This window comes from Prionailurus viverrinus, chromosome B1 (genome assembly GCF_022837055.1).
Source record: "Prionailurus viverrinus isolate Anna chromosome B1, UM_Priviv_1.0, whole genome shotgun sequence".
NCBI classification, from domain to species: domain Eukaryota; kingdom Metazoa; phylum Chordata; class Mammalia; order Carnivora; family Felidae; genus Prionailurus; species Prionailurus viverrinus.
In genome coordinates, this window is record NC_062564.1 from 144,116,897 (window position 1) to 144,339,289 (window position 222,393).

The 222,393-nt window shown below is 40.7% G+C and overlaps 3 protein-coding genes, 2 long non-coding RNA genes, 1 other non-coding gene and 1 pseudogene across 16 annotated transcripts; 4 read left to right on the forward strand and 3 right to left on the reverse strand.

Annotated features, from left to right (window-relative positions):
- Positions 1 to 7,605: 7,605 nt before the first annotated feature.
- LOC125164604 (uncharacterized) lies at positions 7,606 to 35,355 on the reverse strand. The gene is made up of 3 exons (XR_007151826.1): positions 35,137 to 35,355; positions 25,858 to 25,960; positions 7,606 to 7,732 (listed from the first exon to the last, which is right to left on the reverse strand). It is a non-coding gene; the product is annotated as an uncharacterized LOC125164604 (long non-coding RNA).
- CCDC158 (coiled-coil domain containing 158) lies at positions 21,629 to 132,406 on the forward strand. Of its 9 annotated transcripts, none has more exons than XM_047857428.1 (25): positions 21,629 to 21,737; positions 26,900 to 26,942; positions 39,972 to 40,114; positions 46,424 to 46,641; positions 50,711 to 50,820; positions 50,934 to 51,261; positions 51,617 to 51,693; positions 52,566 to 52,676; positions 53,776 to 53,890; positions 60,505 to 60,624; positions 62,869 to 63,066; positions 64,208 to 64,690; positions 72,462 to 72,651; positions 74,691 to 74,843; positions 77,353 to 77,465; positions 79,272 to 79,430; positions 80,569 to 80,661; positions 81,450 to 81,575; positions 118,728 to 118,888; positions 120,225 to 120,284; positions 121,179 to 121,238; positions 124,766 to 124,833; positions 127,724 to 127,882; positions 129,677 to 129,784; positions 132,197 to 132,406. In XM_047857428.1, the coding sequence occupies exons 3-25, from the start codon at positions 40,045 to 40,047 to the stop codon at positions 132,271 to 132,273; spliced, it is 3,357 nt and encodes a 1,118-aa protein (XP_047713384.1). In that variant the 5' UTR covers positions 21,629 to 21,737; positions 26,900 to 26,942; positions 39,972 to 40,044; the 3' UTR covers positions 132,274 to 132,406. The 9 variants fall into 9 exon arrangements, with proteins under 9 accessions (XP_047713384.1, XP_047713378.1, XP_047713383.1 ...); XM_047857422.1 differs by having other exon boundaries at positions 129,685 to 129,784; XM_047857427.1 differs by having other exon boundaries at positions 80,581 to 80,661; positions 129,685 to 129,784.
- On the forward strand, positions 75,477 to 75,583 carry LOC125165066 (U6 spliceosomal RNA). The gene has a single exon (XR_007151955.1). It is a non-coding gene; the product is annotated as a U6 spliceosomal RNA (small nuclear RNA).
- A 3,303-nt stretch (positions 132,407 to 135,709) lies between the features above and the next one.
- STBD1 (starch binding domain 1) lies at positions 135,710 to 139,411 on the reverse strand. The gene is made up of 2 exons (XM_047857559.1): positions 138,757 to 139,411; positions 135,710 to 136,650 (listed from the first exon to the last, which is right to left on the reverse strand). The coding sequence occupies exons 1-2, from the start codon at positions 138,956 to 138,958 to the stop codon at positions 135,791 to 135,793; spliced, it is 1,062 nt and encodes a 353-aa protein (XP_047713515.1). The 5' UTR covers positions 138,959 to 139,411; the 3' UTR covers positions 135,710 to 135,790.
- A 992-nt stretch (positions 139,412 to 140,403) lies between these two features.
- On the forward strand, positions 140,404 to 151,266 carry LOC125164706 (uncharacterized). The gene is made up of 3 exons (XR_007151861.1): positions 140,404 to 140,808; positions 141,111 to 141,206; positions 150,478 to 151,266. It is a non-coding gene; the product is annotated as an uncharacterized LOC125164706 (long non-coding RNA).
- Positions 151,267 to 154,398: 3,132 nt separating this feature from the next.
- Positions 154,399 to 190,831, reverse strand: FAM47E (family with sequence similarity 47 member E). Of its 3 annotated transcripts, XM_047856279.1 has the most exons (8): positions 190,715 to 190,831; positions 185,741 to 186,110; positions 183,415 to 183,554; positions 177,347 to 177,497; positions 174,171 to 174,353; positions 168,203 to 168,358; positions 157,844 to 157,921; positions 154,399 to 154,748 (listed from the first exon to the last, which is right to left on the reverse strand). In XM_047856279.1, exons 1-8 carry the CDS (start codon positions 190,786 to 190,788, stop codon positions 154,713 to 154,715), a joined length of 1,188 nt encoding a protein of 395 aa, XP_047712235.1. In that variant the 5' UTR covers positions 190,789 to 190,831; the 3' UTR covers positions 154,399 to 154,712. The 3 variants fall into 3 exon arrangements, with proteins under 3 accessions (XP_047712235.1, XP_047712236.1, XP_047712234.1); XM_047856280.1 differs by lacking the exon at positions 157,844 to 157,921; XM_047856278.1 differs by lacking the exon at positions 154,399 to 154,748 and having other exon boundaries at positions 157,706 to 157,921.
- A 17,067-nt stretch (positions 190,832 to 207,898) lies between these two features.
- Positions 207,899 to 209,139, forward strand: LOC125164854 (uncharacterized protein C3orf14-like; annotated as a pseudogene).
- The last annotated feature ends 13,254 nt before the right edge of the window (positions 209,140 to 222,393 follow it).

Below are 222,393 nucleotides of genomic sequence, written 5' to 3' on the forward strand. Positions count from 1 at the left end.
AGCCTAACACATAAAAAGGATTAATTCAGTGGGAATACCTAATCATACCAAAGATAAATAAAGAAGTGAGGCATGTCATAGATGACTAAGATTTAAAAACTGGTTTAAATAAATACATAGATAAATAAAAGAAGCAGAAATGGTGTTTTGTGTTTGATCTATACTGAAAGTTGATTTAATTCTCCTGAGTGTGCAAAAAGGAATAAATAATATTTATGTAATCAGTTATTCCAGAATTATAAACAAATTCTAAAGTATTCTGGAATGCTAGATATGTTCATGTGACGGAGAAAGAGCAGATATTTTTCTAGCCATAGGCTAAATAAAGCCCACATTCATAAACATATATCATGCCACCACCTTCACCACGTTGTTAATCTTTAATCTGATTTATAACTGAAAAGATCATGTGGTAGCTGCTTTTACACTATTTCATTCACAAAAAGAGATTATCCATTGAGCAAGCACATTTTTCCCCCGGGATTTCGCAGACTAAACGAGCTAGACACATTTTTTTCTTTCAAACACCAAGCCAATAAGATATATTTCCAGATATAATCTGAAAGGTAGGAAACAGCAAAGTAAGCAACATTCAGGCAATCCTCCGCATGGTGGTGGCATTTCTGACAGACCCGACAGAAGTTTTAAGGTTGAAAAAGTCATATGAATAAAGACAATATTGTAATATTGTAATACTGTAATGTTACATTGTAATATTCTTTTTGTAAAAAGAAACATACCTTAGAGATGATTAATGGTTCTCCGTGCTCCAGGCCACCTTTCAAAGTAAAGCCCCAGGGAGCTCCTCCCTGCAGGAACGCTTCCAGATAAATGTACCTGCCCTTGGGGGTCCTGTTGGGGTTCAGTACGGCAGTAGTCTTATCCAGGTTCTCTGTGGCCTTCATCATGCCCAACACATGATCCCTGGAGTTAAATTTTAAATGCCTGAAGCAGATTCAGAGTAGTGCTTCTATTCACAACACCTCATCCCATCCTTCATGATACTCGCCGGCCAAAATAAAGAGGTTTTGAGAAACAAATTCTTTCAGATGTAAAATGTTCTTCTGAACTTAAGTCCAAGATGCTGAACCAGGAGGACTTTTCACTCCAACATTTCTGAATGTAAATTCTCCTCCTGGGATCCCGGGATCTCACTGAAGCCCCCCAGTGCTCTATATCTCCCCACTCTGTCCAAAAAAAAAACAAAAAAAACAAAAAAAAAAAACTTTCTGTGTTACTCCCAAGACGGCTTTTATTTCGCATGCACACACCCCAAAACTTTTTCTGCACGTTTTCCAGAGAAAATTCAAAATCAAATTCTCCAGAGAGAATTGCAAAAACTCAAACAAATACCTAATTTTTGATTGATTATCAGCCCTTTCTTCCTCTCCGAGTGAAATTTACCATTACAATAGCCTCCCCTCTCCCCCTAGAAGTAGCTTTAAAAGAAAGAAAGCACTTACTATGCTTCTGCTGGCTTGAGAATTTTCTAACTTGTCCCCAAGAGACAGAGCTGTGCTAAAACTTTTTGCTTATGTTTTTCAGCTATAAGATCATGGTTTGCTTCTTGCAAAAAAAAAAAAAAAATAGTTTTTGCAGGATGGACGGAAAAATGAAAAAAGCATGGCAAGTTAATCCCCAGTGGAAAAAAATATCCAGGAGGCGGCTGAGTTCTTTTCTTTGGTATTTTCAGTGATGATCAGCCACTGCTGCTGCCACAGCAGCCACTTGCCTCCTCTGCGTGAAAGAGCAAGGAAGTGAGAGGAAAATGGATTAAGGCAAATAGAGCCACTGCAACCTTTCTGCACAGTGAGCCCTGCCATGCAGAATTCGGTTCAGCACAAAAACCTGACCAATCCAAACAGTCGCACAGCTGATAAAACGTAGAAAGTTAAAAATACCATACAGATGGCTAATTACCAAGGAGTAATTACATAGAATAGCTCCCACCTTGTACCAATTAAAGCAGAATCCCTGGGGGTGAGACACAGGCATTGGCATTTTTTAAAACTCTGGGCAATTCCGCTGTGCAGCCAAGTTTGAGAAGCAGTGCCTGAAGCAGTTTCAGTAAACATTTAAGCGTCAAGGTGGTGGCACGAGGGCTTTATTTTTTTTGTTAGAAGAAAATACCAAGTGTAGGGGCGCCTGGGTGGCGCAGTCGGTTAAGCGTCCGACTTCAGCCAGGTCACGATCTCGCGGTCCGGGAGTTCGAGCCCCACGTCGGGCTCTGGGCTGATGGCTCAGAGCCTGGAGCCTGTTTCCGATTCTGTGTCTCCCTCTCTCTCTGCCCCTCCCCCGTTCATGCTCTGTCTCCCTCTGTCCCAAAAATAAGTAAACGTTGAAAAAAAAAAAAAAAGAAAAAGAAAATACCAAGTGTAATACATGACCAGCTTCTCAGCTTGAAATTTGACTCTCCAATCAAATTTCTGCTTGCTTGACTCAAAACAAATAGGAGGCAGGCTTTCTTCTACATTTTAATTGTTATCTACTCCAAGACTATTGTCCATTCTTTAAATGAAAAGGAATATTCTTAATGCCTGGCAAGCAGTAGGTACTCACAGCTGAATGCTGTTCTAACTTCAGGTTGTCAATAGAATTTTGTAATAATGTTACATACAATTTAACATGACTTCTTTTGATTAAAAATTTGAACAGTGCAAGGTAACTATATATTTTACAAAGCGGTTCAGCCATTAAATTATTAGAACAATTTAGAATTCTTCCAAGGGATATGTTTGCTAAAACTTTTTCTATTTAAAAGTATGTGATAATATGAGTTTTGTGGGTAATGGAGGTTAAAAATTACTGTGGGTTTGGATGCCAATTTAATGAGTGTACTTATAATTAATGAAAATATAATAGAGAAGCAGACATAGTATGCAAATAAGTCCATTCAATGTACAACATACAAGTATTATTTGATTTTCAGCAGTAACTTCATCTGAAGGGCTCCATGACCAAAAAAATGGTAAAATCTCATTTTTCTGTAATGATAATATTTTAGTGGAAATATAAAGCATACCAAGTGAAAGTATATGTAAATATTGTCTGATTCTTAATAGTAATTTATGTAATTTTTATTGCTCTTTCCTTTTGCAGCTTAATCTATAAATTAAGAATAAAAGGAGAAACATTGGCTTTTTTTTCACTTGATTATTCAAAGTGTGTGTGTGTCGTTAAAAAATTCCTAGGTAAATGAATAATTTTTTCTGAAAATTATTTTCTGTGGCATTTATGATCTTACTACTAATTCACTTTGTAAAAAGTGGGATTTTATAGAATCAACATTTAATATTAAAAGTAATAAAGCTGAAAACAAAAGGCAAAAGAAAAGGGAAAAAGGTAAGCAATGAAGATATACCACTTGGTGCTTATAGACTGATGAAACCTCTATTTTATATTCTTGTCAAAAATATTTAGGGACTAAATATTTAATGAAAATTGATATATACTCTGAAAAAAAATGTCAAAATTCATTTGGCAGATATGTAGAATAGTAACAGATCGAAGTTAGACAACTTTTTTCCCCATCTTCCACCGCTCAGAGTCAAAGAATGTATCCTTGTTTCTAGAGGTAAGCACATAGAGGCCAGTAAAAGGTTAACCTATGTGGCCAGAGTCATCTTTCAAGCAGCATAAACGGGCATAAAATTGAAATCTTCAGACACTTAGGAATGGAATCTCAGTGTAAGGTAGGTCTTTTGCATAATTTATGGAAAAAAAAACAACTTTCTATGAGGCCAGCGTTGCTAATTCATAGGAAGAACTTTTGTTAGGGCACATAATTGGGACCCAAACTCTAATTAGAGAATGAAATTGGACCCCAGCTCCTCCCAAGGGAAAGAGAAACAGCCCTATTGTCTCAAGATGCTGACCGTAGAAGGGACAGGATTCTGAGAACAGCGTAGTTTTCTTTCGAAATCTTTGGCTTCAGATTCAGGCGTTCTGATGAAGGATTTGCTTTTTGTCTGCCTGGTATCTCTCTGGGGAGCCACTCCTCCACCTATCCTGTGGTGCTGGTGGGCTGACCCTGGTCTTGGGCTCCAGGGGTGGACATATGATCCAGGCATCAACTGGATGCCTTGGCTCAAATGACTGGCATATGGATGGGCATGTGACTCAAGCAGGGCCAATAACTAGAAATTGTATCAGAGCTATCGCTAAGGAGCATTCTCTCCTATGGGATTGCTAAACTGATAGGTTTAGCAAACCTGGAATTGCTGGAGGCCATCCTCGCAGTCACAAGCCTCAGAAGAAAGACAACCCCTAGGAAATCAGTTCAAGATAACGTAAATCGGTGTTCTGGGTCCAACCAGACCTCATCTAAACCAGCAGCAACTCTCTAACTTCTTGCTTTCAGGACGATTCTATCTTAAATGTCAATAATCTTAAAAATTATTGAGGACTCCAAATAAATTGTTTATGTGTGTTATATCCATCAGTGTTTCCTGTATTAGAAAATTAAAACAGAAAAGAACATTTAAAACATTTCTTAATCATTTTAAAATAGAAAAGCCATTATATGTTAAAATGACTAACACATTTTGCTGAAAAATAACTATATTTTCTCAAACAAAAAACAAATCACTGAGAAGCATGACATTGTTTTACATGGTTGCAAATCTCCTTCATGGCCAGTTCAGTAGAAGATAGCAGGATTCAACTTTCTTTCTGCATTCTATCTGATGGATGTCACAGGTCATGTAGTCACTGGAAAATTCCACTACACACTTGTGAAAGAACAAGCAGACAAAGGCAAACAATGTCTTAGTTTTTATGAAAACGACTTTGACCTTACGAAACCCAAAGGGTCTCAGGGACTCCTTGAGGTCCCCACATCACACTTTGAGAATTGCTGCCTTAACCAGATACAGCCATACCTGAAGCCATCACACTCCTACTAGTTGTATGAGACCATAAATATCTGTTTAATTTTTTCCTTTAAACAGCTAGAGTTGGTGTCCTGCGACTTGCAATTGAAAGAGTTCTAAGCAATACGCAATGAAATCCTTCATGGTTCTTCCTGTTTTGGGAGATAGTTTAAGGAAGCTGAGTGCAGTCTCAGAGATGTAGCTTTGCATCTTATTTTCTCTCTTTCTACTGCTTCCCTTCTTCTTAGAATTACTCCTTTTTTAAAAAATCGAATTGGCTTTATTCCACCATTCATGAATAGGACAGCAACCCCTCTAGGGAGTAGAAAGGAGCTCCCAGAACTACTATTTTTAACCAAATTCTTTCTTCATGACAAATAGATTCAACACAGCTCACAACTTCACTTTCTGTCTCCACATGAAAAATCCCCACTGTTGGTAACCGAGTTCATCATATTGCTCTGTTACTGCGAAGATGGCCCCAGGGCAGAAAATATTTTAATCATATTGACTCTCCCGTTTGCCCGACATTCCTGTACCAAACACTTACAAATGTCATTTGCCTACTCACTGTTTTGACTTGGAAATCATGCATCACTCTATTTGTTAACATCATTTAAAGAAAAATTGACTTATTCTTCTCAAAATTTTAATTTTTCATAGTAATGTTTAATGATTTTATCTTTATCTTTGCTGGGATTTTAAGTATGATTTTTTAACTGAGTGGATTTTTTAATGCCTCTCAATTTAATCTTCCAAAGATTAAAAATGCCCCTAGATTATCTCCGAAAATAAAGTAGGAGCGACATCTAGTGGCTCTTCTGGCTCACTAAGTAATCATTAACCGTAAGATATTAAATTATTAAATCAGTGGTTTGGAAGGTTATTTACTCTTTCTTAGAAAGGACATCTCAGAATCATCCCAAATAGACAAAAATTAACCTTACTTTAAAGTTTTCAGAGTCTTTAGGCAATGTTTCAGAGGCAAAAAGAATCATCCCTTCATGTGTCTCCTTAGGACTGGGAACACTTTCCCAGCAGACCTCCCCTCACCTCTAAATGCCAAGAAGCCTCCCCTGAAAACAGTCACTTGGAAGAGAAAAGAAAGCCCAAAGATCAGTTTGAAATAAGGGAAGGAAAAAAATAATATAAAAACAGGGAGGGAGGCAAACCATAAGAGACTCTTAAATACAGAGAACAAACTGAGGGTTGTTGGAGGGGTTTGGGGTGGGGGGATGGGCTAAATGGGTGAAGGACGTTAAGGAGGGCACGTGTTGGGATGAACGCTGGGTGTTATATGTAAGGGATGAATCACTGGGGTTCTACTCCTGAGATCAAAAAACAAACTAACTGACAGATGAGAAATTCGAACTTCTTATAACATAAAAATAATAAAATAAAATAAAATAATCAGAATCCCTCAGCTAGAACTTCCCTTGAAGTGGTGTCAAACATTGTGTTGAATGCTCCAACACGACAGATGCTCTGAGAAAAGAGGAAGGGGAAACGGATGTTGGGTATGCAACTTACAGCATCTGCTTCACCAACTATCCTAACAGTTGTCGCAAAACTATCAAAAGACAATAAATTTAAATCTTTTGAGAATGATCAAAATGTCCTGTGTCTCAACTGAGGCAATTATTTCACAGGTGTATATATCTGTCAAAATGTCAATTGATACACTTTAAATGGATACAATTTATTAAATGGAAACTATATCTCAATAAAGTTACTTTTTTAAAAAACTCCCGGGACTCAGTCAACAGATGGCTGGGCAAACAAAATATGGCTTACACATACAACGGAATATTATCCAGCCTTAAAGTGGGGGGCAATTCTGACACACGTTACAAGGTGGATGGACCTTAAGGACACTGTTAAGTGAAATAAGCCAGTCACAGGACTGTCACAGGACAAATACTGTAAAACTCCACTTATCTTAGATACGTAGAAGAGGTCAAATTCTACAAAAAGTAGCAGGGTGGTTGCCAGGGTCTGAGAAAAGGGGAATGGGGAGTTAGCGTTGAATGGGTACAAAGTTCAGTTTGGGGGAATGAAAGAGTTCTGGAGAGGGACAGTGGTGACGTTTGTAAAACGATGTGAATATACTTAATGCCACTGAACTGGACACTTAAACATGGCTGAAGTGGTAAATTTTATGTTATGTATATTTTATCACAATAACTAATGTTTTTTTGTAAAAAAAATACTTGTAAAAGGTAAAAAAAAATGTCAAATATGATACTATAATTAATCAGTTCAGTATTCATCACTTAACCATCCTGAGCAAGGTTGTACGTGGATGCCACAAAATTGCCAGATGCATAAAAAGCCAGATAATAATACCTGATAGGATAGAGTAAATATAGACACCTGACAGAGTTATAACTGTTACAGGAATTCTTAAGGTAGGTTATTATTTAAAAGCTGGTAGAGAGGTGCCTGGGTCGCTCAGTTGGTTGAGCCTCTGACTTCAGCTGAGGTTGTGATCTTGTGGTTGTAGGTTCGAGTCCTGAGTCAGGCTCTGTGCTGACAGCTCAGAGCCTGGAGCCTGCTTCCAATTCTGTCTCTCTCTCTCTCTCTCTCTCTCTCTCTCTGCCCCTCTCCTGCTCAGGTTCTATCTCAAGAATAAATAAACATTAGAAATTTTTTAAATAAATAAATAAAAGCTGGTAGAAATATATCCATACCCTTATTTTATTTCTTAGGTAAAAAGTAAAAGACCTAAGAAAAATATACTCAGCAGAAACGCTGGATGGTTACAATAAAGGATACAGTTTTTCTTTTCCTTTGGGAGAAACAGAGACAGCTTCAAAGACGCTGGTAATGATGGTGATTGGCCTCAACAGCAGAAACACAGGCTAGAGGAGAAAAGATGATCTGCCTTTATTTTACGTCCTATTTGACATCTATCTCCCACTTCTACCCCTTTTTTCAATCTTCTGTAAAATAAATTGTCTTAGAAACGAACAAACGAACTCAAAAACTTGTATTTTTAAAAAACTCATTTTAATATTAAAAGAGAGAATAACCACAGCTGAACCTTCTGGGTAAATGGAAAGATTCTACATGTATTGGAGAGCTTGATACTAAATGTATACATTTCCCAAAAGTCATCAATCTGTACATTAAAAATGTACATGAAGTATCATCATACATGAAGTATACCTCAATAAGGTTGATTTTAAAAACCTCAATCAACTTTAAAAAGTAGAAACTTCCCTGCATTTAGGATGGTATATGAAAGTCTTCTTTTACAACTAGTTTCAAAAGAAACCCCAAATTAGAAATCACTCATCTTCTTAGTCCACCCTGCCAGGAAATGTTCCTAGAAATCCAATCACATCTGTTCCTGGGAAGCAGGTGGGTGTTCCCTGCTCTATTTAAATTTCCACCCATCCCACATTCCTTCTTCTTCCCTGCTTCCACAGCACTTAACCCCTTCTAATATGTTAACTAGGTCAGCGAGATTATTTCTAGTCTCTCTCAACTAGAATGTTAAGTTCTGTGAGGGCAGGGTTTGGTCTGTTTTGTTCACCAATGTTCCTGGTATATAGTTGGTGTTTAATAAATATTTGCTGAATGAACTCAAGCTTTCTTATTAAATATATTTATTTTCTTATGTCCTTGGTGGAGAGAAGAATGTCAGAACTTTAATACTTTTTTAATGTTTATTTATTTTTGAGAGAGAGAGACAGACAGACAGTGTGAGCAGAGGAGGAGCAGACAGAGAGGGAGACACAGAATCTGAAGCAGGCTCCAGGCTCTGAGCTGTCAGCACAGAGCCCAATGGGGGCTCAAACTCACAAACCATGAGATCGTGACCTGAGCCGAAGTCAGATGCTTAATTGACTGAGCCACCCAGGTGCCCCTATACCCTTTAATATTTTATACTCTATCAACTTGCCAAAATTATTGGAGATGATTTGCCATTTATTTCCTTTCCACTATACATTGAGTTACTTCTATGTGTCCATGTTGTACCAGGCACTAGGGAAATAAGCCCGTCAGATAAGACTTAACATAGAAACTCTTAAATCCTAATCAGAGAGGGAAAATATCTACACTAAAAATCCAGGCTACTCTGTAACTCTGATCTAGCATTGCATTTAGTTTTGAAGATCTTTGGCAAATTCTTAAAGTTCAAAGTCATAAAGGAAACACAACGCTTAAAAATTTTTTTATAATATATGCTATATTTTTGACTATCGCCTATTTACAAAACTGATAGTGTTTTGTGAAACAAGATCATTTTTTAAACTAAGCAAATCACGAATTAAATTTTAAGTGACTCCACATATATATCATGATTACGATGTATCAATTTGCGTATCAACTTTTGGGTACAATTTTAATAAATGCTTTTATACTAAGATAAAATTATTTTATTTTATAGAATCATAGTTCTTTTTAAAAAAAATTTTTTTAGTTACCCATAACCAGTAAGGAAATCAAATTAGTAATCAAAAATCTCCCAAAAAACAAGAATCCAGGGCCAGATGGCTTTCCAGGAGAATTCTACCAAACATTTAAGGAAGAGTTAACACCTATTCTCTTGAAGCTATTCCAAAAACTAGAAATGGAAGGAAAACTTCCAAACTTATTCTAAGAAGCCAGCATTACCTTGATTCCAAAACCAGACAGATACCCCACTAAAAAGGAGAACTATACACCAATTTCCCTGATGAACCTGGATGCAAAAATCCTCAACAAGATATTAGCCAACCGGCTCCAACAATACATTAAAAAAATTATTCACCACGACCAAGTGGGATTTATACCTGGGATGCAGGCCTGGTTCAATATCCACAAAACAATTAACATAATTCATCACATCAATAAAAGAAAGGACAAGAACCATATGACCCTCTCAATAGATGCAGAGAAAGCATTTGACAAAATACAGCATCCTTTCTTGATAAAAACCCTCACGAAAGTAGGGATACAAGGAGCATAACTTGAGACCATAAAAGCCATATATGAACTACCGAACGCTAATATCCTCCTCAATGGGGAAAAACTGAGAGCTTTCCCCCTAAGGTCAGGAACAAGACAGGGATGTCCACTCTCACCACTGTTATTCAACACACTATTGGAAGTCTTGGCCTCTGCAATCAGACAACACAAAGAAATAAAAGGCATCCAAATCAGCCAGGAGGAGGTCAAACTTTCACTCTTCGCAGATGACATGATACTCTATATGGAAAACCCTAAATATTCCACTAAAAACCTGCTAGAACTGATTCATGAATTCAGCAAAGTTGCAGGATATAAAATCAATGCACAGAAATCGGTTGCATTTCTATACACCAACAATGAAGCAACAGAAAGAGAAATCAAGGAATCGATCCCATTTACAGTTGCACCAAAAACCATAAAATACCTAGGAATAAATCTAACCAAAGAGGTGAAAAATCTATACACTGAAAACTATAGAAAGCTTATGAAAGAAATTGAAGAGGACACAAAAAAATGGAAAAAGATTCCATGCTCCTGGATAGGAAAAACAAATATTGTTAAAATGTCGATACTACCCAGAGCAATCTACATATTCAATGCAATCCCTATCAAAATAACACCAGCATTCTCCACAGATCTAGAACAAATAATCCTAAAATTTGTATGGAACCAGAAAAGACCCCAAATAGCCAAAACAATCTTGAAAAAGAAAACCAAAGCAGGAGGCATCACAATCCCAGACTTCAAGCTATACTACAAAGCTGTAATCATCAAGACAGTATGGTACTGGCACAAGAACAGACACTCAGAACAATGGAACAGAATAGAGAACCCAGAAATGGACCCACAAACGTATGGCCAACTAATCTTTGACAAAGCAGGAAAGAAGATCCAGTGGAATAAAGACAGTTTCTTCAGCAAGTGGTGCTGAGAAAACTGGACAGTGACATGCAGAAGAATGAACCTGGACCACTTTCTTACACCATCCACAAAAATAAACTCAAAATGGATGAAAGACCTCAATGTAAGACAGGAAGCCATCAAAATCCTCGAGGAGAAAGCAGGCAAAAACCTCTTTGATCTTGCCCGCAGCAACTTCTTACTCAACACGTCTATGGAGGCAAGGGAAACAAAAGCAAAAATGAACTACTGGGACCTCATCAAAATAAAAATCTTCTGCACAGCGAACGAAACAATCAACAAAACTAAAAGGCAACTGACAGAATGGGAGAAGATATTTGCAAACAACATAGCAGATAAAGGGTTAGTATCCAAAATCTATAAAGAACTTATCAAACTCAACACTCAAAAAACAAATCATCCAGTGAAGAAATGGGCAAAAGACATGAATAGACACTTCTCCAAAGAAGACACCCAGATGGCCAACCGACACATGAAAAGATGTTCAACATCACTCGTCATGAGGGAAATATAAATCAAAACCACAATGAGGGGCGCCTGGGTGGCGCAGTTGGTTAAGCGTCCGACTTCAGCCAGGTCACGATCTCGCGGTCCGTGAGTTCGAGCCCCGCGTCGGGCTCTGGGCTGATGGCTCAGAGCCTGGAGCCTGTTTCTGATTCTGTGTCTCCCTCTCTCTCTGCCCCTCCCCCGTTCATGGTCTATCTCTCTCTGTCCCAAAAATAAATAAACGTTGAAAAAAAAATTAAAAAAAAAAAAAACCACAATGAGATACCACCTTACACCTGTCAGAATGGCTAACATTAACAACTTAGTCAACAACAGATGTTGGTGAGGATGCGGAGAAAGAGGATCTCTTTTGCATTGTTGGTGGGAATTCGAGCTGGTGCAGCCACTCTGGAAAAGAGTGTGGAGGTTCCTCAAAAAACTAAAAATAGAACCACCTACGACCCAGCAATTGCACTACTAGGTATTTATCCACGAGATACAAGTGTGCTGTTTCAAAGGGACACATGCACCCCCATGTTTATAGCAGCACTATCAACAATAGCCAAAGTATGGAAAGAGCCCAAATGTCCATCAATGGTTGAGTGGATAAAGAAGATGTGGTATATATATATGTATATATACAATGGAGTATTACTCAGCAATCAAAAAGAATGAAATCTTGCCATTTGCAACTATATGGATGGAACTGGAGGGTATTATGGTAAGTGAAATTAGTCAGACAGAGAAAGACAAGTATCATATGATTTCACTCGTATGAGGACTTTTAGAGACAAAACAGACGAACATAAAGGAAGGGAAACAAAAATAATATAAAAATAGGGAGGGGGACGAAACATAAGAGACTCTTAAATATGGAGAACAAAAACAAACAGAGGGTTACTGGAGGGGTTGGGGGAGGGGGAATGTGCTAAATGGGTAAGGGGCATTAAGGAATCTACTCCTGAAATCATTGTTGCACTATATGCTAATTTGGATGTAAATTTAAAAAATAATAAAATTAATAAAAAAATAAAAATACAAAAAAAAATTTTTAGTTAGAAAAATCTCTTGCAATAGTTTCTTCATCTATCATTTGGCAGATGAAATACTAATGCTCTAAACTGTTAAATGGCTTGCCCAAGGTTATATAGTTAGTATCAAAGCTCAGACCAGATCTGAGCTCCTTATTCCTGAATCATTCTTGAATAACCCACCCTTCTCAACTGCACCTCATAAAGGCCAGCAGCCATTTGGATTGACAATAATAAGAAGGATACTGGCTCCTTGAAGGGAAAAACTGAAGCTTCTATATATCTCTCACTCCCATCCCAGTGCCCAGCACAGGGTCTGGTCCAGAGTAGGAAATCAATGAAGGGAGACAAATAACTCTGGATCCATGTATAGACTCTTACTAAAGAGATCTTGGAGACTTAGGCCCTATGTGACTGGAACCTCAACCTTCTCCTTACGGCCCACTCTACTCAGGCCTCACTGGTTGATTCTCAAATACACCGAGCATGTGCCTGGGACACTCCCTACAATATACATATGGCTCCTCCCTGCGGTCCTATAGGTCTCTGCTCTATGTCACTTTATCAATGAGGCCTTCTCCGTGCACAGTATGAAATGGCACTTGATAAAATAAAATTTTCGGGGGATTCTAGGGAAGATGGCGGCGTGGAGGATGCTGGGCTCACCGCATCCTGCTGGTCACTTAGATTCCACCCACACCTGCCTAAATAACCCAGAAAACCGCCAGGAGACTAGCAGAACGGAGTCTCTGGAGCCAAGCGCAGACGAGAGGCACACGGAAGAGGGTAGGAAGGGCAGAGAGGCGGTGCTCACTACACGGACTGGCGGGAGGGAGCCAGGGTGGAGGGGCAGCCCGCCGAGCCACAGAGCCCCGAGTCTGGCTTGCAAAAGCGGAGGGGCTGGACGGAGTGTGTTCCGACAGCAAGCGGGACTTAACATCTGGAAGGTTATAAGTTAACAGCTCTGCTTGGAGAGCGGGAAGGCTGGAGGACAAAGGGAGGGAGAGTTGCTGAGCCCCGGGACGACAGAGCTCAGTTTGGTGGGGAACAAAGGCGCTAGCCAGCGCCTTCTCCCTCGCCCATCCCCCAGCCAAAATCCCAAAGGGAACCAGTTCCATCCAGGGAACTTGCTTGCACCCGATCAAACCCCAACACTGTGCTTCTGTGGATCCATCCCTCCGGCAGTGGGTCTGATTCCCTCCCGCTGCCACAGGGCCCCTCCCGAAGCGTATCACCGAAGGAGAAGTAAGCTGAGCCTGCCCCTCCCACCCCCATGCACCTTGCCTATCCACCCCAGCTAATACGCCAGATCCCCAGCACCACAAGGCTGGCAGTGTGCAAGTAGCCCAGATGGGCCACACCACCCCACAGTGAATCCTGCCCCTAGGAGAGGGGAAGAGAAGGTACACACCAGTCTGACTGTGGCCCCAGCGGTGGGCTGGGGGCAGACCTCAGGTCTGACTGCGGCCCCGCCCACCAACTCCAGTTATTCAAGACAGCACAGGGGAAGTGTCCTGCAGGTCCGCACCACTCCAGGGACTATCCAAAATGACTAAATGGAAGAATTCCCCTCAAAAGAATCTCCAGGAAATAACAACAGCTAACGAACTGGTCAAAAATGATTTAAACAATATAACAGAAAGTGAATTTAGAGTAATAGTCATAAAATTAATCGCTGGGCTTGAAAACAGTATAGAGGACAGCAGAGAATCTGTTGCTACAGAGATCAAGGGACTAAGGAATAGTCAGGAGGAGCTAAAAAATTCTATAAACAAGCTGCAAAATAAAATGGAAACGACCATGGCTCAGATTGAAGACGTAGAGGAGAGAATAGGTGAACTAGAAGATAAAATTATGGAAAAAGAGGAAGCTGAGAAAAAGAGAGATTAAAAAATCCAGGAGTATGAGGGGACAATTAGAGAACTAAGTGATGCACTAAAGAGAAATAATCTACACATAATTGGTATTCCAGAGGAGGAAGAGAGAGGGAAAGGTGCTGAAGGGGTACTTGAAGAAATAATAGCTGAGAATTTCCCTGAACTGGGGAAGGAAAAAGGCATTGAAATCCAAGAGGCACAGAGAACTCCCTTCAGACGTAACTTGAATCGATCTTCTGCACGACATATCATAGTGAAACTGGCAAAATACAAGGATAAAGAGAAAATTCTGAAAGCAGCAAGGGAGAAACGTGCCCTAACATATAAAGGGAGATCTATAAGACTCGTGACTGATCTCTCTACTGAAACTTGGCAGGCCAGAAAGGAATGGCAGGAGATCTTCAATGTGCTGAACAGAAAAAATATGCAGCCGAGAATCCTTTATCCAGCAAGTCTGTCATTTAGAATAGAAGATAAAGGTCTTCCCAAACAAACAAAAACTGAAGGAATTCGTCACAACTAAACCAGCCCTACAAGAGATCCTAAGGGGGACCCTGTGAGACAAAGTACCAGAGACATCGCTACAAGCATGAAACATACAGACATCACAATGACTCTAAACCCGTATCTTTCTATAATAACACTGAATGTAAAAGGACTAAATGTGCCAACCAAAAGACATAGGGTATCAGAATGGATAAAAAAAAACAAGACCCATCTATTTGCTGTCTACAAGAGACTCATTTTAGACCTGAGGACACCTTCAGATTGAGAGTGAGGGGATGGAGAACTATTTATCATGCTACTGGAAGCCAAAAGAAAGCTGGAGTAGCCATACTTACATCAGACAAACTAGACTTTAAATTAAAGGCTGTAACAAGAGATGAAGAAGGACATTATATAATAATTACAGGGTCTATCCATCAGGAAGAGCTAACAATTATAAATGTCTATGCACCTAATACTGGAGCCCCCAAATATATAAAACAATTACTCATAAACATAAGCAACCTTATTGATAAGAATGTGGTAATTGCAGGGGACTTTAACACTCCACTTACAGAAATGGATAGATCATCTAGACACACGGTCAATAAAGAAACAAGGACCCTGAATGAGACATTGGATCAGATGGGCTTGACAGATATATTTAGGACTCTGCATCCCAAAGCAACAGAATATACTTTCTTCTCGAGTGCACATGGAGCATTCTCCAAGATAGATCACATACTGGGTCACAAAACAGCCCTTCATAAGTATACAAGAATTGATATCATACCATGCATACTTTCAGACCACAATGCTATGAAGCTTGAAATCAACCACAGGAAAAAGTCTGGAAAACCTCCAAAAGCATGGAGGTTAAAGAACACTCTAGTAAAGAATGAGTGGGTCAATGAGGCAATTAGAGACGAAATTAAAAATATATGGAAACAAACGAAAATGAAAATACAACAATCCAAACGCTTTGGGATGCAGCAAAGGCAGTCCTGAGAGGAAAATACATTGCAATCCAGGCCTATCTCAAGAAACAAGAAAAATCCCAAATACAAAATCTAACAGCACACCTAAAGGAACTAGAAGCAGAACAGCAAAGGCAGCCTAAACCCAGCAGAAGAAGAGAAATAATAAAGATCAGAGCAGAAATAAACAATATAGAATCTAAAAAAACTGTAGAGCAGATCAACGAAACCAAGAGTTGGTTTTTTGAAAAAATAAACAAAATTGACAAACCTCTAGCCAGGCTTCTCAAAAAGAAAAGGGAGATGACCCAAATAGATAAAATCATGAATGAAAATGGAATTATTACAACCAATCCCTCAGAGATAGAAGCAATTATCAGGGAATACTATGAAAAATTATATGCCAACAAATTGGACAACCTGGAAGAAATGGACAAATTCCTGAACACCCACACACTTCCAAAACTCAACCAGGAGGAAATATAAAGTTTGAACAGACCCATAACCAGTGAAGAAATTGAATCAGTTATAAAAAATGTCCCAACAAATAAGAGTCCAGGACCAGATGGCTTCCCAGGGGAGTTCTACCAGACGTTTAAAGCAGAGATAATACCTATCCTTCTCAAGCTATTCCGAAAAATAGAAAGGGAAGGAAAACTTCCAGACTCATTCTATGGAGCCAGTATTACTTTGATTCCTAAACCAGACAGAGACCCAGTCAAAAAAGAGAACTACAGGCCAATATCCCTGATGAATATGGATGCCAAAATTCTCAATAAGATAGTAGCAAATCGAATTCAACAGCATATAAAAAGAATTATTCACCATGATCAAGTGGGATTCATTCCTGGGATGCAGGGCTGGTTCAACATTCGCAAATCAATCAACGTGATACATCACATTAATAAAAGAAAAGATAAGAACCATATGATCCTGTCAAGCGATGCAGAAAAGGCATTTGACAAAATCCAGCACCCTTTCTTAATAAAAACCCTTGAGAAAGTCGGGATAGAGGGAACATACTTAAACATCATAAAAGCAATTTATGAAAATCCCACAGCTAACATCATCCTCAATGGGGAAAAACTGAGAGCTTTTTCCCTGAGATCAGGAACACGACAGGGATGTCCACTCTCACCGCTGTTGTTTAACATAGTGTTGGAAGTTCTAGCATCAGCAATCAGACAACAAAAGGAAATCAAAGGCATCAAAACTGGCAAAGATGAAGTCAAGCTTTCGCTTTTTGCAGATGACATGATATTATACATGGAAAATCTGATAGACTCCACCAAAAGTCTGCTAGAACTGATACATGAATTCAGCAAAGTTGCAGGATACAAAATCAATGTACAGAAATCAGTTGCATTCTTATACACTAATAATGAAGCAACAGAAAGACAAATAAAGAAACTGATCCCATTCACAATTGCACCAAGAAGCATAAAATACCTAGGGATAAATCTAACCAAAGATGTAAAGGATCTGCATGCTGAAAACTATAGAAAACTTATGAAGGAAATTGAAGAAGATATAAAGAAATGGAAAAACATTCCGTGCTCATGGATTGGAAGAATAAATATTGTCAAAATGTCAATACTACCCAAAGCTATCTACACATTCAATGCAATCCCAATCAAAATTGCACCAGCATTCTTCTCGAAACTAGAACAAGCAATCCTAAAATTTGTATGGAACCACAAAAGTCCCCGAATAGCCAAAGTAATTTTGAAGAAGACCAAAGCAGGAGGCATCACAATCCCAGACTTTAGCCTCTACTACAAAGGTGTCATCATCAAGACAGCATGGTATTTGCACAAAAACAGACACATAGACCAATGGAATAGAATAGAAACCCCAGAACTAGACCCACAAACGTATGGCCAACTCATCTTTGACAAAGCAGGAAAGAACATCCAATGGAAAAAAGACAGTCTCTTTAACAAATGGTGCTGGGAGAACTGGACAGCAACATGCAGAAGATTGAAACTAGACCACTTTCTCACACCATTCACAAAAATAAACTCAAAATGGATAAAGGACCTGAATGTGAGACAGGAAACCATCAAAACCCTAGAGGAGAAAGTAGGAAAAACCTCTCTGACCTCAGCCGTAGCAATCTCTTACTTGACACATCCCCAAAGGCAAGGGAATTAAAAGCAAAAGTGAATTACTGGGACCTTATGAAGATAAAAAGCTTCTGCACAGCAAAGGAAACAACCAACAAAACTAAAAGGCAACCAATGGAATGGGAAAAGATATTTGCAAATGACATATCGGACAAAGGGCTAGTATCCAAAATCCATAAAGAGCTCACCAAACTCCACACCCAAAAAACAAATAACCCGGTGGAGAAATGGGCAGAAAACATGAATAGACACTTGTCTAAAGAAGACATCCGAATGGCCAACAGGCACATGAAAAGATGCTCAACATCGCTCCTCATCAGGGAAATACAAATCAAAACCACACTCAGATATCACCTCACGCTAGTCAGAGTGGCCAAAATGAACAAATCAGGAGACTATAGATGCTGGAGAGGATGTGGAGAAATGGGAACCCTCTTGCACTGTTGGTGGGAATGCAAACTGGTGCAGCCACTCTGGAAAACAGTGTGGAGGTTCCTCAAAAAATTAAAATAGATCTACCCTATGACCCAGCAATAGCACTGCTAGGAATTTACCCAAGGGATACAGGAGTACTGATGCATAGGGGCACTTGTACCCCAATGTTTATAGCAGCACTCTCAGCAATAGCCAAATTATGGAAAGAGCCTAAATGTCCATGAACTGAGGAATGGATAAAGAAATGGTGGTTTAGGGGCGCCTGGGTGGCGCAGTCGGTTAGGCGTCCGACTTCAGCCAGGTCACGATCTCGCGGTCCGGGAGTTCGAGCCCCGCGTCGGGCTCTGGGCTGATGGCTCAGAGCCTGGAGCCTGTTTCTGATTCTGTGTCTCCCTCTATCTCTGCCCCTCCCCCGTTCATGCTCTGTCTCTCTCTGTCCCAAAAATAAATAAACGTTGGAAAAAAAAAAAATTAAAAAAAAAAAAAAAAAGAAATGGTGGTTTATATACACAATGGAGTACTACATGGCAATGAGAAAGAATGAAATACGGCTCTTTGTAGCAACGTAGATGGAACTGGAGAGTGTGATGCTAAGTGAAATAAGCCATACAGAGAAAGACAGATACCATATGTTTTCACTCTTAGGTGGATTCTGAGAAATTTAACAGAAACCCATGGGGGAGGGGAAGGAAAAAAAAAAAAGAGGTTAGAGTGGGAGAGAGCCAAAGCATAAGAGACTGTTAAAAACTGAGAACAAACTGAGGGTTAATGGGGGGTGGGAGGGAGGGGAGGGTGGGTGATGGGTATTGAGGAGGGCACTTTTTGGGATGAGCACTGGGTATTGTATGGAAACCAATCTGACAATAAATTTCATATATTGAAAAAAATAAAAATTTAAAAAAGAAAAAGAAAAAAAGAAAAAATAATAAAATAAAAGAAAATAAAATAAAATTTTCAACTTTTCATGTTTGTGGGCCCTGCCCCTAGGCTCCCAGGGAAGCTATACTGTAACATTTATCAACTTGAAAATAAGCAAGACCTCAAAGGATGGGCTCTATTTCTGCCCCAAGCACACATTGTACATCTGCTTCATTAAAAACATAACCAAAAAGGAGCACTGCAAACATGAAGATAGGAAAAAGAAAAAAGCCTTCCTGATTCCCACAAGATTAAAGTCATACAGCCTTGCACATATGAAAAACACAAGATAAAGCCTATAACCTTCTGGAATGTCCTTCATCATGATGATTTGCAACTCTTTATGTGGAAAAACAAAACAAAAAAGGAAAACAAAACAAAACAACCACACACACATAACCTGGGAAAGAAAGTGTTCTTTCCCCAGGGAACTGTGTGTATCCCAGGCAGCTGTCTTAACTTGGGCTCAAATAAAACTCTTTTCCTTTCTCTTTATAATTTTTAAAAAGGCTTGTTTTAAAAAGGCTTTGCGTTGACTCACCCCACACTCCCTAATCTCCTCACCCTGTCTCCATAACACTTATCTTAGTCAGACATATTTGAACTTGTCCCTTTGTGCCTTATTCTTCTTCCTCCACAAAAATGTAAACTCCCAGAGGATGGGGACTTTATTTGGTTCATGGCTATATTTTCAGCACCTTCATGTGGCCTGTGATAGGTGCTTCATGAATATATGTGAAATGGCTAAATGAATGTTGAAGGAAATCTGGACCCCCTTCATCTTTAAATTCTCTATTTTAAAAGCTAAGAAACCCTTTTTGATTCAGTATAAAAAAAAAATTGAGTAAAACTGCAAGATACTTCAAATGCAGAGAATTGTATGAGAAAATGTAGCACACATAATTGCATGCATATATACAGGTTAAAGTAGGTTGTTTTTAAAGTTTATTTATTTTTCTTAGCAATCTCTACACCCAACATGAGGCTCAAACTCACAACCCTGAGATCAAGTCTTATGCTCCTTGGACTGAGCCAGCCAAGCGCCCCTAGTTTTATATGGTTTTAATGAACATGTTATGTTCATTAAAAACTTCAAAAAGAAAAGAAAAAAGGAACTTTCCTAGTTCTTAGGGTCCAGCATACAAATATAAACATCAGACACCAATGGAAATCCCTTAATAGTAACTAAAATATTTTCTTGCTGTAATAACACTCATACTTTGAATAAAAGATTAAAACAAAATAGGGGCGCCTGGGTGGCTCAGTCGGTTGTACATTCCACTCTCGATTTCTGCTTGGGTCATGATCCCAGGGCATGGGATAGATAAGCTTGTTCTCTCTCTCTCTCTCTCTCTCTCTCTCTCTCTCTGTCTCTTCCTTTGCCCCTCTCCAGAGCCCTGCTCACACTCTCTCTCTAAAATGAGGGGGAGGGGGGAGATTAAAACAAAATAATTAAAAATTGCTTTCTGTGTCGCTACAAAACTTAAACTGTTGTCCTTTCTACTTAATACTTTCACTCCCCATTAAAACACTTCATTCTGTAGGCAATCTTAAATCTTGGCCGGTCAATAAATGAAATAATTTAAATTACAGATATGATCAACAGCAATCTTTAGCGGCGTTTGGTACTATTTAATTAAGATCCATAATTACATTAAATAATGTATGATTTTTTAATATTTCCAATCAATTTAGACATAAAAGGTTTTTGGTGTAGGTGTGTGTAATGTGACTGCTAACAGTATTAACGTCACTGGTTGTATCGGTCACACGTAGCCCTTTCTGAATTCCTTCCATTTGAGCACTAATTCGGGCAGCACTGAAACGTTTGCGTGTGTGATCATCTCATCCGATAAATTCTCTATCAGAGAGCAACTGAAACACAGGGAAGGAAACAACTCTCCGAGAACACACGTGAACATTGCAAGTCCTTCCAGCCAGAGGATCAGCATAAGCAAAGGCAGAGCTGCGAAATGTGAATTCTGTTAACTTGAAGTAGTCAAATGGGACATTAAGGGTGGGACTGGAGAAAGTGTCAGAAACTGAAGCAGGATGGAGGTGAGGCAGGGTGAAGGCTTGACAGGCCAAGCCAGGATTGGGATTAAGTAGAGGTAGGATTTGTGTAGGTTGGTTAAGATTTTGGGAAGACTATTTGAGGGACAACTGCGAGAACGGTCTGGGGTGTTGGGGTGCATGTACTGGGGAGAGCAAGAATAGGCCGGGGAGACCGGTTAAGGAGCTGCAGAAAAGGGGAGAAGCTTTGAGTCACAGAGTCCAAGTGGAGGCCCGAATCCAGGGTTTGATGCAAACAGCCCCTTACTCAGAGCTGAGGGGAGGGGGGCGGAAATGGCGCTCGGTTGCCCCGGCGACGGCGTCTGGGGGCGGAGTCGGGAGTGGGAGGTGCCCCCACGCCACGCCGAAGGGCCCAACGGTCGCCGGCGCGGCGCGCGTGGAACCGGCGGAGGCCAGATCCCGAGCGCCGCGAGGGGCGGGGCGCGGAGGCGGGGCGGCAGAGCACCCGCGCCGCCGCCGACGAGGAGGAGCCGCCCCCGCCGCCACCGCAGCCTCCCGGCCGACGCAGGTGCGGCCGCCGCGCCCGCCGGCGCCCCGCGGGGATGCGGCCAATGTCTTAAGATGGTGCTGGTTGCAGGTACACGGGCGGGGCGCGGCCCGGGGGAGAGGGCGAGGGGGGTGGGTCGTGCTCCAGAGGACCCGGAGCAGCGCATCTTCATTACTGGAACCTTCCAGACCTTTGTGTTTGTTTTGCACGTGGCAGATGCCCAATAAATTGGTTTTTTAACGGAAAGGGACTTCTCTTCGGGGATCGCAAGACCTCCGGGTCCAGTGGCTGTAACTCTGGCACCAGAGAGTCCTGTGCAAAATATTCCACTTGGGGGGAATAACCGTGGATCTTGTCCCAACACTACCGCAAAGTCCTGTCCCTATCCTGTTTCCCGTGGACCAGGGGATGCGTCAGGGGACACATGGAAATAAAGAGGAGTGTCTAGCCTTGGACAGTCACCAACCTGTCATCAAAATGAGATTGTAATAAATGTGTAAGGGCCTTTTCAGCTGGAGCCCTCCCTGTAAGTGACATTAGGAATCTGGCTCTACCCGGTCATTGGCATCAGTCAGAAACAGTGAGTTCTCAAATGAGTCCATCCGTGTCCACAGAACTCTGTTCCAGGTCTGCACTCGGGCTGTTCCAGGATTTGTCCCTGCATCTTGGTGTACCTTAAGGTCAGGAGAAAGTAGAAGTGAGGTCTGTTGCTGTTTGTCACCGTGTTATTGACTTGGCAACCGCTTCTCTCTTGCTTTCTCTGTCAGCTGCTGATTCAGGAAAGGTCTAGCACCTACCACACATCCCAGAGACTAGCTAGGCAGGACTGTTTTTCTGTGGGTAAAGAATTGGGGTGGGGGTGGGAGAGTGGTGGGTGAGATCTGGGCCTCCCAGCTCCATACCACACTTATTGTTTTTCATTTTACACAGTTATCTGTGTTGTGGGCAAATGGTCTTTATGCCATAGAGGTATTATTATACTCTCCAAATAAATTGAAGGCAGAAATGGACAATTTATTTGGTATGTGCAAAGCCCTTACTATCGTGTTTTACAAAGAAGAGTCGGTGTTATCTAGTGTGTTAGGATCACGCACTTTGGGGCCTCTGTCAACCACATATTTGCACACTAGGTGACCCCAAATTATATGGTGTATCAGGTTGAGTAAGAGCCACCTGAAACATCAGGCCCTAATCCTTGGAACCAGTAAATGTTCTAAGGGGAAAAAAAGGGTCTTTACATGTATGATGAAGTCAAAGATCTTGAAATGGGAAAATTATCCTGGATTAGCTGGGTGAGCTTTAAATGCAAACACAAGTGTCATCATAAGAGGGGGGCAGAAGGAGATTTGATACAGACAGAAGAGGAGAGTGCAATATGACCACAGAGGCAGAGAGCGGAGTGATGAGGCCCCAAGTCAGTAAGTAATGCCAGCAGCCAACAGAAGCTCAAGGAATAGAAGGGGCAAGGAATAGATTATTTCCCAGAGCCTCGGGTGAGAGCTCGGCCCTGCCAACAACCTTGATTTCAGCCCTGTGAGACTGATTTTGGACTTCTGGCCTCCAGAACCGTGAGAGAATAAATAGCTATTGTTTTAAGCCACCAGGATTGTGGTAATTTGTTACAGCAACTACAGGAAACTAATACATTTGTTCATTGTTATAAATCACATAGAATCAATCCTGTATTAATGAATATTTTAAAGCCCTCCAGCTGGGGCAGTGCCAGATGGAGTAGTGGAGACTACGAAGTATTTTCTTGAACCCTGTAAATCCCAAGGAAAATACTTGACTAAGGAATTTGATCAGAAGTGAAAATAACTTAGGTACATTGGAAAGAACTAGCCTAACACTTAGAGCAATTTTTGGACTTTCATTTGTATTCCTATTAATACATCACTGTATTTGCTCTAGTTAAGGGAATAAAGGTGACTTAAGCTTGGTTTTCAGCTAATACTTTACTGGCTATTCATCGTGTGTATATCAAGTAAGAGTTGCACATGGCTCAGTCGGTTGAGCATCTGACTCTTGATTTCAGCTCAGGTCGTGTTCTCACACTTGTGGGACTGAGCCCCACGTCAGGCTCCGCTCTGAGTGTGGATGGAGCCTGTTTAGGATTCTCTCTCTCCCTCTGCCTCTCTCCTGGGCTCGTGTGCTCTCTTTTTCTAAAGCAACAACAACAATAATAATAGTTGCAGACACCTGGAGATTGAAGTCCAAGCCTGGGGAAAGTAGGCAATGCAGAAGTGCTTCCATGTGTGGGGATGTTAGAATCGGGATAAAAGCAACCTGTAGTCATCTTGAAATTAACATACTTTGGAGTTCACAGGGTGTAGGAAAAAAATAGTATTCAGTGTTCAGGAAAAAAACAGTGTTCAGTGTTTAATCGATTGACTTCTGGAACCCAGGCAGCTAATTTGCACCCCCACTCTTACTCCACAAAACATAAGGACAATGTCCATACAAAGGGTAGCTGGTCTGCTTTCTTTCTGAACTGCTTTTCTGCGGTATGATTTATATACCATAACATTCACTCATTGTAAGTGTCAAATCCAATGCTTTTTAGTGAATTTACAGAATGGTGCAGTTATCACAGTTCAGTTTTAGAAAATGTCCATCACCCAAAAAAGATCCTTCATACCCACTTGCAGTCAGTCCCCATTCCCAGCCTCAGCCAGGATTAGAGTTAGGTTTTAGTCCTTCTGTTGGGCTATTCAAATGGCCTCCTAACTGGCCTGGGCTTCCACTCAGTATATTTTTCACCTGACTTCTGGAGGATCCTATGCCTCTGATAAAAATCCTCCAGTGGCTTTCCATTGCAATTAGAAAAAACCCCAAAGTCCTTTTCAAGGCCCTGTGAGCTCTACCCCTGCGAACCTCACCAACACCTCCTCGGATAATTTCGGAAAGGAACTGGGAATAAGCTCTCCTTTGGGCATGATACACAGTCGGCTGTCCATAAGCAGGCCTCTCACCCTCCCTTGTCCACACCGCAGCCTCACTGCCTCTTTCGGTGAACACTGAGCCCCTTTCATCTCAAGGCCTTTGCATGTGGTATTTCCTCTCAGGAACTTACCCAGTTCCCTTTGGGAGTGATCCTTTTTGATATTCAGCTCAAATGTAACCTCCTCAGAAAGGCCTTCCCTGACTTACCCTAACGAAAGTAGCCTCAATTCCATCTCTCTGTATACTGCCACCTGTGGTATTTGCTTCATTGCACTTAACCGCTCTCCATAATTCTATTTTTGATGTGTTTCTTTGGTGTCTCTTTCCCCATTAAAGTTTAAGATCTGTGGGGTGGCAGTTTGATTTGTCTTGATCTTCGTTTTATCTCTGGGATTTACTGAAGCACTGTTCATAGCGGCAGTACGTTTTAAGCCATCAAAATGCCAGCAATGGTAACTAATGCTTGTTGAATGCTTACTCCATCAGGCCGTGTGCTGAGTGCTTTGCATGCATGAATGATTTAACTGAAGCTTATTACTTTTGATGTGGGAAGAGTAAGGAGAGCATGTCCTCCAAATATAGTCCCTCATATCAAATTATTTTTTTTCAGAGGCACTGGGCAGTTTTCTTTCTCTTATTTTTGAACATTGATTTGTAGGGACTGCATCAACCAGCAATATAGTATTGAACCTCTTCTTCCACAGCTCTTAAAACTGCACTGGAGGCTTTTGCTAAGAAGGAGAGGAAGAACTAAAAGAAGAGTGTAAATAAAAGCAGAATGCTAAAAGAGCAGGATACACTCAGGACATGGCAGGTAGACCTCAGCTGAGGCACAGTATATGTCAGGGGAGGTTGGTTATGCCAGATCCCAAAGGGCTTTAGTGCTAGTCTTAGCTTGGAATTTAGTCTTTGAGCAAGTCACAGCAAAAGGGTTTTAAAGGAAACTCTTAAAGATTGTAAGAAACTGACACTAGAAAGATCACTTTGAAGTATTCTGTAGTAGGTCTGGCAAGAGCTGATTAAAGCATGAAAGACACAGTAGGCATAAAATTAACTAAATTTCATATTCAAGCAGTCCTTCTTTGTGACTTAATTACCACGCATAAGTAAGTCATCTTTGCTGACTTAAAAGGTATTACAGAGATAACACCCTAGGAAGCAGATTTGGTGGGAATAATGAAGACATAGATGTGGGATAAGATGAATTTAAGGTGACTGTAAACATATATGCAGAGGTGCTAAGGAAAAGATATTCGTTAAAATTTACCTAGAGCCCCAACTTTTAAAACAAAGTCGCACGAAACCTCCTGGCAGCAGTGGAATTGTCCCGATCATTGTCCCGATCTGGCTCTGCTGTTGACTGAAATCACCTGTGAGAAGTCATCATATTTTTGGTCATCTGTCTGCTGAATGTTTTCCATAGGAAATCATAGAATGTCCAAGTTGGAGAAGATTTTAGAGATCTTCTAGTCCAACTCTCTGCCCAAGAGAGGACACCCGGTGGCAGTTGTCATCCCAACAAATGCTCATCCCCTCTCAGCTTGAACACCTCACAAGGAAGTTCTCCGCATATACATTCAAGGTGCTCCAGCTTTAGAAAGCTCATCTCCACCATGTAGAACCTACCTCCCTTTACTTCTGTTCATTAGTCCTAATTCTGCACATGGAGTACTGTCACTTATTTTTCCAGTGTGGCAACTGCTCACTAAGATTTCACTGAGCTATGCCAAAAATCCTAGTTGGTTGTCATTTCAACTCCGCTGCTTAAAATGTATAGACCTATTTCTGATTGACCAGCTAGAAACTCTACCTAGCAAATCTGCTCTCCAAGCTCAAGAGCTGTGCCTGGTTCAGAGCATCTCCAGCCACTGGAAAGTAATTTAAATGGTCAGAAGACATGGTCTATTTAAGTCACTTTGGACTATACCCTAGAAAGGTCTAGTCTGGAAAGGCCTGGGCAAGGGATTTACTTGCTGTGTTATCTTGCTAATGCCGATGAGAGCAACATTAGCATCGGACCAACAGGGGGCTTATACTTGCGTATGTTTTGTTGTACAGTCCTAGCCTAGATAAGTGCCACAAGCTATTAATTCAAACATACTTTTATATACAAGACAAGCCCAAAGGAAAAGGAATTTAAAGTTTTTTGTGGTGGTGGTGGTTGTTATATGTGTGTGTGTTAGTTGTTGTCAGGATCTTAGCTGATGAAAATGAACTTGTGAATTGAACTTTTCAAACATAATGAATTTAGATAATGGAGTATGGTTATATATTAATATACAGATATTAAAATATTTTCCTCTTTTCAGGTGTTAATAGGATAAGTGAAAATAAGAATATCCAGATATTAAGGTATCTCTTGTTTTACTTTCATTTATATTTAAGAATTGTGAACATATATGACCAATATGCTAATTTATTGTATCTGTGTCTGTATCTAATTTATTTTAGAGCCTGAGGCCTTGAGCTTGATGAGTGCCTAGGCTGGAATATCTAAGATAATAAAGCTGCAAAGGCTTTCTCTTTGTGGTTTTCAAACTCTGCTCAGTGGAGCCATTGCATTCCATAAAGATGTCTCTGGGGCAGAGAGGAGGGTGTATAGTTGGGGCTCTGAAGATTTACAGAAAGCCTTCCTCTGCTTAAGAATAGTTTGCAAAACACAACTGTATTCTCATTTAGTAATGGTGGAAATTGAGGCTCAAGGATATGAAAAGATTTGCCCATGCCCTCACAGGTAACCAGTGACAGTATTAAGTTCCTGATTCTAAATCCTATGCTTCTTTCGTATTGCCTTTTTACAAGACGGTATTATGTACTGGAGAAGGATATCTTAAATAGCTTCATTCTGTATTAGATTATGTTAGTCCCTGTGTTTACTCAATGCAATATAAATCCACTTTCCTTTCTGTTAGTGGACCTGTATGAAACTTATATCTTCTTTCTAGATGAATGGAAAGATACACATTTATTATCAGAAAGTGAGTATACACTGCCTAAATTACAAAGACCGTGTTTTTGTTCATGTTTTACTATCCTGTTGTGCAGTGATACTATATACATATGGTATATAGCAAACAGATCGAGGCAAGTACTATATGGTTAACACTGCACATGAGTTTTCTTTTGAGGTATATACTCTCTATCTTCTTCTTATAGTCTTAAAGAGGCTAAATACTGTTCTCACAGTCACAAAGCCAGTAGATCACAGAGATAGGATTTGAAACCTAGTAGGGAACAACATCTAGAGAGAAAGAACGTGATTGAGAAAACAGACGTTAAGAGCAATGTGAAGTCAATAAGCAGTTAACAGGAAATCAGGCAGTGAAGTTGTGGTCAACAGTAACCGTTCTCATTGCATTTCAGAGATGGCACCAGCCTAGGTGTGTTGTATTTGGATCAGTTGTGGGGTGCCTTAGAATTTCCCAAGGAAAACATACCTGCACACACTCATTCTTCGAGAGTGTGGACCAGCTTTATGAAATCCCCAGTCTCAGGCTTCTGTGGAAAGTAGGATGGTTCGGCCTCCCAGGGGCTTGAGTCATTGGTTGATAAATCTAGGAGTCCTTCAAAAGTCTTCTTTTTGTGGTCTGTGGTGTCTCAGGTCTTTTCTGCAGCATTCCAATCAAATAACCAGAGTGGAATCTTTACCTAGCTGTTACTTGTCAGAAATTTAAGGCTCCTTTCAGTGTGAACCTATTCATAATTTTAAATCCGCCAGAATTATAACATGTAAGGTCGTGTTATGATCCCCAAATCAACAAAATGTAGCATTTTAACAACTTTCCATCTTATTGTGGCAAAAAAAAACCCTTTATTTTCCCAGAAATTCTTAATAATTTAATAGGCTTTATGCCTGAAAATAGGAATAATGTTTCAATTCTTAGTGTCGTGAAAATAGAGAAACACTGAATGATTTCACCGAATTGAGGATATGGTCAATCTAAAATTGTGAAAATGTGAATTACAAATACCTTTTTTTTTTTTTTTACAAATACTTTTTTTTTTGGAATTTTATTTTTATTTATTTTTTTATATATGAAATTTATTGTCAAATTGGTTTCCATACAACACCCAGTGCTCATCCCAAAAGGTGCCCTCCTCAATACCCATCACCCGCCCTCTCCTCCCTCCCACCCCCCATCAACCCTCAGTTTGTTCTCAGTTTTTAACAGTCTCTTATGCTTTGGCTGTCTCCCACTCTAACCTCTTTTTTTTTTTTTTTTCTTCCCCTCCCCCATGGGTTCCTGTTAAGTTTCTCAGGATCCACATAAGAGTGAAAACATATGGTATCTGTCTTTCTCTGTATGGCTTATTTCACTTAGCATCACACTCTCCAATTCCATCCACGTTGCTACAAAAGGCCATATTTCATTTTTTTCCATTGCCACGTAGTACTCCATTGTGTATATAAACCACAATTTCTTTATCCATTCATCAGTTGATGGACATTTAGGCTCTTTCCATAATTTGGCTATTGTTGAGAGTGCTGCTATGAACATTGGGATACAAGTGCCCCTATGCATCAGTACTCCTGTATCCCTTGGATAAATTCCTAGCAGTGCTATTGCTGGGTCATAGGGTAGGTCTATTTTTAATTTTCTGAGGAACCTCCACACTGCTTTCCAGAGTGGCTGCACCAGTTTGCATTCCCACCAACAGTGCAAGAGGGTTCCCGTTTCTCCACATCCTCTCCAGCACCTATAGTCTCCTGATTTGTTCATTTTGGCCACTCTGACTGGCGTGAGGTGATATCTGAGTGTGGTTTTGATTTGTATTTCCCTGATAAGCAGCGACGCTGAACATCTTTTCATGTGCCTGATGGCCATCCGGATGTCTTCTTTAGAGAAGTGTCTATTCATGTTTTCTGCCCATTTCTTCACTGGGTTATTTGTTTTTCGGGTGTGGAGTTTAGTGAGCTCTTTATAGATTTTGGATACTAGCCCTTTGTCCGATATGTCATTTGCAAATATCTTTTCCCATTCCGTTGGTTGCCTTTTAGTTTTGTTGGTTGTTTCCTTTGCTGTGCAGAAGCTTTTAATCTTCATAAGGTCCCAGTAATTCACTTTTGCTTTTAATTCCCTTGCCTTTGGGGATGTGTCGAGTAAGAGATTGCTATGGCTGAGGTCAGAGAGGTCTTTTCCTGCTTTCTCCTCTAAGGTTTTGATGGTTTCCTGTCTCACATTCAGGTCCTTTATCCATTTTGAGTTTATTTTTGTGAATGGTGTGAGAAAGTGGTCTAGTTTCAACCTTCTGCATGTTGCTGTCCAGTTCTCCCAGCACCATTTGTTAAAGAGGCTCTCTTTTTTCCATTGGATGTTCTTTCCTGCTTTGTCAAAGATGAGTTGGCCATACGTTTGTGGGTCTAGTTCTGGGGTTTCTATTCTATTCCATTGGTCTATGTGTCTGTTTTTGTGCCAATACCATGCTGTCTTGATGATGACACCTTTGTAGTAGAGGCTAAAGTCTGGGATTGTGATGCCTCCTGCTTTGGTCTTCTTTTTCAAAATTACTTTGGCTATTCGGGGCCTTTTGTGGTTCCATATAAATTTTAGGATTGCTTGTTCTAGTTTCGAGAAGAATGCTGGTGCAATTTTGATTGGGATTGCATTGAATGTGTAGATAGCTTTGGGTAGTATTGACATTTTGACAATATTCTTCCAATCCATGAGCAGGGAATGTCTTTCCATTTCTTTAAATCTTCTTCAATTACCTTCATAAGCTTTCTATAATTTTCAGCATACAGATCCTTTACATCTTTGGTTAGATTTATTCCTAGGTATTTTATGCTTCTTGGTGCAATTGTGAATGGGATCAGTTTCTTTATTTGTCTTTCTGTTGCTTCATTGTTAGTGTATGATAATGCAACTGATTTCTGTACATTGATTTTGTATGCTGCAACTTTGCTGAATTCCTGTATCAGTTCTAGCAGACTTTTGGTGGAGTCTATCGGATTTTCCATGTATAATATCATGTCATCTGCAAAAAGCGAAAGCTTGACTTCATCTTTGCCAGTTTTGATGCCTTTGATTTCCTTTTGTTGTCTGATTGCTGATGCTAGAACTTCCAACACTATGTTAAACAACAGCGGTGAGAGTGGGCATCCCTGTCGTGTTCCTGATCTCAGGGAAAAAGCTCTCAGTTTTTCCCTATTGAGGATGATGTTAGCTGTGGGCTTTTCATAAATGGCTTTTATGATCTTTAAGTATGTTCCTTCTATCCCGACTTTCTCAAGGGTTTTTATTAAGAAAGGGTGCTCGATTTTGTCAAAGGCCTTTTCTGCATCGCTTGACAGGATCATATCGTTCTTCTCTTTTTTTTTGTTAATGTGATGTATCACGTTGATTGATTTGCGAATGTTGAACCAGCCCTGCATCCCAGGAATGAATCCCACTTGATCATGGTGAATAATTCTTTTTATATGCCGTTGAATTCGATTTGCTAGAATCTTATTGAGAATTTTTGCATCCATATTCATCAGGGATATTGGCCTGTAGTTCTCTTTTTTGACTGGGTCTCTGTCTGGTTTAGGAATCAAAGTAATACTGGCTTCATAGAATGAGTCTGGAAGTTTTCCTTCCCTTTCTATTTCTTGGAATAGCTTGAGAAGGATAGGTATTATCTCTGCTTTAAACGTCTGGTAGAACTCCCCTGGGAAGCCATCTGGTCCTGGACTCTTATTTGTTGGGACATTTTTTATAACCGATTCAATTTCTTCGCTGGTTATGGGTCTGTTCAAGCTTTCTATTTCCTCCTGATTGAGTTTTGGAAGAGTGTGGGTGTTCAGGAATTTGTCCATTTCTTCCAGGTTTTCCAGTTTGTTGGCATATAATTTTTCATAGTATTCCCTGATAATTGTTTGTATCTCTGAGGGATTGGTTGTAATAATTCCATTTTCATTCATGATTTTATCTATTTGGGTCATCTCCCTTTTCTTTTTGAGAAGCCTGGCTAGAGGTTTGTCAATTTTGTTTATTTTTTCAAAAAACCAACTCTTGGTTTCGTTGATCTGCTCTACAGTTTTTTTAGATTCTATATTGTTTATTTCTGCTCTGATCTTTATTATTTCTCTTCTTCTGCTGGGTTTAGGCTGCCTTTGCTGTTCTGCTTCTAGTTCCTTTAGGTGTGCTGTTAGATTTTGTATTTGGGATTTTTCTTGTTTCTTGAGATAGGCCTGGATTGCAATGTATTTTCCTCTCAGGACTGCCTTTGCTGCATCCCAAAGCGTTTGGATTGTTGTATTTTCATTTTCGTTTGTTTCCATATATTTTTTAATTTCTTCTCTAATTGCCTGGTTGACCCACTCATTCGTTAATAGGGTGTTCTTTAACCTCCATGCTTTTGGAGGTTTTCCAGACTTTTTCCTGTGGTTGATTTCAAGCTTCATAGCATTGTGGTCTGAAAGTATGCATGGTATAATTTCAATTCTGGTAAACTTATGAAGGGCTGTTTTGTGACCCAGTATGTGATCTATCTTGGAGAATGCTCCATGTGCACTCGAGAAGAAAGTATATTCTGTTGCTTTGGGATGCAGAGTTCTAAATATATCTGTCAAGTCCATCTGATCCAATGTCTCATTCAGGGCCCTTGTTTCTTTATTGACCGTGTGTCTAGATGATCTATCCATTTCTGTAAGTGGAGTGTTAAAGTCCCCTGCAATTACCACATTCTTATCAATAAGGTTGCCTATGTTTATGAGTAATTGTTTTATATATTTGGGGGCTCCTGTATTCGGCGCATAGACATTTATAATTGTTAGCTCTTCCTGGTGGATAGACCCTGTAACTATTATATAATGTCCTTCTTCATCTCTTGTTACAGCCTTTAATTTAAAGTCTAGTTTGTCTGATATAAGTATGGCTACTCCAGCTTTCTTTTGGCTACCAGTAGCATGATAAATAGTTCTCCATCCCCTCACTCTCAATCTGAAGGTGTCCTCAGGTCTAAAATGAGTCTCTTGTAGACAGCAAATAGATGGGTCTTGTTTTTTTTATCCATTCTGATACCCTCTTTTGGTTGGCGCATTTAATCCATTTACATTCAGTGTTATTATAGAAAGATACGGGTTTAGAGTCATTGTGATGTCTGTATGTTTTATGCTTGTAGTGATATCTCTGGTACTTTGTCTCACAGGGTCCCCCTTAGGATCTCTTGTAGGGCTGGTTTAGTGGTGACAAATTCCTTCAGTTTTTGTTTGTTTGGGAAGACCTTTATCTCTCCTTCTATTCTAAATGACAGACTTGCTGGATAAAGGATCCTCGGCTGCATATTTTTTCTGTCTAGCACCCTGAAAATCTCGTGCCAATTCTTTCTGGCCTGCCAAGTTTCAAAAGAGAGATCAGTCACGAGTCTTATAGGTCTCCCTTTATATGTGAGGGCACATTTCTCCCTTGCTGCTTTCAGAATTTTCTCTTTATCCTTGTATTTTGCCAGTTTCACTATGATATGTCGTGCAGAAGATCGATTCAAGTTACGTCTGAAGGGAGTTCTCTGTGCCTCTTGGATTTCAATGCCTTTTTCCTTCCCCAGTTCAGGGAAATTCTCAGCTATTATTTCTTCAAGTACCCCTTTAGCACCTTTCCCTCTCTCTTCCTCCTCTGGGATACCAATTATGCGTATATTATTTCTTTTTAGTGTATCACTTAGTTCTCTAATTTTCCCCTCATACTCCTGGATTTTTTTATCTCTCTTTTTCTCAGCTTCCTCTTTCCATAACTTTATCTTCTAGTTCACCTATTCTCTCCTCTGCCTCTTCAATCCGAGCCGTGGTGGTTTCCATTTTGTTATGCATTTCGTTTAAAGCGTTTTTCAGCTCCTCGTGACTGTTCCTTAGTCCCTTGATCTCTGTAGCAAGAGATTCTCTGCTGTCCTGTATACTGTTTTCAAGCCCAGCGATTAATTTTATGACTATTATTCTAAATTCACTTTCTGTTATGTTATTTAAGTCCTTTTTGATCAGCTCATTAGCTGTTGTTATTTCCTGGAGATTCTTCTGAGGGGAATTCTTCCGCTTGGTCATTTTGGATAGTCCCTGGCGTGGTGAGGACCTGCAGGGCACTTCTCCTGTGCTGTGGTGTATAACTGGAGTTGGTGGGCGGAGCCACAGTCAGACCTGATGTCTGCTCCCAGCCCACCGCTGGGGCCACAGTCAGACTGGTGTTCACCTTCTCTTCCCCTCTCCTAGGGGCGGGATTCACTGTGGGGTGGCGTGGGCTGTCTGGGCTACTTGCACACTGCCAGGCTTGTGATGCTGGGGATCTGGCGTATTAGCTGGGGTGGGTAGGCAAGGTGCACAGGGGCAGGAGGGGCAGGCTTAGATCGCTTCTCCTTAGGTGATCCACTTCAGGAGGGGCCCTGTGGCAGCGGGAGGGAATCAGACCCGCTGCCGGAGGTTTGGCCTCGCAGAAGCGCAGAGTTGGGTGTTTGCGCGGAGCGAGCAAGTTCCCTGGCAGGAACTGGTTCTCTTTGGGATTTTGGTTGGGGGATGGGCGGGGGAGATGGCGCTGGCGAGCGCCTTTGTTCCCCACCAAACTGAGCTCTGTTGTCCGGGGGCTCAGCAGCTCTCCCTCCCCTTGTCCTCCAGCTTTCCCACTTTCCGAGCAGAGCCGTTAACTTATGACCTCCCAGACGCTAAGTCGCGCTCGCTGTCGGAACACACTCCGTCTGGCCGGCCCCTCCGCTTTTGCAAGCCAGACTCGGGTGCTCTGCTTGGCCGGGGAGCCGCCCCTCCGCCCCGGCTCCCTCCCGCCAGTCCGTGGAGCGCGCACCGCCTCGCCGCCCTTCCTACCCTCTTCCGTGGGCCTCTCGTCTGTGCTTGGCTCCGGCGACTCCGTTCTGCTAATCCTCTCGCGGTTTTCTGGGTTATTTATGCAGGTGTAGGTGGAATCTAAGTGATCAGCAGGACGCGCGGTGAGCCCAGTGTCCTCCTACGCCGCCATCTTACTCTCTCACAAATACTTTTTTAAAGCCAGATTTCTTTAACTAGCAGCATTGGCGAATGGGTGTACTAAATATCTTTACAAATAAATGTTTGTTTAAAAATCCTTGTTTAATAAACCTATGCTGTCTTCTTTAAACTATTAATTTTCTTTTTTTCACATTTATTCATTTTTGAGAGACAGAGAGAGAGAGAGAGAGAGAGAGAGAGAGCACAAGCGGGGGAGGGGCAGAGAGAGAGGGAGACACAGAATTGGAAGCAGGCTCCAGGCTCCAAGCTATCAGCACAGAGCCTGACTCGGGGCTCAAACTCACAAACTGTGAGATCATGACCTGAGCTGAAGTCGGACGCTCAACCGCCTGAGCCACCCAGGCGCCCCAATCTTCTTTTCTTTTTTAAGCTGTTTATTCTCTTAAGAAAAAAATTTCCCTCGGAAGGACTGCCACTCTTCGAAGGCCTGCTGCCCATCAGGGGAGACTGAATTAATGAGTTTATGACATTCATCACCCTACCCAGAATCAGGAAACTTGGTTTTTATATCAGAATAGTTTCTAAAGTCAAACCTTCTCCTTTCTTATGTGTTCTCCAACTTTTAGGTTCAGTTCTGCTTACCTTACTCGTAGGTTCTGTTTCCTGGTTGATACCAAAACCTTTGGTGTCTAGAAAGAGTGGAGCGGTGTGTGACTTCCCAGCACTGGGCTATGATTCTCTCTGTCCTACTCATTCCTTTCTGTCTTTGATCAATCTGTAATTTATAATCATAACATTACTGAGTAATTTGAATTTCCTTAGTGTCTTTCATCATCCTGAAGAATCCCCAAGTGCATCATTTTAGTATATAAGTTATACAGCAATCATTCCTCCCCCACGTACCAATCTCTCCTATTCAGAACATTCGAATTGCCTAGCAATCTGGACTAAGATTCCATTTGTTATCATTCTTTATGGAATGTCTGCCTCCCTACTGCCTATTTGCTAAACATGGTAGTATGAAACACACAGTAGAATTTATCTGACCGTAGTGTTGACAGATGGCGCCTCAGTAATCCATAGGGAGAAACTGTGAGTGAAATAAAAAGGAATTCTGTTCCATAAAAATTCTTTAGTTCACAGTTTTAAAAAATGTTTAATACTGTACTTGCAATCATGAATTATTGTAAAAATGATAAGCGCTATGTTATATGTGACCTTCCTCTTTCCATCACTCTGATAGTCCTTGCCTATATTTTGTTTCTGTTTGTTTTTTTAAAGAGAATCAGGATTCTGATTCATTAATTTGATTTATTGTTTTTCTGTTTTCTGCCTCATTAATTTCTGTTTGTATCTTTATTATTTCCTACCCTGTGCTTTCTTTTGTCTTACTTTTCTTTTTGTATTAGAAATTTAGTTCACTTAGCGTCATTCTCTCTTTTTTGTTGAGACCAGGTGCTCAAAGTCAGGAATTTTCCTTTTTTTCACTGCTTTACTATATCTCCAGTTCTCCTGGTAGTGTGTTCATTGTCATTATTTTTCAGAAATTCTTTCATTTTCCTTTATATTTTCTTTATCACAGAACAGTTATTTAATAGGAGGTCTTCTCATTTCCAGGAGGAAAGGCCTCTTTGCTTTGGGGTTTCACTTTTCATTTTTAGTTTTATGAACCTGTGAGCAGAGGGTGTTGTTTGTAACGTTTCTACTTTGTGGAACCTGCTGATCTGTTACTTGTGCCCTAGAATGTGCTTGGTTTTTGTCAATGTTCCTTCCATGTGCACTTGAGAGGAAGGTATATTCTCTCTTATCAGTGTCGTGTTGGATACATATCGAAAAAGTCTACCTTAGTAATAACCTCATCTAAGTTTTTTCTATCCTTATTTTTTTATCAGTGTGACCTGTCTCATACTGAGTGGCCTACTAACATCACATCATCACTATGCTTCTGGTTCTTATTGTACCTCCTGTAAAGCATGTTTTATCTAAGAGGGTGCTGCGTTATGTGGTACAGAGAGTCAGAAGTATTCTATCTTTATTGTGGATTGTGACTTCTAATGCTAAGTGCCCTTGTCATTATTTAATGCTCTAGTTTGCAGACTACTGGTATCAGGATATTGACTGATGCTTTCTTATTGTTTTTATTCACTGGCAAATCTTTGTCCATCACTTTATTAGCAGTCTTTTTGAATCAGTGTATTTAAGTGTCCTCTTGTATAGAGCATAGAGTCGAAATTTTGAAGAACTAATTTGACAGTCCTTTCCTTTGAATAGGCAAGTTAAGTCCCATCACGTTTATTGACATGACTTTTATGTTTGGCCTACGTTCTGTGACATTATTCTTACATTATCTTCTGGTGTTACAATTACTGTACGTATGATATTTACTCCGTTCGATGTTTTTTTAAAACATCGATGTTTTTCTTAAAAAAATTTTTTGTCACTTAAGGTTTGTATTTTTATTCTGGTGGTTACCTTTGCATTAATACTTTTAATAGTACACCTACAGAGCCCTTTTCTTCTTACTTTTTCCTTCCTGTCAGTCTTAAATGGTATCTTTTGACAACCAGTGGTCTTCTACTTTCCCCTTTTCTATCTCGTATCTTCCCATTTTGAGTTACATTTGTCCTCCTTTTTCACACATGTAATATTTATGTATTATCCTCAGTGCCATTACCCCACCTATGTTTTGGTCTCAACCTTACGAGCTGAATAGTTCATGTTCCCCATCACATCTCTTGCACAGTATCCCCAGTCATGTTGTTTTTTTTTTAATGTTCATTTTTCCCTTTTTTTTCCAGGTTTTATTTTGAAAAGTATAGAGCTTACAGAAAACCCAAAAGATTTTCACCAGTTGTTAACACGTTGCCACATTTGCCAGCTGTCTTTCGGTTGGATGAAGCCTCACCTCCTCTAGCAGATTCCTCAGAATCTGTGTGTATGTTGCATGTATACAGTGCTCTGGCACATTCAAAACTGTTTTCCTGTGGCTTTGACTCTTTGGAAAATCTTGGCTGGATATAGTATCCTCGGTTTGTAGTTTCATTCCTTGCATTTCTTTAAAATCTTGCTGTACTACTGCCTTGCTTTGTTTCTTATTTTTGAATAACTTGATGCCATTGTAGGCGTATTGCCTTTGTAAATTATTTCTTCCCTCTTTTTTGCCTGAAGTCCCTGAGGACTTTTTCATCTTTAAAGTCTTAATACAGTTTTGGGGTTTTTTAAAAATATAGTTTCATTAGGATACGTTTTAAAGTTGATCATTCTTGGTCGATATTCCCTAGTGTGAAAATGTATAGACTCAGAGAGCTTTCTTTGTTTCTAGGAAACTTTCTTGGATTATAGTTTTAAATAATAGATCTGTTTCATTGTTTTGATTTTTTTTTTCTTCAGGGATACCAATTATCTTCAACCTCCTTTGCCAGTCTTCCATTCACTTCCTCTCTCATCCTTTTTTCTTGTTTATCTCAGTTTTCATCTTCTGTTTTCCTGATTTTCTTCATTGCCTTTGTTAAGCTTGCATTGCAGTCTATCCTCCCTTGTGTAGTCTGTAATTTGGGCTTCATTCATGATATAATAAATATAGTGCTTTTCTCACGTTTCTTTCCTGACTTCAGCCAACCCTCATTTCATTCCTTCTTGTTTGCTTGCTTGTTTGATGTGTTTCTTGTCCATTTCTGTTCCTAGGTTTTACATTTCTGATTCAGAAATGTAAATCTAATTGTGATCTGATTTTTCTTTTTCTTTAACTTTTTTTTTTTTTTTTTTTTTTTTGAGAGAGAGCAGGGGAGGGGCAGAAAGAGAGGAGGAGAGAGAATCCCAAACAGGCTTCACACTGAGCACAGAGCCTGGTGCAGGGCACAAACTCACGAACCGCGAGATCATGACCTGAGCTGAAGTCAAGAGTTGGCCACTTGACTGACTAAGCCACCCAGGCATCCCTGTGGTCTGATTTTTCATTTCCTCCACTGACTGAGAATATTTAGTGCAGTTTGAAGGTGTGTTGTGTGTTAGTTTTCTTCGACTAACTCCGACTGTTTGTCGGAGCGGGGGCACTTCTCATCAGCAGAAAAGATCTTATTCATATTTTCTGACATTTTATAATAGTTTTGTATGGGTGTGGTCTGCTTTTATCTATCCCTATTCATTTTATGGGCAGGATTCTTAGTTTGAGAGTGCCCTCTTCCAGGCAGTTTCTGTTAAGCATGGTGGTGGTGGAGTGGGAGGGGTAGACGAAGGGTAGGCATATCTTGTTTTTGTTTGTTTCTGCTGGTGCCTGAATTTTCCCTCCTTTCCCTCTGTGGCTGCATCTGCTGGGGAGATCACCTCTTCTTCCCCAGAAACACTGCTTCTCTGAGGCTGCTACTTCTGGCCCCTGCACACTTTCAGGCCCTTACTGAGTAGCCGGGGCTGTGGACTACCTAGTCGCAACCTGTGCCTACCATCTTGGCTTTTCCTGTTCACTTCTGGGTCGTGGGGGGGGGGGGTCTGTGCTTCCTCCAGCCCTCCGCTCCTTTTCCATTTTTCAGCCTCTCCTCACCCATTCTCCACACCTACAGGCCCGCGGCGCTGGCAGATGGACTGTGGGAGCAAGTTTGGAAAAAAATCTCCCCCTGTTAACTTGAAGGTTGCAGTATTCTCTGTATTCTAGAGATGCTGAAGGCATAAAGCCCATGTGCTTTTCTTTATTTGTTCTCCTTGTTGATTTTATGGTTGTTTTCGCAGGATGAGGGCGAGATTTGGAATCAGGCCACCACCATTGTTCTCCAAACCCCGAAGTCCTCTTGGCCTAATCTAAAATTATGAGCATTGTTTGATATTAAAGAAGTTTTTCACCTTTTATTAGTGATTTCCAATTTGCTGATTTGTGATTTTTTTTAACTGATTTGTGACTTTTTACTAAAGAGATGTTTTCTAACATTATTTGACAACGTAAGAGAGAGACTTAAGAAAAAACTCTGCCCTGAATCAGAGTGCTGATCATCATAATAATTAAAATATTCATGTTTGGTTTTCAGCTTATCTTTAATAAGCTACTTAGCCATTAAAAGGAACAATTTTGGGGCGCCTGGGTGGCTCAGTCAGTTGAGCGTCCGACTTCGGCTCAGGTCATGATCTCACAGTTCGTGGGTTCGAGCCCCACGTCAGGCTCTGTTCTGACAGCTCGGAGCCTGGAGCCCGTTTCAGATTCTATGTCTCCTCTCTCTCTCTCTGCCCCTCCCCTGTTCATGCTCTGTCTCTGTCTCAAAAATAAAAAATAAACAGTAAAAAAAAATTAAAATAAATAAATAAAAATAAAAGGAACAATTTTTACAACAAGATTCTATTCACTTACTAATTTTATGTAATAAAATATTTCTGTATAAATACTTTTCTGGTGAAGAGTTATTCCAAACTAAACAGACTTTGTTAGCTCCCCTTCTATGAATTTTGTTCTCATAATACCTTATTAATAAAGATCAAATGCCTGTCTTTTATAGATAAGAACTAAAAAAAACAAACAGGGAAGCACTCATATTTCAAGATCTCAACGAAAAGGTAGCAATAGTTAATATGGAACAAAAAGCTGGTGAACCAAATAATGAAGATCTTTTATCAAGTAGTGGCGTCACATCCAATGGAGGTAAGTATTCTTTATCAGACAAAATGGGGAAAGAATTGGAATTAAGCAGTCCTCATAGTATTCATTCAGGCTGCAGTGTTGTAACAAACAAACATACTGTATTGTTGAAATTCTACTTTTTAGGGAAGAAATTGTTTAGTCTTTTAAAAATAGCATATCTGTTTTTTAACATCTGTGTACCTTATATTTTTAGTTTGAAAATTGTTTCCATGTTTCCCTAACGCCTTTTCTTCCCCTGTCTGCTCTAAGCCAGATATCTGTATCATTTTGACTCCTTTTCCCTCCCTACCTCCATCCACTTGGGTATGCTCTTTCTAGTCCCAGCAGTGGCTCATGAGTCCATTTTTCCCTCTCCGTTGCCATTACTGCTGTTCTAGTTCAGGGCCCCCTCACCTCTGCCTGAACTGATTTCAGTGAAAGGATGGCCTTCAGGAAAACAAAGAGGTGGCATGAATATGTGGAACGTTGCAGGGAATTGGTAACTCTAGTGTTGAAAGAGCTGAGAAGCCTCACTGGGGAAGAGGCAACCCAGAGATGAACAGCTGCATGAAGCCACTACCAGCCTTGGGCTAAAAGGACAATGAGAAGAGGAACTGTTGCAAGGGCCAGAACGAGGGCTGCCTGGAGGGAGCAGCAGCCACCACTCCCAGCAGGAAGCCACCACTCCCAGCAGGAAGCCACTGAGGCTGGTGAGAGGGAGTGGTACTCAGCTTCTCCCCTCCTCCTGCCCCAGATCTTTCACCAGCACCACCCATTGTGACCTCCCTAGACTTCAGGGGGGAAGGGAGCCTGGGAAGAGTAGTTCTCTGTACCACACAGCAGAATAGGGAAAGGACAGAGAATGGGTTTTCTGGCTGTCAGGCCAATGGCCTGTAGCATCCTTGACCGCTTTCCCTGCGTGTCTCTCATCCAGAAGAATGCACCCAGAGTTTATTCTCAATTACAGATCTGTTGTCTTACTGGTCTGCTTCAAAACCTTTATTTCAGCACACTTAATTTGCAAAAGTCTCTGCTTTTTAGGATGCTCATGCCATCCTAAGATGTCACTGTCACCTCCACACCGCTGTTCCCATCTCCCCTGCCCACTTCCATGCACTCACCTCCACACTTATACCCTGCCTTGTACTCCCCAGGGACACCAGCACTTAGGTCTGGGGTCATCTCCTCTGCCTTGGGCCCATCATCATCCCGTAGTATTGTTGTCCTCATATGTGACCCATCTGAGATCTTAGACTTCCAGTTTCTTGACCTTTTTAGTTCTTCTCATCTTGACCTTTAGCCACCCACTTGTCTTACTTGGATCTGATTACCAAGAGCTGTTAGACTTCTGAAACCCAACCCCCTGTCTTCCAGCCCTCTCGGTCCCTTATTCCTAGAGCATTTATTTTTCTGCCTCATGAAAATAGTGGTTCTCAACCATGGCTCCATGCCAGACTCATTTTTTGAGATTTTAAACATTTACATGGCTTAGATCTACACCCGCAGATTCTGATTCAGTAGGTCTGGAATGGCGCTTAGATGCCACAGATTTTTTTTTTTTTAAGCTCCCCTGGTGATGCTAATTCCCAGCAAGTATTGCAAATAACTGCTCTAGATTCTGCCATTTTCTCCTAAATTACCAACCTCTTCCTATCCTCACTTTTTTTTTTTTTTTTGGTACTATTCATTATTTCAGCCCATCACTTGCCTGTATCTTCAACTTCCTTTTTCTCTTATTCTTCTGTTGCACTCTTGCAGGAAACTCCCCATCTTTATCAGGCTGACTGCCTTTTCCGTTTTTGTACTGGGCTGCTGGAATATTCTGCGAGAGAAAACACAAATGGTGGATTTTCCACCAGTTTGCCACCTCACAGTCACAGTTATCCCTCTCTCAACTCTGTCCTTGATGCTGCTAGTGGAGACTTTCTCACTATCTCAGGCAGTTCTCTCTCCAATTTCCCACACTACTTATTTCAGAATTGTACCATTCTTGGGTCCCTCACCCCACCACCTTCTTGTTCACTCTCAGCATCACTTCCTAATTTCCAGAGACATTAGGAGCCCTTAGGCTGGTACTCTCTTACTTTCTCATATCCTGCCCCACGACCCACTGTTTTTCATAATCCATGCCTGCCTTCTCTCAAAGCTTCATGGAGGAGGCAGCTTTTTAATTTGCTACCCATGATCTAATTCCTGTGCCTGTCACCACGTCAGCTACCTCAGAGATTTGGCTCCAAAAACCGTCCCCACTCACTCTGCTAGCTTCAGTCCCTTTTCACCATTTGCACTCACCCATCCACGTAAACATGCTACATCTCTCCCAACCTAAAACACTACAGATGCAACAAACCAGGACAACAAAAAATAAAACTTTTTCCTTGATCTGTCCTCTTTTATTTCTTCTTTCCTTCTTAGCCATGGCTTCTGAATGAAGATTTGTATTCAGTGTCTTCACATCTTCACCATCCATTCATTCTGCAAACTACTGCCTTATGACTTTTGAACCCAATAATCCAATGAAACCACTCTGGCCAACATGACTAAATTTTCCCTTTTTTGCTAAGTTCAGTGACTTCTTCCCCCACCCCAACATTTTGTTTTGAAATTTTTTAAGTTGTTGAAAAATTGAAAAATAGTACATTGAATACTTTATATATTCTTAGACTGGATGCAGCAGTTGTCAACATTTTATTGTATTTGCTTTATGTCTATACCTACAATTTGTATTTGATTTACCTGAAGTTGAAGACATCATGATTCTTGCCTCAAAATCTGACATGCATCTCCTTAGAATAAGGATGATTTCCTACATTCCCACATTATCATTTCTGAGAAATTTACTATCAGTGCAGTGTCATCTGATATGCATTCATATTAAAATTCACCCAGGGGCACTTGGGTGGCTCAGTCAATTAAATGTCAGACTTCGGCCCAAGTCATGATCTCAGGGTTCGTGAGTTTGAGCCCCGTGTCAGGCTCTGTGCTGACAGCTTGAGCCTGGAGCCTGCTTCAGATTCTGTGTCTCCCTCTCTCTCTCTGCCCCTCCCCTGCTCACGCTCTGTCTCTCTATCTCAAAAATAATTAAATGTGAAAAAAAATTAAAAATCAAAATTCACCCAGTTGTCCCTATAAAAAGCTTTCATTAGTTTTTTTTTTTTTTTTTAATGTAATCAGAGATCATGGATTGTATTTGGTGGTGGTTCTCTTCATTCTTGCTCCTTTGTTGTTTCTCTGGCATTGGCTTTAAGAGTCTAGTTGTATTGTAGAATATCCAACATTCTAGATCTTTCTGGTTGTTTCTCATGTTTAGATTCAGATTAAACTCACTTGGCAAGAGTTTGTGAATATCCTGGTACTAAATAGCTTTGTATCCAATGGTTTTAGGATCAATTGAAGATCCTTGCCTGAATCAATTATTACATTGTTGATTTTCTAATTTTACCATAGTTACTAGCTGACATCCTTCAGGAAAGAAGAGCTTTCCTTTAATTATTAACACTACAGATCCACAGAGTGTTCTTTAGTTCAAAGTGCTAGAATGCATCGGTGCCACTGTTGTTTCTGATGCTCAGTTGTGTCACATTTAGCCAGTCCTTTTAAGCTAGGTCCTGTGTCTTTTTTTTTTTTTTAATTTTTTAAATAAACAATTATATGTTATTCCAATTCAGAGTCTCTAAGTAAAATAATGCAGAATTACACATCCCTGTGTCTTTTTAAATCATGACCCCCTTCATTGCTCTCTGGCCCATCCAAATGTTCCAGACTCTCAAATGTACTTGGCCTGTTCCCCACGAATGAGCCATTTCTCTAAGGAGCCCTGGGTCCTTTTAGTAGGGAGGAGTATATAGAATCCAAAATCTGGTGTGCATATTGCTACTGAAGTATCACTTTGTCTGGGAGCATTCAGTGGATAAAGTTTCAAAATAGATTTTTTTAATCATAAGTTCACATGGCTACAAACGCAAAATCAAATCCAGTACCACGGAGTTCCTCATCTTCCCTCATTCCAACTCTGCAACTCCCCTGCATGAAAACTCCAGTGTCCAAAACCTTCAGTATACTCAGTCATTTTCTCTCTTCCACAGTACATACCAAATAGTTCCAGAATTACAACAGCGCTGCCGCCATTCACAACTTACCTGCCAAGTGAAGCTCGCTAAGGCCACACGGTCAGAGCGCTAACAGAGTCCTAAAGTTATTTGAAGGAACTACTTTCTGTGTGAAGTTATGTTATCAACTTAGCGTACACTTAGGTTTATTTGTTTCTATCAGTATTCACTTTTGGCTTATTTTTTGAATATGGATAATGTGTATGGCTCAAAAGTAAAAACTGTATGAAAATGTATATTCAGTCAAGTCTAGCTGCCATCCCTATTCCTTCCACTCCATTTCCACCTATCTCTATACCCCTATAACCATTTTCTTGAGTTTGTTTTATTCTTCCAGTGGTCCTTTTGCAAAAGTAAGCAATTGCTACCCCCCCCCCCCAACACACAAATATGTGCATGTGCTTAACACATACACTCTTATTTTTCCTTTCTTACAAAGAGGAGGGTAATTAACCTCTACCTATTCAAGGGAGGAGTATCAAAAAATTTATGGACATATTTTCAAAGCACCACAGTTTGCCCTATGGTCACAAATTATTTACATTTCTCTCACATGCATAGTTCATTCACTCTCTCCCAAGAAGGCTCCTAACAGTCTCATCCCATTATAGCATCCAGTCAGAGGCCAGAATCTATTTTTATTTTTATTTTTTAATCTGGGGTGGGGGGGTGGGGGGGTGGGGAGGGCCAGAAGGAGAAGGAGAGAGAATCTTAAGCAGGCTCCACTCTCAGTGCAGAGCCCAATACAGGACTCCTTCTCACAAACATGAGACCATGACCTGAGCAGAAATCAAGAGCGGGACCTTAACCCACTGAGCCACCTAGACACCCTGAGACCAGAATCCCTTCACTGAAATTAGATTCAGGTATGGATAAAGCTCCTCAGTTGTAAGTCCTTAAGTACAACTCCTTAGTTCTTTTTCGTCTGAAGACCTGTGACAGCCAACATACAGTGGCAGGCAGGCATAGGATAACCTCTCTCAACACAACCATCCCAAATGGGGTAAACAGGCACACAGTCCGTCTCAATTCTGAAATCTAGCTGAGCACAGGTTGACCATCCCCTCATGAGGACTCAGGCCTGAGAATACCTCTTCGTGGGTCTTGACACCATCCTCTGTACTCTTGGGTCTGACTTTGAGACCTCCTTCCTTTTATGTGAAAGGTAGTATATGTGTTCAGCTGGGGGGGTTTCTCGGCCTGCTTATGGGGAGGCCTCTTTTCATCTCACACTCTCTCAGTCAAAACCAGTGGTGTTTCTTGAATATAATTCTCTAATATCTTTGTGGGTCTTCTGTGAACCTTCCCAGATTTTACTTCCTTCATCTTCTCTTTCGATATTGGTATTTTCTCCTGGATCCTCTTCTGTTTTCACTCTGTACACTGCCCCTGGATGATCCCATTGACTCCAAGGATTCACTAGAATTCAGATGCCAATGACTCCCAAATCCTTATTTCTAAAGCACATCATACTCCTGAACTGCACAAATCAAACAGCATTACTTGATGTTGAAGCTCAAACCCCAAGAGAGATCTTTGACACCTCTCTGTCTTTTACTTACTGCATGTATTTCTCAAATCCACACCCTGGTGTCTGTGACCACAGTCTCCACTTCAGGGTAGACCCTTGCCATTTCTTGCCGGCATTGTTGAAGGCCTTCTCAGACTTGATTCTCTACCTTCAGCTTATCTCCATGCAGTGCATTCTCCACGCTGAAGCCAGAGAGCCTTTTCAAACTACGGACGTAGTTAACTGTTCTCTCACTTTCAAATCCGTTAATAACTTCCCAAAGCTTTTGAGATGAAATTCAAACTCCTTGTCGTGACCACGAGGCCCTTCAACATCTGGACTATGTTTTAGTTCTCATATCTGGCTGCTACTTTCCTGTCACCCGGAATACGCAGTGCTGTCTCAAGCCTCCTCACCAGTAACTGTGGTGTTCCCACTGCCACAATGCCTTTCCTCTTCTCCTTAATATACCGCAAGGCTCGTTCAAGCTCAGGTATCACTTGATCGCTATCAAGTAAAACTCCCTCCTCCTCCCTGATCTCTTCCTTTTTACCTTGTGTCCTCTCAGAGCTGTTACCAATCTTTTACTTGTCTATTTTCTGCCATGAGATCTTGAGCCCCTTGAGTGTTCACTAAGGAGATTACCTGAGATGATGTTTGCCATAAAATTGTTTTATTACTAAGTTGATTGATGAATTCTTTAATATCTAGGTTCTTCAAGTCCATTTTTTATGTCGTCTATTCGTGGTACAATAATTGAAAACACATCTTCAGCTGGGACATTGACACAGATTCCTTTTTTCCCCAAATATGAAGTGGAGCTTGATTCTCCTAGAAAAGTTATCCCTTACCCTGGAAAGGAACACATTGAACGTGTTTTGGAAGAATATTCACATCAAGTCAAAGATCTGCAGAGAAGACTAAATGAAGTGAGTTACATTCTTTTCTTCTAGAACTTCGTGCCATTTGGGGATGACAGTGAGGCACATTGCCTTGGAACAGAACCTAAACTTCCTAGAAGAAACACTTAGCAATAGATTTATTAGTTAAAGTTATTAATTTGACCTATGCTTTCTATTTCAGTGTTAAAAATTGGGCACATAAAGTTTCCATACATATTCCTTGGTTTCATGGCTAATTTTAATGAAACTCGAATAGCTTAAAATGTTATAATTAATGGCATTTATCTGTAATTATAATAATTGCTTCAGGCCTGCTGTCCTCCTGTCATGATCCCTGGTTTTTCTTTACAAAGAAGTTGTACGGATAGACCTTTACATGTAGGTATATACATAACAGCTAAATAGTACATAGAAGTTATTTGCTAAAAATTGTAAGTCGACCTTATGTGGAATGAGGTCAGCTTTAGCCAGATTTACAACTGTATACTGGTTTCTGGCAGTCTATAGTCTAAAAGTCAAACTTACCATTGTATCCTAAGCCTTTTGATGATATAACCCCTCTCTTGTGCATTTGAGCCTCATCTCCTACCTGTTCCCCAAATGTACCCTCCGTTTCAGCAGTATGAAGCTACTTGCTCTTCCTTGGATGTAGCGTGCTATTCTAGAGCTTCATACTTTGGTCCAGGCCGTTACCTCTTCTTTACCCTGTCTGCCTGGCAAATTCTTATTATCCACCAAGAACTCAGTGCAAGCATTTCCTTCTTTGAATCCTTCCCCCTTGACAGCATTAGGTATATTCCCTGTCCAGCTGTTGCCCTATGTGCACATGTCTGTTGTAGTATTTAGTACACATTACTGTGTTCATTAACACGTTGTTCCATCTTATCAGACTATATAAGCACATTTAAGGGAAAAGCTACAACTGTATTAAGTGCTGAAAATTATATACTATTGTATTACGTACAGGGGTACAAAGATGATTAAGGTAGGACTCATAAGGGGTTCATAGACTTGAAGAGGAGCTGGTATATAAACAAATAGTGATGATACTTATGATAAATACACTAATAAAAAGAGCGGGTGGGTGGGTGGGTTGGTTGGTTAGATGGATGGAAGAAGCACAGAGATACCAATGAAGTAAACAGTGTCTTAATTTATTTTCCATATCCATCCTCTGGCAGAGCATCTTGACACTTGATTGGCTCCCAGTAAATGTGTGTTAAATCACTAAATGAACAACAGGGCTATTTGGATACTTGTAATATTTAGCGTGAACCTCCTGTGTAACAGATGTGCTGGGTATATAAAGATGGAAAAGACATCATCCTTTCTATGTACACATTTATAGTCTGTGGCTGAGATATTTCAATAGAAAATGATAGCAACAGTGAGATCTGTGCTATAGTAGGGTAAGCAACCATGCTTTCCATTCCTTTTCTTACTTTTCAGCAACATTTGACACAGGTGATTATCCTCTTCCTCTTGAAGCACTCTTTTCTGCTAGGTCTGAGAAGAAACACACTCTCCTGATTTTCCTTGAGCTTACTCATTTTGTTTCTTGTTCCAGCAAAAATACCATCCAAAATAGTCATAGTGATTCCCATGGCATCTATTGCCATTTATATGCCAATGATTGTTCAACTTACATTTCTAGTACAGACCTCTTATCTTAGCTCTGGCACCAGTTAGTGTATCCACGTACCTACTTGACATTTCTACATGAGATGTTTCTGAGGCTCTATGAACTCAATGTTTCTAGCTGTATACGTGATCTCGCCCCCAAACCTACTCTTGTCCCAGTGTTCCTTCTAACTATATGCGGTGCCACCCTTACATGGTAGCACGAGGCAAAAACCTCACTTATTCTTGATACCTCTTCCCTGGCATCGCTTTATCACCATGTCCGTCCGGCGTATCTCATATATATTTCTCAAACCTGTTTCCATTTCCACTGTTGCCATCCAAAGGTCAGACTATACTGCAGTTATTCACCTGGACTATAAGAGGAAAAGCTAAAGGACCTTAACCCTATATTGACTATATAAACATTGCCGACTGCAGAATCCACTAGGATCCTATTACATTTCCTTTCCTGTGTAGTGTTTTTTCTGGTGGTTCTTTAACAAAAAAATTTTTTTAATGTTTATTCTTGAGAGACAGAGAGACACAGAGCGTGTGCAGGGGAGGGGTAGAGAGAGGGGGAGACACAGGATCTGAAGTAGGCTCCAGGCTCTGAGCTGTCAGCACAGAGCCCAACACGGGCTCGAACTCACAAGCTGCAAGATTATGACCCGAGCCGAAGTCAGTCGCCCAAACAACTGAGCCACCCAGGCACCCCTCTGGTGGTTCTTAATTGCCTGTCTTTTTCTTTGTGCAGTTTTCCTTTATCATATCGTCATTTTTTTTTTTTCTTAAAGAACCATCATGTAGGTTTTCTCTCAAATTCCCCTTTGACCCAGGGCTCTTCAGGAGTCTTCTGACCTGTTTTCCAGTCTATGTGAGTTTCTCCTCAGGTCTGCGTATAACGAACGGTTTTCTTCTTATCACTGCTTTCCTGAATGGATCCATGATTTCCAGGGCTCACCATTTTCTGGCTTCCTTTTTCTTGATCTACTTCTTCATTTAGTCAAAGCACATCTTCAGAAATTTGAGAAAGGGACATACATTTTATGGATTTTTGCATTCTGAGGATGACTTTAGTTTGGTAAGTTAGCAGTCCTTTTCTCTCAATCCTTTGAAAATATTGTGTCCTTGAATTTTTTGTGTGTGTGTGTGTGTGTCCTTGAATTTTGTATTTCTACTGAGAAGTAGATGTCGGATACTTGCTCCTTTGTAGATGATATGTTTTTGGTTAATTGAGGTTTGTCTTTGGAGGCTTTAGGCTCTTCTGTCTCTGAAATTCTACCATAATGTGCACAGCTGTGGGTTTTAGTTTTTTCATTTCACTGTGCTGGGGATTCAGTGGATCATTTTGATCTGCAGATATGTACTTTTCAGCTTTGAAGAATTCAGTTTTTTTTCTTTGATAGTTTCTTTCCCTCTGTTTTCTCAGTTCTCTCTTTTGCAGCTCCTTTTAGTCAATTAGTGTCTCCTAGGTTGACCCTCTAAGTCTCTTACCTTTTCTTTCAAAAGTTTTACCTACTTTTCCTACTTTGAGGGGACATTTCTTGACTTCCAGCATTCCTATTGCAGCTTTTTTAGTGTGTAAGTATATTTTTAATTTCCAAGAACTCTTTCTTCTGCCCCGATCATTTCTTTGGCATAGTATTTCGTTCTTTATAGCTATAATGTCCCTCAAATTTCTCTGCAAATGTAAGTTTTAAAAAGTGTTCTTCCATTGCTTCATAACTTCGATTCTTTGGGTCCTTTTGTGTGTGTGTGTGTGTGTGTGTGTGTGTGTGTATGTGTGTGTGTGTGTTTCTTTGTTTAATCTTGGTCTCTGTTTTTTTATTTTATAATCTTTCTTCAGGACTTCAGTGGTAATTGTTTGTTGGTTTGTTTGCTTTTGTTCATACTCAAAGATGAGCAGTAAAAAAGCTGATGGCAAGCTCTCTATCACTGGCGGAAATCAATGGCTTGGCTTTGGGATGATTAGCTGTCATCAGTTATTATGCTGGAAGATGCCTTAGTGCCTGATTTTAGAGATCTGAATGAATTTCTTTGTAGTAGAACACTTTGCATTTTGGGTACTGGTTGTCTGCTGTCAAGTTTTTAAGTGGGTTGGGGGTGGGGATTGACTTTTTTTAAATTTTTTAGATCAACTTTTCTGTTTACAGAATTTTAACCAATTCCCTGTTTTCAAGAACAAAATTTCGTTCTATCTCTATCTTGAGCTGGAGGTCTGATTTGTTTTAGAAATAGTGTTTTGGTTATTAAGTAAAGAAGTGATTCTGAAAGGGGCCAAGTTTTGAGTCTAGTTAAGATAGTTCAGTAACCTAGGTGAGGTATGATTAATTAGACCCTGAACTATGGTGAAAGGAGAAGGAAGTATGCATAAAAGTAAATTAATAATATATGGATTTTTTGGAGATTATTAGCTGTAAGGAAATATGTTCCTCTGGTGAAGACTGATTTGCATGGCTTTTTTTTTTTTCAGAGCAATGAATTGCATGAGAAACAAAAGTTTTACTTAAGGCAATCCGTCATTGATTTGCAAACAAAACTTCAAGAGATGCAAATGGAGAGAGATGCCATGGCTGACATCAGGTTGGCATTCGCTACCCAAAATTATTTTAAAGTTTGACTCTGTGTAGCATAAAACTACTTGTGTGAACATGAGTTTTGTCAATATTGTTTCTTCTCTTCCACCTACTTCCTAGACGAAGGGAGAGTCAGTCCCAGGAAGATTTAAGAAATCAGCTTCAAAATACTGTTCATGAACTTGAAGCTGCCAAATGCCTTAAGGAGGACATGCTGAGAGATAGCAACACACAGATAGAGCAGCTGAGAAAGATGATGCTGAGTCATGAGGGAGTGCTTCAAGATATCAGATCAGTCCTAGTTGACTTTGAAGAAGCCTCAGGCAAGAAGATATATGAACATGACAGCATGTCTACTCTCCACTTCCGCAACATGGGCTCAGCTATTAGCAAAATCCTAAGAGAATTAGACACAGAGATATCTTATCTTAAAGGGAGGATATTTCCAGTAAGTGGTGAGAACACTATTCAATTTTATATTAAAATCCATTAAGAGAATAGTATTAGGTGTATAATTTTCTGAGTTCTTAAAAGTAAGGCAAGTTCTCATTTTTGTTCTCTAAAATAAGTTATTTGCAATGATCTCTCAATAAATTAAGGGAACTAGCTCGATTTGCCTGTGTGGCTTCGTGAGAGTATAACCAAAGTAAACGCTCTAATGAAATACAGTGATAGAATGTATTCAGTTTCAGTATGACTTTTATTTGCTTCTTTCCAAAGAGTTCCTTTAGTTGGAAGCTCTCCAACTTTTCCAAAATGTAGATTTACCAGTCCCTAAATCATTGTCTCTTTTTTATAACTAGGTAGAGGAGCAGCTTGAAGCACTGAAGTCTGAATCACAGAACAAAATAGAACTGCTTCTTCAACAACATCAAGATAGGTGGGTTTCTGACTGAAGTATAGATAGTCATAGTGAAGAAACCATAGGTTTACAGTCCCTCATCAGAAATTCCAAAATCTAAAATGTTCTGAAACAAAGCAGTTTTCTTCATAGGTTTGTGGTAAATTCATGTGAAAAGAAAAATTATTCTGATACTTATTAAGAGGGTTAAGGAAGACTTTATTCAAAGCTATTGTAGTAGGAGTTTTGCATTAGGGGAGAGAGTTGAGCCTTAGCTCTCTCACCTCAACCAAGAAAGCGGGGATTTACAGCCAAGGAGCAGGTGAGAGGGGCAGTGGATGGAAAATCACTAAGAGGACACATCAAGGACAGGGGGATTTTTACTAAGCCTGAGCAGGCCAAGGGCAGGGGTGAAGGGTGCCAAAGTCAAGACCTAGAAGAGGCCTCAGAGGAGCCTGACTTAAGTTTGGTCAAAGAGAGAACCTTTGTCATTCATTTGTTGGCAAAACCTGACCTGAGCCTAATGCATAGCTTTATGATGTAAAGTCTTTATGATTTAGTGTGAATATTTAAAAACCTGTTTTTGTATTTCTAATATTTTGGCATAGAGGACACTTCCCTAGGTGTGTCATATAATATTTAGTACTTGGAATTTATTACCATTGTAAAATTTTTTAAAAATCTGACTTCCAAAACCTAAAATGAGTAGCATATTCAAAGTCAAAACAAAATACTGAATTTGAGAGTGTTGAAAATCATTAGTTTTTTTTTCAATATATGAAATTTATTGTCAAATTGGTTTCCATACAACACCCAGTGCTCATCCCAAAGAAAATCATTAGTTTTTAGAATAGGTAATAGTCAAACAAAATGTTATGTATCAAATAACAAACACCACATTCTTCTTATAGGATTGAGCAGTTAATAAGTGAACATGAAATTGAAATAACAGGACTTACCGAGAAAGCTAGCAGTGCTCGAAGCCAAGCCAATAGCATCCAGAGTCAACTGGAAATCATTCAGTATGTGTGTCCTGGTGGTTTGAAATTGGTAGCCATTTATCTTCATTTTAGAGATACTATTTCATTTATGTTGTGTCCTAAAATCTTTTAAAATTTGCTTAGAGATTCCACAAGAAAGTAAAACTTTTCTGACATTTAAATGAATTGAGAAGATTACTTAAATGATAATGTCGTATAACCATCTAAGCAGTGTTATTTGCAGGGCGCCTGGGTGGCTCAATTGTTGAGCATCCAATTTCGGCTCAGGTCATGATCTCGCGGTTCATGGGTTCGAGCCCCGCGTCAGGCTCTGTGCTGACAGCTCAGAGCCTGGAGCCTGCTTTGGATTCTGTGTCTGTCTGTCTCTCTCTCTCCCTCTCCACACTCACGCTTTGTCTTTCTCTCTCTCTCTCTCAAAAATAAATATTAAAAAAAATTGTTTAAAAAAAAGGAATATTATTGCAAGTATTTAGGACTCTTGGAATTGGATGTTTTAAATATTGTTCATATCTCAACTGATAGGACCAATCAAACACACTCACACTATGTGTGTATATATATACTTACATACATATTTATATGTATACATATAAATAACTTTATAATTTGAGGTTATGTATTAAAAGTTTTTCTAGGGACATATTTAATCACATATAAAAGTAGAGAGAAAATAGTACGCATGAACTCATATGTACACCATCTAGCTTCAACACTTAACAACATTGTTGAGCTGAAGCTTTTAGGAAGCAATTTTGGAAAATAAAAGACTTTGGGGGAGCCTGGGTGGCTCAGTTGGTTGAGCATCCAACTTCAGCTCGGTCATGATCTTACAGTTCCCCCTGCATCGGGCTCTGTGCTGACAGCTCAGAGCCTGGAGCCTTCTTCGGATTCTGTGTCTCCGTCTCTGTCCCTGCCCTGCTTGTACTCTCTGTTTCTCAAAAATGGATGAGTGAACATTAAAAACAAAAACAAAGAAACAAAAACAGACTTTTGGCCTAGCAATGCCGTATAAAGGAAGTATATGGCAGTATGGAAGTATCTAAATGCTAGAGTATTCTTAGATATCACACTTAGTCTCAGTTTGCTGTTTGCTTTTATTCTCCTTTTAAACCCTTCTTAGAGAACAAGCAAGAAACCAAAATTCAATGTATATGCGTCAACTCAGTGATCTGGAATCTACTGTTTCTCAGCTACGTTCTGAATTAAGGGAAGCCAAAAGGCTGTACGAAGACAAGGTGAGATCAGATTTTGCTGCTCTGTTACCACAGACTATTATACACAGATTTAATTACACATTTTCAAATAGTTTATTTGAAAATGAGGAATCAAAGTAATATCAAATTAAAAGCAGTTTTTAAGATGGAGTAGGAGGATGCCAAATATCTATATGTTAAATTGTAAACAAGTTTAATTTAACTTGTTTGCTCAAATTAATTCATTTCTGGAAAAAGAAAGTTTTGCACACTTACAAGTAAGTTTCTAGAAACATAAGTTAAAAATAAGACCACTTAAATTATTTTTACAAGGCTTAGTTTTAACAAGTATTCTGGTACCAAGTGGTCCCCCCCTACTACTTTAGGGGCCTACCTCCTAGGTTTTACTTCAACTCCTAGTTATTAATCATCGTGTGGCTAGCAAACCAAATTAATAAGATTAGTCTAAATAAAAAATAATTAGGAAGATAAATCATCTTTCATCACACAATTCCTTTTAAAAGCAGATATTAATGAATATTTGATTTTCTGGGGGTTTTTTGTTCTCTCACTTTCCATAGCTAAAGACAAGCTATTCACTATCATTACCAACCATTTATCCAGAGCTTATGCTTGTGTTAATCTCAGGCGTTTGTAAAGCAGTGTCAGAGACCCTAAAAAATAAGCAAAGAGCTACCATCCAGAGGGGCTCATGTTCTTTATTCCATGTGAGAAAGGTGACCAACTATATATGCCTGTTTGCCGGCAACAGCACCTACTATCCCAGTGTCCTGTTTTGTGAATACCACCTTTCATCTCCAAATTGTTCCAGTTTCGCCAAAAAGTCATCCTACCTCGTAAGAGAGCCTCCAGTTCTAACCGTTGCTTTTAGCCAGTTTCTCACACCTTAGCTGATGGGGAAGAAATAGAATATAAGGAAGCTGCCAGATTTCCCCTAAAATATAGCCCAATTCTACGGGGTAACAGTACCAGAAAAACACTTCACATGGGAAGAAGCAGTTGAATATCGCAGCACTAATTCTTTTTCTTTTTTTTAAATATATGAAATTTATTGTCAGATTGGTTTCCATACAACACCCAGTGCTCATCCCAAAAGATGCCCTCTTCAATACCCATCGCCCACCCTCCCCACCCTCCCCACCCTCCCACCCCCCATCAGCCCTCAGTTTCTTCTCAGTTTTTAAGAGTCTCTTATGCTTTGGCTCTCTCCCACTCTAACCTCTCTTTTTTTTTTTCATTCCCCTCCCCCATGGGTTTCTGTTAAGTTTCTCAGAATGAACATAAGAGTGAAAACATATGGTATCTGTCTTTCTCTGTATGGCTTATTTCACTTAGCATCACACTGTCCAGTTCCATCCACGTTGCTACACAGGGCCATATTTCATTCTTTCTCATTGCCACGTAGTACTCCATTATGTATATAAACCACAATTTCTTTATCCATTCTTCAGTTGATGGACATTTAGGCTTTTTCCATAATTTGGCTATTGTTGACAGTGCTGCTATAAACATTGGGGTACAAGTGCCCCTATGCATCAGCACTCCTGTATCCCTTGGGTAAATTCTTAGCAGTGCTACTGCTGGGTCATAGGGTAGGTCTATTTTTAATTTTTTGAGGAACCTCCACACTGTTTTCCAGAGCGGCGCAGCACTAATTCTTCCAGACATTTGCCCTCCTATGGGCAGCCCCTCATTTAATTACCACTGTCACCCCTGTACTGGCCACAGGAGGGGGCTGTTCCTCTTTGGTTCTCGAGTGGAGTGCAAGCCCAGAATGTAATAGCGTGACCTTCATTCCCTGTGGCACAGTCAAAATAAGAATGGAAAATTTAGACATGACTTCGCTAAATTCTAAAACAATACAGAGTAACATGATACTATATAATCTCAGTTATGAGATTTAGATGCTCTTATAGCCTTGGCTTTTAAACAATTGTTGATCACTACCCACAGTAAGAAATAGCTTACCTTATGATCTATCTACTACACACATACTAACTGAAGCAACTTTCACTGAACAGTATTTACCCCGGTTACATGTGATGCTGGCTCTTCTCTGTTCTCTTCAGATGCTGATATTTTTACTCACTAAGTTGATACCATGATTCACTGGCCCCCTTGCAGTTTGAATAACACCGCCTTACTAGACTGCATGCTTAACTCTTAGCCAAAACCCTTGTGTCAAGGTCATTTCAACCACTGCCACTTAAGAGTAGCCTTCAGGAATCTTGGACTGCTTAGAGGCTAAACCAACAAACAGAAGCCCAGAGAGAAATGTTTGTTTTTTTCTGCTTCTCTGAGCCCTGCTTTTTGTGTTCTAGTTTCTTTTCTCAAAGTGAGCTTTTCCCCTGAAGGTTGATAGCAGGAATGTCCACCCCTTTCTGGGCAAACCAAGCCTGCATGAAAGGTCTTGATGTCGCCTTGCAGGATGGGCCTGCTTTCAGCACAGCATGGGGCAGAAAGAGGCTCTAGTACTTGGTCTGGTGGAGACAGGCACATTGGCAGAAGTGAGCCCGGAAAGTCCCAGCAGTGAGAGACGAGATGGGAGAGCTGTTGTGTTATAGCCCAATCCACTGACTGATACTCAGCACTACTCAACCCATTTTGAACAGATTGAATATTCATTGTTTATTGACAGACTCTTTGAAAAGCTGTGAAGTACTAAGCAAAACTCAACTTACTTGTGTCTCCTTACATAATTTGAAAGTGCTATATGTAGCTTTCCATTGTAACGGAAAAATGTTGCTTGGAAAAATTACCGCTCCCTAAGCTATCACCCATTGTTTGCTAATTCACATACAGTCTGTATACAGCACCATACTTGTCAACTCTAAATTTCAGCATGGTGAGACATTTAGTTACATATAAGGAATACAAAATAGTTTATGAATTTTTATAAATATTTATCTCTTTGGCATTGTAGAAGCATAAGCATCCTGATGAATGACTGTAGACTTTTTCATATGAATGCTTTGAGGCCATATAGATATACAACGATACATATAGTCGAAGGTTAGAATAGTTACCTTATTTTGCCCTAATGTAAACAGTGGAGTGCTAATAATGTTGTTAGACTTAAGCAGTCAACATTGAATAGAAAGAAGGGTGTATGTGTTAGCTTAGCTAATTTTAATCCAGATCACTGAGATTCATAACATGTTGAACCTGTGGAGTTGGTACCTAGATGGTGGTTAACTGGGCTCTCTTAATAGTAACTCCCGTTAGTCAGGGAGCACTGACAGATGATTATCTGTCATCTTACTATAGAGTTGAATATACTTTGGCCTGAAATGTCATCAGTACATGGTGCAACTGAGCAGGAGAGATCAAGCTAATTAACAGAAGGATTTCATTTTGGGGGGTCCTGAAAAATTCTATTGTTACGAAATGCTTTTGTTGTAATGAATTGAATACAAAATCTAAAAACCACAAATTCTTCTGATTAATTTTTTTCATTGTCATGTACCTTGACTCTACATTGCTAAAGCCTTTGAGAACTTTAAAATCTATTTTCTACTGCTCGTGTGAACATTTTAGTATACACTATCCAAATAACAATAAGGTAAAAAAGCCAAAGAGAATAACACGTAAAAACTATGATTAAAAGTGAGATTTGTGTGAAAAGAAACATCAAAGAGTGTGCTGATACTACGCATCAACATATTTTATGAGAGACAGTATTAGTGTTTTCTCCTGAGGTCAGATTCCTTCAGAGAAAAAAAAAAAATCTTTATTATTTAAAAAAAAATGATGATGTGATAGGTCTGAACCAAACTTTTCTAACTAAAAAGCATAAATTGAGAGAAGACTCGTTAGGGCCATGTGTCTCTTCAGAATAACAGAAGTATTTTCATATTGATGAAAATAGACACTGTATTTCAAAGAAAATTGTAGATGTAGTTTTTATAGCTTGCATAAGTGTTCTACTGTAATGCTTTTTTTCTATTCTTCTCTTTCCATTTTAGGAGAGCCTCCAGAATCCCCCTTTACGAATTTGGACCAGTAGAAGCTGTCACTATTGGCTCTGTAGATTTGGCTTTACTCTTAACTTTCGCTTTTTGACAACAAAAATATCTCATGATCTTGACTCTAAGTTTATTTTTTCCTACTCTGAAAGCATTTGGGGCTGAATTTCGTACTCAAAAAGTAAAGATTTAGTAGCACTGGCTGGAGCTCTGTACCGTGCAGGAAGATTCTGTGCAAACATCTTTGCATAGTTCTGCCCATGCACCTCCGTGCTGACCTGCAGCGTCCCTCATTATCCAACATCTGTGCCGTCTTTGAGCACAGAACACAAAAGATACAATTTGGTGTGATTGGTAACATCTCTAAAATTACTGTAAAGATTAGAGTGAGATCCAAGTATTTGTCCAGTGATCTAAAACAAAAAGTAGATTCATAGATGGTGAAAGGGAAAACCAGTGCTGCTATGGAAAAAGAAAAGAAAAAGAAAAAACCTTTGATATATCTCAGATGTCAGTAAATATTTATTCTGGACATTTCAAAAGGCTTCGAGGTGTTTTGTACAGCTGTTTGTATCAGCTCAGCTGCTACGTCAGTGGTTTTCCCTTTCACTCTCCATTTATCTTTGTGATTGGTTAACTAATATAAATATTTTTATTCTAAAAAGTGAAAGGTAAAAGCAGAGCTATAGCAGCTGAGTCAGTACTGACAAGTACAAAACCAATGTTCCTGCAGGGGTCTGGAGGAACTTCTGATGCTCAGTAAACTTACACGAAAGAGAAGACTTGGCTCTTTTCTTTTTCTTTGTTCCTTTCTTCCTTTCCTTTTTAAAAATTTGGCCTCATAGATTTTCACCATCTAGTTTGAGGTTATCAAATGGTCATCCAGAACTTTTTTTTTTAATGACAACAGACAAAATAGCAAGTCTTAATTTAAGCTTTTAAAGCACATCTACAAATACTTTGCTCAAAGAGAAAATAGTTTTATGCCAAGCTCCGACTAGAAAATGTTTGTTTTAGTCATATGAGCAACTCTTCAAGTTGAAACTGTTCTTATTAAATGTATAGCTCAAAATATGGTTTCTTTGACCATACTTTGTTTCCAAAGACAGCTGGAAATTAGAGAATTTCAGCTCTATTAATACTGTTCTTCTCGTGCAAAAAAAAAAAAAAAGCATTTGAAAGATCTTCTAGATTACTTTTTTCAAATTATAGATGAAAAAAATTGAGACTCAGAGAGGTTATGTGACAGCACCTCTACCAGAACCTAAGGTGTTTGGCTCTTAGCCTGATCATGTTGCCCCTCTGATTATATTTGTCCACCCACATAAAAGTTTGCGGGCTTTTTCGTAAGTATTCCTAATGCCATTACTAGGTGTGTGCTGACTTAGTCTTTCCCAATAGTAATAGAGCTCAAGGGATCATATCAACTGACACTGTTCATCCATTTTCCTTAGGAAGCTACTCATGCCACAGAGGTGGAGTTGTTGTATGGCTTTTTTCCATATATGCCTCCAAAGGAGTGCCAGAGTGCAAGAATTTCCTTTATAGGATTAGTAGAACCTATTAACACATTTCTGCTGTAGCCTAATGTTTTATGTATATTTCATTCTTGTGAAATACTTGTTTATATCTAACATACAGTCAAATGTAAAGCCAGTTTTAAAATATATCCGAGGCAAATATTAAAATGTATATTCCAATCCTTGCAGGCTCTGATTCTACTCTGTAGGCAAATGTGAAACTGTTTGGTGAGCCTATATAATCTACTTTTTTAAAGGTATATAATTCTGTATATACAGAAGGTATATAAATTCTGTGGATTCATACTTAGCATTTATCAAAGAGGTAGTTGCATATATGTGTGTTCATATAAGCACTAAGTATGTGTTGAATTAATAAATGAAGATCTTAAATGAACCTGGTCCAAGTAAAAATAGAGACTCATCAAGAAAAAATTACTCTTGCTCATATATTCTCGAAGAAATTTTAATCACAGTTCATTATCCAAACCAATAAGTTTTATTCTTGACATAATAAATCTGGAAGCCTATTGAATAGATGCCTCAGAAGTAAGAAGGAATATGTAGCATTTATGCAGATACCAGGGATTTCTTTTTACTGGTTGTGGAAGTAGTATTTTAGTGATAACACTGAGTAGCAACATGGTCCCATTATTTTAATATCTCAATACCTAAATTATGAATTTGTGTGGCTCCGCTAAAATCCAAACCTGGAGTCTCCATTGTCTGAGATCTTAACCTCAGCCTACCTTGCATATTCGATGCCTTTTATTATTGAAACTCTGATACTATAAAACAAAATAACTCTTCTGCGTATAATGCATGTCATTTGTGTGGGCTGTATACAATGTTATTTATGCCACACCAAATCTCCTTAAGTACCAAATGACAGAACACATACTCAAAGGAGACAAACCTTGAATGGTGTGAAAAAGATTACAAACAGTGCCCATATCTAACAGCATCAAATATTTCATTTTGGCTAATTTCCCTCTTACAATGCTACATAGATCTTAAGTTTAAAAAACTTTGCAAAACATATCATAGTAAGCTTTTATTTTTGCCCCCAAAATAATACCGCTTTCCAAAGACTGTATTTATTTTATATTCCCCACTAACATAGTCAGATTGATTTCTGCTTTCCTTCTAGATAGAAGAGCTCGAAAAGCAGTTAGTCCTTGCCAACTCTGAGCTAACTGAGGCACGGACAGAACGTGATCAGTTCAGTCAGGAATCAGGAAATTTGGACGATCAGCTTCAAAAGCTGTTGGTAAGACTATGCTCTAAATATGAATGAGATTAATTCTAAGAAGTTTCTCACCAAAATGTTTCATAAAACTGGTTTTATTTATAAAATTACAAATTTTACAAAACATTTGCGCATACATACACAACAGAATATCTTGACATTATTCAAGTTTTGAATATAAATGTTCTAAACTTTACCTATTTTGTTTTCCTTAAGCAGAACTGTTAAAGCTTATAAATTAGGTGAAGCTAGTCTTCAGTTGACCCATCTTTCAATTAGATAAATGTGTTCTACTAAACCGAGGTAGTATGGAGTGTTTGTTTTCAAGCCAAATAACATTCAAAACACAGACACGTGTGTACAGAAAATTTGAATGGAAGTTGAGGTTAAAAAAATTTATTTTAAAGAAAGGAAATAGGATCCCAATAGTAGTGAAGCAACCTGTGCCCTCTGTCAGAGGTACTGTAGGGTAAGAAATTTAGGAAAGGGGATGTTTGGTATTCCTATATGTGATATTGGCAGTACAGTAGAATACACTTCTCACTCCCAGACCCCTCTGTAGGGTGTAGTGCCCTCTGCTGGTGGAGCCGTCCTTCATAGGCTGACACGGGGTTTGAGGAGCAAACGTTAAAGGTAGAGCCGGCAGCTGTGTGTGACCAGCTCCAAACCTTGGGATAGTCCTTCACATCTTTCCCTCCTATTGCATGTGTCCCCAAGTCCTCAGATCTAATTTGAAAATCTTGCAGATTGTTTGAAAGACCTTGAAAAACAAGGTCTCCCCTCCTTTTCATTCTTACCACCACTACCCCTTGGTCCAAGCCCCTCATTCAACCTGGAGCAGGGCAACGTCTCCTTACTAGGGTTCCTACCTCCAGTTTTCCCCCTCTTCGGTCTGGCCTGTAAAGTGCTGCCATACTCATCTTCTAAAATATCACTCTGATTGGGGGCGCCTGGGTGGCGCAGTCGGTTAAGCGTCCGACTTCAGCCAGGTCACGATTTCGCGGTCCGTGAGTTCGAGCCCCGCGTCGGGCTCTGGGCTGATGGCTCAGAGCCTGGAGCCTGTTTCCGATTCTGTGTCTCCCTCTCTCTCTGCCCCTCCCCCGTTCATGCTCTGTCTCTCTCTGTCCCAAAAATAAATAAAAAACGTTGAAAAAAAATTTTTAAAAATAAATAAATAAAAATAAAATATCACTCTGATTATGTCACTATGACTCCAAAATTATTTTCCCCATAAAAGTCAGACTCTATCTATACCTTTCAAAACAATCTGGCCACAGCTTACCTTTCCGATCCTTGCTCTCTACATGCCCCCGGTACTCCAATCAAATCACACATCCACCTTTCCAGTCCCTTCTTCCTGATCTCTGCATTTCCAAGCTGGTCATAAGGTCCGACTCAAATGCCTTCTTGAAGAATTTTGATCTCCTCAGTGATTTCTTTCTGTTTTTGCTTAGCTGGGTCTCTCTTTTTAAATTATTTATTTTAGAGAGAGAGTGTGAGCAGGGTGGGGTGGGGGAAGGAACAGAGAGAGGGGGTCAGAGGATCAGAGAGAGAGGGGCTCTGACAGCACAGAGCCCAATATGGGGCTTGAACTCATGAACCAGGAGATCATGACCTGAGCTGAAGTCGGATGCTTAACTGAGCCACCAGGTGCCCTGCTTAGCTGTGTCTCTTTAATGACAAACCACTTCCAGTTTTTTGTGTCTGTGTCTTCCTTTTTCCTTTGTCTTTGTTTCTCCCATTATACTGAGTTTTCGCTGTCAGTAAACACTATGTATTTTTTTTTAGCTGTGGAAGAGGAACAGAATTCTGTTCACAGCCAACTGCTCCTCCCCTGTCAGTACCAAACGCTGTTCTGCCATTTCTGAAGCAGTTGACCAAAGACTGTTGCTATTCTTTCAAGCTTTTGAACATTCTTTATTACAGGAGCACACTTGGTGTGAGGCATAATGCCTTTGCTAGAAAACCCAAACCTTAAAAACAGGATGACTTTAAAAATCTACTGTGTTCTCCTTTTAGTTTTCTATTATTTGGGGACTAGTCCATTGAGATTTACTTGTGATGCTAGAAATTACAAGTAAACGAACTGCTACCATGTTCTTCTAGGAAATAGTTGTCCTTAAGCCATTAAAAAAAAAAAATAACAAGATTCCAAAACCAGAGGCTTCTCAAATCATATAAAAATTCCAAAGGTGATATAAGGAAAATAAGAGTTTTTCTTGAATTATTTAATACAAATCGGGGGACGCACCTCACTTCTTGTAGGCTGATCTGCATAAAAGAGAGAAGGAGCTGAGTCTGGAGAAGGAGCAGAATAAACGGCTGTGGGACCGGGACACGGGCAACAGCATCACCATTGACCACCTGCGGCGGGAGCTGGATGATAGGAACATGGAGTTGCAGCGCCTGGAAGCCCTCCTCAAGGCCATGAAGAGCGAGTGTCAGGGCCAGATGGAGCGGCAGGTCAGGCACGGCCCGGGATGGCTTCCCCAGGCTCTTCTCAGGGAAAAATGTGTGTTGGTAGAGCCTTAAAAAAAAAAAAAAAAAGTATGGGCCTAGGAACAGCTCTGAAACAGAGCTATGGATTCTTTGAGCAAGTCATAAAAACCTGTTGCTTATTTCTATATTTTTGACCACTGATTAAATTAAAATGTTAAGCTTTATCTCCTTTCCGTTCGTTGTTGACTAATGAAATTCCCATCCAGTTGCCTTTTTATTTTCACGTACACACTGGCAACCTAATAGCTGCTTATTTCAGAAAAGCGTCAAACCATAGGGACATCTAGGGAACAGCAGGGTTGAAGGTTTCCATCATGTCTTCTGGTTTTGGTTTTCCCCCACACTGATTGGTGCGCAAGATGTATCAAGACTGATAGATGCACAAGACGGTTGCACTGCATTTCAGGGCGGCAGTAACAAAATGTTGAATGCTTTATTAACAGCACCATACCTTTGGTACCGAAGGGACATGGTTCTAGGGCCACTTATTGCCACAGAGACATAAAAAGCATCCCACAAAAGCCTAAGTTCCCCCAAATGTGAAAGCAAACCAAAGAGACCAGCCTTGGCTTAAAATCCAGGCAAAGCCATTTTCCTACTCTTTGGCCCAAGCTGGGCAAGAAGAAAGATGACAGGAGACACTGGGAGTTAGATTCTTAACTCTTTTCCAAACAAGACCTGAGAAGGTAAGTGCATGTTGCTTACAAGCCGTTACTCACTTTTCCCTCAGGGGTAGAATTCAGGGGCACATTGGAGGGAAATCGTGAGGAAGGGCAGTTATCATCCTACCATGCTTCCCCCTATCGCCAGTGTTATCCTAAGTTAAATTGTTACAGAAAACATCCTCAGAGGAAACTTCCCAAGCTCCCACACTAGAAAGCCATTCTGGAGGAGCACTGTTCCTTAATGAAGTTCTCTCCACCTTGGTCTAATTAACTGTATTTGTTCTGTGGCCTGTACAGAGTTCTGGCAGCAAAACAGCTTGAGTTAGTCTAAGTAGATATTATCTGAGTCATGATTTCATGTTTGTGAGCTAGCTTGTTATATCTCTTGAGGGTGCCTCTACCTGTCTGCCCAAATCCATGAAATTTTCTTTAACAATCAGATGGCGGCAATTCAGGGAAAGAATGAAAGTCTAGAAAAAGTGTCCTCCCTGACCGCTCAGCTTGAATCCACCAAAGAGATGCTCCGAAAAGTGGTCGAAGAGTTGACCGCCAAGAAAATGACCCTGGAGAGCTCAGAGAGGACCGTTTCGGACCTGACAGCTTCCCTCCAGGAAAAAGAGAGAGCCATCGAGGCTACCAATTCGGAGATCACAAAGCTGCGCTCCCGGGTGGACTTGAAATTGCAGGAGCTGCAGCACCTGAAGACGGAGGGAGATCACCTCAGAAACGTGCAGACGGAGTGTGAGGCCCTCAGGCTCCAGATGGCAGAGAAGGACAAGGTGATTGAGATTTTGCGACAGCAGATCGAAAACATGACACAGCTGGTTGGCCAGCATGGACGAACGGCTGGTGCCATGCAAGTGGAAAAGGCTCAGCTCGAAAAGGAGATCAATGATAGGAGACTGGAGCTACAGGAATTCAAGGTCTGTAGAGATTTTTTTGTGGCTTAGCTTCTGAAATAGCTTTCCCCTCATTAAGGAAGTTTGACTCAAGTCACTGTGAAGAGGGCCTGTGAACCCTCTAGCTTGTTTGAAACTAATTGTGTCTGAGTGCATCTGTGTGTTTTTGTGAGAAAGGATCCATACTTTTATTAGATTCCAGAAGGAGTGGGTGGCCCCAAACTGGTTCAGGACTACTGATATGAAAGAGAAAAAAAAATCAGAAAATCCAGGTTCCTCATGAAGCCATTTCTGATCCCACAGTTTGAAGTATTTTCTCCCTCTTCAGATAGACCCATCTTTGAATCCCATCTCTCACCACTCAATGACTATAAAACACTGCATTGTTCACTAAATCTTGGCCTCCATATCTGTAAAAAAAAAAGAACAGCTAACATATTTTGTAATATGAGTTTCAGTTGTGCAATATAGTGATTCAGCACTTCCATACATCACCCGATGCTCATCACACCAAGTGCCCTCCTTAATCCCCATCACCCGTTTAACCATCCCCCTCATCCACCTCCCCTCAGGTAACCATCAGTTTGTCCCCATACTTAAGAGTCTATTCTTGCTTTGTCTTTCTCTCTCTCTCTCTTTTTCCCCCCTTTCTTTTGTCAGATTCCACATATGAGGGAAGTCAATATCTGTCTTTCTCTGACTGATTTATTTTGCTTAGTGTGTAATACTTTCTAGCTTCATCCATGTCATTGCAAAATGGCAAGATTTCATTCTTTTTATGTCTGAGTAATATTCCATTGTATGTATATTTCACATTTCTTTATCCATTCATCAATCGATAGACACTTGGGCTGTTTCCATAACTTGGCTATTGTAGATCATGCTTCTGTAAACTTAGGGGCACATGTATCCCTTTGAATTAGTATTTTTGTATTCTAAATTTTTTTGTTGTTGTTTATTTTGAGATAGAGCATGCAAGTGGGGAAGGGGCAGAGAGAGAGAGAATCCCAAGCAGGCTCTGTGCTGTCAGCTCAGAGCCCAATGTGGGGCTCAAACTCACAAACCTTGAGATCATGACCTGGGTTGAAACCAAGAGTTGGACGCTTAACTAACTGAGCCACCCAGGTGCTGCTAGTATTTTTGTATTCTTTGGGTAAATACACAGTAGGGCAATTGCTCTATGTAAGGTGGTTCTATTTTTTTTTTTAACTTTTTGAGAAACTTCTGTACTGTTTTCCACAGTGGCTGCACCAGTTTGCATTCCCACCAACAGTGCTTGGTGGCAGAAGTTGTGCATGTGCATTTTTAACCCACTTTAAAAGACTGGGATTTCTTGAACAGGTGCTAGCAAGGATGTGGATAAAAAAGAACCCTCGTGCACTGTTGGTGGGAATGCAAACTGGTGCAGCCACTGTGGAAAACAGTATAGAAATTCTTCAAAAAGTTAAAAGTAGAACTACCCTATGATCCAGAAATCTTACTACTGAGTATTTACCCAAAGAATACAAAAACACTCATTCAAAGGGATACATCCATCCCTGTATTTATGGCAGCATATAAATATATAAATAATACATATTGATGAATGGATAAAGAAAATGTGATATATACATATAATGGAATATTACTCAGCCATAAAAAAGAACGAAATCTTGCCATTTGCAATGACACGGATGGAGCTAGAGAATATTATGCTAAACAAAATAAGTCAGAGAAAGACAAATATTATATGCTTTCACCTGTATGTAGAATTTAAGAAACAAAATGAGAAAGGGGAAAAAAAAGAGACATACAAAGCAAGAACAGACTCTTACGTAAGGAGAACAAACTGATGGTTACCAGAGGGGAGGTCAGTGGGTGATGGGTTAAATAGGTGGTGGGATTAAGGAGAGCACTTGTCATGATGAGCACTAGGTGTCATAGGCAAGTGTTGAATCACTATATTGTACACCTGAAACTAATACAATACTGTATGTTAACTAACTGAAATTAAAATTAAAAAAAAGAATATAAAAAAAAAAAGAAAGGGGTACCTGAGTGGCTCAGTCGGTTGAGCATCTGACTTCGACTCAGGTCATGATCACATGGTTTGTGAGTTTGAGCCCCAAATTGGGCTCTCTGCTGTCAGAGCAGATCCTGCTTTGGATCCTCTGTCCCCCTCTCTGCCCCTCCTCCACACGCGTGCACTCTTTCTCGCAAAAATAAACATTAAAAAAAAAAGAAAGACAAAAGAACAAACAAAAACCCCCAATAACTTTACTTGGTTACTAGAGGCTTAAATGAGAAAATATGTATCAAGGACTTAGCCTAATTCCAGGTGTACAGAAGATGTTTAGTAAATGTTCCCTTCCCCCATCCCATTCTCCTTCAGAACCTTATCGCTCTTTATCTCTATCTGTCATAACCTGGTCACATTCTCTGTTGCACTGAGTGGGTTTAAACAGCAGTGTCCCCTCATCCCCATAAGACAGCAGACTCTTCACAGTAGGATACACATCTTTTTCATTTTTGTACCCCCTGCCCTGTATTTTTATGCATTGCACCCAGCAGGTACTCAAATATATGATTGGATGAATTGTAAAATTTGATATCCCAAGCTTTACATCACCTGTATCTCTGACTTGGTGAGTAAAAGGAGACAAATCACATAAACCTTAGATGACTCAGTTTCCTCATTCTAAAAGTAGGGCCAATGATAGTTACTTAATCTTATGGAAATATACAGGTTCATTGCATAAAGAACTGTGCTTAAGTTTTCTTGATTATAAAATTGTTTTGATTTCCTAGTGTTTAAGTTTTTACTTGATTATATCATGAGGATATTTTATGATGGTCAAATTCACCATGAAAGAGATTTATAAAAAGGCTTCTCAATGGCCAGTGTTTACAATGAAAACTTTAGATAGGTTTACAGACCTACTAGAGGAGAAAAGAAGATTGTTGTACCTTTTGTTAAGGAAAAAAGAGACTTGTACCCTATAATTGTTGAGTCTTATACCCTAAAAATTAAATTTAATCTTCACAAAAACCTAATGAGGTGGGCACGTTGTTATCCCATCTTAAAGATGCGGAAGCTGAGACAGAGAGACTCAATAACTTACCTGAGAGCAACACTACCTTGGGATTTGACCCTAGGCAGTCTATGAGTAAATATTATATAGGGCAGTGCTTCTCAGTCAGAACCAGAGTCTGTTAAAACTTGAGAGCTTGTTAAAGGAGGGCTTGTTAAAACACAGACTGCTGAGCCCCACCCCAGGGTTTCTGATACAGTAGGTTTAGGATGAGGCCGGAGACTCGGTGTTTTTAGGTACATTTCCCGAGAGCACACATCACCTTCTAGTATCAGAGTGGCCCCAGAGCAGTGTGGATCTCTGTGACTGCGGTGGCTCATGAAGACTTCATAGAGAAGCGGGGACTTGAAATAGGCAAAGAGGAGGAATGAGGTATTTCTAGGAAGGGGAAGTTCAGTGTGTGCTTCAGCCTAGAGATGGTGTGAGAGCCATTAAGGGTTTTGGATAGAGAGGAGGAGGTGACACGACAAAGGCCATGTTGGGGTAGATTAACAGGGCAAAGTTTGGACAGAGAATTCAAAGACAGATTGGAGAGGGTGGAAACTAGTTTTCAGTTCCCAAATGTGGAGCAGGAGCAGCTTCAGGGAAATTCCTCCAGTGAGAAGAGCTTCACACAGGCACAGAGGATGTAGGTAGAAACCTGAGCTTTACTGCCACAACCATTTCCCTCCACAGCCCAAGCAGCAGAAAGGAGGGGAATCCGAGCCCCAGAACATGTGGTTTCTCTCACCTCTTCAGGCTGGGTCCTGCACACACTGACAGCACAGAACCAGGATGAGCTGTGGGCCCTCAAAGCCGGATCCTTTCTGAAAAGGCTAAGAAAGGACTGAAAGTCCATCAGCTGATTCCATGAGGTGGAACAGGATAGCATATGCCCAATACATGTGATGCCTCAGGCTGTCCCAGGGATTGTGCAGTGAGAGAGGCCTGTGCTCTCCACCAGTCCTTTCTGAAGCAGCTGGAAGCCTGTTACCTGTTTACATTGCAAACACAGCATTGGCCTCTACGTTGAAACTGCTACTGTGCAAACTGCATTAGCTAATATTATATTTCTGGATGACAGGTCTTACTTTGGGGGAACAATCTGGTGACGAAAAAGTAAGTTGTTTTTTTTTTTTAACGGTGTTAACTTGGAAGGATCTAAGCCTGCTCTGTCCACTAGAAATTACATGAGCCACATATAGAATTTTTAAATTTTTTAGTAGACACTTGAAAAGAAACAGATGGAAGGACTTTTATTTAACCAATATATGTCAAATATGGTGATATTTTTATATTGCGATCAATGTAACAAATTATTGAGGTATTTTACATTGTCTTTTAATATGAAGTCCTTGAAATCCAGTGCGTTTTCCACTTGTAGCACATGTCCCCTTAGATTAGCTACATTTCAGGTGCTCGATGGTCACATGTGGGTATTGCAGACCTAGGTCCTGGTAAAGGGGTTTCATCCTAGGAAGGCTTACCAATACAGAGACCAGTTAAGAGGCAGTTGTAGGAATCCACATGAGAGGCGAGGATAATCCGCATTGCCTAGGGAAGGATTTGGAGAACAGTTGAGTATAAGGGGTTAGGAGAAAGGGACAGACATAGCAGACTTTGAGATTTCAAACTTCAGTGCCTGACTCAGAGTAGGCGGTGCCCCTACAGAAGGATGGGGAAGAAGTCCAGAGAAAAAGCCTTCTGTAAGAAATAGGAGTGGTTTGGTCAGAGTTTGCAGAGCCATACCAAGCTGGGAACTTCTGACAGCTGGAAATGCAAAATCAGACTTTCCATATTGCTATTACCTGTTTCACCCAAGGACCAGATCCAGCCACCACCTCACTCACTTGCTCTTGCAACTGCCTACTCATTGGTCTCCCTGCTTCCCCTACTACCTCCACCCCCACTACTGTTTATGCTTCACACAGGAACCAGAATCCTATTTTAAAGCGTTACATCACTCCCATGCTCAAAACTGTCCAACAGCTTCTTATCTCACTCAGAATGAACTCTCACATCCTTACACTGCCTCTAAGGTCAGTCTTACCCACGGCTCCCTCCCTGACTTCATCTCCAACTCCTTTTTTCCCCCATGCTCAGTCCACTCCAGTGTAGAGCAGGAGAAATCCTTCTCCTTCTGTCTTTCTGAATTCTCGCTCGGTTGAACCCCTGAAACCAAGGCAGATCAACAAGAAAAGAACAAACAGAAGTTTATTAATACATATATCTCATATATACAAGGGAGAAGCCCAGGGAAATGAGTAACTGAGAGGTGGCTTGGAATTCAGTCTTAGGGGCACTTGGGTGGCTCAGTCAGTGAAGCATCCAACTCTTGATCTAGGCTTTTTTTTTTTTTAATGTTTATTTTTGAGAGAGAGAGAGAGAGAGAGAGAGAGCACACAAGTGAGGGAGGGGCAGAGAGAGAGAGAGAGGGAGACACAGAGTCTGAAGTAGGCTCTGGGCCCCAGGCTCCAGGCTGTCAGCTCAGATTCTGACATAGGGCTCGAACCCATGAACCATGAGACCATGACCTGAGCTGAAGTTGGACCAACTGAGGCACCCAGGCACCCTTCAGCTCGGGTCTTGAGCTCATAGTCTCGAGACTATGTTAGGCTCTGCATTGGGTGTGAAGCCTACTTAAAAAAAAAAAAAAATTCAGGCTTAAATACTTAAATATCATCTTTAGCTAAAACAAACAAGGAGGTGAGAGAGGCAAGTTTTGGGAAGGTGATCAGGAGAACTATGGAGAAGAGGGATGAGGTTTATTTTGCAGATTTAAACTCTGCCTTCCCCATTGATAAGATTCTCTTATAATTTAGAGTCATCCTTTCTTTTGTGGTTCACAGAGGGAGACACCCTTACAAATGGAGACTTCCTTTGTAAATAGAAATATCCCTTAAAGGGCAATTTCTCTGTTTTCAGACCTTCTCCCATGTCTGCTGTTTCTCAAAATAATCAGCTTGAAATAATCTTTATGCCAAAGAAACATGTTTGGGGTGGCAGATTCCAGTCTCCCCCCACCAGCCATTCTGATGGCTGTGCTGTTTCCTGAACACATTCCCTGTGCCTAGAGCTGTCCCCAAGCCTGTAACATGGGTTGCTCCTTCACCTCCCTCTTTGAGGTTTCTGCTCATCAGAGAGGGTCAGGGTCCCCAAGACTACCCCCAGGTTCAAACATTGGCTAGGAGGACTCCCGGGACTCAGCATAGAGTTGTGCCCATGGGTACAGTTTATTACAGTGAAAGAACAGAAGGTAAAATCAGCAAAGGGGAAAGATACATGGGAGGAAAGTAGGCCCAGGCTTCCAAAACTCCTCTCTGGCAGAGTCCGTGCAGGATGTACTTGACTCCTCCAGCAATGAGCTGTGACAGCACACACGTCAAATACTGCCAAGGAAGCTCACTGCAGACTCAGTCCCCAGGGTTTTTATACTGGGGACTGGTCACACAGACACCCGTTGCCTGGCAAGTATTCCAGTCCTTCAGAAGGAAAGCGGGTACTCAGCATAAATAATTTTGTCTGCAGAAATGGTTTAGGCACAGTGAGCTACTCTTAACAGTTTGAGTGGGGACACTCTCCTAAATCCAAGTCCCCAGATACCAGCCAGGGGCCAGCCTTGTTGCAGGCTTTAATAAGAATAGCAGTTGGGCACTTTTCTACCTGCCAACTTATCTCTTACGTGCAGAGCTCCTCCCCTGCATTCATTCCCTACCCCCTCACCTTCTTTTATTCTTTTTTTAAGTCACTTATTATTACACTATTAAATATTTGTTATCCTCTGCCTCCTCTGAGTGGATTGTAAGCCCCATGGGGACAAGGACATTGTTTGTTTTACTTCCTGTGTTTCAAGACTGGGACAGGGCAAGGCTAGTGAGGCTCCTAGGACAGAACTCAGGGAGGCAAGTGAGGCCTCACCCCAGTCCCTGCCCTGCTGCTCTGTTCCCAACATGTAAAATAGTTCCTGCCACAAAGTAGGTGCTCAGTACGTTTGTTTTGTGTTTTTTTTTTTTATTATTTATTTATTTATTTTTTTTAACGTTTATTTATTTTTGGGACAGAGAGAGACAGAGCATGAACGGGGGAGGGGCAGAGAGAGAGGGAGACACAGAATCGGAAACAGGCTCCAGGCTCTGAGCCATCAGCCCAGAGCCTGACGCGGGGCTCGAACTCCCGGACCGCGAGATCGTGACCTGGCTGAAGTCGGACACTTAACCGACTGCGCCACCCAGGCGCCCCGGTTTTGTGTTTTTTTTTTTTAAATGGGGGGGGGGGGAAGAGGAACATCTGAGTGGCTCAAACACCTGACTCGATCTCGGCTTAGGTAACAATCTCACACAGTTCAGTTCATGAGATTGAGCCCCAAGTGGGACTCTGTGCTGACAGAGAGGAGCCTGCTTAGGATTCTCTCTCTACCTCTGTCTCTGCCCCCACCCCAAGTGCACACGTGCACACTCTCTCTCGCTGTCTCAAAATAAATAAACTTAAAAAAATAGGGATAAGAATAATGAAGGAGCTACAGCAAATGATACTGGAGATTGACACCTAAGGTTAAAAGGAAGGTAAAATATTCCTTTTGTTTTCCCATTTACTGTTGAGGTTTTATAATAAAATAGAAATTTAATATTGTAGGAAAGAGAGAAAAGATACTAAACATAGATAAGATACTAATACAATGTCAATTATAAGTACATCTACATAATTTCTTTTCTTACTCTGTCCTTTGTATTTGTCCCTATGTTTAGATTTTAAAAGATAAAAAAGATGCAAAGATACGGGAACTTGAGGCCCGAGTGAGTGACCTGGAGCTGGAAAAGGTGAAGCTGGTGAATGCAGGCTCTGAGCGGCTCCGTGCAGTGAAGGACATCAGGCAGGAGAGGGACCAGTTATTAAATGAGGTGAAGACCAGCAGGAACGAGTTGCACAGTCTTTCAGGTACGTTCCTTTGGTTCACAGTCTACTGACCACTCAGAGCGCTGCCCTTGAGGTCCAGCATGGACGCCAGAGGGTAGCCGCGCCTCCCACGTCACCAACAGGGATAATTATGCTGCCCAGAAGTCTTGACGCCTCTCCTAGCAGAGCTCCTGTATCTTGCACTCATTAACTGTTAACATTAGTCACCTCTCAGAGTCCAGGAAATTCTTCACTGTGTTTTCAAGAAAAGGGGGAAGGAAGGGGAAACCTAGAGTCCTTTGAGTCAAATAGCTTGATCAGAAGTTTCATAATGAAGCAACATATGTAACAGACTTGGCATAGATTTCTGGAAAGGAGAAATCTAAGATCTTAAATTTAAAACCAAAACACTCCTAGTTCACAATTACTGTGATACAGGTATCATTTACTTCACACACACACACACACCCCCACACACACACACACACACACACGCACATGCAGAGTCCATGATTCCTGAGCATGTACTAGGCCAGATACTGAGACAGGCCTTAGAAACACAACAGGGGGGACCCCGGCTAGTTGGGAGCCAGACCTCTATAGAACGGGTTAGTACAGCAGATGAGGATCAGTGTGCTGGGTGCAGAAGGGAAGAGTATAGAAAGTCTCCTGTAGGACTCAAACCTCCTCTGCTAAGTCTGAAGGAAGCACTGGGATTTGGCAGGTAAAAAAGAAGTAGAAGGGCAACCCAGGTGGAGAGAACATTATGGGCTAAAGCATGAGGCGTGAAATAACAATATGACCTCAGAAGTAGTTGAGTATTTGAGGCACGAAGGCTAAGATATGAGGCAGAGTAGATAGGCAGAGCCAGACAGTGTGGAACCAGCAGAAGACATTAAGCAGGAGATTATTGTCATCTAACATATTTTGGAAGGACAGTGTCAGCAGGTAGAGAAAGGCCAGGGGCCAGCCAGCCCAAGAGGATCTTGCAATGGCCCCAGGAGCTATGAGAACTTGAACCAAGGCAGTGGCGGTGAGAATGAGAGGAAGGATTAGAGTATTTTGGCAGTTGAACAGCAGTGCTTAGTGATTAGAGGGGTTGTGTGTGGCCTTCAGGTTGTAGGTCTGTGTTACTGGGAAAACGATGGTACCAACAGCTGAGAGAGGGAAGCTGTTAGAGGGGCAGGCTTAAGGGCCAGAGGATGATACATAGCCAGCATGAGCTGGTTGGTGTGGGTGGTGCTAGGACATCCACATGGAAATGTGTGGGGAGACAGATTTCAGCAAAGAGGTCTTGGCTCTGCCTGTTCCCTCTGAATATAAATCTAGCATATATAAATATATAAAAAGGTGTGTTTGTGTGTGTGTTCTTGTGTATAAATGATGAATGTGTGCCAGGTCTTTTAATAGTTGCTAGAGATAAAAAGTCAGAGGGGTGCCTGGATGGCTCAGTCAGTTAAACATCCAACTCTTGATTTTGGCTCAGGCCGTGGTCTCACAGTTCTGAGACGGAGCTCGGCATCTGCACCAACAATGTGGAGCCTGTTTGAGATATTCTCTCTCTCTCTCTCTCTCTCTCTCTCTCTCTCTCTCTCTCTCTCTCCCCCTCTCTCTCTCTCTCTCTGCCCCTCCCCTGCTCGTGCTCCGATTTGCATACCCACATGCTCGCTCTCTCTCTCGCTCTCACTCTCTCTCTCTGTCTCTCTCAAAATAAATAAACATTGAAAGAAAAAAGCTAGAACACAAAGCAACCTCAGGTTACTGATCACATCATGGAGATTCACTTGCCTACAAATGGTGGTGAGATCCTTAGTGGTGGGTACGACCATCCAAGAAAGTTTAAGATGCAATTGACGTGAGCCAATTACACTGGCTGGAAAAAGCCATGAATAGTAAGCGGGTAGAGAAGGAGGATCCACTCGGGAAATGTGTATGTACATCTAATTTCCATAACAAATGGTGATGGAGCTAGATCAAGTCTCTTCTGGCTCTAAAATTCTATGATCATCAATCACAAATAAAACATACTTCATACAGTGGGGTAGAAAAAAGTAACCTTCTATAATTATCACACTGTACAGAGGACTATGAAGTCTTAAAAAGGAATTTTCGAAACAAAACTGAAGAGATGGAAGCTACTACAAATAAACTGAAAATGCAATTAAAATCTGCACAGTCTGAACTCGAACAAACAAGAAATACGTTAAAGTCGATGGAAGGATCCGATGGTCATGGTATGCTGTATTAGATTTTATTCTTCTGTTTTTAATTCCATTGGTCTAGATTTATTATAACACAAACCTGGATGCATTGCCTGGCACCTCTCCCGGGTCCCGATGCACAGTGACAGGCACCAACGATGGGTGTTAGCAGTCGTTCTACTCGGGGGTTTTGGGGGAAAATGCTGTGTGCTTAATTTAAGCCCTGAAGTATCTGAATCTTTCTTTTCCTGTGGCTGTTTTAGTAATCTCTAATAGATCTCAATGTCTATAAATGCCAATTACTTTTAAGGAAGTGTTGATAAAAATACACGTCACCAATAATTTTCATTCAACCCCTTATTTTTCACATGTTCATTACCAACATAAACTATAAATTTGTGGTTAATTGTCAGTTCCTGATTCCTTTTCTGCGATATAAATGGGATGAACCCTGGGAATTGAACGGCTGGCATGAGTGGTCCCTTTCACCCCTTGGACCTGTCCCCTTTGTCCCTTGCTGCCTGTATTAATTCTGAGAGAGAAGGTTATCTGCTGTTTTATATCATTATTATTAGTGTTGGTATGGCTGTATTAGCTGACTGTAAGAATAAATAAGTCCTATATTTTTTATTTCTCAACATTTTTTAGTGTCAAAGATTTATTTCTGTGCCTGCTTCAGCAGCACATACATTAAAGCTAGAACGATACAGAGAAGATGATCATGATCCCTGTCCAGAGACCGAATGCATGTTCTCGAAGTGTTCTGTATTTTGTGTAGTCCTTGGAGGTTCAGTTCTTTCTTGCTTGGTGTTAACCAGCAAGCAAATGGTGGGGTTTGGAGAAGTCGCTCAGGAGGCCCATTTTGGGGTCCGTTCCCTTCCCCCACCACCAGAGAGCCCTCTCTTCAGTGCCCTGCTGGCATCTCCACAACAGCCCCAGTCATATTACAATGATTCAATTCACTCGGTGATCCTGTTTTTGCCTTCAAATGCTAATTTTTATTGATTAAAATTATCTTAAAATAAATGAGATTTAAGAAAACAAGCTTGAAGGCCAACCTTGATCCGCTTAATCAGACCAGAGTTCTTCGGAGTGCTTGAATTAGGTGAGTGGTGAGCAAATGATGTCAGACTGTTGCTCTGTTAATAGATCGATGTGCCATGCCTGATGAGCCCTGTTTCAACAGTTTCGCTATAGCAACTACTCCTTAGCAAGAAGTGAGACCTTTTATCCTCTCTGATGGTTTTTTTTAAAGAATGGTACATTTTTTGGGTACCTGGGTGGCTCAGTCGTTTATGTGACCGACTCTTGATTTCAGCTCAGGTCATGATCTCACTGTTTGTGGGTTCGAGCCCCAGGTCAGGCTCTGTGCTGACAGCCTGGAGCCTGCTTCAGATTCTCTCTTCCTCTTCTTCTCCCTCTCCCTCTCACTCTCACTCTCCCTTTCTCATTCTTTTTCTCCCTCTCCCTCTCCCCCTGCCTCAAAAATAAATAAATATTTTTAAAAATTAAAAAAAAAAAAAAAGAAGAATGATACATTTTCTCTTTTCCTTTTAACCTCTAAGCTGTATCTGGACCTGACCCAACTCAAAGCCAGTGGCATTTTCAAACCTCTTTCCTGTAGGAAACAACACTGGGTCTCTGGCTTTGAATTTCCAAGCAAGGATGAGCTTCATATGTCTTTTCAATGGTCTCCCATATCTGAAGTATTCAGTGCCTACTACCTGCCCTGAACATTCTCACCCCATCACCAGTTTTACTAAAATAATTCCATATGTGCTAATGCTGCCAATTTTACTATTGAAATAGTAGTGAGTTCCAAGCACATGCAATAGCCATGAGAATGAAAATTGAATGGTTTGTGGTATCATTGGATTCTTTAAAAAGATCACTTAATAATAGAAGTCTTACACAATCACTTATGACATTTTTATAGGATATCATATGAAAAAAATAAATAATAGATGTCTTTTGTGGGGTTTTTTTGGTTTTTTGTTTTTTTTAAGTAGACTCTACACCTAATGTGGAGTCCAGTGCAGGGCTTGAGCTCACGACCGTGAGATCAAGACCTGAGCTGAGATCAGAAGTCAGACGCTTAACCTACTGAGCCACCCAGGCACCCCATTTGTGGTATTTTAAATATGAATTTCTAGAAAATTCTACATTGTTCAGTATACAACTATTGTTATGTATATATGTTCGATATGTGTAAGTATGAATTTGATCAGTATTATATAACCATTGGAGATACAGCAAATTATGATGGTCAGTGAAATTAATACCAGTAGCAAGGAAATCACAAAATATCATTCTCAATTCAAAATCTCTCTGTAATTGCTGAAAATTGTTATATCCCAATATTGTGAAGTCTGAAGGTTTGTTTTGTTTTGTTTTGTTTTTTCCCATGATCAGTCTCTTGAAACTGTCCAAGTGCCTTGGAGAATCTTGTCACCTTCTCATAATGTTTAACCATCAATTTATAGTAGCCTCCCCAAATTTAGACACTAAAAACTAAGGCAGTTTATTTTCTTTTTCCCCCCAGCTATGAAAGTGGCAATGGGGATGCAAAAGCAAATCACGGCTAAAAGAGGTCAGATAGATGCCCTTCAAAGCAAGATACAGTTTTTGGAAGAGGCAATGACAACTGCAAATAAGGTGAGTCCCTGTGCTCAGAATGAGGGAAGCCAGTGTGTTCACTCTTTAATATACTGCAGGCAGGATAAGACATAGCAGTTACCAAGTAAAATGGAGAAAAGAGTTTATTTCTGACTGAGAGAGTGAGGGGAAAGTTCCTGAAGGAACATTTGAGTAGGATCTTTTTTTTTAAATTGTTTTTAATGTTTATGTATTTTTGAGAGATGAGACAGAATGCAAGCAAGGGAAGGGCAGAGAGAGAGGGAGACAGAATCAGAAGCAGGCTCCAGGCTCCGAGCTGTCAGCACAGAGTCAGGCTTGAACTCATGAACCATGAGATAGATTATGACCTCAGCTAAAGTCAGACACTTAACCGACTGGGCCACCCAGGTGCCTCTGAGTAGGACCTTGAAGGAGCTAGTATTTTAAATGCAGAAAATGGACAAAAGGACATTCCTGGTAGAGACAGGGAACGACTATTAACAAAGCATAGTCAGTTCTGCTATAATGTGACACGTGTGTCTACAAAATTGTGCAGAAAAGGCCACGGGGGTTGTGAGAACAATGGGATTAGGAGTACCTCACTAACAAATTTCATCAATAACACACGAAAAGGAGGGACCTAATGAAAACTGGTGGTGCAGTTTTACATGTGTTAAATGGCTAAGAAATACATAAATACTACAATAAATATGGTCCTTTATCTTGAAAAAGACCTGAAGTCTGCTTGTAGAAGTGTGCATCAAAGGGCTGCAGCTTGTGAGTTACTATGAGGGGGTAGAAGGGAGGTTTTTTGTGACACCAGATGTGCACGGATGTGACTCAGAACACAAGATAAACTGAGGTAGTAGCAGATTGGTGTTTGAGGAGCGTGCATGTGTGCTTTTTGTGTATTCCCACACAGCTCTGTTTAGCCGGGTGCAGTTTTGTGTTGACTTAATATTTCTTATAAGTGCAACTGTGCATAGTAAGTGTGAAACTTATGTTGTGCTCAAAGGTTCCCTGATAGTTCAATCACTTTGGAACAAATCAACATTTGTAAAAGCAGGGTTTGTGAGCACTGGCTGTAGTGGGGGTGAAGAGGTATGTAGCATATGTAGAAAGTGAGCGTGGGTCAGGCATTTGCTCTTCCCAGACCCAAAATGAACCTTTTTATCTTTTTTATTATTTTTTTAATTAAAAATATTTTTAATGCATGTTTTGATTCAGTAAGTCCTGGAGTGGAGGAGCAAGGGATTCTGCATTTCTTTGTTTTTTTTAAAACTATTTATTTATTTTCTAATTTACATCCAAGTTAGTTAACATGTAATGCAACAATGATTTCAGGAGCAGATTCCTTAATGCCCCTTACCCATTTTGCCCATCCCCCCTCCCACCACCCCTCCAGCAACCCAATGTTTGTTCACTATATTTAAATTTTTCTTATATTTTGCCCCCTTCCCTGCCAAAATGAGCTTTTTAAAAATGAAGCTACCCTTGGGGCGCCTGAGTGACTCAGTCAGTTAAGCGTCTGACTTCGGTTCAGGTCATGATCTCGCAGTTCATGAGTTCGAACCCCACATCAGGCTCTGTGCTGACAGCTCAGAGCCTGGAGCCTACTTTGGATTCTGTGTCTCCCTCTCTCTCTGCCACTCCCCTGCTCTCTTATAAAAATAAGAGAGTACATGGTGACATGATTCTAATAGCTCCCAGCTCCAACTCAGAACAATTAAGTGACATATGAATTGAACTATAGTTCAGATCTTTATATTAGTTTTATATTTCCCTCACATCTGAGCATCTACATCAGCATATTATTTCTGATATTTTTTTCCTCTATAATTATAGGAAAAGCATTTTCTAAAAGAAGAGAAGAATAAATTAAGCCAGGAATTGAGTACTGTTGCAACAGAAAAAAACAAGATGGCTGGAGAACTGGAAGTCCTGAGATCGCAGGAGCGACGTTTGAAAGAAAAAGTTGCTAATATGGAAGTTGCTCTTGATAAGGTAGTTACTAAGTGTGTAAAGTAATCATCAACTAAATAGCTATTAACTGAGGAGACATGTTCTGAATAAAAGCTCCATGCTGATAGGAACCAAATCTCTACTAGATGCCAGTCACCTAGCACAAGGAAAAACCATAGCCTGTAGAGTAGAGAAGGCTCTTCTAAGCTTTAAAGCACAGTTATACTGTGTACTTTTTACAAAATTCTTTTTGAGGCTAACTCAGTCACAGGAGCAGTAAGATACAACATGCAAGATACCCCTGGGGTCCTCACTGGACTGAATAAATAAATATGTCTTCAATCTAACTTACTGCCACAAAATGACTTGAACACTAGGTAGAATACAGTCTGTTAATAATATCAGTAAAATGCTAACATAATGCTAATGTCTGGCATTCATTGGAGTCCAGAAAATGCTGGTAGAAAACACAACTCAGGGGACACCTAGGTGGCCCAGTTGGTTAAGCGTCAGCTCAGGGCATGATCTCATGGTTTGTGAGTTCAAGTCCTGCAATGGGTGAGCTCAAGCCCCATTCGGGTGAGCACGAGCCCCACTTCGGGTAAAAAAAAAAACATTAGCCCTGCTTCTCTCTCTCTCTCTCTCTCTCTCTCTCTCTCTCTCTCTCTCTCTGTCTCAAAAAAAAAAAAAAAAAACACAAAGAATGAGAAGGGTTAGTGACATTGTATTTGTTATTGCAACGTATCATAAAGGCATAAATCTTACTTGTGAGAACTCTGGAAGGCAAAAATATACCCAAACTAGTCCTGATTATTAAGAAATCCAGAGCCTTTATGGTTAGGTAAAATGACCTGTGAACCCACCTATGCCAGCTTTGATCTTAAAACATGATATGTTGATTTAATGAATTTCAGTTGTGGTCATTTTTTTACATTACTAAAGCGATTTGCTTATTCCATCCTTAGTTCATTCTTACTAAATGCTACATAGATGCCAGGGATACAGAGGATAAAGGCATGGCCTCCAGTTCTAAGTTTAATGAACAAAACTGATAAATAGATAAATGCAAGTTAGTGTGGGGGGGTTCCCTTGAAGAGATGGCAACTCTGTATTTATAGGTTAACAAAACAAAATTGTGTAGAGAATGGAAGACAAACCACATGTGGTTATTTGATTGTAGGCATCTTTGCAGTTTGCAGAATGTCAAGATATCATACAGCGTCAGGAACAAGAATCTGTGCGCCTAAAACTTCAACACACTTTGGATGTAAAAGTAAGGCCTTCTTTCCATCAGAAATAGTTCAAGTGAAATTAATGCCATTCTTTGATATACTTTTATGTTTACTTCATGTACCTTGGACACAGTCAAGTGTACTTCAACACTATCTGATACTAGCAGTTCTAAAATCTGCATAAACATCATTATATCTATACCTGTCCTCTTCCTATAGTAACAAATTGAAACACAGTGCTTTCTGTTAAGTTTATAAGAGAGGCAGACACCTTCTTCAGGTATGCCATGGGGATACCTGAAGGAAGAATTTTCCACACAGAAGGGGGTCAAGCAAGTGCAGAGGTCCAAAGTGTGAGTGTGCTCAGTTTGTTTGGAGAATAGCAAAAATGATTTAATCTGCATCACCAAAACATGTGTCCTTTAAAAACAGTGCATTTTCCACTGAAATTTATGTCTGCTTTCCAAGCTGCAGACATATGTTAAAGTGTCCGTAATGGATACTTTTGCGGGCTGGAGCACGCGATAGTTGTAGAGGACCTTTCTCAATAGTATGCCCCAACTAGCGTAGAGTCTTTGGCAAAAGTTAGAAACCAGCTAAGTAGCATACCATCCGAGGTGTTTTCACATCTCAAATGCCTCTTTCAAAATCAGCAGTGTGAAGGCATCTTCTTAGCATATGCTTAGTCCTCAAAGAGTGACTCAGAATCATCTTGCTTTATAGATGTTCAACATGTAAAATTGAAATTATGTTTGTGAAATACATTTTGATTTCACAATTGTAGGTGTAGGTGGACAATTATTTTGCTCACATCTATATTGTTTTCTAGGAACTTCAGGGCCCTGGATACACCTCAAATACTTCTGTGAAGCCACGCCTTCTACAGCCATCCTCAGCCGCCCGTTCCCATTCTAATGTACCGTCATCCCAGTCCACAGCCAGCTTCCTGTCTCATGTAAGCACCTAGTCTCATAATCCATGATGCAAATGACCTAATGTGTAAGTAATTTTAAATGGAGAAAATTTCATTTAAAAATATATCTATAGTTATGACATTTTCAATTACTGGATTGTAGATTTATACATACCAGATGAATGAAAACATTTACTTCACTATTTGGTGTTTCCCCTGGGGAAAACATGAATTATTCAGTAGGATTAATGTTAACAATAATTGAGTTTTTTTAAGTTTTCATTTTAATTCCAGTTAGTTAACATTACAGTGTTATATTAGTTTCAGGTGTACACTATAGTGATTCAACAACTCCATACATCACTCAGTGCTCATCATGACAAGTGCACTCCTTACGCCCCCTCACCTATAAAACCCATCCCTCACCCCCTTCCCTCTGGTAATCATGTTTGTTCTCCATTGTTAACAGTCTGTTTCCTCATTTGCTTCTTTCTTTCTTTTTTTTCCTTTCATTTGTTTATCTTGTTTCTTAAATGCCACATATGAGTGAAATCATATGATATCTGTCTTTCTCTGATGGACTTATTTCACTTAGCATTATACTTTTTAGCTCTATCTATATCATTGCAAATGGCAAGATTTCATTCTTTTTTATGGCTGAAGTAATATTCCATTGTATAATATACCACATCTTTTTTTTTTTATCAGTTCATCATTTGATGGACATTTGGGCTGCTTCTGTATCTTGGCTATTGTAAATAATGCTGTTCTAAACATAGGGGTTTCTGTCTCCCCTTGTATTAGTGTTTTTGTATTCTTTGGGTAAATACCAAGTAGTACGATTACTGGATTACAGTAGTTCTGTTTTTAACTTTTTGAGGAACCTCCGTACTGTTTTCCAGAGTGGCTGCACCAGTTTGCATTCCCACCAAACAGACTGGTCATCTGTATATCTTTGGAGAAATGTCTGTTAATGTCTTCTGCCCATTTTTTCATTAGATTATTCATTTGGGGGGTGTTGAGTTTGATAAATTCTTTATAGATTTTGAATACTAACCCTCTATCAGATAAGTCATTTACAAATACCTTCTCCCATTCTGCAGGTTGCCCTTTAGTTTCGTTGATTGTTTCCTTCACTGTACAGAAGTTTTTATTTCAATGAAGTCTCAATAGTTTATTTTTGCTTTTGTTTTCTTTGCCTCAGGAGACATATCTAGAAAAAAGTTGCTTCAGCCGATGACAAAGCAGTTATTGCCTATGTTCTCTTCGAGGATTTTTATAGTTTCAGGACTTACGGTTTTAGGTCTTTAATTCATTTTGAGTTTATTTTTGTGTATGGTGTAAGAAAGTAAAAAAAAAAAACTTTGCATGTTGCTTTCCAGTTTTCTCAATATCATTGTTTGAACAGACTGTCTTTTTCCAATTGTATATTCTTTCCTACTTTGTCAAAGATTTAATTGACCATATGGTTGAGGGTTTATTTCTGGGTTTTCTGTTCTCTTCCATTGCTCTCTGTGCTATTTTTTGTGCCAGTTTCCTACTGTTTTGATTGCAACAGCTTTGTGATATAACTTAAACTCCAGAATTATGATGCTTCCAGCTTTGCTTTGCTTTTTCGAGATTGCTTTGGCTATTCAGGATCTTTTGTGGTTCCATACGAAGTTTAGAATTGTTCTAGTTCTGTGAAAAATGCTATTGGTATTTTGATAGGAATTGCATTAAATGTGTATATTGCTTTGAGTAGTACAGAAATTTTAACAATATTTGTTCCTCCAATCAATGAGCATGGGATGTTTTCCCTTTTCTTTGTGTTGTTGTAAATTTCTGTCATCAGGTTGTTTTGTTTTGTTTTGTTTTGTTTTGTTTTGTTTTGTTTTTTTATAGTTTTCAGAGTACAGATCTATCACCTCTTTGGTTAGGTTTATTCCTAGGCATCTTATTATTTTTGAGATTGTTTTCTTAATTTCTCTTTCTGTTGCTTCATTATTGGTGTTTATAAATGCTGTATTGGTTTTGTATCCTGTGAGTTTGCTGAAAGTTCTCACAGTCTTTTGGTGGAGTCTTTGGGGTTTTCTATATATAGTATCATGTCATCTGCAAATAGTGAAAGTTGTACTTAGGAGTGCCCGGGTGGCTCAGTCAACTGAGCATCTGACTCTTGATTTTGGCTCAGGTCATAATCTCATGATATGTGAGTTTTAACCCCACGTTGGGCTCTGTGCTGGCAGCGTGCAGCCTTCTTGGGATTTTCTCTCTCCCTCTCTCTCTCTGCCCCTCCTCTGCTTGTGTGTTCTCTCTCTCTCTCTCTCTCTCTCTCAAAAATAAATAATATAAACTTAAAAAAAAAAAGGAAATTGTACTTCTTTCTTACCAGTTTGGATGCCTTTTATTTCTTTTTGTTGTCTAATTGCTGCAGCTAGGATTTCCAGTACAGTATTGAATAAAAGCGGTAAGAGTGGACATTCCTGTCTTGTTCCTGACCTTAGACGAAAAGCTCTCAGTTTTTCCCCATTGAGGATGATGGTAGCTGGGGGTCTTTCATATATGACCTTTATTATGGTGAGGTATGTTCCCTCTAAACCTACTTTGAAGGTTTTTATCTTGAATGGATGTTGTATTTTGTCAAATGCTTTTTCTACATTTTTCAAAATGATCATATGGAGAATATGTTTTCTCTTATTGATATGATGTATCACATTTATTGATTTGTGAATGTCAAACCATGCTTGAAACCCAAGAATAAATCCCACTTGATTTTGGTGAATAATTTTTTTTTAATGTTTTATTGGACTTGGTTTGGTAGTTGAGGATTTTTGCATCTATGTTTACCAGGAATATTAGCCTGTAGTTCCTATTTTAGTGATGTCTCTATCTGGTTTTGGTATGAGAGAATTAATGGCCTCATAGAATGAGTTGGGGTTTTCCTTCCTTTTCTATTTTTTGAAATAGTTTGAGAATAGGTATTAACTCTTCCTTAAATGTTTGGTAAAATTCTCCTGTGAAGCCATCTGATCCTGGATGTTTGTTTGTCAGGAGTTTTTTGATTACTGATTCAGCTTCTTTGTTTGTTGTTGGTTTGTTCAAATTTTCTATTTCTTCCTGTTATAGTTTTGGTAGATTATATGCTTCTAGGAATTTATCTATTTCTTTAGGTTGTCCAACTTGTTGGCATATAGTTTTCATAATATTCTCTTATAATTGTATTTCTGTGGCATTGACTGTTATTTCCCCTCTCTCATTTGTGATTTTATTTGAGGCCTTTCTCCTTTTTTCTTGATAAGTATGGCTAAAGGTTTTTGGCATTTTTTTTAAGTTTATTTATTTATTTGGCGGGGGGCAGGCAGAGAGAGGGAGAATCCCAAGGAAGCTCCACACTGTCAGCACACAGCCCAGTGCTGGGCTTGATCCCTCAAATCCTGAGATCACTTGAGCCAAAAACCAAGAGTCGATCACTTAATTGAGCCACGCAGGTGCTCCTAAGTCTGGCTTGATCTGTTCTGTTTTTGTTTTTGTTTTTTATTTCTGTATCATTTATTTCTGTTCTAATCTTTATTATTTCCTTCCTTCCTTCTGCTGGCTTCAGTCTTTTTTTGTTCTTTTTCTAGCTCCTTGCGGTGTGTGGTTAGGTTGTTTATTTGAAATTTTTCTTGCTTCTTGAGGAAGACTTATATTGCTATAATCTTCCCTCTTATGACCACTTTTGCTGCATCCCAAAGGTTTTGACCAATGTGTTTTCATTTTCATTTGTTTCCATGTACTTTTTAATTTCATCTTTTATTTCCTGGTTGACCCATTCATTCCCTAGTAGCATGTTCTTTAACCTCCTTGTATTTGTCATCTTTACAGATTTTTCTTGTGGCTGACTTCTAGTTTCATAACAGTGTGGTCAGAAAAGATGCACAGTATGACTTCAATCTTCTTCAATTTGTTGAGGCTTATTTTAAGGTCTAACATTCTCTTCTGGAGAATGTTCCACGTGTATTTGAAAACAGAATGTGTATTCTGCTGTTTTAGGATGTAATGTACTGAATATGTCTGTTAAATCCATCTGTGCAAGTGCGTCATTCAAAGCCATTGTTTTCTTGTTGATTTTATAAGGATTTTTTTTGTTTGTGTTTTTTTTGTTGTTGTTGATGATCTTCTGTTTAGATGACTTGTCTGTTGATGTACATGGGGTGTTAAAGTCATTTTCTCTTGTTGCATTATTATCTATTAGTTCTTTTATGTTTGTTATTAACTGTTTTATGTATTAAGGTGTTTCTATGGAGGGTACATAAATATTTACAATTGTTATATCTTCTTGTTAGATTGTCCCTTTTATTATTATATAGTGTCCTTTGTCTCTTGTTACAGTCTTTGTTCTAAAGTCTGTTTTGTCTGATAATATGTATTGCTACTCCAGCTTTCTTTTGACATCCATCTGCATGATAGGTATTTCTCCATACCCTTTCAATCTGTAGGTTTCTTTAGATCTAATATGTGTCTCTTGTAGGCAGCATATAGATGGGTCTTGTTTTATTTTTTTAATCCATTCTTTCACCCTATGTTTTTCTTTAATTTTTTTTTTAACATTTATTTATTGTTGAGAGACAGAGACAGAGCATGAGCAGGGGAGGGGCAGAGAGAGAGGGAGACACAGAATCCGAAGCAGGCTCCAGGCTCTGAGCTGTCAGCACATAGCCCGACACGGGGCTCGAACCCACGAACCGTGAGATCATGACCTGAGCCAAAGTCAGATGCTCAACCTACTAAGCCACCCAGGTGCCCCTGTCACCCTATGTTTTTTATTGGAATGTTTACCCAATTTACATTGAAAATAATTATTGATGGATATGTATTCATTGCATTTTGTTGTGCTTTTTGTGGTTGTTTTTGAAGATTTGCTTTGATCCTTTGTCTTTCTCTCTTTCATGTTTTGCCAATTTTCTTTAATGACACATTTGGATTTTTTTTCTCTTTATTCTTTGTGTATTTATTAGTGGTTTTAGATGTATGGTTCCGTTAGCTTTGTACATAACATCTTCTGCATATAGCAATCTATATTAAGTTGATGGTCATGTAAGTTTGAACTCATTCTTACTCCTCCCCACATTTTAAGTATATATTGTTATATTTTACATCCTTTTATTTTGTGCATTCCATGAATTTTATTTTTACAGAAATATTCATTTTGGGGGTGCCTGGGTGGCTCAGTGGGTTAATAAGTGTCCGACTTCAGCTCAGATCACAATCCCGCAGTTCATGAGTTTGAACCCCGCATCAGCTCTCTGCTGTCAATGCAGACTGTCCCCCTCCTTTCCTCCTCCCCCGCTCACTCACTCTCTCTCCAAAAAATTAAACATTAAAAAACAAAAAAAGAAATACTCATTTTTGCTTCTTTTATGTTTCCTACCTTTATACTGTTACTTTGGTCTCTCCTTTCCACTCAGAGAGTCCCCTTTAATATTTCTTGTAGGGCTGGTTTAGTGGTCCTGAACTCCTGTAGTTTGTTTGTCTGGGAAACTCTTTATCTCTCCTTTTATTCTGAATTATAGCCTTGCTTGACAGTATTCTTGGCTGCACATTTTTCCCATTCAGCACTTTGAATATATCATGCCACTCCTTTCTGGTTTGAAAAGTTTCTGTTGAAAAAATCTCCTGCTAGCCTTATGGGTTTTCCCTTGTAAGTTACTGTCTTCTTTTCTTGTTGCTTTAAATTTTTTTTCTTTATAACTGTGTTTTGCCAGTTTAATTACCGTATGTCTTGGTGTGGATCTGCTTTTGTTAATTTTGATGGGAGTTCCCTGTGCCTTCTGGATCTGGATATCTGTTTCCTTCCCCAGATTAGGTAAGTTTTCAGCTATTATTTCTTCAAATAAATTTTCTGCCCCCTTTCCTCTTTCTTCTTCTTGTAGGACTTCTATACTATCAATATTACTATGTATGATGGAGTCACTGAGTTCCCTAAGTCTGTTCTTGTTTTGCATAATTCTTTTCTCTCTGTCTTCTAGGTCATTTATTCTTTTCTCTGCTTCTTCCATCCTACTGTTCATTCCATCAAGCGTGTTTCTCATTTTGTTTATTATACCCTTTATCTCTGGTACACTATTCCTTATGTCTGCGTTAAGGGTCTCACTCATTTCTTCCATTCTTTTCTCAAGTATGGTGAGTATTCTTATGATCATTGCTTTAAATACTGATAGAGTATATCAGTATATCAGTATAAGGTATGTTACTTATATCTGTTTCACTTAGATCTCTGGACATCGCCTTGTCTTGTTCTTCCATTTGGAATAAATTTCTCTGTCTTCTCATTTTTGTCTAAGTCTCTGTGCCAGTTCTTGTGTGTTAGGAAAGTAAACTATATCTCTTGTTCTTGAAGGTTATGGCCTTAATAAGAGGTTCTCTAGTGCCCTGTCATGTGGTGTCCCCATTTCCCCAGGGCCTGGTGCTCGTGGGAGTGTCTCTAATGTATGCTGTGTGTGCCCCAATGTTTAGTCCTGACCACTTTATTCTTTGGGCCAGTTGTCTGCCCAGGCTCTCTTTGCCTGTTGCGGGCAGTGTTTGGTCCCTGGCCTGAATGTAGCATGTTTTAGATAGGTGTGCTCTGGTCTGTTTGTGAAATGAGACCTGTCACCACCAGTGCTGGAACCAAGTCTTGGCAAATATCTCAAGTTGGAAGATGTGTGAGCAGGGATTTGGGTTGTTCTTCTAGGGGAGGGGGCCCACCACACTGGGACTGAGACAAGCATGACAGGCAGGGTGGTGACACCAGAGTGTGGAGGGGGGACGCTTGATGTAAGCAAGTGAGATAGTGAGTGTCAGTGCTGCACTGGTAGCCCTGTATGCTGAGGGATGGGGAAGGAAAATGGTGCCAGCCAGTTCCTTTGTTCCTGGAGGGGTCTCTCTGTGAATGCTGTCTTTTCTTACTGTGTGCCCCTGGTGCTCTTCAGATCACTGTTTCCATGCTGGGTGTCCATGGGTTGTTTGCCTGCCATCTCTCCAAGAGCAGTTCAGTGCCCTCTGGGCTCTATCTCAGCCAAGCCCACTGACCTTCAAGCCTAATCATCAGGCTTTAAGCCCTGATGATTGCCAGAAGTCACAAAATTCAGCTCTTCTTGCTTTCCAAGCCAACTGCTATGGGGATTCATTTTCCCTGTGTGCTCCCCTTTGTGTTAGTCTGTCTCTTGCCCTTCTCCAAGAGAATGGCTCCCTCCCCACTGCAGCAGCCACAATTCATTTCTCTCCTAAACCACATCTCCACATTTCCTACCTTCTTCAATGTGGTTTCTTCTCTACCTTTATCGTAGAGTTTGTTCTGCCTGTCTTCAAGTCAATTTCCAGGTTATTTAGGATGATTTGATAGTTACCTAGTTGTATTCATGGGATGAGGCAAGCATAGGGTCCTCCTGCTTTGCTGCCATCTTCCAACCCACCAATAATAATTGTCAAAATAAATTATTTAGTAGTCTTATGTTCAGTGCTTTCCATCACAAGCATTTCCACATTACAAAGCAAATGCTGAGATAGCTAAAATAAGCACCGCTTCAAATGCCAAAGGCAAATTAATGGTATATTGATATCCCACCAAGATGAAAATGATTTGCTTATATAGTTTCTTCAGGAACTATATGTAAATGTACTTATAATCATAAAATTTTAGTAACTGTAAGATATTTTTATTCCCTTCATTTAAAATGTTCAAGACTTTAGGGGCTCCTGGGTGGCTCAGTTGGTTGGGCGTCCGACTTCATTCGGCTCAGGGCATGATCTCACAATGGGAGTTTGAGCCCCGCGTCGGGGCCTGGAGCCTGCTTCAGATTCTGTGTCTCCCTCTCTCTCTGCCCCTCCCCTGCTCGTGCTCTGTCTCTGTCTCTCAAAAAATAAATAAAAACATTTTTTTTTAATTAAAGAAAAATAAAATGTTCAAGACCTTAGAAAAGTTTTGGTTTTAACCTTTTTTTTTTCTTTAAGCTAAGGAAAAAACTTGTATGGTGTAAAATTCAGACTTTGTTCTGAAAATATACATTTATGGAACCACTAATCCCCTGTAACCAGTATTCAGCTCCAACTCTAGAGAAGTGAAACTTATTCCATAAATCGCACATGAAAATCAATTTCATTAGTTAACAGTCCTGTCTAATGAATAGTAACAGGATGACCAGTGACCGGCCAGTTATTTCACCTGTGCACTTAAATGAAAGGCATGCACTGTGAAATGGCTAAGAGTGGAAAAGGACCCCTCTCAGACACTTCAGATGTGTGCACTGAAAAGCAAGCTGTTACACAACAAATAAGAGAACATTCTATCAAATAAAATAATGATAATCTTCATATTAGAAGGTAAACATGCTTCTCTCTGGAGACTGGGACTTGGAGGTGGTCAGAGGAAGAGCAAGGGACTACTGTTTTTTGTTTTAAGTGTTATAAAATTACCTTTAAAGTTTATTTATACATTTTGAGAGAGAGACAGGGAAGGAATGTCAGGGAGGTACAGAGAGAGAGAGGAAGAGAATCCCAAGCAAGCTCCATGTTGTCAGCACAGAGCACGATAAAGGGCTTGAACTCACGAATCTTAAGATCACGACCTGCGCTGAAACCAAGAGTCAGGCACTTAACTGACTGAGCCACCCAGGCGGCCCTAAAATAAGCTTTAAAATTATGTACATGTTAACATTGATACAAAGTAAATCCCCCTCCCAAAATAACCCCACAAACCAAACAACAAATAAACAACAACAAAGAACATTTGACCAGGAGTCATTGGTGGGTCTCCCTACTTGTGTGACCTTGAAAAGCCAAATATATTGTGCCTTGCTCTTTTCATGTCTAAAGATGAGTGTGGACTAGACGACCTCTAGGGTCATCTAGAAACATCAGCTCTGAAATTGCATGACTTTTCATTACCCAGAAGCCAGCCTGAGAGATTTTGTCTAGTTGTGCAATAAACAGACTACTTGATTATAAAGAATCTCATCCATCACTGAAAAAGTACCAGTCATATCTATGAAGTCAAAATTTTAAGTAACAATTCTAACAGCAAAAAATGAACTGTATTTCCTAAATAGACTGTCAAACATGCCGTATGCAATTTCTCCTCTTAAAAATGTTTATTATTTCTCCTCTTAAAAATGTTTGTTATAGAGGCACCTAGGTGGCTCAGTCAGTTGAACATTCAACTCTCAAGTTTTATCTCAGGTCCTGCGTAGGTCCCAGGGTTGTGTGATTGAGCCCTGCACCCAGCTCCATGCTGGGCATGGAGCCTGCTTATATTTATTTATTTATTCATTTATTCATCCATTGATTCATATTCTCTCTCTCTCTCCCCCTCTCTTCTCTCCCCCCCTCCCCTCCCACCAAAAAGAAAAATGTTTGTTATATAATTTTCCACAATAGAAGTAACATTCTTTGCTGTATTCACTGATGCATCCCAAAGTACCTAGAACAGTGTCTAGCATATAGTAGATAATAAATATTTGTCTAATGAGTGAATGAATTGAATTCATTGTAGAACATTGTATTCAGGTTTCCATTGTTTCTACTGATGAGTCAGTTTTAAGTCTTCTTGTTGCCCTTTTGGAGTTAATTTTGTCTCTGACCACTTTTAGGATTTTCTCTTTGTATCGGTTTATAGCAATTTGACTGTGATGTGCTAGGTGTGTTCTTTGTATTTGTCTTTCTTGAGGTTCACTGAGTTTAGTAGACGTATGGATTGATATGTTTCATTGATTTAGGAAGTTTTTTCTCCTTACCTTCTCAATTATTTTTTCTACCCCATTCTCTTGTTTCCTTCTGGTACTTGTACTATTAAAAACATTTTTTTTTTTAATGGTATATGATAACTCCATTATCTGAATCCCCTCTGGGCCTGTGACCATTGTTTCTCTTGGTTTTCAGTCATGTTGTTGTCTAGTCCTGCTTTTTTTCCCAATAGTTTAACTTTTTTAGAGTAATTTTAGATTCACAACAAAATTGAGAGAAAGGTATAGAGATTTCCCCATATATGCACAGCCTCCCGCATTATCAACATCACTCACTGGAGTGGTACATTTGCTACCAAGGATCTACAGTGACACATTATCATTACTCAAAGTACATAGTTTACATTGGGGTTCACTCTGGTGTTGTATATTCTATAAGTTTGGACAGATGTACAATGACATAATACCCATTATTATTACACAGAGTATTCTTACTGCCTTCAAAACCTTCTGTGCTCCTTCTTATTCATCCCTCCCATTCGCTTCCGCCCTGGCAACTAGTGAACTTTTTATTGTCTCCATAGTTTTGCCTTTTCCAGAAGGTCATATAGATGGAATCATACAGTATGAAGCTTTTTAAGATTGGCTTCTTGGGGCACCCGGATGGCTCAGTCGGTTGAGTGTCTGGCTTCAGCTCGGGTCATGATCTCACAGTCCATGAGTTCGAGCTGCACGTCAGGCTCTGTGCTGACAGCTCAGAGCCTGGAGCCTGCTTCAGATTCTGTGTCTCCTCTCTCTATGCCCCTCCCCTGCTCACCCTCTGTCTCTGTCTCTGTCTCTCTCTCTTTCTCTCTCTCTCTCTCTCAAAAATAAATAAACATCAAAAAAAATTTTTAAAAGATAGGCTTCTTTCATTTAGTAAAATACATTGAAGTTTCCTCCATGTCTTTTCATGGCTTGGTAGCTTATTTCTTCTTAATGCTGAGTAATATTCCACTGTCTAGATGTACCACAGTTTGTTTATTCATTTGCCTACTGAATGGCATCTTCGTTACTTCCAAGTTTTTGTAGTTGTGAACAAAGCTTCTATAAACATTCATGTGCAAGCTTTTGTGTGGACCTAAGTTTTCAGCTCCTTTGAGTAAGTATCCAGGAGTATGATTACTAGATCATATGATAGTAATATGTTTCGTTTTGTAAGAAACTGCCAAACTATATTCCACAGTGGTTGTACCATTTTGCACTCCCACCAGCAATGAATGAGAGTTCCTGTTGTTCCATATCCTTGGCAGTATTTGCTGTTGTCTATGTTTTGGATTTTGGACATTCTAATAAGAGTATAATAGTATCTCATTTTATTTATTTATTTTTTAATTTTTTCAATGTTTGTTTATTTTCGAGAGAGACAGACACAGAGCACAAACAGGAGAGGGGCAGAGACAGAGGGAGACACAGAATCTGAAGCAAGTTCCGGGCTCCGAGCTGTCGACACACAGCCTGACACAGGGCTTAAACTCATGAACTGTGAGATCATGACCTGAGCCAAAGTCGGATGCTCAACCAACTGAGCCACCCAGGCACCCCGAATAGTATCTCATTTTAATTTGGGTTTCCCTGATGCCATATGTCCTGGAACATCTTTTTATATGCTTATTTGACATCTATGTATCTTCTTTGGTTGAGGTGTCTGTTAAGGTCTTTAGCCCGTTTTTTGTTTGCTTCCTTTCTAAATAAAGTTCTGGGCGTTGTGAAAAATTAGATCATTTTGGTTTCTAGATGACATTTTTTTTTTCCTACATAGAGGATTTACGTCAGCTTCTGGCTGGTAGCTAAAGTAAGGGCACTAACAATCCCATATCACCTTAATTCATTCAAGGATTGAGATGATTCAGATTAAGGCTCTTATCCTGAAGCCTGATGTTTACCAGTTTATCTTCTAACCTCTTTGATAGAGTTCTAGTTTTTTATCCCTCTAGCTTCTTGATTCTGCCAAAAGCTCATCTCATCTTCCCAACCTCTCAACTGGTTCTTTTAGAATTCGCAAATGCTTCTAGAGAAAAAGGCATTTTGTTCCGGACTTTGGCCCCATAATTCTTAACTGTGTTGGTAGCTCTCTAATGTTGTCAGGTAGACTTAAAAATTTTGTGTGTATACTTTTCTAGTGAATTTCTAAACAGAAGGGTTGTTCTACCATTACTGGAAAAAGAACTCCTCTACTGTTAGTCTTTTCTCATACAATTTTAGATATTCTTTATAAACTTATGCTGTAGAATATAAAAAATTATCTCTTTAAACCACACATACATGCACACATATACATCTTCCTTTTCCCTGCATAATCCTCCCTATATAATCATATCATATCATACGTTTTGGTTAAGTCACATTGAGTGTTTAGATTATTATGACAATGTAAATATTGTTCTCTAGCTGAACTGTGCAGTGAACTGTGATTATATTTCCTTTATGCCCTTAGACTTAATAATTGTCTTGTTTTACTTTGGTTAGTTTTCTAAATATCTATAACCAATTATCCCTCAAACGTTCTCTGAAAAACAACTGTAAAATTCCTTTTAGTATGAGCAAAGTAGTAAGATTATTTTATTAGTTTCTTTACTTGTTCATATATTCATGTGTTAGGCATCATGCCTTTAGAGCCCTCCAACATTCCTGTTCTGATCGGGAGTGGTTGCCTTCTAGGCTTGCCACGCAGTTGGCTTCTTGGATTTTCCTTCTCTCAAAACCCAGGGAATTCCCTTCACCTTTTTTTCTGTTTTTTAATTTTAATTCCCTTTCTTGGTTTCTTTCTTTCTTTTGGTGGAGCCTATGATGCAGCGGCTAACTATGGAAGGGTGTATTTGAAAATTTTGCATTTCTGAAAATACTGGGTTTTTTTTACTTACATATGATTGATACTTAAAATTTTATTGCTGTTGTCCATTTTGGCTCCAGGGCCTTTGTTTGTGACTAGTTTTTGTTCGTTTTCTTAGTTTGTAGGGTCTTTTCTTTATCCTGCATACTGATTTCAAGACGTTCCCTGCTGAGGGTCTTTTTCTTTTCATTGTGCTGCGTACTTAGCAGACTCTTGAGTTCTTTTATTCTCAGAAATTTTCTAGTATCATTTATTTTATCATTCTCCCCCTCATTTTCTCAGTTCTCTCTTTTTAGAATTCCTGTTAGTCGCCTATTAGACTGCTTGGACCACTCCAGTCATCTTTAATTCTGACTTCCATGCTCACCTCATCTTTTATTCCCACCTTTCAGGAAATTTCCTCAACTCGAATTGTTTTTCTGATATCATTTTTTTTTTTTTAATTTCCAGGAGCCGTTTTCTCTTCACATAGTTTTATGTTCTTTTGTGATATAATCTTTTTCCCATTTTTTTAAAGTTTATTGATTTATTTTGAGAGACAGAGAGAGCGAGTACGGGAGGGGCAGAAAGAAAGGAACAGAGAGTCACAGGCAGGCTCTGCACTCTAGCACAGGGCTCGAACCCACAAACTGTGAGCTCATGACTTGAGCTGAAACCAAGAGTTAGACACTCAGCCAACTGAACCACCCAGGCGCCCCTCTCATTTCTGTTTAAAGATACTCATTTCGGTTTTTCAGTAACTGCTCCTGTCATCTGAATTATTGATGTTTTTTCAAATTCTTTTTTTTTTTTTTTTGGTTTGTTTTGATGTCTGTCATTAATGTTAAAGACTTTCCTTCAATGTTTAGTGGTCATTGGCTCTTCATTCATATTTAAGATTGAGGCCCTAAAAAGCTGATTAAAAGCTCTTTGTAAGGTTGACAGGATTTGTCAACTGGTAGGTAGTTAGGTATTGCTTTTTTTTTGAGGGACCCAAAAATTATCTGTACATCTTTTCTCTTGGTCCTCTCAGTTCTCCAAAAGAGGGATTCTCTTACTACTGCCTTGTTAGGTGCCAATCACCTGCCAAAATTCTGAAAGCTGAGTGGGGTGGGGAATCTGCAGTATCCATCTATCTATACAATCTCACTTCATGCTCATATTTTCAACTTGCAGCCTTACTCCTGCTATGCCACGTATCTATCCTTTTGGAGCCAAACGTCCTCTGGCTCTACCTCATGCAGAAATCAAGCCTCTAAATTCCTTTAGGGCAAAGGAATGAGTAATTACCTGATTGTGGGGGGAGAGCATCTGGGATTCTAACAGCTTCTCCCATAGATTTTTAGCCAATCCTCCCATTTTGCTGCCCTTTCTCTTCCCTGGCCTTTAGAAATACATGAGCCTCCAGTTCCTGAGCCTTTCTGGAATACTCCCATGCAGAGCAGCTTGCTTCTTGTTGGCTACTTCTGTGAGGCTACTTTAAGTTTTAGCTTTCTTTGTTCTGTGTAATCAGTTACAAATTATACATTTGCTTTCCATCTCCTAAAATTTCATTATTATTACTCATATGCTATCTGTTTTTTCCTTTTTATTTTATTAATTTTTTTAGTGTCATTTCAATTGGGCTGTAATTAAAGTAGACCTAAATGTATCATGTTTAGAAGTGGAATATGACTGCATTGTTCTGTATCGCCTCTTCATTTATCTTGTTTCATTTTAGTTTTCCTGTTCAGTTATTCTAATGATAGCTGATATTTATTGAACACCAGGCACTATTCAAAGTACTTTCCTAGATTATCTGACTTAGTCCTCACAACTGCCCACATAAGGTGAGTGCTGTTATTATACATACTTTACAGATGAAGAAACCAAGGCTGGGAAAAGCTAAATGACTTACACAGGGTTCACATACCAAAAACACAGTTTTGCCAACACTTAACCAAGACAGCTTGAGTCTAGACCAATGTTCTTAGCCATTATTCTGTACTGCTTCTCTACACTACACTGCTGAATGCTGTTTATTAAAAAAAAAAAAACACACACACACATACATTTAAATAATTAATGACATAATTAGATTCTCTGTATGAACTAATACTGTATTTCATAAATGTATACACACACATATACATACATACAAATACACATACTTGTAATTGGTATCTTGACGTGGAAAAATTTTGATGTTTCAGATAAAGGCTATTTTGCATTTAAAAAGAAAATGTTTTCAGGACAGTATAGTTTTTTTTATTGATGTGTCAGAATCTATGCACATGCACTGTATGTAATGTATACTAGCTGTGCCTGATCTCTGCCACCAAAGTACCCACGATGTGGGCAATATTTTTAGTAACACTTTATGTTTGTCTTGTTTCCTGCTCACCCACTCTCGAAATACAGTATAAATAATGCTTTTATATTCTATGTAGGATATTTATATCCCACTTTTATTATAGTCTTCTAATAGAAATAATTGTAAGAGATAGACTTGGTCAGACATTCTCAAAATAGAATAGTCTAATTCAAACTCAATGAGATCAAGTTCTTATATTTAGCACTTCCATTTATCTTCTATCTTTGGAGAACGGAGATAGGAGCAGTTGAGAAGCACATAGTCTCCTTAGACATTACTTATCTTACATCATAACTCATACATTTGTCTGTAATGGACTCCAGGCCATTAGAGAGAACCATATTTGAAGAAGATGGGGGTGCATTAGAGATATAATTTAGGAGTCATTTTGGCAACAAATCTAATATAAGATGATTTCAGAGTCAAAATGTACTAGGAAGCTAATCTAATCACAAGATAAACCTTAAGTTGAACTGAAAAGTATAAATTTATATTCTTCCTTTGAAACCAAAAGCTTGTGGAAGTTTTAACCTAAAAATGTATATCCTCTAGAAGTAGTCTTAATGTGTATCCTAAGGGTCAAAAGATTGGGTGGGGGAGAGCACAGTTCTTTAATGGGCTCTCGTAACTTCAGGAGGATCTATGTTTAGTTATTTCTTTACCAGCGAGACGAGTCAGATAAAAAGAATGTTTTAGAATTTTTCACTTCCCAGCTACTTCCTAATTGTACAAAGTATTTTGTTCACATTACATATCAAAGTATTTCCATATGAATTAAAAGTAATGTATTAAAAATTAATGTATCACAAGATGTACAAACATTAAAAGATTGGCAATTTTGACTAAATGAAACTAATATTGTCTATGACTAATAAAAATCACAAAGCCACCATAAACAAAATTAAAGGGAAATCAGGAACTAAAAAATATTTTAAGTAGATAAAAGACCAGTAGCTATCATTTAGAGAGTTTTTACATACCCGGAGGAAGATAGCATATACTCTAAAAAGAAAAGTGTACTGAATAGACAAATTTTGTGGGTAGAAAATTCATAAATAAGAAATGCATATATCCAATAAACATGACAAAAATGTTCAAATTCATACATAAATAACAACTACATATTACAGCAAAAACAGGGATGCCAGGGTGGCTCAGTTGGTTAAGCATCTGGCTTCGGCTCAGGTCATGATCTCATGAACCCCGTGTTGGGGCTCTGTGCTGACAGCTTGGAGCCCTGAGCCTGCTTCGGATTCTGTGTCTCCTATCTGTCTGCCCCTCCCCTGTGCCCACTCACATGCTCTCCCTCTCTCTCTCTCTCTCTCTCTCTCTCTCTCTCTCTCTCTCTCTCAAAAATAAACAATAAAAAATTTAATCTTAAAGCAAAAACAAACTACCAGTTTTGTATATAAAATGATAAAGTGGTAGTAGGAAGGGTATAGCATAACAGCCACTCATATCATATCCTACTGGTAAGTGTATAAACTGACATGACTTTTTGTTGTTGTTTTTGCCTCCGAAGCCTACAATTTCTTTTTTTTTTTAATAGACCTGATATTTCTAAAGTAGTTTTAGATTTACAGAAAAATTGAGCAGAAGCTATGGAAGGCTTCCCTAGACTCCCTTTTCCCCCACCCTACAGTTAACGTCTTTCATGACTGTGGTACCTTTATCACAAAGGATGAGCCAATATTGATACATTATTAACTGAAGTCTGTAGTTTACATTGGAGTTTACCCCTTGTGTTGTACATTCTATGGGTTTTGAAAATGTATAATCACATGTATCTACCATTGCAATATCATAAAAGAATAGGTTCACCACCCTAAAAGTGCCCTGCTTTTCACCTATTTATTACTCCCTTCCTTCCTTCCTCTGAACCCTTGGCAACCAGTGGTCTTTTGACTCTGTCCATAGTTTTCCTCTTCCAGTGTGTCCTATAATTAGAATCGTTGAACATGTTTTTTCAGATTGGCCTCTTTCACTTAGCCCTATGCTTACAAGATTCTTTCATTTCTTGTCATGAATTAATAGCTAATTTCTTTTTATCACTGAATAACATCCCATAATATGGATAGAACCACACTTTGTTCATCCATTCACCTATTAAAGAACATCTTGTTTGCTTCCAAGTTTTGGCAGTTATGCATAAAGCTCCTGTATGCATCCATATGTAGGTTTTGTGTGGACATAAGTTTTTAATTCTGCTGGGTGAACACTAAAGAGAGTGATTGATGGATTGCACAGTAAGAACATCTTTAGGTTTTTAAGAACCTGCCAAACTGTCTTCCAAAGTGTTTGTACCATTTTGCAGTCTCACCAGCAATGAATGAGAGTACCTGTTGCTCCATATCTTCATCAGCATTTGATATTATCGGTGTTTGGATTTGGGCCATTCTAATAGAAGTGTAGTAGTATCTCATTGTTGCTTTAGTTTGCAATTCCTTCCTTAATGACATATAATGGTGAACATATTTTTTTTTTTTTTTTGCCATCAGTAAGTATGTTTTCTATAGGGAGATGGCTGTTCTAGACTGTTGCCCAATTTTTAAGTGGGTTGCTTTTTCCTTATTGTTGAGTTTTAAGAGTTTGGGGAGGGGGCACATTTTGGATACTAATTCTTTATCATATATGTGTTTTGAGAAGATTTTTTTTCCAGGTCTACATCTGGATTCATTTTTTTTTTTTTACATGTGGATGTCCAGTTCCAGCACCCCATTTGTTGAAAATACTGCCCTATCTCCATTGAGTTGCCTTTGCTGTTTTGTTAAAGATCAGTTGACTGTATTTGTGTGGGACTGTTTTTGGCTCTTAATTCTGTTCCATTGATTTATTTGTTTACTATTTCACCAGTACCACTCTGTATTACTATGTTAAGTCTTGAAATGGGGTATTGTCAATTCTTCAACTTTGTTCTCTGTCAATATTGTGTTTGCTATTCTGGGTTTTTTGCCTTTCCATATAGACTTTAGAATCAACTTGTCAGTAGCCACAAAATTTAAAAATTACTGAGATTTTGATTGGGATTGCATTGAATTCATAAATCAGGTTGGGAAGAACTGGCATCTTAACAATATCGAGTCTTCTTTATCCATGAATATGGAATATTTCTCTACTTATTTATATTTTTTTATTATGTCAGAATTTTGTAGTGTTACTCACATAGATCTTGTATGTATTTTGTTAGATTTATGCCTAAGTATTTTATATTTTTGATATTAATGTAAATGATGCTGTGTTTCTAATCTTTTAATTCCAGTTCATTTCTGGTATGTAGGAAAGCATCTGACTTTTGTATATTAATCTTGCATCCTGACATCTTTCAATAATCTCTTATTTGTTCCAGGAGTTTTGTTATTGTTGATTCTTTGAAATTTTCTACATAAAGAATCATATCATTTGTGGAAAAAAAAAAGAGAGTTTTAATTCCTCCTTTGCAAATCTGTACACCTCTTATTTTCTTTCTTTTAACTTTTGTTTTATTAGCTATGACTTCTGGGATGATTTTGAGTATAAGTGGTGAGAGGGGACAGTCTTTCCTTGTTTTTTGTGGTTTTGTTTGTTTGTTTTTTTTAACTTTTTTTTTTTCTTAATTTTGAAGAAAAAGAGTGAGCGGTGGGCAAAGGGAAAGAGAGAGAATCCCAAGCAGGTTCCATGCTCAGCTCAGAGCCTGACATGGGGCTCGATCCCATGATCCTGGGATCATGACCTGCGCCGAAATCAAGAGTAAGATGCCTTACTGACTAAGCCACCCAACTGTCGCTGTTTGTTAGTTTTTAAGTCATGCCCAGCACATACCCCAGTACAAAGCTTGCATTCATGACCATGAAATCAACACCTGAGCTGAGATCAAGAGTCAGAGGCTTAACCAACTGAGCCACCCAGACACCCCTTGCCTTGTTTTTGACCTTAGCAGGATAGCATCTAGTTTCTTACTGTTAAGTATGATGTTAGCTATAGGTTCTTTGTAGATGTCTTTACCAAATTGAGGAAGTTCCTCCTGTATTCCTAGTTTGCTGAGAATTTTTTATGATAACTTGGTGTTGGATTTTGTCAAATCCTTTTCTTCATCTATTAATATGATCATGTAATTTTTTTCTTCTTTAGCCTGTGTTATAAGCTGCTTTAAGTTTCTGTATGGATGTAAGTTTTTAATATAATCTTATAATTAATTGATTTTTGACTGTTAAACTACCTTTGATTACCTGGGATAAATCCCCCTTGATTGTGTTATGTAGCTTTTTCATAAATTATTGGATTATATCTGCTAATATTAAGTATATTTATATCTTATGTTCATGAGAGATAGAGGCCTTTAGTTTTCTTTTCTTGGAATGTTTTTAATTTTGGTCTTAGGGTACTGATATCCTCATAGAATGAACAAGGAAGTACTCCTGTACCTCTGTTTTCTAGAAGAGATTGTAGAAAATTGGTATAATTTCTTCCTTAAATGTTTGGTAGAGTTCACTATTTAGGCCTGGTTCTTTCTGTTTTGAAAGGTTATTAATTATTGATTTAATTTCTTTAATACATTTACGTCTACTCATATTGTCTGTTTCTTTTTATGAAATCGGTCCATTTCATCTCTGTTATCAAATTAGTGGGCATAGAATTGTTCATAATATTCTTTTTTTTTTCTCTTTTGAGGCAGAGTCAGAAGTTTTGTTTAACTTCTTTAGAACTCATATCTAACACAATAGGGATAGTTGTATTCTCTGTCTGCCTGTTTAAAATTTAATCTAAGAACAGGCTCCTTCACAGATTTACTTGGAGACCAATCAGATCTGAAAACAGATGACCTCAGGGATATATTCTTAAATCTAACCTAAGAGAGATTTGTTTACACCATTTTGGGAAGGAAACAATTTTTTCTTATGAACATTCTATCTAGGAAGAGTTCAGCAAAGAGTGAGTGGCTTAACATATTTCGATTTTTATAGTCTGCTTTAAAACTTTTATGTTAAAAATAAAAGATAAAAGCCTGACATCACTTCCAAGCTTCCCTCTACACACTCAGGCACTTAGTCATTTTATATGTCTGGCAGGATGGTGTTTGTTTCTGGTCAGTCTCTGCCTTTTCCAACCTCCTTGGCACTGAGAGGGTGGTAGTGAGGATTAATTAGTCTATGAAATGACTATGCAAATCCATGCTGCACCCTTCCAGAATGAAAAAAGACTGAAGAGATAGGACTACTACATTATAACATTAGCTTCTATAAAGGAATATTAGTCTTTATCTTAATAATGTCCATGGGATCTGGCAGTTATGTCCCCTCTTTCATTTCTGATATTAGTCATTTGTATGTTCTCTTTTTTTTCTTAGTCAGCCTGGCTAGAGGCTTATTGATTTTCTTGATCTTTTCAAGGATTCTGTTTTGGGGTTGTTGATTTTCTCTGCTGATTTCCTATTTTTAATTCCATTGATTTCTGCTCTAATTTTTATTATTTATTTTATTTGCTTACTTTGGATTAAAAAAAATTTTTTTAATGTTTATTCATTTTTTGAGAGAGATGAAGAGACAGAGCACGAGTGGGGAAGGGGCAGAGAGAAAGGGAGACACAGAATCCAAAGCAGGCTCCAGGCTCTGAACTATCAGCACAGAGCCCAGGGCAGGGCTTGGACCCGCAACCATGAGATCATGACCTGAGCCGAAGTCAGACACTTAACCAACTGAGCCACCTAGGTGCCCCACTTTGGATTTTTTTATTTTTTTAATATTTATTTACTTTTGAGAAAAAGAGCTCAAGTCAGGGAGTGGCAGAGAGAGAGGGAGACACAGAATCCAAAGCAGGCTCCAGGCTCTGAGCTGTCAGCACAGAGCCTGACATGGGGCTTGAACCTACAAACCACGAGATCATGACCTAAGCCTAGGTTGGACACTTAACTGAGCCACCCAGGTGCCCAGCTTACTTTGGATTTAATTTGCTCTTCTTTATCTATTTTCCCAATTAACAACTTTGGATTATTGGTTGAGATCCTTCTTTTTTTTCTAGTATGTGCATTCAGTGCTATAAATTTCCCTCTGAGCCCTGCTTTTGATAAGTTGTATTCTCATTTTCACTGTGTCAAAAATATTTTTAAATTTCTGTTGAGATTTCTTCTTTGGTCCATGTGTTATTTAGAAATGGACTGTTTAGGGGCGCCTGACTTAACCGGTTAAGCGTCCGACTTCGGCTCAGGTCATGATCTCACTGTCCGTGAGTTCGAGCCCCGCATCAGGCTCTGTGCTGACCGCTCAGAGCCTGGAGCCTGTTTCACATTCTGTGTCTCACTCTCTCTCTGCCCCTCCCCTGTTCATGCTCTGTCTCTCTCTGTCTCAAAAATAAGTAAACGTTAAAAAAAAATTAAAAAAAAAAAGAAATGGACTGTTTAATCTCCAATTGTTTGGGAATTTTTCAGCTTTTATTGATTTCAAATTCAATTCTATTGTATTCCTAGAGTAGACATTGTATGATTTTTATTCTTTAAAAGTTATTAATATGTACTTATGGCCCAAAATGTTGTCTATCTTGATGGTTGTTCCATGTAAACTTAAGAATATATATTCTGCTGTTTTGGGGTATATTAGTCTATAGATGTCAATTATTCCAATTGATTGATGATGCTGTAAGTTTCAGCTATGTCCTTACTGATTTTCTGCCTGCTGAATTTGTCCATTGTTGATAGTTATTGAAGTGTCTTCAACTCTAATAGTGGATTTATCTATTTCTCCTTGCAGTTTAACAGTTTTTGCCTCACATATTTTAATGTCCTGCTGCTAAGTGTATACACTTTAAGAATTGTTATATCTTCTTGGAGAATTGACCCCCTTAACATTATGTAATGCCCCTCTTTTCCTTGTTCTGAAGTTTGCTCTGTCTGAAATTAGTGTTTCAGTTTCTGAATTAGTTTCTGAGGTTCCTGAGCTACTACAACATTTTTCTTTTTTTTTTTTTTTCTGAGTAGGCTTCATGCCCAGCACAGAGCCCAGCATGGGGCTTGAACTCATGACCCTGAGATCAAAACGTGAGCTGAGATCAAGAGATGCTTAACCAACTGAGTTGAGGCATCCCTCCAACTTTCTTTTGATTAGTATTAGCATGATGTATCTTTCTCCATCTCCTTACTTTTAATCTATATGTGTCTTTATATTTAAAGTAGGTTTCTTACAGACAGCATATAGTCAGTCTTATTTTTTGATGCATGCTGACAATCTCTTTTAATTGGTATATTTGGACCATTGATATTTAAATTGATTATTCATATAGCTAGATTAATATTATCATGTTTTTTTATTATTTTCTTGTCATTGCCTTTGTTTTTATTACTGTTTTTGGTTTTTACTCTTTTTCTGCCTTTTGTGGCTTTAACTGAGTATTTAAAAATATAATTTCATTTTCTCTCCCTTCTTAGCATATTAAATTATATTTCTATTTTTCCCTTTTTTAGTGGTTGTCCTGGATTTTGTAGTATACATTTGCAACTAATCCAAGTCTACTTTGAAATGACCCTATCCTATGTCATGGACCTTATAATAACTAAATCGTCCTAATTCCTCCCCCTTGTCCCGCTTATCATTGTGGTCATTTGTTTTACTTATGCTTAAGCATATGTATATACACATATATTTTGTATATATTATTATTTATATTATGTATACATAATTGGATGCATTGTTCCTGTTATTTGATATATTGCTTTAGAGCAGTCAAGAGAAGGTTTTTTATTTTACCTTCCCTTATTCCTTCTCTAATGTTTTTTCCTTCCTTTATGTAAATCTTGAGTTTCTGACCTATATAATTTTCCTTCCCTCTGAAGAACTTTTTTTTTAATATTTTTATTTATTTTATTTTATTTTTTTTTTTTTAAGAAAGAGAGACAGAGTGCAAGCTAGGGAGGGGTAGAAACAGGGAGACACAGAATCTGAAGCAGGCTTCAGGCTCTGAGTGGTCAGCACAGAGCCTGATGTGGGGCTCGAACTCACGAACCATGAGATGATGACCTGAGCTGAAGCCAGAAGCTGAACCCACTGAGCCACTCAGGTGCCCCTGAAGAACTTTTCTTAACATTTCTTGCAAGGCAGGTCTACTGACAACAAATTCCCTCAGTTTTTGTTTGTCTGAGAAAGTCTTTATTTCTCCTTCATTTCTGAAGGATAATTTTGCAGGGTACATAGTTCTAGATTGGTTGCAGGGGGTAGGATGGTGGGTTCTCTCAATACTTTAAATATTTCACTTAAGTCTCTTCTTGCTTGCATGGTTTCTGAAGAGAAGTCTGATGCAGTTTTCATCCTTGCTATTCTGTGGTTTTTTTCCCCCCTCTGGCTTCTTTAAAAATTTTCTGTCTTTGAGTTTCTGCAGTTTTCATATAATATGCTATGGGTAGATTTTTTTTTTTTTTTTTTTTTTTTTTTTTTTTTTTTTGGTGTCTGTATTGCTTATGTTTCTGAGGTTCCTGGATCTGTGGCTTGATGTCTGTCACTAATCTTGGGAAATTCTCAGCCATTATTACTTCAAATATTGATTCTATTTCTCTCTCTCTTTTCCTTCTGGTATCCCCATTATGCTACATTCTGTAACACCTCTGACAGTGGCCCCACAGCAATTAGACATTCTAGTCCATCTTTTTCATTTCTTTTCTTTTTGCATTTCAGTTTTAGAAGTTTCCATTAACATATCTTCAAGCTCACTGATTATTTCTTGGTCATGCCCAGTCTGTTGATGTACCTTTCAAAGGCCTCTTTCATTTCTTTATACTTTTTTCTAGGATATCCTTTTGATTCCATCTTAGAATTTCAGTTTTTCTGCTTACATTATCTGTTTTTGTATGTTGTCCACTCCTTCCATTAGAACCCTTAGAGTATTAATCATAATTAAATTCCTACTCTAATAGTTCCCAAATCTCTGCCATATCTGAGTCTGATTCTGATGCTGGCTCTGTATCTTCAACTGTGTGTTTTTGGGTTTGTTTTTTTGTCTTTTTTAGTATCAGTTTAATTTTTTGTTGAAAGCTGGACATGATGTACTGGGTAAAAAGAACTGAGATAAGTAGACCTTTAGTGTGAGGCTTTTGTGTTTATTTGGCTAGGAGTTAGGACTGTGTTTGCTGCTTAGGTAGCTAGCTATAGGTGTCAGAGGCTAAAATTTCCTCTGATGTCTTTGTTTTTTTCCTCTTCTTTGGGTTTCCCTAGAGACTTCTTAAATAAGGTCTTTGACATGCATTTCTTTCTGTTTTAATCCCATTATTATACAGAAGCGTTATTGATGTCATGGGTTGTAGTAAGGTGTGAGGAGAGGGGAAGCATGCTATAGTCATGATTAGGTCTCAGTCCGTTAGTGAGCCTGTGCCACTGGGATGAGGCCCTTCCAAGTTCTCAGTTTTGTTACCTCCGCCACCACCACCGTTAAGTGAGACAGGAAGAGGTTGAGATGGGTATTTGCCTTCCCCCACATTGGTCAGGTTCTGGTATAATCCAAGGTATTTAGGGTCTCTGGTTTAATAGTGTCCCTTGAGGGCTGGATTTGCTACAAAGAATGGAATGCTCTGAGCAGATTTCAAAATATGTACTTTCCCCCCATTCCTGACAGAAGCACAAGGGGATTTTTCTCCAGTCGTCACCCTGAGAACCCAGTGCTGGGCTCCTGGATGTAAAACTCACAGAAGTATGTGGCCCCAACTTGGAGTTTTTAACTCTTAAGTTTGTCCACACTGAGCCTCTAGCAATTCATCAATTAAAAATTTTCTACCCATTACTGGCTTAAATGAAGGGTTTCTGCTTCAGTCAGCCGTGATTCTGTATATTTGCCTCTACTTTGGAGGGTAGCACTTTGCCCTGTGACCTCACTTCTCAGACAGACCTAAGAAGAGTTTCTGATTATCAGTTTGTTCAGCTCTTTTCTTATTGTGAGGACAGAGGTGATGACTTACCAGTTCCTCACATACTGCCCTGGACTGTTACGACTTCTCTAGAAGATGCTATCTCAAGTCCAAAAAATGCCCTTTGACTCAATAATATCATTTCTAGAATTTGGTCTTGAGGAAATAATCAGAGTTAGGCACCAAGGTAAATACAGGAAGATGGTCACCGAACATTATTTCTAATAGCAAAACCTGGAAATAGGGCCTGACAATTGGGCATTGATTTAAAAATTATGAAACATCAGTGTCGCCATTAACAGTTATGTCTTTTTAAAGATTTTTTAAAAATTTATTTATTTATTTTCAGAGAGAGAGAGAGAGAGAGAGAGAGAGAGAGTCCCAAGCAGAGCCTGGTACGGATTTCAAACTCACGAACCGTGAGATCATGACCTGAGCAAAAGTCAGACGCATAACTGACTAAGTCACCCAGGCGCCCCATCAATTATGTTTTAAACTAATGTTTAGAGGGAAAATGTTCATGGTATGTCAAATGACTAAAAATTTGATGAAAAAGTAGTGTATACATATACAGATGGCCTATCTCTCAGTTTTGCCTGAGGCCCCAAAGCCAGGAATAAGACAGAGACATCCCAAAGCAAGGTACTAGACCCCCTGTGCAGCACAAGGGAGAAGATTGCAGAACCAGTTTTACTACCCTTGACTCATCAGTTCAAGGTTTTAAAAGAGAGGTTGCAAGTTGAAGAGGCCCACAGAGAACTATTTAGAAGAGACTTGCTGCACCCTCCCCTGCCTCAAGTGGAGATAAAGAAGCTTCAGGGAATACTCTTCCAGTGCTAGACAAATGTCCCCTGGGGTTTGGTTTCTGAGTCCCCTCAAGAGAAATTCATAATCAAGAGCCTCTTGTCACTGGCAAAGTAGAAAAGAGGACTGCCTTGGTGGCATATAGCACTTCCCCAGTGGGGGGCAAATGTAAGGCAGGTACTTCTCATGGACTGAATATAGGCCCTAGAAAAAGGGTCATTTTTAAAGACCCCAGCATGATCTTCATAGGGGTATAAACTGCTGGGAGACCGGCGCCGGGCACGGCTCATAAACCAGCTCACCTGCTAGTGAAGACCCCAGACATCACCGCAGGGACCATTCAAGTGGGGCTCACCTTCCTCCTCTGCTTTCCTCCCCTTCTTTCTGTCCCCTACCATGGAGGGCCCAAATGGGCAGCTAACAAGTGAGGAAAGAGGCAAAAAAGGACAAAGACTTAACACTCCTCTTTACTGAAGTCTTCCAAGCCAGAAACCATCCTCTCCACTCATTTTGTTACTTTAGATACTGCAAAAACACAGGAGGGAAACACATAAAAATGTTGAAATGTTAACAGCGTTTATCTTCTGGCACGTGGGATTTTTAATCATGTTTTTTTTTTTTATTTTTAAGTGAAAATGTAATACCTTTATAATCAGAACAAAGCATGTATATATTCAGAAAATATAAGTGGGTTTTTTTTTAATTTTTTTTTTAACGTTTTTATTTATTTTTGAGACAGAGAGAGACAGAGCATGAACGGGGGAGGGGCAGAGAGAGAGGGAGACACAGAATCGGAAACAGGCTCCAGGCTCTGAGCCATCAGCCCAGAGCCTGACGCGGGGCTCGAACTCACGGACCGCGAGATCGTGACCTGAGCTGAAGTCGGACGCTTAACCGACTGCGCCACCCAGGCGCCCCTAAGTGGGTTTTTTAAATAAAAACCCTTCAAGAATTAATTTGTTGCTTATAAAATATTATCTATCAGGTAATTAACTTCTCAGAAATATGTTTTTGCATGGTATAACTTCATTTGAGGCCTTGTCCTCCATAATAATTCTCTTCTAATTTGTCAAGTTGCTAATAAAAATTGTATTATTTTTCACCAAAATGGATTCTGTTTTGATTAAAAGGTAATTATTGACTTAATACTAACAATAGGCCATTTGCCTTAAATACATTATTTCTAATCCTAACAGTAATCCAGCAGGATAGATTGTATTGTCTCCATTTTTAAAAATTTATTTAAAACCAAGTCGTTTAACATATAGTGTAATAATAGTTTCAGGAGTAGAACCCAGTGATTCATCACTTCCATATAGTACCCAATACTTATCCCAGCAAGTGCCCTCCTTAATGCCCATCACCCATCTAGCCCATCTCCCACCCAACTCCCCTCCAGCAACCCTCAGTTTATTCTCTATATTTAAGAGGCTCTATGGTTTGCTTCCCTCTCTGTTTTTATCTTATTTTTCCTTCCCTTTCCCTGTGTTCATCTGTTGTTTCTTAAATTCCACATATGAGTGAAATCATGTGATATTTTTCTTTCTCTGCCTGACTTATTTCACTTAGCATGATATGTTCTAGTTCTATCTGTGTTATTGCAAATGGCAAGATTTCATTCTTTTTGATTGCCAAGTAATATTCCATTGTGTGTGTGTGTATACATATATACATACGTGTATATACATATATATATAAGCTTATGAAAGAAATGGAATACATACACGTTTGTATATGTGTGTGTGTGTGTGTGTGTTTGGGTGGTGTTGACTTTGTGTATATATGTATACGTATATGTATACCTCATCTTTTTTATCCACTCATCTGTCAATGAACACTTGGGCTTTTTCCATACTTTGGCTGTTGGTGATAGTGCTGCTATAAACATTGGGGTGCATGTGTCCCTTCAAATCAGCATTTTTTTAAAAATTTTTTTTTTCAACGTTTTTTATTTATTTTTGGGACAGAGAGAGACAGAGCATGAATGGGGGAGGGCAGAGAGAGAGGGAGACACAGAATCGGAAACAGGCTCCAGGCTCCGAGCCATCAGCCCAGAGCCTGACGCGGGGCTCGAACTCACGGACCGCGAGATCGTGACCTGGCTGAAGTCGGACGCTTAACCGACTGCGCCACCCAGGCGCCCCCAAATCAGCATTTTTATATCCTTTGGATAAATATAGTAGTGCAATTGCTGGGTGTAAGGGTAGTTCTGTTTTTAACTTTTTGAGGAATCTCCATACTATTTCCAGAGTGGGTGTACCAGTTTGCACTCCCACCATTAGTGTAAAAGGGTTCCCCTTTCTCTGCATCCTCACCAACATCTCTTGTTTCCTGAGTTGTTCATTTTAGCCATTCTGACAGGTGTGAGGTGGTGTGTCATTGTTGTTTTGATTTGTATTTCTCTGAGGATGAATGACCTTGAGCATCTTTTCATGTGTCTATTAGCCATCTGGATGCCTTTTATGGAAAAGTATTATGTCTTCTGCCTACTTCTTCACTAGATAATTTGTTTTTTGGGTGTTGAGTTTGATAAATTCATTATAGATTTTGAATACTCACCCTTTATCCAATATATCCTTTGCAAATATCTTCTCCCATTCCATCGGTTCTTTTAGTTTTGTTGAATGTTTCCTTTGCTCTGTAGAAACTTTTTATCTTGATGAGGTCCCAATAGTTCATTTTTGCCTTTGTTTCCATTGCCTGTGGAGACATGTCAAGTAAGAATTTGCTGCAGCCAAGGTCACAGAGGTTGCTGCCTGTGTTCTCTAGGATTTTGATGGTTTCCTGTCTCACATTTAGGTTTTTCATTCATTTTGACTTTATTTTTGTGCATGGTGTAAGAAAGTGGTCCAGTTTCATTCTTCTGCATGTTGGTGTCCAGTTCTCCCAGCACCATTTGCTAGAGAGAATATCTTTTTTCCATTGGATACTCTTTCCTACTTTGTTGAAGATTAGTTGGCCATACATTTGTGGGTCCATTTCTGGGTTCTCTATTCTGTTCCATTGATCTATGCATCTATTTTTGTTGCCAGTACCATACTGTCTTGATGATTACAGCTTTGTATTACGGCTGTAAGTCCAGAATTGTGACGCCTCCAGCTTTGGTTTTCTTTTCCAACATTACTTTGGATATTCAGGGTCTTTTCTGGTTCCATACAAATTTTAGAATTGTTTGTTCTAGCTCTGTGAAGGATACTGGTGTTATTTTGATATGGATTGAATTAAATGTGTAGATTGCTTTGGGTGGTGTTGACATTTTAACAATATTTGGTCTTCCAATCCATGAGCATGGAATGTTTTTCCATTTTTTTTGTGTCTTCTTCCATTTCTTTCATAAGCTTTCTATAGTTTTCAGTATACATATCTTTTACCTGATTGGTTAGGTTTATTCCTAGGTATCTTATTGTTTTTGGTGCAGTTGTAAATGGGATTGATTCCGTGATTTCTCTCTGTGCTGCTTCATTATTGGTGTATAGAAATGCAACTGATTTCTATATATTGGTTTTATATCCTGTGACTTTGCCGAATTAATGGATCAGTTCTAGCAGTTTTTTGGTGGAGTCTTTTGGGGTTTTCAATGCAGCGTATCATGTCATCTGCAAAGAGTAAAAGTTTGACTTCTTCCTTGCCAATTTGTGTTGCCTTTTATTTCTTTTTGATTGCTGAGACTAGGACTTCCAGTGCCAAGTTGAACAACATGGTGAGAATGGACATCCCGGTCATGTTCCTGATCTTAAGGGGGAAAGCTCTCAGTTTTTACCCAATGAGGATGATATTAGCTGTGAGCCTTTCATATATGGCCTTTATGATGTTGAGGTATGTTCCAAACCCTTTGGGATGCAGCAAAGGCAGTCCTAAGAGGAAAGTACACTGCAATTCAGGCCTATCTCAAGAAGCAAGAAAAGTCCCCAATATACAAGCTAACCCTACACCTAAAGGAGCTAGAAAAAGTGCAGCAAATAAAGCCTAAAGCCAGCAGAAGAAGGGAAATAGTAAAGATTAGAGCAGAAATAAATAGAAACAAACAAAAAACCCAGTAGAACAGATAAATGAAACTAAATCAATGAAACTACACTAAATCAATGAAATTAAATAAACTGAATTTATTCGAAAGAATAAAAAAAATTGATAAACCCCTAACCAGACTTACCAAAAAGAAAAGAGAGAGGACCCAAATAGACAAAATCACGAATGAAAGAGGAGAGACCACAAACAACACAAACAATACAATCATAAGAGAAATACAAACAATCATAAGAGAATACTATGAAAAATTAAATGCCAACAAACTGGGCAATCTGGAAGAAATGGACAAATTCCTAGAAACATATAAACTACCACAACTAAAACAGGAAGAAATAGAAAATTTTCACAGACCCATAGCCAGTAAAGAAATTGAATCAGTTGTTCAAAATCTCCCAACAAACAAGAATCCTGGGCCAAATGGTTTCCCAGGGGAATTCTACCAGCCATCTAAAGAAGATCAATACCTATTGTTCTCAAACTGATTCTATGAGGCCAGCATTACCTTTATTCCAAAACCAAAGACTCCACTAAAAAGGAGAATTATAGGCTAATATCCCTGATGAACCTGCATGCAAAAATTCTCAACAAGATACTAGCAAATCAAATTCAACATAATATAAAAAGAATTATTCACCATGATGAAATGGGATTCATTCCTGGGCTGTAGGGCTGGCTCAGTATCCGCAAATCAATCATGATACATCACATTAATAAAAGAAAGGATAAGAACCATATGATCCTCTCAATAGATGCAGAAAAGGCATTTGACAAAATACAGCATCCTTTCTTGTTAAGCCCTCAGAAAAGTAGAGATAGACGGATCATACCTCAACATCATAATGTCCCTGTTTTTAAATTGAGGAAATGGGCACTCAGAGTGGTCAAGTTTCCTGAGGTCCCACAACTAGTACACGGAGGGGCCAGTATTAGCACTCAAGTCTGTTTGATTCTGATCTCATGCTCGTCATGCTGTTTAAGAATTCCCAGATAACTTATATGTTCTTTCTCTGTCCTCTTTTATGTTTGTGTTAAAGAAAAGTTTCGGTTCACACACTGAACTTGCACAGAATTGGTACGTAGGAATGGCTTAGTCATAATCCTTGATCTATGGCACACTGTCATTGTTGAACCCTATATAGCTTTATTTGGTTGTTTAAAATAATACTTAATACAACTGAACACATTGCCCAGCCCACAACTAGAGCTTTACCAGTAACTTACCTCTGTGGTCCTCCCTATTCCACCCCCCCAAGAAGTAACCACTCTCCTATAATTTTGATACAGTAGTAATCTATAAACAAATCTTCAACAAAAAGTGAACTAATACACACACGATTTTTAATAATATTATACATATACTATACAATACTATACATATTGGCTTGCAATTTGCTTTTTTTTACACTTAATATTTCTTGGAGGTTTTCTCCACAAGATTCCCTAATGGAACCAAATTCTCTAAAGTTTATGGATGCATGAGGACAGTGTCTATAGGTAAATTATATTGTCTGCTTTGGTTCCACAACCATTAGGGGACCTTTGCCACAGCCTTGAGATTCCTTGGTTTGAGCTAAATGTATGTGGTATCTGGAGGTAGTTCCTATGCCTCAGCATGTAGCAAAATCTTTTACATATTGCAGGACATATGTGCACACACTGCCCCCCACCACACACACACACACACACACACACACCTCAACAAATAACATTTGTTAAATAGTTAACATTTGTTATAATTGTGTCAAGTTCACTTCTCCTTTTGTTAAAGAAAATAATGTTGTTTGCATAGAAAAGTAATTATACTTTTTAAAAAATAGACCCAATACTTTATTTGAACACATACTTATAACAAAGAAATACTGGTTTTAAGTGGTAGTTATAAAATTTACTGAGATGTAACTTTCAGGCTGTGCACTTTTGCCCCTATTTATTGGCTGTTCATTGTATAAGTGTTTAATTTTCTGCTATTTAATTCAAGCCTCTAGAATCCCATTTTATCCCATTCCTAATATTTCCTTTCATGGCTCACTTATATTTTACTGGGAAGACTAAAGAGAGAAAGAATTATTTTCTTCCAGGTGTATAGTAGGTTCAATTCTAGAGCCACCATATTACCGTTTTGTGAATGTCAGCGTAGAGAGTATTGTGTAAAACCACAAAGGTAAATGCTTTCCTCCCTATGTGGGCTCCAGAAGAAAAGGTAAGCTATTGAACATGTTTCCCCCTTACCAGAAACTGTTTAAAAAACTACTTTGGGGGAACCTAGGTAGTTTAGTCAGTTGAGCAACTGACTCTTGATTTCAGCTCAGGTCATGATCCCAAGGTTGTGGGATCGAGCCCACATCAGGCTCCATGCTGAGCATGGAGCTTGCTTGAGATTCTCTCTCTCTCTCTCTCTCTCTCATCCACTGCCCCTTTCCCTCACTCATGCTCTCTCTCTCTCTAAAAAAAATTAAATTAAAAAAATTAAATTAAAAAGAATTTAATTAAGAAAATAATAAAACTATTTGAAAACAAAGAGGAGATAAGTTTCTGACAGTAACCATGTTAACTTTTCCCCTGAAATTTGAAAGAAAAATAAAGGAAAAAGAGTGATAATATCTCTACTTCTATCAAGGGGAGCATAGTGGCTGGAATGCACAACTAACTCTGATAACTTTTATTAGTGGCTGGTACTAACTATATGTTATAGTACCTTTCTGGTGATTCTAGATCAGTAATATGGAGCATATAAAATATGTTTTCATATTAAGGGGAGAGTGAGGTGGAAACCAGCCTTTCTTGGATACTTACCATGCACACATTAGTACTTCTTATTGCTTATGCCATCCTTGTAAAGTAACAGGCATTTTCCTCCTTTTTACAGGTGAGGAAATAGAGATGAGAAGAAGCATTCCACTAGTTAATGAAATTATCTGTTTATGCATTTGCCTCCCATATTAATCTGTACAGTCTCCACAGACAGGGGCCAGACACATTTGTCATTTTACTTTAGCTTTTTAATGGAGTGTCTGGCCCATAGTAGGTGTCCTGCGAAGTTTCTTGAATGTAGAAGGTAACTTGCCCTAGATCGCATACATAGTGGAAGAATGGTGGAGGCAAAAGCCTGTGCTCTTTTCCACTGTATCACACTGTCTATTCCCTGTCACCTCCAGAATGGGTTAGGAAATGGTACTGGCATTTGTGTTAATATCTCTTGAGTAGTTTTAAAGATTCTCAGGGTGCATTTAACTTATAAATCAATCTTTGTTTAATGCCTCTGAGTTTGGGGTAATTTCCCTCATGTGATTTGTGAACTACTTTCAGTAATAACCAGACTGTAATTATGTTGAGGCCAGCTGCTCAACTATGTTATTTACTCTGTGCCCATATTCTGTAATTTTGTGATCCTAAATTTGGATGCCTCATAGCATGCTGATCACATTTCCTAACGAATATACCCAGTGAGAACCAGGCAGTGTGCCACCGTGGAAAGATCATGGGCTTTGAAGTCAGACAGATGACAGTCTTCATTCCAGTTTTGCCATTTACCCCTCGTGTAATTTTGACCAAATTATTTAACCTCTCTGTGCCTGAGTTGTCTCATTTCTAAAAGGGAAGTGATTATTTCTACCTTATTGGGTGGTTTGAAAATTGAAGTTCAAATGAGATAATATATAGAGTGCCTGGTGTTTGGCAAGCACTGGATAAATGGTGCTTCTCCTTATTTATCTTGACAGTTTGGAATGATGATCTAAGTCTAGGAAGAGAAAGTTTCATTAGAATAAATGTCATCTAGGGGTGCCTGGGTGGCTCAGTCAGTTGGGGGTCTGAATTCAGCTCAGGTCATGATCTCGCAGTTCATGGGTTTGAGCCCCACATCAGGCTGTGTACTGACAGCTCAGAGCCTGGAGTCTGCTTGGGATTCTGTGTCTCCCTCTCTCTTTCTGCCCCTACCCCACTCGCACTCTGTCTCTCTCTGTCTCAAAAATAAACAAACATTAAAAAAAATTTTTTTAAAGAATAAATGTAGTCTAGAACTTGGTAAGAAATACACAGAAATACAAACTATAGCATATGGAAGATGGGGCTTATCAATAGCATGTGGAAAAGACCTAGGGAACCTCAGTTGACTCCCTGCTCAGTCTGAGTCCACAGTATTACGTGGCAGTCAAACAAGGTTTTAATGATAGCATCCAGATCCCAGAGGGGGACAGCTCTTCTCCACACTGCTCTGGACTCTCCCTGAATTCTATATTTCATTTTTTGGGCATGGTTGTTTAAGAGACTCACCGATCAAGCAGAGTCTGTCCAAAGAGATAGAACCAGAGTGGTGAGAAATTGTGAGCCCATGCCTTATGAAAAGAGTAGACGGCTTGAGGAGATTTAGCCTGCAGTGTGTGTTAGAAAGTGGAGGTAGGGGAGTGGAGGCTGGAGTGACAAAATAAGTGTCCATTTCTTGAGGGTTACGTTTGACTTGTTCTGTATGGCCTGAGGGGTAAAATGATGACCGGTATAGAAGTATGGAGGAGATTCAGTTTAATAAGACTTTCTCTCAAAGGATTAAAGATATAGGGGCGCCTGGGTGGCGCAGTCGGTTAAGCATCTGACTTCATCCAGGTCACGATCTCGCGGTCCGTGAGTTCGAGTCCCGCGTCAGGCTCTGAGCTGATGGCTCGGAGCCTGGAGCCTGTTTCCGATTCTGTGTCTCCCTCTCTCTCTGCCCCTCCCCCGTTCATGCTCTGTCTCTCTCTGTCCCAAAAATAAAATTAAAAAAAAAAAAAAAACGTTGAAAATAAAAGGATTAAAGGTATATAAAAATTAAACTGCCTTCCTTGGTGTTTGGTGATCATGCAAAGGCCAGATAAGTGTACTGCTAGGGGAGATTGGACTGTACTGTTTGGAGATTGGACTAAGCCCAAATGATCTTTAAGACCCCTCCAACCTTGATAGTTTTGTGATTTCATACACAAGCCAAGTATAGCTTATTTGTAATGGAGTATATAAAGGGTGATGATCAAACCCAGTCCTTGCTTCTGTAAAGCAGCTTACATTTTAATTAGAGGAGCAACACACATTTCAAAAGCTCTTAAAAGTATTAGGATGAAGTCATAATAAGAAAATGTCATAGGACTGATTATGATCAATTGCTAAGTGAATGTTGGAATTGAATTTTTTTCAAACTTCTCTGTCTTATAAAGCACCAGTCACCCTCAAAGAAACAAGTGCCCTGATCTCAGGGTGAAAAAAAAGCCATATTTATATGTTTGTAGGCTATTATACTATCACTTATAATAAATGTCAAGGCCTGAACATTTTTAATAATTACTAAACTTCTTAAATAAACGTCCTAATGGGCAGATGATATGAATGAAAGTCCAGGTGCTACACTGAGATTTTAAGGTAAGAACTAAGGTGACTGAAGATTGCAATAGGATAAGGTTTTCCTTATAAAGTTTTTGAAGTTTTATTCCATAACAGACATTATGTCCAACAGGGCTAGGACAAGACAAAGCCAGTATTTGGTAAAATTGGATCATCTGCTTAGAGACAAAAGCTTTTATTCATATTATGAGAAACTGGTTTAGCACCTATGTAATCAGGGATATATATGGGAAATCTCTGTACCTTCCACTCAATTTTGCTGCGAACCTAAAACTGCTCTAAAAATTAAGGCTATTAAAAATTGGTCCACATTTGTATATGTTTTAAATTAATGGAGACAAATTTGATCATTAAATTGAGTCTGATTTATGAAACTCTGAACTCATGGTAATTTCCAGGTAAGGTCACCATCAATAAACTGGAAAGACCATACTTACCACCATTCAGTTAGTCAGAACTCTTGACATCTTCAGCTAAATGTTATATGTGGTTTGTCAGCGGGGTTAGGACAGGGAGGGGATGGGAGGGTTATATCAGTAACATTAACACTCGTTTGGCATGGACTCTAGACAAGCAAAGCTGGTGTTCATTCAGCAACCAATGTGTATGGCAGGTTTAACTCTACATTGAGATAGACACCTCCAGCTTTATAACTTGATGATGGGGGTGCTGGATGGCTCAGTCGGTTAAGCATCCAACTCTTGGTTTCAGCTCAGGTCATGATCTCATGGTTCATGGGATCGAGCCCATGGGATCAAGCCCCATGGGGGGAGCTTGAGATTCTCTCTCTCTGCCCCTCCCCAGCTTGTGTTGTGTCTGTCTCTCTCAAAATAAATAAATAAACTTAAAAAAATAGCTTGATGATTGATGATTTTCTAGCCATGAATGTCCTCGTACTAAGACCACCTGCTCACCAGTGCAACTTCTGACTATCATTTGGTTTCCCCTTTTGAGATGCCTTTTGGGAACATCTGTAAGTTTTATTGTAGTATAAATATTCATCAGCAAATACTTGTATATCTGAAAATCTTTTATTTAAAAAATTTTTTTTAATGTTTATTTATTTGAGAGAGAGAGAGAGAGAGAGAGAGAGCGAGCAGGGGAGGGAGACACAGAATCCAAAGCAGGCTCCAGGCTCTGAGCTGTCAGCACAGAGCCGGATGTGGGGCTCGAACTCACAGACCACGAGATCATGACCTGAGCCGAAGTCAGACGCTTAATGGACTGAGCCCCCCAGGCACCCAATCTGAAAATCCTTTTAAAACTTATTCTCAAATACTGACTAACACAGTTTGAAAATATTGAATGTCTCTTTCCTCATCAGTAAAATGGGGGAGTAAATTAATTCATCTCTAAAGAATTCCTTACTTTTGGGGCGCCTGGGTGGCACAGTCGGTTAAGCGTCTGACTTCAGCCAGGTCACGATCTCGCGGTCCGTGAGTTCGAGCCCCGCGTCAGGCTCTGGGCTGATGGCTCGGAGCCTGGAGCCTGTTTCCAATTCTGTGTCTCCCTCTCTCTCTGCCCCTCCCCCGTTCATGCTCTGTCTCTCTCTGTCCCAAAAATAAATAAACGTTGAAAAAAAAAAATTAAAAAAAAAAAAAAAAAAGAATTCCTTACTTTTATTTTTTTTAACGTTTATTTACTTTTTAGAGAAAGAGAGGCAGAGTGTGAGCAGGGGAGGCACAGAGAGAAAGAGGGAGACACAGAATGTGAAGCAAGCTCCAGGCTCTGAGCTGTCAGCACAAGAGCCCAAAGCAGGGCTCAAACTCAGGAACTGTGAGATCATGACCTGAGCTGAAATCTGACACTCAACTGACTGAGCCATCCAGGCACGCCTAGAATTCCTTACTTTTAAAATTCTGTAGTTTTATAAAATTAGTTCAACCGTAAACAAAGTATTGGAATTATTTTGCCTGGATATAGTTGTAAATATTTAATGACTTCATACTACATTGTTAAAATTTTTTAAAAATGATTTAAAGATAAATGTGTATAGTGTGATTCTATGTGTGTATATTTTAATTTAAATATATATAAAAATAAGTATATACACATTTATAAATTAGATATAGCACTTTGTTGATTATTGATTGGTTACTACTGATTATCCCTGAGTACTAAGATTACAGGTGATTTTTGTTTTTCCTTCTTTTCCTCCAAAATTTCTATTTACCAGCTGAATTAATTTTATAATAGGAAATAACATACAACTCTAAAAATAAAAACCAGGGTGTTTGTTTTACAAATTGTTTTAATGCAGCACTCTTTGAAACCTAACACATTGAAGGAAGATCCAACGAGGGACCTGAAACAGCTTCTCCAAGAGTTGAGAAGTGTGATCAACGAGGAGCCAGCTGTGCCTCTGGGCAAGCCCGAAGAAGAAGGGAGAACACCATCCCTGGGAGCGTCCTATGTGGCTGTGTAAGACTGGGTGTGCTGCAGAGTGGGCGAGCTGCTGTCACCAGCGGTTTGCCATTAGTTGTCTACATGATACTCTGTGGGAGGTTGATGTTTAAACAACTTTGAAGAATATCTGACGTTACCAGGGGAAACAGTATGAAAGTGGAGAAGCTAAGCAAAAGTAAAACAACTTGATATCAAGAGTAAATAATGCCATTATTCTGCTCATAAGCTGTCAAAGCAAGGTGTTACCCAAAGTTACAGTCATATAATAATGTATAGTTCCCAATAGATTTCACATCTACGATCGCTTTTTAAATCTTTCTTTAATTTTTATATTGAGGGAGAGAGAGCACGCATTTAAAAATACATGGAATCTGGAAATTGTTCTTTGTATAATTAACTGAGACTTATATTTATCTATACAGAGATGATAGAGGAAGAGATTGCATTACTGAATCTCTCTCACTCGAGAGAGAGTGGGGAAGGGGCAGAGAGAGGAGACAGAGAATCCCAAGCAGGCTCTACACTGTCCATACGGAGCCCGATGCGGGGCGCAAACCCATGAACCGAACCCACGAACCATGAGATCATGACCTGAGTCAAAATCAAGAGTCAGGTGCTTAACCTACTGAGCCACCCAAGTACCCCTCACACCCATAATCTTATTTGATCATCACAACCGTTTGAGCTAAGACAGAGCAGGATTTATTTATCCCATTTTACAGATGAGATAAACATAAGTTTCAAAATTTTGACTTGCCTGCAGCTGCACAATTTCGATGGTGGAGCTAAACTAGAACCTTGAAAACTACATGACTCTCAAGGTATAATCTAATAGGAAAGTCCTTGGTTCTCATTTGACAGATGAGTAAATTTAGGCATAGACTGAGTTGCCTTCTCCTATAAAGCAAAGAAGCAAAGCCAAAAGTGAAAGTTAGACCCCCTGGCTCCCCACACCAATCAGTCCACAAAGATTACCATGATCTCCCTGATGAGATGATTTCATCACTTTAGCCATTAATTATGGGCTTGAACTATTTTGGACTATATTGAACATGAATATATTTGGTACCTGCCTTTAAAGAATGTATGTTAATTTGCTATAGTCTTACAAATAACCTTGTCACCAAAGCCTAAACTCAGCCTAAAGCTTTTGGGAGTCCATGGAACAGAAAATATTTCTGAGTTGAACTCCAGGGACAGCCTTCTGCAAAATTTGCTTGGAGGCCTAAGATCTACTTTTACACTTTAAAGAAGAGTTAAATACATAGGAGCAGTTGATTATTCTAAAAATAGATGGAATCAGGAAATTGTTCTTTGTATAATTAACTGAAAGTTATATTTATCTGTACAGAGATGATAGAGTAAGAGATTGCATTACTGAATCAAGCCTGAGATCAGAGATATGCCAGAGGTAAGAAGAATCTGAGATTCTGAAACTAATTAATTGTCTGAGAATTTTTTATGTTTCCAGGTAATTTGGGAAGTCTGGACAGTTTACATGGGAATTTAGGGGCATTTGGGGTTCATTGAAGGAAAGCTGTTTACATTGTTTAACTGAAACTAAAGTGGATTTCAGTGCAATGTACTTTCTCAAAATCAATACGATTTTTTTTTTGCTTATTTTAAATTTTGCTACTGTGTACCCATATTAAGATATTTATAGGTATGCCATACCAAAAATGGAAGATTTTTCTACATTTACACTCATTTACAATGGCTTACATAACTTTTGAGAGGAAGGTAGTCCAGAAGGAGATGCTAACAATCTCAGTACAGGATTATAAGAACCTCGCTGAAAACAATCCTATTTTCCTCAGTAATTGAATAGCTGAATTTTTAAATGAAATCCTAAAAAGAGCGTAAAGAAATTAAATCCATAACCCCTTAACAGAGACAACTTCTGAGAACTGACTTTAACCAAAATGGAAAAAAGGCTAGTGTTAATTTGTTAATTCAGGTAAAACACAGAGGCCATTGCCCACAGGTTTTCATGAGCTCCTCACTGCCTGCTGATTAGGTACCTGGTTCCTTAGTCTGAGGTTGAAGGAGGTCCCTAACCTGTCACCAGCCCGGTTACTCCCGTAGTGTGCTCTAACCGAAACAGACTACTGGGTCCAAGAGGAGTTCACTCATTTTCTTCTCCAAGCTTTTCTTCACACTGTTTCTCCACCTGGAAGAGCCATTAGCCCTAGTCTCACCTCTGAATCAGCGTTGGTGTAAAAGCAATGTTCAAACAATGTTGTTTTATCATTAAGTAAAAATAACACCGTGTAGTCTTTCATTTCTCCCATCCTTCTGCCAACAGAAGCAACAACTCATTAAGGGACTCCACCGAAGGTAGCAAATCCAGTGAAACTCTTAGCAGGTAAGAAATGACCTTAGCAATGCCTGAATGTCCTGATGTCCTCATTACTGTTTATTCATTACTGTTTATTCATTAATTCAGCAGATTGTTAACTGTCCATGAAGTGTCATACTCCACACTGGGTCCTTAGAATGTAACAGTGGGCAAGCCAGACAAACGTGGGCTTACAATGATAAGATCTGTTTATTGACTGACTGCATGGAAAAGAAAAACTTTTATCTTTTCTATTTTCACCACCTAAAAAAAAAATAAGAGGAATCAGAGCCTTTTTTATATCCTCAGAATAAGAAAAAGAATTCTGTTCAAATTCAGTTAGGCAGAGGCTTATTCATTGCTGTATCTTCAGCGTCAGCCATATTGCCTGACACGCAGTAGCCTTTCAGTAAAGTTTTGTGTAATGAGTGAATTAAGGCAGTATTAAAAATATTTTCTTACTGTCCCTACTGCTTGATCAAAAATGAACTTTTTAAATATATCTTTATCAAAACAAATTTTGATTTTCTTCTCACCTATGTATGTGACACTACGTAACACCTATTAACAATATTTTTATTTTTACATTTTTTATTTTTTATTTTACATATTTTTATTTTTACATTTTCTGGATGCCATAGATATTTCATTTAGTCTGTATAGCCTAATATTTTTTTAATGTTTACTTATTTTTGAGAGAGAGCATGAGCAGGGGAGGAGCAGAGAGAGAGGAAGACACAGAATCCGAAGCACAGTCTATCTAACCTGATCTTATATCCATATGTGGGTTAGAAATGAAGACTCACATTGTTTAAGCAGCTTGCCAGGGTCATACAGCTTGTAAACAGTGGAGCCAGATTTGAACTCAGGTCTAGCTGGCTCCTGAGCTCAGGTGTGTGACCACCTCCGTGTTCGGCCTCTGCGTACCTGCACTGAGCTCCTGGGAAAGGGCCCTGTCTGTGCTAGGCACAGGGCACAGAAGGGCTGCTCCCCTGAGATGCATCAAGCTCTCCTATAGTTTTTCTATGACCAGAAAAGTCTATTTCCTTCAGCAATGATGTGTTCATGAAGAGACAGATTGGAGAGGAAAAGATGGGACCTAGCCCCTACCTGTGTTCGAATATTTAATAGAAGAAGAAGAGGTTTTCAGATATTTAATAGAAGTTCTGAAAAGCATGAAACATACTAGAAAATTAAAAATGCATTTGAATGCTCTATAGTGTACTTCAGCACACTGGCCATTTTGGAAACTCACAAACAAAGAATACCACAGTTGCTGTTTTGCTACAACATTTCACTGTTACTGCAGCACCTTTGCTTGACTCGGCATCTTACAGCAATGTTTCTTCATTTAGAAACTTCTGCAACCTTTTAAGCTAAATCAATATGGTCCATATACCCAAAACAGAATAAAAAAATTAAAGAAACGAACAACTCTGGTGTGTGGATTTGTGCTCGAATTATTCTGAGAGCCACATTTCTCAGAAGTTTGCGGACAATTGACTTTTCTTATTTTGTTATATTATTATAACTTAATGAGCAACATTATGCCCTAAGGAAGGTTCCCAATAGAGGCTTCAAAACATCCAGCTCCTTTTTACACATCTCCCTGTGGATATTTCAGGAGATGAAACATAATGACCTGAAGATCACAGTGACCAAAATAAAACAAAGGCAGTCATTCCACAAAACCATTCCCCTCCAGCTCATCTTGTTTCTGTAAATGGCCCCCTGCTTTCCAGGGCACCTCTGCTTAACCCTAACGTTCTCTTTGATTCTTCTTTCTTCTTTGTCGCGTTTCTCTAGTCACCAGATCTTATTGATTTTGCCTCCAAAACAGTTCTCAAATCCATTTTCTTCTTTGTACATCCTCTGGAACGGCCTGTGTTAATCTCCTATGTCTGCTGTAACAAAATTAGTTGCTTAAAATGACACAAATTGATCTCTCTTACATTTCCAAGGAGGCCCGAAGTCCCAAATCAGTTCCACCAGGTGGAGTCAGGATGTTGGCAGGTCCACACTCCCTCCAGAAGCCCTTGGGGTTAATCCATTTCCTTACTTTTTTCCAGCTTCTCTAGAAGCTTTGTTCCTTGCACTCTGGCTTGTGGCTTCTCCCTTCATCTTCAGATAGCAGCAGAGCATAGCATCTTCAAACCTCTCTGCTGAGATTGCCACATCGTCTTCTCTCTTTCACATGAAATCCCCCCTGCCTCCTTTTTACAGACCTTTGGGATGGCAGTTAGCCCCCCTCCTAAGAAACCCAGAATAATCTCTCCATCTCAGGATCTTTGATTTCATCACATCACATCACATAAGGCAACACTCATAGCACATATTTTTGGCAGCCATTATACAGCCTGCCACACTGCTCTAGGCCTTTTTACCTTTCTTATAGACTGTTGCAGTGGTCTTGACAGCATTGAGTGTGGGTATTTTTAAACTCCAGTCTCATAAACATTCCAGTCACTTCTATATATTAATTTCAAATTGATCTGCCTGAAGCACACCTCAGAGTATGACCTTCCCCAAGCCCCAGAACCTTCAAAGGCTCCCCCACTGCCTCCTGCAGCAAAAACACTCTTTGCCCTGATAATTAAGACTATCCATGGCTTCCCTTTCTAGAGCTTTTCTCCTAATAGAGCTATCCTCAAACTTTTTGGTCTCAGGACCCCTTTTCGTCACAAATATTGACGATTCCTGCGAACTTTTGTTTATTGCTATTCTAAGTATTGGAAAATAAGTTTTCATATTAGCATTTTAAAGATAGAAAACATTTTGATATACCTTTAGAAACAACAGTGTGTATCACACGTTCACCTAATAGCATTTTATTATGAAAAATAACTTTTTCAAACAAATTGTTGAGAAGGCATTCTTTTACAATTTAACATGTGACTTCACAGAAGATAGCTGATTCTCATATCTGCAGCGGCATTTAATCTGTTGTGGTATCAGATCTTGTGGATCCTCTGGGAAACTCCACTGCTCATTTGCGAGAGACCGAGAGTTCAAAGCAGATGCTGATGTTAGTGTCATAATTAAGACAGTGTGGGCATCACACACCCCCTGCAAGGGAACCACTGCCATAGTATCCTCGTGCCATCACCCAAACCACAGAGAACAGTGTGGTTTATTTCAACCTGTTGATTTAAGTAAGTCTAATAGTTTTGTAAAGTGATAACGACTATTGCTAAGAGAGGTTCCTTTTTTTTTGTCTTTTTTTTTTTTCATTTTAAAATAAGTTATAAAGATTGTGCCTCTTAGAATCTATGAGAGAAATACTTCGGGTTTATAGCTATTATAAAAATGAATTTTCTAACCAATATTATTATATTTTCATTCTGCAAAATGTTCATGGGCCCTGAACGATTAACAATAATGCAACTTGGGATCTCCCTGATATTTTTTGATTTCTGCAATTTAGGGTCATAACTGCCATCCTTAGCTTGTATTTTAGTCTGTCACTTTTGTGTGCATTAGCTTGCTTCTGTACATAAACCTTAGTACTGTATTTGTGAATTGGAATGTCTGCATGACCATTCTTATGCTTCCAGAGAGCCGGTCACATTACATACAGGAGACCTAGAAGATCCATCTAGTTGTTTTACATTCCCATCTACAGGTGAGTGAAAAGTACACAAGACAGGCCTGCTTCAAACTCTGCAGTGGCTTCTCATTTCCATGCGAGTGGAAGCCAGGTGTGACAGCAGCCTGTAAGTCCGCATTAACTCTCTAGGCTTATTTCCTCCTACTCCCTCCCCTCATTCACTCTGTGTCATCTACCCTTGAATTGCTCCTTGAACATCCCAGGCAGCTTCTGTACTAAGGCCTTTACACCACTGTTCCTTACACATTGCTAACCCTTCACCTCCTTTAAAGGCTCTGCTCAGATGTCACTTACCCAATGAAACTACTCTCATGACCTTCCACCAGAATTGTAACTCTCCCATACTCCCAATCACCCTTTTTTGTTTTTTTTTTAATTACTTAGTATCTTTTCATATGTAACTTACTAATTTATGTTGTTCATAAAGGTGACTCTGTCGCCTCCTGTTAGACAAAAGCCGCACAAGGGCAAGTATTGTTTGGTTTCCTGATATATCCCAGGCACATAGCAGGTGTTCAATAAATACTTATTGAACGGATGAAAAGAAAAAGAGAAGAATTGAGACAGATGGTTCTTTTTATAATTTCCAAAGACATAATGCTATCTGTTAAACAAGGGAGTCAAGGAAGAGATTGAAAGATAACAGAATCTGTTGAAAAGCAAAATGGCATAACAGACTAGAAATGGAAGAGAAAATAAAAACATTACAGGGGGAAGAAAGCCTTAGGAAAAACATAAATGGGATAGGCATGACTGAAATCACAGGGACTTGATGGACCTTCTGTGGGGAAATTACACAAAAAGAATTTTTAAAACTAAGACAAAAATAATTACAGAGAATATGTTATGGGGAGCCTGGGTGGCTCGTTGGTTGAGCATCCAACTTTGGCTCAGGTCATGATCTCAGAGCTCATGGGTTCAAGCCCCACATTGGGCTCTGTGCTGACAGCTCAGAGCCTGGGGCCTGCTTCAGATTCTGTCTTTGTCTGTCTCAGCCCCTCCCCTGCTTGCACACTGTCTCTCTCTCTTTCTTTCTCTCTCTCAAACATAAATAAACATTTAGAAAATTTTTAAAAAAGATTTGGAAGGTGTAATTGGTCTTCCTATAGAAGAGACTAAAATGAATAGGAAAGAATGAAGCTGTGAAAATGATGGTTATTCAACAAAGGCTTAGCTGTAAATCTGGACAGTAATATAATATTACAGAAATAATGTAAATAAGGAAAGTTGAGGTATGAGGTGAAAGAGATAAGAAAAAGATAAATCTCCATATTTTCTTGTTTTTTATGGGAGATTGTCAGTATATATCTAAAAAAACAGTTTTAATAAAATAAATGCAAATTCTTAATTTTTGAATAATCTTCAACTTGTGAGAAATCTTTTAAGAACTATATTTTGAAGAAAAGGACCATTTATTTGAAGTTAATGCTTTGAGCATTACTCAATTACAAATGCTTTGAGCTTTGAGGTTTACTTCACTTACATGTTTTACTGTTGTTTTAATAATTACCCAAGAGAATACAACATGTATTCTTACCTTGTTAGATTAATATAAATGAGGGCTTTACTTTTTTCTTGCATTGTGAGTACTTTAGAACATGTTAATTCCACTCACTATTCTTTCAAATTATATAACATTTGTTGTCACATGTACATTTTAATTATAAAGGTAAACATCACAATGGATAATTTGCGTTATTTTATACAGTTAATATCCATTTAGATATACCCATGTGTTTATACTTTACTTTCTCTCTGGTGTCATTTTACTCTCAATGCCTTTGATTTTTCCTTTAAGGTAAGTCTGCTGGTGATATATTCTCTCAGTTTCTGTTTTTCTGCAGTTGTCTTTATTTCATCATCATTTTTTTTTCAACGTTTATTTTTATTTTTGGGACAGAAAGAGACAGAGCATGAACGGGGGAGGGGCAGAGAGAGGGAGACACAGAATCGGAAACAGGCTCCAGGCTCTGAGCCATCAGCCCAGAGCCCGACGCGAGGCTCGAACTCACGGACCGCGAGATGGTGACCTGGCTGAAGTCGGACGCTTAACCGACTGCGCCACCCAGGCGCCCCATATTTCATCATCATTTTTGAAGAATATTTTTGTTGAGTTTCGAATTTTAGGACATTTTTCTTTCACTTTGAAAATATTCCATGGTTTTCTGGTTTCCATTGTTTCTATGAGAAGTCAGCTCTGAATTTAATTGTTGCGCATTTAAATGTAATCTTTTTTGCCCTTTTGGCAACTTTAGGATTGTTTTTGTCTTTGATTTGTTTTTTGAGGTTTTTGGGGTGTTTTTCTTTTTCTTTTTTAGCAGTTGTTATTGATACGTTCAGGTGTGGTTTTCTTTATGTAAGAAGTACCTGTTTAGGGTTTGGAATAATGCTGCTTAAATCTGTGGTTGTCTGTGCCTCCACTATCCAGATCTTGTGGGTCTATACCTATTACTTGTATATATGATTTTTTCTCTTGGTTTTCTGCCACATCATTTTGTCTCCTTCTATGCCTGTTTGTTCTTATTCTATGAAAGACATCTGTGAAAAATTGTTCAAATGGTTGGAGGCAAAGAATGAGGTTACCTTCCTCCAGATAGCATTCATGCTTGCTTCTGGTAGACAACTAAGAACACCACAATCCCAGATCAATTTAATCCAATCGGGAATTAAGATAATTTGAAGCTAGATCTCAAGATCCCCAAGGGCAGGTCTTCTTGTTCCTGTTCATCCTTATTTCTAAGACAGCCCTTTGCAGTTCTAACCCAAAGCCTTGGGTATTTATCGGAACATCCCCTTACCCCCATCATTGGGAATATTTTCTCATGAAAGTTTGACTTTTTGAGAAGTGCAGTATACTATTTTTAACTAATTCTGTCCTTTTGCTTCTGTTCTTGCAAAATTTTAGCAAGTCCATCTGTGAAAAATTCAGCTTCTCGTTCATTCCATTCTTCTCCTAAGAAGTCTCCAGTTCACTCACTCCTAACTAGTTCAGTTGAAGATTCAGTAGGTTCCACATCACCGTATAGATCCACGAAACCCGTTCTTTCACCTGATTCTGTTAAAGGTAAGAATGATCTGATGTCATTGATGAGCTTAATTGGTTTCTTCCTCTGGTGAATTGAAAGTTCTTTTCCATAATCAGAATTAATAAGATCTTATATGGTGTTCTTATATGCAAAGTCTAACTGATGCTGTGTAACTTAAGTGAGTCTTATTTAAATAAAACAGCTATCGCATGCATGCACACACTCTCTTCTTAATAAATATGCATAGATATTGTATGTGAATATTTTCTCTATTACTCTGACATGAATAATGAACTTCCCCCCCCCCCTGCATTTTATTATAAGATTTTGGTCTTTTTTTTTTTTTAATGTTGTGACTTTTCTTTCTTATTTACATTCTCTCAAATCATGACTCTCTTCAGTCTCTGCCTTTGTAAGTGCAAGTATTTATCATACAAATTTGTCAGATGTCCTCATTTCTTAAATGTTAAGTTCACTTGTTATTTGCTAAAACAGATAAGGAAAATGGTTTTATTTAGATTAAGCGCATGATAAATAAGTGGACATTATGTGTGTGTGTGTGTGTGTGTGTGTGTGTGTGTGTGTGTATACTGACTTGAACTTGAAATGTTTTTACCATATATTGACAGCAATGCAAACAACCCCATGCTCTCTGGCATCAGTCCCTTTGATAAGGGATAAACTAGGCAAATTGTTGCATCACTGTTAAGTCAGCTCTCAGCCTTTAGAAATTCTATGCCTCATACATTTCTACATCTCCCCAAAATCTGCAAACCACAACATAATCACAGATTTTAGTACATTTTACCATCTTTTTTCTGTATTTTGTCCTCCATCCTCTCTTACATTTCTGAGTTATTCCTTGGTGTCTTTAAAAATACTAAATACTAAATAAAAATACTTTTTAAAAAGGGCAAATTCTTGAGCTATTAGAGCTGTGACTACTGTAGAAGTAGAACAGTACTTCTGGTCACCTCATTATTAATTTGTGATTACATAATAGCATGGAATTTCCTTTTTTTTTTTCTATTGTCAGATCCTAATCAAACATCATGTATTTTATATTATCCATGTGAAAAATATCTCTCTGAGGAAGTGGTTTTCATCCTCTTGAACTAAAGTAATTCTTAGATGATTGCCTCTAATACTAATGTCTGTTACTGAAAAGAGTGGGTTTTTTTTGATAGGAAAATGAGCCACCAAAAAATATTTTCAAGATTATACAGCAAGTCAGGGACTAAGATCAAAGTTAGAATTTCAGGGTTGCCAATCAACTATCTTTTAGAGATCAGCAAAACGTAGCATACTTATTAGAGGTTAGCTTACTGGCTTCCAACCCCTCTTCACTTGCTCCTCCCACATGTATTCCAGGCTCACTGTGGCCATGTCAGGATCCAGACTCACTCTCCCACCATGTAAAACTGTCCTCATTCAGGTGACAGCCACTAAAATGGGCACTTGGTCTCACACACATTCAAAACTGTTGCCAGTGTCGGTATTAAGTCTTGCTCTTCCAAATCCTAAATTAACGTATCTACACAGGTTTGGTATGAAAAGCTGTCATTTAGAATGAATGTATCATTAAATTTAAAGTATTCTTCTCGCTCATCCCATTTAATGCTATGTAGTTAAATAATAATAAGCCAGATTGTTTTGAAACAAATTCAGATAAGCTAGTGTTGGAATATTTAGATAAAACACTTTTTAATTTGTATAGTGTTTTAAAGTTTCCATTATTTTAAAAGAAAGGTTGTTTAACTTGTAATTGGAAGATTTCTAAAAAGAAATACTGAATAGACTTTTAATATCACATCTAAGCAATTTTCTAATAGCTTCACAGTCTCAGCCAATAGAAACAACAGGAAAAACATGTCGGAAGCTTCAGAACAGACTGGAAAGCTTGCAAACTCTGGTAGAAGATTTACAGATGAAGAACCAAGGTACAGTGTACATTTCAGAGAGATCTTCCTTGCTCAAAAGAGTACTCACCTTCCCTTCAGGTTAAGCCTGTTGTCTATAGACCCGCAGAAGAGGATATTGAATAAGCAATTCAGAAACATCAAGTCAAAACATGAAGGTCTTAACCATGACTAACCCCCAGATTAATTGTGTGACCTCGGGCATGTCACTTTAGCCCTGCTCTACTCCGTCATCTAATAGGGATGGTAATACTGCTGACCAACCCTCCGTAGGACACATTTTGAGCAGTTTTTCACACGACACTTTCCCACACATTATCTTTCTTATCCCTGTTAGGTCTGCACATAAGCATTTGTATGACGGTAGCCAGGATAAGATTGTAGTTGATAGCTGGAAGACAAAATAACCATATTTCACCTTACACGGAATTTAAATTAGCATAGGCTAGAAGAGACTATGCCACCCAGTGAATCACTAACTAAAAAGATAAACTACTTTCAAATGCACTAAAGCTGTTTGAATGAGAAACTGTCATACTCTGCAGATGGTAGGTAAATTTGGGGGCATAAGTTCTAAGTGGTTGTTCCTGTGGATGTGGGAAGCCCATCATGTTTTATGCTTTTCTGGTATAAATTCACGAATCCAGGAGTCTGTCAGAGAGAAATAATTTTGGAGTATACTTGTTAATTCTTAGCCCATCTTTCTATCTCTAGAGAATATAAGCTGCTAGATGAAGGATAGTAAATATTTTTCTAAGAACAATTCCTTATAAAGAAAATTTAACCTTATCAATAATAATAGTTGCTATTAATATTTCTTGAACACTTACCAGCTGTGTGGCAGGCCCCGTATTCAGTGTTTGATTATTTATGTTTTCTTCATGTGAGCCTCACAATACTGGGAGGTGGGTACTGATATCAGGTCATTTGAAAATGAGGAAACTGATGATCAGATTACAATCAGTAAATCGTTAAGTCACACAACGGGTAGTATATCTGGGACTTGATCTCTGCAATTGCTGCTTCCAAAGTCCACGTTTTTCAACATGCTGAGGCTATGCCAAATTGTTATTAAGGCAAGTTCCAGATCCTTTCTGTTAATCCCAGATCCTTGTGTATGTAAACATTAAGAAAACATTTGATTTTAAGTTTGTCGTGATATTTTTAAAGGATGCATTATCTTATTGGCCCCATTTTTATTCACACTTTGACTTATATTTCTGAATATATATCTGAGTAATGCTACCATGTAATAATCCAAATGGGAGACATGTTGTATTTGTTTAAAAAATAAAAAGACCTTTTTATTTGATGCATTGCCTGGTTGGAGTGTCTCTTGGAAGTTATGAAACAAATATTTTGGAAGCATTTATCAAAACTTAAAGTGTATATATGCTTTGACCCAGAAATTCTACCTCTAGCAATTTATTCAAGAAAAAATTGTACAAGCACACAAAAGTCTGTTTATAAAAGTATTTCCTATACTTTTATAAACAGACTTTTGTGTGCCACCAATGCCACCATAAATCGCTATTACAATACCATTGACTATATTTCCTGTGCTGTACCTTTCATCCCCATGACTCATTCATTCCATAATTGAAAACCTGAGAAATCAACTTGTAAGAATTTTATTTACTAACATGTTGGTACATCCATATAATGGAATACTATACAGTCATAACAAAACATGAGCTGAACTGGAAAAATGTTGACATTTTTTAAGTGAATAAAGCAAGCTACAGAACAATCTATACTACATATTTCCACTTGTGCAAAGAAGGAAAGTGTGTGCACGTGCGTGCATGTACACGAAGATATTTACCAAACTGCTTTCGGTGACGACTTCTGAGGGGAGTTCAGCAGGTTGAGGGAGCAGAGACGAATACCTTCACCTTCATCTCTCTTTGCACCCTTCTGAGGTGTTCAAATTATTTACAATTAGTATGTATTATTTCTATAAGTATGCTCACTTAAAACAACTGCAAGATGGGGCGACTGGGTGGCGCAGTCGGTTAAGCGTCCGACTTCAGCCAGGTCACGATCTCGCGGTCCATGAGTTCGAGCCCCGCGTCAGGCTCTGGGCTGCTGGCTCAGAGCCTGGAGCCTGTTTCCGATTCTGTGTCTCCCTCTCTCTCTGCCCCTCCCCCGTTCATGCTCTGTCTCTCTCTGTCCCATAAATAAATAAAAACGTTGAAAAGAAAAAAAAAATTAAAAAAAAAAAAAAACAACTGCAAGAGTAAAGATTTACCCTTAGCTCTGTCCATAACATCAGTCTTTTCAAAAATATGCTACTTTGCAATTTTTAAGAACTTCCCGATCTCAGAACGTGTCTCTTCTATAGTAGCAAGCTGACCTTTTAAGAAGCACATTATAAAATTCAAAGGCAGAGTAGATGTTGCTAATCTAATTTTGTTTTATCATCACTTTCAGCAATGTCTTCAATGATCAGAAATCAAGAAAAGAGGATACAGAAAGTGAAAGACCAGGAAAAAATGTTACTAAAATGATACATTGCTTGCCTGTTCTTTACAGAGGGATGATGCCCAAATAATTGTGGTGTTGCTTATAATTAGTGCCCTGTGTAGTTTTTTTCTTTTTATGTGAAAATTTAATAAAAGATACCCTCCCCTGTAAACTCTATTTTGAAATAAACTATTCTTCAATGCTCTCACAGTAAAACTTCAAACAGTTCTAACTAGATGTGAAAGTCTGCATCCCTTATAAGGTATTAATTTGTGCTAAGACCCATGTGCTGGAACAATTGTGTGGTTTTTATTATCTTTACTGGTGCTGAAGCAATAGTTATTCTTTCCAGCTTCAAAAAAACTTGACACACAAGTAAAATATGTGGTATAATGCCCAGAAGGACAAACTCCAAGGTACTGACAGGGATCCTTTTGTGACCCTGAACTCACTGTTCCGTCAGTATCAATGAATGTCATCAGATAACACAACATCGGGGCCCCTAATCAAAACTTTTAGAAAAGTTTTTTCTAAAAACACTTTTACATATTAATAACTGTAAAGAAAGAAACAAGAATGTGTTCTTCAGCCGGTGGGTAACTTCTAGATTGAATGGATTCAGCCTGCTTTACTTAGATTTTATTAGATTAGGAGGGTTTTGCATGCGGATTGTTTTCTAACACCAATAACCAGCTAGGTGTCCTAGGAGTCCATTCAATTCTAACACTAACTACCTGGAGTTAGTATCAGATTCTCCAGGTCTAAGGGTTCAGTCCCACAAGACCTCCCCCCACTTCAGATGCAGTTGCAAGTTCTGGGCTACCTGTACTCTGACTATAAATTGGAGTTTCCCACACCCCCCTCCCCAGTTTCACTAACTTGCTAGAACAGATCACAACTCAGAAAAGCACTTTACTTACTATTACCAGTTTATTTTAAAGAACACAACTCAGGAACAGCCAAATGTAAGAGAGGCACAGGGCAAAGTATAGTGTTTGGTACACGAGGCTTTCATGCACTCTCAAGGCATGTCACCCTCCCAGGACCTAGACGTGTTTACCAACCTGGAAGCTTCTGAAATCTTATTCAAGAGTTTTTATAGAGCTTAATCCGCAGTCCCCTTCTCCTCTTTGGAGATCAGGGAAGGGGGCTGGAAGTTCCAATCCTCTAATCACTGGTCTTCCTGCCAGAGACGACAGGGACAGCAGAAGGGTAGCTGTCTAAAGATGTCACCAAGAAATGACTGCCCTGCTAGAGGCTATTCCCCAGCCCCAGCGCCATCACATCTACTGACCAGGCCTCACTAAAGGCTTGTGGACAAAGCAATATGCAGCACTTTCTGGCCAAAAATTTTAGTAAGCATTTGTGTTTTTCCTCACTTTATTTCCCCTTCCATGAGCTGGATACAGTGGACAGCAGGGTCCTAGGGGATGGCAGAGCCGCAGGACAGAAGCAGCTTGGGCAACAATCTGCAGGGAGAGCTGCCCTCCTGCCAGAAATACCCACTGCTGATTATTTAGTGAGCAAGAAACAGGCTTCTGGTGCAGCCTTCTTAACATGCATGGTGTCTGTCTGTGACAGCAGCGGCATTAGTCCCAACCGGTGCAGATAATAGTGACTAAATCCTCCTGTTTCTCCTCTAAATGACAGTGTTAACATGCTAAGCATGTCCAATTTTACAATATTTTTTTAAAATATGAACTTTAAGGGGCACCTAGGTGGCTAAGTCGGTTAAGTGTCCGACTTCGGCTCAGGTCATGATCTCACGGCTCAAGGGTTGGAGCCCAGCTCAGAGCCTGGAACCTGCTTCGGATTCTCTGTCTCCCTCTCTCTCTGCCCCTCCCCCACCTGCGCTCTTCCTCTCGAAAATAAACATTAAAAAAAAATTTTAGTAAGAACTTTAATATATGTATCTCTTACCTCAATTGGTTTTACTGAAAGATTTTTATTTCATCAGGTAATGATAAAATTGCTAGTGAAAGAACTCTAACGAAATTTTTATTGCAAACTGTTTTACTTTAAATTTTACCTAATAGAAATGCTTGGGCATTTTGTGCAGTAATAGTAAATGCCCTCTGAAGACCTTAGTGGTAGAGTGTGAAATTCATTATAAAGTATATGAAAAGTATATGTGGATTTTACATATACATGCTAGGAGCCAAAAACTATCATAGTTCTTATAAGCACTTTCTATTTTCTTTTGGGTTTATGCTCTTTTCAGCAAACACCACCTGTAACCAGGATTAAACACTGTTTTGCCAAACGATGTTATACTTACTACAAGTTGTTTTAACATATAAAAGCTCATTTTCGAGTACAAGCACGCATAATATCCCTCCAAATAATGGTGAAGTTTTAAAAAAGTTCTAAAATGTTTTCCCCAAAGAGAGGAGAAAACGGACCTCTCTTGCTTCTTGATTTTTTCTATGCATCTGTTATTAGTGGAGGAAAATATCGGCATTTTATATCTAGGCTATTATGGTACTAAGATTTAGACAAATAATTCAGACATTTAATGAAGATATTAAAACTCAGGTTTTATTTGTTCAGTATAATAAAGTTTAAATGTCTTACTTCTTCTCAGAACAAGGATGTACCTGTGTGTCACTGTCCTATTACAGTTTTGTTACCCAGGATAGCTATTGGTATGAAAGGGAAGGGCAGGGGAAATGATTGCTATGGGACAGTCCTTCTGTCAGTCCAGACCCCCTGTGAGACAGGAGGGGAGGGGGTGGGGCAGTCCTGCAAAGGCCCTGGAGGTAAATGATGGCTGTGTCTGTCTTCTCTGCAGTCAGGCTATACCTGGACCTCCCAGCCCTCTAAGAGGCATCACTCAGGCCACCTGGCTCAGCCCACACCTTCATCCAGTTCGCACTTCCTCTCTTCGCGGTCTCCTCCCAATGACAGACCCGGACTAGGCCCCTTGTTTCTACACTGGTCTGCAATCATTAAGACAAAGACTTACTTGCTACTTTCAAACCGGGGCTGGCACGTAAAATCAAGCAAAAAAACAAAAACAAAACAAACAAAAAAACACTGGGGAGTCTTAACGTATAACCTCATATCCTTGCTAACCACCTCTTGTGACCGTATTTTTTTTTCACAGTTCCATATGGCATTAACTATTTTTAAATATAGAGGGTGCACGTAGTAAAGAGTTTCTCCAGTTGTACCAGTAGGAAGGCAGCTCTTTATGAATGAGATGTGTTTCACTCTCTTGGTTTAAGGGTCACCCAAAGGCTCAAGCTTGAACCCTGTGCAGCTGGTTGGTTTCTGCGTGCTCTGGCCAGTCCACACCTGAAGCTTAGCCAAGTCACTCCCCAAGAGGACTAAGCTCTGAAATAACAATGGATCAGCAAAGACCCACCCATCGATGCCACAGGGGAAAAAAAGTCCATGCTCACCGAAAGCATATACCTACATATGTATTTCTGCACATTAGACAAAAGCCGCTAGCAAATTTGAAACAACTCTGATGGCTATATTTGGAGTTATACTTCCTTTATTTAAAATTATTCAGTGTGCTCCACAAATAGCCTCTCTAGCACTTTGAAAACTGAATCACTGAATCCCCCACCGCTTTTGTACCACTTTATCCTCACGGCCAGTCTCCAGGAACCTATTGCTGCATTCTTCCCAGCGGGTAATTTTCCCGTTGTCTACCACTACAAACTTCCATTCCACCACTGTATCTGCTGGCAGGGACACAGAGTGAGACCAGAACCCGTCCTTGCTATACTGGAGTGGGATGTAAGTGTTCCACCTCCCAAGGCTCTCATGGTCTCCAGTTACTGCAATGAATTGCCCACCAGTGCTTGTGACATAATGGACCTGGAACCTGATACTAACTTGCTGAGACTCTGAAGACATTGCTACCCCCTTTTTGCGTGTCACATCCATTTCCTGACCTCTTGGTTCCATAAGAGTGCTTCTGCCACAGTCCATTCCCTGGTTTGGGCTTAACCCTGGAGCCTCAAGACCGCCACCCAAACCAACATCTCCCCAAGAGGAGTGCCTGGACACCATTTCCCAGTCCTCATTGTCAGCCCGGTCCTGACTGCTCAACTCGGCAAGGCTCACTTCTTTCCCTCTGTCAACGACCAGGTTGCTAGAATACAACTTTTCGGCAAAACACGGAGCTGCTTTAGCGAGTGTCTCTTGTCCTTTCTGGAATCCCCATTCTGCCAGAGGAGACTGAAGCCTTTCATTTCTTGAAACTGCAGAGGAACCCCTAGAGTCACCAGTCCCAGATGTAGCTAGAGATTCTGTGTCTGGAAACTGTCCAGAAGGAACATGCTCTCTCGAACTGTCACAATCACCGTCTTTTCCAGAAGGACTCTGCTGTCTCCATGTTGCTTCCTGCAGGTTACCATGCCCTTTGGTCTCTGAAACCAAACATCCATTGCTTTCTTGAAGATGCTCTAAAAAGCAAAAGGAAAAATGTAATAGTGTCAGGCAGTTCATGTGAGAAAAAAGGCTAAGAAAATCGGTTTATTGAAGACTTTACCACTAATCTATCTGCAGTTCACGAAATCCATCTCTATTAAAAGCAAGTGCTTAATTACCTAGTTAAGACACTAACTGAACCAACAGCACGCTTTAAGAACATACATGTATATGCAACAATAAAAGGCACATCTGGGAGTGTCCGTGTGCTCACACAAGAATGTAAATGAAGTGGCCAGTTGTAGAGGCAGCAGTTTAACCCTGTCATGCTCCTTGATCTCTGCAGTCCAGGCTTTATTGGCATACAGCCAAGTTTGGTTTCTATCAGCAGAAAATGCTGTCCAGCCTGTGGGGCAAAGATCCACACAGCTACCCTACAGACCCTACGAGTACACCTGTACTCCCAGGAACTGCCAGCAGCCCAGGGATCAGCTCTCACAGATGTGGGCAGATCCACAGCAGCTGTTGCTATGGTTGGGGGGCTGGGGAGGGGGGGGGGGAGATACAAAGGATAGCAGTGCATCATTGAACAAGGATTGGGGGTGAGGGTAGGGGGAGAGGGCTGGTTTCTCCTTGCCAACCCCATATGCATCAGAAGTAAACCTTGGGGGGCCTGGATGGCTCAGTTGGTTAAGCTTCCTAGTCTTGGTTTCAGCTTAGGTCATGATCTCACAGTTTCACAAGTTTGAGCCCCACCTCACCGGCTCTGCGATGGCACCGTGGGCCTGCTTGGGATTCTCTCACCCTCCCTCTCTGCCCCTTCCCCGCTTGTGTGGTCTCTCTCTCAAATAAATAAAGTAAACCTTTTTAACAAAACAGAGGCTTTTTACATCCCCTCCCATTGTACACTTTTAAAAAACACGTTCTTACTGTCCACAATCCAAGCTCCCTAAAGGCTCAGTTTCCTTCTTGGCCACCTCACTGACAGTCGGGATAGTTCCCTACAAGATGGAAGTGTCCCAAGTCATACAATCAGCATAGATGGGAGGGTCTCTTTCTTTTGGGGGTGGGCCTTGTTTAATTTTATCTCCTTTTAATGGTGGAGTTGTGAGACGTAAAAACATTGCCCTGAATTCTCAATCTTTCAACCTAAAACGTGAGACTGGCTTCATGAAGACGGAGGAGCTCTCTGCTCATCTCAAACCAATCGCAGGAAAGGCACAGAAGCAGTCTTTCAAATGGCTACACATGAACACCGACTCCACTAAAAATAAAGTTCCCAGATGTCATTTTCACGCTCGGCTGAAGTCCAGGCATGGGCAGCTGGCCAAGGGAGGGCACTGGGAGCTAAGGTTTTCTGCCAGTCCTCTTACTTTGTGTAGCACAGTCTCTAACATGTACACATGTAAACCTGGATGTCAATTCTACTCATTGGAGTTGGGTGCCCTATTAGGTAGGTCCCCTCCCGGGGCATTAGACAACCCTATGCTTTTGGGTCCCACGGCTCTGAAATGGGCAGCCAGCATACAGCCCTAGGGCTTCAGCTGAGGCCTTCCTGGCCAGAGTCCAACCTGAACTTTGCCTTCCTGACAGAAGCATCCAGATAGCGGGAGGTGCTCAGCGCCTGGGAGTTAGTTCCCAGACCCAGCTCCTCCATGGGGTGAGGTAGGGGAGGACGTGAGGTTATGGGATTGGGATGAGAAAGTGTCCCTGCTCGGTCTGAGATTGATGAGGGTTGTAGGATCTCCCTGAGCCTAGGCATGCCCTTTGTAAGGCCCGGAAGGGGCGCCGCCACCGCCGCGGCCGCCCGCACTGCGCCAAGCGCAGCCACGCAAAGGAGCCCATCCCCCTCGGGGTCCTCGGGGGCGGGCGCCCAGGGTAGAGACTCTGCCCGCGCTGCCCTCGGACGATGGGTCGGGGAACCTTCGGAGCCTCCGAGGAGGGCGAGAAACCTGCCCGGCGCGTGCGCACTAGCCTGGGAAAAAAATGAGAGGCGTGGGGAGGGTCCTGCCCGGGGTAGGGGAGGTAAGTCGGGGGAAAGGGCCAAGAGAAAAACTCCAGGTGGGTTTTTTTTTTCCTCCCTCGGTGAACTCCAAAGCCCCCATGGCAGATCTGCCCTCGAGACGTGGGAGGAAGAATACCTGCTTTGGTGACCAGCTCCCGCCTGGAAGGTACAGGGCTCGGTCCCCCGCCGCCACCCTGATCGCTTCCCGGAGCCGCAGCTTCCCCCTGAGGGGCGTTCCGCTCCGCGTCGCTCTCATTCCCCGCGTCCCGCAGCAGCCAAACGAAAATCGCTCCGGCCAGGCCCCCTCCGACCAGCAGGGCCGACCAGACGGCGCCCATGGCTGAGAGGCCGCAGCTGCGGGAGACGACGGCGACCGGGAACCGGGACTCGGGTCACGCAGGCAGAGCCACACCTACCCCGCCCGGCCCAGCCTTCTACGGTCCCGGCGGCCGGCGCTCCTGCGCGGAGCCCAGCCCACGGCGACTAATACTCAACTTTCCCAGCCCCGCCCCGCTTCCCGCCCCGGGGCTGCAGCCCCAGGCTCCGGCCGGGCGGAGACTCGGGCGCCCTCCTTTTCCAGCATATTCATTCCCGACCCCGCCCCGCGGCTGGCGGCCGAGCGCCCGGGTGCCCCGTTCCACGTGTGGCCCGCGCGCGGAAAGAGCCCAAGTGCGCACAGCTGCCGCGCGCCGGCCGGGCTCTGCCCCACCGCCGTTCCTCCCCGCTCCAGCTGCCCGCAGGGTCGGGTCGCGCTTCGGCCTGCGCCCGGCGCCTCGGCGCCTCCTCCCCGTAGCCTCTCAGCGGCGGCGCGGCCAGCCAGAGACCGGGGCTTCCAGGAACTTAGACGCGGGAGAGGCCGACGTGCGTCGGTGACGCGCGGGTTTGGGGCTCTGGCTGGTGGGGAAGCTGGCCGGATCGGGTGGAGTGGGATGGAAGCACAGCGGGCGGCGGGCGGGGAAACCCTGTGGAAGCTCCATTCGGCCGCCACTCAGCTGCGCCTAGCCTCCGCAAGCCTCCGCCACCCGCCGGTACCATGAAAGGATTGGACTGAGACCCGTCCATCTATCAATGCCAGTCTTCTCAACCACATCCAGTCGTTGTTTCTTCCTCGACCTCTTTTTAGGGTGTGTGGTTGTTGCAAAATGCGTGCCCTCTTGTCTGGACTGGATGTTGCCCAGGGACAAGCTCCTACAGCAGCGTTTATTAATAAAAATAGCAACCCTCTTTGTTAAACGCTGTGTGCCAGGTAATGTATATGTTTAATTTGATCCTCACAAACCCACATCCATGTGAGATCAGAATTACACAGATTGCCTCCTCAATTCACTCCTCTGTTGATCTGATGGCTTTGCACACCAGCTTCAAGCTGATAATTCCCACGCTTGTATCTGCAGCGGGAGCCTTTCCCATGAACCTCATTTCTACACCCAACTGCTAAAGCCACAGCTGGCAAATATCCGCCTGGGAATAATTAGTAAAATGGCTCCCTCTGGTAAAACAAATCCTTCAAATATGTCCCATGTTGAGGCACACAGCAACCCCTGAAGGAGTTACTAGAGGGCTGGTGCCTCCTTAGGGTCACGACTCCTACAATCCCAAAGGAAGGGGGGTGGGGGAAGGGTGGAGACCGGGCCTCTCTTCCCGGATGCTAACAGACATTTCAAACCCAACTCACTCAAGTCTGACCCCCTGTCTTCCTCCCCAAATCCGCTTGCCCCGCCTACCTCATGGGGTGGGGGGCGGAGTGGAGAGTGGCAACCACATCCTTTCCCATTGCTGGAACACCAACAACTTTGAGTCCTCGGCTTTCCTTCTTCCCCTCTCTCAGAAGGCAGGAAGTAGCAAACCACCACTCTTTCTTCAAAATACTATGTTAAGAGAGAGTTCTGCTTCTCTGCAGACACCCTGGTCTGCCACCATCATCTCACCTTGGATTACTGCAGTCACCTCCCTCTGCTCTCCCTGCTTCCACCCTGAAGGCTCTACAGGCTACTTTCAAAGCATTGGTCGGAATGATTCTTTAAAGCATCCTCTGAGCCCAGGACCCTCCACTTGCTCTCTATCTCATGAAAGAGAGTCCTTGTTGGTTTGCAACCATCTCAGGAGCTTCTCAGGTGTGATCTGAAAATGGCCCCAGTGCATGGAGCACAGGGAGAAACTAAAGACCAAGGCGAACCACTCCAGATTGGTAGGTCACGATTTTAATAAGCAAGGGGACTTGGGGAGCTTGTTTTGGGCCCTGAAAGATGAGTGGAGTAGTCTGCAGACATCCGTCCAGATATCTGTCCTTTCTCCCTCACCCTCTACAGGTTGTTGCACAAGGGCAATCTGCCCTATGAGCCCTTCCCTGATAATCCTAATTTTAATTACAACCCCCTTCACCCCATACCATTCTTCGGTTTATTTTTCTCCCTAGCATTTAGGGCATCACTTCTAATACAATGTAAAACTGACGGATTCGTTCTACTTGATTTGCTTCCTTATCTTCAGAATGTAAACTACACGAGAGAAGGGTTTACCGTCCTATGTTCTCGCTGAATTCCTGGCACCTAGAAAATGCCTAGAATAGGCCCTCAAGAAGTACAGGTTGGTGGGGGGGGGGGGGGGATGGCGCCTGGGTGGCTCGGTCGCTTGAGCATCTGACTCTTGATTTCTGCTCAGGTCATGATACTGGGATCGTGGGATCAAGCCCCGCATCGGACTCTGAGCTGTACATGGAGCCTGCTTGAAATTCTCTCTCTCTCCCTTATGCCCTCCCCAGCTTGTGCTCTCGTGCTCTCTCCCTCTCACCCATGCTTTCTCTCTCACACACACACACACAAATACATAAATACATACATAAATAAAACATTTTTTTAAAAAACTACAGGCTGAGTGAATGAATCAAAAGCTCAATGTATTCTCAGTCTAGAGCTTAATGTCATCTTCTTTATACAAGTTCGATCTGCATTTTTTAGCACAATGTAGATGCTACTTTTTTGTCAAATAGGTTTCATGTCTTAGGCTAATTAGGAAGTCAATGGTGAACTTTTTAAAGACTTCTAAAGTTTAAAACTACCCATACATCTCGATTCAGGCAGCTTTAAGATGAAAAAAAATCGAGTTGAAAATACTGAAAAGTGGTATCAGAGCTAAATTTTTAAGAAAATAATGTCACTATATAAAATAACATTCTCATGGACTCTGTCTTGCTAACTGGTTCTTAAATCTTAAGATTATTATAGAGCTGGTTTTTTTAATAGTCAGAATTTTGTAGAAAATTTTAGAATTATTCTACTTTTGTCAAAGTAAAACTTGATGTCATAGGATGTCCTTGAATTTTACTAACTCTAAAACCAATCGAGTGAATGATTTTTATAAACAGAATGAAAATTCTTGAAGATTTTCTTTTTATTTCCTCACTGAGAACTTCAGTTCCCACTTCATTGGTCTAAGTGTCTTTATAAAATGTGCTTGCAAATGAAATCCCAGAAGATCTGTAAAATCATAGAAAGCAAGCCCCCTTATTCATTTCCAATAATTAGACGGTTTATTGTTGTCATCAATTGCTATTTATGAAAAATATAACCAATTAGTGACGTAATTCTTTCCACCCATCAGAATTATTTTTACATTGGTATCAGACTTCTCATGCAGCATTTTAAAAGAACATTATTTATTTGGCCTTCCTTTTGGCTTTTCGAAACTTAAATGTTGACTGATTTTTGTGTTGCTGCTTTAAAAAAAAAGCACTACTCCACTCACTACCACACTTCTTAAAAGTCTATGGCTACATATTCTAAAATCATGCTCACTGCACTGACTGTACATGTTTATCACACACAACTGAAGAGTGTTGCCTCTATATAGAAGTCCTTTGAGCCTAGGAGGACAGAAACAAAAAAGGAAGGCAAATTCGATAGAAACAGGGGTGGAAGATGATGCGTTCCGCTGGGATGTGTTGAGTTTGAGGCAATAGAGGGAAACTGGAACTGGGGGCATGTAGTCTAATAAGAGATACTGGAAATTCCTCACAGAGAGGTGGCAGTAAAATCCGCGGTAGAGATTAATGTTACAAAGGGAAATCAAGAGTGCACTTCAGCCTTTGGCAAAATTCCAAGAAGACTGGAAATCTGCCTCCCTGTTGCTATTTCTGTTGCAAGTACGTCTTTATGATATATTTTCAGGGCCATAATGTAGTGCCAATTTTCCAATTGATCACTATTCTATTAAATTGAATATAAACAGATAGCTATAGATATGGATGATATTTTTTAAATAACTTAAAAATGTCCGATATATAAGGAAGTCAGTGATAGAGTTTTAAAGACCATTCATATTTATTTATACTTATATATGTTAATATTTATGTGTATTCAGACATATGTGTATACTTACATGTAATTTTTTTTTTTTTCTTTAACTTCATGCAAGAAAAGAGTCCTCCCTCCTTGTGTGGAAGGATGAAGACAAAACAATTAAAATCAGCTTTGTTTTCTGGGCCAGGGGAAGAGGGTGGGAAGGAAGAATTAGGGAAGAGAGAGAACAGAGAGACTTGTTTCCAAAGTCGGTGCAAGAAGGTGTTGGGAAGGGGGGTAAAGAGGTGTCACTCAGCTGAATTTAAAAGGAGACAGGACTAATAAGAAATGGTTGGATTTGACATATACAAGGTCATCAGTAACTCTTCAGTATTTGTGACAGTAAGCATTCAAGTTTGGAAGGCTGAGGAATGAATGTGAAGGCCGTGAAGTCCAACGCTGAGTTAGCCTCCTCTTGAGAAATTTGGAGGCAAAAGGTAGGAGAGAAATAGAAGTGTCTCTTAAGAACAGAACAAGGTCCAAGGGAAGTTCTTTCAGACCAAGAGAGACTTACCTGGGCATGTTTGTATGCAGGAAATAACCAGCGAAGACTGAAAATTAATAAAAGGAAGCCTCCTTTTAAATAGAGTCAGGAGACCAGGAGGGGGAGTTCTGGGGGCCTACCACCTGTGGTCAATTGCAGACCCAACAGGAACAGAAGTACTTTGCAAGGTGATACTGTGTTAGCTAGTTAGCTACTACTGCGCTAGCCCAACAGGAGGAAGAAATGTTTCTTTGCCCAGCAACAGCCCAGCCAATGAGAGACTGCCACAACTCAGCCAATGAGAAGCCAGTATACTTTGACCTCCCAGTTTACGCCAATGGACTTTTTGTTATTAATAGCCCTCCCAACTTCCCCCTCCCTCTAGAAAAGGGTGTTTCTCTCCTTTGTTCTTCTCCATGCTAGTGTCTGGTTTTGCTGGTGTTTGCTTGTTTCCCGTTGCAATTCTCTACTATTCCTGAATAATCCCATTTTGCTGGTAAAGTAACTGGCAGTGTCAGTTTTAAGGTTACTATGACAGCGACTGAAGATGTGAGGAGAGGAAATACTTAATGGGAATCCCAAAAAGGAGGAGGAAGCAGTGGTTCCGGGGCCACCAGTGGAAGGGCTGGCCTCCGACGAATGGAGAGGACACGGGCATTCAAAAAGAAAAGAATGAACATAAGAAACGTTTTGGGGTAAAAGGAGGCAAGGAATGAGGTTATCAGCTGAGAGAAAGGAGGTACAGCTGAGATTTGAAGGAACAGCCACAGGCAGAAGAGATTACCTATTGGGAGACTTGCCCGTCCTGGATCATGTTGATTCTTCAGTTCCGGGCCTCTGTTCTGCTCCCTTCCCCGATATTCCCAGGGCCCTCACCCACACTCAGGCCCCACCTAAGTGTCCAGAAGACTACAAACCACTTGCTGGTTCTGTCTGCACTTCCCTCCCGTCTGGCTGTGACCCACTCTGCAACCACTCCTGACTTAATCCTCCTCAAGTACAGCTCCCACCAGGCCATCTCCTCTGTCTACCAGATTAAATTCAACCCCACTTTAGCCTTGCAAGGTCTCAATGACACAATCGCAAGGACCACCCCGGGCCAAACTGGGAATCTCCCAGCTGGAACCTTCACTCATTGGTCTAGAGATTTCCTAAAAGCCACTTCCTTCCATGAAATAGGAGATTTTCTATTATGGTACAATTAATTTTGTAGTTTTTCTCATCCTCAACTTCCCTTGGACCTTGTTCTGTTCTTAAGAGACACTTCTATTTCTCTCCTACCTTTTGCCTCCAAATTTCTCAAATTTCTCTAGGATGTAGTGATCTCATCCTAGATCATAGATTCCTTGAGGGCCAGAGTTTGTTTGTTCTTTGTATTTCGTGGAATGCAAAGTCTATTATCTAATAGGCCTTTTTATCCTCTTTTTTCATTGAATACCTGATGTATACTGGCACTAGGCTAAGTGCTTTATAAGGATTATCTCATACAATGCCCAGAAAGAAATAAGCTTCCCAGGGTCACACAGCTAATGAGTGACTTAGCCGTGATTTGAACCCACTATTCTGACCTCCCAGGACTCATGCTCTGAAATTCTAGCTATGCTGAATCCTGAGGGGTCTTAAGCCATGTCCGAATTTCGAAGCATAAATTTTAGACGTGAGTGTGCAAATTTGGATGTGTGACACATTTATGGTGAATTTCAGTCTCGTTCTTAATTTGTAGTTGCCCGCTCTGCAAGCCCTCCTTAGGAAAATGTCCTCACCACCACCAGCACCTGTCCACCGCTGTCAAGCCCCTGGCTCTTGCTGCTCCACATAACAGCCACAAGTGAAACCTTTCTGCAAAGCAGTCACACTGGAGCTGCCCGGTTTCAGATTTCACAGAGACATTTTCTAACTGCAAATGTTTGCAAACCTCTGACTCATCTTAGTTCCAGAATAGATTCAACCCTGAGATCTCTGATGCTAACTGATGAAGCCTTTAGAGAAAAGGGAAATCTGTGTTGGGCGAATCCAGCTCACTGTATAGAAAGAAACAAAGTTAGATTACTGCTTTGTACCCCATAAAATGGTGGACTCCAGATGGAATAAAGCACTAACTGTAAATGGTAAAACTACTACAAAACTACAAACATTACTAAAAGCTAATAGAACAAAATGTAAGAGACTGTCACTGTGATATTGCATAATATAGGAGGCCAAGATACATCTTGACTTTATCAAAAGAAGGCTGCTAATCATCAAAGGATGCCATAGACAAAGTTAATAGACAGATTCAGATGGGGAGATTTTTGTGTTTATTTATTTATTTTTGAGAGAGACAGACCATGAGTGGAGGAGGGACAGAGAGGGAGAGAGAGAGAATCCCAACAGCCTCCAGACTGTCAGCGAGACCGAAGCAGGGCTCAAACCCACAAAACTGAGATCATGACCTGAGCTGAAACCAAGAATCGGAAGTTTAACCAACTGAGCCACCCAGGTGCCCTGATTTTTGTGTTGCTAAAACAGTAGATATACGTGGGATTAATATGTAGATATACAATGAACTTTGACAAATTCACACACACACACACACACACACACACAAACATGAGACCCAATGTAAACTGAATAGGGAATACTTTTCCCTGGGGCCTAGCATGGTGCCTGGAGCGTAAAAGGCGCTCATAGTAATTTTTGGTCAAATAAATAGCTAGCAAAAAGATACAGAAATACTTAAATTCACTGGTAATCAGATAAATGCAAATTAAAACAATGATATTACACCATTTTACATCCAAATATTAGAAGATGTGATGTTGCTGGTGAGAGAGTAAACAGGTAGAAATGATCTGGAGAACAATCTGGAAGAATTTTTTGAAATTAAGTATGCATATACCTCATGACCCAGTAATCCCACCCCTGAACATGTCTGGCCCAGGGAAAATTTTGCACAAGACCATAAGGGGACACACAGTGTTATTTGGGGTGACCAAGTTCAAAGCCACCTAGACGCCCATCATGGGGAAATAGCTAAAGATAATGGATGCCTATGAAATCCTATGCAGTAGTTAGACCAATGAACTAGATCTACACATTACAACATAACTAAATCATAAATACATAAAGGTGACAAAAGGTAAGAAATGATAAGGTTTCTCGTACATTCACATTTATGTAAATTGAAAATATATACACACTCAACGCTACCGTTTCAAAAATACATGCATATTTAAGGTCAGTTATGTAAACAGACTAAAGAGAGTCACTTTGGTGGACAAATGATAGGAATGGGCATTGGAATAAAGGGGAATGAGTAAATAACCAGAGGAAGGCCTTTCCCAGACATGTGAGGATAATATCTCTGAGGTAGGGCTTCTCAAACTCGCATCTGCTAAATGCAGATTTCTGTTCAGTAGATCTGCGGTTCTGCTTTTCTTCTAAGCTGCAGTTGATACTGGCCCTGCTGGTCTCGGGACCTCACTTGAGGTAGCAAGGAGACCAAGGGATAAGGTTAACTGCTCTGGAAGGTTTAAAAAGAAAGGGAAGGAGGAAGGGGATCAGGACGGGAGACACAACTCACTTAAGGGTGGTGTCAGGGACATCCAGAGCAGGGGCAGTGGGTCTAGAACACACAAAGAGAAAGAGGTAGTAGCCACGATCTCTGATTCTTGCAATCTGTCATGCCAGCCTATACCACACACCCAACTCTTCACCAAGTGGAAACAGTTCATATATTTGTAGTAAGGAGAAAGAGCGAGAGTGAGAGCGAGAGAGACTCCCATTCCCACCAGGTGCAAACTGTTACTGAAGAGAATGTAGGTCAAAATTCTTTAGAAAGATCTTTCCAAACCTTTCTATTCAGAGCCATGCCCTCAGCACCACCGTCAGCAGGGCTGCTGTCACCCCTCATTGATTGCGGTCATATTGTGCATCACTGACCGTACTATCTTCTTTGGTTACTCCTTAATGGTGTGTTTCCCTCATTAGAGTATAAGCTCATGAGGGTAGGGAATTTATAGGTTTTCTTCTAGTGTTCTATAGAGTGCCTCAAGCTCTACAAGGTAGAGGCTCTAACTATATAATTTTTGAATGAATAATGAATGAATGAATGAGCGAATGAATATCAGTGTTGATGAAGCACTAGAATGTAATACCAAATTATTGGAGGCAAATGTTCAGAACGAAATTTTTAAAAATTTTTTAAATGTTTGTTTTTGAGAGACAGAGAGCAGGGGAGGGGCAGAGAGAGACAGGGAGACAGAGAATCCGAAGCAGGCTCCAGGCTCTGAGCTGTCAGCACAGAGCCCAATGCAGGGACCAAACCTATGACTTGACTTGAGCTGAAATCGGACACCCAACCAACTGAACCACCCAGGCACCCCAGAACAAAAATTTTTTAAGAACTGACCATGATCAGGGCACCTGGGTGGCTCAGTCGGTTGAGTGTTGGATTCTTGATTTGGGCTTAGGTCATGATCTCACGGCAGTGAGATCCACATCGAACTCTGCGCTGGGTATGGAGACTGCCTAAGATTCTCTCTCCCTCTCTCTCTCTCTCCCTTTCTCTCTCTCTCTCTCTCCCTTTGCCCTTCTCCCCCACTTGCGCTCTCTCTAAAATAAAAAATAAAGAATTGACCATTATCTGCTTGGGAGAGAGTGAGGTAGGTTAGTAAAGGACAGACCTAAGCAGAACTATGGTGAGGGAAAAGTTTGGGGTGACCATTATCCCCTGTTCTTTATACCTCTTTTCAGTATTACTTTTAACTACTTCCTGATCCCACCCACCTACCTGACCAAGGCACTGTCAGTATTGTTGTCTGTTAACATGTGTCATCTAGAAAGTTGTGTCACCAGTTCTCTCTCTCTCCTCTCTCTCTCTCTCTTTCTCTCTTTGAAGGTCTCCTATGCATCCTACTGGGTCCATACCACAAACCCACAGATCTCTTCAAGATAATCCCTTCTCTACCTTGAGATTAGGCTGAAAAACATCCTTCAGTTTCTTGGAAGTTCTATTGTTTGAGTGAAAGAATTTGTGAGGCAACTTTAAAAATTTTTAGTAGGTCTTTTGTCTGACTGAAAGTTACTCGGGGGCACCTGGGTGGCTCAGTCAGTTGAGCGTCCAACTATTGGTTTCAGCTCAGGTCATGATCCCAGGGTTGTGGGATCAAGCCCTGTGTCAGGCTCCACACTGTGCATGGAGCCTCCTTGAGATTCTTTCTCTTCCTCTGCCCCTCTCCGCGGCTCATGCTAGCCCTCTCTCTCTTTCTCTAAAGTAAAAAATAATATGGGGCATCTGGGTGGCTCAGTCGATTAAGCATCCATCTCTCAGATTCAGCTCAGGTCACGATCTCACGGTTTCATTAGTTTGAGCCCCACGTCAGGCTCTGTGCTACCAGCTCAGAGCTTGCTTGGGATTCTCTCTCTTTCCCTCTCTCTCTGCCCCTCCCCCACTTGCACTGTCTCTGTCTCTCTCAAATAATAAATAAACTTTTAAAATACAAAATAAAATAAAAACTAATATATTTTTTTTTTTAATGAGAGGTACAAAGCATCATCTTTGATCTTTCTGAGGTCTTAACAGTTTTAACAATTACATCCTTGGATTCATCTTTATACCGTTTTCATGGAAATGTCCTTTTATGTGTCCTTTTGGATTTGATCTTCGCTACAAATCATTTCTAAATTTAAACATCATTTGTCATCTGAGAGGCTAGGAATTTTTCAAAACCATAAAGTCCTGGTTCCTTTTTGTTTAGCTGTCCTTATTCCAGCTTATCTACCTCCTCTTGCATTTTACTGTAAGCAGCAAGAAGCAGTATCTTCAGTACCTTCAACACTCTGTAGAACAATCGCTTTAGTTATATCACCCAGTTCATTAGGTACCGTCTCTACTTTCCATGTTACTTTGGGTGACAGTGAGGCTAAAATGCCTGCTATTGTATAACAAGGAGACCATTTCTCACCATTTCCAAAGTGTTTAACCTCATTTCCCTGCAAGCCTTCACTCACAGCCTCCTCAAAGTCCATGAGGCTTCTGCTACCAATTTCTTCCAAGTTCTTTAATCTTTCATTAACACTGTCCTCAAACTTCTTCCTGCTTTAACCTACTGCCCAGTCCTGCTCCCTTCCAGCATCCTACTTCCAGGCATTAAAATTCTATATTGGTCTGGGGTGTCTGGGTGGCACAGTCAGTTAAGCATCTGACTTAGGCTCAGTCCATGATCTCACGGTTTGTGAGATCGAGCCCCGTGTATTGCTCTGTGCTGACAGCTCAAAGCCTGGAGCCCGCTTCGGATTCTGTGTCTCCCTCTCTTTCTACCCCTCCCCAACTCATGCTCTGTCTCTTTCTCTCAAAGATAAATAAACGTTAAGCAAATTAATTAAAAAATTTTAATCTATATTGTTCATCTATTGCCACATAACGAATAATCCCTAAATGTAATGGCTTAACACAAGAATCATCAGAGTAGTGTTTATGGGTCAGGAATTCAGAAGCACCTTAGTTGGGTGGTTGAGGCTCAGAATCTGTTATGTGGCTGCAGTCAGGATGCCAGTCGGGCTTCCAGTATCATCTGAAGTCTTCATGGGGCTGGAGGATCCACTTCCAAGATGGCTTATTCACATGGCTGTTTGCAGAAGGCTTCCATTCCTTTCCATGGGGGCCTTTCTATAGGTAGGATGGGTGTCCTCACAACATAACAGCTAGTCTCTCCCAGAGCAAAGGATCCAAGTGAGAATAAGGAGGAAGCCACAATGTCTTATGATTTAGTATTAGAAATCACCCATCATCACTTCTCCCACATTGTCCTGCTAAAAACCAAGTGTAGATACAGCCCACACTCAGGGAAAAGGAGTTACACACCACATGTTGAAGGGAGAAGCATCAAATAATTTGTGGACATTTTAAAATCAAACACAGATCCCCCCCTCAAATCAGGAACTCCTTAAAGGACTTTGTAAAGGAATTTCATGTCTAGCATCTATTAGAGAGAGAAAGAGGGGGAGAAATGGACCTTTTGAATGAGCTGAATTAAAATACCATTTGAATTCACAGCTTTGCCAGATCTCTTTTGTGAAGATAGAACATTGCTTGGGAAAGAGTGAGACCCTGAATGCTGAAATGTGAACACACAGGAAGATTCAGATGGCTTCTAGTTCCCCAAACCCCCGAGCCTATGGAAATACACCACTCAGATCTCCTGCTGCACAGAGTATAACTGACTGACACTGGGCTGCTGCTGACCCTTGCACTGAGGCCATGCTCTCTGGGGCTGCTCCCAAACCAATGACAGAGCACACGGAAGTACCAAGGCTGGGCCCATTCTGGCAAGATGTGAGAATCCGCCTTTTGGCAGCTTTGACTTGAAGACTCCCCATTGGCCTGGCCAAACCGTTATTTGAATTATGTTGCAGTTCAAGATTCTTCCTTCCCCAATCCCCCTTCCTTCCCTCTCTCCTTCCACAGGCATCACACATGCACTGTCATCTAAAGGCTCTCCCCATGTCCTCCTGCTTCCTCTCCCAGGAAATCTCTTTAACTTCGTATCCCATTTTGCCATCTGCTCCTTGGCAGACGCAAGCTAACACAGACTTCCTTGTCAGATTCTCCCTACTCCCCTGTGTGTGAGGCTTTTCCCACCTCGCATGAAGCCTCTGTAATGACCTTTGTGGAAATAGCTGATTCTCTTCATTCTCCACCCCTAACATCTTTCATACCCCTGAATTCTCCCATCAGTAATGTGCTAGAGACTCTTTGTACCAGATCACAAAAGTCAATTAATAAATTCTCAGGAATTTAGTGAGCTGGTTGGTAAATGTAGTCATTATTAAAACTTAAATATACTTACAGTTAAATAAATTGCATTCACAGGGTGCCTGGGTGGCTCAGTCAGTTAAGCCTCCGACTCTTGATTTAGGCTCAGTTCATGGTCTCATGGTTCATGAGTTCGAGCTTCACATCGGGCTCTGTGCTGATGGTGCAGAGCCCGCTTGCACTATCTCTCTCTCTCAAAATAAATAAACTAAAAAACCTTTTTAAATAATAAATTACATTAACCACAAAGGTAATAAAAACTCAAAGACGTATCACTTTCTAGTTGTTAACAAACTTTCGTTAGTATCTATGCTCTTGAAGTTATTTACATCTATTATATCTGGGTGTTGGAAATAAAATATAATGGTGTACTAGCCTTCTCTTTGGATATTGAAGGCCAGATTTAGATGTGCTGTTTCAGCTCCTTTCTTCAGTAATCTGAGAGGTTGCCAGCTTTGAGTGCAGCCTGCAGCAAGAGAAGACTTGTAGCTGGTCCAGGAAGCTCTGGCCTCTGATCCAATGAATCCAATGTGCTTGAAACACCTGTGGCAGATAAGGCTGCAGAATGGAGCTTTGTCACGTCCAGAAAGGCGAAGCGGAGCACAGGCCCCCAGGATTTTGCAGCCTGGCCCTGAACTCTGTGGCATATAACTGTTCTCCTTTAGAGACACCGATCTTGGTTTGTTGCTTGCACTGATAAATATGGGGGCCTGATCATGAGCCATTAGGTAACCAAGCGACTGGTGCCCGTTATAAACTCGGGGTCATCTGATCCACCAATCCATAAAGTCAGCTAGTATTTAGTGTGTGCACACACTGTGCCAGGCTCTCTTATGAGCACTTTACACGTAGCATTTCCTTTGATCTTCACCAAAATTCTGGGAGGCAGTTCTGTTATTACTGCTATTATCCCTACGTTAGCTGAGAAAACTGACACGGAGAGAGGATGAGCAGTTTGCCCTCTAGTCATCGAGCTCATAAGTAGCAGAGCTTGGCGTGAACCCAGGCCCTCTGGCTCCAAAGTCCACATGTTTAATTACCAAATTATATTGCTTCTCACGATCACGTGGAAGTTTTCTGTATGGGATTGGGCTTGAGCAAAAATTGAAGACACAACAAATTGCATGGAGTGCCCAGTCCTCTCACACGGCCACTCTTCCTCAGCCTACACATCTGACTAGGGATGGTCTCTGAGATCAGGTCTCTGAACTGACAACCTGCACAATACGATCACAGCAGCCACAAGTGGACGCCACAACACTAAAGCCCAACTCAAGGCTGGCCCTGAAGAACAACTGGGGAGAATTTTCCAGTAGGGCGAATTCTTAGGATTTCATCCAGTTGACCACATTGTCTGAAAGGAGAAATGGCCTGAGGTGCACATGTCACCTATACTAGTCAGTAGCTGAGGAGCTAGCTCAGCAGCCAGACTCGGAAGGATCACAGATGCAAGGCTGATGGTGACAAAGATGCTTGGGAGAAGAGGTATTCAGGGGATCTCTCAGAATGGATCCTCCGGAGTATGAGGATATTTGGTTCTTCGTGAATACCCACCAAAGGTCTCCACTGTAGAGGAAGTGCTCAATAATCAGGTGAAAAGGTTTACCTGGCTTTGGATGTCAGCCCACTTCTTTCCCAGGCACTCCAGCGTTGCCTGGTGATCTCATGAACAATGTGGGCATAGAGGCAGAAATGCAGACTATACGTGGGTTTCAGCAACTTGGACTTTCCCCTCACCAAGGCTGATCTGGCTTCTGCTCCTGTTGAATATTTAGTTGTCCGGCAATTAAAACTAAACCTGAATGCCTGATATAAATTAGGCATGAATGTAACAAAGCCAGGAGCAGTGGGCCAGAAAAAGAAGTAGATTCTCTCCAGACCACCACTGCCAACACCACTTCTTACTCAGCACCTGACTGTCAGATCCCAGCACTGATTGCCCAAATCCTGCCCCGGCCTGTCTCATCGAACCGGATACCTCCTCCACTGGGCGTGCGGGAGGAGCAGCTGTCCTTCTGTTGCTCTTGTGGGCTACCATACATGTGGGCATGTGTGATGAGTTGAAAACATCCAGGAAGTCTGAGAAAAGTGGCCTAACTGGAATAGCTACGTTTTCTGATTTGGATTTGTTTTCCTGTTTAACAAACCTCTGCCCACACCAACACTGATAGATGTAATGAATGTTTATTCACCGCCATGGAATTCTACCCAACACTGGTTCTCACTAAGTAACTAATTTTACAGGAGTGGGCTGACACTGTGGGGTTCATGCTTCTATCATGTACTCCGTCACCCTAAACTCTGGCCTCACAGAGGGCATGGCAAAGACTCATTTTATGGCACAATTGCTATGTAGTCAGTACAACATACAGATGATTGAGATGAAATCAGGACAGTCCCTAAGGATGAAAGGTCATCACCCAAAAACTTTATATTTGAAGACAGATTCAGTAACTCACAAAACTTTGGGACTCAATATGCTTTTAATAAATTCCCTTTTTGATTAAATTTTACACCGTGGGTTTCATAGAGAAAGATCTAGAAGGCTATGTTCCAATGAGTTAAGAGTGGTTATTGTTGACTCTATAGGAATTAGTCACATTTTCAATATTATTTTTGTTAGTTTACTTTTTCTGATTTTCCTAACAGGAGCATTAACATTTTTAACAAAAAATAATTTTTGGAAAATTAACTTAAAAATCTATATCATTCTGAGGGGCGGCTGGGTGGTTCAATCGGTTAAGCATCCAACTCTAGATTTTTGCTCAAGTCATAATTTCACAGTTTGTGAGATCAAGCCCCATGCTGGGCTCTGCACTGGCAGTGAAGAGCCTGCTTGGGATTCTCTCCCTCTCCCGCTTCCCCTCCTTCATGCATGTGCGCGCTGTCTCTCTCTCTCTCTCTCAAAATAAATAAACATTTTAAAATTAAAAAATAGAAATATATATCATCTTGAGTCACCATTAAACTTTATGACTTATGACATTTATTATCAAGACTAACATGTCTTAGTCTTTAGTTCAAAATTAAAGAAAATAATATTCTAAAGAAAGAATAAAGGAGGTGTTCACTCAAAACCAAGGAAAATAATACTATTGGAAAATGCAATAGAGTAATTCTGCTTTTATTATGGTTTTATACATTTTTTTACAAATAGCTGATATAACTATGTTATATTGACAATGCCACAAAAATATGAGAAGACTATATGTGAATATTGATCTCACAGTTGATATGATACATAAGATACTGATTAACAGAAGCAGAGAGCCATTGTGAAATGTTTGTATTAGGTATGAAATTATGAACATTGCCAAGTCAAAGTTGTACAACCACGGAACACTCATAAATTGTATTTAAGGTTTAAAAATGAGGTAGAGAAATAGCCAAGTATGTAGTAAATAAAATTGGTCTAATCATCCTCCCAAGATTCTTCTATGCTTGAGTTATTTTATAGACGTCTTATTACACTCACATTAACATTCCTTCCTGATGTACATCTTCTCAAGGAACTTTAAAAAAAAAACACAAAAGATGAGTAAACCTTCATTAGATTGGAAAACAAAAATTGTACAGTCCTGCCCACAACCACTACCATACACAAATTTACAATCTCACACTCGGACATATATCCTTCTGGTACTCAAAATCTCATGTTGGTAATTGGCCACGATAGATGTGGGACTTTGGAAGGTAGTTTCACAGCATCAGAAATACCTAGATCTAATTCCCATTTGTTCTCTGCCTGAGTCCAGCCCAGCTCAGCTCAAGCTCAACAAAGCCTTGTGCTGCTCATCCCTTCTATTAAAAACCCGGGACCCATCTGTGTAGCAGACAGAATGAAGCCAAGAGTAATGAATAGAGTGGACAATCCAGCAGCAGATGCTGGAATGTGTGTAAAGCACCTGTGTTCATGTAACATATGAATGTGTATGTACAATATACATAGACCTTATGGGAGTAAAAAGAGAATATTTATGTATATATGACATACATATGTGAAATATATGTATTACATATTTATGAAATAGATATAGTAAAATATATTCCCTCCTCTCTTTTAGTTGAAATTATATTGATAAAATAGATGATATGGGATGTAAGAATAAAGGAAGAAGATACATTCCAGGGTTTTGAATGACAGGGGTTCTCAGAGGACTCAGCTGTGGTCAGGGGGATCATCTATCTTTAGTTAATGCAGCTAAAAGAGTATAGTCAACTTTGCCCAAAGTTGAACTAAATATTCATCAACAAAATGAATAGAACCAAAAGGGGACAGATCAAAATGAAAAAAAAAAGTTCTGAGTTCTGCCACTAAAAATATTATGACAGAACTGAGTTATTATAACAGCAAACAAGGATTACATATATATATATACATATATATACATATTTACATATATATATACATACATATATATACATATATAAGGATTATATATATATATATATATATAAACAAGGATTATATATCATCTTTGGCAAGAGGAATATATATGTGTGTGTATACACACACATCACATTTATATATATATATCACATAATTATCATATATATATCACATAATTATACTTGTGCTTAAGTGCATTTATATGTTATAAAATCTATAATATGTGCAATTATGTTATCATATAAAATATTATCAACATATTGTATATTTCACACATGTAAGTATGTAAATGTACATTTGTGTGACCCTCACATACAGATTAGGCAGTTATAAGTACATAAATGTATATAAGTATGGTAAATATATTTCACAGGCCTCTTATTGATGCTCAAAGCTAAAGGAGATATTTCATCCAGTTTTTTTTTTAACTTTTATTTATTTTTGAGAGACAGAGAGAGATAGAGCATGAGTGAGAGGGGCAGAGAGAGAGGGAGACACAGAATCTGAAGCAGGCTCCAGGCTCTGAGCTGTCAGCACAGAGCCCAACATGGGGCTCGAACCCACAGACTGAGATCAGGACTTGAGCCAAAGTCAGATGCTTAACCGACTGAGCCACCCAGGCACCCCTCATCCCAGTTCTGTAATGGAGTCTTTTCACCCTTCTCTCCTCACACTCTAGACTTACCCTCACATTTAACTTTGAAACCAGTCTGCATCTGAGTTTTGTCAATATATTTATTTGCCAGTAAGTATAAGCTACTGTTAGTTGTATCATTCATGGGAAAAAAGAAATCCAGTGTCCCATCTCCCAACCTTCTGACCATCTTGGCTTCACGGCTTCCTAAAGACTCATGGGATGTGCACACAGAGGGCCCTGAATAAACACATGACTGGGGCGCCTGGGTGGCGCAGTCGGTTAAGCGTCCGACTTCAGCCAGGTCACGATCTCACGGTCCGTGAGTTCGAGCCCCGTGTCGGGCTCTGGGCTGATGGCTCAGAGCCTGGAGCCTGTTTCCGATTCTGTGTCTCCCTCTCTCTCTGCCCCTCGCCCGTTCATGCTCTGTCTCTCTCTGTCCCAAAAATAAATAAACGTTGAAAAAAAAAATTAAAAAAAAAATAAACACATGACTTAACAGCTATGACTTTGGCAGCATGACTAGCTGGTTTCTTGCTGTGGTGACAGGGCTGGTCTGGACACAGAACTCTGGGCTCTGAGGCCCTCCTGCTAAAAATGGTCCACTCTGCCAACCTCCCACCCCACCCATGTTGCAACTGGCCTTCCAAAGGTGGCCGCTCCAAGTGGGAGGCAGCTGGGGCTAGCTTTACAAGTTAAGAGAGGAGAAACTAGATGAAGGGTGAGAGAAAGTGGGAAAAATACGAAGATATTGGTGGGCCCCTGGGAAGTGAACTTTTGCCCTAGTCTGTTTCCACACAAGGCTGACCCACACAGGCTAATTCCTATTGTGAATCTCAACTCCATTTTGTCCTGACCCAAGCCATAGCTCTCTGTCCTTAGATGTGGAAGTAAAAGACACTCAAAGACTTCCTAGTGACATCAGAGTGTTTGAGTAACAGAGTTTGCAAGATACATGCCCTGCACATAGACCCCTTCCACTTTGCCCCCATTAAGGCCAAACTCCAGGCAGGTGAGTCGGCAGGAAGACAGCACCTCTGACAGCAGAAAACAAATAGGTAGAATAAAAAAAGCAAAAGCCAAATCCTATCTCTGGGCCTTTGTCTAGGGAAAAGCATGCCCTTCCTTCCAGGAACCTGAGTCCTGGTATGAGAAGTAACTAATGACCCTTGAACATTACTACAGGGGTTGGGGGCACCAACCCCCCACTCAGCTGAAACTTCGTGTATAAGCTTTGACTCCCCAAAGACTTTACCAATAGCTTACTGTTGACCAGAAGCCTTACTGATAACATAAACAGTTGATTAACATAGATTTTGTGTATTATATTTATTATAGACTGTCTTCTTACATTAAAGTAAGCTAAAGAAAAAATGTTATTAAGAAACTCATAGGAAGAGAAAATATGTTTACAGTAACATACTACATTTATCAAAAAAAAAAATTCATGTGTAAGTAGACCACAATTTAAGCCTATGTCGTTCAAGACTCAACCATATTTTGCTTTGGAGAGGGTGCTGACTCTGCCCCATCAACAACCGGGAGCCCCTCAGCAAGCCTTTCTGAAATGACCCTTTACTCACACTCGGCATCCTGTAGCCCCTGCTTAGAATGAAATCCTTAAAGGCAATTGTTCCATGAAGGTCTGCAAGTAACTCCCCCTAAAAGAGGAATCACATGTAAAAAAAAAAAAAAAAGTGAGCTGTCAGAAGCCTGATTTCATTCTTGTCCTAATTAAAAGCATTTAGCTCTTTATGAAGTACCTTATTTTAAATCAGTTCCTCCTCATCTGAGAGTGTATGTGTGGATAATGTTCTCAAATAGGCAAATATAAAGGCTTTCAAAAGATGTCCCACTTTCTCTCCTTTCTCTACCATTGTATTAAAGATAAGCAATACAGTTTAGCAATTAGACAATTATTAAGTCAAGATGTCTGGAATCTAACCTTTTTGAGATTAATAAGTATAATACTGTGATTTTTATCTTTTTTTAATGTTCATTTATTTATTTTGAGAGAGAGAGCACGTGGATAAGCAGCAGAGGGGCAGAGAGAGAGAGAGAGAGAGAGAATCCCAAGCAGTCTCTGTGCTGTTAGCACAGAGACTGATGTGGGGCTCCATCCCACGAACCATGAGATTGTGACCTGAGCTGAAATCAAGAGTTAGATGCTTAACCAACTGAGCCACCCAGGCACAATACTGTGATTTTCTTTTCTTTTTTTTATTATGATTTTTAAAAAATTTTTTTTAAATTTACATCCACATTAGTTAGCATATAGTGCAATAATGATTTCAGAAGTAGATTCCAGTGATCCATCCCTTATGTATAATACCCAATGCTCATCCCAACAAGTGTCTTCTCTAATGCCCTTTACCCATTTGCCCATCCCCCCACCCACAACCCCTCCAGCAACCCTCAGTTTGTTCTCTGTATTTAAGAGTGTCTGATGTTTTGTGTCCCTTCTTGATTTTGTATTATTTTTACTTCCTTTCCCTTATGTTTACCTGTTTTGTATCTTAAATTCCTCATATGAGTGAAGTCATATATTTGTCTTTCCCTGACTGACTGACTTCACTTAGCATAATACCCTCAAGTTCTATCCATGTAGTTGCAAATGGCAAGATTTCATTCTTTTTGATAGCTGAGTACTACTCCATTGGACAATACTGTGATTTTTAATAAGAAATATATCTGGTCTTCTTCCCATTCCCGGCACAGAGCTCCTAAAACCATTGCAATTTCCAAGTAATAAGAGTCACAAAGATGAAAGGAGAATTTTTTGTTCTTCACAACTAGCCCCTTTTAGTCACAACAGAGTTTATTTTAATGAAGTGATTTTTGGAAAGTCCCTCAATAGCCACAGGATGGGGTCAGGTTGCCAGAGGAAACAACCATGTATTGGAACTTTTGACTCCACCCTGAAACCTCTGGCTGAATTAATCACTGGTGACCAATGATTGAAACAACCATTCCTACTTATGAAAGCCTCCATAAAAACTCAAAAGGATAGGGTTCAGAGAACTTCCAGCCTGGTGAGCATGTGGAGATTTCAGGAGGGTGGTGTGCCTGGCTAGGGCACAGAAGCTCTGCACCCTTTTTCATATACCTCGCTCTGTGCATCTGGCTATTCTTGAGTTATATCCTTTTATAATAAAGCCATAATCTGGTAAATTGTTTTGCTAAGTTTTCGAGCAGATGATAGAACCTGAGGAGGAGGTGTGGGGGAATCCCAGCTGAATGGTCAGAAGCATAGGTGATAATCTCAATTTGTGATTGTGAGGGCAGTGTTGTGAGACTGAGCCCTGAACCTGTGGGGTCTGATGCAAACTCCAAGTAGAGTGTCAGAAATGAGTTAAGTTGGAGGACACCCAGCTGATGTCTGGTGAATCAGAGAATTGCTTGGGGGTGAGGGGGGAAACTGGATACATTTGGTGACCAGAACTGAGAGTAGTAGAGGAAGAAATAGGAGCGTTTTTCCCACAGGAAAAATAGCCACAATTTTTAGATGTTAAAAAAGAACAACAGCCCCAACAAGGAGTCACTTCTGTTAAGCCCCACCCAGATTTAACACCTAACCTAACTGCCATTTCAGCCTCTCCCAGGAGTAGGATTTTAAGCCAGTCAGTCTGGGATTTCCTGATGAGCACTAGTGAGGTACTCTGCATAAGGACCCCAGCCCCTCCCTCTAAGGAAGGTGACCTTGCCTAAAACAATCCTTTCTTTTCTTTTGCTAATAACTTCCTTATCCTGCCCTATTTCTGCCTATAGAAGCCTTCCATTTTGTGCAAGTCTTGGAGCACACTTCTGTCTGTTAGATGGGATGCTGCCCAATTCATGGAACACTGAATAAAGGCAATTAGATCTTCAAATTAACTTGGTTGAATTTTTGTTCTCTGACGGTTTGGTGGCAGCAGGGGGACCAAAGGAGACTTCCAGTGGCTTTGGGGAACAACAAGAAACAGGCACGGTGCCTGAGAACACTTCATTCTCTTGCTGCTTCTGAGGGCCATTGGTCACTTCGTTTCAGTTCTGAGCTCCGCTCCCTGCATCAAGCTGGTGATCTAACTGGCTTTCCACATTTCCCTTCCACTGGAAAGCCCCGCCCTTGGTTCTATCACCAGATCCATGTTGGGAACCGCTTGGTGGCAGCTATAGTTCCCCATTTGTTTGGGATCAGTCCACAGTCCCTATACTTTCAGGTCTGCTGGTTCAATCCTTTTTCTAATCTCCAGATTCCACACAGGGAACTCTAGTGGTTATGGGTCAGAGTTGGACTGGGTCCAACTTCAAAACCAGACTGGGTCTGATTTGGGATTGGACTGGGTCCAATTTCAGCTGCTCTGGGCCTGACTTGGGCTGGATGGGTCCAGTGGGAGGCCTCAGGTATTAAGTATTAAATAAGGGCTAGTTGCTAATAATAATCTCAGAAGCCGAGCGGAAAAGATTGGTGGGGTGGGGTTGAGCATTTAAAGGTTGTTAGAGTGCTTGCCACTTTAAGAGGACTTCTGTGATAGGCAATCTGACTATCAATTTAGCTCCAAGAAACCCAAAGACCTGCTAGCTAAAAGAAATGGGATCCTTTATATCCAGAGATCCAACTCCCCACATGCTTGTCTATTTTAATGTCTGAGAACTATGGTCCCAGAGACTGCAGATATCTAGCAAAATGGCAAAATTTTACTAAAAATAACCTAGAGTAACAATGGCCATTATGGGGAACATTCCAATTAGACAAGATCACTTATTTTGAAAATGCTCTTGAGAGGGGTGCCTGGGTGGGTCAGTTGGTTAAGCGTCCAACTCTTGATTTCGGCTCAGGTCATGATCTCATGACCCTGAGATCAAGCCCTGCTGCATCAGGCTCTGTACTTACAGTATGGGGCCTGCTTGGGATTTTCTCTCTCCCTCTCCCTCTGCCCCTCCCCCATTCATGCTCTCCCTCCCTCTCTCTCTCTCTCAAAATAAATAAACATTTTTTTAAAAGGGAAAAAAGTACTTGAGGGCAAGAGGGTCCAAGTTGAACACACAGAATGGGATGCTTACTTTAGTTGGTATGCAGACGTCTCCACAAGGTTTGAAGATTCCAAAATAGCCTCATTAAAAGACTTGGTTACAAAAAGCCAATGAAAAATTAAAGACACTAGAGGTACAGAAAACAAAAGACCACAGGACTGATGTAACTCCTACTGCTCCCCCATCCTTTTTCACCTGAAAACTCATGTTTTACTAATCTTATGTCTGAACATCCTTTCCACTCTTAAGAGACTATTGGACAGTTACCAGTTACCTTTTAAAATAAAACTACCTAGGGGGGGCCTGAGTGGCTCAGTCAGTTAAGGGACCAACTCTTGATCTCGGCTCAGGTCATGATTTCACAGGTGGAGCCCCACATTGGGCTCCACAATGACAGCTTAGAGCCTGCTTGGGATTCTTTCTCTCCCTCTCTCTCTGCCCCTCTCCTGCACATTCTCTCTGGCTCTCTGGCTCTCTCTCTCTCTCTCTCTCTCTCAAGTAAATAATACACTTTAAAAAATAAATAAAATTAAAATAAAATAAAACTACCAAGGTTGCAAATGAATTTCTCAGTTATCTTTTATCTCTTGGTCAACGACTGAACATGTAATGGCTGTAATTAAAGAAATTCCTAAATCTAGGGAGGAAGCCTGAAAGTTTTTTGAAGAATCTGAGTCCTTATCAGTGCCTATGACACCAAGATGCCAGGTCTTTATCAGCATGTAAACATGTGAAGCCCAAAAATGGATGCAGTCAGCAAGACAGCAAAACCCCATGGATGATATTCAAGCTCTTTGGTCTTCAACATCTCAGGGACTAGAAAAAGCTCATAAAATAGCAGCTGAGCTGTTACACATTCCTAGGTATAACTAAGCCTCTCCCTAAATCACCTCAATAACCATTAAAGCCTGAGGCGTCAAACCCATAGAAGACCTAATTGCTCAGGGTTAATCATTCCCTGTACCAGTTCCTGCAACAGCTACCCAGTCTTGCCAGTCTAGAAACCTAAGGACCGGGATGTTGATTTTTTTCCAGGATTTGAGACCTATTAATAAGACATTTATTCCCCATCTCCCAGTCATTCCAAACCTGAACACCCCTTCGTCACAAGTTCTACCAGACTCAAAATGGTCCACTACTGTGGACCTCTGTTTAGCCTTTTTCAACATCCTTGGAGACCCCAGTAGCCAGTATCTATTTGCCTTACTTGGAACTATCAACACTATACCTGGACAATCATGCCTCAAGAGTTCATTGAGGCTCTTTCTCACCTCTCTAGAGCACTTCACCTAGGGTTAAGCACACTCCAGTTCCAAGGGAAATCAACCCTTTTGCAATATATAGAAGACCTCTTGCTATGCTCAGCTACTAAAGAGGAATCCATAAAAGATTCCATTTATTTGCTACAGCAGTTAGCTGAAAAGAGACACAAAGTCTCTAAGAAAAAATTATAATTATCTCTAGACATTGTTCATTACCTGGGTCATTATCTAAGCCCTGGAGGAATTCAGCTGTCTCCCAAAAGAATTAAGTTAATCCAGGAATTTCTGTCAACCAGGTGACAGATTTGTGGATTACTAGGCTTGGCTTGTTACTGCAGCCTATGGACTCCTAAATTTTCTCTATTAGCTACCCAACTCTAGGAACTGACGAAAATTTCAGTCCCTGAACACTTTCCTTGGGAAGACAAACAGGAACAGACTTTTAGGAGACTAAAGCAAGAGCCTTAAGAACTGCCTGCCTTGGGGCCACCTAACTATCCAAAACCTTTCACCTTATTTGTGCAGGAAAGGGATAATCAAGCCCTGGGAATGCTCACACAAGAGCATGGTAATAAATGTAGATCTATTGCCTCGTACAGTACACAACCTGATTGAGTTGCTCATGCCTATGTAGCTACCTTAAGGCTACAGTCACAGTTGCAAAGCAAGTAGAACCCTCATCAGATCTGACCCTAGGAAATGATGTTTCCTTGCAAACTTCACCCACTGTCCAAAGTCTTCTTAACTCAGAATTGACAACATTTCTTGCAAGTAAACTAACTTCCTATGAGATCCTTCTGCTTTCACCAATCTGTGTCTTAAACTTTGCAACACCTTTAGGGCGCCTGGGTGACTCAGTTGGTTAAGCATCCAACTCTTGATTTTGGCTCAGTGATGTCACAGTTCATGGGATCAAGCTCCATGTCAGGCTCTGTGCTATCAACACAGAGCTTGGGATTATCCCTTTTTCTCTTCCCCTTCCCCATTTTCACTCTCTTTCTCTCTCAAAATAAATAAATAAACTTAAAAAAAAAAACTATTAAACTTTGCAACACCCTTAATCCTGCTATGTTACTACCTCTATCTGAAGGAGGCAAATCCATGACTACAGGGTACTAATGTCCCATTTTGTGATACCATGTCCTTATGGATGAGATACTCCTTTACTCCTGATCTAACCTTTGTGATGGGTCATACTGTAGAAATGAAAAAAATGGCTGTGCTGTTACTACCGAACATGACCTACTCGAAAGAGGAAATATTTCATAAGCTAAATCCATGCAACAAGCAGAGCTCCACGCCCTTTCCAGAGCATGCCAATTATCAGAAGGACAAACTTAAAATACTGATAGCCAGTATGCCTTGGGGGTCATCCATGAGTCAGGGATATTACAGAGAAAAAGGGGCTTTCTTATGTCCTCTGGGACTCAGTCAAAAATGTACAAGTAAATGATCTTCTTACTGCTATCCTCTCACCTCCTGAAATTGCTGTCATCAAAATTGAGGCTCATACTGAAAGATTGAACCTGAGTGTCAGGCAAATGCCCCAGCTGACTTTCATGCAAAGGCAACAGCAAAAAAGTCTATAAAGATTGTGGCACATATGGATGAAATCCATTCTGCTTCTGCAAAAAAAAAAAAAAACCAAAAAAACAAAAACAACCCCTCATTGCCAGATTTTTCCATCCTAATGTCCTTGTAACATGGCAATAGTCTGCTCCGGAGTCAGAAATTAAGATGGGTAAGCAAGGGCTGTAAATTAAATGAACAGTTGGGGCCATGGGAAACCCAAGACAGCTGCTTGGCTCTTCCTGGATCCCTGACAAACCCCACTTTTTGGTTTTTGCATTACTAAACCCACCACTGGGCATTTAAGATGAACTCAAATTATGAATTGACATTGGGGGAGAGACTTCTATAAAATTGCAAAAAGAGTCTGCAGCAATCTGACCTGCCAAGTCCATAATCCTAGAAAAACTATTTTTGTCTTCAAAGACCTCAGACCTCCTCCCTCTGGACCCTTTGAACAGCTGCAGCTGGACTTCATTAAACTGCCACTTCATGTGAGTTTCAGTATGTTCTTGTCACTGCACTTGTGTGTTGTAGATTCCTTGAAGCCTTCCCCTGCTGCAAGGGTGATGCCCTCACAGTACAAAGAAACTGTCAGAGAATTTGTTTCCCATTGGGGGATAGCTTCCACAATCTCCAGTGATCAAGTACCCATTGCCAAGTACCCATTTGACTTGACATATCATGTGAGGCTTAATGAAAACCTTGCCAACTTTTTGGAATTATCATTGTCTTTATCACCCTGACTCATCAGGCAAGGTTGGGAGAACTAATGGGATCCCCAAACTTAAAATTTCTAAACTTGCTGAAATAACTGGGCTCCCCTGGCTGACGGTATTGCCTTTGGTCTTCCTGACTGTTTGCAGCACCCCCTTTGGGAAACATAAACTCACTCCTCAGGATCTGGTCACCAGCAGACCAATGTCTTATACAACCTTCGGCTGATCCCTTGTTGTCTCATGCTAGTATGACCAGCTAATGTCTTTACTGTCTGATGCTTAAGCCTATCATCAACAGATTAAAGAAGACTTCCCTGATCCCAATTCAAGGGATCCTGTTGGTCAGTCTAGAGTCTGGTGATTGGGTACTCTAGAAGCATCATCAGAGGAAGACAACCCTTGAGCCCCATTAGAAGGGATCTTACCAAGTACTCCTGACCACTGACACTACTACAAAACTAGAGGGCATTGAGCCCTGGACACACATCTCACAGCTAAAGAAACCTCCACTTGAACTCTGGTCCTGTACAGATGCTGGAGACCTTCGAATCACATTGATGAGGAAGAGAAGTATCTGGCACCAAAGTAGACTGCTTCTACCCAAAACACTGGGTAGTCAACATTTCATAATTTGACTAAACATGAAACCCCTTCTTCTTCTATTTCTTTTCATTACTCTAACATTGCCCAGGAAAGATAATTCTATCATCTGTCTCTCCCAGTCCATTGCTAAGGGAGGCAAACTTTCAGATTTGTCAAACTGGATTTGTCATCATGCAAGAGACAAGAGACCCACTGGTCCTCCCTGTGACTAATTTCTCTTATATTCCCAATGTCACCACAAACTACAGTCGACCCCTGCTCAGAAGTAGACACATTTACCTATGTGAATCTTCATACATTTGCACCCCCACATTCCCATGATTATCAAGATCAGATCTGCCCCCACTCACCAAGAGATCTCAGCAGCAGCATCCATCTTTGTAAGGCATTTAGGATGACTTTTTATCTCAGGCTAGGTGATTCTCTTCCCATATGCACTAAAAACCTGACTGACCTCTGGTTTAGGAACAAATACAAATCAGACTATGACCAGAGACTTCTCCTTAACTCTTGGGGACATTGCAGATTCCATTGCTAAGACACGAGCTGCCCAGGAAAGATCCGTAGACTCTCTGGCCAAAGTCGTTCTTGATAACAGGATTAGCTTTTAGCTGAGCCAGGAGGTGTCTGTGCTGTGGCCAACACCACATGCTGTACCTGGATTAACACTTCTTGGGAAGCTGAAACTCAGTTACATAACATCACCGAGCAAGCCACTTGGCTTCAAAGGGTGACTCTTACTGCTGGGTCGTTCTCCGTTTTCCGATTAGTTGGGTCTCAGGAACCATGACTCCAAAGAGCACTCCAAACAGTGGGAATTAGCCTGCTTAGAATTTTCATAACAATCCCCCTGGTGTGTTCCAGTCTCTCAAAATCTCGAAATGCATGTTTATAGCTGCTAATCACCAAGCAAATGATCTCCTTAAGGCTGGAACATCAAAAAAGGGACAAAGAGAATGACTGGCTAAAAAATTGTGAGCCTCGAGTCATGACCTGTAAATGCCACAGAGATTCATGAAAAAAACAGGATCCACAAAAGCTTTGAGAACTACAGAGCACTAGCTGAGATTGGCACTAATACCTTATATTTTGATCACACCTCTCAGTTTGGCTGACAGTTTCATGAAAAGGAAGGGCATTGTTAAAAAGAAACAAATGGAGGGGTGTCTTGGTGGCTCAAACGTCCCACTCTTGATCTTGGCTCAGGTCACAATCTCACCATTTGTGAGACTGAGCCCTGCTTTGGGCTCTGCACTGACAGAGCGTGGGATTCTCTCTCTCCCTCTCTCCCTGCCCCTCCCCTCCCTGCTCACTTGTGCTCTCTCTCTCTCTCTCTCCTTCTCAAAATAAATAAACTTAAAAAGAAAAAGAAGGAAACGGAGTCACTTACATTAAGTGCCACCAAGATTTAATACCTAATCTAATTGCAGTTTCAGCCTCCCCCAGGAGCGGAATTTTAAACCCATTAGTCTGGGATTTCCAGATCAGCACTAGTGATGTACTCTGCATAGGACCCCGTGCTTCCACCTTAGAAAGGAGACCTTGCCAGAACAATCTTTTCTTTTGCTGATAATTTCCTTGACCCAGCCCATTTCTGCCTATAAAAGCCTTCCATTTTATACAGCTCTTTGGAGCACCCTTCTATTTGTTAGGTAAGATGCTGCCCAATTCACGAGTCATTGACTAGAGCCAATCACACCTGTAAATTCACTTGGTTGACTTAAACTTCAAAGGGCACGATAATCTGAAAAGATTTGATGCAGTCCCAACATCTTTGGGGCATTCACACATCTTTTTGGTTTTACCTTTCATTTATTTGAATTTGAAAATTGGATGGATAAGTTTATGTTATTGTAATTCAGTTCTTTAAAACCATTTCACCTTCCAAATGAACTCTGTCAAGAACATACCAAAGTCATGTGTTCCCAGCAAGATAGCCAAGTCCTCATAGTGACTGTCCCCTCCCAACATCCTGTCACTCCTGTGTCTTGTGAATTGGGATGCTATAGTCAAGTGGCACCAACTAAAGTTAATAGGGAAATTCAATCTTCAGGAAGTACAAAAGTGTGATTTCTAAAAATCATTAGAGAACAATCCCGTTGTTTTGACTCCTCCCTATGTCTAAGCTGCCTGGTAAACAATCTTTTACTGTAATATATAACTGAATTTCCAAAATTTAAACATTACTTCTTTTTCATGAACTGACTGTCACCGTTGTGGCAAACATCTTTACTCATGTTCACCATCAAAATGGAATAATTTTGCAAAATTCCTTACGCCTTTAAGAATTAGTCTTTAAGAATATATTTCTAAAAAGAGAACTTATAGACACCTTAAAACAAAAGTTTTGCATCTATTTTTGAACTCTTTAACAGGCACCCATTGCTGACAAAAAAAACCAGCTTCACATGTATTTACTCAAAGAGAACCCATGACGTTATATCCACTCTGAGTACTGGGGTGGTCCTACCAGGTCACCCCACCCTTTGAACAGCCAATTTATCCATAGAATCCATTGTTCCAAGAATGCTAGGAATATGATGAATGGTTGCCCCATCTTTTGAGACATTGTGTCTACCATAAAGCCAGGAGATTTCAAGTCTTACTTACTACACATACAATGTGTATATGTGTAACCTCATAGAATGGCTTGGCTTTCTCATTGCCGAGTTCAATACGCAAGCAGTAAGACCTTCTGGAACCTCTGTTCCACCCAGAACTTTAACTTCACCATGAGATGGCAATCAGATGATCAAATCTCAGGACATACACGTACCCGTTCCTGCAGCTCCTTTTTAAAATTCTCATCTTGAGCTTTACATGAGACCTTAGGGTCAACCAAAGGTTCATCTGCTCTTTGCTTTTTCCACAACTTGGTGTTCAGGTACCAGGCTCCATACTTCATCTTCACATACTTTGGTTTATAAGAATTCTACAGAAAATAACATAATTCCCAATTTCATTAGGTTTTTTTTATGTTTGTCACTTCAGTAAGTCTAAGATTTAGCTTATGAAAGCAGTAGGATTTTTTTAAGTTTATTTAGTTTGAGAGAGAAAGAGCGGGGGTGGGGGGTGGAGGCAAAAAGAGGGAGAGAGAGAATCCCAAGCAGGCTCCTTGCTGTCAGCACAAAGCCTGACATGGGGCTCTATCTCATAAATCATGAGATCATGACCTGAGCAGAAATCAAGAATCAGACGCTTAATGGACTGAGCCACTCAGGTGCCCTGAAAGCAGTAGCATTTATATTTAGCTTATGATTGATCCTTGCCAAAGTATTTTATGAAGTTTCTGTATGCTTTGACTTACAAAGATATCATGAAAGTTTCATAATTGAGAAAATAATGTAATGGTTAAGCATGGCCTTTGCATTTAGACAAACCCGGGTTTAAATCCAGCCTCCCCTACTTAGTAGCTGTGAGTCTGTGGGCAAATTAGTTAATTTTTCATCTGCACAATGGAGACAATAGTATCCATCCATAGGGTTGTAGGAAACATTAAAGGAGAAAGTTATGTAAAGCAGCTAGAAATCATATAAAAACACATATTTCACTGAAGGGATAATGACCTTAAACAATACTTAGTCAACCAAAATAATGAGTTATAGACTTACTATGAGCCCAGCACTGTGCTTAACCTTATAAATGCTATACTACTTTTCATCAAAATGCTATCCAACAACAGCAACAACAATAACAAAATTGCCATCTAACACCAATCTCTTGCCTCTGATTGGAAGAGAGAAAGAGGAGGGAGAATAGATGTCATTCCTTTCTTTCTCCCGTTCCTCAGTAGTGCAGGAGGGATGTAAAGAGATCTGTTGGATCATAGCTTGACAGTGTAGATGTAATACCCACAATGTCTCATAACAAAAAGGGGTCTAACTCTTGAGCAAGGCAAATATGAAACCACCAAGATTCTGCTCCTCTCTATTCTCACTCACATTTAAACCTGAGGCAGAGGGGCGCCTGGGTGGTTCAGTCGGTTAAGCATCCAACTTTAGCTCAGGTCATGATCTCGCGGTCTGTGAGTTCAAGCCCCGCGTTGGGCTCCGTACTGACAGCTCAGAGCCTGGAGCCTGCTTCGGATTCTGTGTCTCCCTCTCTGCCCCTCCTCTGCTCATAGTCTGCCTCTCTTTCTCTCTCTCAAAAATAAATAAACATTTTTTTAAAATGTAAAAAACCCGAGGCACAATGTGTGGGTCATTCTAGAGTCAGGTTAGATTGTCTTTCTGAAGCAGAGAGGACAGGACAGTGCAGAGGGAGGGGAAATCCCTTCTCAGAGCTGGATTCAGAACTTTGATCCCTCTGTTTCAAGCATACTGTTGAAAAATTGCAACCACCTCACAACACTCCTTGTCTCCCTTCCCTGTGTCATTTCTCTTTCACAGTACAGATCATCATTTCATATGCTATATATTCTTCTCATTGCTTGTCTCACCTCTCATCTTTTAAAATGTAAGCCTCAGAGATTGTTCCCAGATACAACCCCCTGGGCATCTAGAGCAAAACTTATGACATAATAGGTGCTCAACAAATATTTGTGGTTTTTTTTAATTTTTTTTAACGTTTATTTATTTTTTGAGAGACAGAGACAGAGCATGAGCTGGGGAGGAGACAGAGATGGGGGAGGGGGGAGCGGGGAGTCACAGATTCTGAAGCAGGCTCCAGGCTCCGAGCTGTCAACACAGAGCCTGACCCGGGGCTTGAATTCATGAACCATGAGATCATGATCTTAGCTAAATCAGACGCCTGACTGAGCCACCCAGGCACCCCATTATTTGTTGAATGAAAATTGGGTTGCTCAAGTTTGGCATCATTGACACTTTGAGCTGGATAGTCCTTTGTTGGGGGGTTGGGGAGAGGGCTGTCCTGTGCATTGTAGGAACTTTAGCAGCCTCTCTGATCTCTCCTCAGTAGATGCCAGTAGCACTGCCTCCCCCATATTGTGACAACGAAAAATATCATCTGCAGACATGGCCAAATAACCCCAGGTGGGAAGGGGGGCAAAATCACCCTCAATTGAGAATCACTGAATAAACGGAAGGCAGGAAGGAGAGAGAAGAAAAAAATTAAAAGGAGGGGATGAAATCTATAGTACAGATCTGAGTTCTGAAATATGTTATGCTGTTGGGTGACTGGTAATCATTCAAGACTCAGCACAAACGTGATTTCTTCTGGGAGGCTTTACCTGAATCCCCCCCTCAGCCCATGCTTGGTGGAATTGATTACTTCTTCCCATGTCTTCTATGAACCATGACCGCATGCCATGACAGTTCATCATTTGCCTGTTGACCCAACTAAGCTATAAGCTCCTTAAGTGCAGGAAACAGGCCTTCGTGTCAGCTTCGTTTGTCCCCAGCACTTCTCGGCACACGGCAGTGGATACCCAGAAATGTTTGTTGAAGGATTGTACAGACAAATGGGTGGATTAACATCCGGGGCAAAGGGAGATGCGGAATAGAGGCACAGACTGCTGTGAGAGATCAGAAGTAAGAATAAAGTAATGTCAACCTGAAAAATCTCCATAGAAAAGCTGGCATATGACCTGTGTCTAAAGGAAGATATAAGAAGGTGGACGTGAAAGAGGGGCACTTCAGACAGAGAATACTGTGAGCAAAAGTAAGGTAGTGGGAAAGCTCAGAGTTTTAAAGACGAAAGAGGAGTGTAACAGGCCTGAGAGTATGTGGGGTAAAAAACAAAAACAAAAACAAAAACATGGGGATTTCCACTTCTGAGAGGGACCAGATTTACCCCTCCACGTGCAACTACCAGAGAACAGGAATAAATATAAATATGAATATAAATGTAAAAGCTTATAAGACACTAGACATCAAAGAGCAAGGACAGGGATCCCTGACAGACAAGAAACAAACAAGGTAAGTCCCACAATTGTCCCAGCTCACTGTGTTGAGCGACTTTCCAGGCCACCGCACAGACAGATGCTCAGAGTTGAGGAGACAGAATTGAGAGTGCAGACCAAGGCGGTTACATTTTGCAGCAGAGGAACAGAATGTGAGAACTGCATAGAGAGGGAACTCCAGAGGTTTGTAGAGGGTCTCCCTCAGCACATGTAAGGGAGGAAACAACCTGAGCACAGGGACAGAACCAACCAAAAGGATTAGAAGAAACAGTGCCCAGCATGTACACAGAGCCAGGAAGAGCCAGCATGTTCACAGAGCCAGAAACCTAAAGATTCACAGGACACTGGGTAGAAGAGACTGAAGGGTCTTCCCGCAGTTGTAGAGAATTAGCTACGGACTGAACATCACTTCAACCCTTCCTAACAAATTTTAAAAACCAAGACCCAAAAGGATCAAACTTTTCCAAATAACTTTAACTACATCCCAGAGCAAAACTCAAGTTTATAATAAAAATACCCTGCCCAAATAAGGTAAAATCCACAATGTCTGGCATCTACTAAAAAATCACCAGGCATACAGAGAGGCAAGAAAACATGATCTACAATGAAGAGATAAATCAATTCATGGCAACTCACATAGAACTGATGCAGATGTTAGAAGTGGCAAACAAGATCAAAAACAGTTATTATAACTGCATTCCTCATGTGTAAGATTAAGGAGAGACGTGGAAATGGTTTTTTAAACACTCAAGTCAAATTTCTTGAAATGAAAATTATAATGTATGAGATGAAAAACACACTAGACAGGATCAGCGGCTGATTAGACATTGCAGAAAGAACAGATTAGAACGTTTAAAGACAGCAGTAGCAACAGAAGAAAAGAAGAATCAAAACTGAACAGAAAAAGAAAAGCTTCACAGAGCAGCTGAGTTGGGAGACCACTCCATGCAGCCTAATTACACGTAATTGGAGTCTTTGGAGGGGGCAGGGGAGGGGCTGAGACAAAAAAATGTTTGAAGGAATAATGGTCAAGATGTCTCCAAATTTGATGAAAACTATAAACCCATGGATCAAAGAGGTTCAACAAACCCCAAGCACAAGAAATGTATACCAAGGTGTATATAATAATCACATCACCCACCACCAGTGACAAAGAGAACATCTTTAAAGTCGCCACAGAAGAACACACATCCAGAAAGACAAAGACAAGGAGGGCATCAGGTTTCTCACCAGAAACAATACAACCAAGACAAAAAATAAAAATAAAGTACCAAAAAAAATAAAAATAAAAAACTGTGAACCGAGCATTCTATACCCACAAAAACATCTTCAGAAGGAAGGCAGAATAAGGATATTTTCAGACATACAAAAGCTGAAGGGTTCAATCACCAGCAGATCGACACTAGAAGCAGTGTTAAAGGAGGCCCTCCAGGCGGAAGGAAAGTGATACCATATGGAAACGTATTTGAACTTTTACATAGTGACCCTCTGCCTGCCAGTCAAAAGTTCAATTTTGGCAATAACCACCACGGTTTATAGAGCCGTGGTTGTGCAACTATTGTACATACAGGGAATTGAGCAATTTGATTCAGCACAGATTCAGGACAAGCTGTGGTTCAGACCTCAGGTGTGATGGACATGATTTGCCTGTCCAGCATCACTTTGCATTTTACCTTTTAGAAAGATGAGGTTGGGGTGGGTGGGGGGGGGTGCCTGGGTGGCGCAGTTGGTTAAGTGTCCAGCTCTTGGTTCTGGCTCAGGTCATGATCTCATGGTTCATGAGTTCAAGCCCCTCATCTGACTCCACACTGTCAGTGCTTTGGACTGCTTAGGATTCTCTCTCTCTCTCTCTCTTTCTCTCTCTCTCTCTCTGCCCCTCTCCTGTTTGTGCTCATGCTCTCTCTCTCTCCTCTCTCTCTCTCTCAAAAAAAAAAAAAAATAGAAAGATGAGGGGGAAATGGGAAATTTAAAGTGCTATTAGTGCTGGAATGCATAGTTTTCATAAACCTTATACAACAGAACCAAGGATGGAAAACATCACCTTTGTAAAAACAGGTCAGCTGACTGTATTCAACTATAAAGGACAACGTTAATATGTTTATACGTTAGAAATACAGCATCAAAGATTACATGTAAAAGACAGAGGGAAATTGGAGATAATATATTCTTTTTCATTCAGAGAAAGGAGCTTCTCCACTCTCACCACCACCCCCACCACCACTTAGCTACTTAAATCTGTTGTTGCACTGATACAATTTGATACATGTGTATATGCATTTGCAGCTGTACATGGTGTAGAAAAGTAGAAAAGAACTTAAGAGTCCATACTTCTTCCCTTAGGAACACAGAATGTTTCTTCTCCTCTGTTTCCTTCTATCTTCACCCGCAAGAGGTATTGAAGAACTGAGCCATTTGTTAATAATCAGGCAACATGTGGTCAAGAGTAATGGTTTGTGGTCATTAAGACTCTCCCCAAAATTCAAGAATTCTTTACACAGAATAAACAACTTTCATGATCATTAATGGCAGCATTCAACTCTTGGATTAGTAAACATTCATATATATTCCCATCAACTGTTAGGATTTCAACATATAAAACACAACAAGAGAGAGGATGTCAACCTATAAACACATAGAAATAACAATGATTATTCAGTTATTAACAATAATGCTGAATGGCATGCCTTGTTTGTATAAATGGCTTTATTATATATATTAAATATTCATTGATTTAACAAATATTTATTAAACACCAAAAAAAAAAATTCAAGAATCCTACTCAAAAAAGCCAATGCCCTGCTGAAGTACCAGAAATCAAGAACATTTAAGGTTTTAATTCAACTGAGTTTTCTTGATTTTTAGACTTCTCCTCATTGGCAATTACCTGCAGTTTCCGGTGTTTCTGCTCATAGTCTAGTTTCTGGAAAAATCGTGGCTCCCGCAGTTTCTTTACCTCCAGAGGAACCTGGTTGAGTCTCATTGTGTGGAGCACATCATGGCTTGGTTTGCTCCAGTAGTCAATGTCAAACTGTTTCAGGATGAACTCTTCATCAATGTTTGAACTTCCCTGGAAGAATATCACATTGCATGAATCAAGGACAAATGGTGAAATTCTTCTTTACTCTAAGGGAGGCATTTGACTATGGCTAGAGAAGAGGTAGCTTGAAAGAGAGGTAGAAAATGCTCAGTCAGCATTTACCAGAGACAAGAACTTCTGGGGCTCCGGAGGGCTTTGTCAGTGCATTAAGAGACAACTTAGGGGGCTCCTGGGTGGCTTGGTCGGTTAAGCGTCCGACTTCAGCTCATGTCATGATCTCATGATTCGTGAGTTCGAGCCCCGCGTCGGGCTCTGTGCTGACAGCTCAGAGCCTGCAGCCTGTTTCAGATTCTGTGTCTCCCTCTCTCTCTGCCCCTCCCCTGTTCATGCTCTGTCTCTCTCTGTCTCAAAAATAAATAAATGTTAAAAAAAATTTTTTTTAATAAATAAAAAAAAGAGACAACTAGCACCAGCCAGCATGAGTCCCTGAGCTGAGAAAAATTCAGTCGATTTAATCATAAGCAGACTTCTGAGTGCATAAAGAAGATGTGACAGACACACACACACACACACACACACACACACACACACACTGAAATAGTACTCAGCCATAAAAAAGAATGAGATCTTGCCATTGGTGACAACATCAATGGATCCAGAAGGTATTGTGCCAAATGAATTGAGACAAACAGAGAAAGACGTATGATTTCACCTATGTGTGGAATCTAAAAAGCAACACAAATGAACAAACAAACGAGAAAACAGAAAGAGACCCATAAATAGAGAACAAATTGGTGGTTGTCAGAGGGAGGGTGTGGGGAATAGGCGAAATGGGTGAAGGGGACTGGGAAGTACAGCTTTCTAGTTATGGAAGGAATAAGTCATGGGGATAAAAGGTACAATATAGGAATATAATCAGTAGTATTGTAATAGCATTTTATGGTGACAGATGGTAACTACACTTGTGATGAACATAGCCAAATGTATAGAACTGGCAAATCACTATGTTGTACACCTGAAACTGAAATAAGATAAATGGATTCAGATAGAGGAGAGCAGCCAAGAGACAGAGAGAACGCCTAACAACGTTTTAGCACCTAGATCCAGCTATACCTGAAACTCCCTGGATGGTTCCCTTTCTACCTTAATCCAGTCTGAACTATATTTCAGTCACCTGCCAATGAAATAGTCCTAAATAATACACTGACTAAAACTGATTAATGTTCTAAAAAAGGGAAGGAAGATTGCAAATCCTAGAAGGTCTTTTTTTTTAATAATAAATTTTTTTTTCAACGTTTATTTATTTTGGGGGGGGACAGAGAGAGACAGAGCATGAACGGGGGAGGGGCAGAGAGAGAGGGAGACACAGAATCGGAAACAGGCTCCAGGCTCTGAGCCATCAGCCCAGAGCCTGACGCGGGGCTCGAACTCACGGGCCGCGAGATCGTGACCTGGCTGAAGTCAGACGCTTAACCGACTGCGCCACCCAGGCGCCCCTAGAAGGTCTTAAATCCAGTAAAAACCTAAGGAATCTGTATCTACAGGGACTCAGGAACACAACCCAATAAGTAGGTTCTTAGAAGGAGGGAAAGAAAAGACTTTAATAACTAAGTCAAAAATCCATTTATGTCAGAAATACCTTTTGTGAAGGTTGTAGTTAAGCATAACTGCCCAAGTACTTAAATATAACTGAGAAAAACGAGTTGAAGAAGGAGTGAAGGACAGAAAGAAAGAAAGACATTGAAATAGAAAATAAAGATATGAAACAACAGAGTAGGGAAAATGAATAGTTATTAGCCAAAGTATACAAACTTTCAGTTATAAGATGAGTAGTTCTGGGAATCTAAGTTACAGCGTGGTGACTATAATTGACAATATTGTATTTAGGCTTGAAAGTTACCAAGAGAGTAGATCTTAAATGTTCTCACTGCACTCAAAAAAAGGTAATTATATGAGGTGATGGATGTGTTAACTAACCCTATTGTGGCAATCATTTTGCAATATGTGTGTGTGTGTGTAAAATTATCACATTGTACACCTTAAACTTACATAATGTTATATGTCAGTTATATCTCAATAAAGATGGCAAAGAAAGCGAGCCACTAAAAAGAAAGAAAGAAACAACAGCAATGTGGCATATAAACAATAAACATTTGAATAGGCTGCAAGTTTGCAAACTTTCCAGAAACATCATCTACAGGACACATTTCTATTACAAATGGTAACAGAGTCATAAAGATTCCTTTATGACTTTGATTATTTATCATATGTGAACACTGTTTTTTAGTAATAGTAACTCTGAGCTTGACTTTAATGTTTATTTTTGAGAGACAGACAGCAAGCGACAGAGGGGCAGAGAGAAGAGGAGACACAGAATCTGAAGCAGGTTCCAGGCTCTGAGCTGTCAGCACAGAGCCCGACGCGGGGCTCAAAGTCACAAATCGTGAGATCATGATCTGAGCCGAAGTCAGACACTTAACTAACTGAGCCACCCAGACGTCCCGTGAGCTTGACTTTAAAAAGTAGGCTGTAAGCAGGTGTCTGGGTGTCTCAGGCTGTTAAGCATCAGACTCATGATTTTGGCTCAGGTCATGATCTCATGGGTTGGTGAGTTCAAGCCCTGCATCGGGCTCCATGCTGACAGTGTAGAGCTTGCTTGGGATTCTCTCTCCTTCTCTTTCTGCACCTCCCAGACTCAAGCACTCTCTCTCTCTCTTTCTCTCTCTCTCTCTCTCAAAATAAATAATTAAACTTAAAAAATAACAGTAGGTTGAGGGGCGCCTGGGTGGCTCAGTCGGTTGAACATCCGACTTCGGCTCAAGTCATGATCTCACAGTCCGTGAGTTGAGCCCTGTGTCGGGCTCTGTGCTGACAGCTCGGAGCCTGGAGCCTGCTTCGGATTCTGTGTCTCCCTCCCTCTGACCCTCCCCCGTTCATGCTCTGTCTCTCTCCGTCTCAAAAATAAACATTAAAAAAATTAAAAAAAAAATAAAAGTAGGTTGTAAATCCTACTACTAACTTACAAAAGAAGTAGCCCAGTTGCAGAAGTCACTAACTCCTTTGCGTACATTTTCATGAAGAAGAGGACCATCTTGGTGTAGCAAATCTGTTTCACTTGGCTTCTTTTCTTTAAAAAGCCATTGACCTGGATGCGACCCAGGAGTCTTCTTGGGACTAAGGACAGTGAGATCACCAAAGAATCGCAACATGAGACACCATGAATCCAAATAGATTACAAACACTATCTTGAGGGAAGAAGATGATAATGCAAGCATTTCAGTCTCTCACAAGCTCACTAGGTCTACGTTAATTTTCCAAAAACCACATCCTCATTATCAGTATCATAAAGGCAAATATATCATGATTAGTTATAATAATTAAAATGTATGCAGCATTTTACCATTATAAGTTGATTTTTTGAAACTATGAGTGCCATTTATGAAGACATGTGCCAGGTAAAAGCCCAAATTACTGTGCTTGGAGACAGCCAAAGCCAGGAGATATCCTTGACTTCTCTCTCTCTTGTCCCTAAAATCCAGCCCATTAATAAATCTCGTAGGTTTTAACTCTGTCTCTTTCTCTGGACTGTTGCAGTGCTTCTCACTGGTGTCTCCGATCTTCTCTTGGGGCCCGAACCCCCAACCGCTAATTCATCTCTGTACTGCAGCTAAAACAGTCATTTCAAAATATAAATCTGGCCGTACCAAATGCTGCTACCCTTCACCCTCAATTAAACCTCTCGATAGCTTCTTTTTTTAAATTGAGTTATAATTCCCATACCATAATACTTACCATTTCAAAATATACAATTCAGTGGCTTTCATATATTTACAAAGTTATGCCACCGATACCATGATCTCATTCTGGAACATCTTGATCACCCCAGAAAGAAGCTTGTAAGCATTGACAGTCATTCTTCATTTCCCCCATTCTCTCTGCTCCTGAAAACCAGAAATCTACATTCCACCTCTAAGGGTTTGCCTATTCTGGACAATTTATCTGAATAGAACCTTATACTATATGGTATTTTGTGTCTGGTTTCCTTCACTTAGCATAACATTTCAAGGTGTGTACATGCTATGACATGTATCAGGACTTTATCCCTTTTTATGGCTAAGATTCCATTGTTAGACCTCATTTTGTTTATCTATCATCAGTTGACGGGCACCCGAGTTGCTGCCCCTTTGGACTATTGGGCATGGTGCTGCTCTGAACATTCAGGTACAAGTTTTTGTGTTCAGTAGCTTCTTGTGACTCTTCCAATGAAGACCTAAGTCTTAACTCAGTTTCCAAGGCTCTTCATGGCCTGGTCCTTGCCTGTATCTCCAGATTCTTCTGGAATTGTGCCATCCTCCCTCACTCTCTGAGCTCCAGCCGTAGTGGCCTTCTCTCAGTTGCATGAATTCATCATGCTGCCTTCAGCCACGGACCCTTTGTACACGTTGTACCATCTGACTGCAACGCCTTCTGCATTTCCTCATCCCCTCCTTATGTTTCAACACACATGTCCCTTCCTCAGGAAAGCATTCACATAGGCTTTCCCCAGAACCCATATTTCATTCCTGGCAACATGTACCTTCTTTTCACAGCACCTAAATATTAATTCATCCATCCACTCATTCAACAAGTATTTACTAAACACCAACTATGTACTAGGCACTGTCCTAGGCATTAGAGTTTAGCTGTAAATAAAGCTTAGGCCCTGTCCTCACATAATTTGCAATTGATTAGGGAGAGACAGGTAGGAAAGAGGTAAACATATGCCAGGTGATTACAAGTGATATAAAGAAAAATAAAACAAGACAGGAGGGATGGAGAGTGAGGACGGGGGCTTTTAATTTGTACAGAGAAATCCTTGCTACCAAAGTGATAGTTGAACAGAGACCCAAAAGAAGAAATTAATCAAGCCATGCAGATATCAAACTATGCAGACACCAGGCAGAAAAGAAAAGCGGGTGCAAAGGCTCCAAGGAATGAGCGTGCTAAGTGTGGATGAGGAACAGCAAAGAGGCCAGTGTGGTTGGAGGGGCAGGATTAAAGGACAGAGTAGCAGACAGTGAGGCCTGAGAGGTCACAGGGGGCCTGATCATAGGGATCTTAGAAGCAACTGTAGGACTCTGGGTTTTAATCTGAACGAGTAAGCAACTGGAGAATTTTTGTTAATCAGGCAAACAAAAACATAGCATTTGTTGTCATCATATATATCCTGCAGTAAATTTTTTTTAATTGAAGTACAGTTGATACACAATGTCTTATTAGTTTCAAGTACACAACACGGTGATTTGACATGTCTGTATGTTATGCTGCGCTCACCTCAGCTGTCACCGTGCAATGCTATTACAATACCATTGACTCCATTCCCTATGCTGTACCTTAACTGGAGAAGTTTGAGCACAGGAATGAGGCTGAAAGAATCATTTTAACTATTGTGTGAAAAATAGACTGGGGCAGGGAGTGGGGTTAACTCCGGAAGCCATGAGACTAGCTAGAAACTATTTCAATCATCCAGGCAAGAGCTGATGGTATCTTGGAATACAGTGACAGTAGTACTGTAGCTGAGAGTCCAGATATATTTCAAAAGGAAAGCCATGAGGGTTTGTTGGCAGGTCGCAACTATTGTTTCAAAAGTAACTGGAAGAAGGGCATTGCCATTTACTGATCAGGAGAAGACGGAAGGCTGAGTAGTTCTGGGGAAGAAATCAAGAGTTCGGTTTTGACTCATTGAGTTTGAGATGCCAATTATACACCCAAGGGAAATGTTGAACATCCATATAAAGAGGGATTGGATGAGGTCACTTAGGTGTGAGTAAACATACAGAAAAGATGTCAGAGACTGATGCATTTAATATTAAAAGGAAGATGAGAAGGGACCAGCAAAAGAAGGTTGGGGAGAGGGTCATTGAAGTAGGAGGAGAAACAAGAAAGGGTGTATTCAAGAGGCTAAGTGAAAAAAAACTGTTTCAAGAAAGAGGACATCATCAATTTTGTCAACTGCTACTGACACATCAAGCATGATGATCACAGAGAAGTGATCAGGTGACACAGAGGTCAATGGTGACCTTGACCAAGGGCAGACCCGTTGCAGTGCTGATGAGTTAAAGAAAGAAGAGGAAGTAAGTATGGGCACCTTTTTCAAAGAGTTTGCTGTAAGGGAAAGGAGAGTCTGTGCTCAATGAGAGTTGTTTTGAAATGGGAGATATTAACTCATGCTATGGTAGGCTGATAACGGCCCTGAAAGAGATCAGGTACTAAACGTTGTACTTTACTTGGAGAAACCATCTATATAGATACAACTAATTTAAGGAGCTTGAGATGGTAAGATTATCCTGGATTACCTGGGTGGCCCCTAAATGCCATCACTAGTGTCCTTGTAAGAGGAAGGCAGAGGGAGGTTTGACACACACACACAGAGGAGAAGGGGATGTGAAGACAGAGCAGAGAGAGACTTGAAGATGTTGACCTTGAAGACTGGAGTGATGTGGCCATGGCCATGGAATACCAATAGCCACCAGAAGCTTGAAGAAGCAAGGAATGGATTCTCCCCTAGAGCCTCTGGAAGGAACATGGCCTGCTGATACTTTGATTTCAGCACAGTAATACTGATTTTGGACTTCTGGCCCCCTAAACTGTGAGATAATAAATTTCTGTTGCTTTAAACCACTAAATTTGTGTCACTTTGGGGTTTTTTTTGGGGGGGGGGATATTTTTAGAGAGAAGGAGCACAAGTGAGAGAGGGGCAGAGGGAGAGAGGGGGAGAGAGAGAGAGGGAGAGAGAGAGAGAGAGAGAGAGAGAGAGAGAGAGAGAGAGAATCTTAAGCAGGCTCCATGCTCAGAGAGGATCCCATGACCCTGGGATCATGACCTGAGCTGAAATCAAGAGTTGGACACGTAACCGACTGAGCCACCCAGGCACCCCCAATTCGTGTTACTTTGTACAGCAGCCACTGTACAAGAATATGCTAACAGAATATGCTAAGAGTATGCTGACAGAAAAACTTGCCATTACATACTTATACATTCATTTTGCGATGATAATTTATTAAGATATTAGTTTTGTTCATTTCCTCTATACTTTTACCTTCTCTCTTTTCAAGTAGATAACCCATTTGTTTTTCATTTCTTGCCCTGGAGATTTCTTCAGGGTTGACCAGGGAAACTGCCTGCAGTTAAAGGCACAGCCCGCACTGTGCAGAACCCCAAGCTCATTGCAGCAGTCACGCTAGATGTGACAGGTGACGCAGGAAGACACGGGTGGGTGGACAGAGTGTACCACAAATGGCAAGAATAGACAGAAGAATGAGTCCCAAAGACCAGAAAGAAGTTAAAGATCCATCCTGCGATTATTGGGGACCTATCCCACTTTCTTATAGTGTAAGTAATGACCATGATTGAAAGTTTGCTACTCAGTGGGATGAGATGATATAAATAGAAAAAGGAAAGTGGTTTTTTGTAAACACATGGCTTTGTGAACTAAGATTCATACCTTCTGTCTGTACTCGTGCTCCCTTCCACAGCACACTGCAATCACCGTGAGGACAGGGTCCTAGCCTGTTCACCACTAGGTCCTCAGAACCTAGCATTGTCCCTAGGTGCTCAGTAGTACTGTGGTTTGTTGTTGTTGTTGTTGTTGTTATTGTTATTTTGCATAAAGAAAACCAGCTAATAATTCACTGAAGGTCCATTAACTCAAAGATGCTCCTAGGGCCACACCAACCCACACTGTTAAAGTCTCCAAGGGGAGCCCTACTTAGAACACTCCTCTCTCTTCCTCAGCCAGGTTCTGAGCAAAATAATACAAAGGGCAAAGATGGAAGCTAAAATATGACCTTTACTACTGACAGCGGCCATGTTGGAGCACATGGATCTAGGTTCAAAAGGACTTGTGAAGTGAAATCCTGTAACAGGTGGACTGTCCCATGGGGACCCCAGCAGGGACTGGCCGGGGTGGGGCTCCCTTCAGGAAAGGGAGCTGCGTTTCCCATGGGCCATCTCGCTTCCTAGTGGAAGAAAGACAGAGTGTGCCCAGTTGTCTCCCTGGTTTTACCAGGGGGGTACACTCAGCAGCCAGAACAGTGGGGCTCCTGTCACCTTGTGCGTCACTTTAGCAAACATGTATAATTTAATAAAAGCTCTTCGTGGCCATGGGCCTGGGTTCTCTGAGAGTGGTCTAGGGTCTGTGGGTAGGCTGCTCTCCAGTTCTCCCACACTCCCGAGGGCCCACCAGTGATATCATTTAAAGTCACAAGGCGAGGGGCGCCTGGGTGGCGCAGTCGGTTAAGCGTCCGACTTGAGCCAGGTCACGATCTTGCGGTCCGCGAGTTCGAGCCCCGCGTCGGGCTCTGGGCTGATGGCTCAGAGCCTGGAGCCTGTTTCCGATTCTGTGTCTCCCTCTCTCTCTGCCCCTCCCCCGTTCATGCTCTGTCTCTCTCTGTCCCAAAAATAAATAAACGTTGAAAAAAAAAAATTTTTTTTTTAAATAAAAAAAAATAAATAAAGTCACAAGGCGAATTGGTATCCCAAATCTATTTTTGTCAAGCATGTCTACCATGGCATTAACATTTTAGGTTAAATATTACATGACCTGGGAATAGAATAGAAGAGTGTGATACAAAGGAAGGTTGCTGTGAAAATTAAACAAGTGAATGTACAGGTATGTTTGAGGGTAAAATAGAATGTGTTGAAAGTAGTTAAGCATCATCTTTTTAAAGAAGTTTTTAGTTTTTTTAGTTTTTTTTTTTTTTTTCCTGCCCTACAAACTACTAGTCCCAATCGTATTGAATAAAAGGGCTTTTGCCATAGATGATTCAAAGAGCCACTGTGGGCCAATGAATCCGGTTTTCTGCAGTTTTCCCCTTCCCGAACAGCTCTCCTACAGTCATGTACACACACCCATGTTGTATTGCTGGATAATTCACATCCATTTATGAAGTACACACTAAGAATAGGACCCAAGGCTCCTCTCCTTTCTCCTTGGGAACTTAGTTATTTTGCTTCTCACAATGATTCCGAAGATGAGGGGCTTTGAGAAGGTCAGTCCTCGAAGGTTTCATCAGGTGACAGGAAAGAGCGAGGGGGTAAGGACAATACTTACAGTCCCGGGTGGATTTCAGTAGAATGTTTTTTTAAAAGTTTTGCCGGTTCCTTTGTTCTTTTCCTGATGCCCTGACAATAAGCCCAGGTGTCCTCCAGTTTCCTGACGGGATCCAGCACTTCCAGCACCTTTAATAAGAGCTACAAACAGAAAACAGCCTTGAAGAGAAGAAAAATGTGCTGAAAAAGAAGGCTCCTTGATTCTAAAATGGACCAGACCAACAGCATGCCCCTCTGCTTTGCTTTTCCAGCCAGGTTATGCCCTTCATCAGTTTCTGTGCAGGAACCGTGCCGGGCGCTGGGGTAAGCGTCCACCGCCTAGACATTAGGCAGTGCCTCTAGAGGGCTTCTGTAGTTTTTGATGGCCGGGCATCGATTCTTCCTCCTATAAATAACAGTATCTAGATTTTTCTTTGGACCCCAGCCTCGCTCCACAGGCAGGTCAGGTCAAGCAAGACCACAGTGACTGGTTTAGGAACAGGCACCTAATCCAAAGTTTACTCACGGGAACTGGGCTATGGGATTTTGCTGGAAGCACGCCTGCAAAAAGAGGTGTTCTTGGTAGCATTTCAATCTAGAGCTGCTCGTGGCCGTCATAATACCACAGGAAGAGATCCTGCCTCAGAAAGAAGCCAACACACCCAGTTGGGGAGGTCAGACATGGAAATAGGGGCCACAATCCTACGCACCGTCTGCAAGGATGTGGAAATTATCTGTTTGTCACAGGCTCCAAAGCTCTGGCCTGCAGGAGACGGTGGAGAAAAGCCCCAAGTGGAAAACAATTGATGAGAAATTCTAGTTGTCCTTTCTGTAAGCTCCCCTGACACGAATCATTTGTTTATCCATTCGCTCATTCATTATGCACAAATATTGACTGAACGCCAGGTATTGGTGGAACACAGAGAGAGACACAGATAAAGTCCCTGCCCTTGCAGAGATTTTATTCCAGTGAGGAGCCCAGTGGTGACAAGTGCTGTGATGAAAAACAGATCACAGTAAGGGATAGAGAATGAGAGTACAGGAAGTGTTATTTCATGAGACACGTGAGCAAAGATCTGAGGGAAGCGAAGGAGTGAGCCAGGCAGATATGTGGGGGCAGGTGTCCCGGGCACGGAAGAGAGATCTGAACCAGCATGCTGGCTATGTTCACAGAGCAGCCAGGAGGCCAGAGTGGCTGGAGCAGGGTGAGAGCAGAGGAGTAGGTGGTGAGGTTGGAGGAGGAACCGAGCAGGGGTGGGGCAGAGAGCAGGCTGTGCAGGGCCTTTTGGACCATAGCAAGGACTTTAAGAAAGGGCCATCAGAGGGCTTAGCAGAGAAGTTTTCCTTCTTTTCTTTCTCTTTCTCTTTCCTTTCTTTCTTTTCTTTTTCTTTCTTTCTTTTTTTCTTTCTTTCTTTCTTTCTTTCTTTCTTTCTTTCTTTCTTTCTTTCTTTCTTTCATTATATTTTGAGAGAGACAAAGAGAATCTCATGCAGGCTCCACACCCAGCATGGAGGCCCGGCTTAATTGCTGGACCCTGGGATCATGACCTGAGCCAAAATCGAGTCCAATGCTCAACTGACTGAGCCACCCAGACTCAGTTTACTTTTCTGAACAACTGCCATGCTGACTGACCTAGGGAACAGACTCCACGGGTGGGGGTGGGGTAGCAGGCACTGCTAGTTCCCTGCCCGATATCCATTCTGCCTTTTTTCTGAAATCTAACAGAACCGTGTTCTAGGTTTTGTTCAACACTGCAATGCGCCAACCAAGAAACTCAATTTTCTAGACTCCCTAGAAGCTAGAAGTGGTCAGATGAATGAGATGTTTACCAGGAAAGTTATTATTTGTCTAGTTAACCTTTGCCCCATTCCCCCTTCTTGTTTGAAAGACAGACTTGATGCCTGGAGGTGTGGAAGCCATCCTGAGATCCAGGAACAAGAGACATACGTTAAGGATTGTGGAGCTTGGAATCAAAAGCAGCCCAGGACACTGGTGACATAATGGAGCTGCCCCCTCAACCCCAGGCTAGAGTCACAGAAGCAAGACTGGACAATTCCCCCCTTGGTTTCTCCCTCCAAAATATCCCAAGCAAAAGTAGGCTAGTAGAACGTTAAGGGAAAAGAAGTCAAATGTTTCTGGTTGGCCTCACAGGAAGCAAAGGGAGTGGTGAGTATGTTGCCGGGAGCAGAGAAAGGAGGGCTGCTCCAGCCCCCAGGAAAACTCTCACCCCCGGGGGTGTTCATCGTCCTCTTCCCTACATAAACATGTCACCCCCTCGAGAGAACGCCCAGGCAACTAAGGAGAATTATTTTCAAGGCCCTCCCACACCCCTAGGTCAGGAGGTCACCTCAACAGGCATGTCTTCCCCCAGATTCGGGTAGAGAGCCAAGGGGTGCGGGGTCAGCTGGGCTTGAACATCCACCAGGAAGGCCTTCTGTGCCTGCTGGGCTGGCGAGAGCTTGGAAAACGAGGCTGCTTCCTTGGGCCGCCTGTGCTGCCTCTTCTTTGGGGCAGGTCGAGGAGCTGTGGGACGAATCTGGGGGAGAAAGGCCTCCTGAGGACCCCGAGTGATCAGACCCTCACAAGGTGGGCAGCCTTTCCGGAAGTCATCCAGTCCTTTCTTCACAAATATCCATCGCAGACTGTTCAGAGAGGTGGGGCACGTTGGCCTGTGCTTGTGCTTTCTGTAACACTTGGAAGGCAGATTGTCTTTGTACCTGGAAGAAAACACACCACAGGGATAGGGGTGGGAACAGAGGTTGGACACAGGTTGGAAGGAGGCTGACCTCCATCTTTCTTTTATTTCTTTTTTCTTTTTTCTTTTTTAAATGTTTATTCATTTTTGAGAGAGAGTTTGTGAGCAGGGGAGAGACAGAGAGAGAAGGACACAGGAAGATCTGAAGCAGGCTCTACGCTGACAGCAGCGAGCCCCATGCAGGGCTCATCAAACTCATGAATTGTGAGATCATGACCTGAGCCAAAGTCAGACACAACCAACCGAGCCACCCAGGTGCCCCCGGCCTCCACCTTTCTTGAGGAGGTGAGATAGGGGAGGAAGGGTTCTGTGGAGAGGGTCCACAGACTCCTGCCTCAGGGCACATTATCACTGGTCTGTGCAAGGCTCCTCCCCTGTTTCCTTGAGTCCGTGTTATCCCACATCCCATTCTCAATGTTCTCCCCGCACAGGCAAACCACTCTCACAGATTTAAGACAAACCCTTTTGGGGAACGTGGGTGGCTCAGTTGGTTAAACGTCTGACTTTGGCTCAGGTCATGATCTCATGGTTCGTGGTTGGAGCCCTGCACTGGGCTCTATGCTGACAGCTCGGAGCCTGGAGCCTGTTTCGGATTCTGTATCTCCCTTTCTCTCTGCCCCTCCCCTGCTTGCACTCTGTCTCTGTCTCTCAAAATTAAACATTTAAACATATTTTTTTAAATAAATAAATAATAAAACAAACCCTTTCGCTTGTATGTTCCTTATGATATCTGTGCTGTCTTTTTACACGCATGTGTTCTTAATTTACATAAATGGTACTATTCTATTTCTTACTCGTTTGCCAGGCACCATATTATAAAGACCCGTCCATGTAAATCTAATTCTTTATTACCAACCTGCTGCCACCATGGTTCATCTATCCACTCTCCTTGTGAAGGACACTTACAAGCTGCAGCTACTCTGGAGACTTTTTCTTGTCCTTTAAAGGACCACAGTGCCACAGTGGCAAGAACCTGGATCCCAGTGACAACTAACTAGCCGAATGACCTTGGCACATCATTGAACCTCTGTGGGCCTCGGTTAACCTCCTAAACTCAGAGGGTCAAAGGTTGCAAATTGGCAGTCCATGGGCTGCATGGGGGGCCTACAAACCTGTCATTTGGTCCCTTTTCTGTTTGAATAAGAATTATAATGGTTAACACACATCAAGGACTTTTCTATAACAGGCATGTTCTAATGCTTTACATGTATTAACTTACTTAAATCTCATAATAATCCAATGAAGTGAGTGCCGTGTACTATTTCCACATATTAAGGAAATTGCGGCACAAAGAAGTTTAAAAACAAAACAAACACTTGTGAAAGATCCCACAGGTAATAAGTCCTAGAGGTGGGATTTTAATCCAGGTAGTGTGACTCCAGAGAAAGGTGTTTAGCCACATCACTAGAGCTTCTGACACATAAAAAAAGTTCACATGAATAATCTAGAATAAAAATCAGGCTCTCTGGGGACACTGGGTCCACTTTTCCATGGAGCTGCAATTGGCACAGTGGTGCCTTCTATAGATGAGTCCTACACCCTCTTATTCACAGTCTCTCCCTACTGCTTTATTACACCCAGTCTGTCTGCTTCAGTCAATCTCTTTACCCACCAGGTCCCTGTTTGCACTGAGCTGTTAGGACATAAAGATGAGATGGAAGAGGTTGACGGAAGAAAAATGAGACCAGTTCCTGGACAATCTAACACTCCCAGACATTGCCTAAGTCAGGACTTACAGACAGGTCACTCATTATCTTAATACATTACCCTGCCCTAGTCAGATACTTCTATATTATTGCTGTCTTTCTCTGAAGCCTCTTCCACCTCCAGACCCCTTTCATCTGTAATGGCTCATTACACCTAATCTATTCCTTTTACACTCATCCTTATAGGCCCAAAGCATTTTTAAGAGCATTCAGCTCGGGGCACCAGATGGCTCACTCCGTTACACATCTGCCTCTTGATTTCCGGCTCAGGTCACGATCTTGCGGTTGTGGGATCAAGCCCAGATCATGCTCTGCACTGAGTGTGCAGCCTCCTTGAGATTCTGTCTCTCCATTGTCTCCCTCTGCTCCTCCCAGGCTTATGCTAGCCTTTATCTCTCAAAAAAAGAAAAAAAAAAAAAAGAGGTTCCAGCTTGAGCCCTATTCTTTTCTTGTGAGTCCTAGAAACTTCTTGCTTGCTGTGTGTGCGTGCGTTTGGGCTTAAACCAGTTCTACTGTGCAGATCTAGAATGAAAGGCTACGAAAAGTTGCTCTTTGAAACGAATAAATCATTCTCAAATAGCTAAGTGGTGGGGGTGTTGAAATTACATCGAACCTTGCAATTTGCTGACCCATGAGGCATGACCTACTAGCAAGTAACTTTCTTAATATTAGACATCTTTACAGTTTATGTTCCATACATTTACAACTAACTCAAACATCCAAGCACTTCATACAATCAGATCTGATGACTGGTATTTTTGCTAAAGAACAGTTCCACAACTCCAAATGGGGATAGTATGGCAGCCAGCTCAAACCTCATAGCATGTCAGATCTGGCAGAACCTGAAGGAAATCCAGGCTACCTCCTCCCTTCTAAATGAAGAAACTGAGTTCTGAGAGGCTAACAGGAAACCAGTACAGCACAAGAGCTTCCTACCACTCTGTTTTGCCTCTTGCAGCTAAGAAACGTGGCTCTGCATTTTGTTAAGTTTATGAAAAAAACTTGATCCAGAAAGTAAAACTGAAAACATTTTTTTCCCTAAACATTGACTATTTTCAGAGTTACTAGCGTATGCTCCATAGATATCTCCATTTTTAAGAACTGCAAAAGAGATGGGGTGCCTGGGTGGCTCAGTCGGTTAAGCATCGGACTTTCGGCTCAGGTCATGATCTCGCGGTCTGTGAGTTCAAGCCCCGCGTTGGGCTCTGTGCTGACACACCAGAGCCTGGATCCTGCTTCGGATTCTGTGTGTGTGTGTCTCTCTCTGCTATCCCACCCCCCGTCCCCCCCCCCACACACCCTGCTTGCTCTCTTTCTCTCTTTCTCTCTCAAAAATAAAATATTAAAAAAATTGCAAAAGAGTATTGGGCATTTATCCTAAAGAAATGACAACATATGTCTGTACAAAAACCTGAACACAAATGTTGATAGCAACAGCCAAAAGCTAGAAGCACCTAAATGTCCTTCAATAGGTGAAACAAACAAACAGTCATACAACCATAGGAGCAATAAAAATGAACAAACCGCTGATACACAGTGTCCTGTTAGCAGCCTCATGCTGACGGAAAAAAAGCCCATCTCAAAAGATGTTATACTGTGTTATTCTACTTGTCTAACATCCTCAAAAGAACAGAGTTACAGAAATGAAGAACAATTGTGGTTGCTAAAGGTTGGGGGTGGGAAAAGGAGTGCTGATAAAGGGGTTGCAAGAAGTAGTTCCCTCGTGGTGAGGAAATACTTTTGTATCTTGGTGAATACATATGACAACATTTTATAGAAGTACACACACAACTGCAAGCAAAATCTGATGAAATCCAAGTAAGGCCTATAGCCTAATGTATTGTGCCAATGCCCGTTTCCTGCTTTGGTAATGAAATACAGTTGTGTAAGATGGCACCCCTGGAAGCAGCTGGGGGAGGGGTGCATGGGACCTCTGTGCTATTTTGGCAACTTCTTGTGCATCTAATTATTTCAGTACAAAAACTTTGAAAATGTGGGAAAAAAGATTCCCAAAGGGTTGATAATTGCTAAAATGCATACGGTACACACTCTATGTCAGTAACTGCCTTACATGTGACATAGCAGTTAATCCTCACGACGATCATATAAAGGTGATTCATTTTGTTGTTCCCATTTTACAGTTAAGCAAACTGAGCCCAGAAGCAGCAAGTAACTTGTCTAAGGTCGCTAGGCAAACAAGAAGAGAACTGACCTTCGACTCCAGCCTTTCTGATTCTAGACTTTGGAATCAACTACCATACCGGGCTGCCTCCGAGAGCCGAATTCCATTCTCATAAATAGCTCAAGGAATCCGCAAAGTCAAAAAGTCTTGGGTTCCTGCCCTGTGGCTGTGACACCATCCATTCAAAATGGCAGCAGACCGCCCCAGTATGTGAGGCACTCCCTCCCCCACCCCGCCCCCAAGCAGAGGCTCAGTCACAAGGTGGGTGGCCAAAGGCTCCAGATCCAATTGGCTAACCCGCAGAAGGGTGGGTGGTAAGCTAAGCCAGTCTCCGCAGAGCACTCTGTGGCCATCAGTTTCCCATCCGGAATGGCCATGTCAATCTACATCCCCTGGGAGGTTGGGAGCAAAACAGAAAAAAAGTGTGCTTTGCGACAGGAGCATCAAGCGTTTATTATCTCACATGATAATCATTTAGGTGCCGAGGACCTTGTGGAGAAAAGACGAGCAGCACGCCCAGCAGAGCCCTCCTTGGCCATTTGCCGCCCCGCCCCCCCTCCGCCACCGCCGCCCCGCCCCCCCTCCGCCACCGCCGCCCCTACCCCCAGCAAGCACGGGGTGCAGGCGCCCCCTCGCGGCACCCGCGGGGTGCGCCTCGCCTGGGCGGGGCGCGCTTACCAGGGCCCGCAGTCCCTGCCCACTGGCACGCGGGTTGGCGCCCCGGGCCCACACAGCCGCTTGTGGTCGTCCATGGTGTCCCTGGCTCTGCGACGACAGCCGGGCCTTCGTGGTGTGTATTCCCAGCCACTCGGGTCGCTAGGAGACCGCCTGGCTGTGCGCTGGCCAGATTAGCGCCGGATGGCCCTGGCGCCCCCTGGCGCACCCCGGTTTCCCCCAGGAGCGCGCTGCCCAGCCCCCACGTCTCACCCGATTCTCCAATGCCTGGGGCGGTGGACCGTGGGGCGGGGGGGGGGGGGGTGGGGGGGGGGAGGCAAGAGAAAAGGATCAGGTCTTTGGTTTAAAAGTGTTTTAATCTGTTGGCAAGGCATCTTCTTCCCACTGAAATTTACCGTAGGCTGGGCCATGCCCATTTTTCAAAAAGGGTTTGTTGAAGGAAAGGAAGAAGGCAGCTGGAGACATAGTGATGAAATTTGAAGTGGGCTCCGTGAGCAAAGGGCTAGGAGAGAATTCTTGAGACGTTTTGGTGCAAAAAGGTGATTTTATTATAGCATGGGCACAGGACCCATGGGCAGAGAGAACTGCACTGGGATTGTGGGGAGTGACTGATTATATACTTTTCAAGTTTGTGGAGGGAGGGAGATAGAGATAAATTAAGTTTCTAAGGAATTTTGGAAGCAGGGCTTTCAGGACCTTGAAGGGCTAGCTGCTGTTAAGATAAGGTTAGTCTTTAATACAACATAAACACTAGGCACTAAGGCTGCCAGGAGTTCCTTGAGGAAGGTCACACCCTGCCTGTTTCAGGTGGCTATCAGTGGGCTGCAAGCTGTAAGGAGATTTAATTTAAGCTACATTTCTCTTGCCTTTGTTTCCCTCATCAATAGCAATAGGAAAAGAGTGGAAAGGGAAGGAAGGCGATAGACTGATTGCTGACAGTGGGAAAGCCTTTTAGCATGGAATGTTTTCTTGGAGGTTTTGCAAATCCCTGAGCTTCACTGCCTTCACAAACTGAGGACTGAGTACTCCTGTCTAGTCACCAGCTGGTTATCAGAATCCCTTCCAGCTGTTGTGTTATTTGATTCTTCTGCCTGGATCCACTTGCGCTGGTGAAGTTACCATCCTGTGGCTCCTGGCAGGCAGTTGCCCATGTAAGTGTGGATAGCATGAGGCTGCGTGTTTGGCTTTGTTAAGTTCTCTTACTACTTCTGAGTAGTAAATATTAAACATTGCTTCCAGAGGAAATAGCAGCAGAACATGCTCCTGTCCCCAAATGTTAAATTGTACTTAACATGTTTCTGTTACCGTGGAATAATTTTCGTAGTCATTTAAAGATGCGTCTTCTCATCTTCAACTCTCTGGGAATATATTAGCTTCACCTTTGGAAATCTGTTCACTATCTGGGTAGTAATCAAAGCTGCTCTGCTTGATACTAGTGTTACCGGACAGAACCAGGTCCGAACTCATGTATGGCTGCCTGAAGCTGGAAAGTCCACATTCAGAGACAAGTGGTGGGAGGAAGGAAAGGTTGCTTTATTCATGAAGCCAGCAGTGTGGGGAGTGTGGGCAGATGGGGGGCTAAAGTCTCAAAGACCATCTTCTCCATCCAGGTGAATCTGGAGGGGTTTCTGTTTGTTTTGTTTTGTTTTGTTTTGTTTTGTTTTGTTTTGTTTTGTTTTGAAAGGGGAAGGCCTGGGGAAAAGGGAGGGGGATTACGTGCCGGAGAAGCAGGTGCCCACTCGGGTAGTTGTATGCCCTCGTGACCCTGAACAGACTTGCTGGCATCGTGGCAGCTGTTTTCGAATATCAGGCCCCTATCTTCTGGGAAAGCTTCGTCCTTCACTTCTCAAGGCCGTTGGTCTGCCAATCTCAAAGTAAGTTAGTTCCGCTACAGATCCAGAGACTTCAATCAGCAAGCAAGAAGTGCATGAGCTTGAGGCAGGTTAACCCTTAACCCTGGCTGGAGTGCTATTACACTAGTTCCAGCACCTTCATTTGCTGTTGCCGTCCAGCTCCCTTTTCTGTGCAGTGTGAGCCCTGGAGTCTCACCACCTGAGATGAATCCTGATTCAACTAGCTAATCATTGCGCACCCCTGGGCACAATTACTTAGACTTCTTTTTGACTCCATTGATTTTCTAGTCTGAAATGGAGGAAATAACAGTATCTCCTTATAAGGGTTACTGATGGATCAATGAGACGATGAATGTAAAGCACTTAGCAGTGCTGGCAATTAAGAATCCCTCAGTAAGTGCTGAGCGGTAGTATTATCTCAGCTGTGAACTGGGGGTAGTAATGTTTGCCCTGCCTGCTTCACAGAGTTGCTGTAAGAGTCAGTTAACGGAGAAAGCTACACATGCAATCGTTATAAAGAGTCTGATTGTTTTCATTATCTTTGATAGTATCTTTCGTGTTCATTTGTTTGATTGCACACTCAAGCTTCTATTACTTTGAGGAGGTAGTATTTTTTCATAAGACTGAGGGTAAGGGATTATGTCTGTCATGCTCCTACTACTGTGCCTGGCATATAGTAGATACTTACTCAATAAATATTTTCTGGTATGCACATCGTAGGCCCTAGGGATGCAATGGGGAATAAAACAGACTTGGTCCTTGTCAGCTTGATTCTTAGGTGCTAGTGTTTGTTGCATGAACTAATCAGAAACTACCTTTTTCGTGGCTTTTGCATCCTCACAAGTTGATATTTGTTCCATGTAGGAACTTGGACTCCATATCTAGTAGTAGACAAATAGCATCCTTTTTATTTCGTCACATTCTATACCTTAATTATACTCATTACTCACGGGATCTCTCATTCATTCTCTCTGTGTCTCTCTTTTGCAACACAAAAGTAAAATGTGTTCCATATAGTAATCTAACGAGCAGATGTTATTTAAGAGTGAGGATAATGAGATTCTAGGTGTTTTTCCTCTCTTTGTTGCCAGTAGAACCATTTTATTTCCAAACAGGATTACTCAAATACCCATAACAGGGTTGCCAAACACTATTACTGCATCCTTCCCCCCAGCAAGGACTAATTACTGTCTCTGTAGCATTCTATTACATACGCAGCAATACTTGGTTCATAGTACTTCCCAGAAAAAAAAAAAAAAAGGCACTGGAACAACAAAAGCAACAGAACATTAAGCTGAGAAATCGTAAAGTGGTCCTGGAAATTATAAAACAGAAACCTTTGGCATCTGTACAAAATATTACCAGTCATTCCTTCAGGACTTCATGGACTCTAGACAACTCTACCCTCAGCCCAGTTCTCACAGCATTTCTACGGATAAATTCACAGTGTCCGTGAGCTCACCAACAAAAATAAAATCCACGAGGAGACAAGGCACAATGACCAAGAAACAGCAGAAAAAAACAAAGAACAGAATCTTATCTGCAGAAACTTTATGTACTGGGATGTTCAGATACAGAATCTATGTAAATAAGATTAGTGATGTACAAATATGTTTAGGTACCGAAAATAAGCATGTTTAGTGTGTTTTGGAAATAACAGAGGGAGTTAGAAATATGAGCAAAGTACAAGAAACTATTTTTAAAAGAAATTTGAAAAAGAACCAGATAGAACTTACAGAAATGTAGACTATAATCCTTTCAATTAAAAACTCTATGGACTGGTTAAACTGATTAGTCCAGCTAAAGAGAGATAACTCTGAATAAATGAGAGATAGCTCTAAGTAAATGCTGAGTACAGCACAAAGAGGTTAAAGAAATAGAAAACATGGAAGAGAAGAAAGTTGAATATATGGAGGAAAGTGTGAGAAGGTCTACCATGCTTCTCATTAGATTTCCATAAGAAGATGGTAAACAGGCAATATTTTAACAGATAATGACTGAGAATGTTCCAGAATTTTTTAAAGACACACATCTTCAATTTCAGGAAGAACTGTGGACCCCAAATAAGATAAATAAGAGATACCTGGCTGGCTCAGTTGGTGGATGATGTGAGTCTTAATCTCAGGGTTGTGAGTTCGAGCCCCACTTTAGGTGTAGAGATTACTTAAAAATAAAATATTAAAAAAATATATTTTCAGACAAAACCTGTCAGAATTTGTCAACAGACCATAACTAAAGAAAATTCTAAAGGTTGCCTTTAAGATAAAATGACTCCCAAAATGAATATTAGAAGTGAGATGGGGGAGGTTCCTGGATGGCTCAGTCGGTTAAGCGTCTGACTTCAGCTCAGGTCATGATCTTGCAGTTGGCGAGTTCGAGTTCGAGCCACTAATCAGGCTCTGTGCTGACAGCTCAGAGCCTGGAGCCTGCTTTGGATTCTGTGTCTCCCTGTCTGTCTGCCCCTCCCCTGCTTGCTCGCTCTCTCTCGCAAAATAAAAATAAACATTAAAAAATTTTAAAAAAGAAGTGAGAATGTTAAGCAGAGGAAATTATAAATATGTAGGTATTCTTTTAAAAGGGGGGTTGTATAAAATAATAATAAAGTCCAGTTGGCAGAGATAAACAAAAAGGAATTATCTGAAATACTAAATTATTTTATTTAATAGATAAGAGGGTAAATATATTGATTACAGTAATATAAAGAAAGATGTACCAGGGGCGCCTGGGTGGCTCAGTCGGTTGAGCGACCGACTTCATCTCAGGTCACGATCTCACGGTTCGTGAGTTCGAGCTCCGCGTCGGGCTCTGGGCTGATGGCTCGGAGCCTGGGGCCTGCTTCTGATTCTGTGTCTCCCTCTCTCTCTGCCCCTCCCCCGTCATGCTCTGTCTCTCTCTGTCTCAAAAATAAATAAAACGTTTAAAAAAAAAAAAATGTACCAGGCAGGTATTAACCAAAAGAAACAATGCAACAATATTAATATCAGACAGAATAGACTGACAAAAAGACAAAAATATCATTAGAGATATGTGAACATTTTTAAAGGTATAATTATGCAAAATGATAAAAGGTTCAATTCACACACATACATACATACTAGATAGAGATATACAATTCTGAACTTGTATGCACTAACGACATTGGTTAAAATATAAAAGGAAAAATTGATAGGCCTACAAAGAGAAGTTGATTAAAATTCTATCCTAATGAAAAGATTTTAATACGGCTCTCATTAACAAATCAAACAGACAAAAAAAGCAGTGAAGACAAAGAATTTAAAGCCTGATCTAATGTATACATGTAAAACTTTGCATCCAACATCACAGAAAACACATTCTTCTCAAAATATATAGAACATTATATTTGCACATTCATAAAGCAAGTTTTAACATATTTGAATTGATGTAATTTAACCCACATCCCTGATCAGAATGCAGTTAAGTTAAATATCAATAATAAAATCAGGGGCACTTGGGTGGTTCAGTCAGTTGAGCATCCGACTCCTGATTTTAGCTCAGGTCATGATCCCAGAGTCCTGGGACTAAGCCGCACTTGGGACTTGGGATTCTCTCTCCCTCTCCTTTTGCTCCTTTCCCCCCGCTCATCGGTGCACTCTCCCTCTTTCTAAAATAAAAAATTTTTTAAATAATAAATTGATGTCACTTAGAAAATAATAACAAATATAAAATCATACTTGAAACCATTTATTTGGAAATAAAATACAAATTCATACGTTAAGAAAGAAAATATAAATTAAAATAAATGTAAAAACATAAAAAAATTGTGGGATGCTGCTAAAATGATACTTTGGATGAAATCACCTTAAATTACTAAACTAAAAAAGAAGGTTAAGACCTAAATAAATGGAAATATGTATTATGTTCACGGATCTGAAGACTTCATATTAAGATGACAGTACAACCCAAAGCAAGATACTGATTCAATACAATCCGTATCAAAATCCCAATAGTGTTTTTTGCAGTAATAGGAAAACCCATCCTAAAATGCATATGGAATTTTTGGTTAAGGGACCCAAACAACCTTGGGTTAAGAGACAAAACAACCTTGAAAAAGAAGAACAAAGTTGGAGAACTCGCTTTCTTCAAAACTTTCTACTACAAAACTAGAATACTCAAAACAGTCTATATAGACCAATGGAATAAAATCGAGAGCCCAAACTAAGCCCTCACAGCTATGGTTAATCGATTTTGGACAAGTGTGCCAAGACCATTCAGAGAGAGAAGTATAGTCTCTTCAATAAATGGTGCTGGGAAAACTAGGAAGACACATGCAAAAGAATGAAGTCAAACTCTTACCTTATACAGTCTACAAAAATTAACCCCAAAATGGACTAACGACTTGAATTTAAGAGCGAAAACTATAAATCTCTCAGCATAAAACACGGGGCAGATCTGCATAACCTTGGATATAGCAATGGTTTCTTACATGGGACACCAAAAGCAGAGGCAACAAAGAAAAAATAGATAAATCAGACTTCGTAAAAATTACAAACCATTGTGCATCAAAGGGCACTATCTATCAAGACAGTGAAAAGACAACCCACAAGATGGGAAAAATATTTGCAAGTCTTATATCTGATAAGAGTATGATATTCAGCATATGTGTTTTAAAAAAAGACCTAGTAACACTCAACAACAAAAAGACAACCCAATTAGAAAATAGGCAGAGGGCTGTGGATAACAGTTTTGTGGTCCTCAAAAAGCTAAACGTAAACTTACTGTATGAGCCAGCAACTCCACTCCTACATATATACTCAAAAGAACTGAAAACATGGACCCAGATATTTGTACACCAATATTCATAACAGCATTATTCATTATAACCAAAAGGTGAAAACAAACCAAGTGTCCATCAACAGACAAATGGATAAACAAAATGTGATATATACATGTAACGGAATGCTATTCAGCCATAAAAGGAGTGAAATGCTATGCGTGCTACACTATAGATGAACCTTGAAAATATTATGGTAAGTAAAATAAGCCAAATACAAAAGGATAGATTTTGTATGACTCCACCTTTAGGAAATATCTAGAATAGGCAAATTCATGGAGACACAATGTAGGTTGGAGATCACTAGGGACTTGGGGGAAAGAAGAACAGTTATTCCCTAATGGGTGCCCTTCTGCTTGAGAGGATGAAAATTTTGGAGCTAGTTAGTGGTAATGGTGGTAGAACATTGTGAATGTAATCAACTCCCCTGAATTTTACACTTAAAAATGGTTACAGTCGCAAATTTTATATGTTTTCTGCTACAGCTTTTAAAAGTTAAAAAATGCAACAACAAAAAAAGAAAGGTTGATACTTGTGATGAGCACGAGGTGTTGTAAGGAGGTGTTGACTCACTATATTGTACACCTAAAACTAATATTACACTGTATGTTAACTGGAATTAAAAAAAATATTACACTGTATGTTAACTGGAAAATTAATGAGCTAAGAATCCAACAACAAATTAGAAAATGGCCACTTATATAAACCCCCCTCCCCAAAGAAGGATATTTTTCATGTTGAGCAAAAGAAGCCAGACTCCCAAGCATATATACTCTGTGCTTTCACTTGGGCAAAGCTTTGACACGGGCAAAAGTAATTTCTAGTGATGGATGTCAGAATGTGGTTACATGGGGATAATTGATGGAAAGAAGGCCTGAGGAAGCCAGCTGGGAGGCAGGAAATGTTCTATACCTTCATCTGGGGGTGGACACATGGATCACATAAGTAAAACTTCCATGAGCTGTGTACTTCAGGATGTGCACTTTGCGGTGTGCATTATGCAATAGTCTCCCCCTAATCCAGTTTCATTTTCTGCAGTTTCAGTTACCCATGGTCAGCCACAGTCTGGAAGCAGAGTTTCCTCCTTCTGACAAATCCAGAAGGTCGGTAGTAGACTAATTCTACATCCCAATGCCTATGTCATTCATCTCACTTCCTCTCATCACATAGGCACTTTATCATCTCACATTACCCCAAGGGTGAGGACAGTACAATAAGATATTCCGAAAGAGAGAGATCACATTCACATTACTTTTCTTACAGTATATTATTATAATTGTTCTATTTTATTATTAGTTATATTGTTAGTCTCTTGCTGTGACTAATTTATAAACTTTATCATACGTGTGTACATATAGGAAAAAAACATAGCATGTGTAGGTTTTGGTACTATTCATGGTTTCAGGCATCCACTGAGGGTCTTGGAACATATCCCCAATAGATAAGAGGGTAACTGCTATCCACTAAGAGAAAAGCAAGAAACATGGAGCATTTTCCATCAGGAAAATAATCCTGGAGAATTCTCTCCCCCATCATCATATATAGAAATGAGGGTCCAGGGAGTCCTAGGATGTCCAAAGGTCTGCAGACTTTCCTCTATACTTCTTTTGTGACACTCCTCCAGGGGAGGGATATTTAAAATATTCAACAACCAGTAAGGCAATAACCAAATCAGGAAAACGGCCAGCCAGATTGCAACAACAGGGTTCTGGGGCCCCCTGGCCATGCCAGGCATACCCCTTTAGTTACTGATCTTGGTGGGAGGGACAGTTTCAAGGAAGTGGTTAGGGCAGTCAGAGTACCATGGCCACTCAGGATTGTTCAAAGCAGAGGCTATTTACCAAAAAACCCAGTGTTTCGACAATAATTGTGGTCTTAAATTGTGCTTGCTGGCTGAATATCATCTCTCTCCCTCACCCACAGGATCTCCCAACAGACATCCCTCTACAATGTCACAGGTGGCTTTTTGAAAACTGCCATCCGTGTTGTCTGCAAGCCAGAATAATAACAATAAGGGGTAAGGCGTGACGCCAGTAATCAACAAGAACATCACTTGGTCAGTAGCATGAGGACAATGCCAGGTAAGGGCTTACAAATAATACTGCTGAGGTGGCTGCCCTCAGGAGGTTATGGCCCAATGGATGGACGGGTCCCTGAGATCCAGCAGGCTGATAGATATGAGGACTAGTACGTTAGACACATTCAAAGGAAGATGGAAGAGATCTCAGCTGTTACTTTTGGAGAATGGTGGGCCATAGGCTATGAAGGAGTAGATGAGATGTGGAGATAGGCTGCGGGTAAGAGTGGAGACAGTGCATTAACTATGGACAGCAATCTAAAAGGACTTAGCCAAATCAAGTAAACTGTGTATTTATCACCGTCTGCCCCGTGATTTGTTCCCACCTATCCCTATTCTGTCCCGACACCTACAGGCTACAGTTGGGGGTGGGTTCAACTAGCAGAAAGCACCGATCGGGGTTAGGGTGGGAGGCAGGGAGGGAAAAGTCAGGGTAATTTCCCTCTCCTCTGTCTCCTAGGGAGTATCTGTATTTTTTCCTTCACTTTCAGCTCCCATCAGGCAGCCCTGGTACAATTCCTACTTCCATCAGACTTGGGTTCCTGTTATGAGTAATTCCTGTGGTTTGGATGTGGGAGGGGCTTTCCTGCTACTAATCTCTTATCCTCATATCCTCTGCTTGGCTCTCAGTTCTTCCATCACCTCTGTAATCTGTTCTTGCATTAAGATCTCTCAGTTTTAACATGCTTAGTGTGGCTACTGTTTTCCTGGTTGGGCCTTAACAGACACATATGTTACTTATGACCTAGCATTTCCCTGGCAGGGTATAGAAATCCAGAGGAATTCTCACCCATAAGGGGAGATATGTATGAGGATATTTGTCGCAGCATTATTAGTGGTATTGGTGAATTGAGGGTGATGTGTGTGTCCATTTGTGTGATGCAGATCCATAAAATGGATGAAGAGCTAGGCATCGATTAAAGCAACAGTCTAGATATATACTCAGGAACATGGTTAGACTTTTTAAAATACCATGCTGGGTTAAGAAAGAGAGGGAAGTTTTGTTTTGTTTTGTTTTGTTTTACTACAGTATGATTTATATAAATTAAAATGCATGCATACAAAACAAAAATATTTTACAAGCACTCCTACAGAGAGAAGGGTATACTTCAACACTTAGGAATGGTTGCTTCTGGAGAAGGCAGAGGAATAGGAGTGGAGAATGGAGAAGAAAAGGAACATATGAAAGAATGAATGAATGAATGAATGAATGAATACAAGCGGGCCTTGCACACCCAATTGATAATGGAATGTCCTGAATTAAAGAGTAAGATTAACCAATGTGCTATACCTGAAGTTGAAAAAAAAAAAAGCGTTGCCAGAAAAATAGCTACTAGGTGGCACTGAGACATAATTTCAAAGAACACACTGTAGATTGTGAAATGCTGAAACAGTAACTGCTCCAACGCCAGGTTAGTTTGTGGTAATAAGAGCAAGAACATGGGAAAGATGGTGAAGGAAGGAGCCAGCGCTGGTGACAAGCACTGCATAAAGCAGGGGTGTTGTTGAAATTCCATGGCAATTTTACGTGAGCCCAGCTTGAAGAGGATTCTAGGTCTCCTGATTTTCTTGTCAGTTGCATTTAGACGTATTAATGTCCCCCAAAAATCCTGGTCCATGGCTTTTAAGGGTCAACTACCGCCTCAAAGGCTGGGCTGCTTTTTCAAGTGGGGCTCAGATTATGATCAATACGTGCCCTAAAAAAAATTAGAAACAAGGAGCACTGGAGTGTGTTGGGGGGGACTTGAATTCTCATCAGTGTAATTAAATTAAAATATGACAATAATAAAAAAGAAATATTTAACCTTGACATTGGGTTTTACTTTCCCTTGCTTGTGTTTTTAGAGTTGGTATGACTTCCTTGGTTCAAAAGCATTCAAGTTCTGGAAGATTCTTTTGTAAAAGGTTGTAGGAATACTTGAAAAATGACCCTATGTAGAGCCCCTGATATAATCAACATCAGTTAAAAACCATATTGTGTCTGTTGTTCAATAAGCTTCAAGTGAGCATTGCCCTTCTCTTTACAAATGGAGATGTTAAAGTATGTTTTTTTCATTAATTCTGGTGCTGGTCCAAACATAATTAACTCCCTCCCTCCCAGCAATTAACATATTTGATGGTGTTTACTTGGGCTTTTTCATATATATACATAATGATGCTAAACAAATATTTGGGAAGTTGAACTGACTCCCCTCCCCTCCCCCACACCGAGTTTGTGAAGCCAAAGAAGCAATTCAAATAAAACAATAATGCATTACTGACTCACTAAACTTATTAAGCTCATGTCTTAATGACATGAGGAGATTAAAACAATCACTCAAACTCATGCCACCAATTAGTGGGGGAATCCCATCATGACTCAGAGCTCTTCACTGAGTCACTTGGCAAAAAGTTGACAAAGAAACCAAGCTAAAGAGTCAAGATAATATAATGGCTAAGCTGGGTGACCAACCTGGGTTTGAATCATAGCCCCACTATGTAATAACACTGGGCAAGTCTCTACACCTCAGCAGTTTCTTCTTCAGGAAAACAGACCTTATAATATTCCACATTATAAGGTTGTTATATGGGAGCAGTACAGAAATAATCTAAAACTGTGCTGTCCAATAGAAATATAATGCAAGCCACAAATGTGAGCCATATATGTAATTTAAAATTTTGCAATACTCATATTTAAAAATTAAAAAGAAACAGATAGAATTAATTTTAATAATATATCTTATTTAACCCAATGAATCAAAATATTACTTTATTAACACACAATCAACATAAAAATATTAGTGAGATATGTTATGTTCTTTTTTTCATACTAAGTCTTTGAAATTTAAGCACATCTCAGTTTGGACTAGCCACAGTTCAATGCTTCTCAGCCACGTGGGGCTGGTGGCTACCATACCGGACAAGATAAAAATTCAGTATTTAGCCAAGTGCCTAGCACAAAGGAAGTACTCAAGGAATATTGGCTCAAAAACATTGCCTGGGTTTATCTGTAGGTTCATTGCATTTGATACTCAGTTATAAGGATACAAAATATATGTTATTATCAAGTTTGAAATCTCATACTTTCATAAGTATGTGCCTCCATTTCAGTTATTCTTGTTCTGTTTACTCCAGGAAATAAGATGTTGCCCTTTTTTTCCCTTTGACGTGAGCAGAGTGTTGTCAGTCCTGGAGCTATTCAGATGAGGGACTTTCCCTGAGAACCAAGATAAGAATGTAGCCTCCATAAAGAATTTCACAGAATTTTTGTCCTAGTGAACAAATTAAATTTGGCTGAGTAGATACTTAATGTGCTCTGATTACCACTAGGGTACATCTGCGACCAAAATTATCATTTTATTTTATAGTGTTTTATATTATAATGTTATTTCTTTGAACCTGACATGAGTAAGCACTCTTTTTCTCCTTCCAATCACATCCCTCCTAGACTTCCTTGGGAATCTGGCCCTCAACAGGTGCAATAAATTCATTTGAATTGTCTCTGCTCCATGCTGACCTCATAGTTGCCTTTACCTGCTGAATTCTTGGTGATCAGAGCTGAGCTAGGAACCCAGCCTTCTGCATGTGGCTGTCCTAAAGATAAGTGTGGGATGAGGGGTCAAATTCGCCAAGGCCCTGGCAGGATCCCTCAGCCAGTCCACAGAGCAGTGTATGACTGTCTTGGAAAGACCATACTCATATATGTAGAATGGTAGGAACAGATTCCCTGGGCTAGATCAAACTCTGACAAAAGAGGGCAGGTAAAGGAGATTCTGTCCCTAGTCCCTGAAGGCGAGCCAGGCCAGGAAACACTAGCCTAACCCAACGTGACTTGGAGACATTCAGCCTCAACCCTGATGCAGAAGAATCTTTAGAGCCTTGGGAAGCACAGACCTAATAATGCCATAACCTTCCTTAAAACCTTCTACAGCATGCCATTAGACACAGAATACATTCAGACTCCCCAGGCCGGCATTCAGACCCCACATATCTGACCTGCTCGCATATTTCCCTTATTTCTCACTCCTTCTCCTCCAATGATATTTCTACTTTCTGCTCTTCCATCTCATACTCTTTCTTTCTTAATGTTGTTCATGTTGTACACTTTGGCTAAAAATTTCTTAGTAGCAGGTCTCCACTACTGTCTCTGAAATCCTGACTCCAATTCCACACCTTCTAGAGATGGAATTTTTCCTTCCCCCTTCACCTCCAAGAGAGCTCTCTTCATAATATTTCTTCTATTAAGCATCAAGCATTTAACATTTTCAGTGGACATTACAGATGCTTCTTCAGTGATTATCCTACCCCTTCCCCACTCATTTTGGGAGAATGACTGAACTCAACTCTAATGAGGGACCCTGGCTAGTATAAACCACTATAATCTTATTCCACATGTGACTGGCTCAGGTCTGGACAAGAACGCAGCTCCTGTCAATCAGTGCATGGCATTCCTTAGGGATATGACTCAGTTGGGCCAGTGTTCAATGCAAGTTCAATAGCTGGGGGGAAAGAAGACTTTTCTCATGCTCTCGGTGGCATTTATTATTACAATTTACAGTTAATTTTTTAAATTTTTTAATGTTTTTATTTATTTTTGAGAGACAGAACATGAGCGGGGTGACGGGGGCGCTGCAGAGAGAGAGGGGAGACACAGAGTCTGAAGCAGGCTCCAGGCTCCGAGCTGTCAGCACAGAGCCTGATGCAGGGCTCGAACCCACAAACCATGAGATCATGAACTGAGCTGAAGTCAGACGCTTAACTGACTGAGCCACCCAGGTGCTCCACAATTAATTTTTTATTCACTGAAAGTAGTTGAGGTGGTTGACTTCACCATTAAATCTGAGCTATTGGAGAGAAAGAAATCATTTACCATCCTACCTAGCTCCTTAGAGTACCTTTCAAGGAGCTCTACAAATTGTGGTTGAATTCACGTTGAGTCTGTATGGACTTGGAGGACACACAGCAAACTCATCCATGGGCCCAAACTCCTGGGTATGTACTTAGAATGGTTGGATTTTTTTCCAGGAAGCACAGAGAACTCCCATTAGATTCAATAAAAACTGACCATAAACAAGGCATATCATAGTCAAATTCACAAAATGCTCAGACAAGGAAAGAATCATGAAAGCGGCAAGGGAAAAAAAGTCCTTAACCTACAAGGGAAGACAGGTCAGGTTTGCAGCAGACCTATCCACAGAAACTTGGCAGGCCAGAAAGGAGTGGCAGGATATATTCAATGTGCTGAATTGGAAAAATACACAGCCAAGAATTCTTTATCCAGCCAGGCTGTCATTCAAAATAGAAGAGATAAAAAGTTTTCCAGACAAACAAAAATTAAAGGAGTTCGTGAGCACTAAACCAGCCCTGCAAGAAATTTTACGGGGGACTCTCTGAGGGGAGAAAAGACAAAGAAAAAAAAAAAAGACCAAAAGCACGAAAGACTAGAAAGGACCAGAGAACACCACCAGAAACTCCAACTCTATAGGCAACATAATGGCAATAAATTCCTATCTTTCAGTACTCACTCTAAATGTCAGTGGACTCAATGCTCCAATAAAAAGACATAGGGTAACAGAATGGATACGAAAACAAGATACATCTATATGCTGTTTACAAGAGACCCGCTTTAGACCAAAAGAGACCCTCAGATTGAAAGTAAGGGGATGGAGAACCATCTATCATGCTAATGGTCAACAAAAGAAAGCCAGAGTAGCCATACTTATATCAGACAATCTAGACTTTAAAATAAAGACTGTAACAAGAGATGAAGAAGGGCATTATATCATAATTAAGGGGTCTATCCACCAAGAAGACCTAACAATTGTGAACATTTATGCTCCAAATGTGGAGCACCCAAATATTAAATCAATTAATCACAAACATAAAGAAATTCATTGATAATAATGCCATAATAGTAGAGGACTTCAACACCCCACTTACAGTAATAGAGAGATCATCTAAACAGAATATCAACAAGGAAACAATGGCTTTGAATGACACACTGGACCAGATGGACTTAACAGATATATTCAGAACATTTCGTCCTAAAGCAGCGGGATACACATTCTTCTCCAGTGCACATGGAATGTTCTCCAGAATAGATCACATACTGGGACACAAAGCAGCCCTCAACAAGTACAAAAAGATCAAGATCATACTGTGAATATTTTCAGACCACAATGCTATGAAACTTGAAATCAACCACAAGAAAAAATTTGGAAAGATAACAAATAGTTGGAGACTAAAGACCATCCTACTAAAGAATGAATGGGCTAACCAAGAAGTTAAAGAGGAATTAAAAAGTATATGGAAGCCAATGAAAATGATAACCACAGCCCAAAACCTCTGGGATACAGCAAAGGCAGTCATGAGAGGGAAGTATTTAGCAATCCAGGACTTCCTAAAGAAGGAAGAAAGGTCTCAGATACACAACCTAACTTTACACCTTAAAGAGCTGGACAAAGAACAGCAAATAAAACCCAAAACCAGCGGAAGACCGGAAATAATAAAGATTAGGGCAGAAATCAATGCTATTGAAACAAAAAACAAAACAAAACAAACAAACAAACAAAACAGTAGAACAGATCAATGAAACCAGAAGCTGGTTCTTTGAAAGAATTAACAAGATTGAAAACCCCTAGCCAGTTTGATCGAAAAAGAAAAAAGAAAGGACCCAAATAAATAAAATCAAGAATGAAAGAGGAGAGATCACAACCAACACAGCAGAAATACAAACAATAATAAGAGAATATTACACACAATTATATGCCAATAAAATGGCAATCTGGAATAAATGCACATATTCCTAGAAACATATAAACTACCAAAACTGAAACAGGAAGAAATAGAAAATTTGAACAGACCCATAACCAGTAAAGACATCAAATTAGTAATCAAAAATCTCCCAAAACACAAGAGTCCAGGGCCAGATGGCTTTCCAGGGGAATTCTATCAAACATTTAAAGAAGACTTAACACCTATTCTCTTGAAGCTGTTCCAAAAAATAGAAATGGAAGGAAAGCTTCCAAAGTGATTCTACGAGGCCAGCATTACCTTGATTCCAAAACTAGATAAAGACCCCACTAAAAAGGATATGGAACTAGAGGGTATTATGCTAAGCCAAATTAGTCAGAGAAAGACAAATATCATATGGCTTCACTCATATGAGGACTTTAAGATACAAAACAGAAGAACATAAGGGAAGGGAAACAAAAATAATATAAAAACAGGGAGGGGGACAAAACAGAAGAGACTCTTAAATATGGAGAACAAACAGAGGGTTGTTAGAGGGGTTGTGGGAGGGGAGATGGGCTAAATACGTAAGAGGCATTAAGGAATCTACTCCTGAAATCATTGTTGCAGTATATGCTAAATAACTTGGATGTAAATTAAAAAATAAATACATTTTTAAAAAAAGAATGGTTGAGTTTTATTTTCTGTGATACTGACAATACATGGAACAGGACTGGGATAGTCAGATATCAAAAAGATTAAAATTTCAAAAACTAATAACAAAATAAAAGACTAAGATTAACTGAGTCATACATACCTTTGCTGTTGTTCATACCAAGTCAAGCCAACTTTTACTTTATTTATTATTTATTTATTTATTTATTTTAACGTTTATTTATTTTTGGGACAGAGAGAGACAAAGCATGAACTGGGGAGGGGCAGAGAGAGAGGGAGACACAGAATCGGAAGCAGGCTCCAGGCTCTGAGCTGTCAGCACAGAGCCTGACGTGGGGCCCGAACCCATGGACCGCGAGATCGTGACCTGAGCCGAAGTCGGACGCTTAACCGACTGAGCCACCCAGGCGCCCCGCCAACTTTTACTTTAAATGTGGACCCTATCAGGCCATGGAAGTTTATAACCTTGTTTTTACATCATCGTTGTTCATCTCGTGACTTGAAATAAATATATGAAAAAGTTCCAGACTTGGGCAAGGCCATAAGACATCTCAATTACTACAGAAACGAAAGAACCTAGGTAATTGTGCTTATTCCTTTAATGTCTGTTTGACTTCATTATTTTCCCTTTAAAATTCTTGTGATGACTCTAAAGTGACTTAAACCTGAAAAGCCAGTCTGACAGGTTTCTATTGGTTTGGGACAGTTAATTAAACTGTTCTTTAATCTCTCCAAACTGCTTCATATATGTACAAAATTCAAACCCACTTGGTTTTGGTGTCTGAGCTTATAGAAGAGTGTTAACAGCACGTGTGTTGGTATCAGGCTGCCTAGATTTGAATTCTGGCTGTACTATTTAGTAGCTCTCCAACCTCAGGGAAGTGATCTAACCTCTCTGTGCCTCAGTCTCCTCATCTGTAAAAATGAGAATAGCACTTACCTCACTGGGTTTTGTGAAGATTAAGTTGTCACATGAAAAGTGCTTAGAACAGTGCATAACATGTAGTTAAGCTCCTGGTCATTATTAGGGCTATAATTCAGAGCATTTCTGAACTGGAGGCTCTAAATAGAAGTGCTCAATGAATTTTAGTGATCTGTGCTTCTGGAGACTCCCAGGCCAGCTTTGTAAACAGCAGGAGATGGTGACGAGCTGGTAATATGAAAATGAAAACCATTTTCTTTTCTCTCAATTAGTTGACAATCTCTCCTGTGCCCTTAACTGAGAATCCATATCTGTCATGCCCAGTTACTAGCTTCATGATCCCCGGCAAGTTATTTAGTCTCTTGGAGATTTCCCCACTTTTTTTTTTTTTTTGAAACATAAAATGGGGCTATAATTCCTACCTCACAGGGTTAGTGTGAAGGAAGGAAGATATGGAGAGTGCGTACCACTGTCCCTGGTGGATGACAGAGGCTTCCCTCCTCCTAATGTCCACCTGAAGTTCATCAAGAATAAAGAGCTTGAAACTGTATTTTTAAAACTATTTCCCTGACAGGAGTGGGCACCTTTACAGAAGAGGTCTGAGTGCAGCTGCGACAGTCAGTCAGTCAGCCTTTGGCTTTTGCACCCAACCAGATGATATGCCTTCAGGCTCAGAGCCTTCAAAGCTCTACACTTGATCTTTATCTGTGTTGGTCCAGGCTCTTCATTCAGAAAGCTTATAAGGCAGCTTTGACTAAAGGTGACTTCCTTGTTTGGTCAAGAAATTCGCCATAAAGAAATAGTATCACAAAGGTGAATGTTACTTCAAAATATGGAGAATAAATCTGTAGAAGAAAACAAGGAAAAGACATCTCAGATGCAAGCAGCTGAGACTGCATTTATTTATTTATGTATTTTTATTTATTTATTTATTTATTTATTTATTTATTTATTTATTTATTTATTTATTTATTTTAAGAGAGAGAGCGCACAGAGAAGGGGCAGAGAGAGTGAGGGAGAGAGAGAATCCCAAGCAAGCTCAGCACTGTCACCACAAAGCCCTACTCGGGGCTCAAACTCACAAACCCGTGAGATCACGACCTGAGCTGAAATCAAGAGCCCGTCACTCAACGGACTGAGCCACCCAGGCACCCCTGAGAATGCTTTTAAAAGGAACCTTAGTCTCTTAAAGGACCTCGAAGCAGCAGAAAAGCCCCTACAGACCCAGATTCACCCAATTCCACCACCAGGGGTAGTTTCTCTTGAGACTCTTTACTGGGCATCAGTAGAAGACTATATTCCCAAATGGAACAGTTTCTTTCAGGAAGAGCACCACATCCCATCAGTGTCGGAAATGAAAATAAAGCAGAAAATGCCATCCAAAATGAGGCACGGTGATCACTTCTTCACATACTCGTTAAAAAAAAAAAAAACCTGTTTAGTACAGCTGAATGTTAAAGAATATGCAGGACATTTCAGGAACTATAGGAATCGAATATGTTCATATTGTCCCATTATCCCCTCAATGACAGTGAAGTTATGAGTGACTGCCGACAAGCCTCAAGTTACCACTTTGAGACCTACTACTACCTCAAGGTCATGAATTTGCTTTCTGCCAAACCCATGAAAGTGTTAAAAGTTTATACTGACAAGTGAACTGTTTATTAAATGAGTTGCTAAAAGTTAAATAAATAAAAAGTAAGTAAAAATAAAAACTATTCCCTTAAAATGAAACTTATCTTAAGTTAGCTTTACTATTTAAATCAGCCACAAGACAATTTTAAAGACTAACATTCCCTAAAATAAAATAAGGCCAGGGCATCATTTAAAAACTATTCATTTAGGGGCGCCTGGGTGGCGCAGTCGGTTAAGCGTCCGACTTCAGCCAGGTCACGATCTCGCGGTCCGGGAGTTCGAGCCCCGCGTCGGGCTCTGGGCTGGTGATGGCTCAGAGCCTGGAGCCTGTTTCCGATTCTGTGTCTCCCTCTCTCTCTGCCCCTCCCCCGTTCATGCTCTGTCTCTCTCTGTCCCAAAAATAAATAAATGTCGAAAAAAAAAATTTTTTTAAAAAACTATTCATTTAAACAAATTCCATGATCCATTGTACATAAATGGAAACTACTTACACATACACACACATAAATATTTTAACTACTGTTTAATTGAACTTATAATTGGGCATTTTAAAAGAAAGATTCTGAGTTATTTCATTTTGTACATGGTAAGCATTTCTGTGTGTCAGCTTTTTAAGGAGGCATAAAAACAACTTGTCTTATCTGAGGGAGGCTTCTTGCCTTTTGTGAAGTTTGATAGGAGAGCACTGGCAAGTTTTGTCCCTCCTTGTAAACCTAGTTTCTGTTCTCCGCAGAATACTTCAGAACGGTAATGATATTTATGGAACGCATATAGTGGCAGACGCTTTATATGCTTCATCTCGTTTAATCCTTGAAATATCTCTATGAGGTAAGTACTATCTATTTTTCCCATTTTATAGATGAAGAAATAAGACACACAGGGGTTAAATAATTTGCCTAAGATCACACAGCTACTAAATAAGGGAAGCAGGATTCAAACACCAATGGGCTTCACAGTCCACTGACAATATTGAACTTTATCTAAGCCCTATGCTCCCAGAAAACATCTGTGGTATCTCCTGACCTTCCTGCATAGCCTCAAAGGACCCCCTGTCCAGCAGAGATAAGACCCTCCCTCAGGACTCCTGTTTACCTACCTTGACAAAACCCCAGATCCTTTTTTTTTTTTTCCTCATTCTCCTTTCATGAGTGAGCATTTTCCCCATTGCAATAGCCAGAATAAATTCATCTTTTTAATTGTCTGGTGCATTTTCACACCACAAACTTATCCACCTTCAGTCAAGGTTGCCAATACCTGAGAAAATAAAATCCATTTCAGAGGTTCCTAAACTATTGTCAGGTAATCTCTCTCTCTCTCTTTCTCTCTCTCTCTCTCCCATTTATTTTTTGAGAGAGAGGCATGGAAGGGGCATAGAGAAGAGAGAATCTCAAGCAGACTTAACTGACTGAGCCACCCAGGCGCCCCAGGTAATGACTGTTTTGGTGGAGTGGCCCCCATACATTTTATCCATCCTTTCATAAGCATTTCAGAAATTTTTACCACAGGGAGAGAAGGTAGATCTCTGAGAAGATATGAGGTACGGTCAGTTCACAGAAAACTAAGACTATTAAAGTGATAGTTGTTGCTAAAATAGAGAGCTAGAACAGATTTGAGGTTTTGAAAATAGAACTTCTTTCTCCCAATCGATCAGTCTCTCCCCACCCTCCCCCTCGCCACTCCTGTCACCTCTCAAAATGTCATCAAATGTGAACTTTCTCAATAGAAAGCTTTCGCAAAATCCCCCATCAGCATTTATGAGCCTCTGCTTTGTACCACAGCACACATACTTCCTCAGGTATAGAAGTAAGTAAAGCCCATGGCTTGATCTCATAGAGCCCACACAGAATTAGAGCTCAAATCTAGTTGTACCTTATCCTGGAGCTTACCGAAAGCACATTGGATGAAGGCAGCTGAATAGAAAGTGTTCTATAATATATTATAATATGTTATATTACATATGAAACGTATATGTCTTTTTCAAAGCTAATAAGTCTTTTGCCATCTTTACAACCCAGGAATGTCTTTCTTAAGGGCCTGGCAGCCATCTCTTTGATAAGTAATCATCGTGAAAGATAGCATTCCTCTCTCCCAGTTTCTGTGGGATGGTAGGAGCAGATGCCCGGCTCCAGGCTGTAAAACTACTTCCTGTCCTAAAGATACAAGAAGTTTTATTTTTCCTTTGGATGAGGGCAACTGCTAACACAGATGGCCACTCAATTACCAAGTGAATTTAGGATGTACTGTGTATGACAAATGGTGCTGTCAAGTCCTCTGACTTGAGGACTAGTTGTTGTTCATCTCGAGGACATGTGTGGAATACATTATATCCGCCTGGGGATACAAAAGGGTGAGATTTTTTTCCCCTCTTTAGTTGACTGTCTGTGATGCACGTCGCATTCTGGCTTAATGATTAGTCAGTAATAAAACTGTTTTCTGTCTCTACCCTTTTGTGGAGAGAGCTTGGCTGGCAGAAGATTTCACTTTTAATTACATCCCCCCAACATCATCAGAACCTGGAAAGACAGGGCATGACTGAGTTATACACCCCTGGGGGTGGGGCCAGTCATCCAAGGATCAATCCTGAATGTTTCAGGACATGCCCATCATCAGTGGTCCAGAGAGACCCTGGGCATGTGGAGGAGGCCAGGAACACTGTTCTTTAAGTGCAAACGTGTGGGGCTGGGGGTGGGGTGGTGAGGGCAAATACCAGTTTGAAGATCCATTGAAGGGAGACTACAAAAAAGCACAGTCATGACCCAACCTTGAAGGACTACGGTCTAGCCTGCTGTGCTTCTCATACTTTAATATGCCCATGGATGATAGGTGGTTCGTTCAAATGCAAATTCTGGTTCATTTGGTCCAGAGCAGGGCCTGAGCCTCTCTATGTCTAACCATCTTCCAGATGGTTCTGGGGCTGCCTGTTCTGGGACCCTACTTTGAGTAGCAAGAGGTTAGAGGAAGAGAGTGAATGGTATGGCAGGGAGGAAAATGAAGCAGGACACAGGTCTGAACTGGGGAATGGGGAAGCCAGCTGAAAGGCCACAGGAGGAAACCACTTGATGAGTTTGAAGATAAGTATATACCCACAGTCACCATTACCTATGTTATAGCATTACGTGCCATAAACATCCATACTCTCCAGAAGTTTCCTCCCACCCTCTTTATTATTGTTTATGTGTGTGTGCGCACCTGAAATAAGAATACTTAACAAAATCTACCCTTGTAGCAAAATTTTAAATACACATTACAGTATTGTTACCTATAAACACTATGCTACAGGTAGATCTCTGGTACTTATTCATCTTGCATAAGTGCACCTTTATAGCCTTTGACTAATACCTCCCTGTTGTCCCCTGCCCACAGCTCCCGGTAACCACTATTCTACTCTTTGCTTGTGAGTCTGACAGTTTTAGACTCCTCATATAAGTGGTATCATGTAGTTATTTGTCCTTCTGTGACTAGCACATTTCACTTAGCATAATACCCTCTATGTCCATCCATGTTGTGTCAAATGTCAGGATTTTATTTTTCTTTTTTAAGGCTGAGTAATATAATATTCATGGCGTGAGTATGCCACATTTTCTTTATCCATCCAGACACTGATGGATATTTGGATTGCTTCCATGTCTTGGCTATTGTGAATAGTGCTGCAGTGAACACAGGGGTGCGTGTATCTCTTTGAGACCCTAATTTCCATTCCTTTTAATACATACTTAGAAATGGGAATCCTGGAGTCACGCAATAAGTTCTAATTTTTATTTTTTTATTAAAAAAATTTTTAATGTTTGTTTATTTTTGAGACAGAGAGAGCGTGAGCCGGGGAGGGATAGAGGGAGAGGGAGACACAGAATCTGAAGCAGGCTCTGCGCTCCAGGGTGTCAGCACAGAGCCCGACGTGGATCTCGAACTCATGAAACACGTGATCATGACCTGAGCCGAAGTTGGACACTTAACCGACGGAGCCATCCAGGCGGCCCTATTTTTTATGTTTTGAGGAACCTCCATACTGTTTTCCACAGTGGTTGCACCAATTTACATTCCCACCAATAGTGCACAAGTGTTCTCTTTTTTCCACATCCTCACCAACACTTGTTATTTTTCTGTTTCTTATTTTTTGTTTTTGTTTTTTTGATAATGGCCAAGGACCTTCATTCTTAAATGTGCAGTTTCGTTTTTAGGTTTCACACACAGATATCAGTATGCCAGATAGTTCCCTCAGGGTTGTCACCTATTGTTAAAGAGTTTGGAACTAATTCCACAATATCACCCAGCATAGGTTAAAGAATAGGTTTTATCAGTGAAAAAGAGAACTCACAACACCAGGGTCAAGGCTGGTGGACAGTGTGAAGCTTCTGTTCTAGAGGAGAAAGCTACTCCCCACCACCCCTTCTTTCTCTACCCCCAATCCTCTCACCACCAGAATAAATCTCCCTTTTTGTAGGACAAGTGTGAGAAAGTGGCCTAGTTTGTAAAGGAGTAAACATATGGCACAGTGCCAGGCCTTCTGGATTTAAGATTTTGTCTCTCTCTCTCTCTCTTTAAAAAAAATTTTTTTTTTCAACGTTTATTTATTTTTGGGACAGAGAGAAACAGAGCATGAACGGGGGAGGGGCAGAGAGAGAGGGAGACACAGAAACGGAAACAGGCTCCAGGCTCTGAGCCATCAGCCCAGAGCCTGACGCGGGGCTCAAACTCACGGACCGCGAGATCGTGACTTGGCTGAAGTCGGATGCTTAACCGACTGCGCCACCCAGGCGCCCCCCAAAAAATTTTTTTTTAATGTGTATTTATTTTTGAGAGAGAGAGACAGAGTGCAAGTAGAGGAGGGGCAGAGAGAGAGAGGGAGACACAGAATCTGAAGCAGGCTCCAGGCTCTGAGCTATCAGCACAGAGCCTGATGTGGGGCTCAAACCCATGAACCGCAAATCATGACCTGAGCTGAAGTCAGATGCTTAACCAACTGAGCCACCCAGGTGCCCCTCTCTCATTCTTTTAAGATTGTATTTTTAAGTAATCTTTGCACCTGATGTGGGGTTCAAACTCACACCCCCAGGATCAAGAGTCGCATGTTGTACTGACTGAGCCAGCCAGGCTCCCCAGAGTTTTGCCTCTTTATTGGAGTTGATTAGGAATGCCAGCTGCCCTGTACCTGGCGATCCTGAGGACCTGTGGATAGTCTCCCATGAGGAGGTCAGGAAAGCTGAGAGGAAGTTGCCAGTCTCATGGGTGCTGTCTCTGCTGAGACGATGAGGAAGCTTCTGGGGTCCCTGCTGACCCCAGGTGAACACACATTCTTGGATTGTCCTGCTTCTTATACAACAGAGAATGTACTTATAACTGGTTATCCCTTTTATCTTCTCCCTGGGGAAGAAAGGAGCTAGCACTTTCTAGAATTGTTTTACCATCACTGAATTTTCAAAAGATCTTATTCAAAGAGTGATTATCACTCAAATAAAATGGCATATGAGAAAGAAAAAAACAACCCTTGGGGGTATTTGATATCTACACATCTCTTCCGTATTCTCCCCCATTGTCTCATGAAAGTCCAATGTGAGATGTATTTTTTCACGGAAGTGAAATTCACATAACATAAAGCTAACTATTTTAAAGCACACAATTCAGTGACATCAGTATCTAGTTCCAAAATTTCATTGTTGTACAACAGTGTGATATCTAGTTCCAAAACTTCATCATCCCAAAAGAAAACCCTGTGCCCACCAAGCAGTCACTCCTTATTTCCTCCTCCCCCTGTCCCTGACAACTGCCAATCTTTTTTCTGTCTCTGTGAATTTACTTATTCTGGATATCTCACATAAATCGAATCATATGCTATGTGACCTTTCGTGTCTCTCTTCTTTCACCTAGCGTACTGTGTTCAAGATTCTTCCATGTTGTCGCATATATCAGTACTTTGTCCCTTCCTGTGGCTGAATCATATTCCCCTGTGTCTATATAACACATTTGTTTATCTGTTCATTGGCCAAGACATTTAGGTTGTTTTCCCCTTTAGCTATTGTGAATAGTATTGCTATCAACATTTATGTACAAATATTTATTTGAGTACCTATTTTCCAATCCTTCTGGATGCAAATTTGAGTGGAATTTCTGGAATATATGGTAAGGCTATGTTTAACTTTTTTAAAAAAAGCATGATTGGTATCCTTTCTCCTCCGGCTTAATGAGAAATGCAGGAAAACAGTGCTACTCAAGATAGCTTGCAGTATAGAGGAAGCAATCACGAGTCATGAATATTCTAAAACATTTTTCATTGAGGCTCCAAAGACAGTGTTTGCTATTTATCAGGGAACTGGAAATATTTCTAAACCAATAGTTGTAAAGTTAACTGAATAGCAATCTTTTTTGATGTGGGATTCACACAGGAGGCTTCTGGGTAATAATTTCAAAGAGGTCCAGGGAATGCGGCTCTAGGCTAGAGGTGAGGGACAGGTCTTATTTTTACCCTTTCCAGAATTTAGTATCTTAACCCCCACTCCCAGCCCTTCCCACAGTCCCAAACTCTCCCTTTCTACCACTCAGGGCAGCCCCTGGCAGGACCCTCTTTATGCCCCATTGCCCACCCCCCGCTTCCCCCCTTCTTCCCACCTTACCCCTGGCCCAGATAGATACTGAGTAAACTTGACTTTTTCATTTAAAACAACTTCTACCCATGCAGTAAATCATAAAATAATAACTGTAAACTCTTGGGTTGTTTATTTAGCCCTGATTTCATAATGTGCAGCAACAGATAGCCCTGATATTTTATAATATGCCACACTGAGTTGAGCAAGTGTCTAAACACAACTCAAACCTCATTTGCTTCTAGAAAGTACCATCAAACTACCTCAAATGACAAGAGATAATACTTTTCACATCAGGGCATACACTGGAAATTATATTTTAGCTACCTTGAGGCTGAGGGCAACCTGCAGCTCATTCCTGGCTTGCCATCCTAGTCCAACATCAAGTTCAGGCAGGCAGAAATATGCTCTCTCAAACAGATAATGCCAACCTCACTGCCCCTCCTGGTTGACCATGTCACTGAGAATGATGATATTGTCACAGCTTTTTTTTTTTTTTTTTTTAATGCTTATTATTTTTGGGAGGGAGAGACAGAGTGTAAGCAGGGGAGGGGCAGAGAGAGAGAGGGAGACACAGAATCTGAAACAGGCTCCAGACTCTGAGCTGTCAGCACAGAGTCCGATGCGGGGCTCAAACTCACAAAACACAAGTTCATGTCCTGAGCAGAAGTCGGATGCTTAACTGACTGAACCACCCAGGCACCTCTTTCTTCCTTCCTTCCTTCCTTCCTTCCTTTCTTCCTTCCTTCCTTCCTTCCTTCCTTTCTTTCTTTTTCTTTCTTTCTTTCTTTCTTTCTTTCTTTCTTTCTTTTTCTCTCCTTTCTTTTTCTTTCCTTCCTTCCTTCCTTCCTTCCTTCCTTCCTTCCTTTTTTAAATGCTTATTTGTTTATTTTGAGAGAGAGAGAATCCCAAGAGGCAGGGCTCAATCTCATGTACCGTGAGGTCACGACCTGAGCTGAAATCAAGAGTCAGACGCTTCACTGACTGAGCCACTCAGGTGCCCCACCCCCTTTTTTATAACCAATTTCACTGCCTTCCTTTTGCTCTCAGAAAACCTGAGGCTGGAAGTCCCAGTCAGGACTTAAGTGGCCAAGAGCCCAGCTTACCTGTGTGAGGGACTTGGGTTTCAGTACTAGCTTTTCTTCTTACTGGCCATGTGACTTTGAACTAATTTGTCAACCTCTCTGTGCTTCAGTTCCCTCATTTTTATTTTTTAATTTTATTAAAAATTTTTTTTTAAGTTTATTTATTTTGAGAGGCAGAGAGAGAGGGAGAGAGAGAGAATCCCAAGCAGGCTCTACACCTTCAGCAAAGGTCCTGATGTGGGGCTCAAACCCACAAAGCCACGAGATCGTGACTGAGCCGAAACCAAAGAGTCAGATGCTTACTGACTGAGCCACCCAGGCACTCCAGTTTCCTCATTTTTAAAATTGAGATCCAGTATCTACAGGGCTCTGTTAAATGCCCTGTTAAATGAAGTAAGGCAGGCCCAGCATCTACTACATTGCCTGCACACATACAAGCAGTGCATAATACCATGGACATAATAACCATTTTCTGCCCACTATTTCTTTCCTCCTCCGTGCTCCTCTGCCCCCACCCCATGCTCCCCACCACACACACACACACACACACACACACACACACACCCCACACACACACATTCTGTCAGAAGAGACTATGGCCTGCGGCTTGGGGGGGGGGGGGCGGAGAGAACAAAGCAAATAGGCTGTGCCTTCCCAGTTGTTACATTTCAAAAACTCTGCATCCTTAGAGGAACAAGAAAAGAAACATAATTTGAAGAGGAGGATTCTTCCTTCTGCATGACCCTCAGCAGGATAAAACCCACACAAACTAGAAAAGACTCCTTTAACTTAGGGTGCAAAGATGGTGACGGGGAAGCCACAGGGTTTCCTGGCTGAAGAGGCAGCAGACAGGGCCATGGACAGCTTCACAGACCCCTTCTGCTCTGGCACTCTCGGAGTGGGATATATAAATGATAAGAAAGCTCTAGTCCAGGGGACTGTAACTTGTGTCATAAGGAAATTCTGTAAATGTTAGAAGTTTGGGGTGACTGGTGAGATCAGAAGGATGGAAAGAGAAATTTTTTCCTATGAATCGTGCATTGCTCAGGTTAAGGGCACTCCACAAATGTTTAGAAATAACAAATATCGGGGCACCTGGGTGGCTCAGTCAGTTAAGTGTCCCACTCTTCATTTTGGCTCAGGTCATGATCTCATGGTTCATGGGTTCAAGCCCCGCGTTGGACTCTGCACTGACAGCATAGAGCCTGCTTGGGATTCTCTCCCTCCCTCTGTCTCTCTCTACCCCTCTCCCATTTGTACTCTCCCTCTCTCTCTCTCCTTCAAAAATAAACTTAAAAAAAAAGGAAATAACAAATGTCAAATCATGAGGGTGTGATGGTACATTTTATAGATCACCTTCAAATAATAGTAAGAAAGCCAGGAACTTTAGAAACCTCTTGGAGCCAAGCCTATCACAAAGTAAGGAACACCTCGGGCACTTCCATTCTGTTTTAGGCTCCTGGAATACTAAAAAAATTAATAAATAACAAAAAGGGTGTTTTGGTTACCTATCACAGCCTCACAAACTACACAGCCATTCATTTGCTGTGTAGAGTCTGCAGGGATGGCTTGTCGTCTCTATTCCACGTGGCATATACCTGTATTCATCTGGGGGCTTAGATGGGCTGGGACATCGCTGATGGCCTCTCACTCTCCAGAGTCTCGCTCTGGGTGGCCTCTCATCACCCAGTGGTCTAGTCTGAGCTTCCACCATGGGAGTTGGATTGCAAGGTGAAGGAAGGAGCTGCCAGGCCCCTGAGGGCCTAGACCGGGAATTGGCACGCTGTCCATTCCATTCCATTCTCCTGGGTGAGGCAGGTCACAAGACCAGCCTGGACTTAAGGGGTGAAAGAAGAAACACCACCTTTGATTCCAGGAGCAGTAGGAGCCTACAGAGAAAGGAAGAGTTGTTGACTGTCAGGTTTGGAGATTGTCTACCACACCTGTTAAAACCGTGGTGCGCTTTAAATGTTGACATTGAACACGTTAACACTTTTCACGCAAAAGTCCGCAATGATGATACGATTAACCTCTTTTGCATATATCCATATTCTAAATTTAATGTGGGGCCCGAAGAGCCCTTCTTGCTTCTCCTGTCTCAGAGTCTGTTGTCCTGGAAACTTTCTTAAGAGTTTGTGAAGTTTTTTCTCTTCCCGAGTCGTGAATGACTATGAAATAGTCATTCACAAGGGCACTTGTTCTTCTCAAGTTCCTGTTTTTCTGATTTTAGGAATAGAGAGGTCACTGGGAACATTCCTGATTGTCTCCCTTCCAGGGCGCCAGCCTCCTCATCTAACCAGTGGCAGCAGGAATCTCTTCCCACACCACCTGACCCTCTAGAGAGTGATTATTAGGGGCTATTAGTCTGTGTATCTGCCTTGGAGTCACCACTCCCTATATGTAGAGGAGAGTCTCACCTGTGGAGTGAAATGATTCTATAGCACGAGGAAATTTTTATTAATGCCAATTAGCAGTGGAGGTGACACATCCTATAGATCAGAAATAAGGAGGATGTTCCAAGGGGCTTTGGGAAGCTTGTATGAGAATTTGGGGGCTTTGGGCATAGTCCCTATCTGTAGCTGCCATGGGGTGGAGAAAAAGACAGACCTGAACAGAAAGACAGCCAGGCCAGGCGCTACAAAGCTGTGTCAGCTCTTTATGATATGACAGAAATTGCTGTGGGATCACAGACTGCTATTTGGGGAACATGCGTTTTTTGGGGTTTTTTAAAAGCTGTTTATATTTTCTGTAATTAGGTCCTTTTTGTTCTCTGTTAGTGTTTAGTACATTTTTTAAATGCTAGTCTGGTCAGCTGTACTAAGAGGAACCAAGAAAGAGGTTTTTGTCCAGTTTGGACCAGAGTTTTAAAGGGGAAGCAGCTTACGAACCGCCTGACATAGTTGAAACAATGGAGTCATGTTGCCTGAGCGAGACAGCCTCAGACTGAGGGTATCAGAGTTGAAAACCCTTGTTCAGAGACTCTCGCCACACCGAGATGTATTTATCAAATCTGGGCCCATCTCTCCATCCGCGTAGTCTGTTACTCCTCTAGTGGCCCAGACAAGAGGCAAAAAGGAACCTCAATGAACAATGAGAAGGAAGAGTGCACTGGGATTGGTGGCCCAGGGCTGCGGTGGGTGTTAGAGTTTGCTCTCAAGAATAGAGCTAGCAAACAGAAAATCCAGTATTAGTGGGATACAGGGGAGGAAGGGTTCAATTTGAGCGTGAAGTGCTGGGAGCCAAATAGGAAGGAAGTTTACCAGATCTTTTTTCTAATTAATGAGGGAGAGGACACCCACCATCTGCCGAGGACCCCAACCATTGCCTAGGAAGGGGACGAGCAAGGGTGAGTGGGCTAGCATGGTCCCCGAAGCAAACTAGGGCACAGGGAGAGCTAAGGTAGATATCTGGGATCTGGAGCAGAGGGGGGACATGACAGAGCATTCCCACGGCAGGTCTGGGGGTAGGCAAATGCTGCTGATTGTGGGCACATGAAGACTGGGGACCACCAGGCACCAAGGCTTGAAAGAGTTTCTCATTCCAGACCCCACCCCACCCCCAGGCCTGGTTCTTGGGGGCTGCTGCTCAAAGACCTTTGTTAGCTGTAGCTGGGAAGAGCTGGGATTGGGCACCATTGTCACTGTCAATGCCCCAGGTTTAGGTCTGTTCCAGTTATCTAAACCTGAGTAACACATGAGGCTAAACCTTAGTGGATTAAACCAGCAACAATCCTTTATTTTGCATTTCAGGCAGGGCAAGGCAGGGACCACTGTGCTCCATATGTCTAGGGCCCATGACTCAAATGGCTGGGTACCACAGGGGGCTGGCTGGGCATCTCTCTTCCTGCAGGCTCAGGCCATCTCCCTGCGGTCTCTCCTGTGTTCTCTCCAGCATGGAGTTCTCAGGATAGCTAGACCTGATGGTGGCTCAGGGCTCCAAAATTTCCAGATGCCCAGGCAGAAAGAAATTACAAGGCCTTTTTCATCTGGTTTCAGAAGTTCCAGGATATGTGATTTCTACCATATTCCATTGGTTTAACAAATCCCTAAATTCGGCCCCAATTCAAAGGTAAAAGGTGAAGACCCCACCTCATAGCTGGAATGTCAAAGAATTTGCCATCATTTTTAATCATCTCACCAAGTCCTTAACAAAGTCTCCCCAGTGAACTCCCCGTCTGCAGATTCTCACTGATGGCAGCTGGGAGGCAGCAATGCACAGGGTAGAAAAGGCAGGAGCTTTGGAGGCTACCAGGTGAGCATTCTTGTCTAGACAGGCTCCACCATTCAGCAACCGGTTGAGCTTGTTAGGTTACTTACCTTTCAGAGCCATGGTGTCCTTGTGTATCAGATGGGAAAAATAATACAATAGTGACCAAGAAAATGTACTTGTCAGATCTTCCAGTGCAGAACATAAGTGACCCACAGATCTGTCCCAGAGGCTGAGAATTGACATCCGTCCTCTGATATTCATCCCCAGCATGGTGCAGAGGCCATTTTCCTGGGGCTGCTCCTATCCCATGACTGAGTGCAAGAGGTCTATTCCTGGGAGATGCTGGACTCCTGGGACAGGCCAGTTTAGCTTGAGGACCCCCTACAGCCTTGCGGAACTCTGTTAGAGCTGCACTGTAGTATAAGAAGCTTCCTTCCACTCAACCTTCCTTCCTTGCCTCTCTTACATAGGTCACACCTGTATCCTGGGTCCAGCTCTCTGGCTATGTTCCCTTCTCAGTTTCTTGCAGAGTGGCAATGTGTAGCCCTGCTTTGGCGGCGGGGGGTCGGAGGGGGGGGTGTTGGGGAATGGGACAAACAGCCACCTGGTCACAAGGTTGCTGTGAGTTTAAATAATGGGTGTCTGTAAGCACCTAACCAAAGGCTGGCATATAGTTGACATTCATTCAACTAATATTGAGTCCCTGCTGTGTGCAGGCTTTAGCCTGTGTGCCTGGGACATAATGGTGAGCAAAGCAAATAGGAACAGTGTCACGGCCACTTGCTTGAGGCTTCTTACTGTAGCGTCTCACAGCTGAGGGATAAAGTCCCAACTCTTCTAGGGGACACAAAGAGCCTTTCAGAGTCTGACCCTAAGGGACCTAAACACCTCCCACCCTGCACTCTGCACACCTGAACCTAGACTCAAAAGGAATTTTTCTTTCTTCCTTCAATCTTGCTCTTTCACCCCCAATGTCTTAGCACACTTTTTTCCTCTCCTTGAAATACCTCTCACACCCTTGCACACACCCCTTCCACATTCCCCAAGATCCATTTCAATTGTGGGGTCCTAGGTGCCCCCCCCTCCCGGGGGGCAGAACACGCTTGCGGGCACAGATCTCAGCAAGCACCTCGGAAGAGCACTTG

Bases quoted from the DNA above. Each gene is read 5' to 3' on its own strand.
- STBD1 (XM_047857559.1), bottom strand. From the start codon at position 138,958: ATGGGCGCCGTCTGGTCGGCCCTGCTGGTCGGAGGGGGCCTGGCCGGA. The intron at 136,651-138,756 runs GTATTCTTCCTC...TTTGCTTTTTAG, and splicing joins GGAGCTGGTCACCAAAGCAG to AGCATCTTCAAGAAAGCAAT.
- FAM47E (XM_047856278.1), bottom strand. From the start codon at position 190,788: ATGGACGACCACAAGCGGCTGTGTGGGCCCGGGGCGCCAACCCGCGTG. The intron at 174,354-177,346 runs GTAAGTTAGTAG...ATATTCTTCCAG, and splicing joins GCAACTGGGCTACTTCTTTT to GGAAGTTCAAACATTGATGA. The intron at 168,359-174,170 runs GTAATTGCCAAT...TATTTTCTGTAG, and splicing joins AGAAACACCGGAAACTGCAG to AATTCTTATAAACCAAAGTA.
- CCDC158 (XM_047857422.1), top strand. From the start codon at position 40,045: ATGGAACAAAAAGCTGGTGAACCAAATAATGAAGATCTTTTATCAAGT. The intron at 74,844-77,352 runs GTATGCTGTATT...TTTTCCCCCCAG, and splicing joins GGAAGGATCCGATGGTCATG to CTATGAAAGTGGCAATGGGG. The intron at 81,576-118,727 runs GTAAGCACCTAG...GTTTTAATGCAG, and splicing joins CAGCCAGCTTCCTGTCTCAT to CACTCTTTGAAACCTAACAC.